The sequence below is a fragment of the Ictidomys tridecemlineatus genome, chromosome 2 (assembly GCF_052094955.1).
Source record: "Ictidomys tridecemlineatus isolate mIctTri1 chromosome 2, mIctTri1.hap1, whole genome shotgun sequence".
NCBI classification, from domain to species: domain Eukaryota; kingdom Metazoa; phylum Chordata; class Mammalia; order Rodentia; family Sciuridae; genus Ictidomys; species Ictidomys tridecemlineatus.
Window position 1 is genome coordinate 93,383,114 of NC_135478.1, and position 256,912 is coordinate 93,640,025.

Below are 256,912 nucleotides of genomic sequence, written 5' to 3' on the forward strand. Positions count from 1 at the left end.
TAGATACCTGTGGGCTCAGGTGGTGGTCCAGGTCTAGGTTCTGGCTGGTGCCCTCTGGTCCTCTAGACTTGAGAGTGTGGCAATGGTGGTTCTTCAAGGCAAAATGGGGGCACAGTTACCAGAAGAAAGGAGAAGCAATGCTTGGTAGGCAGAAGTAACAGAGGCTAACCACCATAACCACCATAACCACCAAGCCCGCGCAGTAACAGTGCGTCGAGGGTTCCATGAGCTGCTGTGTCTAAGCACTTTAGCTCTGGGCTTGAGCCTGGAACGCACTCCCTGAATGGGTAGCTGCTGCTGCTGATTATTATCTCATTAATTGAGAGAAACAGGTGATGAAACAAGTTACCTTTAAAAGCATCTGTATGAGATGGCCTGAGGGAGAGCCTGGCCACAGTGGGTGATTGTAGCTGGTGCAGGTGTGTGAGGGCCCTGTGTTCTTCTCAGTCTTGTGTCTGCATTTTAAATTTTATGTAATATCACGATGCCCTGTGTTCTGAGTGCCCTGGATGAATGATGGCTTGTGTTCCCTGCACGTCTTTCCCGTAGGCTCTCTACAGTGACCTGGCAGTACCAGTGTGGACTTACTTGTGAAGATAAGGCTGACTTTTTCCCTATCAGTGCATCAGTCCAGTTTATTAAAATACCTGCACAGTTACCGCGACCCCTGACAAGGTAATCCATTTGCTGACCTAGTTAATATTAAATATTATTAGGAGGCAGAGAAGTTTGTATTTGAAAATAGGAATTTTATTCCTTTAATCAAGTTTTGATGCTTTGCATTTGTTGTTGTAACCATCTAAAATGTTCTGTAGATTTCAGATCAATTTTACAGAGTACGACTGTAATAGAAATGCGGTGTGTTGGCCACAACTTCTATATCCATTGACCCAGCATTATCAAGGTAAGGTAAAACAGATTTCTGCGATGATTATCAGTTATGTTACATAAATTAAAATTTAAAAATAACATGTAAATGTCACAGAAAACTTAAGACATATAGGAAGGTTTAAAAAGAAACAATGTATTGCTATTGATATGCTTAGAAATTATATCACTATTAGTGGTTTAGCTTACTTCTACCTAAATATTTACAAAAAAGTTAAGAATTAACATTACTTCTTCTTTTTTTTTTTTTCCATTGTCCTCCAGGGGAACCTTATGCCCAGTGTATTGCCAAGGGCTTACTGTTGGTGTCCCTCCTCCTGTTGGCTGTGTTCCTCAGCCACCCCTGGATCAGAACAGCAAAGCTGGGCACTCGACCACTATGACTAAGTCCCTTTAAAAACCGTAGCCCGGGCTCCAGTGACTGTGACAGTCCTGTATCCCTCTCCCAAACATTTTAATAAATGTTTTTTATTTTTGTAAAAAATTCTTGTGAAGTGTTCTATGAATTTCATCCATTCCTGTGGCTGTCCAGGTGTTCAGAGCAATGCAGGATGAACATTCCCATTGCTGGCCTGGCCTGAGTATAGTACATGATTGTGAATAAATGTTAGAAATTTAGCTTATCATGATTACCAAGGTCGTAGGGCACTTATTTGTATCAGGGTCAATCTTTAGTTTTTATATGCTTGTCTTGATTACTTTCCCATATTTCAGAGAAAGGATTAGGAAATGCATGAAACCTTAAAAATGCATGTAATACTGGGGCTGGGGTGGAGCTCTGTGGAACAGTGCTTTCCTACCATGTGTGAGGCCCTGGGTTCTGATCCCTAGTATCCACATGTAATACAAAAACACAAATCATTGAGTAAAGGTATGTGGGGGAGGGGCGGATAATATAGGAAAGAAAACAAAAATCAGCGGTGGATATAATTCCATGGGAATATATGCCAAAGACTTCATATTTTGTTAAGGCAGACCCTACTTTAACGTTTATAAGAATTCAGATATGGGGCTGGGGGTTGTAGTTCAGTGGTAGAGCGCTTACCTCGCACATGAGGCCCTGGTTTTGATCCTCAGCACCACATAAAATAAATAGATAAAGATATTGTATCCATCTACAACTTAAAAAAAATTTAAAAAATTCAAATACAATTGGCTATGGGAGCCATGGGGTTTATTTTTACATAAAAAATAAAATGGTTTTTCTTAGCAACTTTGCAAGGCCCTAAGCATCTTAGTAAGATTGTCTAAAAAAAAAAAAAAAAGTGGGTGGGCTGGGACTCAGAGGTTAAGCACCCCTGGGTTTAATCCCCAGCACCAAATAAATATAGTTTTTGATGAAAGACAGTTCTTCCTAGTTCAAAAGGGGACATTCAGCTTGATACAGTGGAGGGATGGGCATCTACCCAGTACCCTGCAATAGCCACATGGTATGTCACTTGAGTTTTTTTGTGTGTGCCAGGTAATCCCATCTGCTGAGTTTCTGTTCTCTCGACTAAAAGGCTCAGGGGTCACTCTAGTTAAACTGGGCTAACTGGGCTGCACGAAATAACCACACAAGAGACACAAATACCTTTTTCTTTGGGGTCGCTGTGATGGCTCCTCTGACTTTAAGGGTCTGCAGAAAGAGAGAGAGAGAGCTCGTGATGACCCCTTTTATTGAGGAGAAGCTATTCAAATGAGACAAGGGGTCAGGTTTCAGGGGGCTGAGTCTGTCTTCAGGATGTCCACTGTCAGCAGGTTGACTGACACCTGGGTAGGCCACACCCAAGGGCACAGTAAGAGAAGGGGACACACACAAGACACTTCCATGGAAGATTCTATCCTAAACAGGGCAAGAGGTTATATTACAAAGGAACAGGTGAGCATAGCTTCACCCATAGGGCTGTAGCAAGACACACCCATTTCTGTGACTGAGCGCCTCAGCACCCAGCTGGGGAGTGTAACTCAGTCACCCGTAAGGTTGGCCTCCCACAACCATCAGAAGTGTTTCAGATGGATTTTGCACACTTGAAAAATTCTAATTTTGAAAGTGTCTTCCCTTTTACACTTCTTTATTGAGCTCCTAATGCTTCTTGACCTTCCTGCACTGGGAGAAATGTGCCTTTGCATGGTCCCTGCAGACTTCCTGCCTAGGAATTTTCAAAACTTCCAATCCAAAGCTTTCAAATGGGAGGATAAGCCCACCAAAGGCACAGGTTGCAATTTTTAAGCAAGATGGCAGATTCTACTGGGTGGTGCTGCTGGGCTTTCACTCAGCCCTAAGGTGGAGCTGACCTAGGAGTCTGGTCACTACTGGACCATGGGACTGGAGTATGGCCTGTCACTTCAGCTGTTTCAGTTCAAGACCCTTACCAGAGTATCACCTGTACTGTTTTAATGTTTTCTTAAATAGAATTACCAACTTAATACTTGTGAAAATTTGGGTTTGATATTACAGTTGTATTCCTAATCCATAGTAATATAACTAATGAAGGATTTTTTTCCCCCAGGCACACTATTTGTTTTAGGTTGTAGGGACACAGGGTTCCTCTCTCTCTCTACCTCTCTTTTCTGATTTGATCTCTGGAGGATGAAGTGATAGCGGTCTGGGGCAGATGAAGGAAATACCTAGTGGGGGTGGGTCTTTCCATGGTGTTAGTATAGCCAACTTAGGATTTAAGATATTTATTTTTTAAAATATTTTTTAATTTTTATAGTTGGACACAATAGTTTTATTTTTATGTGGTGCTGAGGATTGAACCCAGCGCCTCGTACATTCTAGGTGAGTGCTCTACTGCTGAGCCAAAACCCCAGCCCAGGACTTAAGATATTTATTTATAATTGATTTCCAAATCACAAATAACTTAGTTTATTTTGTGGACTTTGTTAGGGAAAACGTACTTTGGTATAAGGGGGACCTGGGATGCCTCTACGTGGTGTTTACTTTTCTAAGTTTATGCGTTCATGAATGCTGCGGTGTAGCTAGTGGTAGAGCTAGTGCTTAGGCTCTGGGTTCGATCCGCAGCATTAAAAGAATTTTTTTTTTTTTAAATTGAATATGACTACTGTGTGCTGCATCCTGGGGACACCAAGTGACTGGGACAATGGTCTGGTCTGTGGTGCTTCCACTTTAGTGGAGTAAACATGCGGGCAGGATGATAATTTGAGGTGTTGGATAAACAGGGATGTAATGGGGAGGGGAGCGGGCTATCTTTGGGGCTAGGGACAGCTTCTCAGAGCAGGGTCCATTTGAACGAGCCAGCGTCAAGGAGGTCCGGAGCTCGGGTGTTCCAGGCGGAGGGTTCGAAGGGACCGCCGAGTTCAAGGGTTTCGACCTGGGAAGAGCAAGAAGGCGGCTGTGGCTGAGCTAACGGCGTCCAGGGCAGGCGGTGGGAGAACAGGGTTAGGGGCGGCTGGGCCGGCTCTGGCGGGCTCTCGTTGGCCTGGGTACGAAGTTTGGATTTCATTCCCAATGCAGTGAGAGAGCCACAGGTCCAAGCAGAGTCGCATCAGACGTTCGCCTTGTGTCCCAGCCACCACGTCGCTGCTGCGTGCAGGCTCGCGAGGGGCGGGCGGGATCGCAGGGGCCGCACTCCAGCACCGCACGCCGCCCAAATCCATGAACAGCACACGTCCAGGGCTGGCGCCTCCTCCCGGACCAGGCCGTGCGGCGGTGACCCGGCTGGGCGCGTGGGAAGGGGACTGCCGGCGCCCGAGCCGGAGGAAGCTGTCTGGGTTCGTGGGGCTGTTCTAAGGATGTGACAACGGCCACCCCCTAACCCCGTTACTTTACTCAGGACCACAGACTGAGTCCCTGAGGCGGGCGAGCTTTAAGCCACGCTAAGGACAAGACTCGCCAACAAAACGCCTAAGGAGCGAGGCGAGCGGCCAAGCGCCGGCAGCCCTCTCCGAGGTCGAGCCGGTGCGCCTTGCGGGAGCGGCGGACGGCCGAACTCCGGCTCCCCATTGGCCAGCTGGCGGGGGCGGGCGGCCATAACTCCGGGTTTCCATTGGTCGGCCGGTGGCCGCAACCCTGGTCGTCCATTGGCCAGACAGCGAGGGCGGAACCGGAACCGGCTACGGAGCGGGGGTGGGGCCTCGCTGCGCGCTGGCGGCAGCTGGAGCGGCGGCCGCGGTGGCAGGACGCGGGCGGCCGCTGCAACTGAGCCCATGGTGCCGGGCCGCGGCCAGGCCGCAGGAGAAGCTGGAGGCCCGGGCTGCCCCGGCTGACCGTGCGCGCCCGCGGGGCCGGAGCCGCCGCCTCCGCCGGGCCCCGCCGGGCCCCTCCGGGCGCGGGCCGCCCGCCATGGGGTCTCTGTTCCGGAGCGAGCCCATGTGCCTGGCGCAGCTCTTCCTGCAGTCGGGCACGGCCTACGAGTGCCTCAGCGCGCTGGGTGAGAAGGGCCTGGTCCAGTTCCGAGACGTGAGTGTCGCCGCCCGGCTTCCGCCCATAGCCCCGCGCCGGGCCGCCCAGGCCCACCGGCCGCCGTAGCTCCGCGCGGCGGCTCTGCGTGTCCAGTTGAGGTCTCCCGCAGCCCTCCGCGCCTGGGGACTCGCTGCCCGGTGCCCCAGCGGGGCGGAGCAGTCCGGCCGAGGCTCGGGGAGCCCTTTGGGAACTTACGGGTTGGGGAACACGAAGTCAGAACACCTTCTGCAGCAGAGTGAGGGACGGTGCAGCGAGACTCAGTGGGAGGCGATTTTGAAGGGATGGGCAAGGAAGGCCTTTCTGAGGGGGTGGCCTTTGGATTGAACCCGAACGGAAGGAGCTGGGGAAAGGGATGCTCAGTGCGGGGGACAGGAAGGGCGCCAACCCTCCAAGGTACCTGTTCCTGGAGGAGAGGGTTTCGCCTCCTTGGTTGCCTGGTGTGGGGATGCACACACTGTGGCTGTTTGAGGACTTGGACCCAGTCAGCATCTGGACGCCGTCTCTGCGACCAGTAATAAGAAACACTTGTTTGTGCGTCCACTTATTTGTTTATTGTTTGTCTCCACCATGGACTGCCAGCCTCGCAGGGTGAGGACCTTGCCTGACTTGTTCTCATTCCCCAAGCCTTAGCACAGCCCTTGGCATTTGTTGGCACTAATAGGCGTTTGTTGAATGAATGAACAAGCTTTTATTGAGTGCCTGCTATGTGCAGACAGTTTTTGGTGCTGATCCAGTGTGAGCAAGGCAGCCAAAATCTTGGAGCTCACAGTCCTGGGAGGAGACAGAAAAAAATACACTCTTCTTATGAGCACTTCTCTATGGAGGAAATGAACAGAGGGTGGAAGTGAGACTGTTAAGCAGGACCTCATTCTGGTGGAACTGAAATTCACTCAGGCAAACACCATTGTTGAGCTATCATTTTCATCTTGTGTTTTTTGTTTTTGTTTTTTTTTTTCTTAATTTCACAAGGGAATGCCCCGGCCCAGGATCTGATATCAGGGATCCCTGGGTTGGACCCATAATGTGGTTGCAACAGTAGTGACAGGTGAGTGACAGATGAGGCTGAAGGCAAAGTGCAGTGCTCATCCTCATTCCTGGAGCCACTTGGGCGTCAGCACATGGTACCTGCTCACCTGGCAGGCACAGTGCCATAAGGTGTGCCCTAAAGGGCTGGGCAGCTGCTGCAAGGGAAACAGATTGCTTTTCAGGTAGATTTGTTCTGCCCTCTTAGGACTCAAAGCAGAGCACTTACCATAATTCATTCGTAGGACTTTGAACAAATGCTCTAATCACCATAGAGATTCAGGTTTCATTCAGTGTTACATGAGGTCATAGACTGTATACTTAGAGTCAGTGAAAGAAAAAGAAAGTCTGTTCCATTTTTTTCAGAAGGAAAATAAAACTAAGATTCTGTGCTGAGACCTATGTGGTGCTAGGTTTTCCGTGTGCTTTGTGGGTGCCGACAGCCCATTCCAGCTCTTCTCACGTCTTTTTGGTGTTTCTGACTAACTTTGCATTCACTGTGTGGAGTCACTGATACCAGTGCTTTCTGGTTCACTTAGGCTTTTTTTCAGTAACTCTCATGAAGGGAAGCCAGCAGGTCAGGGACATCAGTAGCAACAACCAGGTGTAGACCTGGAGAAAAAAATGTTGTGCAACTAGGGTAGGGGTCTGGGAGCTGAGGTGGCTCCCTGTTGTAAGGGTCCTTGCTAAGAGCAGTGTTCCTGTTCAGTCCTGTAGCTGCTGGAGCCCAAGGTCCACAGTGGAGGTACGAGTATACACAGCACAGGTCTTTTCTGCCTGGCTTTCTAGGTTAAATGCGGTCTTGGAAGGAATCTGTGTTAAAATGTACTTTATGCCTAGAGACTGGGGAGGCGGAGGCAGGAGAATTCCAAGTTTGAAGCTAGCCTCAATAACTTAGCATAATTGTGCCTCAACATAACAAAAAGAACTGGGGATCTAGTTCTGTGGTAAAGCAGCCCTGGGTTCAGCCCCCAGTATGAAGAAGAAAGGAAAATGTACTTCATCCCATTAGCTTTGAATCAAGAGTAACTGCCATCCTAAAAGAAAAAGCCTTCCAGATTTTGTAACATGACCCACGCAACAGGATAGAAGTCTATGCAAGTAGCTGCAGTGGTGTGCCAAATCCAGTTGTGTTTGTACCAGTGCCACAGAAGTGTGCCTGGTCACACAGATTCTGCTCTTTGTAGAATTGTAAAGTTCATTTAAAGTTAAGAAAGAAGAAGTAGTGTCCATCTAGCCAGCTTGATACATGGCTTCCTACTCCAGTTCTCAGACCTGTAGAAACAGGTTGACATCTGATTCATGAGGAACTTGGACATGGTTACTTTAGGTTAGTATGACCTCCAGAAGTGAATGAGAATTGATAAACAGAAGTGAAATGGAATTTTATCTTTCTTCTGGGTGATTCTTATTTTTGATACTGGGGATTGAACCCAGGGGCGCTTAACTGCTGAGCCACATCCCCAGCCTATTTTTTTTTTTTTTTAAGATAGATAGATAGATAGATAGATAGAGAGAGAGAGAGAGAGAGAGAGAGAGAGAGAGAGAGAGAGAGAGAATTTTAATATTTATTTTTTAGTTTTTGGCGGACACAGCATCTTTGTTTGCATGTGGTGCTGAGGATCGAACCGGGGCCACATGCATGCCAGGCGAGTGCGCTACCCCTTGAGCCACATCCCCAGCCCCTCCCCAGCCTATTTTTATGTTTTATTTAGAGATAGGGTCTCACTGGGTTGCTTAAGGCCTTGCTAAATTGAGGAGGCTGGCTTTGAAATTACAATCCTCCTGTCTCAGCCTCCTGAACTGCTGGGATTATAGGCGTGTACAACCACAACTGGCCTGGGGAAATATCTTTAATATGCTTTTTACATATACAAATCAGACTTAATTTACTAATTTTATTAAATAATTTTTACAATTTTTTTTTATTGTTTTAAGCTTTGTGTTATAAGAAGCTCAGCAGAATGAAGAGCAGAATGAAGAGCACTGGGACCTCTGTGTACCCACAATGTGGACTAGTGGCTGCTTACTTTAGCCTCCCACCTTCATTCCTGCTGGACCAGATCCCTATAAGCACATTCAGGCCATATGATTTCAGTCAATACCTCAAAAGATAAGGATTCTTAAAAATCCCAGCCCTGAGACCATTATCATGCCTGAATACTTTAGTAATAATTTCTTAATATCAAATACCTGGTCATTTAACACAACAGTTTTAATAAGTACATAGTTACCAGTTGTGTGGCTGAGCTGTGATTTGTGTGTAGCTTTATTGAGGCCTATCACAAAATGCACCTGTTTCACGAATACTATGCATTGATTTTTTAGAAAGCAACTCATGCAGCCATTGACACAGTCCAGTTTCAGAACACTCTTTCCCCATAGACCCCTCATATCCACACACAGTCAATCCTTACTCCTGCCCCCAGTCCAGGTCCCCATTTGGACATACCCATTCTGGATGTGTCACATAAAGGGGATCCTGCAGCGAGTGTCCTGCTGTGCCTGGCTACTTCCACTGTTTCTCAAGTCATCCGTGTTGTCGTGTATTGGGATTATTCCCTTTTATTGCTGAGTCATTTTCCATGGTTTAGAGATAACCTATTTCTTTTTCAATTTTTTATTGTTGGATTTTTAGGTTAGTGTGTTTTCTCTATCCTTAAGGTTGGTGTTTTTAAAAAATTTTGTTTATCAATTTTTTTTTCCCCTGAAGTTAAATTTCTTTGCGGGATAATTCTAGGCCAAGGGATATTTCAGACATTTCTTGATCAACAGTTGCCAAATCACTGTCCAAAAAAGTCAGGGCAGCTTATATTCTGGTTCAGTAATATTTGTGAGTGTATTTTCCCCCAAAACCTTGCCAGTAATATTTCATTCTAAAAATTTAGGGGCTGGCTCCATGATAGAGTATGTGCTTAGCATGCTTGAGTCCCTGAACCCCCCTCCCAAGTAAAGATGAATAAGTAAAAGAAAAAAAAATTCACCTTTAAATTTTAGAAATTCAAAGCAAAATTTTTATCTTTTCCTCAGCTCAACCAGAATGTAAGTTCTTTTCAAAGAAAATTTGTTGGTGAGGTGAAGAGATGTGAAGAACTAGAACGAATATTGGGTAAGTGTATTTTTCATTTTTAATAACTTATGTGATAATAAGTATTATTGTAGTTGTAGATGGACAGGATACCTTTATTTTATTTATTTAAGTGGTACTGAGGATCAAACCCAGTGCCTCACACGTGCAATGCGACTGAGATACAGCCCAGCCCACATAATTATTTTTATGTAAGTAAACCTTGTTCATTTTAGAAAAGTTAGAAAATATAGATAAGCAGAAAGGAAGAATGAAATTTTTCATATTTTATAAGTCAGAGGTAATCACTATTATGTAGGTATGTTATTTTTCCATTCTTTTTATTATATGTCTATAAAAGTAAGGACTTACATGATAATGGGCAGGTTTTTTTTTTCAGCCTTGTCTTCTGCTTAATAGCACTCGCTGTAACATCTTGATGTCTACAAACATTGAGTGACCTATCATTTTTTTATGACTACATAGAATTTCTCTATATTAAAGTGCCATGATTTATTTAACCAGCACTTCATAGTTTTTTTATAACCTAATGCTGCATATATGTTAATATATTACTTAATTTAAAACCATATTGAGATACAGGGACACAAAGAAGTGACAGGTAGCTTGTTTGATAATCCCTTTCATTTTCTCTGGGCTTCCTTTGGGAAGAGGTTAGATTAGGCCTCCCTTGACTCTGTTCTTTTCTACCAGTGATTGAACCCAGGGGTGCTTAACCACTGAGCCACATCCCCAGCCCCACCCAACTCCCCCCTCCCCTTTTTTTGGGGGGCACAGGAATTGAACTCAGGTACTCTACCACCCTATTTTGTATTTTATTTAGAGATAGGGTCTTACTGAATAGCTTAGCACCTTATTTTTATTGAGGCTGGCATTGAACTCTCGATCCTCCTTCCCAACCTCCTGAGCTGCTGGGTTACAGGTATGCACCACCACGACAGGCCCCAACTCCCCTTTTTAAAAATATTTTTTATTTTGAGACAGGATCTTATTAAGTTGCTTAGGGCCTCACCAAGTTGCTGAGTCTGGTCTCACTTTTGATCCTCCTGCTTTAACCTCCAGAGTCTCTGGGATAATAGTCATGTGCCACCACACCTGGCTAAATTAGTACTTTTAACTGTCACATTTCAGTAGCCCAAGGCTGCTGTTTTTATCTTTAAGATTTTAGCCAGATAGCTGGGCATGGTGGCACTTGCCTATAATCTCAGCAGTTTGGGAGGCTGAGGCAAGAGGATCATGAGTTCAAAGCCAGCCTCTCAGCAACTTAGTGAGGGCCTGAGTAACTCAGTGAGACCCTCTCTCTAAATAAAATATAAAAAATGGATGGGGATGTGGCTCAGTGGTTAAGCACCCCTGGGTTCAATTCCTGGTACCAAATAAGCAGCAACAAAAAGTTAGCCTGAAATAGTCATTGAGTCAAACTGAGAGGGGAAAAGTGACAGTTGACTAAAGTACAAAACTCAATTTTAACAGGATGAACAAAAAACATGGGGCCTGGGAGAACATGACTTTTGGAATAATTTGTAGTAGCTGATTATTATTGTGGTTTTTTTCAATTGGGGATTTTAGCTTTAAGAAAAACTTTTAGTTACCTGAAATCTGTTCCTTTGTATCTTGCTTGAGGTCCTGGTGATCTGTGTTGATCCTGTACGTTAGAGTGAGACCACATGAGTCACTGGACAGGTTATAAATTGGGAATGAGGTTTTTAAAGGCAGGGCAAAGGTCATGATGCATTAGACATGTCTAGGATTTCCTGTAGCTAAACTTATTAAAAAATATCGCAAGCTTGAAACAATAAAAAAATGAATGCTCAAATTAATTGAGTAATAAGTTGGTTTAAACAGTTTGTATCTATCTTTAGAAACCTCTTAAACCCAAAACTTTTTTTTACTGTCTTTCTGGTAACATATATTTGCTTTTTTTCCTCCTTTCTCTCTTCCTTCCTCCCCTCTCCATTTCCTTCCTTTCCAAAAATATCGCACCTGCTGATGACTTGGGCGGGTACTGTGACTTCTATCCTAAAGAAAAGGCCTCTTCATGGAGTTGAAAATATGAACTAAAGAAAGCCAGTGAATTTTGGCTGGTGTTTAGTTCCACAAATCTAATTTTTAACTCAGCAGTGAGGTAGACCGAGGGCCTCAACTCATGGCAGCCAGGCTTGCGGGGAGGTGCGGAGAACCTGGCTCTGCCCATCTCCAGGGTGGATCTGCTGCCAGAGGTCATGACTGTCCTCCCAAGCACCTCTGCAGAGAGCCACGCTGCTGCTGGCTCTGGGGGGACTATCACAGGCCTGTCACTGCATTCTATAGGTTCAGGGCCTCAGAGGCTCCTTATTTTGGTTTGGGAAATGAAAATAATTGTGGGAACTTTAGCAAATGTTTATCCAGATTATTGTTTATTTTGCCGGTTTCTCTAGGCAGCATTATTTTGCAGATCTTTGGACAAAGTTGCAAAGAATGACTCATAGATCAGTTGGAACAGTCAAGATATTTGTACGTTCGGAAGTTTGGAATTTGCAGTGTTCTGACTGAAGCGTATTTTAGTAAGTGTTTGTATCTAATTGGTTTAACCATTATTTTCACAGTGTATCTGGTGCAGGAAATTACTAGAGCTAATATTCCCCTGCCTGAGGGAGAGGTCAGTCCTCCTGCACCCCCTCCAAAACAGGTTCTGGAAATGCAGGTAAGGCTCCTGAAGATGCTGTGGAGGTGTAGCGCTCCCGCTGCCTGTCACTTACTCCTACTGTCTTATGTTTTCTGCCTTTTTTCCTCAAAACTGTGGGGTGAAAATTAAAGGATAATTTTAACCCTCACTAGTACGTTGTGATACATTTATTTTTATTTTTTATATTTTTAGTTGTAGATGGACAAAATACTTTTATTTATTTTTATGTGGCGCTGAGGACCAGTGCCTCTCAATGATAGGCAAGTTCTCTGCCCCTGAGCCACAACCCCAGCCCTGTCTGTGATAAGTTTTAACTGAAGTTCAGTTTTGTTTCATGAATTTTCAGTGCTGGTGAACAGAGGCTAGGGAGAATTAGGCCATCCGCTTTGCCACATGGTGTTTCAGGAAGTTCATGGGGGATTATCCATGCCTGCCATGCCCCTCCTCCCACCAGTGGCCGCTGCTCCGAGCCTCTGCCCTCCTGTCTGGGCTCCCTGCCCTGGTGTTCAGAGGTGGTTGATCACTGCAGGTGGGCAGGAGACTGAATGCCCTCACCTAGATGAGTGGCTTGGGCTGGGGGATAAAACTGTCCCCTGCTGTGAATTACCTACTGAGGTTTCTGTCATTTTTTGAGCTGAGAAATAGGCCGGCTCGTCCTTGCTCTCAGAGCAGTGAGTGTGGTGCAGCTGAAGCCACTGCATCAGCAGCTGCTGGGTCTATCTGTCTGGGAGGAAGTCGTTTATCCCTTGGCACTAATGGACTTTAGAGAGAGTGACGCAGTCTGATGGGCAGAGAGCAGTCATTTGGTTTGGCTTGTTGGGTAGGTTGGTGATGATATGATTACAAACATATCAGTCACTATTTATAGTTTTTATAAGGTAGAGTTCAAATAATGAGTGTAGTATGTTAATTAATTATTTGAATACAAGTTTTCATTGACTTTTTAAAAAAATATATATTTTTAGTTGTAGATGGACACAATACCTTTTATTTTTGTGTGGTCTGAGGATCAAACCCAGTTCCTCACACATGCAAGGCAAACACTCTACCACTGAGCCACAACCCAGCCCCCTTCATTGACTCTTTTTATAGATTATTTTAATAAATATGTATTGATAAGGATGCTTTGTATATAAATAATTATTATTAAGAGTCATTCTTAAGAATTCTTATGTCCACTTAATTGTGCTAAGTATAGATGCATGGAAACTTTTAAGCTGAAGACTAGGAGACTGTATGTTTAGGAAGGTTAATCCAAAATTGTCCTGTATTGCATATAAAAGGAAACATAGACTTGATGTCTGGTAGTGGATAAGCAGATGGAGAAAAAGCAGAAGAAGTGTCTAGGCCTGAGGTCGAGGAGAGGCTGACAGTCTTACCTATTGAGTCATTAGTGTCTCCAGGTGTTTCATGTCAAGTGTGGCATGAACTTCATAGGAAGTACTTCAACTAATAGGAGAGAGTAAACAAGGCGCCTTTAAAGTCATTGTTTTCATGTCCCTGTCACATGTAGGTAAACTCTGGCATTTAACCCCCCTGGCTTTGGTATGCTTGGGAGGGTTGGGCTGCATGGGAGCCGGGGCCATACTGCTGAATGGTGGCTCTTAAGCTCACACATACACCTGAGTGACCGCTGTGTTCTCATAGGAGCAGTTGCAGAAGCTTGAGGTCGAACTGAGAGAAGTCACCAAGAACAAGGAGAAACTGAGGAAGAACCTGCTTGAACTGATCGAGTATACTCACATGCTGCGAGTGACTAAAACCTTCGTCAAGCGAAATGTCGAGGTAGGGAGAAGGGGGTGGAAGTATACTTCGTTTGTGAAAATCAGTTCTCCGTGAGGTTGTGGGCTTTGTCATCACTTCATCTAGATGTGTTACTTCTTATTAAGTGATGAACTTTAATCTCAGCTTGCTTGCTTTGGATTTTGCAGTACTGGGGATGGAATATGCTAGGCAAGTGCTCTACCACTGAGCTATGGCCCTAGCCTCCTTAGCTATATTTTTCATTTGGATTATATGACATCAAACAAAGCTTTATAAGCCTTTTCCTGTCTTGGTTGGTTTTAACAATAATAGTGCTTCTTATTTATCAAATGCTTGAGTTTTCAGTTTTAAAAAAAATCTTTATAATCTTGACAAAAGGTGGAGCAGAAGTTGGACTCTACAATTTAGTTTTTCTAAATTATTAAGAATAAAGGAAGAATTGTTTAATGTACATGTCTTCAAGTGGCTTACAAATAGAGAGTGGGAAATTACCTTTTCACTTGTCAGAGCTGAGTTATGCCTCTGAGTTATCTTGGGGTGTGTCATGGAAACTTACCTGGAAGCCTAACCTGTGTCCTCCTGCTGAGATGCACTTGGCTCTGTGTCTTTCCAGTTTGAACCCACCTATGAGGAATTCCCGTCTCTGGAGAACGACTCTTTGCTGGACTACAACAGCATGCAGAGGCTGGGGGCAAAGCTGGGGTAGGTGATGGCGACTGTGTGTCAAGCCCTTCTTGTAGAAGGCTCTACCACTGAGCCACAGAATGGATGAATGGGACCATTTGTTCTCAAACCTGTGACTGAGTGAAGGTGAAGGTCTGTTTAAGAAGACACAGTGCCCCTGTCCTTGTCGAGCTGAGCGACTCAGCTGTTATGACTTGTAACTTAATATGATGGAAATTTCTTCCTTTGGTGTAACAGGTTGGAGATGATTAACTTATGTTGCTCATCGTTCCTCCTGTAAGCAGGAAGTAATTGGCCATTGAAGCATCGAGTACTGTTGGGGGAAATGTAGGGGCTAAACTGAGCTGGTTAATTTTTTTATTAATCCTGCTTTCAGGGTCTCTTCTGCTGTTTGTTCTTTCTCCCTACTTAAAGTAACAGCACCTTGTTTCCTTGTATTGTTTGTAGTGTTATTTTATTTTTAATGAACTTAGATTCCTCAGTTCCTTATCTGAAGTTGTTCAGTGAGGTTTAGTCTGAGAATCCATTCCTCCAGAGAGAGTTTGTTTTTCCAGTTGTTGGGTGCCTTGAAGTGCTCTACCAACCTGGAATCATTTATGTTGGTTTTTTTAGCATGGGTTTTTTAAAATGGATTATTTATTTATTTTTGGTACTGGAGATTGAACCCAGGGCCATTTAATACTGAGCTACCTCCCCAGTCCTTAGTTGAGGTTTTATTTGATACAGGGTCTCACAAAGTTGCTGAGGGTCTTGCTGAGTTGCTGAGGCTGGCTTCACACTTGGGATCTTCCTGCCTTGGCCTCCCGGGTCACTGGATTACAGTGGTGCACCACTGTTGGACTAGTTGATTTGTTTTTTTTTTGAATTTGGAAATAATGTGAACTTAAGCCACAAACCTAACTGAATTCTAACTTTTAGGTATAAATTCTCAGGGAAAACCTTTGTCCGTTTAGGACCAAAGCTGAAAAAAAATAAATTTGTTTGTAGGCTCCTTTATGAGATGGATTATTTTCTAGTCCACATTCACTGAAGTGTAGCCCTTTGGGCAAGAAGTTCCAGCTCTAGTGGGGATCAGGGCCATCTCCTTGCCTCATCTGGACCCAGTGCCTGTCCCTGTTTCTTGTGCTGGCATTAAACATGAGGCCATAAGATCCTGCGTCAGTATCATGCATTTCTTTTTTTTCATATATATATTTTTTTAGTTGTAGGTGGACACAATACCTTTATTTTATTTTTATGTGGTACTGAGGATTGAACCCAGTGCCTCATGCATGTTAGGCAAGTGCTCACTGAGCCACGACCCCAGCCTAGTAGAATGCATCTTGACAAATAGAATATCCTGTCTTAAGTTTTGGATTCCAAGTGTTTCCCTTTGTTGTAGGCTGAGCTATCCTTTTAAAAGGGTGTTTCAGAAATATTTTGTTGGCATTTGAGATGTTTTGCAATTGGAGGGCTTTCAGATGGCTCTGCCTTTTTGCCAGAGACAGAGGTCTTCATCCTTTGAAGGCAGTTTGAGAACATTCATTGCTTCTAGTTGACCATTGGTCATCTTCATTGTCTCAGGTTTGTGTCTGGCCTAATTCATCAAGGAAAAGTTGATGCATTTGAAAAAATGCTGTGGAGGGTCTGCAAAGGGTATACCATCGTGACCTATGCAGAACTGGATGAGTCCCTGGAAGACCCTGAAACAGTGAGTAAATGTCATGACCACCTTCTAGCAATGGCAGACCCACAGCGAGCTGGAGGTGCAGAACAAAGTGCGGAACACTCTTCATGGAGATCCCGTGTTTTAGGGGTGTGAATCCCCCTTGCAGAGCTCCAGGCTTAGATATGTCTGCCCTGTGTTGTCCTTGTGCCTCAAACTGGAGTCCTACTCTTCCTCCTGACACCTCATAGACCCCCTTTTCAGTAAACGACAGCTCTATTTTCTCAGTCTGAGCAGCCAGAAACCTTGGGGCCATTCTGACTCTTCTCATCTCTCACTCAAAACCATCCACAGATCTGGTGACCCTACCTTTTAGATACAGGGGAGTCTGGCTACTTCTTCCCCTGCCCTACCACCATTCTGGTCGGGTCACCTGCAACACCTTTCTCACCTCTGTGTTGGAGCAGCTTCCTCCCTTCACTGCTCCATCCTCTCATTGTCCTCCTCCAGTTTCCAGAATGGTCTCTGTCAGCTCAGCTCATTTCACTCCCTATGTGGGACCCTCCAGTGGCTTCCTGCAGCAGAGTGTGTGGGCCTTGTCACATCCCTTACTGCCCTGTTCCTGCTCTCACCTGTCCAGGCCCCTTCTCCTGAATGTGCGTGTGCTTACGCTCTTCCCTCTATTTCCAGAGTCCCGCCCCCCCCCCCCCCCCCCCCGACAGTCCCCACAGTTCACTCCCTCATCTGTCTCATTTTTGTACACTCTGGTGGCACGGCCTGGGGTGCCCCTTGCCCACCCTGTTTAGGGTTGTACACCACACTCCTCCCTGTCTCCTCCTCAGCGCTCACCTCCCCCGGCACATGTAGCCTTTCCTCATCGTGCTCCTAGCTGTGGCCTGAGCCTCAGCTCCTGCTCTCCTGGTTGAGTTTTTGTGTCGAACTCACTGCTCAGGCCTTAGTGCCTGTTGAGGTGCTCGGCTAATAGGTAAAATGCCTATCAGGCTTTTTTTCTGGGTTGGGGATGGCACTTTATGCACTCAAGAAGCACTCTTGCACAGAGCTATATCCCCAGCCCTCCTGAAGCAGTTATTAGAATCCTGTTTTATTGAAAATCTGTAAATATGGTTTATTCTCATTATTTGCACTAATTATGTTTAGCAAAACACCAAACTACCAAATTTGGAATTATTGTTCCTAGGAAAATTCAAGTTGAATTTCTGTGAGCCTCTGAGCCCAGCACTTCCTCGGCTGGTTAGCCTATGACTTGATTTTGTTTGTTTCTCCTTTTTTAATATGTGTTCCTGATCCATTCACATTCGGCCTGTGTCCCAGAGCCCATCTCTTGCAGCTTCTCTCACGTGTTTCTAGCAAGACACGTCACAGCCTTCTTGTGCTTGGGAGCTTGAGTGAGCATCTTGAACAGCAAGATTAGTAGAAAGCACAGCAGTGGGGAAAACGAGGCAGAGAATAGATTGCAGAGGATACTTGGTTATGGTTTGAGCTGAGCCGAGAAGGCACATGTCACCTGCTGGAGCTCCTTGGTCACGTAGGCATCAGGTCCTACAATTTTTTTTGCTGCTCTGCAGGTAAATGAAGGTCACTTGGGCATGTTGTAGTGAGTGGGTGAATTGGCAGTTCTGGAATCTGCAAACCGTGAGGCATGATGTCGCTGAGCGAGTGAATGGACTCTGACAGCGGGAGCTGCCAGGATTCCCAGCTACGTGCACAGAACTGACGGGTTTGTTGCTTTTTGTAGGGAGAAGTCATAAAATGGTACGTGTTCTTGATATCCTTCTGGGGAGAGCAGATTGGCCATAAGGTCAAGAAGATATGTGACTGGTAAGAGGAAGCCCTTTATGCCATTAATTTCTTGAGGTACAGCACCTGCTGGCTTCCCTTCACTCTCCCTCTGTAGTTCAGAGCAATACCCTGAGCGTGCAGGCTGTAGCTGTGCTCCGTGACTCTATTGTTGTGAGGCCCAGCTCTTCAGCACCTGAACAGCAAGATCAATAGAAAGCATAGCAGTGGGGAAAACGAGGCAGAGAATAGACTACAGAGGATACTTGGTCTTCTATCTTGCCAGGGCATTACTTAAGATAATTGAAAGTAGAGACCAGGTTAATTATGATCCCAGAGTTGATTCCTGCGCACCATCCCCCCTTGCCCCTGAGGGTCTCAAGGCTTCAGATCAGTTGAGGAATGAATCAAATTAACTTTTTTTTGTGTGTTGAGGATTAAACTCACAGTCACTTTACTTCTGTGCTGCATTCATAACCCTTTTTATTTGGCTTTGAGACAGGGTCTTGCTAAGTTGCCCAGGGTTGCTGACACCACTGCACACAGCTCTTAAATTTTCATACTTTGTGCCTTCCTGTTGCATTTAGCTGGAGGTCAGGCTCCCTGTCACAGCTGAGCACACAGTGTCCCTGGGGCAGTTTCTCCTCTGCCTCGTTGGGGCTTGTGGTGGAAAGGGAAGTGTGGGCTCAGAGTGGGCTTCCTGGCTCACCTCACTTGGCCCCTGTCTCACTGGGCTGAGTTGGACAAGGTGACAGCCTTGGTTTTCTCATCCATAAAAGGCAGCAGTAATTCTTTTCTGTTAAGGCTGACAGGACTCACTGAGGTAGTGCAGGTGAAAAGCATCCAGGTGGCACCAGCCTCCAGGACATGGAGTTGTGCCACATGAGAAGCAGTCTGTGGCTTCTCCCTGTCACCAAGGGGACACTTAGCAAAAGCCAGACAAAACCCCACAGGACCCCCTCGTGTCTTTCCAGTGGGCATCTTTGTTTCCTGAGAGAGGGGGTAAGGCTTGGGTATTTCCTATTTACCAGTTTGGTTCTCACTAGTCATATAGCTAGTAATTTTGGGGTGTCAGCTGGACAAGCTTTTTGTTGTTTTAATAGGTATATATTGTCACATTGATTAGAAAAGCTACTTCCAGCTCAGAAGACCCTGATATCACAGGTGTCATTGCTTAGGAGAAGGCTGGAGTAGGGATTTAAGTTTCCAAAGGCAGAATGCTCAGTGTGGATTAGCATGTTAGGGTGATGTGTTGGTGTGGTCGGTGTGGTGGCCACACCTGTGATCCCAGTGACTCTGAGACTGAGGCAGGAGGATCTCAAGTTCGAGGCCAGGTAGGGCAACTTAGCAAGATGCTATCTCAGAATAAAATAGACTGGCAATGTGGCTCAGCAGTAGAGCATGCTTGGGTTTAATCCTTGGTACCCAAAGAGTCAATATAATAACAAAAAATATATGAAGGTGTTGTGGGAGCAATTGCAGTTTGGGGACAGCCAGCATTCCCTAGTGTGGTGTGGGTGTCAGGGGCCCCTGGGAGAACACTGGCTCCTAAGGTCAGGGAGGCACAGATACCAAGGCCATTGCTTCTGAGCCAGACCTCACCCCACTTTTTGTTTGGTGCGTGTGCACTCCTTGGCTCTGTGTTTCCAGCCTCAGTATTGGTGAGTCTCAGAAAGTTGGGATTGGAAACATGCTTCCCAAATCCCTGGGGCAGGAGTGGAATTTGGATCCAGAGTGAGCTTGCCAAGCCTGTTCAGTTCAGCAGTGCTGTTGTGTGTCTGTATGAGATCTTGCCCTGGCAGGCTGTGCCCACATCATTTTCCCCGAGGGCTGCTCTTCCTTCCACCCTGGAAGGGGATGTGCCTGGTGGAGATTGACCCTGGTTCTTGTGTTGGAAGTAACTCTTCTAGTCCTGCTGACATGAAGCCGTGTTTAATTCTGTCCCCTAGTTACCACTGCCACATTTACCCCTATCCAAACACTGTTGAGGAGCGAAAGGAGATTCAGGAGGGGCTGAATACTCGCATCCAGGATCTCTACACTGTGAGTAGACCTGCACCTGCCTCCTTATCTCGGGGGTGGAACATTCAGCAGTCTTCTCTTTCTTTTAACATGCAAAAATGAAGGCAGATTAGGAGATGGGAATGTTCCTTTGCTCAGGGATGTTCCTTTCTAGCAGTCTGTTAGAAACCTACAGAGTAATTTTGGGACTTTCAAAAAAGATTCTGTGGTCATCTTTGATACATTGAATGGGCATCCTTGACCACAAATGACAGGCAGGCTTCACTGAGGTAATTGTGTCATTTTACCTGCACTGTTTAAGGTCGAGCTTCTTCTGATGTCAGCAAGGGCCCTGAGCAGGTGGCAAGAAGCAGAGTCAGACTCGCTTAAGCAAAAGGGAATTTCTTGGCAGAAGGGAGGCATGGGAATCGGGGGCTTCCAGTGCTGGGAGGCTGGGCGGGAGTCCAGGAGGCCATCTGGGCCCAGCCAGCTGTCACACTGCCACAGTGAGGACAGCACCTTCCCTTTCCTGGGCCCTTGGGGTCCTTTCCCAGGAGGCCTCCCAGGCTCATCATGAGCTGGTGGATGCTGCCCTGTGCCTGGGACTGCTGCCATGAGGAGATAAGTGCCTGGTGGCTCCACCATCAGGACGAGAACTCCCCCAGGGACATTGAGGCTGGTGACAAGGACTGGACAGTGCTCACCTTGTCGAAAGCTCATGTCTGCTCTTACCTAGGTGCTTCACAAAACTGAGGATTATTTGAGGCAAGTGCTGTGTAAAGCCGCGGAGTCGGTGTACAGCCGCGTCATCCAGGTGAAGAAGATGAAAGCCATTTACCACATGCTGAACATGTGCAGCTTCGACGTGACCAACAAGTGCCTCATTGCTGAGGTTTGGTGTCCTGAGGCTGATCTGCGTGACCTGCGCCGGGCACTAGAGGAGGGCTCGGTAAGGCTGCCTGCCCACTGGGACCACTAGAGGCTGTTGCGGGGAGGAGATGCTCATGAAGCTGGGAAGGCCCTGACTGGACTCTGCTCTTGAGCTGCAGCCGTGGACTGGCCATTCCAGGACACATGTGTGTCCACGCATTCGAAGTCGCTCTTTTGAACAAATCATATATTCACATAGTTTACAAGTAAAGAGAAATACATTAAAAAGAAAAGAGCCAGGGAAGTGGCTTCCTCCTATCTGCGGCCATGTTGGCCCAGTATATGGCCCCTGAGATAGCCTTGGTTTGACTTCTGCCCTGTCTCAAGTTACTTAATCATAGATAAGCAGATATGGATGGTACACTTTTTCTTTCCTTTTTTGCAAAAGTAGTGCTATTCATACTGTTCTTTTCACTCAGTAAGACTGGCCTGTTTTTTTTTTTTTTTTAATAACAAATATTTGATTGTATGTGTGCACCATGGTATATTTAGGTAGTTGCCAAGTTATAAATACCTTGGCAGTGACTAACACTTGACCTGGAATTTACACATGTGCCAATCTTCCAGTGGGGTGGACTTCATGGTGGCTTGGCTGGTTGGCTGGGTAGTGGTGCCAGCTGCTGCGTTTCTTGTCCCACCAGTTGGGCCAGCACCTTCTGAGCTCAGGAGACTTTGACTTTTTTTTTCTTTTTGTGTGTGAACTATCCATATTCTTTGCCCTGCTGGTGTTTTTCTTACTGTTTTCTGTTGACTCCTTTTTTTTTTTTTTCTAATATATTTTTTTAGTTGTAGATGGACACAATACCTTTATTTTATTTGTTATTTTTTTATGAGGTGCCAGGGAATGAACCAGTGCCTCACACATGTTAGGCAAATGCTAAGCAAATGTTCTACCACTGAGCCACAACCCGGGCCCTGTTGGCTCCATTTTTTCATTACAAATCAGTAACTGTTTCAGAAGAATTGTAAACACTGAAGGAAAATACTACATATATCATTTTATCATAACGTTGGCATTTTGGTTGACTGTTGTCCGTTTTTTACTTCCTCTTTCTTGACCATTTCTAAGAGACAGAGCCCTGAATTTCAGTTTTGCACTGGTAGCTCTGGGTGGCCTCCTCCTTCTGTATGTCTCACCCAGCTCCTTGTTCACCTGCCTCCTCTCTGCACCCACTCTTTCTCCTGGAAGACCCCAGCCCCAGAGGCTTCTTCCAGCCCCTGGTCCTGCTGTTCTTGTACCTCTTGGATGGGGGGATTCTTACTTCACCCTAACCACTCAGGGAGTTTTCCCAGAGGGCAATCCAAAATGTGTTGAATAGCAGTAATTTTTTCTTGGATAGTGATGTCTTTCTTTTTCTCTTTTTGCACAAAAGAGAGAGAGTGGTGCTACCATACTCTCATTTATGAACACGATCCCCACAAAAGAAACACCCCCAACCCTAATCCGGACCAACAGATTCACCGAGGGATTTCAGAACATCGTGGATGCTTATGGTGTCGGGAGCTACAGGGAAGTGAATCCAGGTAGGATGTTGGGATATGTCAATTCTTGTGTCTCAGGTCACTTCTGCGTCTGGAGGTAGCAGGATGTAATGGTGTTGGGAGGATCCCATTGCTGCTCTGTGGTCTCCCTGGTGTAAGGTTTTGTGGGCAGCCTCTCTGTCCCTGCCTGGGGCACCTGGGCAGGCTGCCTCGCTACCTGCTGGGCTCCGCAGCCGTGTATTTGCTCTGACGAAATCTCTCATGGTCTCCTCCTCCTCCGCAGCTCTCTTCACCATCATTACATTCCCGTTTTTGTTTGCTGTGATGTTCGGAGACCTTGGCCACGGCTTTGTGATGTTCTTATTTGCCCTCTTATTGGTGATAAATGAAAATCGTCCCGGACTGAACCAGTCACAGGAGGTAATTCCATGTTACCAGCTCCTTTATTTTGTCTGACTTGGGCTTTCTCCAGAGCGTTAGCTTGGGTGGTGTCTGTGTCACCTCTGAGTGACAGGGATGTCTGTTATGCTAGGTGGTTTTCTGAGAAGCCCTGGGAGAAGTGACAGGAACCTGCCAGCATGTGTGTTTGTCCTGTGAACATGTTTTCCTGCGGGTTCTGTTTTGATGGGCACTTTGCCTTCACAGATCTTGAGGATGTTTTTCAATGGCCGATACATCCTCCTGCTCATGGGGCTGTTCTCAGTGTACACAGGACTCATCTACAACGACTGCTTCTCCAAGTCACTTAACATCTTTGGCTCTCGGTGGAACGTGTCTGCCATGTACAGCTCCAGTCACACTCAGCAGGAGCACGAGAAGCTGGTGCTGTGGAAGTGAGTGCAGGGCCAGGGTGGGCGGGAGCTCACAGGCCCTGCGGCACCGCTCCGACCCGCTCCCTCTGCTCCTCTGCTTTTTTTGCTTGTGTTACAGCGACAGCGTTGTGAGGCACAGCAGGGTGTTGCAGTTGGACCCAGCCATTCCTGGAGTGTTCCGAGGCCCTTATCCTTTTGGGATTGACCCAGTGAGTGTGCCCCGTTGTCTCCATTGCTCTGTTTCCCCCTCCTTGTAACTGGCACAGCCTTTTCCAGACTGTTTGGTCCAGTTCTCAGACTCATAAGTGAGGGAGGTACTGTGGATGGCAGCAACCTGGCCATTGGTGGCCCCTCGTGCAGCACTTGCCATTAATGCAGCGGGAGTGGTGGTACTCCATCTGGGAGGCCTCATCAGTGTGGAAGAGGGCCATATGGTCCAGCCTCTCCTGTTCTAGAGAAAGTGACACTTGAGGAGCCAGGAATGTAGGCTGCTTCTTGAATCCCTTCTTTGTTTATATGAATTATCATTTACCCTTTGATATTGAAATAAAATTCAGTCAAGTGGCTAGAAGGAGCTTAAGGCCATGTGGTACCTGTTGGAGTGGCTATTTGAAGTGGGAAAAGTGTTTGTAAAGGGGAGTGAAGAAGTTGTCCCAGATGCCAGGGCTCCCTTACCCCAACCCCACAAGGGGGCCTGGCTGGCTTAGGATCACAGGGTACACAAGGCAGGTCCCCTACCTCACTTCATCTTCCAGAGAAGTCTTAGGAACCATCCTGGGGTTGGTTCAGAGGGGCAGATGTGACTGTGGACAATAGTGAGCCAGCCAAATAGAATGGAAAATTCGGGTGTGCTGTCATCTGCACTCTTTAAGTTCCTAGTATCTTGTTTCCTCCTTTTTTTTGGTACTGGGTATTGAACCCAGGGATACTTAGCCGTTGAGCAACATCCCCAGCCCTTTTTATATTTTATTTAGAGACAGTCTTGCTAGGTTGCTTAGAGCCTCACTAAGTTTCTGAGGCTGTCTTTGAAATTACAGTCCTTCTGTCTCAGCCTCCTGAGCTGCTGGGATTACAGATGTACGCCACCTCACCCAGCTCCTTTATTCTTATCTCTAAACATTCATATGATTTAATGCCATGTCTTAAATCTATGTAATTGGAAACACGAAACACTTTTATGGCAGTTTAAGATAGAGCCATTTGCACCCAGATTCACTAGTACTCTGGGGCCTTCCTTTCAGGAAAGAAATGTTTTTGCATAAAGGAACCAAGGAATACAATTTGGGTGTTTGGGCCAGAGGGGAAGATTGGAGCATGGTTTTGTTGTCATTATTTTAACTTTAAAATCAGGCCTGACCTTCCCAGTTCCTGTAAACATGTGGGTGGCTCCCATAATGCCTGCCTATGAGTCCTTGCTATCCACCTAGGGCCTCATCATGGCTTCTCCAGGAAGATGTGAAGAAGCACATGTGTTCTAATTCCCAGCCTCAACCCAGGAGGTGGTTCTCACCAGCTTTGTGTTAGCTAACATACAAAGGCTGACCTGGGGCTGGGGCGTGGCTCAGTGGCAGAGCACTTGCCTGATGTGTGAGGTCTTGGGTTCTATCCCGAGCACTGCAGGTGGGGAAAAAAAAGACTGTGCTTTTGGCCTGGTTGTGGCACCCCTGTGTCGTTCCCTGGGCTGCTGGCTTTGCTTTGTCTCCTGCCCTCCCCAATGGGATGGATATATTTAAATCAGTAAGATTGACTGGTCCCCTGGTTATAGTACCCTTTTCCTTCTAAACTATTATTTTAACTTAAATAGAATGATTGTGTTTTCATCTTAATTTCCCAATCCTCTTGAAGGGATACTGTGGGAATTAATTTTCAGAGAGGAGGAGAAGTAGTCACTGAGTGGGGACCTGTGGGGGCTTGGGTCATGGCTGCCAGGGAGCTCAGTCCTGGTGCTCTGATGTCAACACTCAACTCAGCCCGGGAAGCTCAGTCACCACCTGGAGTCTGCCCCGGCCCCTCGGCCTAGGCACAGGCTGGCCACTTGCTGTATTTCTGCTTTTATTTTATTTTTTAAAGTTATATTATTACAAAATGCACAGGTAGGGGACTTGTAAAACATGTCAGTGAAACATGTTGGTGAATGCGTTGTAACGCATGCATGTGCATCCCCTGCCTGGGTGAGAGTGGCCTGTGCCCCAGGCCTGTGACAAATCCTGCCAGAGGGAGCTGTGCTTCTGCACTCGGGGTGGTCCCTTGCTTTTCTTTCTGATTACTTCCTGAACCTGTGTCATTGTACTTGGTGATTTTTGAATTGTATGTTTTTTCATTTTTTGGTACTGGGAATGGAACCCAGGGGGCCTTAACTACTGAGCCTTTTTATTTTTTATTTTGAGACTGAGCTTGAACTTGCTGTCTTCCTGCCTCAGTCTCCTGAGTTGCTGGGATTATAGACCTGTGCCACAGCACATGGCTTGGGTTTTATTTTGATGGGATTATTTTCTGACAGTCTGTGGCCCTGGCTTGAGAAAATCAGTGGTTCCCAGGTAGAAAGCATCAAGAGAAAAGTCGGAATGCTGTTCTATGTAAATTGAGAGCTGCCTCTCCATTTAAGAGAGGAACTTTCAAACATTACCTTTCGAAGGAAGTTAAAGGTTTCTTTTTTTTTTGTTTGGTCTTCAGATTTGGAACTTGGCAACCAATCGCCTCACTTTCCTAAATTCTTTCAAAATGAAAATGTCTGTGATTTTAGGAATTATTCACATGACTTTTGGTGTCACTCTGGGAATATTTAACCACTTGTAAGTATAGATCGTTTTAAAGCTATGTTTATATGCCAAGTTTATAAGCCCTCTTAACCTTGCTTCTTCTAGTAGGCTCTTTGGATTGAGTAAAGGGCAGCCAGTGTGCTCTGTATTAGATATTACATGAGTATGTTTTTAAAAAAATTTTTAAATGTTTTTTAGTTGTGATGGACACAACACCTTTATTTTGTTTTATTTGTTTTTGTGTGATGCTTAGGTTCAAAATCAGCACCTTATGCATGCAAGGCAAGCCCCGTACCTCTGAGCTCCAGCCCTGGCCTGCACAAGTCTGTTCTGATTACTTAGATTTTGTGGGCATGGGTTAGTTTATCCAGCACATGTTTGTTGAGTGCATGCCCGTGCCCGACACTGTTCTAGGCACAGGGGACTCCGCATAGGAGAGCACAGGAAAAAAGCCCTTGCCCTGATGGAGCTTCTGCTCAAGTGAAGTCATTTGCCATGTAAATTCAAGTCAGGGATGAATTTTGTCATATTCCTTTTTTTATTTATAAATTGAAAACCTCTTTGTTTCTATTTTGTTATTTAGAGCTAGTAGAATAAAAATAAGAGGTTGTATCCTTTTATTCCTGTTCATTCTCATCTCTGAACATAATTGGTATTTTTCCACGTTGTAACCTTAAGTCTTAACACGATTGAAAACTTGGAAAAAATCTTACAACAGCCTCTTTGAGATAGAGCACTTTGATACCAGATTCACTAGTAATTTGTGGCCTCACTTTAAGGAAAGAAATGAATCTGAAGAAAGGAATAAAGCAGGAGGTTTGGTGGAGTCTGGCACCACAGTCTTGGTCATTTCTGCTGTTCTCTCTTTCCTCCATGGGGAGATCTGCAGCCCTATGTGAGTCATCATAAGACCAGGGTGTCACCCTAGTGTGGCTCTTCTTGTTTGAGTCAGAATTTCAGCTGCTCTTGCTCTTGGCCTTGTCTGTGCTTGTCCCTGGGTAATGGGTGCTTGTCTTCCAGGCACTTCAGGAAGAAGTTCAACATCTTCCTGGTTTCCATCCCGGAGCTCCTCTTCATGCTCTGCATTTTCGGATATCTCATCTTCATGATTGTCTATAAGTGGCTCGTGTTTTCAGCAGAAAATTCCAGAGAAGCTCCCAGCATTCTGATTGAGTTCATCAACATGTTCATATTCCCAGCAAGTGGAACAAGTGGCCTCTATCCAGGGCAGGTGAGTGATGTCCCGTTCCCCCCTAGGGCTCCCCCAGAAGTCTCCCTTCTCCCATTTGTTCCATCCGCACAGCTTGTGGAGGTGCTGGTCATAGCCTTCTGGGGGACCTGGGAAGCTTCGGTGTCCCTGTGCTGTCACCAGAGCAGGCCAGTCTGCTATGCTAAGGTGCTGCTCAGGCACTTTCTGTAAGTGCCCAGTGTCCTCCCCAAGGACGGCAAGGCGGGTGCCACTCAGCATGCTGTGCAGAGACTGCGGGTGTTCAAAGAGGTGCCAGCCTGGGGGACCTTGGCTCTCCTGAGCTCTCTTTGTCCTCAGTCCTGTGCACTGCCTGAGGGAGCATTTCCAGTTTTCCGTGTTCCATGGAGAGAGTTTTAAGCAGATTTGAAGCTCCACACATAGTTCTGGGCTTTGCTGGCAAGCTGTGCATTTGCAATCTTTGAGCTTTTTTTTTTTAAGAGAAAGATGTGTGTGTGTGTGTTTGTTTTAATATTTATTTTTTAGTTATTGGCAGACATTACATCTTTGTTGGTATGTGGTGCTGAGGATCGAACCTGGGCCGCACGCATGCCAAGCGCGCTACCACTTGAGCCACATCCCCAGCCCAATTTTTGAGCTTTTTGAGTTCTTACTTTTTGTGTGTGTGCGCATATGGTGCTGGGGATTGAACCCAGGGCTTTCTGCGTGCAAGGCAAACACTCTATCAACTATTTCTCTGGCCCCTTTGAGTTACTACTTTTATTTCTGTTTCTCTTCTTTGTGGTTTTAAAAAATTGTATTTCATCATTATCTTATAGAAATGTAGAGTAACATAGGTACGTGTAAATGCGTAAGGTCATTCAGTGGGCAGAGGCCCTGTGGCGAGATCAGTGAGGAGAAGCTACCTGAATCCAGCAACTGTTGCACACTTGAGTGTGTGTGTGTCCCTTGATAGTTGGTTCCTTCTCAGTTCTCACAACAGCTCCATAGGCAGGTGGTGTCATCCATTGTGCTGATGACAACCTATAGCTCAGGGTGGACCCAGTAACTCCATAGCTGCTAGGGCTAGGGCTTGAACCCAGGTCTATGCAACTCCACAGCCCAGTACTTCTGAGGTGGTTTTGCCTGTGGCTGCCACCTCTCTGGGTGTCTTGAGGAATGCATTGTATTGATGGTGCAAGGACAGTGCAACCTGTGCCCAGCCATACACGTGCCCCAGGAACCTATTTTTAACATGGGAACAGCTACTCAGGGTGACAGGCACAGGATAGCACGCTGCCAGTATATTTTCACATTCTCCTCAGCATCCTCACGGCCACACCAACTGCAGTAAATGAGGGAGCGAGCTGGTCTGGTTTTGGTGTTGGGGACAGAGCTGAAAGCTTGTGCATTCCAAGTCTGCACTCTACTATAGAGCTGCACCTTGCCTCTGCTTTGCTCTTGAGCTAATTCTAAGCAACTACAGAGCTCTGCTTGTTTTTTGTTTTTTGTTTCTGGTACTGGGATGGAACCCAGGGGTGCTTTATCACCAATTACATCCCCAGCCTTATTATTTTTTATTTGAGAGAGGGTATTGCTAAGGTGCTGAGGCTGTCCTCAGACTTGCCACTCTCATCTCAGCCTCTAGATATCTGAGATTACAGGCCTGTGCCACTGCACCCAGACCTCCTGGTTTTTGTTTTTGTTTTTACTGGGTATTGAAAACTCAGGGGCACTCAACCACTGAGCCACTTAGGGCTTTGCTAAGTTGCTGAGGCTGGCTTTGAACTTGACACCTTCCTGCCTCAGCCTCTTGAGCCTCCTGTAATACTCTGGATTACAAGCGTGTGCCACTGTGCCTGGCTATTTGTTTTTTAAGACAATGTTTTTGCTTTTGTTCTGAATGCTGTTCCAATATTTTCCATGTGTAGAAATAAATCTAACTTACTTTACACTCACATTCCTCAAATGGTTTTTTATTTTTAATACCTTTCTTTTATTTATTTTATGTGGTGCTGAGAGGATCAAACCCAGTGCCTCGTGCATGCTAGGCAAGCGCTCTGCCACTGAACCACAGCCCAGCCCTCAAATAGTTTTTATAATAATTGCCAAGGGCCAATGTCTCGGCTTGGCACCAGAATCACGAGCCACCACACACCTTTGTAGGTTCAAACAGCAATTCTTTATTCCAGCTCTCACACCGCCTCCACACAGGTCCAGGGGCAATCCCGTTCTGCCGTCTCCCGCACAATCCACCTACTCCACGAGGCTATCTCCAAATCCCATTTTAATCTCACGAGAACTCAACAGGAACAAGCAACAGGAACACCCTAATCCCAGCAATAATCTTCAACTTCCAACTTCCCTAAAACCCATTATCTTAAACTGGCAATGCCTTAAACTCAAGGAGCCGGTTACTTCCTCAAACCTGATCAGCTCTAAACCTGGATCCGCCTTGGTCCTTGAGCAAGGTCACCTTATTAAAGCATGCATGCAATGTCCCATCGAATGTCCTCTAAGCAGCATGGGGTACGCTTGGCAAGGAAATTTCGATGCGTCATTCCTACTTGGTAATGGCCCTCAGCAAATAATAATTTTAAAAACCCAAGACAATTGAGTGTAAAAAGACATTTTGCTTGTGTAAAAAGGCATTTTGTTTTCTCATTAAAGATGCTTTTAGAAAATTATAGCTAGAGTTTGACTCCATTTAGAATTTTCCAAAACTCTTTTTATTGACCTAAGACAAAATGATACTTCACCACTGTGTTCCTTGGCTCTGGTGTTGGGCCAAGTTTCCGGCCATGAGTAGAAGGATCTGCTGGCAGGTAGCATGTGGCTTACAGCTCTTGAGTGTTCCTTGCCCAGGGATGCTGTAGTTGCTCTTCCCTAATCCCATCTCATCTCCTAGGGACTGTGTTTTTGTATCTATATTTTAATTGATCTTCTCCCTTGTGCACCAACAGGAGCACGTCCAGAAAGTGCTGCTGGTCGTCACAGCGCTGTCTGTTCCTGTTCTCTTCTTGGGAAAACCACTTTTCTTGTTGTGGCTACACAATGGGCGGAGTTGCTTTGGTGTGAGCCGGGTAAGTGTGACTCCAGGTGTGTGTCACCACGTTGTGAGCACGTCTTTCAGTCATGCCAGGACTGGTATGGGTGCTGGTGCAAAGCCAAGCTTCCTTTATTTAGCACTTTGGTGTCGCCTGCTCTACAAGAGCCTGAAGAGCTTGTGAGTCCTGAACATGTGGACCCAGACTGCCCATGAGCCTGGTGTGGTGAGCTCATGAGCTCAGCCCTTCTTTACAGCTTATTGTAATTATAAAGCTTTTTCCAGATTTTTACCTCTTAACTTTTTCTTTCAATTTTTTAAAAAAATAAATAATACAACTAAATTATTTAAAATGTAGAAAATGGTATCCTGGCTAGGCACAGTAGTGCATGCCTGTAATTCCAATAACTTGGGAAGCTGAGGCAGGATTGCAAGTTCAAGGCCAGCCTTGACAACTTAGTGAGACCCTGTCTCAAAAAACAAAAAAGAGTTGGGGATGTAGCTCAGTGGTACAATCCCTAGCACCAAAAAAAAAGAGAAAGTCCTTAGTTCTCCCACCTAGTTATAAGCAGTTATCATGTATATTGAACTTTTTTCAGACTGACTATTCTCCCATATGTCTAGTTTTCACTCTTTAATCATCAAGTACAGTACAGTCATAGTGTCCTGCACTACTGCCCATTCCTAGAACGCCTTCCTCTTGCAGAACTGAAACCGTACCAATTCCTCTCCTCCTCCCTCCTTAAACCCTGGCAGAACTCTGTTGTCTATTTCTTTGAATCTGACCAATCTTAGTACCTCATAGAAGTGGAATCATGTACTTGTCCTTTTGTCTCTGACTTCGTTCACTTAGCACAACGTATTCAAGTTTTATCCATGTTTTAGCATGTTAAAATTTCCTTTTAAAGACTGACATTCCATTACCTGGATGTACCATGCTGTGTTTATCATGCATTTGTGGTGGACCTTGGACTGTTCCCCCTTTTGTCTATTGTGAATAGTGGTGCTGTGAACATGGGTATGTGACCATCTCTTTGAGTCTCTTCCTTCCATTCTTTTGAGTACATTCCCAGAAGTGAAGTGCTGGGTTAAACCGCACGTTTGATTTTTGAGGAGTTGTCACACCATTTCACCATTTACCACTACCTTGCCAACATTGTCTGTTCTCTTTCTAATAAAAACCATCCTATTGAGTATGAAGTACTTATTTTCTTTCAGAGAACTTTTTTGTTCTCAGAGAGCTGAATTGTTAAGAGAAACGAGAAACTTGGGTTTTCTTGCAACCTTGTAATGTTAGAGCTTCTGACTCTGCTCTTTTGCTTGGTAGAGTGGTTACACACTCATAAGGAAAGATAGCGAGGAAGAAGTTTCTTTGCTGGGAAACCAGGACATAGAAGAGGGGAATAACCAAATGGAAGATGGATGCAGAGAAATGACGTGTGAAGAGGTAATCTTTTCATTTGCTATTGATAAACTTAGATAAGCAATGAAGCTTCTATAGAGATAACCATCATAACAAAAGTGATAATTATCATTTCAGAAAACAAGGCAATGGTCACTTTTAACTTCCCAGTACTCTTTGGGTCACACTGATGGTGTCAGAATGGAGGGGTCTGGGATATCACTCTGTCGTTTTCCTTTACCCTGGGATCTGCTTTTGCAACATTGCTTGTTGTGCTTAAAGAGACTTGGGTTGTCATGAGCATTGCTGACACAGTCAGAACCCTTCCATAGCTGTGAGAACTAGAGACCTGGTTTGCACTGATTTCAAAGGGAAATGTACCAACTCACATCAGAGAGAACAGAGTTACTTTCAGGAAGTTGGTCGCAGATCCTGTTCTCTGATTCTGAGAGGCCTTCCCTGGGCTTTTTCTTTCTAAGTTTGCTGTATGTTCTGAAGCTGGTTGGTCCCATTGATGATGAGCCGTGGCCACAGGTAACTTTGGGCTTATTTTCTCTAGCCATTCTCTTTTGTGTGTACATGGACCTGTGCTTGCTAGGCACGTGCTCTACCTCTGAGCTGCACCCTCAACCCTTTTTTTTCAGTCTTTCAGTGGGAGGGGAGACACTCTTATCTAAATACTGCAGTAGGAGAAATCCCAAGGAAGGGCCCTGACACGCCTCCTGGCATCATGTGCCATCCTGACCAGTGGCTGCTGTCCTTGTTGGCATGGCCATACCTAAAGGCAGCAGAGTTTGGCTTAAATGATAGAGATTTGTTTCTCACAGTTCTAGCAGGATTTCTGTGGCTAGCTGCTTCTGCTGAGGTCTCCCCCTCAGCTGGCAGAGGGCTGCCTCCTGCCGCACATGGCGTGGCCTTTCCTGGAGTCTCTTCCTCTCCCTGTGGGAGCACCCAGTCCTTTTGGACTAGGGCCCTACCCTTAGGATCCCATTAGACTTTAATTATCTTTGTAAAGATAATTATCACACTGTCACTTTGGGACAGAAGTTCAGCATGCATTTAGGAGGCCACAGGTCAGTCCACAATGGCTGTGGCTGGGGAGCAAGACTGGTCAGCGAAAGGGCAGCCCTGGGTAGGCAGGATAGAGCACGTGCACTCCTCTATCTGCCTCATTTTCTTGGAAACCTTATTGGGCTTCTTATTAATCTCTCCACATTTTTGTCAATATTATGTAATTTAGTGTTTTATTTTGAGATTATTAATAATTTCATAGAATCATAGAACAAAAGAAGGCAGAGCTGGGGCATCTTAAGAGGCATCTTACCCAGTGTCCTGCAGCCTTTCTGCCCTCAGGACCCTCTTTTGGTGTCCTGGGGCCTTCTCTCCACAGCTCTCGGACCCAGGAAACATGCCTTCGGATTAGCGTCCTCTTAGCCTGTGACTCCTGTCATGTGGTGTTGGGTGGTTTCTGAAGCTAGCCTGGAATCCTGTGGCCCTCTCTGAGGATGTGGTCATGGCAATCACCATCTAGTTCTGCACTCTTTGTTTACATAGGGAAACTGAGGCTTGGGTAGGGGAGTAGTAGAGTGGGGAAGGGGATGGTGAGTTCTGGTCATGGGGCTGGTCAGACTTACTGTCCTCACCCCCCAGCCTATTCTCCTGTTCTCACTGCCATCCCAGAAGCCAGTGCTTTCCTTGTGGTCCTGCAGGGATACACTCCACAGTAGAAGCGGGCACTGGAGACAGAGTCTAACCTTCTGTGTCCTCTCTCCCAGTTTAATTTTGGAGAAATACTGATGACGCAAGTGATCCACTCCATTGAGTATTGTCTGGGCTGCATCTCCAACACTGCGTCCTACCTGCGGCTCTGGGCGCTCAGCTTGGCTCATGCACGTGAGTTGTGGTTTAGACCCGCAGTCCCCGGCCCCTGCTGAGCAGAAACAGTAGTAGCAGAGCAGGCCACTGCAGTGCTGTGGGCATGGGGGCGTTTCAATTTTGAACAACTCAGGCATTGAGGGGTATTTTAAGTTTTCAAGGGAGACCAGCACTGTCTCTGGGTTAGTGTGTGAGCTAGGACTGTCGAGTCATATGGACTCCACCACTTAATAGGAAGATCCATTGGCTCTCTTTGCTGAGGTGTGCATGAAGACCATCTTGGAGACGCGGGGGCTTTGGGAAATGAGAAGGCTTGAGGACCTCTGGCATAGACACTTTCACTCTGCTGCTACTGTTTCTGTTTTTTCCTTGCCATTGCTTTGTTTATTCCTGCCTTAGGAACACGGTGACTCATTTAAAGTAGGTCCTAACACAGTGCAGAGTCCCAGGGTTTGTTTTGCTTTACTTTATTTTTTGGTTCTGGGGGTTGAGCCCAGCTGTATTCTACCACTGAGCCACATCCCCAGCACTTTATTTTGAGACAGGGTCTCACTAAGTTGCTTATCACCTTGCTGTTGCTGAGGCTGGCTTTGGATTTGTAATCCTCTGGTCTCAGCCTCCTGAGTCTCTGGGATTATAGGTGTGTACCCCCACGCCTAGCTTGAGTGATAGTTTTGATCATAGGCAGTCCCGTGGTTCTGATGTTTCGTGAGTTTCAGTTTCTACAGTTTAGTTAAGTAACACCTATTCCCCAGCAACACAGCTCAATTTTTAGTTTCCGCGGTTCACTGTGAGGATGTATGTGATATGTGCTTCACTAGCTCTAGTCCACAGATCACACAGATGACACACCTGGGCTTTGTGATCAGAGGCCAGTCACATCACTTCTTCCGAAGCCTGTGGGTGGCTGGTCACTGCATCTGCATTCAGTCCATGCACATAGTCACATTGCCCCATTGTCTAGTGGTAATTCCACAGGAAAATTTTAAATAGTGGGTCATCACAAAGAATTGGCAAACCAAGAGGAGAGGGAAGCAAAGGAAAAAAAATGACAAAGTGAGGCCCTGGGATCAATCCCCAGCACTGGGGAAAAAATAAGTGATGAGGATCTGGTGGCCTAGAAGTGAGGCTGCAGATATTGCAAGACAGTGAAGGCACAGAACCCAGCGTCGGAAGCCGTTCAAAACCTAGGAAAGAAGGTAATTTGCCAAGTATCAGAAAAGGCACTTTCCGCCCCCCCCCCCTTCCCAAGTTACACATGGGAAGCGCCAGCACTGCACCCACGGACTTTAGGGGGCTGGTGTGTGTGTGTGCGTGTGTGCACGCACACGTTTGTGCTTCAAAAAAAAAGAAAACACTTTAATACTCAACATTTCTAATCTTTTTAAAATGAATTTACTTTTCATTTTCATTTGCAACCAAAAGTAAGAGAATTTTATTGTTTTGACAAAAAGTGAACTCTGCCAAATGATTCCTTTTCAGAGCTCTCTGATGTCCTGTGGGCCATGCTGATGCGAGTAGGCTTGCGAGTGGACACCACCTACGGCGTCTTGCTGCTACTCCCAGTGATTGCTCTTTTTGCAGTTTTGACAATTTTCATCCTCTTGATCATGGAAGGGCTTTCTGCATTTCTTCATGCCATACGCCTCCACTGGTGAGTTGGAGATGTGGCTGAGGAGTTGTTGTTTAGAATCCTGATTTTCCAGTGAGGGAAGTCCCTCCCACCCACCCATCTCAAGCCTAACACAGGCTGGTCTTTTCTTCCTGTGTTTGGCATCTGGGCTGAGGTCCTCTGAGTTAAAATTTTAGTTCTTCCTGAGATGTTATTGGTAGGTTCTGAAATGTTGTTATTGGCAAGTGAAAGCAAATTATGCCTGTAGACTAATCATATGTAATTCAGGCTTCTAATTCTCCTCAGAGTCTAGCAGATTGCTTTATTATAAAAGCCTCTTATGGGGCAGGGGTTGTAGCTCAGTGGTAGAGCGCCTGCCTAGCATATGTGGGGCACTGGGTTTGATCCTCAATATCACATAAATAATAATAATAATAAAAGTATCATTTCTAACTACAACTAAAAATATTAAAAAAAAAAAAAAAAGCTTCTTATGGCCAGGCGCAGTGGCGCCCACTAGTCATTCCAGCCACTTGGGAGGCTGAGGCAGGACAATCAAGAGTTCAAAGTCAGCCTCAGCAAAAGCAAGGTGCTAAACAACTCAATGAGACTCTGTCTCTAAATAAAATACAAAATAGGTCTGGGGATGTGGCTCAGTGGCCAAGTGCCCCCAAGTTCAACCTCTGCTACCAAAAAGATCCTCTTATGATTTCTTAATGTTTTATAGTATGTATGTTCGACTGTTTCTCTGCATCCATGATCTAAGTGGACAGGAGATTCCTGTTATCTGGCCTGACCCTGTGTTATCTGGCAGCTTGGGATGTGGTGGGGTGTGTCAGAGTTGCTCTTAGAAAGCCAGCACCATAGGGAGGGGTGTCTTCCAAGTAAAAATGTCTGTGCCAAGAACGTGTATGGAATGAAGTGATTTTAACACAGGAACATTTTTTTTTAACTTACACATGTTATTTTAAGGAACACAGAAATGTTGTTTCACAATCTTCCACTAATATATATTTTTTTTATTGTAGGGTAGAATTTCAGAACAAATTCTACGTTGGTGCAGGCACCAAATTTGTTCCTTTCTCATTCAGTCTACTTTCATCGAAGTTCAGTGATGGTGACAACGTGGCATGATCATATTGCTATAACCAATGAGCTTTCAGATTTATGGAGAATATCATGTTATAGAATTTCACATATGTCAAATTTATGATAGGAAAAATTCTGTCTTCATTGATTGCCTTATGACGTAGCCAAATAATTCTGTAAGATATACCTCTTCCTCATATGTTAAATATTTTGTAATGTTTATCAATTTCAGAAACATAATTTTTTTTGGTTTTTATTATGAGCAAGTGTAAGTTCATGCCAAATGTTATGTTAAAGTTATTTTTTAAAATACAAGATCGGAGGAGAGAAGCCAATTTTGGATGGCTAATTGAAAATGGTCTTAGATACTTGATTCCTTTTAAACCTTATTAAAAAATACAGAGTTTATTCTGTCACCTGAAGTTGTCAGATAATATTTTCCAATAGCTGAAGTTAAAACATAGTTTTTTAAACAATTTAATGATGGATAATCAAAAGATTCACCTTATTCTGCTTGATCAAAAATATGCAAACATTTTTTATTGTTTGCTACCTGGAATTAACAGTAGAGGATCATTTCTACTATTTCATCTTGTTTTAATAATGGGGAAATGGGATAAAATAACACACGACAAATGGTTATCCCATTTGTATATTTTTAAAAGACTCTTGTTATCCATCCTTACAGGAAACCAATTATGGTAATTGTATGTTTGGAAAGATCAACTAAATATTGAGCCTTAAACCCACTGTGGCTGTGGAGGACAGCATGTGGGTACAGTTTGAGCTCAGTGACCAGCCTGGCTGATGTTACTGAACCAGAGGAGTTTGTACCAAGTGAAAGAGAGTTAAAAGTAATAGTTGTATATTTTTATAGAAAAAGATAAATTAAGATATTTTACCATGAAGAGATTGCACTTATCCTTGAGAATAGTATAAATTTTTACTTTCAGACTAATTCTTAAATAAAGTTCTGATAAGGGTAAATATAAACTTTCAAACACTATTTAGATCAGTTGTAAACCAATTATTAAGCCATTAATTTATAGTCTTGAATTGAAATTCAACTATTCACTTGACATTTAATTTTGCCTGAATTCAAGTCATTCCTGTTGAACATTTTGATCTATTCCATATCCTTGTAAATTATGCTGATTTTTCATATTTTACCTCAGCTGATTTTAGATAATTATTTTGAAAAAGAAATCTGACATATTTTCACATTCTTAAAACTGAGTGACACATTAAGAGGCTTGTTTGTCCTGGTGTTCCTCTAGCCTGTTTAGGGTAGAGGGTATGGCCCTTTCATTACAAGCCAGGATTAAGGGAGCACTGAATTTAAGCAGATCTTTCAGGTAATTTAATGGTCTGTTTGCTGAGAATCATGAACTGAACATTATGTGACATAGCCATTACTCTAAGTTTAAACCTTTAAAAAATTAAAGACTCTGTGCAGCTGCTTGATAAGTGTTATCCAAAGCCAGCTTGTCCTTCATATGGTAATTATCAAGTATAAAACAGTGCTAATGAGACTCCTGAACATGACCCTGCTCTTAAGTTGTTTCTCTGGAAAGTGTAATGTTGGGCACTTGTTTTGGGTGAAACTGAAACCCTAACAGTGCTGTTCCGTTGCTTTTCCCTTGGAGCTGCGTTCCCTTGTACCTTGTCCTTTAACCGTTTGTTACTGTACCCCGAGGATCTGTGGTAATAACCGAGGTAACTAATTCATCCCAAGACTTCAGGGCACCCGTCAGCCAGGGACGTAGTATCTGCTGGAATTTTTACTACCCCAGCTAGTAACTGTCATGGGGCCACTTTTTAATTCCAATGAGTTCCTCTTTTCAGGGTATGGGATGAAGAGTGGAGAGTCGCTTTTCAAAGATAGTCTATGTAGTACTTTTTATGTAGAATGTAATTATATATATATAAAAAAACAAATTAATAACCTAACTTTTGTGAAAGAACTCTTTGGAAATATAGTTAACAATGGTAAATTTAGACACTGGGAGAACTTTTATTTCTTTATAAGTTGCTTGGTTTCCATATCATGTTACCAGAATGGCTGCTCTTTGTTCTGTTTAAAAAAGCTGTGCTAGAATTGTGATTTTTAAGAGATTTTATTCCCTTGATGCAAATTACCCAGAGGAAAAATGGTCAGTTGTCTGATTGATGCTAAATCTGTTTTATCTTTCTGGAGAAAAATGTCACAACAGCCACTTCATTCCACTTCCATTCAGATGTTTACTGCAGTGTGTTGACAAGAGTCCTAAATAAAAAACCCAAGGGACTTCTTTAGTAAAACAGAATATGATTTCACCCTGAATGGTGGGAAGTGCTCATGGTCACTTAAGGAGTGCAAAGGGGGTTGAACCCTGTGGACTTTCCATCTGCGAGAAGGACTCTGAAAAAACCTTCTATCTGCTGTCCTCATTGCTGGAGTGCGTTTTTTTTTTTTTTTTTTCATAAAAGGTCTCACTTATGTTATCCAGGCTGGCCTCAAACTTGTGATCTCCTGCCTCAGTCTCCCATGTAGCTGGGATTACAGGTGCATACCTCTGAGCTGGAACTTGGGATGGTTATTTTACAAGATTCTGGCCTCAGTGGTCAATCTGCCATAGCTTAAAAAGGCATAGACTCTGTGTAGCATAGGTAACCAATGTTGATCAGTCAAGTAGTCACACTTTTTTAGAGTTTGACCCATTTTGGAAAACAAAACCAAAAAAATAATTCCAACAGCAGTTCTGCAGTCTGCACTTAAAAATAATAAATTCCTGTATTAAAGTTTTAAAGGCATGTTTGCTTGTACACCACGTGGTGTATCTCTAGGGAGGATATTAAGAAATCTTATTTAGATGTTGGGCATAAGGCAGTTTGGTGTAGTAGTTTTTCTAGTCAGATCATCGAGGCTGAGCTTTGGTTTAGAATTTTAGGAAATCCTTGAACATTCCACCTGTTCCTTGATGGAAAAATCAACAAGAAGGTTAGGTTCCTGCGGTCAGCCCTGTGATGTAGGGGCTTAGCTCCCTGCCAGGGGAAATGACAATGAACAAGTTAGTATTTTGCTCCACAAATGCATGAAAGGGCAAATCTGCATCTTCCTATCAGTATTGAACTTCCTTTTGCTAATGACAAATAAATTCATATATATTTTTAAGATGTAAGTGTCTTGCTTTACTATGCCCTAGTTGGCTACAAAGCCAAAAAGCTCTGCCCCATTTCCCTAACCCTGAATGCCCAAATGAACCTGGCGGGTCTGGGGGCTCTGCGCCATGTATTTTTCCCTTTGGTGCCAGGGGTCCACCGTGGAGGTGGCCTAGAGTCGAGTCCTGTCACCTCCGAGATGTCCCCTTTGCTCGCCTGTGACACGTCTCTTGCCTCAGCTTTCTTACCTACAAAACGGGCATTCGACTTGCAGGTACCCCGCCACCAGGACTGTTCTAGCTGGGCCAGGAGGCGTGCACTCCGTGCACCGAGGGGCGGGCGCACCGTAGCAGCGCGGGCCGGGCCGGGCGCTGGGGTGGGGCCGTGCGGTCCTCGCGCCGGCCGTTGCCGGGCGCCTGTTGCTAGGGGCGCCGTTGCCACGGACGCCCGTCTGGCTTCTGACTCGGTCTGTCTTGCTGGGCTCCGGGTGCACCGCACAGCGCCATGGACGACCTGCGGGTGCTGTGGATGCGCGACCTTGTGTACTCGGCCTTCAGCATCACAGACCCCCAGCTCTTCGAGGAGCTGCTGAACCGCGACGATGGCGAGGCCGAGGACGTCATCCTGCACTTCCTCAACCAGATGAGCGACGAGGAGGGCGCCGCCACGCTCTTCTTCTACCGCACCGCGGTGCCGGAGGAAGTAGAGGTGGAGATCGGTGAGCCGCCCGCCTGCGCAGCGCGTCACACCGGCGGCCCCGCCGTGCGCCTGCGCACGGCTACCCGGACGGGCACCGCCGCCCCCGTCCGCGCGGGCTTACAGCCCGCTGGGAAAGGCTGACCTGGCTTGAGAAGCCGCAGCGAGCCCTTATTTAGCCCTTGCTGTGTTCCGGCATAGCTCCAAACGCTCCCATCAACTCATTAATCCTGTCGGGTGGGGGTCCTGCCATCCCTGCCCCTCGCTCGACAGATGGGAGGACTGGCACTCAGAGGGCTAAGCACCTCGCCCGCAGGCACAGAGCTGGCGAAGAGCTGCTGTCCAGTAGGAGGTTGTGGACAGGAGGGAGGGCCTGAGGGCATCCTGACCCCGTCTCACCAGGGTGAGATGAGCTCTCCTTTCTACTTCTCCTTGAACCTGAAGTGCTAAGAAGTAATGCTTCCAAATCGGGATTTTAAAATGACACTAATGGTTCAGTGTTCAGGTCGAAACAATGATCCAGAACCTCCATGGCAGTCGACCACCCATCCCATAGCCGGTCCAGCCCACTCTGTGATAGGTCCAGGGACATCAGAGAGCAGGGAGGCTGGTGCAGAGTTAGATGGGGTACAGGACAGAGTGCCTGGGACACTCGGACAGGACCACAGAACACAGTTGTGAGCCTGAGTGATCCCCTCCTGTGCTAGTCATCTCCATAGGACTTCCTGATCCCACACAAGTCCTCTTACAGGTGCAGTTCCAGGCAGAACTACTTTTTTATTTGTATTATTTTTTAAAATAAAGGTACTGGGCATTCATTTATTTTAAATATTCATTCTTTGTTTGCACAAAATAATACATGTATTTATTATGGAGAAATCCACAACTAAACAACAATAACAAGTTGTTAGTAGCCCTCAGAGAGATGACCACTTGATAACATTTTGGCATCTAACCGTCCAGTCTTTTTTTCCTCCAAGGCAGAATTTTGCAACCGACCACTATGTTTTACCTGGTTTCCAATTTAGGCTCTTAATATCTCCAAGTGAAACCATAGCTACAAGGACACACTTCACAGGAGGAACTATTAAACATGTACCTCAATGTCAGGGACCTTGATACTTCAAAAAATTTACACCAAGACCCTGAAAAATGAGTGTGACATTGACTTCTTGCAACCCGAGAGGGTTAATGGTAGAATGGCTGTTTTCTGTTGTATCTACTAGAGCATGTTTAGACCTGCTGACTCCTGGCTGGAGGTGCCATCCTCTGTGGAAGGGGCTTTGAGTCTCACTTCACAGGGTACCCCTTGTTAATTTCTGGCCCCTCCAAAGGGCACTCAGAAATCCTCTCATCTGTGACCTGTTTCTGGGTCCCTCTGCCCCCTGTCCTCCTTGCTAGGTATTGTGAGAATTCTGCCCCTGGCGACTCTCAAGGCTGATGATCTCTGAGGTTCCAGAGTTGCCTCGTGTTGGTTTCTGGCCAGAGGTGGGAGAGGGACCTCTTCTCCAACGCAGTGGCCATATTGTTCTTTACCCTCTGTTTATTAAGCCTTCATTCACAAGGAGACTTGAACCATTTTATTGGATCCTTCCTAGGGTTTGTCTGGTGTGTCCAGAGGACTTTGCAGCAGGACCAGTGTGCAAAACCCCTTCCTTTTTCTCTCTCGTCCTGCATCTCTCTGGTCAGGGCTTTGCTCTGCTCCCAGTTAAAGATGACACGAATGGAGACAGATGGATTCCGGAGGGCAGAGGGTGGGGGAGAGTGAGTGTCAGCAGCTGTACTGCACATACCAGTCGGCAACCTGCTCACCTTTAAAAACAGCCACACCAGTATCACCAGAATCCTGGTCTCTTAAAAATTCACACAGGAGAAGTGTAGAATAGAAAGTGAAGAGTGAGAAAACCAAGCTTCCTGTTCCCTAAGCCCCACTCTGCTTCCACTCCCGCAGGGGCCATTAGAGTTATAGATTTGAAGGACATTTCATTACCCATTCCCTGATTAGAGGACATTGGGCTTTACAGAGTGTTCCATTCCACCCAGAATGCAGCAGCAACAACCCCCTCTGTATGCCTTGGGTATTTTTGCAGCATAGATTTCCAAGAATGGAATTGCATTTGCAATTTGGATAGGTCCTGCCAAACCACCCTGCACAGAAGCCTTGCCTGTCCCTCCCCAGCTTCTGTGGACAGGGTTCCTATCTCCTAACAGTCTCACTGACACTGGGTTGTGTCAATTTAATCTTTTTTTTCTGCAATATGTGAAAAGCAGATGCATTTCCTGGGTTCTAGTGACCTTTTTTATTTTTCTTTTTTGGTATCAGGAATTGAACCCAGGGGCATTTAACCACTGAGACACATCCCCAGCCCCTTTTTGTATTTTATTAGAGATAGGGCCTTGCTAAGTTGCTGGGGCTGGCTTTGATCCTCCTGCCTCAGCCTCCCAAGCCTCTGGGGTTACAAGTGTTCACCACTGTGCCCAGCCCTTGTGACCATTTTTAAGCATACAGTTCAGTGTTGCTAAAAATGGTCATAATATTGTACAATCATGAGCCTCTTCTATGTTTTGTGTTTCTTTGGGGCTGGTGGTAACTCTGAAACATTCCTAAGTAAAAAATAACCAAGTAAAAAAAATCCCTCATCTCTTGGTAGAGTTAGCACAAACTTTCCTCCCTTAACCCCAATCTGGCCCCAGTTGCAGGACTTTTTTTGCTGCACTGAAATGTGCACAAGGCTCCTGGTGGGCACATCCCAGTCCCTCCGCTCCACAGAGGGCAAAGGTGTCAGGTGTTTCATGCAGTAAAAAATTATGTTTTGTATTTCCTTTTCCATGTCTGTGGCTTTAAAGACAAGGAGATGCCTGCCCTGTCCGAAGATGAGGAGGAGGAAGAAGAGAGTGGGTCCATGGATAGGGGACCAGGTGCGGTGCTGGGCAGGGAGGGAGCAGGGGCAGCAGGACATTCTATACCCCGGGCAGGCTTTGGGAGGTTTCTGCTGCAGTGACATTGTGACTTGAGCAACACACTTTGACCCAGTTCTCTACAGCTGTGGTTATTGACTGGGACGTATTTTTGTCCCCTAGGGGACGTGGGGCAATGTCAGGAGTGTGGTGTAGCGAGTGGGTTGCTCCTGGCCTCTGGCGGGTAGAGGCCAGAGTTGCTACCTTACCCCCTAAAACGCACAGGACAGCTGCACAACGAAGCCTGCCGGCGCCCGGGTGCAAAGGCTGAGAACCCGGATGCAGGCCACGTGGCCGGGGCGGGGCTGTCAATCACCTTTGCTTGCCCAAGGAAAGCGGGCGCCCCAGGTGTGACGCGCCACTTCACCGCCACTCTGCCACCGGGGCGTGGGAAGACAGGACTGAGAGGACTTGGGCCCTCCGTGGTGTCTCCTTTAGTCATCTTGACTTTTTCAGGAGAATTTATTGTTAAAATGTGATCTCCAAAGACGAGGAGGGGGCCTCGCTCAGAAACCCAGGGCCTTAATAAGATGCGTGCAGCAAGGTGGGCTTCCCCAGGATGCAGTCACCACCGAGGCCACGCAGGGCCCGGGGCCAGGGGCAGGCGCAGAGTCTTCAGTCCTAGTGGACCCGGGTCGGGGCTGCTGAGGAGGCGAAGCCCATTTCCATCTGTGAATCACCAGCATTTCCCAGTCAGCATTTAAATTTATTTCCCCCTTTTATTTTTATTGTGGTAAAATATATAGAACTTGAAACACCATTTTAACTTTTTCTAAGATGTATTGAGTATCTGGTGTGTATAAATATTTAATTATTATTATAAGTACTGGGAATTGAACCCAGGGACGCTCTACCATTGAGCCACCATCCCAGCCCTTAAATAATTTTTTTTTTTTTTTTAAATTTTGAGATACAGTCTAAGTTGCTGAGGCTGGCTTCAAACTTGTGATCCTCCTGCCTCAGCCTCCTGAGTCCCTGAGATTACAGGTGTGAGTCATTGTATTTTTGATTGTAGGTCATTCCTAGTGCCCTGATAAGGTTGGCGTTGCTGTCTTATAGACAGTTTCCTCTGCCAGCCTGTGTAGTGCATGCTGGGCATTGGACTGTGCTATCATCTGAGCCTCCAGAATCTGGCCAGTAGAGGTTAGGGTTCCATTTTATGGACCAAGATTCAGAGGCCTGAAGTTGAGCTGACTCCAAGGCCACACTGGCCCTATCCTGGGCCTTTCACAGTGGGATCAGGGTTATCAAGAGAATCTTTCCTGCTCTGCAAGGCCCTGCCTCATTGGAAACTCTCGGAACTGAGACTCCCAGGTTTCTGAGCTGACCTTGGTCACTGTGGACCCAGGAGAGTGGTCTTATTTTTATTTAGACTACTTTCTTTTCACCTCCCCCCCCCCCCCCATTGAATTTTAGTCTCATTATGAGAAAAAGGCATACCACTGACCTGTTGGCTAAAGTTCTCTTAAGTATAAGCCTCAGGGAATCACACCTTGGACCCTGTAGCTGGGTCCATGTGCGTGCACATGTTGATTTCTGATGAAGTACACCTCTCCTCAGTTGTAATGTAAGTCGAACTTGTAAGAGGATTCATTGGTTTAAAAAAACATACACATTGGGGCTAAGATTGTGGCTCAATGGTAGCACTCTTGCCTAGCATGTGGGAGGCACTGGGTTCAATTCTCAGTACTGCATATAAATAAGTAAATAAAATAAAGATCCATCAACAACTAATATATATATATATATATATAAAACACATGGGATTGTGGCTCAATGGTAGAGCACTTGCCTAGCATGTGTGAGGCGCTGGGTTTCATCCTCAGCACCACATAAAGATAAATAAATAAAATAAAGGTCCATCAACATCAAAAATATTTAAAACACACACACACACACACACACACGTGTGGCTTTTTTTTTTTTTGATAACATGTCCACTGAATGAAATCTGCTGTGAACAAAAACGCCGGCTGGTCTCGTGGTAGGAAACCTAGTTTTCTGACTAATTGATCTCACGAGTTGGATTGTGTTTTGCAGTTAAGAATTTGCTGATGAGTGGCGAGTCCTTGGCTACTCCACTCGGCACAGAGGATGAAGATTTGGAAAATGTCCCCCCCAAAGTATGCATGGCTCCTGTTCTCGTGGTAGGGCAGTGAGGCGGGAGTGCCCTGGGACGCAGATTGTAGGATGGGGTTATAGAGTCCTGCGTGGGGGTCCCAAGACCCCACCTAGACTCAATGGCTGGAGGGACTCACAGTGGCTGGTAAAGCTGTTTTACTCATAGTTATGGCTCATCACAGAGAAGGAGTAGCCCTGGAGTCAGCCAAGCAGAGGGGAAAAGGTGGGTCCAGGAGAGGCCAGACACCTGCTCCCAGCTGTCCTCGCCCTGTGGAGTCTGTGGACGGTGCTCATTTCTCACACCAGATGTCCTGAAGCCAATGGGCCCACCGGTACCCTGGTGCCCAGGATATCACTGGGTGTCAGTCACATAGCCACAGGGTGTCCATATGGCTGGCCTTGGTCACTCCGCCCCACTCAGCCTCCAGCCCCACCCCCACTCCAGAGGCCAGACTGCAACATGTGGCCCAGGGCCCAGGTGGACAGCCACAGGCGTCCACCACAAACCCCGTGATGGCTGGACTCGCTGGCCTGTCCCTGGGCCCAAGTCCACAGAGACCCTTCCACCAGGCAGGATGTTCCAGGGGCTCAGAGCTCATCTCCTGGGAGTCAGTCAGGGCCTGTCCTTCCTCAGAGGGACACTGTTTTTCCTCAGAGTGGGTAGGGTCTGGGCAGCGCAGGCCTGGTAAGCGAGGCCTGCACGGCACAAGTCCCAAGGGTGGAGCTTAGTCTAGGCCTGAGTGTTCAGCCCGGCCTGCGCTTCCTCAGAGGGAAGTCCAGCCTGGCTTGTGCCAGACAGAGCACGGCTCTGTCGGACCCTTTTTAGGGCAGCAACCCCAGGTGTTCCTGCAATGGCTGGTTAGCAAAAGTGCCAGCCGCCTGCCAACTGTGTGGCCGGGCAGCACTCGGGCGGCCTGGGCAGGGGGTTCTGTGGTGGGCAGGTGGTCCTCAGCCATGACAACTGTTGGTCCCCGGTTTCAGAGGATGGTGAAGCGTGTCGTGGAGAAAACCTATCTCCAGGTGCTCTGCACCCCGGTTCCCGAGGAGTTTCTGAACCAGACTGTGTTGTTTTTTCTCAGAAACACACAAGGTACATTTCGTGTATGTATGTGCATGTGTGTGCGTGTGTGTAAGCCTGTGTGCACATGTGTGCACGTGAGCACGAGTGTGTGTGCGCGCGCGTGGTGGTGCACGCACGTGCTCGAGGGTCTGTTTGCACGTTACTCCTCTCTCTGTTCCTCCATGCTGGGGAAGGAACCTGGGGCCTCAGGCACGCTGGCCTCCCCAGCCCTCTTCTGACCTTTCACGAGAATGTCACTCTTTACTGGTACAGTTGAGTCTTGTGATCCATGGACTCCTCCTTGCAAGTTTGCCTTCACACTAAAATCTGTTGGTCACCCCAAAAGCAGCATGTGCAGGGCCTTCATGATGTCCCTCTAAAAACGCCCTGTCCAGGCGAAGAACACTGGGCACACAGTGGCTGGCAAAGGGTGGACACTGCAGCCCGGGGACAGAGGGTTATGTCCTGTGAGTCATCATCCTCAGCTAGCCTTGAGGAGAGGCCACTTTCGCTTCATGTTGTCCACTGCAGGGACCAGGCTTTGGTGGGCAAAGCCAATATTTGCCTAATAAAGCCTCATCAGAAGGGGGACAGTGACCACATATGCCCCGAAGCCACTTTGGCCAGGGACTGAGGAAGCATAGCTGGGCACAGGGGAGGTGGGCAGAGCAGTGTCTCAGCCAGGTTGGCGCATGTGACAGATCCAACCTGGGCCCCAGAATCTGCTTCAGCACAGAGAGAAGCAGCGTGTGTCGGAGTCGGTGACTAAAGCGTCCCTTGGGAAGCAGGAGGAGTTTCCTGAACACCTGGGGACGGTAGCTGTGGCTGCCTCCTGCCATCTGACCTCTGGCTCTGTTCCGTTTAGAGTCAATCCCTGAGGCCAGCGATATGAAGGAGGCGATGGAGATCATGCCTGAAACGCTGGAGTATGGCGTCATCAACGCCCATGTCCTTCACCTCCTGAGGGGCATCATTTGCCAGGTGAGCCACTGGCGTTTCTAAGACGAAGGCCCCATTGTGCCTCTGTTATCCCACAGATAGGCAGGGGCGGTCCCCTGTGGAAGGCGAGGGACACGTCCCCGCACTCTCAGGGGACAGACGTGGAACACACACAATGGGAAGCACCGGATGGTGACAGCCACTGAGGCAGCGCATCCTGGACCTGTGATGGAACAGGCCGTGTGGTGTGGGGGGCAACCTTGACGAGAGCAGCGTTGGGAGCTGCTTTAAGCATCAGGAAGCTCACTGCAACTGGGCATGGAGGTGCACCCTGTAATCCCAGCGACTCGAGAGGCTGAGGCAGGAGGATCAGGAGTTCAAAGCCAGCCTCAGCAATGTCAAGGCCCTAAGCACCTCAGCGAGACCCTGTCTCTAAATAAAATGTAAAAATAGGGCTGGGGACACGGCTCAGTGGTTGAGTGCCCTGAGTTCAATCCCTGGTGTCAAACACAAAAAAAGAGAAAGCTCACCGACAGGCCAGTTTCAGCAGAGAGGCGTTCTTGGGGAAGGCCGGGGAGGTGTCGGGGAGTTCTGGAGACGAAGTGGCTCTGACTTGAGACCTGGGCCAGGTGAAGGAGGCAGGCACGTGAGGGTCTGGTGTGGGAGCCTCCTGGGCAGAGGAAGCAGCCAGCACCACGGTCACAGTCAGGACAGAAGGACAGCCATCGTGGCCACAGAGAGGGGAAGGAGGGGGATGGCACGGTTGGATTTGCAGTTTTCCCTGGCCACCGTGGGAACATATCAAGAGGCCAGGGCAAGAGTGTAAGGGACAGGAGGACTGCCCCCACCCCCAGAGGCCATGGGAGAGTCCAGGGGAAGGTGATGGTTGGGTGGGTTCCAGAGCTCCATCAGGAGAGAGAGGGAGATGCATCGAGGGCACGTTGGGGACGCAGTCAGCGGACTTGGAGATGACAGGGAGCTGGAGTTGAAGGAAGAGGTATTGAGGATGACTGCGAGGGTGTGCATGAGCAACCAGGGCCTGGCGGGGTCACTGCGGAGATGGGGAGGGTGACAGATCTGGAGGGGAACCCCAGAATTCTCTCGCACACACTGCACTCGAGAGGCATCTCAGGCATATGAGTAGAAGTGTGAGCAGGCATCCAAGTCAGAAGTTTCCTGGAGAACGCAGGGCAGCCATCTGGCCAATATGTGCTGAGCACCTACTGTATTCAGCAGCAGTGAACAGCTCAGACATGGCCTCTGCATCAGGAGCATATGGTTGAGCAGGAAGATTCATATTAAATAAGATCAATGGGAAATATATGCTGTGCTAGACAGCAACAAGAGCTAGGGAGGAAAAAATGAAGTAAGATAGGAAAAAAAGGGGCTAGGGAACAAGGGGGGGACAGGAAGTTTGTAGATGGTAAAGGTAGGTTTTGGCCATTTTGGATAGGGTGGCCTGGAAGACCTCACTGAGAAGGTTTGGACTAAGAGGATAGTTGGTACAGACATCCTGTTTTGCTAGGACTTAGCAGTAGCCTCCTGAAAGTTCTCCTTGCTCTGTCTTTGCCTTGTGTGCTGCGTTCCCCGCAAACCAACCAGAATGATCCTTTAAAATATAGGTGTTACTGGGCTGGGGCTGGGGCTCAGTGGCAGAGCGCTTGCCTGGCATGTGTGAGGCACTGAGTTCGATTCTCGGCATCATATATAAATAAATATATAAAGGTTCATCAACATCTAAAAAAATATCAAAAAATTACAGGCATTGTTGTCATGGAGACACATGAAGCCCAGGGACTAGAAGAAATAACCAAGGGAGGGAACATAGGTGAAGGGATGGAGGGAGGAGGGACACCCAGAGGCGTGACCGGAAGCCTGGAGAAGGAGTGCTCCGCACTGTGTGCGGCTGAAGTGAGGAGGGCTGGTGGGCTTGTCACTGGTGACTTCCACATGGATGGGTCCCACAGAGGATGGCCACAGAGGACTGGCCAGAATGGCCTCTCCACGTCCACCTCTCCACGTCTTGCCAGCTGGACGCTCCCGACTGCATGGCCGCGTTTCCACCGGTGGGTGCTTGCCTGTCTCCTGTTTTTCCTAGTGTGGATTTCAGGACGTCAAGACCCCTGGCCATCTTCTGAATCAAACTTCTCATTATCGAATAGATCAACATATGACACAATTAATGCCAACAGGTGGCAGGTTGAGTGGCCAACCAAGTGCTAGGTTCCTCTGCTTTCTGTCATGTTCCCTGATGTTTGTTGTATGCAATTCTTTTTTGAAAAATTACATAAGACATACATACTCATTATGAAAGCCCAAGCAAACCAGAGGTACAAAGATAAAGTGCGTCCCCAGGGCTTTGGCCACCAGGGATGACCACCACTGAATGCACCCAGCCGGCCACGTACTGTGCATGGGTATCCTGGGGTCTGTTTGTCCAGTGCTCTTGTGTCCTGTCCACCACTCTGACTCTAGAGATGTGTGCGAAGGACATCGGGGCCTCCTGAGAGTCTCATGCTGGACAAAGACAGGACAACCATCATCCTCAACAGGATGACGATCGCACCAGGTTGAAGCGCAAACCTTTGAGTCCATATGATATTAAAAATCCTGATGGGTCACTTTTGGAGGACCTCCGAGAACCAGGATACTATTTTAAAATAGGCACATAGAGAGAAGCCCAGCATTTACATGGCCTTCCTTACATGGCAGGCAGAGGAGGGAGGTCTCTGTAAGTGTTTCATCTAGGAGAGAGAATTTTAGATTATTAGAGTATGAATTTTAATATATATTATTGTGTACCATACTGCAATACTAGTTTGTAATCTAATATGAATATTTTATTTTTTTTTTTTTTTTTTTTTTTTTTTTTTTTTTATTTTTCTTAAATTTTAATTTGTTTTATTTGTTTAATTTGACAGCAGAATGCATTACAATTCATATTACACATGTAGAGCACAATTTTTCATATCTCTGGTTGTACACAAAGTAGAGTCACACAATTCATGTCTTCATACATGTACTTAGGGTAATGATGTCCATCTCATTCTACTGTTTTTCCTACTCCCATGCCCCCTCCCTTCCCCACATATAGAATTCATCTAATCCTCCCATGCCCCCCTGTCCCCGCCCCAACCACATTATTAATCAGCATCCTTAAATCAGAGAAAATATTTGGCATTTGTTTTTTTGGAATTGGCTAACTTCACATATTCTCCAACTCCAACCATTTACCTACAAGTGCCATGATTTTTTTCTCTTTTAATGATGAATAATATTCCATTGTGTATATATACCACATTTTCCTCATCCATTCATCTACTGAAGGGCATCTAGGTTGGTTCCATAGTTTAGCTATTGTGAATTGGGCTGCTATAAACATTGATGTGGCTGTGTCACTGTAGTATTCTGTTTTTTAAGTCTTTTGGCTATAAACTGAGGAGTGGGATAGCTGGGTCAAATGATGGTTCCATTTCCAGTTTTCCAAGGATTCTCCATACTGTTTTTCATATTGGCTTCACCAATTTGCAGTCCCACCAGCAATGTATGAGTGTGCCTTCCCCCCTCACATCCTTGCCAACACTTATTGTTGTTTGTATTCTTTTTTTTTTTTATTGTTGGTCGTTCAAAACCTTACACAGTTCTTAATACATCATATTTCACAGTTTGATTCAAGCGGGTTATGAACTCCCAACTTTACCCCGTATACAGATTGCTGTATCACATCAGTTACCCTTCCATTGATTGACATATTGCCTTTCTAGTGTCTGATGTATTCTACTGTCAGTCCTATTCTCTACTATCCCCCCTCCCCTCCCCTCCCCTCCCCTTTTCTCTCTACCCCTTCTACTGTAAATCATTTCTTCCATTTGTATTATCTTGTCTTACCCCTCCATTACATAGTTCTTGATATATCATATTTCACATTTTGATTCAAGTGGGTTATGCACTCCCATATTGCCCCTTATACAGCTTGCAGAATCACATCAGTTTCACTTCCATTGCTTTACATATTGCCATCCTAGTGTCTAGAATCAACAAATGGGACTTACTCAAACTAAAAAGTTTTTTCTCAGCAAAAGAAACAATAAGAGAGGTAAATAGGGAGCCTACATCATGGGAACAAATCTTTACTCCTCACACTTCAGATAGAGCCCTAATATCCAGAGTATATAAAGAACTCAGAAAATTAGACAATAAGATAACAAATAATCCCATCAACAAATGGGCCAAGGACTTGAACAGACACTTCTCAGAGGAGGACATACAATCAATCAACAAGTACATGAAAAAATGCTCACCATCTCTAGCAGTCAGAGAAATGCAAATCAAAACCACCCTAAGATACCATCTCACTCCAGTAAGATTGGCAGCCATTACGAAGTCAAACAACAATAAGTGCTGGCGAGGATGTGGGGAAAAGGGTACACTTGTACATTGTTGGTGGGACTGCAAATTGGTGCAGCCAATTTGGAAAGCAGTATGGAGATTTCTTGGAAAGCTGGGAATGGAACCACCATTTGACCCAGCTATCCCCCTTCTGGGTCTATTCCCTAAAGACCTAAAAAGAGCATGCTACAGGGACACTGCTACATCGATGTTCATAGCAGCACAATTCACAATAGGAAGACTGTGGAACCAACCTAGATGCCCTTCAATAGACGAATGGATAAAAAAATTGTGGCATTTATACACAATGGAGTATTACTCTGCATTAAGAAATGACAAAATCATAGAATTTGGAGGGAAATGGATGGCATTAGAGCAGATTATGCTAAGCGAAGCTAGCCAAGCCCTAAAAAACAAATGCCAAATGTCTTCTTTGATATAAGGAGAGTAATTAAGAACAGACTAGGGAAGAAGAGCACAAGAAGAAGACCATCATTAAACAGGGTTGAGAGGTGGGAGGGAAAGGGAGAGAGAAGGGAAATAGCATGGAAATGGAACGAGACCCTCGGGTTTATACAAAATTACATACAAGAGGAAGTGAGGGGAAAGGGAAAAATAATACAAAGGGGAGGAATGAATTGCAGTAGTGGGGGTAGAGAGAGAAGAGGGGAGGGGAGGGGAGGGGAGGGGGGATAGTAGAGGATAGGAAAGGCAGCAGAATATTTTAAATTTTAGAATATTTAGAATGTAAGTCTATTCCAGTGGATTAATGGACCTGGGCTTTGAGCATCAATGGGTTGGAGGGGACCATTTATTTGTCTCCTAACAGAAAAGACACCCATAGTCTAGGTGTAGGTGTTCTTGCTTTTTGTGGGACTGGGGGGGAAACAGAGGTTCTCACGCATGCTGGTCAAGCACTGAGCCACTGAGTGCTTGAGGATGAAGGCTTCTGATCAAGGCCACAGATCCAGCTGCCAACATGCAGGAAATGACACAGAGGGACCTGCTCACATGCCCCACTGAGCATGCAGTCAGCTTAATGGGCTGGAAGCTTCCAGGTCAAGCATTCTGGATGCTTCCATATACCCTCAGAAATGTTTTTAAATTTAAAAAAGGGAAACTAAAAACCAAAACCCAAACCCAACCAACCAGCCAACCACACCAAGCCACATGCAATTGGCATGTTGCTTTTTACGGGGTGGGTGGATGGTTTTGTCACTATATTCCATTATAAGTACCCATGAAACTTTGCAAAGACCCAGTTCTGGGTCCCCTCACTCCATTTCCTTGACCCACACTGGCATGGTGCTGAGGGGGTGCATTGGCAGTGTCTCCTGGGCTCCGTCTCTGACTTCTGTTTCCTGGTGGCTGCTGAAGAAACAGGACTGTTTTCTGGGTGGCCATATCAGGCTGGTGACACTTCTTACCCTTGGATCATCTTATGTGTGGGGCAGTTTCTCCTTCCTTGGGACTGCGCTCTGGGTTTGGATCCTTTCCTCTTGGCCTATTTGTACTGAAATAGAGCGGAGCCTTTGAGGCCAGGGTCCACGCGAGGCCTGAGTTTTTGGAAATGGCGCCCGGTGACCTGTTCACAAACTTGGCTTCTCAGGTGTTTTTGCCAGCGTTGTCCTTCAACCAGCACAAGACAGACATGACCCTGGGAGTCTCATCTACGAAGCCATCTGATTCTTTCTTATACGACATAGACCTGCCCGGGGAGCCGGTGGAGTACCACAGCGTCCAGCTCATACGGGACGAATTCTTAATGAACCTTCAGAAATTTGCAAACAGCATTCAGAGAACAATGCAGCAGCTGGAAGGTAGGTTGAGTTTCCTGTTCTTTTGCGGAGAAGGATGGAGCTATTCTGTTCTCATTGACGGTGACTGTGGCTTACATGCACACGCTGTGCAAACACCAAGCCTGTCACCATGAGATGCAGAAAGGAATGACCCGATCCTTGTCCTTAGGGATCTTTGAGTCCAGAACAAGGAGCTTCAGAAAAATATTAAGAACTTTCGGGTTTAGCAAGGGGAGCAGTAGGGGCCACCTGAGGAAGTGGCACTTCACCTCATCTGAAGGTGGCACTTGGTGACCACTGCTGCACTGAGTGGCTCTGCACTCCATTGGAGAGGGCAGGTGGTCCCCAAGAGTGCCTCGGCCTGGGTCAGCCAGGGCAGAGGAGGTGATGATGTGTGTGGGGAGGACAGAGTTGGGAGGCTGGGAGGCTGCCTTAGTGAGGTCTCTCTTGGTGGCTGTAGTTTTAGGGTCCAACCATGAATAGATAACAGAATGTTTACCAGCAGGGCTAGGAAGGAAGCGAGCGAGCTGGCAGTGGGCAATGAGGGAGAAATGGCCCAAAGTTAGACATAATGCCACACAGCACATGGGAGTTCGAAGGTTGGGAAGGCCTGTAAAGGGGGTGGTTATTCTCAAGAAATAAACTCTTTTCTTCCTTTAAAGTAGAATTTAACATCCCTACCCCATGGGAATTTCTCCTGCTGGAAACGGAAAAGGGAGAGACCCTTGTGGAGAGATCCAGACTTTTAAAAATTTCTATAGTGGCGGGGATTGAACCCCAGGTGCCACCACCTGCACGGCCGTTAGAAGCTGGTGAGGGGCAAGAGGGGATTAGAAAAGGCAAACAGATGCACGCAGAGGAAAAACTGAGAGCAGGTGGGACGCCATTCCCCAACAGAGACTGGTGGCCCAGAGCCAGCTCAGATGTGTATCACGTAGGCATGATGATAAAAAGGGTTTTCCATGGGAAAGTTTCTTCAGAGAATGTAGACAATTATAATTATCAACTTACGCTCCTGATTCTCTACCCCTGGCAGTGGTGTCTGAACTCAGGGTTAAGACTGATAGTCTTGTGCCATGCACAGAACCTCCTTTAAGCAGGGTGTCACCATGGCAACTGGGCAGTCTTGACCTGCACCTTTGCACAGGAAGTCCCCCAGTGCAGGCACAGCTCCTGCTGGAGGAGTCAAAGACCGTGATTCAAATCACCGCTCCAGGACACCCAGGGGCACTTTACCACTGAGCCACATCCCTAGCCCTTTTTAGTTTTTATTTTGAGTCAGGGTCTCACTAAGTTGTTGAGGCTGGCCTTAGTTTATGATCCTCCCGCCTCAGCCTCCTGCCTCTCTGGGATTCCAGGAGTGTGCCACCACTCCTGGCTCTGCTGTTTGTTTGTTTGTTTTTTTTCCTGCTGTTTCTTTTTAATTGTAGACATTATGTATAATTTCTTGCCATTTGTTCCCTCATTCCATACTGCTAGTTTACTGTCTTCCTTCTGTTATAGTTGCATTCCTTTTTATTATTGATTGGTAAACAGCATGTACATTATTACAGCTATAGGAATGTTGTATACTGTAGAACAGAGTAACATATTTTGAAAGTTTTACTTCTCTTGTACACCTTTTCTGTTCCCATTTACCTTGCTTTTCTTAAAATGTTGTACAAAGGCCTCTTTGTTTTTACAAAATTCCCTGCATGTGAGAGGGCCCTCTTTTCACTGAATGTATTCCTTTCCAGGGTCTTGATGTAATGTGGGCTCCTTGCTATCTTAGCATGTTTCATAGCTGTCTTTTTGATATTGCTTCTAGAATCCTAGGCCTTTTTTCTTAGCTGGGTTTTGCTGTCTCAGTATACAGGAGTACATCCTTAAGTAGTGATTGTACCTTTTTCATAGCATTCTCTTCTTGTTTGAAGGATGCCATATTGTCTCAAATCTCTGAGACAAATAGTTGGGATTAATTTTTTTCTTCTTTTCTTCACCTTATCTCCATTTTCTTTTCCTTTCTCTTCTTTTTTTCTTTTGAGTACTTGGGATTGAACCCAGGGCATTTTTACCATGAACCATCTCCAGCCCTTTTCATTTTACTTTGAGGCTGGGTCTTACTAAGTTGCCCAGGCTGGCCTCCAACTTTTAATCCTCTTGCTTCAGCCTCCCAAGTTTCTGGGATTACAGGCATGTGCTCCATCTCAATTTCCTGTGAGGTCATTTTTTCTGGTTTATCTTTATACTATTATAGGGGTTTTCTTAAATATCTACTGAACTCTGATTTTATGACCCATTTTTAAAAACTGAATTCATTAAATTGTAAATTCAGAAATATCTTTGCAGCTAAGTCATTCTGCTTGAACTTAACCCCTGGAACAGACATCTAAAGTGTTTTAATTAATATTCTAGTAAAGGAAAATGAGATAGAGACAGATTTGGAACAGAGCTAAGATGTTAGACCTTGTACTGCTATATGGAGAGAAGAACCAGCTGACTAACTCAATGTTATTGTTTGGAACCAATTTTCCTAAACTAGTGACCGACTAAACACTTTCATTTTTCTAGGTGAGATCAAATTGGAAATGCCAAGCATCAGTTTAGAGGGCGAGGTGTCTAACCTGGCGGCTGACCCAGACACCGTGGAAACCTTGGAGCAGTGTGTGATAAACTGGTTGAATCAGATATCTGCAGCTGTCGAGGGCCAGCTGAAGAAGACACCCCAGGTGATTGGCAGGGCTTTCAAAGATCCTTGATAACAAGTGAGGCTTTCTGCCCCAAGAAGGAGCCGGAAGTCTGGGATCTTCGTGAGTTTGCCTATTTTTTTTTTTTTTTTTTTTACTGTTTTGTAACTTCCTTAAAAGGTCAATGTATGCCTAGAATGTGTGAGACCCTGGGCTCCATCCCTAACACTGTCCCCCCCAAAAAATACACACACACACACACACACACACACACACACACACACACACTAATAATAAATAAAAGATCAAAGCAAACACACCCAAGATATCATTCCTGGGCTTTTTGTTGTTAGTGAGCTACCTCATAATTCCTAGACTGGAAAGATAATTCTGTGTAGCAGCAAGTATTATATGGGCTGCTCAAAACAGGAACCCCAACTCAACTGAGAATCTCTTGGTTCCAACCTCCTTCCTGGGGGTGAGGCTTCTCCATAGTGCAGCTTTCAGCCGTGTCTGGAAGATGGCCTCGCCCAGAGGAAGCCTCTACCTGGCATTACCACCTGGAGTCCTGAGATTCTGATTGGACCATCCTAGCTCCTGAGCCCGCCCCTGAGACCCTGCACGGGGTCTGCCTGTGCTGAGCAGTTGGGATGAGAGGATGGACACTGGAGAAGCTGATAAACACCCTGGGTTAACAATGAGAGTGTGTGTTGATGTCCCTGTCCCCTCGCAGGGTAATGGCCCTCTGGCCGAAATTGAGTTCTGGCGGGAAAGAAACGCCACCTTAAGTGCCCTCTATGAGCAAACAAAGCTTCCGACAGTCAAAAAAGTCTTGGACGTGATCAGGGAGTCGGACTCCCTGCTGGTGGCCAACCTGCAGCCAGTCTTGGCGGAGCTGTTCAAGTACCACATCGAGGCCTCGGACAACGTGCGCTTTCTCTCCACCGTGGAGCGTCACTTCAAGGTTCGTCCTGTGCGGCGCCTCGCCCAGTCGGCTCTGGGAGGAGGTTGTCACATGTAAAATTCCTTATGGAACATGAACTTCCAAGGGGATGTCCATAGGCGTTAAATCCAAACGGCGCTGGGTGCCCAGCTGTGGTCTGTGAACTGAAACCCATGTCTGTCAATCACTAACTTGGACTTGCTTGCTTTCTTTCCTTTTTTTTTAAAGAGAGAGAGAATTTTAATATTTATTTTTAGTTTTTGTTTTTTTTTTTCGGCAGACACAATATATTTGTTTGTATGTGGTGCTGAGGATTGAACCTGGGCCACACGCATTCCATGGGAGCGCGCTACTGCTTGAGCCACAACCCCTGCTAACTTTCGTAACAGCCACTGGGCTGTCTCCCTGTGCTGTGGCCTGGCAGTCCTGGGAGACCTCTGCTAGGGGTTCATCTTGGCCCCTGTGGCAGGCGGGATGGCCTCTCTGCCTCCTCTCTGCCTTTCTGCCTCCTTGTCTGGGTCTGGGTGCCCCTTGGCTTCTCTCTCTTTGCGTGGGGGCTTACACTTATGCTTCAGGGGAATAGAGTGTCCACGCTTCTCCGTGGTACCCAGCTTCCAAGGGGCAGGGAGCAGGCCCCCTGAGCATTCTGCAGCCTGTATTCCACATGCAGAGCCTTCCCAGGGTCCAGGGGTGGAGAGGAGTGCATGCCCCCTGGATGGAGCAGGCCGAGGACAGGCGGGGCAGGACTGAGGGGCCACCCTGCTGTCTCTGGAAAAAACAGCATGTGGCGCGAGATGGACATGCCCCATGCTTACCGCATGTGTATCTACCTGTCCGGGACTCTGCGCCTTCGGAGTCAGCTGACTGTGGGTGGAAGGTGTCTGGGGAAAAGCTGCATCTGTTCTGAACGTGAGCAGGCTTTTTCCTTGTCATTATTCCTGGAACAACAACAACAACAACACACACACACACACACACACACACACACAGAGCAACTGTTCACAGCATTTCCACGTGTTAGGCATTGCCTGGGATCTGGAGGAGACTTCAGCCCTCTGGAGGAGGTGAGCAGGGATGTGCATACGCCAAGCCGTGTGTGAAGGGACTTGAGCAGCCACAGGTTTAGGGGAAGGATGATTAGGTGCATGCTTCCTTACACCTCTGCAATCTGCTTTATTTACTTCATTCATGAACCTCATTGAGCTTTCTGCATCAGAGCGCGTCCAGTTTGCATTAGGAGAGGACGCTTCTTGCACACACAGCCTCTGGAGCCACCAGGCTCATCTCGCGCCCTTCTCTCTCTCCTGCACGTCCCCTTGACAGAACATCACACACGGGGCCAGCTTCCAGGTGGTGCTGGACACCATCCCCTCCATGATGAGCGCCCTGCGTATGGTGTGGATCATCTCCCGGCACTTCAACAAGGACGAGAGGATGATCCCGCTCATGGAGCGCGTGGCCTGGGAAATCGCCGACAGGGTGTGCCGGGTGGTCAACCTTCGCACCCTGTTCAAGTAAGAGGTGGCCCTGAGGTGCTGTGCTGGGAACTTAAGAGGGCCTCGTGGCCTGGGAAATCGCCGACAGGGTGTGCCGGGTGGTCAACCTTCGCACCCTGTTCAAGTAAGAGGTGGCCCTGAGGTGCTGTGCTGGGAACTTAAGAGGGCCTCGTGGGGCTGCAGCTCCTGGTGTATCCACAGGACTGCGTGACGGTGATCACGGTCGTGTCAGAATATTTGCCTTTTTATTCCCCAGAGAAATCTGGGAACTTGGAGCAGTCACAGCTGACCCAGATGCCCTTGGCCTGGGGCAGTACATGGCCTTTTGGGTCAGACTTCTTTCACTTAGTAGTATGCTCTCAAGGCTCATCTGGGCTGCAGATATGTCAGTGCTTTATGCCTTTTTATGGATCATGTTCCGTTGCCTAAAATACATATATACATACATACATACATACATACATACACATACACACATATCATTCACTTGATGGAATATTCTATATGATTGCACATGTCATATAATTATATTTTGATATTTAATTATATAATCTTTTTTTTTTTTAAAGATAGAGTGAGAGAGAGGAGAGAGAGAGAGAGAGAGAGAGAGAGAGGGAGAATTTTAATATTTATTTTTTAGTTCTCGGTGGACACAACATCTTTGTTGGTATGTGGTGCTGAGGATCGAACCCGGGCCGCACGCATGCCAGGCGAGCGCGCTACCGCTTGAGCCACATCCCCAGCCCCATATAATCTTATCTATACATAAACTTTTGTCTTGGCTGGGGCTTTCTTCCCTGGTTCTACTTGGAGAGACTGAGGCAGAGGGTCCTGTACCCCAGTCCCCTCAGGTGGGCAGCCTTTAGGATGCTGAGGGATGACGGAGGATGTTGAAGGAAATGGAGACGATTTTTCCTTTTCTTTCATTATTTTTGGTGCTGGGGATGGTGCCCAGGGGCTCGTGTGTGCCAAGCCCACGCTCTGGCACTGACCACACTGCCAGGCCCCCTTGTTTTACTTTCTTTCCTTTTTTTTTTTTTTTTGTACCAGGGATTGATCCAGGGGCACTTAAGCATAGGTCCACATCCAATGTCCCCCACACACACCACCAGCTTTTAATATCTATTTTTTACTTTGAGACAGGGTCTTGCTGAGTTACTTGGGCCCCAAGTTGCTGAGGCTGGCTTTGAACTTGTGATCCTCCTGCTTCAGCCTCCTGAGCTCCTGGGATTATAGGCGGGCGCCACCACATCTAGCCCTTATTTTGCTTTCTTAAAGAAAGATCTGTGTGGATGAAATAGGTCCCCAAATTGTGGCAGTGCCATCTTAGATCCCACTACTGACCGCTGTGCTGGCAATGGAGGCTCCTCACTCCTCTGTGAGCCCAGGCAGACCCGCCGGGCAGTGTGGCACAGTGGCTGTGGCTATGAGGCCGGCTGAGCCCTGACTGGGGTTCCCTCCCCACCCTGGGGAACTGCAGTGCAGCTGGAGGGAGGGGGTCGGGGATAGAGGGCAACACTTCAGGTCACAGCGGGAGATGCCTGGCCCTGGGATGCAGGCCGTGCCTGTTTCTTTGCCTGGACTTCTTTCCTGTGATATTTGGAGAGGCTGCAGCAGTGGGTCAGGGGCCTCAGAGCTGGCCCAGGCCCCTTACGGGCCCCCTTGTTCCCTCGCTCTACAGGGAGAACCGAACCATCGCCCAACACAAAACCCTGGAGGCCAAGAACACCCTCAAGATGTGGAAGAAGGCCTACTTTGACACCCGCGCCAAGATCGAGGCCTCCGGCAGAGAGGCCCGGTGGGAGTTTGACCGGAAGCGGCTATTTGAGAAGACGGATTACATGGCCTCCATCTGCCAGGACCTCTATGACGTTTTGCAGGTGTGTGGGGGTGACGTGAGAACCAAATGTGACCAGAGAACCCGCAGGAGGGAAAGCAGTTTGTTCTTCCAGCAGTGCTTAGAAGCTGGAGGTCTGAAAGGCCTGAGAGGAGAACACATAGAATGTTCTAGAAGGTGCCACAAGGTGCCATTGCATGCTGGTGGTCTTCGGTGACGTCCCTCTGCCCTTGCACTTTGTTCTCCCACGGTCCCCTTGGCTGCTCATTTTCTGCAGGGTCCTCCCCTCTCCTCTCTTAATGCTGGAGCTCCTGGGCTGCCCTCTTCTCTGTCTTGATGCCTCATCCTCTGGCCTGCTGCTGCCACTGCCTCTGTCTGCCGGGGATGGGGTCTACCTGTCCGTGGGAGCTGTTGGGGGGATGGAGGGAGTGCTTAGTGTCTGATGAGTGAGTGGGCACAGGGAAGGCCTGCCGGCCCTCATCCTAAACATGTAGGGAGAGCGCCCCGCGGGCAGGCACGGTGCAGGGGCGAGCAAACACTAGGGTGGACCCCACCATGGCAGCGGCCAGGGCAGAAAGGAAGCGCGAGGCCTCTTGTTCAAAAAGTAGGAAATAAGGGGCCGGGGCTGGGCTCAGGGGCAGAGCGCTCGCCTAGCATGTGCGAGGCCCTGGGTTGGATTCTCAGCACCGCATGTAAACAAGTGAACTTTTAAAAAAGCAGGAAATAAGGCCTTAAAAAGAATGAAGATGTCAGGAAGCTTTTTTTCTTCCCGTGCCTCTATCCTGGCCATGGATTTGAAGTTTGCCAAGATAGTAGGAGGGTCAAAAAAATAAATAAATGAAAATAAAAAAACAGAGTGAAGGGCCGGTGCAGTGGTGCACACCTGTAATCCCAGCGGCTAGGGAGGCCGAGGCAGGAGGATCTCAAGTTCAAAGCCAGCCTCAGCAACAGCGAGGGGCTAAGCAACTCAGTGAGACCCTGTCTCTAAATAAACTACAGAATAGGGCTGGGGATGGGGCTTAGTGGTGGAGTGCCCCTGAGTTCAATCCCTGGTACAAAAAAAAACAAAAAAAAGTGAAGACAGACCAGGCCTTGATGCTGCTGGCATCTCAGTGGTTCAAGAGCAGCTTCAAAGGCAGCCCCCGGCTGCTCCTATTGGTGTGTCGCATTCCTGTTCTGTTGCTCTGTGACAGTGGCAGCTCTCCATGTAGCCAGCTGACAGCTTCGGTCTCACTAGGGGAGAGTCACACCTCACTGAGGAGCTGGGAGGGAACAGGAACTCAGGGTCATCCTGCCTTTGCCTTATGGATATCATTGTCCCTCCTGCTGGAACAGGAGGCAGCAGGAGCAGGGAAGGAGGTGGCAGGGTGCCTTGGCCTCGAGCATTTCTTTGCCTCCTTACTGCATCTGAAGCAAGCTCTGTTTTTTTTTTGGGGGGGTGAGGTGGGTGGCTACCAGGGATTGAATTCAGGGACACTTAACCATATCCCCAGCCCTATTTTATGTTTTATTTAGAGACAGGGTCTCACTGAGTTACTTAGCGCCTCACCATTGCTGAGGCTGGCTTTGAACTCCTGATCCTCCTGCCTCAGCCTCCGAGTCTCTGGGATTATAGGTGTGCACCATGGTGCCTGGCTGCAAGCCCTGGTTTGGACGGCAGATGCCCTTGCTTACTCTGCCCCTGCTTACTCACTGTAGATGCCACGCACTTGCCTCAGCTGGCTTTGAGTCTCAGGAGTCCACTGGAAGCCCCTGCTCATGGGGGCATCGAAGTGCTCTGTGTGGTGCATGGGGTAGGGGCAGGTGGTGGCAAGGACAACAGACAGGCAGGTTCTGTTCACCTGTGCACCACAGTTCCACGAACTGTGTTGACATAAACAAGTTCACAGAAAAAGTCATTAATTTTGTGATGATGACAGCAGAGCCTTCAACCCGGCCCAGGCCACACCTGAGGGAGGGCCTGTGCACCTATCCAGGGCAAGGGCCTGGGACGCCAGCCCTGGAACACTTCCCTAGTCCTTAGCTTCATGGAGTGTCCAACTAGTGGAAGAAAAGGACAGCAGGTGTGACAATCACATACACACAGCTACAGCTGAAAGGCCACAAGAAGCAGTGGAGGGTGCTCTGGAAGCATGGCTAGGATCTGAGCGGGTCTATGAGTGCTGGACACAAGAAAGAGACATTCAGGACTAAGCAGGAACTATGAGGCCCTTTGAGTGGTGAGTGCAAAGTCCCTGAGGCAGGAAGGAAGGGAAAATGACAATGGGCATCTGGCTGCAAGCAGGAGCAGCCCTGGAAGGGTGGGGGGTGGCAGGGGAGAATGTGCAGACACATGAGCAGAGGTCGGTGTCCAGGTGTGGTCCTAGTGCAATGGCATAGTTCCAAAGGTCTCCGTGGGTGGTGGTCGCCTGTGTGACGGGATTCTTGTGCTCAGGTAAATGTATATGTGCTCTCCGTTTGTAGTTGGAATATTCACGAGAAAACAAAAACGCAGAGCCTCCTTTTCTGTTGTCTGGCAGGTTATGGAGGAATTCTACAATATATTTGGTCCAGAACTGAAGGCTGTGACAGGGGACCCCAAGCGTATCGACGACGTCCTGTGCAGAGTGGACAGCCTGGTCACCCCCATGGAAAACCTCACCTTCGACCCCTTCAGCAACAAGTCCGCCCAGTACTGGAAATTCGTGATGGACGACTTCAAGATCGAAGTCCTGGCAAGTCACACACCTGTCTGTGACCTGGGAAGCAGTCACCGTGCTGTCCCCATGTTAAATTTGTTGGGTTGTTTAGTGACACTTAGTTTTTTTTTTTCTTTAGATATTTTTAGTTGTAGGTGGACACGATACCTTTATGTTGTTTATTTTTATGTGGTCCCGGGGATCAAACCCAGGGCCCCAGCCCCTCTTTGCTTTTTTTTTTTTAATATTTATTTTTCAGTTGTGGGTGGACACAATACCTTTATTTTTTTTAAAGAGAGAGAGAATTTTTTTTAATATTCATTTTTTAGTTTTCGGCGGACACAACATCTTTGTTGGTATGTGGTGCTGAGGATCGAACCCGGGCCGCACACATGCCAGGCGAGCGCGCTACCGCTTGAGCCACATTCCCAGGCCTTTGCTTTGTTTTTAAACCACGAAAAATAATACCTGCTTATTAGTAAAACCTAGAAACAATACAGAGTAAGATGTGAGGCGAGGTGGACATTCCTCAGCTGTCCCCGCACCACTCCCCAGGCAGACCAAGTTCACATGCAGCTGGATGTGATCAGGGCTTGCTCCATATGGCACAGACCCCCCCTGCCTGGGAATCGAGGTGGGACAGGTGTCACCGCCCCCCACATGGGGACTCTCTTCAGGGTCCTCAGATTCCTGGATCTCATGTCTCCCCTTGTTGACTCCTTTGTTTTTCTGGAGCCCATTTCTGAGTAGCTTCTTCAGACAGGTCTCACGGGACGTATATATTTTTGAGTCTGGTACGAGTGAACTCCGAGGTGAGAGGTATGGAATTCAAAGTGAAAAATCACTTCGGAAATTTGAAGACGTCTGTCACTGATTTCTGGCTTCCGGCATCATTCTGCTTGAAATTTTTTAGAACTAACCTCCACTCTTATCGAAGCGGGTGCAGATGGGAGGGTGGCAGCTCATACCAGCCTGGCTGTGCAGAGACAGGAGGGAGCTGCGTTTGCCCCAGGGCCTTTACCCCAACCCCCAGCCTGGTGTCTCCAAATGCTCAGCCTCCTAGAGGTTTCTTTTTCTTTCTGGAGCAAACCAGTGCTCACCTGCTCCCCCGTGGATACACGAGATTATAACTCTTGGCTTTCCTAAAGTTCCTGTGCAGCAAAAAAAATCTGCCAATTCTCTCCCATTCTTGTCCCCTCCCATGGTTTTTTGTTTGTTTATTTTGGTTTTGTTTTGTTTTGTACTGGGGATTTTGGTACCAGGGGTGTTTAACCACTGAGCCACGCCTCCAGCCCTTTTTATATTTTATTTAGAGACAGGGTCTCCCTGAGTTGCTCAGAGCCTCACTAAGTTGCTGAGGCTGGCTTTGAACTCACTATCCTCCTGCCTCAGCCTCCCAAGCAACTGGAATTATAGGTGTGTGCCTTCACACCTGGCTCTTTTCCATGTGTTTTAAAAATATGATTTATTTCTTGTAAATCTTCTCTCCCCCCTTGTTTTGAATTGGATGGTGAGAGAGAGCAGAAAATCCCTGCAACTAGCTGCTGTTTCTAGCTGTGCCAGCTCCCATGGAAGTGCAGTAGAAATCTGTCCCCCGCCATGGATTTTTTTTTTCTTGTTTCTTGCCACTTTGTTTTTGCAGAATAGTTACAGGGACATGAGGGCTGCTTTATGATTTTTTTTTAATTCCAGATTATTGAGAAAGAAGCAAAAAATTTCATTGATGAATCTTTTAAGACACTTCGATCCGCCGAAGCGGCCTTTGACATGCTCTTAAAATTTAAGCATATTCGTTCGCGAGAGGCTGTGAATCGGCAGATGATGATGAAATTTAATGACATTCTCGCCCAATATTGTAAAGAGGTAACTGGAAAATCCATAGCTCTTGTGGCAATAAAAATCCACATGGCCAAATGGACTGAATGGCCCTTTCCTATGTAAATGCCAGGGAACCGCAGAGTTTTCCCCAGGAGCATGTCACATGATGGGGGTGACCCCCAACAGCACGGTTTTGTTTACTTGGTGAAGAAATTAAATAAGCATTTATCAAGCACAATATTGTCTCCCTCACATTAGGGCAGGCCTGAGGAGTCAGAAATAATCGTAATGATGATAGTGGTGGTGGCTAACCTCGTCCAGGGACTGTCCACATACTGACAGTTAATTCAGAAAAAGTCATCCAGTGCTCAGTGTTCCAAGTGATGACATTAGCACAGAGATGGATGAGTGAAACGCAGAAACTGCCATTAAAGAAATCAGTTTCTAGCGGGGCGGGGTGGTGCATGCCTGTAATCCCGGTGGCCTGGGAGGCTGAGGCACTAGGATTGTGAGTTCAAAGCCAGCATTAGCAATGGCAAGGCCCTAAGCAATTCATTGAGACCTTGTCTCTAAATAAAAATAGGCCTGGGGACGTGGCTCAGTGGTTGAGTGCCTCTGAATTCAACCCCTGGTACCCACCCTCACAAAAAAGAACAACAACAAAAAGAAATCAGTTTCTAGTGGGAGAAACACACATGCACACACAAGTGAATAATCACAAGATAAGCTGAGAACACGGGAAATGGTTAGGCCAATGAGGGACGTGGAAGGAAAGGCCCAAGCGGACCCCTCTGGTGTTAGTCCTGCTGCTGCTCTGGCAGATCTTCCTGCAGTGACCTCAGCACAAGTTTATGCTCTTGCAGAACCGGAGGGCAAAATCTGTCACCATTGCCCTGGGTTGCATCCAGGGGTCAGCTGGGCTGCATTCCCTCCTGGAGCCTCCAGGGAGGGTTCACCGCTTTGTTCTGCCCCGGTTCTGGCAGTTCCTGCCCCTTCCACTCTGGGCTTTCCCTGGCCCCTCCTGTTTTCAGGGGCTTTGTGAGTGCCTGTCTAGGAGAGCTCCCATTCTAAGGTCCGCAGACCTGCAGCCTCAAGTCTGTCTGCAACTCTGCTGGCCCGTGTCACACCCTTAGGTTCTGGGGTTGGAGGTGGACCATCTCTAATCATTCAAATGCAATGCTCAGGAACACAGTGATGCTGGGGTCGAGCCCAGGCCTCACGCTTGCCTGGCAAGTCCTCTGCCACAGAGCTACGCCCCATGCCCAGAAATGCTGCTGCTTTATTATTATTTTGGCTTGACCCTGGTTATGTCTAGAAGAGATTTCCAGATGTCTGATAATCCAGCGTGTGCAGCGAACAGGGCCTGCGTCCCTAAGGCCACTTGGAGCAGTGCAGGTGCCGAGCCAAGGGGAGGATGACCAGGGAGCACGAGGGAAAGCTGTGGGGAGCACACATGGTGAAAGCTCTGTGTCCTAGGACACCCCTCCAGCTTCTAGTTTGCATCCACGCGTCACCTCTTTCTCCGCTCACGTGGTGACGTCCAGCACCAACAGCACGTTTGGTTGCTTTTCAGATTGACATCGTGAATAAGATCTTTGTCAAGAACCTTGAAAACCCTCCTCTGTACAAGAACCACCCTCCGGTGGCAGGCTCCATCTACTGGGAGCGGTCTCTGTTCTTCCGCATCAAGCACACCATCCTCAGGTTCCAGGAAGTGGAGGAGATCCTGGACAGTGAGCGGGGCCAGGAGGTGAGTGGCTTTTCTGAAGCCGTTGCCATCTGCCCACTGCTCCCTCCTAGCGGCAGGTCTCCCGGGTACAGGGGGATCATTGCCTGGGTGGCCACCACCGGCGGCGGGCCATGTGAGAAACGCATTGACCTCAAACTCACATCTGCAGATTAGGGGGTCTTTCCTGTGGTCCTGAGTTTAGGGCTTATATTTAAAATGGCCTTATGTGCCCTTTCTTTATGGCATCTTTAAACACAGGACATGTTCCAGGGTCCTGAGGGCTTCTATTGACCTATGACCGCTGCCTTTTAGGACTGGTCCTCCCAGCAAGCCATGGCTTTTTGTTCATTACAGAGCAGAGGTTGGCCACCTTTTTCTTAAAGATCCAAGCAGTAAATATTTGGGGGTATTTGAAGCTCACACAATTTGTTTTGCAACCAGTCAGTCTGATACTGTTGCGAGAGTATTCTCAGATGAGGAGTAGACAGGCCAACAAGCTGTTTCAATAAAGCTTTACTTATGGGACGGGGCATGGTGGTGCACACCTGTGATCCTAGCAACTTGGGAGGCTGAGGCAGGAGGGATTGCATGTTTGAGGCCAGCCTGGGCAACTTGGTGAGACCCTGTCTCAAAATCAAATAAAAAGCCCTAGGGATGTAGCTCAGGGGTAGGAGCACCTTTGGGTTCCCTCCTCAATACCGAAAAAAAAAGAAAACCCCAAAACCCACTGCACTTTATTTATGGATGATGCTGTGTGAATTTCAGATAATTCCTGTATCACAGAGCTCGGCTTTTCTTCTCATCATTTAAAAACATAAGGAACAATTCTGAGTGCACGGGCTGTACCACATGCCACTGGGGTGTAGTTTAATGATCTATGCTAGAGCAAGCCTGGACTTCAAGTCACACCTACTCGAACCAAGGTGTTATAAGTAATGAATATAAGTAGGCAGAGAGAGAGTTGAGAAAATGTTATTTCTGAGGACAAAATTGCTTGGATTCTTCAATAGGTCAAACAAAAATATCTGGAGGTGGGTCGGACGATGAAGGACTACGAGGACCACAAGTATGAGCAGTGGAAGGAGACCACGGAGCAGGTCCTGCCCAACCTCATGAAGAAGAGCCTGCTCACTAAGGTGCGCAGCGAACACCTGCCAGGGCCGGACCGGGTGGGGGCACATTGCCCTTTTTCCCCGAGGTGTGATTTGCTGTCCCCCATGAGGTGGGTGGGAAGGAGAAGGGAGACGGTGCATGTTGCGGTCAGGGTATGAATGGGCTGGTCGGCAGCCCTGGTGACTCTGGGCATGAGGTTTAACCTCGGACTCCACATGGAAAATGGGACAAGATGACAGAGACGTGCAAAGTGTCAGTTGAACCGTGCACGGAACAGCTGACAGTGGGTTGTTTTTTAAACCTCAGAAAAATGCCCTCTCATGCCATTCATCCTTATCTTAACCACTGGGCCTGGTGTGTCGAGTGCTCAGTGGAAAAAAAATGTAGCCATTAGGAGGAACCCGGCAGCTGTAGATTGTTAGTTCCTGAAATTCTACCAAATTGTCAAGTTCTACTGACATGAAGGAAGAGGGCCGGGTGGGACACCCAGGAGCTTGGATTGCTTACGTCCTATCCAAAGGGGCAGCTGCAGCCCACTGCCAGCCTATCCCTGCCGATGTGATTGGATTTCCCTGGCTTTCAAAGGAAGCCACAATTCTGGATTTTTATGGGATTTCCCAATTTTTAAATGTTGGTGACGAAATTAGATTCTTTAAAAACTCTGTTCACCAAAGAAAATGCACACTCCAGCTAGTTCCAGGGAGAAGGGGCCCACGTTGATCTTTTTCAAATTCACATTTAACTTGGAATGTGCTGACCCCTCGGACCACCCGTCTTTCCCAGGCTGATGAGACCTCTCTTCCACAGACATCTGCCAACAATGAGGAGGCGTCGACTCTGGAAAAGGGGGCTATTTTTGTAATCAATTTTTCTCCAGCTCTCAAAGAGATTATTCATGAAACCAAGTACTTGGAACAGCTGGGATTCCCTGTCCCTGAACTCGCAAGAAACATTGCTCTCCAAGAGGACAAATTTCTTAGGTAAACAGATCTTCTCTTAAACTATCAGTAAACTCTTTGGTCTCAGCCCCTTATACTCTTAAAAACTACTTAGGACCCTCTCTCTTCAAAGCCTTCATTTTTTTTTAATCTTTATTTTCTAGTTGTAGATGGACACAACACAATGCCTTTATTTTATGTGGTGCTGAGAATCAAACCCGGGTCCTGCCCGTGCTAGGCGAGCACTCCACCGCTGAGCCACAATCCCAGCCCAAAGCCTTAATTTTTAAAAAAATATTTTTTAGCCCTAGGTGGACATGATACCTTTATTTTATTTTTATGTGGTGCTGAGGATCGAACCCTGCCCCTCAGAGCTTTCATTTGGGTCTTATAACTATCAACATCAACCACTGTGTGTGTTAGTTTTTTCTTTCTGTGACCAAAATACATGACAAGAACAATTTAGAGGAGAGAAATTTTCTTCGGGGCTCCTGGTTTCAGAAGGCTCAGCCCCTGGTCTCTGGCTCCATTGCTCTGGACCTGAGTGAGGCAGAATATCATGGTAGGAGGGTGTGGTGGAGGAGAGCTGCTCAGGAGCCAGGGACAGGATATAGTCCCCAAGGACACCTCCAGTGACCTATTTCCTCCAGTGATGCCCTGCCTGCCTATAGTTACCACCCAGTAGTCCACTCAGTGACGGAGTTCCAGCTCTGATAAACTCATCATTTCGCCTCTGAACATTCCTGCATTGCTTCACACATGAGCTTGCAGGGGTGGGTGGCATTCTTAGATCCGACCACACTCAAAACTAGGAAGTGTTTAAAGTATGAGTTTACTCACCAATCTAAAAAGAACAAGAATAAACTATTACATGTTAATGCAAATAACAACCAATATTAAAACAAAGTTAGTCAGAATAGTGGAATTGTTTGAAGTTTCTGTGAATCTTTCCCCCACCCCCTGCCCCAGTGCTAGGATGTACCCAGGGCCTTATCCTTGCTAGGCCAGAGCTCCGAAGCTGAGCTACAGCCCTTCCCCTCTGCAGGCCTCTTGATTAAATGTGCTGATGGTTTGTGGTTGGGCTATTAAGCTTCTCCCGGGCGTCACCGTTTCTGTCCTGGAACATGCAGGTACACAGACGGGATGCAGCGTATGCTGGACCACTACCACATGCTCATTGGAACCCTGAATGAGGCAGAGACTCTCCTCCTTGATGATCACTCGCAGGAGCTGGTCCGCGTGTTCAGATCTGGCTACAAGAGGCTGAACTGGAACTCGCTAGGTAACAGGGCCCTGCAGGGGTAGGTGGCATTCTTAGATCCAGACCATAGCAACCACATGACTGCCCTTTTGACTTTGGGACGCCAAAAATAATTCTTTTAGATTGTTTGAGTTGAATTGCAATTTTTTTTCACATTCATAGATGTAGTTAAATAGCTTTAAAAAGTTTTTAAGTTGTTGATGGACCTTTATTTTATTCATTTATTCAATGCTGAGAATTGAGCCCAGTGCCTTACACGTGCTAGGCAAGTGCTCTATCACTGAGCCCCAGCCCCAGCCCGAGTTAAATAGCTTTTGAGGGTTAATAAAAAAAAAAAAATTCTTTGTGGAACTTGGAATGAATCCCCAGGCTTTCTCTGGGAACAAAATTTAAAAAGTGTGCTACTTTGACACTCCACTGACCTCTTACCTCTGAACATAAAGTGACCTTTACTTTTTAAAATTAAAAATGGAACTGGGAGAGAATACTTGGCTCTCTTGCATTGTAAGAATTAAATATAGGGAGGTCCCACGGATCCTTTACCTGGTGCCCCCCAAGAAGTAGCTTTTTGCAGAATCAAAATATCACACCCAAGACGTCGACTTGGACACGTTGGAGATCCTGGACATTTCCACGCCCAGTGGCTGGAGTGGAACCTGTGTCTTTCTGTCCCCACCCTCTCCTTACACCCTGCTGACCAGCGATCCCTGCTGCTGACCAATTATCCCTCCCACACAGCTGTCATTTGGTTTTTTTCAAGAGTGTGATAAAAATGCAACAATACAGTAGTGCTCTTGTCAGTAACTTGGTGACAGTGAGGTGGCCCGTGCTCTTGTGGACTCACGTTTGCTTGTTTATGGGATGTTTTGAGCCTTTTCTGGATGGTTTTCCAGGGTGAATGCTCAGCATTGATGGCTGAGTCCTGCGCAGCGGCGGGGTTGGCTTGGTTTTCCTAACGCCGCTCTTTGTTCTCCCAGGGGGCTCTATGCTTGCAGCAGCAGCGCAGGCGGGGCCCCTTCCCTCATGCTCCCACCCTGGTCACTGGGCCCCTGGGTCACAGGGTCTCCTGTGGTTGGAGTTTGCATTTCTGCAATGGCTGTGGGGTTGAACAGCTGGCCACATGCCTATCTGCTGTCTCGTGTCTTTTGTGAAGTGTCTTCTTGTGTCTCTTGGTCTCTGCTTGTCCTCCTGTTCGTTACACTGTCCTGGGTGCAAGCTGGGTGCCCAGCTCGCCGATGCACGTGCCGTTGAGCCCCGAAAGCCAAGTGCACATTCCTGCTGCTGCTCCTGCTCCTGGCTGCATGTGTGGTTCACATGTATTTCCCCCCACTCTGGCCCGTCTTTTCATCCTCTCAGTGGGGTCTTTTGTTGAGCCAAAGTTTAAAATTTTGATGAAGTCCAAGATGTTGTTTTTGGTAAAATGTCGACTCGCCTTAGATCTTAAAATTTTTCTCTCATTTTTTCCCCTTAAAGTTGTTACAGTTTCATACGTAACCAGTTTCATGGGTAACTGAGCAGTCTGCAACCATTTTTGAGTTTTTTTTTTTTTTTGTTATGAAGCGTGGGACTGATCCTAAGTACTTGCTGCTCACTGTCCTGCTGAGCTTCGTGAGCTCAGGCTGGGGTGTTGCGGGCAGGCAGCAGGCAGTGGAGAGCCCAGGAAGGGGGCAGTGAGAAGATACCAGGCCCCATGGGGCTTTCTCTCCACGGCTCTCAAACATGAGTATGCTAAGAGCACAAGAAACGTGGTGCTGATATACATATAAATGTTAAATGTATTCATATATAAATAGAAGTGAAATTAATTTCTGTCTAAATATAAAATAAACAGAGTGAAGCCATTTCTGGTGATCTCAGTTGATTCTGGGCACAGGCCTTCTCCCGGTCCCTCAGGGGGCTGAGTGGCTCTCTGCCCCTCCCAGGCCCGAGCAGCTGGCACAAGCACTTTCCTGTGACAGGTGTCATGTTCATGTCTTTGGTGGGAGGGATGTGAACGGCAGGGCTGGAAGCCACACATCTTTCTTTTTTTTTTCTCCAAAGGTATTGCTGACTATATAAGTCGGTGCAAACAGGCCATTGGGAAGTTCGAGTCTCTTGTCCACCAGATTCACAAGAATTCCGACGACATTTCCTCCAGGCTCACGTTCATAGAGTCCGTAAACCTCTTTAAATATCCGGCACCTAAAAGTGAGGAGGAGCTTCCAGGTGGGACTGGCTTCTTGGTTTTTCCAGCCGCGGGAGGGATGGGCAGTCCCGTTGGCCAGGGTTTTGTATGTATCATGCATGTCTGTTCTGCCACTGGGATAAAAAAGCATGCCTAGAGGTCCCACGCACTTACCTGGAAGGATCCCAGTCTTGTCCCACTGTATAGACAAATAGTTCTGCAGAATCTCAGGTCTGGAAATCAGTAGTGCTCTTGTCAGTAACTTGGTGACAGTGAGGTGGCCCGTGCTCTTGTGGACTCACGTTTGCTTGTTTATGGATTGTTTTGAGTGGTCCTGGACTAGTTAACAAGGAATTCAAGAAAAGGAAGGTCACCTGAGGACACCCAAAACCACCTGTTGTCCCGGGCACACATGACTCACATTCGGGGGTTGTTGCTGATCTTTGGCTCAGGGTGTATCTTGACTTGGGTGTTGATTCAATTTCCACTTTGGGGTCAAGGTTGGAGGCTGTGTGAGCTCGACACGCAGCTTGGGATTTGGTCGTCCTTCCCTGTGTCATGGACGGCTGTGACGGGGTCTTCCTCTGCAGGAGTGAAGGAATTCTTTGAGTACATTGAGCGAGAGAGGGCCAGAGACATCGACCACATGGTCCGGTGGTACCTGGCCATCGGGCCGCTGCTGACCAAGGTCGAGGGTCTGGTCATCCACACAAACACCGGCAGGGCCCCTAAGCTGTCTGCCTACTACGAGTACTGGGAGAAAAGGATCTACGAGGTGCTAGTGAGGCTCATCCTGAAGTAAGTCCTGTCTCCGTGTGTGTGTGTGTGTGTGTGTGTGTGTGTGTGTGTGTGTTGCAAACAGCACTCCCGGGTTAAATGTCTGTTTGTCTGACTGTTGAAGGGCCTGGCAGGGGCAGGATGGGCTTTAGTTGAACTGGGAGGCTACCTTCTGGCCAAAAGGGCCCCGAGGAAGGAGGGTGACCTTCGTTTGGGCTTATGTTCTTGTTAGGTCCCTTGACATTCACAATGTGCGGGATTATCCCTCTGTCTGCCCTGACTCTCTGAGGTCCGAGTGCAGCACAGCTGGCAGCAGAGGATCTCCAAGAGAAACCTATCGGAAAGACCCCTGGCCCACTCCCCTTCTTGCTGGCCTAGTAACTGGCCTCTGGAACTGTCGTCAGGGGGGTGGGTTGCCTCCTGCACCTGCCCCTGGCAGCCGTTGCCTCTTCTCCTCCTCATGCCCTGCAGGTTGGCTACGGCCAGCGAGTGCTGAGTGCCTGGACATCATCGCAGTAGCGGCCCTCACACTGCCCTGGTGTGCATGCTGGCCACTTAGGGCTACTCTAGAAACTGGCCTATGACCTTCAGTAGTGCCTGTCACAGCCACATCACAGGGTGTTGTTCTCTTCACACAGTGTTCTTTGGGAAGAACCCTAGTTTGCTATTTGACCTTTGCTTCCTGAAAAGGTGTTTTTCTTTTTTTCTCTTTCATTTTTGTTTTGTTTTTAAATGGCATGGTCATGATGAATTGTTGACTTTCCTTTTCCTCCTTGGCTGATGGGAAGCTTAGGACCACATTTGTAGCCTAATGTAGCTAGTGTACAGGTATTTATGATTTGCATTCTTAGTCTCATTCTTTTTTTTTAAATTTTTTTTTGTTGTTGTTGGAATACCTTTACTTTATGTTATTTATTTTTCCATGGTGCTGAGGATCGAACCCAGTGCCTCATGCATGCTAGGCAAGTGCTCTACTACTGTGCTATAACCCAGCCCCTTAGTCTCATTCTTGACTCTGGTTATATTTATTTTTAAAGTTCACAGACAGGAGCGCTCACCTGTACTTTGCTCTGTGCCATGCTCTTTATAGTTCTCATCCCCATTTTATAGAAGAGGACACAAAGTATTGGAAGGTTAAGGGACTCATCTGAGGCCATGCAGTGAGGGAGAGAGAGGGCTGGGATTTGAACCTGGACAGTATAGTGCCACACCACAAGTGTCTCTGATTAACATCTTCTTCCTTTTTTTGGTCTACTCCACTGATTTTAGGGTCTCCTCCTGTAGTTAAGTGTCTCTGTGAGCTACTAAATCCACTTTGAGATAATGCATTAATAAATACAATAAAGATCTTTGGCCTTGTGTTCTGGACCCCATTTGACAAACAAGTTGATTCTTTAAGTAAATCTGTTTTCTATATATTTAATTTATGTTTTATTGTTGCTTTTTAGACTCCTAAAATAGCCCTGTATATAGAGCTGCCTTCTGCAGTGTTTGCACTTCTACTATGCTATTTTTCATCCATCCATTCATCCATTCATCCATCCATCTATCCATCCTTTCATTCATCTCTGCATCCACCTATTTATCCATCAATCTATCCATTAATTTATCATCTCTAGCCATTCTTCCATCCTTTTGTTTATCCATACATACATATATAAATATATTTATCTATCTATCCATATATCCATCCTTTTATTTATCTATTTATCCATCATCAATCATCTATCCATCCACCCATCCATTCATACATGCATGCATACATACATACATACATATATTTATCTATCCATCCATCCACCCATCCACTCATCTATCCATCTACCCATCTATCCATCCATACACCCATCCACCCAGATCCATCCATCCATCCATCCATCTATCTATCCATCAATCCATGCACTCATCCACCCATCTATCCATGCACCCATCTATACATCCATCTATCTATCCATCCAGCCATCCACCCATCTATCATCCACCCATCTATCATCCACCCATCTATCCATCCCTCCACCCATCCATCCATCCACATATCCACCCATCTATCCACATATCCACCCATCTATCCATCCACCCATCTATCTATCCATTCACCCATCTATCCATCCACTCATTTATCCATTCATCCACTCATCTATCCACCCATCCATCCATCCATTCACCCATTCACCATCTATCCATCCATCCACCTATCTATCCACCCATCCATCTATCCATTCACCCATTCACCATCCATCCATCCATCCACCCATCTATCCATCATTGGTCTACCATTCACTCATTCATTTGTTGAAGGCTTCTTAGAGCCTGATGTGAGTCAGGCTCTGGACTGTGTCTTAGTCACAGATGAGGACCTGTCCTCAGGGAGCTTCTCCATCCCCTCAGGGGAGCAAGGCAAGACCCAGGGAACGTGTGTGAGGTGCTTTCTGAGGAAGACACATAGCCGAAAAACTTACGTCTGAGGGCTGCTGTACTGTGGTGGTCCAGAATGGCCATGGGAAGCCATGTGTCAGCCCAGGCTGGAAGGAGAGGAGCCCTCTGTGTAGACACCCAGAGACCAGCTGAAGGGTCAAGAGGGAGGGTGAAGCTGAGAGGCAGGTGGGGCTGGATCAGTCACAATCTAGAAACCCTAACCAGGGGCTGCGGGGTTCTGAAAGCAGCGGGGGTTCTGGAGTGTTTTAATCTGGGGAGAGACAGAGAGAGAAGATGTTTTTAAAACTCTCTGCAGCTGCCATGAGGTTACTGGGTTGTGTGGGGGGAAGAGGGGAAGCAGATTTGAAGGCTGAAGAAGTGTCCCATCCTGGCATGTCCCTGGTTGTGTGACCCCAGAAAGGGCAACACAGGATGGCAGATGGGGCGAGGGAGGGAGTGTTCCTTTTACCTGAACCTGAGCCGGGCAGTGTTTAGAGGTCATCACTGTCATTTCCCACCAAGAGGTAGCTGACTTTCCAACATTAGAAATGCACAATTCACATAAATTCAGGATAAAAGGGGTGCACAGGGTCACAGGCCCCAGTCTGTGTGTTCCTGCTGGGTGGTGGGTGCTTCTGTTGGCTCAGTTGTCGGACGTTTCACCCAATGGTCCCTGAGTTTTCTCCCCTCGCCCTCTTAGGAATCTGCAGTCTTTTAATTCTCTAGTCCTGGGGAACGTCCCTCTGTTCCAAGTGGAGACCATTCTGACAGCTCCTGAGATCATCCTTCACCCCAATACAAACGAGATCGACAAGCTGTGTGTCAACTGCGTCCGGAACTGTGTGGAGATCACCAAGGTAAGGGCCGGAGGCTGTGTTGCCCTTCAGGAGGCTCCGCTGTGGAAGGCAGGTCCCCTGGGAGGCAGAGGACGCGGGCTCTGCCTCTCTCCTGTCTCTTCCCAGCTCCTCCTCTGCAGGCCCTGGATGAACTCTATCCCATCTGCCCTGTAAGACGCACACCATTTCCCCTCATCCCTGGTGGAGACGCCTCCCAGTGGCTTTTGATTTCACTTAGAACACACTCCTCATGCCTCTGTGAGGTGGCCCTCACTGTTGGCACCTGCCACCCTTCTGATCTCAGGTCCTATCTGGGTCATCCTCCACCTCGTCCAACAGTGGCGCTGCTGAGCTGTCTCCCTCGGTCCTGCCTGACCCCACGCAGCTCCATCGCGCCTCTGCCTTGCTGCCTGCCCTTCCTCCCACTGGACACCCCCTTGCCTCCCTCGTTCTCAGCTGATTAGTCTATAGACCACCGGCCTGGAGAAGACCGGGCAAATGCAGCCCAAGGGTCTCCTTCACCTTGGATCCCCTACACTGAGAAGGGCATCTGGGTCGCAGTTGGCTCTTGGTGAAGGCCTGTTGAATGAGCGACTGTTGTGAACAGCCCAGGGGCTGTGTTTCCAACAGCCAGAGGAGGGGCTGTCTCTGTGGGCTGGGGGCCAGGGCTGACTCTTCACCTGGTTTGCTCAGCCATGCAGGGGTGTTTCAGGCGTTTTTTTTTTCTTCTTCTAATGTTTCCTTTATTTTAAAATTTAATTTTATTTATTCTAATTTGTTATAGATGACTGCAGAATGCATTTCAATTCACAGTACACATATAGAGCACAATTTGTCACGTCTCTGGTTGTACACAAGTAGAGTCACACCATTCATGTCTTCTTGCATGTACTTGGGGTAATGATGTCCATCTCATTCCACCGTCTTTTCTACCTGCTCCCTTCCCCTCCATCCCCTTTTCCCTGTCTGAAGTTCCTCCATTCCTCTCATGCTTCCCACACCATCCCCATTATGGATCTGCATCCTCATATCAGAGAAAACATTCAGCATTTGTTTTTTGGGGGTTTGACTTACCTCATTTAGCATTATATTCTCCAACTCTATCCATTTACCTGCAAATGCCGTGTGATTTTATTCTCTTTTAATGCTGAGTAATATTCCATTGTGTATGTATACCACATATTCTTTATCCATTCATCTACTGAAGGGAATCTAGGTTGGCTCCACAGTTTAGCTATTGTGAATTGAGCTGCTGTAAACATTGATGTGGCTGTGTCCCTGTAGAATGCTGTTTTTAAGTCCTTTGGGTATAGACCAAGGTGTGGGATAGCTGGGTCAAATGGTAGTTCCATTACCAGATTTCCAAGGAATCTCCATACTGCTTTCCTGATTAGCTGCACCAATTTGCAATCCCACCAGCAATGTATGAATGTGCCTTTTCCCCACATCCTCACCAACACTTAATGTTGTTTGTATTCTTAACAGCTGCCATTCTGATTTCAGTGAGATGAGATCTTAGAGTAGTTTTGATTTGCATTTCTCTAATTGCTAGAGATGTTGAACATTTTTTTAATGTATTTGTTGATTAATTGTATATCATCTTCTGAGAAGTGTCTGTCTGTTCAGTTCCTTGGCCTGTTTATTGATTGGGTTATTTGTTTTTTTGATGTTAAGATTTTTGAGTTCTTTATATATCCTGGAGATTATTGCTCTATCTGATGTGCGTGTGGTAAAAATTTGCTCCCATCAGGCGGTTTTTTTGTTTGTTTCTTTTTTTAGGTAACTATTTCAAAAATTCTTTTTGGATATGCATTACAGTTAAGTGTATTTTCACCTATTATTATACATACGTACTTTCCATTCTTGTGGTTGTACATGATGTGGAGTTACACTGGTTTTGTATTCATATGTGACATAGGAATGTTATATCCAGTTCATTCTACTGTCTTTCCTATTCCCATCCCCCTCCCTTTCCTTCATTCCCCTTTGTCTAATCCAGTGAATTTCTATTCCCCCACACTTATTGTAGGTTAGCATCCGCTTATCAGAGAGAACATTCAACCTTTGGTTTTTGGGGATTGACTTATTTCACTTAGCATGGTAGTCTCCACTTCCATCCATTTACTGGAAAATGCCATAATGTACTTGGGGTAATGATGTCCATCTCATCCCATCGTCTTTCCTACACCCTCCCTTACCTTCCTTCATTTTTCTGTATGGCTGAGTAATATTCTATTGTGTACATACACCACATTTTCTTTATTCATTTATCTATTGAAATGGCACCTAGGTTGGTTCCATAGCCTGGCTATTGTGAATTGAGCTGCTATAAACATTGATGTGGCTGCATCACTGTAGTATGTTGATTTTAAGTCCTTTGGGCATATGCAGAGGAGTGGGATAACTGGGTTAAATGGTGGTTCCATTCCAGATTTTCTGAAAAATCTTTATACTACTTTCCAGAGTGGCTGTACTACTTTGCAGTCCCACCAGCAATGTATAAGTGTACCTTTTCCCCCCACATCCTCACCAATATTTGTTGTTACTTCTATTCTTGATAACTGCCATTCTGACTGGAGTGACATGAAATCTCAGTGCAGTTTTAATTTACATTTCTCTAATTGCTGGAGATGTTGAACATTTTTTTATATATTAACAGACCATATTTCTCCCATGAAGTGTGTTTTAGGCATTTTTAAGAATGAAGATAACTCTACATATAATAAACGGATCATTTCATTTTACTGTGCTTGGAAATGAATGAATAAATTGCACATATTTTATAATCTGTGCTAATAATTTAGAGTAAATTCTTCTAGTTTTTTGGTGTTACATCACTGAGCCTTTAGGGGAAGAGATCCATTTCCAAGGTGTAAGTAAATCCCAGTAATGTTCTCTCAAACATTACAGCACTTAATCACTGCGTTTCCTGCCAGCTTACCTTTTCTCCTCACTAGCCCCATGTGTTACCTGGAATTCAACCTGAAGGGCTGTTGGGAGGGTCCGGGGATCACACAGGAAGCATGGCCTGACCTTGGCATGCAGGAGCACATCAGCTGCTGCCACTGGAGCTGGTGTTGCTGCTAGTCATTATGGCAGTAGAAGTGGTGGCTGCCGGGATCCTATTTTGCTGATTAGATGACTGTGTTCGGTGAAACGCACTCCTGGCTTGCTGTTATGAATCATACTTGATTAAAAGAAAAGGGAAATCTTACCTACCTGCAGTCCCAGCGTGGGGGCAGGGGGCTCTCTGAATTTGAGGCCAGCCTGGGCAACACATAGAAAGACCTTCCTTGTCTTGAAATAGAGGAACAAAACAACAGCAGGGAGATGTTGCATCAGCAGATCTGTTCCAGAACAGATCTGGATGGTCCATTTGTGTGACTGATTTGTGTTTTTTTTCTTTTTTTAAGATTTTTTTTTATTGGTTGTTCACAACATTACAAAGCTCTTGACATATCATATTTCATACATTAGATTCAAGTGGGTTATGAACTCCCAATTTTTACCCCAAATGCAGATTGCAAAATCATGTCGGTTACACATCCACAATTTTACATAATGCCCTATTAGTAACTGTTGTATTCTGATACCTTTCCTATCCCCCCTCCCCTTCCCTCCCATCTTCTCTCTCTACCCCATCTACTGTAATTCATTTCTCTCCTTGTTTATTTTCCCATTCCCCTCACAACCTCTTATATGTAATTTTGTATAGCAATGAGGGTCTCCTTTCATTTCCATGCAATTTCCCTTTTCTCTCCCTTTCCCTCCCATCTCATGTCTCTGTTTAATGTTAATCTTTTCTTCCTGCTCTTCCTCCCTGCTCTGTTCATAGTTGCTCTCATTATATCAAAGAAGACATTTGGTATTTGTTTTTTAGAGATTGGCTAGCTTCACTAAGGATAATCTGCTCTAGTGCCATCCATTTCCCTGCAAATTCCATGATTTTGTCATTTTTTAGTGCTGCGTAATACTCCATGGTGTATAAATGCCACATTTTTTTATCCATTCATCTATTGAAGGGCATCTGGGTTGGTTCCACAGTCTTCCTATTGTGAATTGTGCTGCTATGAACATCGATTTGGCAGTATCCCTGTAGTACGCTCTTTTAAGGTCTTCAGGGAATAGTCCGAGAAGGGCAATAGCTGGGTCAAATGGTGGTTCCATTCCCAGCTTTCCCAGGAATCTCCATATTGCTTTCCATATTGGCTGCACCAATTTGCAGTCCCACCAGCAATGTACAAGTGTACCCTTTTCTCCACATCCTCACCAGCACTTGTTGTTGTTTGACTTCATAGTGGCTGCCAATCTTACTGGAGTGAGATGGTATCTTAGGGTGGTTTTGATTTGCATTTCTCTGACTGCTAGAGATGGTGAGCATTTTTTCAGGTACTTGTTGATTGATTGTATGTCCTCCTCTGAGAAGTGTCTGTTCAGGTCCTTGGCCCATTTGTTGATTGGGTTATTTGTTATCTTATTGTCTAATTTTTTGAGTTCTTTGTATACTCTGGATATTAGGGCTCTATCTGAAGTGTGAGGAATAAAAATTTGTTCCCATGATGTAGGCTCCCTATTTACCTCTCTTATTGTTTCTCTTGCTGAGAAAAAACTTTTTAGTTTAAGTAAGTCCCATTTGTTGATTCTTGTTATTAACTCTTGTGCTTTGGGTGTCCTATTAAGGAATTTGGAGCCCGACCCCACAATATGTAGATCGGAGCCAACTTTTTCTTCTATCAGACGCAGAGTCTCTGATTTGATATCAAGCTCCTTGATCCATTTTGAGTTAACTTTTGTGCATGGTGAGAGAAAGGGATTCAGTTTCATTTTGTTGCATATGGATTTCCAGTTTTCCCAACACCATTTGTTGAAGATGCTATCCTTCCTCCATTGCATGCTTTTAGCTCCTTTATCAAATATAAGATAGTTGTAGCTTTGTGGATTAGTCTCTGTGTCCTCTATTCTGTACCATTGGTCCACCCACCTGTTTTGGTACCAGTACCATGCTGTTTTTGTCACTATTGCTCTGTAATATAGTTTGAAATCTGGTATCGCTATACCGCCTGATTCACACTTCCTGCTTAGAATTGCTTTTGCTATTCTTATTCTGGGTCTTTTATTTTTCCATATGAATTTCATGATTGCTTTATCTATTTCTACAAGAAATGCAGTTGGGATTTTGATTGGCATTGCATTAAACTATAGAGAACTTTTGGTAATATCACCATTTTGATAATGTTAGTTCTGCCTATCCATGAACAGGGTATATTTTTCCATCTTCTAAGATGATCTTCTACTTCTCTCTTTAGGGTTCTGTAGTTTTCATTGTATAAATCTTTCACTTCTTTTGTTAGGTTGATTCCCAAGTATTTTATTATTTTTTTTGAGGATATTGTGAATGGAGTGTTTTTCCTCATTTCCATTTCAGAGGTTTTGTTGCTGATATACAGAAATGCCTTTGATTTATGTGTGTTGATTTTATATCCTGACACTTTGCTGAATTCATTTATTAGTTCTAGTAGTTTCTTTGTAGACCCTTTTGGGTCTTCTAGGCATAGAATCATGTCGTCCACAAATAGTAATAATTTAAGTTCTTCTTTTCCTATTTTTATGCCTTTAATTTCTTTCGTCTGTCTAATTGCTCTGGCCAGTGTTTCGAGAACTATATTGAATAGAAGTGGTGAGAGAGGTCATCCCTGTCTTGTACCATATCTTAGAGGGAATGCCTTCAATTTTTCTTCATTCAGAATGATGCTAGCCTGAGGCTTAGCATAGATAGCTTTTACAATGTCGAGGTAAGTTCCTATTATCCCTAGTTTTTCTAATGTTTTGAACATAAAGGGATGCTGTACTTTGTCGAATGCTTTTTCTGTGTCTATCGAGATGATCATATGATTCTTATCTTTAAGTCTATTGATGTGGTGAATAACATTTATTGATTTCCGTATATTGAACCATCCTTGCATCCTAAAGATGAATCCTACTTGATCATGGTGCACAATTTTTTTGATGTGTTTTTGTATTCGATTCGCCAAAATTTTATTGAGGATTTTTGCATCTAGGTTCATTAGAGATATTGGTCTGTAGTTTTCTTTCTTTGAGGTGTCTTTGTCTGGTTTTGGAATCAGGGTGATGTTGGCCTCATAGAATGAATTTGGAAGAGCTCCCTCTTTTTCTATTTCCTGAAATAACTTGAAAAGTATTGGTATTAATCTTCTTTAAAGGTTTTGTAAAACTCTGCTGTATACCCATCCAGTCCTGGGCTTTTCTTGGTTGGTAGTCTTTTGATTGCTTCTTCTATTTCATCTATTGTTATTGTTCTGTTCAAATTGTGTGTATCCTCTTGACTCAGTCTGGGCAAATCATATGACTTAAGAAATTTATCGATGTCTTCACTATCTTCTATTTTATTGGAATATAGGTTTTCAAAATAATTTCTAATTGTCTTCTGTATTTCTGTAGCATCTGTTGTGATATTGCCTTTTTCATCCCGTATGTTAGTAATTTGAGTTCTCTCTCTTCTTCTCTTCGTTAGCATGGCTAAAGGTCTATCGATCTTATTTATTTTTTCGAAGAACCAACTTTTAGTTTTGTTAATTTTTTCAATAGTTTCTTTTGTTTCAATTTCATTGATTTCTGCTCTGATTTTAATTATTTCTTGCCTTCTGCTACATTTGCTGTTGTTTTGCTCTTCCTTTTCTAGGGCTTTGAGATGAAGTATGAGCTCATTTATTTGTTGGTTTTTTCTTTTTTTGAGGAATGACCTCCAGGCGATGAATTTCCCTCTTAAAACTGCTTTCATTGTGTCCCATAGATTCTGATATGTTGTGTCTGTATTTTCATTTATCTCTAAGAATTTTTTTTATTTCCTCCTTTATGTCTTCTGTAACCCATTGATCATTCAGTAACATATTGTTCATTTTCCATGTGATGTAGGATTTTTCCTTCCTTCTTTTATCATTGATTTCCAGTTTCATTCCATTATGATCAGATAAAATGCATGGTATTATCTCCCCCCTTTATATTTACTGAGGGTTGCCCTATGGCATAATATATGGTCTATTTTTGAGAAGGATCCATGTGCTGCTGAGAAAAAAGTATATCCACTTGATGATGGTTGATATATTCTATATATGTCAGTTAAGTCTAGGTTATTGATTGTGGTATTGAGTTCTATAGTTTCTTTATTCAACTTTTGTTTGGAGGATCTGTCCAATGGTGAGAGAGGTGTGTTGAAGTCACCCATAATTATTGTGTTGTGGTCTATTTGATTCTTGAACTTGAGGAGAATTTGTTTTATGAATGTTGCAGCACCATTATTTGGTGCATAAATATTGAAAATTGTTATGTCTTGTTGGTGAATGGTTCCTTTTAACAGTATATAATGTCCTTCCTTATCCTTTTTGATTAACTTAGTCTTGAAGTCGATTTTATTCGATATGAGGATGGCCACCCCTGCTTGCTTACAAGGACCATGTGCATGGTATATTTTTTCCCATCCATTCACCTTCAGCCTGTGTATGTCTTTTCCAATCAGATGTGTCTCCCGGAGGCAGCATATTGTTGGATTTGTTTTTTTAATCCATGATACCAGCCTATGTCGCTTTATTGGAGAGTTTAAGCCATTAACATTTAGAGTTACTATTGATATATGGTTTGTACTTCCAGCCATGTTTGATTATTTATCCTTTTTTTAAAAATTTAGTTTGTTTCTCCATGATTATTTTTCCCCCCACCCTCTGTCTTTACCGAAGCACTTCCCACTGATGGTTTTGGTTATTGTTTTTCATTTCTTCCTCGTGTAGTGTTTTGCTCAAGATGTTTTGCAATGCTGGTTTTCTGGCTGCAAATTCTTTTAACTTTTGTTTACCATGAAAGATTTTTATTTCGTTGTCATACCTGAAGCTTAATTTTGTTGGATACAAAATTCTTGGTTGGCATCCATTGTCTTTCAGTGTTTGAAATACATTGTTCCAGGACCTTCTTGCTTTCAGCATCTGTGATGAAAAATCTGTTGTTAACCTTATTGGTTTACCTCTGAATGTAATCTGCCTTTAATATTTTCTCTTTGTTATGTATATTGGATATCTTCATAACAATGTGTCTTGGCATTGGTCTACTGTGATTTTGTATGCTCGGTGTCCTGTATGCATCTACAATTTGTATATCCGTTTCCTTTTTTATTTCTGGAAAGTTTTCTGTAATTATTTCATTCAGCAGGTTACTTATTCCCTTGGTTTGAATCTCTGCCTTCCTCTATCCCGATGACTCCTTTGTTTGGTTTTTTTATGTTATCCCATATCTCTTGGATGTTTTTCTCGTGATTTTTTACCTGCCTTTCTGAGTTGGCTAGACTCTTTTCAAGATGATATATTTTGTCTTCATTATCTGACGTTCTGGCTTCTACTTGCTCCACTCTGTTAGTGATACTCTCATTTGAGTTTTTAATTTGGTTTATAGTTTCCTTCATTTCTAGAATCATTGTTTGATTTTTTTAATAATCTCTATCTCCTGATAAAGATGCTTAACTTCTTCTTTTATCTGTTTATGTAATTCGTTTTCAATGTGTTCTTTCGCTGCTTGAATTTGCTGTCTCGTATTCTCTTTAAGGTTCCATTCCATGTGTCTAAGGTGTTCCTTGAGTTCTTTATATGACCATTTTTCTGATGTCTCTAGGTCCTCCTGTATATTTAGGCTGTCCTTTATTGTTTGTACTCCTTTTCTTCCTTGCTTTTTCAAGCTGCTCATGTTACTTCTTATTCTGTTTGACTGCTGAGTTACTGTTTACTCCTATAAATTTATTTGATGCTTGGGAGGAAAGGTATTAGAAGGGAAGGGAAGAAGTCACTAAAGAGAATAAGAGTAGGCAGGTAGAATTCAAGGAAGGGGGAATAAGAAAATTGAAAAGAAATGAAAAGACAAAAGAAGAAAAAAATAGGAAATAAAAAAAAGAAAAAAAATTTAAAAATAATAATAATAATAATAAAAATTAAAATTAGAAGAAAAAAATTTAAAAAAATTTAAAAAATTTAAAAAACAAGAAAGAAAAATGAAAATGAACCCCCCCCCAAAAAACTAATAAATGCAGTCTTAGAGTTTGATTAACTTCTCTTCCAGTAGGTGAAGCTGTGCCCACCAGGCCAAGCTTCTCCTGTCAATACGCAGGAACCAATCACTGTGCAGCAGCTCCTCCTCCCAGACTGGGCGAGTCTCCAATCCTGAGTGCTTAGGGCCTCCTCTTGTGTCTAGTCACTTCCCCACTTTTCCTCTAGCCAGGACCCTCTCACCGGTGACGCTCACCACAATACTGGCTACACACCAGGTCTGCTCCCGGGAGCCCTGTTTTCATGAACGACTTGGCACACTCTCCCTGTTTGCCATTCCCTCAGACCCTAAGTTTGTAGAGCTTGGGGCTGAGAATCCTCAGAGAATTTTACTTGCCCTCCAGTAGCCATGCACCTGGTAGCTGGTGCAAGAGACCTCAGTTGTCAGGACTGGTGGGAGCGGTAGCCGGGAGTTCTGCACCGCGGGTCCCGCACCACTCCTGATTCCCTCGGTCTGGCTATCGCGCTCACCGGAGAGCTGGGAGGGGCCCTTAAGGTTTCCCCGATGTGTGGAGAGGGAAGGCTAGGGGATTACACACCTGTAGCCACAGGTTTCAATGAAGTTATCTCCTCCGCTGCAGTCTGGTGATGTCAGTTCTCTGCCATGGTGGTATCTCTTGCAAATGGCGACAGTTCGTTTCCCTTCGCAGGGTGACCAATGCAACGGGTGGGTCCTTACTGTCTCTTCCAAGCCCCGTTTCAATCCTGTGGCCACTGCCTATGAAGGCTCTGTTGGCATTTACCTCCGTAGGATCAGAGGGGCCGACCAGTTATTTCAGCGGGATGGATTAGTGCTGAGTCACAGCTGTTTGTCTGCGGGAAGCAGGTGAACGGGAGCTTGAATTCAGCCGATCCGGGCTCAGTGTGTGTTCTGAGAGGCCCAGACTGTTCGCCCCAGATCCACGTTAGCTCAGCATTGCCTAGTGATCCTGAGAAAACAGCATTTAGACTGTTTATGACTCCCTATACCTGCACAGCTGAAGAGGTCAGAGACTTGATCTTTCCGTGCCTGCCGCCATGTTCTGATTTGTGTTTTTTCATATGTAAATATGGAAGCAAAGGTTGTCTTGTTTATCTATTATCCACTTAGCTTTTATAACCTACAAGCCACAGTTAGCTTTTATTGCCTACAAGCCACTCCAGCCCTTAGAGGTGAAAAATGGTAACTATGTATGTAGCTTGAGGTTCCTGGGCTGGGTTCTTCTTAGTGCACCTTGGGGCCTTTGTTGTGCTCACTCATAGACTCTTGGCTTTGTCTGCCAGTTGGGGGCCACTCACAGCTATGATGACTAGTGGGCTATGGACTGGGCATCTTGGTTCTCTTGTATCTGGCTTGGCTCAACTTGGCCTGTTGCTGGTCCCAAGGTTTGCAGAGCAGAAAAGCATGGGCTGTAGGGCTTGAGTCCCTGCCTGGGTCTTGTATAAGGCCCCCTTCTGCCCCTTGCCTGCTGGTCAAGTGGAGTTGCAAGAGCTGAGTCATGCTGGGGAAGCAGATTTTTTTGATGGTGGGGATTTTTGCAATCTGGAAAACTTATTAATAATAAAGTGATTTTCCATTAGTAGCAAGACTTCTTGCTGAATACCAACATGTCTATGGGAGAAGGAGCAGATACTAAAATCCTGTCTTTCCCCTGGTTCTGATCTTGCCAGCATTTTGTGCGATGGATGAATGGCAGCTGCATACAATGCCCACCCCAGAAGGGGGAGGAAGAAGAAATTGTTATAATAAGCTTCCACAATGACATCTGCGTGAACCCTCAGATAATTGAGCAAGCTGTCATGATCCCCCAAAATGTCCACAGGCTGCTGATCAATCTCATGAAGTACCTGCAGAGGTGGAAGCGCTATCGACCCCTCTGGAAACTGGACAAAGCTATTGTGATGGAGAAATTTGCTGCCAAGAGACCTCCTTGTGTGGCCTACGATGAAAAGCTGCAGTTCTATTCCAAGATTGCTGGTGATGTGATGCGCCACCCGCTGGTCAAGGATGAGCACTGCATCAGACTGCAGCTGGGACCACTGGCCAGTACTGTACAGGAAAATGCCAAGTCCTGGGTGCTGTCACTGGGGAGGCTCCTCAATGAGTCGGCTAAGGAGGAGCTGGAAAGTCTCCAAGAAGAGATTGAGGTGCCCTCCCTGCTGCTGCCTTCCTCTGAAACCCCACTTGGTGGAGGTGGGTCTTGTCCTGGCACTGTTCTGCTCTTCCAGTTGTTCACTGTCCTTGGAACTTTCTTTCTCTCGTAGTCCCTGTCCAAAAATCTTAAGAAGAGTCCCAGCACCCTTGAAGAGCTCAAGTTCGTTCTTGCAACAATTGCAGAAATTAAAAGTAAATCTTTGGTCATGGAACTAAGATACAAGGACGTCCAGGAGCGCTACCGGACCCTGGCCATGTATAAAATCTTTGTAAGTCAACCACTATTTTCTTACATATTTTGCATTTTGGGGTTGGCTCCTGGGACCCTTTTCAGAAATCCTTCTCAGGTATACTGCCCAATATTTGCATCCAAGTAGGCGACTTTAAGTAATACATCACCAACGCAAGGCAACCTGTAGATATTTAGAATAACTTAAACTTAGAGGTTATTTCTTTTCTTTTTGGTACCAGGGATTGAATCCAGAGGTGCTTAACCACTAAGTCATGTCCCTAGTACTTGTTATATTTTATTTAAGACAGGGTCTCACTGAGTTGCTTAGGGCCCCACTAAGTTGCTGAGGTTGGCTTTGAACTCATGATCCTGCCTCAGCCTCCTAAGCTGCTGTAATTACAGGTATGTGCCACTGCGCCCGGCTAGAGGTTATTTCTTGACCTTGCACAGCTTATGTGGTAGTTTTGTATACCAGTCTGTAACTGCACACCATTTCTCCTGTATCCTTTCTTTCATTTTCTTTTCTTTCTTTCTTTTTTTTCTGGGTGTTTAGTTTCTTTAATAAAAGGCTCTTGTAAAAATGAGAGGTGAGGGAGATGAAACTGGTACATGATAATTCAATTAGTCTTTGTTAGGGTGGTCCAGTGTGGTAGCTTTTGAAGCCCATGGATGAGTTCAGGGGGTTCTGGGCTCTTCCTGAAATTTTGCAGGACATTGGTGCTCTGAGCATTCTTCTGGTGAGGGCTGCAGGCTTTCAGCCCATCTGCTGCAGAAGCATCAGGCTGGAGCTCTGACTCCCGGACCTGAGGCCGTGCAAGTGCATGCACGTCTGTGTCCATGAAGATGCCTGATTACTGATTATGTTTTGTTTTTCTTCTTCTTCTTTTGCTGGAAGTTTATATTTTTTAAAAATTGTACTGTTTCATCTAAATTTTCAAATTTATTTCATGAACATGTTCATACTGTCTCATTCCCTCTTCAGTGGCAGCAGGCTGTAGTGATGCTTCATGTCTGTTCTGGTATTGGCTGTTTTTATTTTCTTCCAACTTGTCTTGATCATCAGGTACACCAGATACTTATCAGTTTGAGTTTTTTATTTTTTTTTTTATCGACACGTAACACACCTGTGGAGAATTGTAGAAACCACAGGTGTACAACTTGATGAATCTTCACAGTGAGCATCCCTGTAGTCAGAACCGAGATTAAAGAATGCAATGTTGTCAACACCCCACGAGCCCCTCCCAGCCTTCCTTTTAGGCAATACTCTCTGGCAAAGGAAGCTTCTACCAGATCTTTAACAATAGAGATTATATTTGCCTGTTTTTGAAGTGTATATAGATTGAATGATAAAGTATATACTCCTTGGTGTGTTTTTTCACTCACTTTTACATTTATTTTATTTTTTTTAAAGTAGAGAAGAGAGAAAGGAAGGAACACTTTTTTTTTAGAGAGAGGAGAGAAAGAGAGAGAGAATTTTAATATTTATTTTTCATTTTTTTTGCGGACACAACATCGTTGTTTGTATGTGGTGCTGAGGATCGAACCCGGGCCGCACGCATGCCAGGCGAGCATGCTACCGCTTGAGCCACATCCCCAGCCCTCACTTTTACATTTCTTGAGATTCCCCGTCTTTGCTGTATAATATTCCGCTGCACGACTGTGCCACTAGAGGGTGCTGGGATATTATGAGCATTGCTGATGTGACCATATTTGCATATACTTTTGCTGTACTTCTGCATGCATGAATTCATATTGGCTGTGAGCCTGGACAGCATATTGCTGGGTTATAGGGAATGTACATGTTCAGCTTTACTGTTTTCTGCTAGCTTTCCAAAGGGGTGGTACTGATTTACATTCACACCACAGATATCAGTTGCTCCACACCCTTGCAAACAGTTGATAAGTCGTTTTTAAAACAATGTTTGGTTTCCTTTATCCTCTCTCTGGGTGGAGATCATTCCATCCTCCTCTGGCTTCCAGGGTTCCACCTGAGAAGCCAATGGTCCACTTTGGTGCTGCATTTGAAGGTCGTCTAGTCCAACTCATCTTCTTGTCTGCTTTAAAGATCTTTTTCTGTGTTTGGTTTCCAGAAATTGTAACATGATGTAACTAGGTTCTTTGTTTTTAAAATCCCAGTTGGGGTTTGTAGAACCTTTAAACTTTGCAGGTTGATGCCTTTGTCTAGTTTTGGAAAATGAACACCTTTCTCTGGGTCTTTTCTTCTGTGCTCTTTTCTCCAGGCCACGGGCATTAGGCTGGCTCACCAGGGCCTCACCACTCCCTTTTCTTCCTGTGGCTCATTCTGAATAGTTCGACCTCACCCTTGGGTTCAAGCACTTTCTACTTGGTTGAGACTGGTGTGTGGTGGCGGTTCATTAGCCCTTCCCTCGAGCTCTCCACTTCAGGCATCATCATGATCAGTTCTAGAATTTCCATTAAAAAAAAAATTCCTCTTCTATGCCCAAATTCTCAACTTTGCCTTCTGTTTCCTTTTCTCTTTTAAGCAAAATCATTTTCAGTTCTGTGTCTGATCAGGGTCAGTTTATGTGGTCTGTGAGTCTCTTTGTTTCATTTAAGCCCCCTTGTGTCTTCATAAGCTTGGTATTTCTGTTTGAGTTCTGGACAGTGTATGTGGTGAATTGTGGAAAGAACTGGAGGCTCTAGACAAAGTTGTATTTCATCAGAGGAGATTTGTTTTTACTTCTGAAGGACAGGATAGCTAGGTGCATTGCAACCCAAAATAACCTATTCTAATAAGAGACTAGGTTTCTTTGAAACTGGGCTTTATTTTACAAAGGATTAACGCTCTTGGTTACCTCCATCTCTCTATTTATCTTTTTTTTTTTTTTTTTTATTGTACTAGGGACTAAGCCAAGGGACACTCTACCACAGAGCTACATCCCCAGCCATTTTTTTTTTTTTTTTTTTTTGGTGTGCTGGGGATTGAACCCAGGGCCTTGGGCATGGGAGGCAAGCACTCTACCAACTGGGCTATATAAGGAGCTCCCAAGTCATTTTTATTTTTCTTTTATTTTTCTTTTGAGATAGTGTCTTGCTGAATTGCCCCAGCTGGCCTCAAACTTCCGGTCCTCCTGCCTCAGCCTCCAGAGTAGCCGAGATTACACACTGCACCCAGCTATCTATATTTTGAAATGATTTTGTCCTGGTTTCATTTTACTTATAAAAGCATAACTTTAATATACCAACCAGCTTTTTCAGCTGGTTCAAATGACTCAGGCTGCTGTTGGGAGACCCAGAAATCCTGGGAAGTACTTGGGACACTTCAGTCCCAAATAGCGGGTAACTTACTATCTGTTTGTTGATCAGCCTCCTGAAGCAGAGCAAGAACAGGTTAACAACATAGAGAACATGTGGGTCGGTCTCTTCAACGAGGCGCTGAACGTCGATCACGCTCTCTTAGGCATAAAGAGAACGTTCACCGAGGTACCCTCCACATCTCACTCCACGTCAAGACACTGGGGGAAATGTGTTTACACTGCGCTGAGTTAATGTGACCTTGCCTTTCTCAGATCACTCGGGGTGAAATAATGAACTACAAATTACAGATAGAGAACTTTGCAAAACGCTTTTACAGTGAAGGCCCTGGTTCTGTTGGTGAAGACCTTGACAGAGGTAGGTCACCCTCCTTGGGTGCACTGAGCTAGCTGGGTCTGTTTTGCTTAGGAAGTTTGTGGTGGGTGGTACTTGTGTCACCATTTAAATATCTAGTTGTCCCTCAGATGCTTTTCTCCTTGATGGCTTTTCATATGTGAAAAGCTGGGCTAATTCAATGCATTGACTCTCAAGAGCCCACCATGTGAGGCTTTGAGAGCTGGGGAGTAGGGCCTGCTCCCGGAGGGAGGATTCTTGCTACAGCAAGCAGAGATTCTTGCTGTAGCACCTGCATGGTAAGCACCAGCCTCTGCCTTTGGGGATGTCACCTCACTTCCTTCCAGGGACCTTGCTGCTCTCCTCCCCTGGCATTCATTGTTTGGCCTGAGACCCTTGATCACACTGTGCTTGATCCTGCCCTTCAAGTACATTGACCCAAAGGGCAACAAGATGGAGATAGTGTTCTTAGTCTAGGTGGAATTTGATGAATCCCAGGAGACTGGCACAGGCCACAGACCACCAGGGATTCAAAGGAGACAGTTCTCCTGGGGTACTTGGAAAGGCCTCTGGACAGGTAGTGTCTGGGTAGGGGTTAGTGATGTGGAGGGCTGAAGGCCATGAGGATGGGGGAGAAGTGTAGGGCCATGACGTCGCAGAGAGATGAGGAAGTTCTTGAGGAGGGCAGCAAAGGACTGTGGTGGGGACAGCTCAGACTCGCCTGTGGCTGCCTCGTCCCTTGCCTGCTCCGGGTGCCAGGACTAGAGTCTTCTCAGTGAGGGGCTTGCAGGAAGGGCCTTGTGGCTTCAGGGAGGAGGGTGCTGAGATGATAGTCTCATCGTTCTGGGTTCGGCTTCCCCTGTGGCCCGTGTGGACAGAGCAACAGTCTATGTGCCTTATCCGGGACTTCTCATTCCGTTTCGTCTGCGCATCGCCCACTCGCTGACCCACGTGTTCATTTCCTAGGTGTAGAACTCCTAGGCGTTTTTGAAAAGGAGCTTGCAAAGCACGAGAAGAACCGCCAGGAGCTGGCCAACGCCGAGAAGCTCTTTGACCTTCCCATCACGTTGTACCCAGAGCTACTCAAGGTGCAGAAGGAGATGAACGGCCTTAGGATGATCTATGACCTCTACGAGGGCCTGAAGGTAGAGTCCACCAGGGGCTCAGCCTCGCTGGAGGGAGGTTAGAGTTCACGAGGCTCTGCAGACCGCGGTGACGGAACGTACCTGACATCTTGGGTAGAGCTTGGGGTGAGCCAGGTGCATTTGGGCTGGGATGATGTCACTTTTGTCCTGGCCATCGCTGGGCGAGAGGAACGGTCTTGTTGCTTCCCAGAAGGGTGCTTCTGTCACTAAGTCCCCAGTGAACCGCTCTCTGTGCAACCTGAATACGCCTGCCTCTTTCCTGGGCTCTCTGCACCCCAAGGCTGGCTCTCAGTCACCAGGACTGGGTATCTCTGGACCAGGCACGAACAGCTCATGAAGCCATTAATTCTGAATAAAGCTGTTGAAAGAAAAAACAGAGAGAACAGGAAGGCAGGAGTTAGGAGCCCAGCACAAACGGGTGTCAGGGAGTTTTGTATCAGAGGAGGCTGAGGAGCGGGGTGCAGGGGTTGTGGGGTCAGGATGATTTTTTTTTTTTTTTTTGCTTCAGGTGGGAGAAATTATGGCATGAGTTTGTAGGAGATAGGAAAAGGCTGGTGAGAGGAGAGGGGCGGGAGGAGGATGGCTTGAGTGTACTTGGCGTCTGCCCAAGAGGTAGCCTCAAACTGGGGACAGACAGATCCACCTGTGGTCATGCTGGGAAGGCAGAGGTCCTTCTGGAGGGAAGTTCAGTGGGTTCAGTTTCCCCAGTGACATGTGCAGCAAGATGACCTGCTGAGATGGTAGAGCCCCATATATCCACATCACCCATGAACTCAGTTTCCCGTCGAACGCGTTTCATGACCCTCCAGGCCTCGATGGAGGGCTGCAGATGCACAGAGCCCACGGTGGTGGATTTGATATGAGAAAGTGCTTCTTCCATTAAATCTCAGGAAAACAGCACAGAGAGTCTCCTCTTTATGACAACCAGGGACAATGTGTTCTAGTCTATGCCTTGGCCTCAGTCAGGTGGCTCTTGGACAGACACGTGGACTGGGCTCTGTTCTCTCTTTTGTCCTTTCTTTCTGGTGCTAGTGTGCCGGGCCGTGCTGTACCCCCAGGCCACCCCTGACCCATGTCTTCCCGCCTGTCCTCGAGATGGGGAGGCATGTCCCCGGATGGCCCATGTCCTCAGACACAGCCGTAATTTGGGGGAGGGCTTAGAACAAGTGGAACCCTTCTGTGTTTGTTGCAGGTCCTTGGTGTGTGAGGTTGGTCTGGGCCTGTGGGTGTCCCTGCTTTAGACAGGGACTCTGAGCGAGATAGGGCCACCCTCTCCGCTGCAGGTTACCTTTGCTTTTCTGAAGGGTCTCCCTGAAGGCTGATTGCTGTGCATTTCCAGGTCGCCAAAGAAGAATGGTCCCAGACCCTGTGGGTGAACCTGAACGTGCAGGTCCTCCAGGAAGGCATCGACGGGTTCTTCAGGGCCCTCAGAAAGCTGCCACGGCACATCCGCACCTTGACGGTGGCCTTCCACTTGGAAGCAAAGATGAAGGCCTTCAAAGAGTCAGTTCCTTTACTCCTGGACCTGAAACACGAGGCACTAAGGGACAGGTTTGTTTCTGTCCTCTGTTTGCCCAAGTGGATGCATGGAAGGGGCTTTTAGTGCAAAATGTGTTCCTGCTTAAATCTGATGGCAGAGAAAGGTTTCAGCGGTGACACAGGCTGTAAATGGGCAAGCGGTAGGTCTGTGACACGGCTTTGATAAAATCATCAACATCCAGTGTAAAGTGGCTTGTGATGGCTTCATTCAAACGCTTAAAAGAAAAAAAAACAAGGAGACTTGGTCAGCTCCATCCTGCCTGAACACCACAGGACTCACGTATGTGATTTCCAGTGTTCTAGGCAGCTACCTTAAATAAATGAATGAAAGGAAATAAAGGGAATTAATTTTTTTTTTAAAGAGAGAGTGAGAAAGAGGAGAGAGACAGAGAGGGAGAGAGAGAGAGAATTTTAATATTTATTTATTTATTTTTTTAGTTCTCAGCGGAGACAACATTTTTTGTTGGTATGTGGTGCTGAGGATCGAACCCGGGCCGCACGCATGCCAGGCGAGCGCGCTACCACTTGAGCCACATCCCCAGCCCGGGAATTAATTTTAATGATACATTTTAATTAAGATATCCAAAACATCATTTCAACATTAAACCCACATAAAACATTTATTCCTGAGATATTTCATCTTAAAAGAAAAAAATACATTGAAGCAACTTGGGAGGCTGAGGCAGGGAGACAGTGAGGTCAAGGCCAGCCTCAGCAACTTAGTGAGACCCTGTCTCAAAAAAAAAAAAAAAAAAATGGCTCAGTGGTCGAGCACCCTGTGTTCAATCCCCAGTTCAAACAACAACAACAAAACCAAATCATTGAAACCTGGCATTCATTCTATACTCACAGCATTTGTGCTTGAGCTTGCACAATCCCAGGGCTCAGTAGCCACCACACTGGACAGCGCAGGTCTGTTGGGCTTGATGGAGTAGCCAGTCCCCCGTGGGAGGAGGGCGACCTCAGTGTCTCCAACAGCCGGGGGTCAGGAGCAGCCTTGTGGATTGTGTTCTTCCCACCACAGTAACTAACGTGTGGTCACGTGGTCGTGGGGTAACAGTGGGTGACTTCCTTTGTGTACTGGGAAAGTCACTCCTGTCTCCACATCCTCCCAGTGCCCCTGCTTACATCTGCACCTCTCCCTCAGATGCTTGCCAGCCCCCAACACCTGCTTCACCGCTTATCCCTTGAAGGTAGTCACCGAGGCCCAGTGACACGGGCTCTCTGCCCACCTTTGCACACGGGGGCATTCTCCCACGTGAGACTGGCGCCAGCGTTTTCTAGCTCACGGCCGCAGCCCTTGGCTCCCCACCCTGTGTCACTGAGCATCACTGACCTGCTCTGTTTTTTTTTCCCATAATTTTCTTTCTTTTTTACTTAAATGAACATATCCTAAAAAGAAACTTAGGTCACCACTGTGAATGGACAGCTAACAGCACCTACCAGAAACAAAAAGGAGTTTTTTTAATTAAAATGATTTTTAAAAAATTTAGCTCAGCTGGGTACAGCAGCGCACACCTGGAATCCCAGTGGCTCAGGAGGCTGAGGCAGGAGGATCAAGAGTTCAAAGCCAGCCTCAGCAAAGGCAAGGCGCTAATAGGGCTGGGGACATGGCTCAGGGGTCCAGTCCCCCTGAGTTCAATCCCTGGTACAAAAAAAAAAATTTAGCTCAGACCTGTTGCCCGTCCTGCTTAGGGCAATAAGGATGGTGGGTGACAGTGACGAGGCATTACAGACTCAGCCATGCCAGCTGAGACTTGCCCTTTGACATAATTAGAAGGAAGGGGACTGACAGGGTCACCTTGTACCTGGGTGACTTGGTGTCATGTGATGTTGAGTCTTCGGACCCCCTAACCCGCCACCTGGTCACGGCGCCCCACGTCCTGTCAGTTCCCGGGCAAAGCTGGGGATATAGGGATGCAGATGGTGACCTTCTTTCTGGCCTGCTCTGTTTTTTGTTTTTTTTTGTTTTTTACAACAAAAGTCAGTGTGGTCCCTGGGCTTACAGACTTCGGGGTTTGGGAAAACAGGTGGGGATATAGTTCTGGTGAACTCCTCATGTTGCGGAATTTCATCACGAGAAGTTTTCTTGGAGGGACTTGTCCTGTGGCTTTAGTGGGGACGCGTGCGTGGATCCGTCACCGACGTCGACAAGCATGAGGTCTCAGTGTCGATGCACTTGCAGGCACTGGAAGGAGCTCATGGAAAAAACAGGCGTCTTTTTCGAAATGACCGAAACGTTCACCTTGGAAAACATGTTTGCTATGGAGCTGGACAAGCACACGGATATCCTCAATGAGATCGTCACAGCGGCCGTCAAGGAGGTGGCCATCGAGAAGGTAGGACTGCAGCCCGAGCAGTGCGGGCAGCGGGGAGGCTGCCTGTTCTCCAGCAGAGAGTGCGTTCCTTCCAGTGTCTGCTGCGTCTGAGTCACAAGGAACTATTTGTTCTAGAAATAGACTCTCTGCCTTGGTGAGCGCTCCTTTGTCCCTCCTGTTGTTCCTCTTCCCACTCATGATAGAAGCAATGGATGTTCGCAGTGGCACGTTCAGAAAAGAAACCAAATCCCTCATGATCTTGCCGCCCAAGCAGCTATCACTACCCTTTGGGTGAATGCTCTTCCTGCCTCTAAACTGCATTTACATACGTGTTCACACACAGGCTGCATGTGCACACATAAAGATATGCACATCTACCATAACATATCCACATACAATTACACATATTATAAATACATATGCATACACGTACATACACACCAGAGTTTTTGGCAAATGGAATGCTCATGGGCACACTGTTGAGTAATTTGATTTTTGGCTGAGCAATAGAGTCAGCCCAGGGGCAGGACCCCATAACCTTGCAGGCTCCTGAGGCCGACTGTGGAAGTCAAGCCTGGTTCTGGGAGAACTGGGCACAATCTTGGCAAGCTGCCTTGCCTGTCTGAGCCCGAGTCCCTCTGATGATCACCCCTGCCAGGAGGTTGCTTTGAGGACCCAGCAAGGTCATACCTGTAACATGCTTACCTGGTACATAGCACATTCTTGATACGTGGTGACCGATGCTACCATGGTATCATTTGACTTCTCACACGATTGCTCCAGGACCCCAGTTGAGGTGCTGATCAAAGGAAGCTGAGGAGGTGGTTGTTGGGTTGGGGTTCCATTTTCCCAACTTATGAATCTTTTTAAAAAATTTTCTGACCAGGCTGTGAAGGATATTCTGGACACATGGGAAAATATGAAATTCAACGTGCTCAAGTATTACAAAGGCACCCAGGAGCGAGGCTACATATTGGGATCTGTGGACGAAATCATTCAGAGTCTTGATGACAACACTGTCAATCTGCAGAGCATCTCAGGAAGCAGATTCGTGGGCCCGTTTCTGCAAACTGTTCACAAATGGGAAAAAACGCTTTCTCTCATAGGGGAAGTCATTGAGGTGAGCACAGAGACAAAAGATGGAGCAAAGCCAGTTCATAGCAGGAAAAGACCTTTATATGAGAATATTTTGTGCTTAGAAATGGATGATCCTTTTTTATACATTTTTTGGTCTTGATTTCTTTGGGGGAGGAGTGCACTTCTAGGCATTCCCAACTTCTCCAAGGAGGAGTTTATCTGAGTTTTAATTTGTGATGAATGTATTTTTAATTTCTGATTCTTAATTTTTCTCAATGCAGTCCTGTCCTTCTTTAATACTGTCTTGCTCTTCATTAATACTGACATTGGCAAGCATTAATTAAAACATTTTTTTGTAGTTGTAGATAGACAGAATATCATTATTTTATTTGTTTATTTTTAATGTGTGCTGAGGATCGAACCTATTGCCTCACACATGCTAGGCAAGTGTTCTGCTGTCGCGTCCGGCAGGACACATCAACGTGGGCAGTGAACCTAGATGGGGAGGAATGAAGGGACAAGAGACACGAAAGGTGACAGCAAGACAGGAGTCTGATCAAGCTGCAAACTTTTATTGTTCACACAGGGGTATTTATATGCTGGGGATGGGGAAGCTCTCTAATCAGCAATTGCTGGATGTGGGAGGTAAAACTGCCAGCTGCAAGATGTCTGATGATCCTGATAACCGCAGGATGTTCCAGGGAGATAGGTAGCTGCAGGATGCCTCCCAGGCAGGATGTCTTCCAGGGGGCTCTTAGGCTAACCTTTGAAGGAGAATTTCCTTCTAGTCCCTGATACTCTGCCACTGAGCTACAGTGCCAGCTGGCAAACATATTAATTTTTATGTCCTTTTTTTTTTTTTGAGGTGCTGGGGATGGAACCCAGGGCCTTGCACAAACTGGGTAGGCACTCTGCTGCTGAGTTTCAGCCCAGTCCCTCAGTCCTTTTTATAGCAGAGTAGTACTCCATTGTATGAAAAGACCACATTTTGTCTGTCCATTCAGGCTGATGGACATTTATGTCACTTCCCTCTTTGGTATGATGACCAGCTTCCAAGAGCCACCTGTGCAGTTACTTCTTAGAATCTCTGTTTTTGGCTCTCTGGGTCTGCACCTAGAGGCAGAGCAGCCTTTTGCACAGGTAGGGACCCTTGTTTGTTGTGGGTCTTGGGTTCCAGACTCTGCTTGTGGCTGGAAGTTTCCTCCCCTTCCTGCATGGGCATGGAGTATTTTCTTTGGCTTTTGAATGTGAGCTGTTTATTTTAAAATAGCTTGTTAGGCCTTTTCCAGAATTCCCATTCAATAGTCCCCCCACCCCCCTTATCCTCAAGGGAATACGTCCCAACATGTTCCCAGGATGCCCTAAACCAGATGGTACCCACCCTGTGTGATCTGTTTTTTACGTTACACACACAGTTCTGATAAAGGTTAACTTACGCGTCACGGGCAGCAAGAGATCAACAGCAGCAACTACTCACAAAATAGCGCAGCCCTAGCAAGCTGCCCTAATGAAGGACAGTGGGATGTGGTCTCTTTCTCAGAACAACTCGCTGTCCTTTTGAATTGCAGTTAACCATGGGTAACAGAAACCTTGGAAGGGATGCTGCCGATAAGAGGGGACACAGCCCTGCATGTGCTCAGTGCTCCCTGGCCTGCGGAGTCCTGGACTGAGCAGATCCGGACGGTCCCGGGGTGGGTGGGATCTCACCATCCCTTCCTCATGGTTCCTGGTCCCCCCTGTTGACATCACCGTCGTACATTTTCAGATCTGGATGTTGGTCCAGAGAAAATGGATGTATCTCGAGAGCATCTTCATTGGTGGAGACATCAGATCTCAGCTTCCCGATGAGGCGAAAAAGTTTGACAACATTGACCGAGTGTTTAAAAGGGCAAGTGACGGGCGCCTGGTGTAGTCTGGATGGAGGGATGGACACAGGAGATGCCTTTGCTTCTAATTTGCATGCACTTTCTCCATTGGTGGTCTCTGAATTTTTTCAGTCATGACCTTAATCTGTTTAGTAAAAAATCCTGTTTGATTCTTGACTGCTGGCATATGACACCGAATTTTTATTTTTATTTTTTTAATCATAAAAGCAATGTTTTCTTACTTAAAAAAATGTTTGGAAATGCAGAAAATGCATTGCCCATGGTCCCTTCACCCTCAGGGGGCAGCTCTAACCTTCAATACAGGTTGAGCACCCCTAACCTGAAAACCCCAAATGCTCCACAACCTGAAACTTTTTGAGCACCCAGATGATGCCAAGATGGAAAATTCCACACTATGAAACTTTGCAAGAAATTGTCTTAAAATATGTAATTACCTTCAAGCCCTGGGCATAGTCTGGATGGAGGGACAGAGCACCTCAGATACCTCACACGTGTTTCACACCCTGAAACACGTGTGAGCTTCTTGCTTGGACCTGGGTTCCATCCCGAGGGGGTCTCAGCACGTACCTACAGATGCTCCAACTCTGAGCAAAACCTGAGACCCGGAGCATCTCTGATAGGAGGCTCTCAGCCTGCCCAGCGCTTGGAAATCCTCCCTGTGTGTACAGGTTCAAACAGCAGTTCCAATGGTATCACATGCAATTTTATATCTTAAAATTCTCGTTTAATATTATATAAAACATTTCATATTATGAAAGTACCGAAGAAATATTTTAACAGCTCTGTGTGATAGTCCGATGTGCGCGGCCTGACGTTGCTTTCATTGATTGGTCTCTCTTGACTGCACCTTTTGTTAGAGCAGAATCTCTCTTTTGTAAAGAGCAGGTCTAATGCTGTTTGCCTATTTGGCACTAGATTGTTAGGAAGCAAATCGACCCCAAAGTGTCACTCTGCCTGGGTCCTTTCCAGGCTGCCCTGGGCTCTCCTGCTGGTAAACAGAGCTGGCAATCTAGATGAGGACTACCCGCCCTCAAATCCCGCTTAGCTTCACCCCTGTGTTCCCAGCTGCAGGGACAGGTGGCTGGCTGGTGTTTTCTCTCCTTCATCCCCTAGAGTTCATGATGTTTTTCTTACCTATTGGCCCAAGCTCTGTCTTAAAACTTGAAGGAAAAAACCAAAACAGATAACATCCAAATTCATTATAGGAGGATTTACAAGTAAAGCAAAAAAGAACAAAAGAAAAAAATACCAACAATCCTTTTACCCAAGTTAAACTACTTTTTGTTTTATTTCGTACAGTGCTGGGGCTCAAACCCAAGGCCTCGAGCATGCCAGGCCACGGAGCCACATCCCCAGCCCCAAGATAATTGTTTTAACACCTGAACACCTTTGCAGGAGGCTTATCCTGTGTACGCCTGCAAATCAGTGTAGATAACTAAATAAGCAGCCTGCGACAACAGGATCATTCTTACCAATATAACCGAGTTTTTTTTCATTTTGCATCTTTGACATATTTCAATCAGTGAATATCTAAGTTGTCCCAGCTAATTATTTACCCTTTTCTGTGTGGTCAGACTTTTGACAGGGCATGTCCACCATGCCCCCCACCCTCCTTTTGCTGTGCAAGGTGCCCTAGCGAATGCTCTTGTGTGTACAGCGCACCCTGCTGGAGGAGCCAGGCACCTGCCATGCGGCTGGCCTCCAGGAGGGAGGGAGGGAGGGTGACTTGGACTTGCGGAGGTGCTGACTGCTGGCCTCCCACGGGGTTATGCCTGTGTAGGAACCTGGGGAAGTGCCCCTGCCCAAGGGGTGTGGGGTGACGGCTCTCTCCTGTCCCGTCCAGATCATGGGCGAGACCCTGAAGGACCCAGTGATCAAGAGGTGCTGCGAGGCCCCCAACCGCCTGAGCGACCTGCAGCACATCAGCGAGGGGCTGGAGAAGTGTCAGAAGAGCCTGAACGACTACCTGGACTCCAAGAGGAACGCCTTCCCCAGGTTCTTCTTCATCTCTGACGACGAGCTGCTCAGCATCCTGGGCAACAGCGACCCACTCTGCGTCCAGGAGCACATGATCAAGGTGGGCGTGCCCGGATCCACGGGGGTGTCCACCTGGGCATCCTGTGCAGCGAGGTCCCCCAGAGGGTTGGGACTCTGAACACTGCTGAGGTTTTGACTTGAAGTATGAACCTGGCAACATTTGCTTAAGTCTGAAGCTTCACCAAAACTCAGCTGTTTCTTGTCTTTCCCAGAAGTTCAACTCCTCCCCCTTTTTTTTGAGAGACTAAGACAAAACATCAGCCACCCATATCACAAAGGCTAATGTAATAACACTGGAGAGCAGTGGTTTAGCACACGCACTCTGGGACCAGATTTCTTAAGCTCAAATCCTGGCTCTTCCCTAAGAGCTGTGTGAACTTTGGCAAGTAATGCGACCTCTCTGAGCACTGGTTTTTTCCTCTGTAATAGTTACCTGTTTTCGTGGGGTTGTTCTGAAGGTGAAGCAAGTTACTACTCAGAACAGCGCCTGCCTAACACGGTTGTCTGAATAGTAACTCCCGATAGTCATACACCGTGTCCCTTGTGAAATGAACGGAGAGCAATGTCATGCTCTCTGGTTCCTAGAGGTGCTGAGTTTGTTGTGATTCCTTCCACCTCACAACTTGTTACCCTTTTACAAACACGAATATCCAAGAACCACCGTGGTAGAAGGTCAGAGAAAACCGTCCCTGCCCCTGGGGCTAGCTCCTCTGAAGTCTGTATCTGGTGTCAGCAGGGTGGGATCCTCAGCTCCACATTGGGCTGGGTGACTCTGTCGCAGGCAGGTGTCCTGTTCTGTGTGTAGCAGGCTGTCCAGTAGCATCCCCAGGCTCTCTTTGCAGCTGAGACAACCCAGAAGTCTCTAGACAAAACCAGTGTCCCCTGGGGGCAAGGTTTGAGAACCAGTAGATTCCTTTATTCCAAATTAACAGAGTACTCCTAAACTTCCTTCCCCACTTTCCCTCCAGGTAATTGCCTTTGTCAGGTGAGGTTTGGGGTGGGGGTGGGGCACGCTCTGTTTCCACTTCCCTCAACAGGCTCTGACTGCTCTAGTGAGGCAGAAGGGAGCCGGAAGCCCTGCCCTTCCCCTAGCCGCTCCTGCACATCCCAGATGGATTTTGTTCTGTAAAGCCCGCGGCCTCTCTGTCCTCTCCTCCTGGTTTGCAGAGTGACTTGTGTACTCTCTTGGGCCCTACAGGACTCATTTTCCTCTGAAGAGTAGCAGTGCCTAGTCAGCAGATGCCTAGGGTTCAAGTCACCTTGGAGAAGCTGGCCCAGGGTTTATTCCAGGCTGAGGGAGGAGGAGCTAGCTGCCCAGAATGACCCCGCTGCACAGAGGGTCCTGATTCTCCTCAGGTCTCCAGCTCCTGTGGTCCCTCTCCAGCCACCTCCTCCACATTGAGCTCCCTGTCCCACAGTGTCTGGACCTCCCTGTTCCCCAGGTGCCCTGGAGCCCTGTGTGCTAGGGGAGAGTCTCCTCTCCTTCTCCCTCTTCTGAAGACCCCCCAGGATCTTCACCCAGTGTGGGGGACCTGAAGGTTCCCGCTCCCAGGGCTGCTCCCCTCTTGTGGGCAGCAGGTGTCTGAGAGCTGCCCTTGATCGATCCCAGAGCAGAAGGCAGCAGCATCATGGTCGCCCTCTCGCTGTGTTGCAGATGTACGACAACATAGCCCAGCTGCGGTTCCACGACGGGGACAGTGGGGAGAAGCTGGTGTCGGCCATGATCTCGGCAGAGGGCGAGGTGATGGAGTTCCGCAAGATCATCCGGGCCGAGGGCCGCGTGGAGGACTGGATGACGGCCGTGCTGAACGAAATGAGACGGACCAACAGGCTGATTACCAAGGAGGCGATTTTCAGATACTGCGAGGACAGGAGCAGGTGAGCTCTTCGAGATGGACCCGATATGGGCAGCGGGGCCTGCACAAAACCGTCTGGACCGTCACCACAGCAGTGCTGCCCAGGGCATCCTCCTGGACCGGATGGTGGGAGGTGGTTCAGGGGCCAGCTTGCATAACCCCCAGGGCCCCACAGATGGCCCTCAAGTGCATCTCTGTGCATAGCCACTGACCCGAGGCAGGTCCATGAGAGCTAGCCAACGACAGCCAGGGGCACAGTGACTTGTGTCCCTAGAGCCATTTTTGGAGAAGCAAGGCCAGCATCCTTCTCCCCAGTTCAGGGTAACTCTGCCTGAGGAAGGAGGACAGGATGCTACAACCCAGGAAGCTGCCACAGGCTTGGGCAGAGTTTTTGTTAAATACCTTGTTGGAATTTTAAAAATCTCCTGCAATACACCTGTAATGTAAGTGATTTTGAAAACCTATGAGGAAACATTTTTAAAGTGCTCTGGGACTTACCTTGCTGTCGGGAGCCTACAGGATTTCTCTGGAGGGTAGTTTTTTGCCTGGTCTTTGCTTTGCCCTCTGGCCAGGGGTCCTAGTTCCATTTTCTCTCCTGGGGCTTTGCCAGTCTCTCCTGCTCGAGATCAGAGGAAGACGTGCCCTGTGGGTGGGTGCAAGGCTCACAGGCGTCCTGTGTCCACAGAGTGGACTGGATGCTGCTGTACCAGGGCATGGTGGTGCTGGCCGCCAGCCAGGTGTGGTGGACCTGGGAGGTGGAGGACGTCTTCCACAAGGTGCAGGCTGGCGAGAAGCAGGCCATGAAGAACTACGGCAAGAAGATGCACAGGCAAATCGATGAGCTGGTGACGCGGATCACCAAGTCCCTGAGCAAAAATGACCGGAAGAAATACAACACGGTTCTCATCATCGATGTGCACGCCCGGGACATTGTCGACTCCTTCATCCGAGGCAGGTGGGTCCCTTCCAAGGATGTGGCGCACTGTGGGGCTCCCTCTGTCCCTCCCTGGCCTCCTCTAACCGGCCTCCTTCTCGCTCCTTGACCTGCCGTCCAGCATTCTCGAGGCCCGGGAGTTCGAGTGGGAGAGTCAGCTGCGCTTCTACTGGGACCGGGAGCCAGACCAGCTGTACATCCGCCAGTGCACGGGCACCTTCAGCTACGGCTACGAGTACATGGGCCTCAATGGGAGGCTGGTCATCACACCCCTCACAGACCGGATCTACCTGACGCTCACGCAGGTGACTGCCAGCCTGGGTGGGTGACGGTGGCTTCTGTGTGGTGGTGGTCAAAGTAGTCAAGGAGGGCCTTGCTTTGACATCTCAGAAGCATGTTGACACGTGGGGAGGTGGGATGCCTGGGGGTGTCCTCTCTGGGAGCCATTGGGACGTCCTCAGGAACCAGTTTCCAGCTGGCTGCTTAGTCCTGGGGACACTGGTCCCAGTGCAGTGGGGGGTGGACAGGAGAGGTGCAAGGAAAGGTGCAGAGATGTTAAATGTGGGGACGTCAGGAAGGACAAGCGAGTGGGGATGCGTACTTTACGTGACAGCTGTCGTGCGGGTGATCTGCTCAAGCAAACAGCCTTGGGAATGAATGGTGTCTCCCCGAAAAGAGGAGAGGCCCTGTCCAGGGCAGGCCTACGCAGGCCAGCCTGCAGGCCTCGGCTGAGCTACGGCTCCTCAGCAGTGTCTCACACCCACCGTGTGGGCACCAGAGCCCAGGGCTGCCTCCATATCACCACATGGGGCTTGGGGGACGTGGGCGAGGATGACACCCACGCTGGTTACCGTGCTGAGACAGTCCTTTATCTCCCGGAAAATAGCCCCTGACCTTATGGGAATTGGAGATCTCCAGACACACAGGCGACAGGTTGCACAAAACAGCGTCTCTCCCTCACACTCACATGCACTTAAACGCTCTTGTACACACACACTCACATACCCTCACACTAACACTCAGACTCACTCCACACTCATTCTCTTCCTCACACTCACACACACACACTCACTCTCAGACGTGCACGCCCTTGAACACTCACACATGTGCACACCCTCACCCTCACTCACAGGAGGAGACTCGTGTGAGACATTGGCTCCTGAGCTCTGGACACTGCTTGGTCCCTTGGTCTCTGCCTGAGAGCTGGAGAGCCAGGAGGGCGGTGTGTGGCTCAGAGGCCCGGCAGCTGGACGCTCTGTCCTAGGTCTGAGGCCCGAGGCCCAGTAGCACCACGGGTGGGAGGCGCCACCCAGCTGTGGCTCATGGCTGGGTCCTGCAGCTACCCTTCTTCCCCTCCCATCCTCAATGGACTAGAGGACACCCACACTCCTGGGGGATCTGCTGGGCCCAGTCACAGCTCCCTCAGAGATGCCAGAAAGGACGCTTCTCCAGCTGCCCAGATGCTCTCCCCTGTTGTCCTGGCGTTAACCATCCATCTGTGTATATGTCCCACACGTTGTCACAGTGATCAGTCTGGAAATGACACTTTTCTTTTGGCTTGAACAGGCCCTGTCCATGTACCTGGGAGGGGCCCCTGCTGGCCCTGCAGGTACTGGCAAAACTGAGACCACCAAGGACCTCGCCAAAGCTCTGGGCCTTCTCTGTGTCGTGACCAACTGTGGAGAAGGCATGGATTACAAAGTAAGGCCTTGCTGTTGCGTTGGGTGCTGTCATGTTCTGCAGAGAGCGTCACCTCCGGGTCATCCATGAGATGACCAGTGACTGCTGGAAGAACATACTAGAAAACCTCTCACCAGCAGTCTCAGAGCTAAAACATGCCTGCCTTGTTAGCAACAGCAGAGCGGGAGTCCCAGACTTCCATGCCTACAGCGAATGAGGGACAGGGCAGAGGCAATGGGGAGGGACTGAGGCCAAACGGAGGACAGCCCTCTAGGTGTCTAGAGGGTGCCCGTTCCGCTGTGGTTCATTATCTCCACTTGGGAAATCGGGCCCACAGTTGCTAGATTTTACAGCATTTCAAGAGAAATGAGAAATCTGGAGTTTTGTAGACAAAATAATCTCAATGTGTAAAATCCCAAGTGTGAGCTGGCCCATGAGAGGCCCTAGACATCTTGCCAGGAAGATCAGTTGGCGGAGTGGCTGGTGGGCTGCTTCTCTGCCAATCTTGTTGAATTTGGAAAATGTATCCATTCGCGTGTCACTCACAGCTTCAAGGGAGGAAGTGCCCTTGTGTGGTGTCTCTTGTCTTCCAGGCGGTGGGGAAGATCTTCTCGGGCCTCGCCCAGTGTGGGGCGTGGGGCTGCTTCGATGAGTTCAACCGCATCGACGCCTCGGTGCTGTCGGTCATCTCGTCCCAGATCCAGACCATCCGGAACGCCCTGATCCACCAGTTGGCCACGTTCCAGGTGGGCATGGCAGGGGCGCCTGGGTCGGACCCTATAGGGAAACCTGCTGCAGAACCGGATTGCGGGTGGAGACCAGCCTTCACCGACTTCTGCGTTCTGATTGCGATGGCACCATCTTCTCTGGTTCTGGGTGGACACATCCCAGGGGCTTGGAAAGACTTGTGGACACACTGCCAGTCAGGTAGCATGGGGTTCTCGGGTCAGCCACATGCAGACCCCTTAAAGGAAAGGGAGTATCCCTGGTGTGCCCCCCAGTCTGAGGAAACCTGACTTCAGAAGTTGCTGTGTCCTTCCGTCTTGTCCCCGCACATGGCCAGTGCTGCCTGGGTGCTTGCAAATTCCTGGCGTTGTTACAAACAGCTCTGAGAAGGCTGCTCTCCAAGTGAGAGGCAAAATTAAAAACAAAAAAAATTTTGAGAATTCACCAACTCTCCCTGCCCAAGATGTTTGCAGACTCAAGTTCGAAGAGTCCCCTTCAGCTGCAGCACGCGGGTGAGTGGGGACAAGCAGCATCTTGTAGAATTTAGGTAGCCTGGGGGCAGCTCTCTGCTTCCTGTCACCTCATGCTCCCTGCTCTGCAGACTCACCCACCCACCCTACAGTGACACCTCGCATGTCCCTCTCTTCCCTTTTACTCCTACACACCCTCCGAGGCCCTCTGGAGCCCCATTGGGAGGCTCAGCATGAACAGTGGCCTTCCATCCGGCCTGCCGCCCCCAGACCTTGGTGGGGCTCACTGTGGAGAGAGCATGAGCACTGGGTACCTGCTTCCAGGACTCCAGTGAAGGTTCTGGATAGACTGCTTTAAAATATGCTCTGAAATGCTTCAGGCTGCGCGCCCTGCTGTGGGAGGGAAGTTCTACTTGTGGCACATGTAGAAACTGTTTTGTTTTTTTTTTAAATATATATATATCTTTATTTTACTTATTTCTTTTTATGTGGTGCTGAGGATCGAATCCAGGGCCTTGTGCATGCTAAGCGAGCGCTCTACCGCTGAGCTACAACCCTAGCCCTAGAAACTGGGTTTTTAAGGGCAGGCCTGCCAATCTTTTCCAAAGGATCACTTGGGCTTCAGGTGGGATCCTGGGGAATCTGGAGGACAGGCTCAGTGTGGATCGGGGGCGCAAGACGGTGGGCTCACTTTTGGGGGAGTCTGCTGTCTGCATGGCTGACGTTCTGTCCATGCAGCCTGCACCTCCTAAAAATAAACATTTCTGTTTCTACCTGGTGAACATTTGAAAGAAAGGAAATATCAAAATTTCGGTGGAGAGGAAATTCATGGAGAGAGACCACTGGGACTCAGCTTCAGATGAGGGAGATGTCTGCAACTCACTGGGACCTGTCGAGGGGATTCTCAGAAAGGGTTGAGCTTCCCATTAGGCCTGTGCCCAGCCTGGGTGGAGATGGAAACAGGGACAGGCAGAGGAGGGAGGAGTGGAAATGGGCCTCGGGTGACCGGTCATGCTGGCTGCTTTCCTGCACGTTATCCCATTTATTGCTACAACCATGCTTTTGGGCAGGTTGTATCCCTGTTTTGGGGGAAAGGGAAACAGAGAAGTGAGGTGACCTACTGGGCATCACAGAGCACCCCCAGTGGCCTTGGCCTGCGTGCTTTCCCAGCCTGGGCTCCTTGGTTCAGAGAGTTTAGCGGTCTGCCAAGGCTCAAGGAGACAAATGGGGTCCGCTCCTCTTGATGTGAAGATAAATAGCCCCGTGGCTGGCCCGAGCCTCCCCTCCCTGGGTGAGTGAGCCAGCCGCATAACCCCCTCCTTCCTCTCCTGTCTCCCCCAGTTTGAAGGACAGGAGATCACCCTGGACCCGCGGATGGGCATCTTCATCACCATGAATCCCGGCTACGCGGGGCGCACGGAGCTGCCTGAGTCCGTGAAGGCCCTGTTCCGGCCCGTGGTGGTCATCGTCCCTGACCTGCAGCAGATCTGCGAGATCATGCTGTTCTCCGAGGGCTTCCTGTTGGCCAAGGTGGGCCGGGGCCATGGGCAGCTTGGCCTTGTGGGTCTCCTCCTCCCTCCTCTCTAACATCCTAACTTGCACACTTGGGCTTATTTACAACCGAAAAGAGGGTGACAGGAGTAACTCGGGGTCTCTGGGTCCCCACACACATCCGCAATGCACTGCTGGAACCAGCAAACAGACCCAGGAACGGAGCTGGTAACTCAGGACAGCCTGGATGGACTGCCCCTCTGGTCACACGTGTGGACAGGAGTCACCGTCACCACACTCGGGATGTGGAGGCATCGAAGCTCCACTGGGCACTCCCTCCTGCCCCTCCCCACCTGGACTCCTCCAGCACTGTGATCCAGTCACTTTAAGAATGTTCTATATCTGGATAAAACAACATGTGGCCCTTTGAGATGGGCTTCTCACTCAGCATAATGCCCCTGAGATACGTGGCTTAAAAATACACATAAAGCTGGGTGAGGCAGCGCATTCCAGTAATCCCAGCAGCTGGAAAGGTTGAGATAGGAGGATTGCGAGTTCAAAGCCAGCCTCAGCAAAAACAAGAGACCCTGTCTCTAAATAAATAAAATATAAAATGGGACTCGGGGGGCTGTGACTGTGGCTCAGTGGGAGAGCGCTTGCCTAGCATGCGTGAGGCACTGGGTTTGATCCTCAGCACCACATAAAAATAAAATAAAGGTATTGTGTCCACCTACAACTAAAAAATGTTTTTAAAAAATAGGGCTGGGGATGTGCTCAGTGGTAGTGTGCCCCTGATTCAATTCCTGGTAACTCCCCCCAAAATTACATATAAAGGGAAAAAAAGCAGAGCAATATACACAGATAGATAAGATATATACATACTTATCTTTTATGATATTCTCATATATATACACACAGAAATGCACACACACACACACACACACACACCTCTTATATGTAGATCTGGCACTTATCTTTTTTCAAAGACATGATATGTGTGTGTAGATGTCTTTTTTTTTTTTAATGTCAGGGATTGAACCCAGGGTGCTTTACCACTGAGCTGCATCCCCAGCCCTTTATTTATATTTATTTATTTATTTTGAGACAGGGTCTCAATGAGTTGCTTAGGGCCTCACTGAATTTCTGAGGCTGGCCATCCTCCTGCCTCAGCCTCCGAAGTCCCTGGGATTACAGGTGTGTGCCATGATGCCCACTCATATATATTTTATGTAGAATATATACACCTCTCTGTCTTTTATAATATTCTCTTTCAAAATATCTCTATCAGAGTATGACATATATATTTCCAGAAGGTTCTGGAAAAGGTACAGAATAGAGAATACTTTTAGCAGTGAGCGTTGTTATGTTGCTTTCCTACAAAGTTTTTTAAAGGCTCTTGCTGCTCATTAGGCCGTCAGGATTCTGAGCTGGCATGAAGAGACCTCTAGTTTGCATCCATGACCCCAGCCCCTGCACTGGCCTTGGACCCACGGGCTTCATGCCTTGGTGTGGTCCAGGTGACTGAATTGTCCTCTAAACAGGCACAGAAGAAATCTGGGTGGTCGCTTAGGTCGGATGAACAGGAAGCATCCTTCCAAGTGTAACGCGTTGCTGGGACCGAGCTTTGGATCCAGGTGGTGATGATGTCCCCAGCCTGGAGGGACAATCATCTCTGGAAAGGCAGCTCCCTTTCACCCTCTGCCCTTGGACTTTGAAGGCTGGAGGCCAGCGGTGCTTGTCTAGAGGGGCCTCCCTGGCTCCAGCCACGAGGGGACGGCGGTGCTCTTTGGCTTTCCCCTCATCTCGTCCGTCTTTTGCTTTCTTCCCTGTCTTCTGCACAAAGACGCTGGCCAAGAAGATGACCGTCCTGTACAAGCTGGCCCAGGAGCAGCTGTCCAAGCAGCACCACTATGACTTCGGGCTCCGCGCGCTGAAGTCCGTGCTGGTGATGGCCGGCGAGCTGAAGAGGGGCTCCTCGGAGCTGCAGGAGGTGGGCTGCGGCTCCGCGGGCTCGGGCGCCCTGGCAGAGGCGGGGAGGAGGGCCGGAACCCTACGTGAGCTCCAGGTCTTGGGGGACCCTTCCTTTCCTATGGGGCCTCGCTGTGGCCTCCCACCCAAGTCATCACCTTCTGCTGGGACTTGGTATCTTAGGGTCAAGTTCAGTGTCCTCTGGCCAGTGCCTGAATCATGATCCTTGGGTAGTGAAGGTGGGTCTGTGGTCTCAGGGTGGCGGCGGGGCAGACCCTGACCCCTGGAGGCCTTCATGGTGTGTATTGGGGGTCAGCGTGGCATCCACGCACTCATATACACAGCGCTGTCAGCGGGCCACACCCTCCCACCCTGTTTTCTCTTTGCAAAGGAAGTGGGAGAAGCTTCCTTTGTGTGTTTCTTGTGGGGTCCCCAAAGTCCTTGCCGCGGCCGTTCGGTGGGCGCCAGTCTCCGCGCTTCTCCAGCGGCCACCTGGCCTGGCTGTGTTGAGTTTTCATTTTATGTAGTTTGATATTTTATATTCCATTTTTATAAATTTCACTTGCGGATTTTTATTTTCATAGAAATTTTTGAAAAATGGGCTGGGGTTGTGGCTCAAGTGGTAGTGCGCTCGCCTGGCATGTGTGTGGCCCAGGTTCGATCCTCAGCACCACATACAAACAACGATGTTGTGTCCACCAAAAACTAAAAAATAAATATTAAAATTGTCTCTCTCTCTCTTAAAAAAAAAGAAAAATTTGAAAAATATGAAGCACGCACTTAAAAATTATACCATGTATTCTATATAAAATGTTCTGTTTCATCTCCAAAATTTTACTCAAAAACCTTTGTGCCTTATATGAAATTGCATGTGATTGTACAATTTTATATAAAATACCTAAAAGTTTTGAAAAATCATATAGATGTATATGGTATATATTTTATTATATGTTTACATATTAAACATGTAAAAATGTATAGCATGTAAATATATAGAAAAAAAATTTTAATACTGGGTATTGAACCCAGGGGTGCTTAATCCTTGAGCCACATCCCAGCCCTTTTTATATTTTATTTAGAGACAGGGTCTCACTGAGTTGTTTAGGGCTTCACTAAATTGCTGAGGCTGGTTTTGAACTTTCGATCCTCCTGCCTCAGCCTCCTGAGCCATAGGGATTGCAGGCATGTGCCCCCGCGCCTGGCATAGAAATCTCTGAAAGCTCATGTGGCCTTTGCGAGGGCATTCAGGTGCCCACTTGGAGCGGGTTCCAGGCCGGCTCCAGCCTCCTGGGGACCTGTGTTCTCGCACTCAGGACGTGGTGCTCATGAGGGCCCTGCGGGACATGAACCTGCCCAAGTTTGTGTTCGAGGACGTCCCTCTTTTCCTGGGCCTGATTAGTGACCTGTTCCCGGGGCTGGACTGCCCTCGTGTCCGCTACCCCGACTTCAACGATGCGGTGGAGCAGGTGCTGTCCGAGAGCGGCTACGAGCTCCTGCCGGTGCAGGTGAGTGCAGAGCCGGCTCCCAGGGGCTGCCGCGGCCTTTGACTGGCTTTCTCTGTGTTTTCTGAAATTCTTAAAAAAAAAAAAAAAAAAAAGGTAAAACATTCATAATACAAGGCTTGCCGTCCTGATCATTTAAAAATGCTGCTAAAACACAATGTAGAATTTACTCTTGTCACCATTTTTAAGCGCATATTTCTGTGGCGGTCACTTGATGGTGGGACCATCACCATCCCCAGAACTCTCCATCTTGCACAACAGAAACTCCACGTCCTTCAGACCCCCCTGCCCTCCCCGCAGCCCCAGGAACCTGCCGTTCCACTCTGCATGAACTTGACGACTCTAACGACTGCACCTGTGTGACACTGTGGAGCTCTGACCTTCTGTGTCTGGCTCCTTTCCTTGGTGTGATGCTCCCAGGTCCGTCCTGGCGTGGCTTGTGTCACTCCTCTGTGAGACCGAGTGGCATTCCGCGGAGTGTACGCACCCCCTACAGAGGGTTCTGGCCTAGTGTAATAAGATCACTGAAGTGTTTTGTTCGGGGGCTCAACTCTCTAATGTGCTCCCCTCCCATCAGAGTTGCACTTACAAAAGATTAAATTAGGTGCTTCTGGGGTAGAAGGGCAGGACTTGGAGCATCTGAAACCTGTGAGGTTGTATGTGTCGTCATTAAGCCAAAAGCTTGTGGTTCGAGTGTTTTGATGAGGTTGCAGGACCAGGGTGGCTGCCCCTTGGGCACCAGGCTCCCCAGAGCTCTCAGGCCCAGGCGGTGGGCACTGCCATGGATGGACGCTCTTTGTGCCTGTTCTGATTCCGATTCTCTCTGCAAGTGGTTGTTTAAAAAGATTGATTGGCAGTTCCTCAACCAAACACGGCCACCATCAGGCCTCGGCAATTCTGCTGCCTGGTATAGACCCACAAGAAACATGGATACACATCTCCAGAGAAACCTGGACATGAATGCTCCAGGCAGCATAACCCACAGAGCCAGAAAGCAGAAACCATGTGGAGTCCACCGTCTGTGGGCAGATGGATAGGGTGTGACCTGTCCGTACCATGGAGTACTACTCAGGCAGGAACAGGAGTGAAACACTGACACTGTGGGATGGCTTGGGTCTGGAGTGTCCCCAAAGCTCCCGCATTGAAGGCTTGGTCCCGTGCTTTGCAAGGTTGCATCGGGTCCTTAGCACCTTCCTCCCTCTCTCTCTGCTTCCTGGCTGCCACCACCGGGCAGGTTTCTCCTCTGTGCCACTGAGACCTTCTGCCTCACCACAGGCCAGAACCAGTGGAGCCAGACAACCATGGGCTGAGACCTGTAAAACCATGAGGAAAAAATGACACTTTCCTCCTTTAAGTTGTTTTTGTCAGGTAGTTTGTCAAAGCAATGAAGAGCTGACTAATGCAATATGCTATGAAGTGCGCAGACCTTGACATGATGCTAAGTGGCAAAGCCAGGCATAGAGACCACCTGTTGTGTGATTCCATTGGTGTGGAAAGTCCAGAGTTGGCAAATCCATTGACACAGAAAGCAGAGTGGTGTTTGCCGGGGGCTGGAGGAGGGGGCGAGCGATGGTGAGAAGTTACGGGATGGGTGGGATGTTCTGAAACTGATGGTCATCTTTGATGGCTGCACAGCTCTGCAGATAGACCAGAAACCACTGAACTGCGTACTTTAAGTGGGTAAATTGCACTCATGAAAGATCTCAGGAAAACTCTTGCACACGTGTATGTTTAACCCCGTGCTGATGTTCGTCCTGCAGGTGGATAAAGTGGTTCAGATGTACGAGACCATGCTCACCCGCCACACCACCATGATAGTGGGGCCCACCGGAGGGGGCAAGTCTGTGGTCATCAATGCTCTGTGTCAGGCCCAGACCAAGTGAGTACGCCCTCCCCCGGGCCCTGTGCCTGGCTGCCAGGGTGGTTTCATGGGAAATATTTGGTGACCATGTTACCTAGACCCACTTTGCTCTCCAGTTTCCTGTTTGTGGGAAATTTGTCTTAATGTCCCTTCAATCTCACCGTCTTTACTTGTCTCATGGCTGACTTAGCTCACATATTTCAGGATGCAAACTAGGGGCCCTTTGTACAGAATCTCACAAACCATCCTATAAGGATATTTTGTGAATTAACTGAAGACATGTTGCCTTGGTGTTCAGATTGCTCCTTTCAGGTAAGTCTGGACCCACGATTAGGTGATGCTGCTGTGGTATCCGAGGGAACAGAGATGCCCTGTGTCTGTCAGGCCTGCAGGAGCCACCGCTTGAGGAAGCCATCTGTCCTTCCTGGATAGAACGTCCTCAGGGTGGGCAGGGAGTCAGAGCCTTCCACGGAAAGTGGATGTCCTGACGTCTGGATCGGATGCTTCACTCCAGCAAGCAATCTAAATCAAGCCATGTGACGTTTGTGACTTCTCAGATGGATAGATAGCCTATAAAGGGTCTGTCTGTCATTTCTTCTTATGTTTCGCACAAGGAGACCAGGGACGGGGCCTACTGGTGATGAGTGGCCTGTGCCGTAGTCATTCTGTATTTCATTCCTCAACTAATCAAACGTTAGGTAATTTATGGAGCTGTCACATACTATGTGTATGGGTGATGTTGTATGGTGTTTTTTTTTTTTAAGTTATCTGTTCATCTGAACCATGGATTGTGTGAAGTTTATTTTTTCTTGAGATGAATGGACCACGTAGCCTGGTGGGGATCTCTTTAGACAAGGAAGTGCCCTGTCAGCAGCTCTATAACGTCATCAGCACAGCGGACATCCTGTGGATAAGGAGGACGTAATCCTGGATACTGAGCCTTATCTCCTATGCACCATTCATTTTGAAAAGCTCATCACACCTACACATGTGTCTTGTGCCTGAAAGTCAGCTTCCTGCTGTGCCGAGGCCCAGCGTTTCCTCCTGGGGCCTCATTGGTGCTGGGGCTGTGTTTGGGGTGAACCTTTCCATTTAGTGAAGACCATTAACAGGGATGAGAAGCCGTCTGGTGGAGCACGTATAGGGCTCGCATTCTCCATTTTGAATTGGATTCAAAGCATCTGGTTCCTTGTGGGCACCGCAGATAGTTTTCCTGGTGTGTTTTGTGGGCTGAGCCACAGCTGAAGCCTCTCCCTTACTTTAGGCTTGGGCTGGTGACAAAGTTGTACATCCTGAACCCCAAGGCCATGAGTGTCATAGAGCTCTACGGCATTCTGGACCCCAACACCCGAGACTGGACGGACGGGGTGCTGTCCAACATCTTCAGGGAGATCAACAAGCCGACGGATAAGAAGGAGCGGAAGTGCGTGTCCCCAGGAGTGGGCAGGAGCCTGGGGTGGTGGTGACCATGGGACAGCACAGATGGTGGTGGCAGACGAGCACGCACTGTGGCTTCACACTTGCACTCAACAGACCGAGGACAAATCTCGTGGCTCTGTTTTTTGCCCAGACAAATCTCTGGGCACGGGTGCCATCTTGGGGCTTTTTCTGTGTGGCCCCAGCTGGTCTCAGCAACGCCGTGTGGTAGGTACTGGCTTTGTCCCAGTGTAGCATGGATAAAACCGAGGCCGAGGGAAGGCAAGAAATGTCCCCAGGGTCTCAGGTTTGAATCTGGGCTGTGTATGTGACTGAGTCTCCAAGGCAACCACCAGGGCAGGCTGCAGGGTCCCCCTTTGTCTGGCCAGGTGAGTCCAGGAAGGATGGCATCAGAGTGTCAGGGGCAGTTCTGGGAAGCCCCCGTGAGCTGCTGCTTTCCTGCTGTGAGGGACACACCAGGCAGTGTCCTGGTCACCTCTCCACCTGCTGTGAGGGACACATGAGGCCCAATGTGGAGCGCTCCGAGAGAGCTTCGGGCCCTGAGCTGCTCTGTGAGACTTCTTAGGGAGCCTCGGGAATGGCTCTGACTTGATATTCCCGTCAAACCCCATGAATAATTTCTTAAGGACCTCACAATAAGAAGGGAAGGGAGCCCCGGCCGGTGACTTTTCAGACCTCTGCTTAGCACTTCTTGCTGGGCTCTGGACCCAGCCGGCACGTCACACGGCGATCAGCTCTCTTGTCTCTGGCACCTTTAGAGTTCCTCTCAGGATCTCAATGTTTTGGAAGGTTCTGGGACAGCTCTTCCATAGCAGAGTCTCAGTTTAGGGTCGTCAGGTCGGGTGCCTTCCATGCTGTGGGAGCCGTGCTTCCGCTGCTCCGTGATCCCTCAGGCATGGCGGGTCCTGGGTTGCCGCAGGTATATCTTATTCGATGGAGACGTGGACGCTCTGTGGGTGGAGAACATGAACTCTGTGATGGACGACAACAAGCTGCTGACGCTGGCCAACGGCGAGCGCATCCGGCTCCAGGCACACTGCGCCCTGCTGTTCGAGGCAAGTGAAGGTGGGACATCACAGTGATGGCCGGCCTTTCCTTCAATCAGAATTCATATGTGTGATAAAGTGTTGATGCATGTGGATGGTTATTTAAAAAATGCAGAATTTGTGACTCGTACTGCTCTGTCCCTGTCTGCTCCCTGCGCCCCCTCTTCATTCCTGGGGTGATGGCTTTTACTTGTTTTTCCTGAGTGTCAATAAGCAACAGGGTCAGCATGCTGTTTCTTTTACACATTAGCTATTGGTTGAGCACTCTCACAATCAGGGTTTACCTCATACCACTAGCCAAACTTCTCTCCTCGGAATAGTATATTGCTAAATTGATTGATAGCAAACAGTATTTAAATTATTGGGAATATGGAAATATTTACTGTAGAGTCAACTAGTATACTGTAGTTACATTTACTGTATTTTTGTTGTTGTTGTTGGTTTGGAAACTATTGAGGATTGAACCCAGGGATACTTTATCCCCAGCCCATTTTCTTGTATATTTTATTTTGAGACAGGGTTTCACTGAGTGGTCCAGGCTGGCCTCGAACTTGTGATTCCCCCTGTCTCCAGCTTCCTGGATGTGCCACCATGCCTGCCTGGCCATTTACTTACCCTCCCTCCCTCCCTTCCTTCCTTCCTTCCTTCCTTCCTTCCTTCCTTCCTTCCTTCCTTCCTTCCTCCCTCCCTCCCTCCCTCCCTCCCTCCCTCCCTCCCTCCCTCCCTTCCTTCCTTTCCTCCTCCTCCTTCGTCTTCTTCTTCTTTTGGTCTTTTTTTTTTTTGCTATGCTGGGGATTGAACCCAGGGCCTTGTACTTGCTAGGCAAGTGCTCTACTGCTGAGCTATATCCACAGCCTCATTTACTATTTTTAGAGCCATTTGTTTTGTGTGGTGTTTGTAATTGCCTTCCTTTTTCTCTCATGTCATCTGTCTCTATCTTATCCTTGGTTGTTTTTTTTTTTTTTTTTTTTTTTGCTTTCTCTCATTTCAAGTATTCTGTTGAGCTCCCTTTTCCCCTGGAGGATACCTTCCAAAGCCCTCCATTTCTTTCTTTTTTTTTTTTTAAGTATTTGACTTTTTTTTTAAGAGGGGGGGAGAATTTTTTAAATATTTCTTTTTTAGTTTTCGGTGGACACAACATCTTTATTTATATGTGGTGCTGAGGATCGAACCCAGGCCGCACGCATGCCAGACGAGCTAGCCACATCCCCAGCCTGGCCCTCCATTTCTTGCTTAAAGTACAAGCAGTTTTTCAGTTGTGGCCCTGGGATTTGCTTTCATTCATCTTGGCCTTTGAAACTTGGCAATGCATTAGTATTTATGGGTTTCAGCATCTAATTGGCTGACCCAGCTATTTTTTTTATAGAGACAAGTTTAGCTGAGTGTAGTGGTGCATGCCTGCAATCCCAGCAGTTTAGGAAGCTGAGGCAGGAAAATTGCAAGTTCAAGGCCAGCCTCAGCAATTTAGTGAGGCCCTAGGCAACTTATTTTCTTCTTTATAATTTCCTATCAGAATTCTACTAAAACTCTGTCTAAAAAGGTGTTACATCAGAGATGTATAACCTCATCAGAAACTTAGGTATTCAATTAAAACCCTAAGGAAAGCTGTATTAATTTGGGTATCATGTGGGTTTTATCCTGTCTCAAGATAGAGAGAGAGAGAGGGCAGGGGGGAGAAGAGAGATTTTTTAAATTGCCAGTTTAGCTGTATTTTTAAAATTTTGTACTACTTTATCTCAACAATGGTTAAAAAAAATTAAAAGAAAAACCCTTCAAAACAGTATTAGTTTCTAGGTGGTGGGATTGGGATAACTTATTTTCTTCTTTATAATTTTCTATCAGAACTCTACTGCATATTTATTTTTATATTATTTTATAGTAAGAGAAAACTTAAAAAGGTGTTACATCAGAGATGTATAACCTCATCAGAAACCTAAGTATTCAATTAAAACCCTCAGGAAAGCTGTATTAATTTGGGTGTGGTGTGGATTTTATAGAGTTGTAAAAACTTTGCACAAAAAAACACCCTTAAACATCTATCCAAGCTGGGTGTAGACACATGCCTGTAATCCCAGCTGGCTTGGGAGGCTGAGGAAGGAGGATCATGAGTTCAAAGCCAGCCTCAGCAATTTGGTGAGGCCCTAGGCAACTTAGCGAGACCCTGTCTCTAAATAAAATACAAAAAAGGGCTGGAGATGTGGCTCAGTGGTCAAGTGCCCCTGAGTTCAATCCCCAATACCAAGAAAACCCCCAAACATATATGCACTTGTTTCTAGTATAGACATGGGTGATTTTCTCTCCCTCCAGGTTGGAGATTTACAGTACGCCTCCCCTGCAACTGTGTCTCGATGTGGAATGGTGTATGTAGATCCTAAAAACTTGAAATACCAACCGTACTGGAAAAAGTGGGTTCATCAAATACAAAATAAGGTGAAATTATTTCTGAAATAAACTTATAGTTATCAGTATTGGTGGCCAGCCGTAGTTGAAGGCCTGGTCCTTGACCTGCTCGTGTCCTTGAGCACAAATCAGATGAAGACACGGTGACACACTCATTCGACTTCATGTAGTTCAAGGGGTTGAAAAGCATTTCTTACAGAGGGGTAGATAATAAATGTTCTAGGCTTTGGGGACTGCACTTGTTCTTTTGCACCTACTCAGTTCTGTCTTGTGGCACAGATACAGCCAGACACAGTGCGTATGGGAAAGGACACGGCTGTGGACCCTGAGAGGTTCATTTACAGAAACAGGGGCCAGGCCAGATTGGGTTTATGGGCTCTTTGGCAGACATGCCCAGTTCCTGAGGGACGGGAGCTCCCTGATTCTGTGCTTCTGCTCAGTGGGAGGCGTGAGGGACCTGCTTGTCATGTAATTGGGATCTGAAGGTTCCAGTGGACCTCAAGCCATGTGACGTGTCCTATGGCTGCTCAGAAGGTGTTTTGTCTAAACCGTGGGCTTCACTGATGGACATAGGGACGGATGTGACCATCATGTACAGGGTGTGGCTTGACCACGCCCAGGACACCTGGACCATGGTCTCAAGTGGAAACAGGTGGCCTGGGTGGGTCTCTAGAAGGGCTGTTAGGACATGATTCCCGAGAGAAGGGAAGACCAGGGAACCATTTGAGGGACTGTCATCTGGGATGGAGTTCCTGAGGATCCACTCAGTCCCTATGGCCACCAGTGCTGGGTAGAGACAGTGTCTCTGCTCCTTTCTACTCCTTGCTGGATGCCTGGTCAGGCCGCTGGAACTCTGAGAGGCAGGCCCCTTTCCTGTCGAATGGGAACTTGTGTCTGTCACTCCCAGGGGCGGAGTGGCCCCTGTGGCAGCCAAAGGAAGTGGAAGGGCAATGTAAAGGACGTTCTTCCCACAGCGCAGGCTCTGCTGCCAGGGCTTCGTCCCCTGTGGCCTCACCCTTCATTAGCTGCGCCGCTCCGTCTTCAGACAGGAAGACTTTCTGTGAACATCCACTTAAATAAGTGAAGGTTTGCAAATGTTTTGGAATTCTGCTCCTTCACAGGAGGAGCAAAAATATCTGGATAGTCTCTTTGAGAAATATGTGCCCTACCTCATGGACGTGATCGTGGAGGGCATAGTGGACGGAAGACAAGGGGAGAAGCTGAAGACCATAGTGCCCCAGACGGACCTAAACATGGTAGGATCCAGCAGAGGCTTCCCATAGGACAGACCCCAGTGGACTTCTAAGGGGGACAGAGATGCCAGCGGGGTCAACCCTAACATGTCAGTGGGGGTCCTTTTGTTTTGGTGACCCTGAGCATGCCACGACAGTGGGCTCCATCTGTCTGGACCAACATGGTGGGTCATATGTTCCCATTGCTCTGGGATCTGGAAATCCCAAGATTTAGGACGGAAGTGACTCTGTGGGGGTAGGATGTATGGGCTGAACCAGTGTTTTCCACGAGCCAGGTGACCCAGTTAGCCAAGATGTTGGACGCCTTACTGGAGGGAGAAATTGAGGACCCCGACCTGCTGGAGTGCTTCTTCTTGGAGGCCCTATACTTCTCCCTGGGTGCCTCCCTGCTCGAGGATGGAAGGATTAAATTTGATGAAAGCGTCAAACGCATTGCTTCTTTGCCCACTGCTGACACAGAGGAGGTTTGGGCCAAACCTGGGGAACTGCCAGGTGAGAACCGAGCCCTACTTGCTCACCCTCTCTGAGTGCTTCAAGTTGGGCTTTCAGACACCGTGAGCTCGTTCCCTGTGTTCCCGCCTGGGTGGGTTTTCTGGTGCCATGGTCAGAGCACTGGTGGTGCCCTCAGGAGGAGGTCAGGTGCACTGGCTGCTGTCCCTGCGAGTGCCCTTTCTTGAGGAGTCTCAACTCTTCTCCCTGGAGCTATGGCACGTGCCCCTTGGCTCTGGCTGGGTGCTCTAACTCCCCGTGTTCCACGTGACTTTGCTCCTCTTTTCCTTTGGGCTCCTCATCTGTCTGAAGCACCATGACTTAACTAATCTGGTGCTGCTGACATTTGCATGGTAGGCCGTCACCTGTGGGTTTTGCACGGTACTCACGGGAAATCACGGTGTATTAAGGGTTTCGGTTTTTTCACCAAGAACACGCACCCTCCAGGATGTACAAAAGGTTGAATTGGCAGGGCCCATGGGGAAGGGGTCTGTGAGGGGGCTTCTTTTTGAGGTGGGCTTGGATAGCACCCCTGTGAATGACCATCATGGTGAAGAATGGTGTGGAGAGGGAGGTGATGGTGACAGGTGGGGCTGGGACTCCCAGGCTACCTGCGGCACCTGGTGCTTCTCCTGTCCCTTCCCTGCACCGTCTTGACCAGATGCCTCCATGGGCAGCCGTCCTCCCCTTTTGCAGAAATTAGTATGTCTGCAGTGAAAGTGTTTTCTTATCTCTCTCTACACCTGCCTGACACGCCACCACCAGAAGGGTGGGGACCAGGGTTCTGTGCCCCACTATGTGTTCCCCTGGAAGGGACTCGGAAGGTTTCTGTCCAGTGAACAGGTAGCCTTAGGTCAAAGCACTCAGCATCTGACTGGCGAGCGGGTCGCTCTAATTCAAAGCACTTGCTAAGTGTCTGTCTGGGGAAGAAGTGGCATGTAGGTGATACTGTGGTAGCCATCCAGGGAACCAGCAGGATTAGCTCATTTGAGGCACCTACCAGAACTGATTCCTATGTTCCCACGTCCACGATCACAGTGACATGGACTTTGATTGTGCCGCAGGCCAGCTTCCAACTTTGTACGAGTTTCATTTCGATTCCAAACGGAACCATTGGATCCCCTGGAGTAAGCTGGTTCCAGAGTACGTGCATGACCACCAGAGGAAGTTCATGGACATCCTGGGTAAGTGAGAGGCAAGCCTCTGTCCCTGGTGTGAGGGTGTGTGACCCTGGTCCTGGGAGGACGTGAGAAGCATCCTGTGGCCTGGCTGGCCACCTGAGTCCCACCCAGGGAGCTGAGAAGAGTGGGGAGGCAGGGGCCCTCCTGAGAGGCCCTTAGATGCTGGCTCTGTGCATCCTCAGTGCCCACGGAGAGGGTGCGGGCTTCCCCTGGCATTTACTCTGCTCTCTCCAGCCCATGAAGCTGGCTGGGCATGGGTAATGACCGGCACATTCTCGTGAACAGTGCTTCCTGGAGAAGGCATGTGCCCCTGGTGTGTACCCCCGAGACTGTATTTTAAGTCTACTTGTCGGGCTGGTTAGACACAATGTGGGCTGGATAGCTCCACAACATGTGCACCTGGCTTTGGTCCATTGTACCTGCAGAGTGAGGCACCCCGGTCCTCCAGAACCCATGGTGATTAAAATCTGCCCTCGTGGGAGGGGGCAGGCTGGACCTGACTTCATGGCTGAAATCTCTGCAGAGGGAGCTGTGGGTCAGGAGACCAGATCCTGCAGGCATGTGGGTGACTCAGCAGCAGGGAGATCATTTTTTTAGCACCCGAGCATAAATCTCACTTGGATGCTGGGGCAGTTTGGGTGCTGTCATCCTGGACAGCGTTGTGCTTGCACAACATATGTAGAAATGTGTTGGACTCATCGAATTCTACACTTACAACGGGTGATGCCTTTGTAACTTGTGCCTCAATAAAGCCAAGGAGAATAATGGCTGGGGTGACGAGGTTCTCCTGCAGAGCAGCTCTACCTGCCACACATGTTCCTGAGGTCACGGCTTGGCTTCTGCTGATGCTTTTTATGGGATTTACGGGATTCTGTGACAGTTCTGTGTTGTCACCCACCACCCACCCCCATGTGGAGCTCTTCTGATGTTCCTTTCATTCCTTTTGTAGTTCACACAGTGGATACAACCCGCACCACCTGGATATTGGAACAAATGGTCAAAATTAAGCAGCCTGTTATTTTTGTTGGTGAATCTGGCACTTCTAAGACAGCTACTACCCAGAACTTCCTAAGACACCTCAGTGAAGACACTAATGTAAGCCGTTGTTGATATCAGTTGCCCATTGCCGTGTAACAAACTGCCCAGCACAGAGTCACTTAAGACAACAAGCACCACCTCCTGGTGTCTGTGGGTGGAGGGGCTGGCAGTGGCTCAGCTGGGTGGCCCTAGTTCAGGTCCTCTCATGAGGTTGCAGTCAGGCTATTGGCTGGACAGGGGCTGGATTATCCTCTTTCAGATGACATTTCATATGGAGAGAGGCTGGAGGCCTTAGTTCCCTGCTGTGTGGGCCTCTCCCAGGGCTGCTTGAGTGCGCTTTTTGTAAACTGTTGCTTTATCAAAGTACCCAAGACCAGGTAATTTATAAAGAAGAGAAGTTTATTTGACTAATAGTTCTGGATGGTGGGAAAACCAGGAGCCTGGGCCAGCATGATGAGGACCTTCTACCTACATGATAGTGTGGCAGAGGGTGTCACATGGTGAGACAGAGTAGGTTTGCCAGAGAAAGTCACTTAGATTTAAAAAAAAAAAAAGGTGCTTCCTTAATAGTGGATGAATCCATTAATCCGCAGGGGTTTTGCCTTTGGGATCCCTTCACCTTCCAAGGACCCACCCTGAAGTCTCATTGACATATGAATTTGGAGATTGAAACCTGGGGCACATTGAAACCTGAGCAGTGCTGTGACTGCAGCTAGGGCTCCAGTGAAAGCCCAGGACGGGCAGCAAAGGGAGGCTGCGGCCATCTTGGGGTTACAGACCTCACCTCTGCCCTATTGTGTGCGTCAGACTGAGCACCCTCCAGTGGTGGACACCTGGAGACAGCACTGGGCTCCATGGTGGAGACTGGCTGTCATGTCTTCCCATCATCCCTCTGTGGTATCCCTCGACACTGGTCAGATGCATGAGGGTCTGCTATGCACGGGGCCCATGCCAGCTGGTACCACAGGACAAGCCCAGTGGAACAGGCCACTCGGGTCACTTTGGAGCAGAAGGGTGCTGTGCCCCAGGCACACTGAGACAGCCAGAAGAAGGCGCTGGCCCCTGTCCACACAGACCTGCTCCCTGGGCTGGCTGCTGCTCACCGTCCATTCCCCAAGCTGCAAGCCATTTTTCTAGCTATTGGATCACTGAGTGAAGACTCTCTTGCCCCCAAGGAACCTCCTGTGGTTTTCAGTCGGTCCAGGGCTGCCTCGGTTCTGTTTTCGTTACTCCCTGGTCACGTCACCATTTAAGTCTAGTTCCTATCTTGGCCTTCTGGAACCTCGGAGGGGAGAGGAGCTCCCCCCACTCACTTTTCCACGTCTTTTAGTTTGTGTCTTTTCTGTTTCCAGCAGTTCTGGCATCAAGGGCTCCTGCAAGCCTCACCGGCCTCTGGGCAGGGGGGGACCTTTGTGTTGGACATCGTAAGAGGCGTGGGCAGAATGGGGCTGATCTGTCTGAGTAGCCAAGCTCATTTAGACTGACACTGACAACATGGCCTAGTTGGCTTTAGGGATGTCCCTGTGGAGGGCACAGAGCGGGGTAGCTGCAGATTTGCAGAGTGGGGAAAAGGGAAGCCACATTCAGAAGCCACGTCACGATACCCCTCCCCGAGTGTAACAGCCCAGCCCGGCTGCCAGCACAGTCTGCTTCTGTGCACCTGTGCTCACAGGCACTCTGGATGGAGGGCCTTTAAAAGGCCACAGTTCCCAATGTGTGGTCCCAGGCCAACAGAGCTAGCTTTACCTGAAAGCTTGTTCAAGACACCCATGAACTACAGAACCGGAAGCTCTGGGTACAGAGCAGCCAGCTACCTGGCACAGCCCTCTGGGTATGACTGGCACATCAAGGAGTGTGAACACCCCGGTGAGGGGCTCCCCAGCACCTCTGAGCACAGGGAGAGGCCCGAGCACACAGGCATGAGGATACAGCAGGTAGACCTTCTTTCCCAGCAACTCATTCCAAAGACCAAACCCAAGATTGTGCACGTTCTCTTTGGCTGATTTATTAAGATGCAGCTGCCATCATAAGCAGTTTATGTTTTAATGTTGCCTCATTGAAAATGCCTTCTAGGAACCACTCTAGGAAGTAAGTGGTCCCAGAAGGTGGTATTCAGATCACCTTTCAGGCGAGAAGGAAGGAGGGTCTGAAAGGGTTAAGTGACTTTGGGGTCCTCTAACAGCTCCCAGTCCCCCTTCTGCTGCTCCACACACACGTGCTGAGGCCCACGTGTGGCAGCTCGTTATCAGCTCATGCAGCCTGCCAGGAGGAAGAGGAATTCTTGCTTTAGCACTTAAAAATAACAAAGCACAGACCCACATTGGGTGACAATAGCATTAGCTCAGAGGCAGTGGGTCTTCAGCAGAGATGGGAGCTCGCGGTCAGACGTTTGCTGTGGGTGCCACGCAGAGGAGGCCAATGCATCCTGCCTTCTCCCTGTTTCAGATTGTGCTCATGGTCAGTTTCTCGTCCCGCACCACGTCCATGGATATCCAGAGAAACTTGGAAGCCAACGTGGAAAAGCGGACCAGAGACACCTATGGCCCCCCCATGGGCAAATGCCTCCTGGTGTTCATGGACGACATGAATATGCCCAAGGTGAGGCGGGAGGGGGAAGGAGGGTGTCCGAGCACAGTCCTGCTCGGTGTGTGTAGTGCAGGCCGTGGCTGGCAGCCAGGACGCAGCATCCTGCCGCTCCTCCCCACTCCCTCCTCCCAGCCTCAGCTCTGTTGGAGGAGGTGTCCCACAAGAGCTCTTAGGTGGCCCTCTGTGCTAGAGAAGCTGAAGGCAGGACCCCTGGGGATTAGCCGAGGAAGGGGAACTTCAGCTACATCACGAGTGTGTTTCTGGGGACCGAGGCTGAGACATGCAAAGTTCTCTAGGCATACCGGAAGTTAAATTTGTATAATTTTACAGAACCATCTTTTCCTTGAAGATTTGTCTTCCAGAAGGATGGTGCAAAACCAGGATCCACTCACCTACCCGTAAATCTGATCATTCACCCACCCATCCACCCATGTATTCAGTTACTTAATCATCCATTACTCAATTCATCCATTTATCCGTCATCTGTTATCTTTATTATCTATTTATTCATCCATTTGTCTGTTCATCTATAACTTTATTCATCTACCCATCCATCATCTGTCCATCCATCCTCCCATCCACCCATCCATCCATCCTTCCATCCATCTACCCCCATTCATCCTTCCATCTGTCCATCCATCCTTCCATCCTTCCATTCATCCTCTCATCCTTCCCTCCCTCCATCCATCCTTTCATCCTTGCATCCTTCCATCCATCTACCCCCATTCATCCTTCCATCTGTCCATCCATCCTTCCATCCTTCCATTCATCCTCTCATCCTTCCCTCCCTCCATCCATCCTTTCATCCTTCCATCCTTCCATCCATCCATCCACCCACCCATCCATCCATTCTCCTCCCATCCATCTATCCATACCTCCATCCCATCATCCACCCATCCATCTTTCCATCCATCCTTCTATCATTCCATCCATCCTTCATCCTTCTATGCATCCTTCCTACCATCTGTCCATCCATTCTTCCGTCCACCCATCCATTTATCCCTCCATCTACCCATCCATCTTCCATCCTTCCTTCTATCTCTCATCCATCCTTCTTTCTGTCCATCCATCTGTCCTTCCATCCTTCCATCCATTCATTCATCCATCCAGTGAGTGGGAGGATGAATTGACATCTTTGATGGTCAGCGCTGTGCAGTGTGTGAGACCTATGGAGCTTACAGTCTAGTGAGAGAGAGAGACTTTAAAAATCACCAATGAGTATCTAATTGCAAACTTTGAGAAGCCAAACGAAATTAAGCCCAGGATGCTCTGGGATGAGAGGAGGGCCAAGCTTTGGTCCAGACGCTCAGGCTTCTCAGAGCTCTACCTTGAAATACTGCTATTCTCTTTTTTCTCTTAAAAAAAAATCATCAAGGTGGATGAATATGGCACCCAGCAGCCAATTGCCCTGCTGAAGCTGCTGCTGGAAAAAGGCTACTTGTACGACCGTGGGAAGGAGCTGAACTGTAAGAACATCCGGGACCTCGGCTTCATCGCTGCCATGGGGAAAGCCGGAGGAGGCCGCAACGAGGTGGACCCCAGGTTCCTTTCACTGTTCAGCACCTTCAACGTGCCGTTCCCTTCAGAGGAGTCCTTGTACCTGATTTACTTCTCCATCCTGAAAGGCCACACCGCGGTAACTCTTTAAATCAGAAGTACAAATGGGGGACACGGTTGGGCAGAAATGTACGCAGACTGATTGACACATCAGACACACCAGGCCCAAGCCAAGGGCCTGCAGTGCATTCAGGGGACCAGGAAGATGTTTTACTGTGTTTCAAAATCAGAAGAAAAACATTCACCTTTATACCCATGCAGTCACAAAATGTGATTTTAATGTACAAGAAGGGGGGCCGCAGAGGCTGAAGTGCCTTGGACCCACCTGGAGTCTTGCCTACTGACATTAGGCCTGTGCCCTGGGGCCAGGTGGGTAAGGTGAGGCTGTGCAGCAGCAGATATCATGGCCACCCTGAGTACCTGGCAAGTTCATGCCTTTCCCAAAGGTGTGCCCGGCAGATAACTCCCAGGGCGGCTGGCATGGGTCTTTGGTTTCACAGTTCATTGACTTCCCAGTGGACATGGAAACCCAAGGCCATAAAAGCAGGTCAGATGATGAGCTTCTCTGGTCTGTTCACCTCTTCCCTCATAAAAAAAAATGTGACAAAATTCACATTATGTAAAATTCGTTGCCGTGGCCACTTTAAAGCACAGAATTCCGAGCTACTCTGTACACTCGTGGCACGTAGGCGTCCCCACCCCAGTGTCTGATTTCACAGCCTCTTCTCCCCCAGGGGAACCCTGATCTCACACTGCAGCAGCTGCCCACCCTTCCCCACCCGCCAACCCCTAGAAACCCACCGACCTCCCATCTCTGTGGGTTTGCCCGTCCTGGGGGTTTTACATGGATCGAGTCATCTGGCTTATTGCACTTGGTTAGCTGTGTGTGTTCACGGCTCCCGTGTGTTCAAGGCTCCCTTCCTTCTCATGGCTAAATATTCCCTCTGGGTGACGCTCTTTCCTTTGTCCACTCTCCCATTCACGGACACCCGGGGGTGGGGGCTTTTCCTGTCTCAGGACTTTCACGAGAGCATCGTGGCAGTGAGTGGCCTGCTGACCTCCTGCACGCTGACGCTCTACAAGAACATCGTCCAGGACCTGCCGCCCACCCCTTCAAAGTTCCATTACATCTTCAACCTCCGTGATCTCTCCCGGGTGTTCAATGGCCTTGTGCTCACCAACCCCCAGCGGTTAGTTTGTTGGATATTAACAAGATAAATCCTGCCAATTTGACGGTTTCTTTTATTCTCTTAAGATGGGGGTGGGGGGGCTTGTCAGTGAACTTGAAGAACCAGTGTGTCAGTTAATTCCCAACGTCTTTGCTGTGTTAAGTGAAGAATAGAGTCAAATGCTGGAGTCAAGGCTGGGCTCTTTGTAAACCCCTGGGCAGAAAACCAGTGGGACCAACAGCAGAGGTTGGACAGGTGGACAAGTATCTCTGACCCCTTGGGTGGGATGGCTTTGCCACCCGCCTTCAGCTCTGAAGTTGGAATTCACCCGAATCCTTTTGCTCATGTGACCAGTTGTTTCCAGTTGAGATACAGGAGCTGCCAGGGGCCCTTATGCTGATTCTAAATTCAGACATTCCAGCAACAGGGTAGTGCTAGGAGTTTTCCATCACATATGCTGCATAGAGAGAGGGCCCTTTCTTCCCTCGGATAGGGCAAGTTATGGATGGTGACCTGGAGTCTTTGCACTTCATCCATTGGCTCCTGGTTAGACTTCACTAATGGGAGGCTAGAGAAGGCACTCCAGGGTGCAGCTCCCGAGCCGCCTCCCATGCATCCTTCTGGGAACGGCAGCAGGTGGCCCACTCCTCTCCAGGGGCCCTCGAGGCTGACTTGCCCCTTCCGCCATGTTCCATAGGTTCCAGACGGTGGCCCAGATGGTGAGAGTCTGGAGGAATGAGTGTCTGAGGGTCTTCCATGACCGGCTGATCAACGAAACAGACAAGCAGCTGGTTAGTGCATGGGGATGTGCCAGCAGATGCAAAGGCCAGCCATAGAACTGCTCTCTGAGGAAAACCAAGCCCTTGTCACACACACACACACACACACACACACACACGCAAACACACACACGCACACACATGCCCACGTGCGTGCAGAGAAAACAATGCATTTAAAAAATATATAGAATGGCAAAAAGGCAGACACTAACAGTCAAAGCTGATGGGTGGGGGGCTGGCTCATAAGTACTCTGTAGCTGTCAAGGGAGAAAATGGAAGGCAGGTCACTCAGATGGTGACAGCATGGGAGCTTGTCCTGACATGAGTCAGTGCGGGACTGCTGTCCTTGAGTGTGGGTCCTTAACCGGCTTATGTTTTAAGGTGCAAGATCACATAGGAAACTTGGTTTTGGAGCACTTTGAGGAGGATGAGGAGGTAGTGATGAGGGATCCCATTCTGTTTGGGGACTTTCGGATGGCTCTGCATGAGGAGGAGACACGTATCTACGAGGACATCCAGGACTACGAGGCGGCCAAAGCGCTGTTCCAGGTGTGGTGGGCTCCTTCTCGCCCGCGTCTGCTTCCTCCTGGAGCACTGGTGTGACAGTGGCTCCATCCCCAGGGGCCTGGTGCCTGACCCTGAGGCTCCCACACCTGTGGTCTGCCCTGGCTCGCCGCTGGCTGACCAGCGCCGGTAGGGTGGAGTCTGGATTTGAGAGTGGATCCAGTCCTGGGAGCCCAACTGATTCAATTAATACAATGATTTTTCAGGAAAGAAAAAAATCTTTCCTCCGTCCTTAATCTGTCCTGCACAAAAGGAGAAAGTTCACCTCTTAAAAAACAGTGATCCTTAAAAATTTTTTTTTTTTTAATTCAGGAAATTCTTGAGGAGTACAATGAGATCAACACCAGGATGAACTTGGTGCTCTTCGATGACGCACTGGAGCACTTGACCCGCGTACATCGCATCATCCGCATGGACCGCGGCCATGCGCTGCTGGTGGGCGAGGGTGGCTCGGGGAAGCAGTCGCTCGCAAGGCTGGCCGCCTTCACGGCTGGCTACGAGGTGAGGCCACCTCCCTTCCAGGAAGGCCGGTCCTGCCAGTCCCTGCAGCCAGGAGGGAGTTCCTGCAGATACTGGAACCACCTACAGCAGATCCTAAGTGATTTTTTTTTAGTCCTGGGGATTGAGTCTGGGGGTGCTTAATCTCTGAGCCCCAGCCCCAGCCCTTTTTATTTATTTGTTTATTTATTTGGAGATTGAGTCTTGTTATGTTGTCCAGTTTGGCCTGGAACTTGTGATCCTCCTGCCACAGCCTCTCGATTGGCAGGGGTTACAGGTCTGGGCCCTGCACCTGGTATAGCATAACGTTGTCACAGAGTAGGGAGTTGAGTTGGTTTGTTTTTGCTCGCTTACCTGTTTTGGGCATATTTTAACGGAATATCCAAAGCGTCTAACTGTTGTATTGTTCTTAGATTGGAGAAGATGTCAGGTCAAGGTCAAAAGCCAAACGCAGGCAGTTGCTGCAGATCCCAATGTGCATCCGCCGCAGGGAGGCCGGCCTGGGCAGACCTCGGTGGGCTGCTGTTAGGGGCCAACCATTTGCCGGGCAACCACAGCTGCACAGCAATACATGCAGTTTTACATTAATCTTAGAAGCTCTCTCTCTTTAAAAACAGCTTTATTGTAGTACAACTCAGGGCCGTGTTATCCACGCGCTCTGTGTGCAGATCGGTGCTTCTTGTCATTCAGATGTGAGCAGCCATCACCCTGGACTCCTTTAGAGCATTCCCACCACTTCTAAGAAAGCCCTGTGCCCGCAGCTGCCATCACCCCACCCTCCTCCAAGTCTCTGAGGACGACCCTGCCTGGACTGTCACATGCGTAGCATAGCACAGTACGTGGCAGCCGTGGCAGCTGCAGGGCTTACCAAGTGTGGCCTGCATCTGGGTGATGTTCTTGTTTTAGCCAAATCCTGGTCCCTGTGTGGACACACTGCATTTGTCCACGTGTCCCCTCACCCGTGGACCTCTGGGCTGCTCTGCCTCTTGGCCACTGTGGATAATGCTATAAATGTCCACGTGGGAATCTCTGGGTGGACCTATGTTTCCCTTGCTCTTGGGGCTTCTTAAGGAGGATGGGGTGGCACTGCTGGGTCACGTCGTGGTTCTGGGGCTCACCCTTGCAGGAGCCGCCACACTGTTCTGCAGTGGCTGGGCTGATTTGCATTCCCACCAGCAGGGTCCCAGGGCTCCTGCTTCTCCTCACCATTCAGAATCTTCCAGACTCCCACAGGGGATTGTCTGGCAACTCTGAGGTCTTCCTCTGAGGCCGCCTGGGAAGGACCGCAGAAGGGATATTGAGGGACGGGACTCAGGAGAAGACGAGGGTGTGTAGAGTGGGCTGGGGCCCTGGAGGCCGAGGCGGATGGCCATGGGTTCCAGTGGGTGGGCACCCTAGTGAGCAAGGAGCTGGCAGGTGGAGGGCAGGTGCTGGACAGAACTTTGGAGTAAGTGTTGGTCAGCTGGAAGTCATGCTTGCTACTTGAGTTTGCGTGACTGGTGTGTGACTGTGCGTGCGCCAGTGTGGAAGTGTGCCTGTGTGTGGCACGTGTCTGGGACAGTGTGTGTGGGTGTGAAAGTGTGTGTGTGAACCTGTGTGCATGAGAGGGTTCCAAGTAGCTGCCACTGCTCACATACAAGTCCTGCTTCTGCCTGGGCCTTAGTGCCAGCCGCCTCAGTTGTGCGGAGGACCTTCTGGTTGCAGAGTTCAGACAGCGTCCACACTTGCTGCTTGGGCCGCCCCGGCTGTGCCCCTTTCCTGCCCTTTCTTGCTGGCCTCCCTGCCTACCCTTCCCACCTGCCTGTGTCTGGCTGTCCACTGCTCTGTGACTCTGGGGACCTTTCTGTGCCTTTCTCCTTCCCACGCTGCCTCCTGGACGTAGGCATGTTCTCTGCATGGCGGTGCCTTCGCATGCTCCTCTGTGTACACAGAACACTATGGTGCTTTGACAAAGGCAGGGTGCTGTGGCCAGATGTGGTGGTGTGTGCCTGTGATTCAGCAACTTTGGAGGCTGAGCAGGAGAGGCAGAAGGATCGCAAGTTCTGGGCCACCTGGGCATCTTAGCTAGACCTTGTCTCAAAAAAGGGATGGGGATGTGGCACAGTGGTTAAGCACCTCTGGGTTCAATCCCTGAACCTCCCCCCAGAAAAAAAGCAGGGTACTTTGGCTTTCTGCCTCCTGCGCTTCTGACTCTGGGTCATTTTGTGAGACTGGCCAAGTCACCTGTCCTCATTGCCTCCGTCTCCCTTAGCCAACAGCCCAGCAGTGATATCGTGCAAACTCAGAGGCTCTCCCTGTGTGCTGGCCTCCTTTAGGAGGCTGGGGAGGGAGGCTACCAGCCCGGGTGACTTTGCCCTGTGGCCCCAGGTGTTTGAGATCATGCTGAGCCGAGGCTACTCTGAGAACAGCTTCCGGGAGGATCTGAAGAGCCTTTACATGAAGCTGGGGCTGGAGAACAAGATGATGATCTTCCTGTTCACAGACGCGCACGTGGCTGAGGAGGGCTTCCTGGAGCTCATCAACAACATGCTTACTTCAGGTACCCCGCGGCCGGTGGCCTCATGGGCACATCAGGCTGCTCCTCACCACAGCCCCTGGGGGTGGGTCTGGCTGCCCAGTGGCCCTGCCCTGACCAGCTGATGCGCGTCTGCTGTGCTTGGGGGCCGTTGGAAGTACTTTCTTACCCAGCACTGCTGGGTCCCCAGGAGGGAGACACCTGGCTGGCTCCATTAAGGGGAAACAGAGGTACAGAGATGCCACCAGAGGTGGAGCAGTGACCCCTCAAAAGTCATCCCGACTCCAGACCCCAGAACCTGTAAACGGGCCTTGTCAGGAAAAGCCGTCTTTGCAGATGTGATTAGTGAAGAGTCTTGAGATGATACACTGGATTTGGGATGGGCCCTGAATTCAGTGACAGCTGTTTTTACAAGAGAAAGGAGAGGAATCACTGGAATATAGAGGAAAAGGCCTTGTTAGGATGGAGACAGCCGCATGCCATGGGATGCCAGAATCTGGCAAGGGAGGGTCCCCAAAACCTTCCGTGGGAGCACAGCCCTGCTGACAGTCACCTTGATCTCTGCTCTCAGGCCTCCAGAAATGTGAGAGTAAATTTCTTCATCGTTTTAAGTGTGCAATTTGTGGTAATCAGTTGTAGGAGCTGGTCACCAGGAAACTGCTGACAACTCACCCAAAGGTGCCCCGCTAAGAAGGGGCCGAGGAGGGGCTTGGGCTTCAGCCTCATGGCCATGGTGGAGACAGCTACCCTGAGTCACGATCCTGGCCACCTCTTAGCCTGCTGAGGTTCACGCAGATGTGTGACCAAATGGCTCCCAGGGAGGATCTGCCTTTACTGTGGGTCAGGTTGGCACTTGACTCTAGGCATCATTGTTAGTAGGTCTTCTCCACCCGTCCCATAAAACATGTCACACACAGCATGAGGCTGAAGGAAGGCTTTAGGGACATGGCAGCATGCTGGCCAGGTTCCCTGGGGAGTGCTCCTCTGTGCTCGCCTTGCCCCCTCTCCTCCCACCTCCTGTTTTGGTGGGTTTCCAAGTGAAACCTCAGACCGCCCCCTCCGCCCCCAAGAAGCTTCAGCAGGCCTGCTCTTATCCAGAGGCCAGTTTTGGGTAGGTTTTTCTTTGGATGTGAACTTGACATACAATGAAATGTGCCCATTTTGAATGTGTGCTTGCTGGGCTTTGTTAGTTGAGTTTTAAGTCATGGGGGTCAGCTCTACAGGGACAGGGACCATCCTCCACTTGGATTTACCCTGCAGGATTAGACGCTGGGCAGTCATGCCTCTGGCCTCCTTGAAGTTTGGGGTCCAGTGTGGGGGGTGGGGCTGGTTAACATCAGCAACAGAAACACACAGAGATGGCGCCACCACTAAAGTCACAATAGGTGCCATGAGGAAGGGTCCAGCCCCTTCCCCTGGTGGCTCCAGTGTGCAGACGTGGGACCTGAGCTTGGTGTGTCTGTTTCCCCGTGCTGCTCTAGCAACTCAGCCCCAGTTCCCGCTGTGGCTTCAAACAATGCAGATTCTCCCGCTGTAGGGCTGGAGTCAGAGCTGGGGATGGGTCTTGTGGGGCCACAGCAAGGACGGGGTCTTTCTAGGGGTTTCTGAGAATCCGTCTCCTTCTCTTCTGGATTCTGGAGGCTGCCGCTGGCCTCAGTCCCTGATCACACCATCCCAGGCTCCTCTCTGTCACCTCAATTCTAACTGCTGGTCTCTCTCATAAGGACCCTGTGACGTGTCGGACCACCTGGCTGATCCAGAGACCTCTTTGAGGCTGCATTGCAGGAAGTGGGGAAACCTCACCACTGGTCCCAGAGATTAGGATGGGCATCACCAGGGGACGACATCCACGCTCCTGCCACGGGAGTAGTGACCAGCAATGGGCTGGCAGAGGGGTCTGTGTGCCACAGTCAGATGGGAAAGGGCCACCGTGGCAGGAGCACAGTGATGGTCCCCCAGTGTGGGGGCTCATGGGCTGGTGCCCTGATGTGGTCTAGATCTGTGATCTGCAGGAGTCCCTCTAGCTGCCCTTAGGGACTAGGTCGGAGGGGATGAGGGAGGCGGGGGCTTTAAAGGTGAGTGGCCTTGGCCCTGTGTTAACATCACCTGCTTATTAACAGTGTGTCGTGTCATTTGAAATGTGCCAATGGTGATGTCTCGCCCTCGGGGCTCCCAGCACAGCCCTGTTGGCATTTGGGGCCAGGAAGCTCTGCTGTGGGACCACCCTGGGGTGTTTTGTGGTACCCCTGGCCCCTGCCTATTGGCTCTCCTCTTCCCAAGTCATGGGAAAGGGTCTCCAGATGGCCAGATGCCCCAGGTGAGCGTTCCTGCTCTAGAGAACACAAGGCTTCCACACTCAGTGGCCTCAGGAGCTCCCTGCAATCCTCTGGGGTGAGCAGGAGGTGTCATCGCCCCCATTTCACAGATGGGTAGATGGAAGCTCAGGGGCTTTGCCCACAGGCAAGTGGGCCAGGGGTCTGAGTCCAATGCCCCAGTGCCCCAGTGCCCTAGTGCCCTGCGTCGGGACCCACTACTCTCTCTGCCATGCTGTTCTTCTGCCATCTTAGCTGGTACACAGAGAGGCAGTGACCCTGGGACTTTAAAACCAGCTCCCACGAATCTGTTCTGCAGGGATCGTCCCTGCGCTGTTCACAGATGAGGAAAAGGACATCATTTTCAGCCAGCTTGGACAGGAAGCCCTAAAGCAGGGCATGGGGCCGGCCAAGGAGTCTGTGTGGCAGTACTTCGTGAACAAGAGTGCAAATAATCTGCACATTGTCCTGGGCATGTCCCCTGTGGGGGACACACTGAGGACCCGCTGCAGGAATTTCCCAGGTACCTGGGGCTAAGTGTGTTGCCTATTTGCTCCCAAGCTTCCACCAACAAGTCAACAAGACATGGCCTCCAGTGGAAACAAGGGCCTGCACTGTGGGATGTGCCTGGCTGGCCCCTTGCAGTGGCCACCAGCAGTGGGTGATGTTCTTCTGGCCTGAGGATGTGCTCCCACTCCCAGGAACAATGTGGCAGTGCATGGAGGATGGCTCCTTGTCCCCTCCCACATGGGACAGTCTTACCAGCCTTGTGTAAGGGTTCCTGCCTAGCCACAGGTTCCTAATGAGGGCAGGTGCTGCTCCCCGGGGATATTAGGATCAGGAGACATGTCTAGTTGTCAGAACCGAGGGGGAGGTGGCATGCTGCTGGCACCCAGTGGGTGGCAGCCAGGGATGCTGTAAGCATGCACAGTGCCCAGTCAGTGCCTGTGTCAGGGTTATCTGGCCCCAGGGTCAGCAGTGCCCAGTGTCAGAATAAGACACTCTGCTGTGGCTGAGCCCAGCTGGGACGCGCCCAGCTTGTTCAGTGCATTGGTGGCAACTGAAGACCGAGCTGAAGTTGTGAGTGTCTCGGGTGCAGAGCGGTGGTTGCCCTCTCTCTCCAAGGTCTGGTGAATAACACTGGGATCGACTGGTTCATGTCCTGGCCTCCCCAAGCCCTGCACGCAGTCGCCAAATCATTTTTAGGTAAGTCCCAGCTACTGTGGGGACTGTGTCATGGGTCTCACAAAGCCATTCTACATCACCCCTCCGACCTTGACCTTTAGCCCCATGGATTCCTTTGCTGTAAATTCTATGAAGAGTTTATGAAGAACACATGCTTTTTTTATTGTTAGATTGCCCTTGTGTTTCAGTCCCAAGGGATTTCAGGAGACTTACAGAAGAGTTTGGATTGGAAATTGATTAAGTAGCATCTAGCTCGGGAGTTGACAAGACATGGCCTGTGGCCAGTGTGGCCTACTGCTGTATGGGCGCAGCTTTGTGAGCACACGGACCCACGCATTAATCCACATGTTGTCTATGGCTGTTTTTTTTTTTAATACATATATATATATATATATATATATATATATATATACCTTTATTTATTTATTTATTTATTTACATGTGGTGCTGAGGATCGAATCCAGGGCCTCACACATGCTAGGCAAGCGCTCTACCACTGAGCCACAGCCCAGCCCTCTATGGCTGTTTTGATGCCACAATTGCAAGGGCCAGGAGTTGCAACTGAGACCAGGTGTCCCTGTTTGGCTCTTGATGGAGAAAGTGTGCTGACCTCCAACCCAGAGGTTGCCCAAGGGCCGTGGGGCAAGCTGAGGGTGAGCCTCGACTCCCTCCAGCACCTGTGCCCTGGACAGCAATTGTACTCCTTGAATAAGAAGGCATGTCAGTGGAACTTCAGGGGAAAATCTTTTTCTCTAGACCCACCTTGAACAGATTTATGACAAATTCCACCGAGTGACCTCAAAATAGTTTCAGCCTTATAAATATGTATCCAATAAATAAATAAATAGTCATTCTATGCAAGCAGAGATCGTAGCTTCAGTCATAATGCAGGTCTTTTTTTTTTTTTCTGGGAAGGGGCCAAGAGCATGAGTCTTAAGATATGACTCAGGGGCCAGCAAGCTACTTCAGCAGAGGTCCAGATGGAAAATATTTACCTCTGTGGCAACTACTCAAATCTACAATTATATGGTGGATGCCATTATAGACAATATGCAAATGAATGGCCATGGCTGTGTTCCAATAAAACTTTATTTAAAAAGTGGGAAGTGGGCCAGATTTTCCTTCTGGGCTGTAGATGAGCACCCTGACGTAGTGCACCCTGGTTTTCTTAAGTGTGTTAGTCATTCTCAAGTGTTATCACTTGAGCTTGCTTTCAGCATTCAGTGTCTTTAATAATGCTGCCTAGAATTTGCTTAGAATTGTTTTCCTTAGAATGTGTTTCCTGGTATCGAGATGACTATGCCCCAAAGTGGATATTTGTCAGGCTGCGTCTTTCCTGCAGGCAGTACCCCTGGTATAACCCAAGGTTGGGACTGCAGAACCTCGACAGCTGATGTTTTTGTCCACTCTCCTCCCTTTGCTTGAACGAGAGGTGTATTCTGTCTTCAAGAGGATGCTTCTTGCAGTGATTCTTCTAGCAGGTTGACAGGAAGGCTGCCTTTTGCCCAGTAGGTCCACACGCTGGGTATCCAGCAGAAAAGGGCTGAGTAGCTCACCTGGCTGGAAGAGGTTGCTCCCTGGGGAGCATCAATCAGGACAGGTGTGGCGTGCTCCCCGCTGCGTGCTGCCATGGCGCCCAGGGAAGAGGGGTGGCTCTCTGTTTGAGGCATGTTGCTGGAGCCTGGCTCAGTGGTCCAGAAGAGCCACCCACTCATTATAAATGCTCTTTTCTTTCTATTTTTTTAAAAATTACATTTTTAAATCATTTTTTTTATTTTGGAAAATATATCTAACATAAGCTTTTCCATTTTGCCAACTTTTAAGTGCACCTGTGGCATTGTAACAGTCATAGGGCTACACAGCCATCACAGGACCCATTTCTAGAACTCGTCACCCTCCTAACTGCTCTAAATGCAGACTCTCTCCCTCCTCCCATCAGCACAACCGCCTGCCTTTGTGGATGATGGAATCCCCCCGTGTCCATGTCCGTCTGTTCAGGTGGCCTTCTTTCTCTTTCTCTGAGGCTCACCCTGTTGTGGTGCCGTCAGCCTGTTGTGGCTACGTGCTGCCTGCCCCAGCATTAATGTGAGCCTTGGTGGACCTGCAGAGCCCTGCATTGGGGCTCACGCCTGGGCCACAGCGGGCCTCTGGGCCGGGTGATTCCAGGCTGGGCTCACTGGGAGCCATCCTCTCACTGAGAGGCAGCGTTGCCTGTCCTCCCTCTCCAGGGGCTAATCTAATGATCCCAGGAGAAAATATAGAAGACCTGGTGGAACACGTGGTCTTGGTCCATGAGTCCGTTGGTGAATTCAGCAAACAATTTCTCCAGAAACTGAGGCGCAGCAACTATGTGACGCCTAAGAATTACCTGGATTTTATTAATACGTACTCGAAGTTGCTGGATGAGAAGACTCAGTTTAACATAGGTAAGGCTTGGGGATGGCTGGTCACCTGATGTCGCAATGCTCAGGTGTAGGGATCCAGGTCTCCTCTTCCCGAGTTCATTTGGGCCCATGCTGTGCCGATGCAGGAGGGACTGGAACATAGTGACACTATGTGACAAGTGAATGGTTCCCCCTGATGAACCCAAGTTGGATGAACCTCAGGGAGGCCACAGAAGGCAAGCCTGGGGCACAGGGAGCAGGCGTGGGGACAGTGAATGGGTGCCGTCTGTCCCCAGCTCAGTGCAAGCGCCTGGAGGGCGGGCTGGACAAGCTGAAGGAGGCCACCATCCAGCTGGACGAGCTGAACCAGAAGCTGGCTGAGCAGAGGGTCGTGCTGGCTGAGAAGTCAGCTGCCTGCGAGGCCCTGCTGGAGGAGATCTCCACCAACACCGCTGTAGGCAAGTGCGGAGCCCCCTGGGGACCGGCCTGTTCCCACTGCTTGCTTGTAGGTGGTCCTCAGTAGGCCGCAGCCTGGAGATCACCAGCCCAGGCTGCCTCCTTCACCCTGTGACCTTCCTCTTGGTGGGTCTGCACGTGGCTTTAATTAATTTTAAAAAATTTTTAGTTGTGGATGGACACAGTACCTTTATTTTGTTTATTATAGTTTGTTTATGTAGTGCTGGGTGCCTCGTGCATGCTAGGCAAGCGCTCTGCCACTGAGCCACAACCACCCCCCCCCTGTGGCTTTAATTTAAAAGAAAAAATTTGACATATAAAATTGTACAGATTTATGGCAACGTGGAGATAATTCAATACATGTGTCAAATGTGAGGCCTAAACTTCTTGAAGGACACCTGTCACCTGAGCTTCCCTAGCCCAGGGTAACCTCATCTTAACTAATTACATTATTTCCAAATAAGGTCCTTTCCTTGGGTTCCCATGGACCTGACTTTTGGGGGAACACTGTTCACCCCACTATACCTCCTGTGGGCCAGGCCTATGGGGACTGGGTTCCAGGCCCGGGAAGGTGTGTGCGTCCTGGAGGCAGCAGACAGTAAATGCTCTGGTGATTGGACGAAGGTTCTGACCGTGGTCAGTGTTGGGAGGCCAGCAGTCAGTGTGAGATGACAGAGGGCAGCCCTCCTAGAGGGGATGGCTGCTGGCCTGGCTCTGAGTGAATATGAGACATGAGAGAGAGAGAGAGAGAGAGAGAGAGAGAGAGAGAGAAAGAGAGAGAGATCTCAGGCAGCAGCTGACACTGCCCAGGAAGGGGTAGGTGTGTGACCTGCCATGGTACAGAGTGGGTGGACTTGGGTGGGCCAGTGGAGGGAGGCAGAGTTGGAGAAGCTACTAGGTGTTCAGACCCCGCATGTTGAGGACTCTGTCCCACTGGCAAGGCCGGAGGCTGTCACGCTGGCCAGAGCTCCCTTGAGCCCCGTGTGGCCCAGAACTTGAGGCTCAGCTGCTCATGGCCTCGCTGCCCTGCAGCGGAGGAGAAGAAGAAGCTGGCGGAGGAGAAGGCCATCGAGATAGAGGAGCAGAATAAGATCATTGCGGTGGAGAAGACAGAGGCCGAGACAGCCCTTGCCGAGGTCATGCCCATCCTGGAGGCCGCCAAGCTGGAGCTGCAGAAGCTGGATAAGTCGGATGTGACGGAGATCAGGTAACGGGGACCCCAGGTGTGCTGCGGCCCCCCCTTTGCTTCTGCTGGTGCCCACAGGTGCCAGCCGCAGTGCTGAGCACTGTACACAGGGACCGTCACTGCCCACATTTACAGACAGAAGGGAGGCCTGGAGGTGAGGTGGCCACCCTGGCCCCCAGCCCAGGAAGCTATGCCTGCCGGCCTTGAACCCAGGTCAGCTCACGCAGGGCTGCGAGGAGGCAGGGGTAGAACGGTGCTCCTCTGTCCTCTGCAAAAGCCAGTGTGTGCTCTAAACAGGCCAGGGTGCCAGCACCCTGTGGAAACAGCAGGAGGCCTTGCCTCAGTCCCCATCAATTTCTATAGAGAAGCACTGGGAGGGCTGGGGCTCAGTGGTACAGCGCTTGCCTAGCATGTGTGAGGCCCTGGGTGTGAGTCTCAGCACGGCATATACATAAATGAATAAAATAAAGGTCCATCAACAACTAAAAAATGTTTTTTTATTAAAAAATTTTTTTTAGTTGTAGACAGACACAATACCTTTGTTTTATTTATTTATTTTTATGTGGCACTGAGGATCGAACCCAGGGCTTCACACATGCTAGGCAAGTGCTCTGTAACAGCCCCAGCCCAAGCCCAACAACTAAAAAAAAAAGCAGTGTGGGGAGTGGGTCACTGTCATGGCCCCCAGACATTCTGTAAACCACTCCTGTCACTTGCTATCAGGAGGAGTGGCCAGCGGGGGTGGGCAGGTGAGCTTCCCCTGTGTAGCTTGGTCTCTGCAGGGCCGTGCGTGGACTTGGTTGATAAGTTGAAAGCCTCAAGAGGATCAGGCCTGGCTTCCCCCTTTGCTCACCCAGAGAGGCTCCTGCTTCCAGGTCGATAGTCGGTCTCACCTTGTTCCTACTCCTGTGCCGCTCCTGTGTCCCTGTGCCCTGTGTGTCTCATGCGGATCTCACAAAAGGTTGGGCCCTTCTCCTGTATGGGAACTTGAACAGGAACTCAGTCCCTGCTGCACTGGGGACCTGAGTGACACCAGAGTTGCTGCCATGTGACCAACAAGTCATCCCTCCAGTGTTCTGCAGAGTGTGGTGCTGATGGGAGCTTTAGGGCAGGTGCTATAAATGTCCCTGCTGGGTGGCAGATGGAGGTGCCAGGACAAGGTGGGGCTGCGTGTGGGCCAGGTGATAGGAGGGATAGTCAACTGCATTTTCAAGGAAAACACCCTACCTCTGGCTACACGGTATGGGCAGCTCCCAGCAGCAGCTTAGAGAGCTGGGAAGGACGCTGAAGGGCATCTAGAGAGGAGGGGCAGGGAAGGCAGTGTCCCCCTGATTGAGGGCAGGGGAGGGGGGTCCCTGGGGTCACATGGAGAACTTGATGCATCCCTGAGTTAGACAGGCCTCGTGCCTGAGAGAGCTAAAAGTGGCCGATGGCCTGAAGACCTAAAGGGAGTGATGTTTGAAGTGCTATTGTGGAGGGCTGGGGCTGGGGCTGAGTGGTAGAGCATTTGCCTGGCATGTGTGAGGCACTGGGTTCGATTCTTAGCACCACATATGAAAAAATAAAGGTCAACAACTAATAAGGTATTTGAAAAAAAAATAGAGCACTTGCCTGGCATGTGCGAGCCCCTGGGTTCTGTCCCTGTCATGGTAAAAATTAAAAAAAAAAAAAAAAGAGCCATTAGAGCAGGGAATACAGTCCTGCATGGCTCTGCCTCTTACCAGCTTCATGACCTTCAGCTTGTTGTCTAAGGCTCTGTGACCTTCAGCTAACCTCTCTGTGCTTGCTTCCTCACTTGTAAAATGTGGATGATGACAGTCATCCCCGATGAATCAGGGCGGTTGTAAGGATAAAAGGCGCTAGTGTGTGAAGAATCATCAAACTGGGCTGGGCACCTAAGCAGTGCCTGCACAGCTTTAGCCATTGTCCTGTTCCAATGTCACATCGGCGTGCTGCAGCCCAGCCCAGCAGCTTCCCGGGCTACCTGATATTTGAGGCTCTCTTCAGCCCCTGGCTGGAGTCCGAGGGTTTGAGAGTGAGGGTGGACAAATGAAAGCACACCATTCATGTTCTTCTGCTTGCATTTTGGAGATCTGCTGCAGGCGCGCATGTGGTGAACACCCTGTTATTTTAAACCGTCCCGTCCTGTGTCGGGCCAGGCAGTCTGCTCAGCCAGGCCCTGTGGCTGTGGCTTTAGCTGGCCTCCAGTCCCTTGCCTTCACGCAGAGCAAACCTGGTTGCTTTGCCGTGTGCTGGGCAAGCCCCCCACGGGGTGTGTTTCTGGCCGTGGTACTGGGTCCAAGGGTGTGGTTCATAATGCCTGGCCCTGGGGGACCTGCTCCTCCCCAGGCCGCCTGAGGCCTGTTTCCCTCACCAGCAGAGGGCGCTGTTGACATTGGATCTCTGCTGCTGCTTTTGTAGGTGGAGAGTGGCATCTGTGTAGTTCTAACTAGCGTGAGGTGGCCTTTTTTTTGTCATTGTGGAAAATGCTGTCTCATGTTGTTTATCTGTGAAGTTGTTGTTATTACTGTTGCTTTTGTCTTCTTAATCATTTCCAGGGGCTTTTCTTTCTCTTTTTTGCAGAGCTGGAGATGGAGTCCAAGGCCTTGAAAGCTAGGCACCTGCTCTGCCCCTGGGCTAGCCCTCAGCCCCCAAATGGCATTTTGTATGACAGGGATTCGCTATCCACTCACACAGTGAGTGCAGATATCTTCTAGTTTGTCTTGGCTGTTTGATTTTATTAACAAGGTTTGTGCGTGTGTTTGTTTTTGCTGTGTATGTGGCAGTATTCTATATTGTTCCTTTTAATATCCTGTCAGTTAAAATGCCTTGCTCTTGTCAGATGGTGTCACAAAGCACAGTTTCTTTCTGTACCTTTATGGTTCAGTTTTTTTTCATTTAAAATTTTTTGATCTATTTGGATTTTTCGTTTGTTTGTTTGCCGGGGTCCTGTGTGAGTTTGAATCCAGCCATCCATCCCCCACGACTTTGGTCTGGCCTTTGTTGGGTCTTTGGGATGGCAAGCCTGATGGGCCAGCACTTACATCTTGACAATTTCATAACCTTAATTCCTTGGAGGGCACTTCCTATCTATAATGCTCAATCCCCTTTGTAGAAATAATTAAACGATAAGCCAGGAAGACGAGGAGCAACGGAGATTGGAAGCGGATGTTTCTCTGCTGTTGGAGTATAAAGGTGCCCTTTGTCGCTGGCTTATGATTGTGCTTTTCTTCCTTCCATTTATTCCGTAGTCATTGGATCCAATTCCTGCCACCCTGAATAGGCCCTGGGGCTGGTGGCATTGGGCCAGGCAGTCCTGCCCGGCCACAGGAGCCTGCAGTCTGTGCTCCTGGCTCCAGGGGGCGCCCTCCAAGGCGGTGAGAGCTTGGCTCAGAGAAAAGCAGGTGGCTGGCGAGCCTGGGGTAGTGTAGGGAGATATGGGGAGTGGAGTTTGCGATGGTTCTTTCTTCAGGAGGGCAGCAATAGTCTTATCTCCCCCACCTACTTGCCTCCTGGAGCACCACACTGGAGTCTGGGCACCTGCCAGGCCACACCTTGTTTCCAGGCCCTCCTGAGGCCCATGCCCCTCCTGCTCGTCCCTCTCCCCTCCTGGGCTCCTGCTCCTCCCTCTCCCCTCCTGGGCTCCTGCTCTTCCCTCTCCCCTCCTGGGCTCCTTCGTCCCACTCCTCTCGCTGTCTCCTCACAGCTTTGTCTGGAGATCAGCACCTTCTGCAGCTGCCTGGTGGCCCTGGCACCAGCAAGTTACCCTGTGGCCTGCTGGGCCCTGCTGGAGCTTTGAACCAATGCTGTTCTGTCTCTTGTTTCTTTGGGCTCTGGTTCTCTGGGGGACTCAGGGCGCCTGGTGTTGGAGAAGCAGGTAGTCTATTGAGGCCATAGACGTCAATGAGGGCCAAATCCTGGAGGAGCCAAAGCGTGGGCCCAGCTCCAGCCCAGCTGTGTGAACACGGGGTGGTCCAGTGCCCACAGCCTGTTTCTTACCTAGTAAACGGGAAGATGATGGTGTTGATGGTGATAAAGACAGAAGTGACGCAGCCACCACTTAATCTAAGTAGTCACGGGGGGTGTAATTAAAAGGCAGGTTCCCAGACTCTGCTCTAACCTGTGGACCTGGCTGCACAGGTGGCCTGGGTTGGTATTTTAACGCCTATCCCCACCCCCATGATTCTGAGGCTCAGTTGGGTTCCAGGAGCCTTATCCAACCTGACAGGGGCCCTGTCCCTGCCCTTAGAGCTCCCACCCAGGACCCCATGTGTGTGTGGGGGGGGACCTGGTGTCCTTGGCTTCTCAGACTCATTCCTGGAGTGAGCACCGGCCAGACCCAGCCACACCCCCATGAGACCCACACACACTCCCGTCCCCGCCAGGTCCTTTGCCAAGCCACCGAGGCAGGTGCAGACCGTGTGCGAGTGCATCCTCATCATAAAGGGCTACAAGGAGCTCAACTGGAAGACCGCCAAAGGCATGATGTCCGACCCCAACTTCCTGCGGTCTCTGATGGAGCTCGACTTCGACTCCATTTCCCAGAGCCAGGTTAAAAGCATCAAGGGTGAGTGTGGGAACGTGCAGCCAGCTAGGGCTGCCCCCACCCTACAGAGGATGGGCAGCGGGGCAGGGGGCTTACCAGGGGCAGGCCTTCTCTGAGATCAGAGCGTCACCACTGTCCTGCAGGTGGACAGCCTACTGACTGTCCCCAGAGGAAAATGGCAGGGAGAGAGGAAACTGATGGCCTCTGCTTGTCAGACTGAGCAGTAGGAAACAATCTTGCTGGGACTGACCCAGCCTGTCCTCTGTGTGTCCCATCAGTGCACACGGTGCACTTGACTCCCCCCAGTAAAGTCTCCATGGACCCCTCAGAATAGGCAGTGGGGAGGGGACGTCTCCCAGAGCCAGCACTGTGCCTTGGTTCACAGACACCGAGTTCCCTTGGGCTGACTCCTGCCCCTGCTGGGCGCTCGGCTCTCGCGCTCGGTTAGGTGAAAGGACAGCTGTGCAAAAAGCAGTGCAGGTTCATACTGTCACGGTCCCCTCAGACCCAATGCCAAGGGTTCCTTTTCACCCCCTTAGAAGCAAAAGCAACCAGACACAGACAAGAGCAGTGAGTGTCCAATCCCAAGTGTACCCTCTGCCTGATCCCGAGTGAGTGGCTTCCATTCGGGGAGAGGACCTGGGGTGAGGTGCAGGCGGAGGCCAGAGTGGCCCCCAAGTCCCAGTCAGCTGCCTGTGCCTAGCCACCATGTGCTCAGTCATGAGACCCCTTGACACGCTGGTTCCCAGGCTCCTGTGTGTCACCCGGAGGCCCCTAGGTCCAGGGACATCCCAGCAGTGGCTTTGCCCCCACACACATCTTAAACGCCATGTGTGTGAGACTCATTTTTGCCAGTCCCCCACATGTCCCATGGAGCTGCCTGGGTTCAGCTCCAGTGTCACCAAGGAATAAGGAGCCAGTTGCCCTTCCTTTGTCAATAGGCTCATTTCCGGTTTCGTTTTCCCCAACACTAAGCCTGTGGGGTTGGGGTCTTTGACTTTAGGCCTCTTGAAGACCCTCAATACCACGATTGAGGAAATGGAGGCCGTGAGCAAAGCTGGTCTGGGGATGCTCAAGTTCGTGGAGGCCGTCATGGGCTACTGTGATGTCTTCAGGGAGATCAAGCCCAAGAGAGAAAAGGTAACCGCCCCTCCGCCAGTGTGAGACCAGTGTGAGACCAGTCACCACCGTCGACAACGTCTTAGAGTCAGGATTGACATGACCGCAGCTTTGCTGGGAGAGTTCTGGCAGATTCAGAAACCTGTGAACATTTCCCCCAGTACATGGTGACCCTGAAATCCAGCTTGCTTAGATGTCGCAGGAGTGGACACGGCCGGCTCTGGAAGGTCTTCCAATTTCCTGCCAAAAGTGTTGGAGGAAGGTGTCCATGTCACTGTTCAGGGTGGAGCAGAGCTCCTCAGCCTGGGCTCTGGGCTTTGGGGGAGGGCCAGCTCGCTCTTTAGGGGCCACCTTGTGCTTCATATATGTGTAGTAGTGTCCCTGGCCTTGCCCCCAGTCTATGACATCCAGAAATGTCTCTGGATGTTGCCATGTTTTGGGGGATAATATCAGCCCAGTTGAGAACAACTGGGGTGAACTAACATGTGGAACCCTAGAAACAACGAGATCAGGCCGAGCTCTTCATTTTGAGTCCTAGTTTGACAGTGCTTTCTAACGCAGAATTTTTTTTTACTCAGAAAACTTAGGACCACTAGTAAGCCCAGTCTGGTTCCCAGTGTATTCTTTTGAGTTTTTGACTCAGAACCACAGTATCCTCTCACTACGACCTCAGTACCCATGAAGATCCAGCCATCTGCTGTCCTGGGTACAGGATGTCATTTTGCCAAGGGATGTAGAGCTTTTGCAGATGGCATTTGAGGGGGTAACTCAGAAAAGAAGCCTCGCGTCTGAACGTGGCATAGAGCCATAGGTTGGAACTACTAAAGAGTGCAGTGTGGACACCGCCCAGGTCCGCAACCCTCTGACCACTGCCCCCCATGGTCCCTTGAGATGACCTGCAGTTTGTCTTCATTTAGGTGGCCCGGCTGGAGCGGAATTTCTACCTCACTAAACGGGAACTGGAAAAGATCCAGAATGAATTGGCTGCGATCCAGAGAGAACTGGAAGCGCTGGGGGCCAAGTACGAGGCCGCCATCCTCGAGAAGCAGAAGCTCCAGGAGGAAGCCGAGATCATGGAGAGGAGGCTGATTGCCGCGGACAAACTCATCTCGGGTCTAGGATCAGAAAACGTCAGGTCAGCCTACGCATGTGTCCCACCCGACGAGCAGGGCCCCATGGGACTTGGTGGGCACCATCCCCTTCCCTGTGGATTCTCCCTTTCACCTTGTGTTTCCATCGGAAAAACCACGTGATGAGTTGTTTTGTGGTTGTCATGGTTGAGCTGGCCGAGGGCCGTTTTGTAGACAGCTCTCACTGGGTACCGAGGGCCGTTTATGGAGTCACCACTAAGGGTTGAAGGAGCTGATGCAGGGCAGAGACCTGGAGAAAACTATTGCATCCAGCAGCTGTCTGAGGTTTAGGGTATGTGGACTTCTTGGTGGCTTTTAACCCCTGGGTGCCTCTAAAGGACATGAGAAGGGGGCCCACCTCTGTCACTGCAGAGGTAATTTTTAAGGGTACAGCTGTTGTCGGTCCTAGGCTCAATCTGAAGTGGGTGGGGCTGTTTGATATTTGTGGGTGAGACTGGCCATGCTTTTCCATGAGACAGGATGATTGTTTCTAATCTGGCATCCATAAGTGTGACGTAGAAAGCACTGGAAACTATTTTCTGCTTGTGGGAAACAATTTCCAGTATCCCTAAAACCTGTAAGACTCTGAGTACTGACTGTAAGAGGCCAAGTGGAGCGATCGCTCTCTTGGGTCCTGGTAGAACTGTCTTGCCAGGTAGGACCTGAGCTCTTGACTGTGCTGGCCTTAGTACTGTCTTGGATTAAGGGGTTTGAAGCAGTGGGATCACCACCTGGTAAACAGGTTGGGATTAAAGAGTCCCACTAAGGTTCACTGAGCCCCTGCTGGAGCTCGAGCTGTGCAGGGTCCTGGAACTGAACCCGCCTTTCAAAATGCCGGTGGGCTGAGCAGGGAAATGCTGGCAAGCTCCCTTTATAGGAGAAAAGAATCTCCCTAAAAATCTTTCCCTCTGGCTGGCCCTGTTGAGCGGGTCCTTCTGGAATGTTCTTCTTGTAGTTGTTCTTAGTGCCTCTTTAGTTGTGGAGAACTGAGGTCCACTCTTCATTTATCTGCTCCCCTTTGGAATCTTCTTGCATGAGATGACAGTCGAAAAATGCATCTGTTTATTATTCTGATTTTAAACGATCTCCTCCTCCTCCTCCTCCTGTTCTAGCCAACGTGTTTGTTGAAGTTGACACACAGGTTTGTACATCTTTGTGGAGTGTGGTAGCATAGCTCAGTGCGTCACATCAGGTAATGAGCATCTTCCTCTCCTAAACCTTAACCTCAGGGAAACCGTAGTCTAGAATGACTTATCACGCACTCTGGAATATCTAGAGGAGTCCGCAGACTGTTCTTGGGATGGTGGCGGGAGGGGAGCCCTCAGCGCAGCCTCCTCTCCCACCAGGTGGCTGAAAGACCTGGAGGAGCTCAAGCACCGGCGGGTGAAGCTGCTGGGGGACTGTCTGCTGTGCGCGGCCTTCCTGAGCTATGAGGGCGCCTTCACCTGGGAGTTCCGGGACGAGATGGTCAATCAGGTGTGGCAGAGCGACATCCTGAGGCGGGAGATCCCCCTGAGCCAGCCTTTCCGACTAGAGAATCTGCTCACAGACGACGTTGAGATCAGCAGGTGTGGGGTGCCCCTGGGCTGGAGGGGATCAGGCTAGGGTCTGCCTGGGAGGGGACGGCAGCTTTCTGAGGAAGCTTGAGCAGCCTGAGGGTCAGTAGGTGGGTTCTGGAAGATTCATCCCAACTCCGTTAGCCATCGGGTCACAGTGTGGTGGGAGAGGTCAGTCTTCCTCTGCCGTCCCTCTCAGGTGGGGCTCCCAGGGCCTGCCCCCCGATGAGCTCTCCGTGCAGAATGGCATCCTCACCACCCGGGCCAGCCGCTTCCCCCTCTGCATCGACCCCCAGCAGCAGGCGCTCAACTGGATCAAGAGGAAGGAGGAGAGGAACAACCTGCGGGTAGGCCTGGTCCCTGGGCCCGCCCCGCCCCGCCCCACCCCCAACCCAGGCCAAGTGAGACGCTGCCCCCCTGGCCTGGTGTGGCTGCCCTCCACTGCCAACCTGTGCATTCCTGGGATGGGCCCTCAACACTCCCTCGCTGCTTTTTGGAGCCTGGGTGGGGTCGTGATCGCAGGTAGAGTGGGAGCAGCAGCTTGACCGAGGTGGGACCCACGCACCTCACCATTCACCCACGTAAAGGGTGCAGCCCGGCGGGCTTGGTGCATTGACAGAGTTGCATGACAGTTTCCGGTCAGCCTTGGAAGACTTGTCACCATGAGAGAAAATGCTGCATCCCCTGGTGATGGCCCTGCTGAGCCCTCCCCTGCCCTGGCCCCACCAGGCCCTGGTGACCATGATGGTGTCTCCCTCTGTGGATTCGCCTCTTGTGCCCCTGTCATGTGAGGGGCTCCTGCAGTACTGGCCTCCTGGTGTCCTGGAGGTTCCTCCATGTTGCCCCTGTGACAGTGCTTTGCCTGTCCCACAGCTGAGTCCCTCCACAGGGTGGACATGCTGTGTTGGTTTATCATCCATCCACTGAAAAGCCCTGGGCTGTTCTGCTTTGAGGCTCCTGAACAAGGCTGCTGTACACGTTTGTGCCCAGGGACGAGTATCCTGGGTTCCCTGGGTGTGCACCCAGGACTAGGGTCTCCGGGCCCGACATGTCCTGCTGAACTCACGATCAAGTTAATGGCTTTCGGCTTTCCTGTGTCTTTATCTTTCTGGTCTTTGCTCCCTCCTGATTCTTCCTGCCACCCCTGGCTCCTCCATTTCTGGGTGGAGCCACCCCCTGCGCAGCGCTTGGCCTCACAGTTGGCAAGGGCAGGCGTGCGGCTCTCAGCTCCTGCCCCTGTCTTCTAGGTGGCCTCCTTCAACGACTCCGACTTCCTGAAACAGCTGGAGATGTCCATCAAGTACGGGACCCCTTTTCTTTTCCATGATGTGGACGAGTACATCGACCCTGTGATTGACAACGTCCTAGAAAAAAACATCAAGTACACTCAGGGGCGGCAGTTCATCATCCTGGGGGACAAGGAGGTCGACTACGACTCCAACTTCAGGCTCTACCTGAACACCAAGCTGGCCAACCCCAGGTACAGCCCATCGGTGTTTGGAAAGGCCATGGTCATCAACTACACCGGTAAGAGCAGACGGAGCCTGGTGAGGTTAGGGGGTTCCCGCTGAGACCAGTCCCCTCTAGGCCTTCCTGGGCTGCCCTTCGCTGGTGACCCTGGACAGTTCCTTCATAAGCACATCTTCAGGGTTAGCTCTCAGGTGGGCGACACCTGGAAGGCCCCAGGCCTTTGGGAGTCAGGTGCTCTCATCTGGAGGAGGAGAGGTGGCCTCTGTGCTGGGCGGGGAGCCATGGCGTCCTTGTGTCTCAGACCTGCTCTGGGCTCTCATGGGAGAGGTGCTGCAGGCCTGGAGCTGGGTGCAGATGTGAGGGCCACTCCCTGTCCCCACAGTCACACTGAAGGGCCTGGAGGACCAGCTGCTGAGTGTGCTGGTGGCCTTCGAGAGGCGTGAGCTGGAGGAGCAGCGGGAGCATCTCATCCAGGAGACGAGTGAGAACAAGAACCTGCTGAAGGACCTGGAGGATTCCCTCCTCCGGGAGCTGGCCACCTCCACTGGGAACATGCTGGATAACGTGGAGCTGGTGCAGACCCTGGAGGACACCAAGTCCAAGGCCACGGAGGTGCGTGCCATTGGCCGTGGAGGGGTGGGTCCAAGCTGGGCGGGCTCTGAGCACTCAGCAGGTTCTGGCTCTGACTCTTCTGAGGATTTGGCTGATGAGGAGGGGCTCCGCTATCAGGGTGTGCTGCAGGGAGGGGGATCATGAAGGTGCCCCAGGGACCCTCCAGTGGAGAGTGGGAGAAACCTGGCTCCACCTGGCCTGCGTCAAGAGCAGGGTCATCAGCTCAGGAAGCAGAAGAGTTGGGCAGGGCAGAGCCACCGTCCCTTCTTCTTCACCCCTGGACTGGTCTCCTCTCTCTGCCAGCTTTGGCCTCACATGAGTGTGGCCTCATGTCCGCCCAGGTTTAAGTCCAGGGGCATAAGTGGGATCTTTTCCTGTTCCTGTCCTGAATGTCCTGAGAGTCACCAAAGCACCCAAAACAACCCGGGGTGGAGTTGGGGTGGAGCCCTCCAGTGGAATGAAGGGGGCAGTGAGTCTCCAAGTGGAAGCCAGCAGCTGTAACCCGGGCTCTAGTCGGCCATTCAATTACGAACGCCCACCAGGTCTCCCAGGAGAGCGGACACCCTGGGCCCCTGTGGGCTCCACGAACACTGCATGGTCCTCTCTGCCGTCCCCTCCCCTGCCCTGCCCTGTCCTCTGGGTCTTCCTGGCTGTGTCCAGGATAACTCGGGCTTTTTCTCAGGTGTCAGACAAGCTCAAGCTGGCGGAGAAGACAGCCCTGGACATCGACAGGCTGCGGGACGGCTACCGGCCGGCCGCCAGGAGGGGAGCCATCCTGTTCTTCGTGCTGTCCGAGATGGCGCTGGTGAACTCCATGTACCAGTACTCCCTGAGCGCCTTCCTGGAGGTCTTTGGGTTGTCCCTGAAGAAATCGCTGCCAGATTCTATCCTCATGAAGCGGCTCAAGAACATCATGGACACCTTGACCTTCAACATCTACAACTATGGCTGCACAGGTGAGCGAGGCTCCCCCACTGCCCGGGGCAGTTGTGCGGACACTTCACCTACCAAGGCCAGTGTCTGGAACAGCCCTTTAGAGAGCCGTGATTCATGCCCTAGGAGGAGTCCACAGTCTGTTTTGGCTTCACAGTTGTGTGGCCATGGCCACTGTCTACTCCATCAGCCCAGAAATGAGACCCCTGCCCCTCGCCACCCACTTCTCCCCTAACCCTGCTGCCCCTGACCTACCTTCTGAGCCCGTGGATTTGCTTCTGGTGGGCATTTCACATCAACAGAACACACCGGGTGGCTCTCCTTTCTTCACGGAGCACAGTTTCAGGGTGTGTCCACTTGGAAGTCCGTACCGGGATCCACCCTTCCTGTGGCTGAATGCTTGTCCTCTTGTCTGGGTAGGGTGCATTTTGTGTCCGTTCGTTGGTGGATGGACATATGGGCTATTCGTGGTTTTTAGCTCTTAGGATAATGCTGCTGTGGAATTCACATTCACATTTCTGTGTGAACCTGTGTGTGTGTGTGTGTGTGTGTTGTGTGTGTGTGTGTGTGTGTGTGTTATGAGTGTCCCGTGTTCTACCCTGAGCTGCACTCCCAGCCTGAACATGTGTTGAATTCTCTAGATTTTGTGTATACCTAGGAGTGGGAGCACTGGGTCACGTGGTAGCTCTGCTTAGCTTTTTAAGGAACTGCTAAACTCTTTTCCAAAGTGGAATTCCTGATTTTCACCTCCTAATTTTTAAAAACTTTTTGTCATGGAAAATTTTTGAATCTAAAAAGTAGAATCATTTAAGGGTTCTCCCACACCCCATCCAGCCAGGGCCGTTTTGACCCTCAGCTTCCTACTGGGACCTTCGATCTGTGAGTATTTCAGCCTGGGTCTCTGGGACAGGTCGGCAGATGTTCTCTGTGAAGAGCCAGAGAGTCGCCCCTCAGGCCCTGCAGGCCCAGGGTCTGCCCCGACTCCCGCATTTGCCCAGGTGGTTTAGAAGCCCCCTTTGTGGCGTCTCTCTGCAGGGCTGTTCGAGAAGCATAAGTTACTCTTTTCCTTCAACATGACCATCAAGATAGAGCAAGCCGAGGGAAAAATCCCCCAGGAAGAATTGGATTTCTTTTTAAAAGGTAATGATTCGCCTGTCTTCATTTTTCCCAGTCTCTCCTCGGCAGCATGGCTCCCAGGGCTCCTTGGTTATAACAGGCGCCATCACCACCCACTTGCTGCCTCTTAAATGCTCCTGCTGGTAACTCCGGCCTCTGAAGTGGCTGTGGCTCCATTCACAGCATCCGCCCTGCCTGGGGGCTGGGGGTGCAGCAATGCTATTGTGCTGTTGGTGACAGGGACGCCCACCCTGCCTCCTTGTGAAGCGGACTTTCCCCCTAAGCCAGAGGAGCCCAGCTGCTGAGCCGCCTGCTGGGCATGGGCAGCACCAGGGCATTTGCTTCTCTTCCCATCTCAGGAAACATCTCCCTGGAGAAGAGCCAGAGGAAGAAGCCCTGCCCGTGGCTGTCCGACCAGGGGTGGGAGGACGTCATTCTTCTATCAGAAATGTTTTCCAATAAGTTTGGGCAGCTTCCTGGTGACGTGGAGGATAATATCACCCTCTGGCAGGAGGTGATCCCACATCTTCTCTCCCCTTTTCCACCTGCCAGCAACCTCCAGCTGACCATACCTGCCCCTTGGGAGTGAGAATTTCCTTTGAAAACCCCATTCAGAGTGTAATCCATGCCCACTCACTCCAGGGTGAAACTCCTTTGTTCAATTCAGTTAGCTGGGTAGAAGGACCATCTATCCATCTGCTGTCCATCTGTCTGTCCATTCATCCGTCCATCCATTTGTCCATCTGTCCATCCACCCATCCCTCCATCCATCCATTCTGCTGTCCATCCACCCATTCCTCCATTCATCCATTTTTCCATCCACCCACCCATCCCTCCCTCCATCCATCCATTTGTCCATCCAGGAGACACTTACTGAGCATCTTCCAGGTACTGCATCCCTGGTTGGGCACCAGAAAAACCACAGGGAAGGAAACCTGGTTCCTCCCTTTCTGATGTTCACAGTTCTGATTTAGAAAATTAAAGCTCAAGATGGGATGTAGTGGCCTGGGTTGTGGCTCAGCGGTAGAGCACTCGCCTAGCCACATGCAAGGCCCTGGGTTCGATCCTCAGCACCACATAAAAATAAATAAAATAAAGGTATTGCGTCCAACTACAACTAAAAAATTAAAAAAAAAAAAAAAGATGTGGCCCTCTCATGGAAATGGTGGCCTACGTCTTTCTGAGTTGATGTCATAATGATTTTTTTTCCTTGCTTTTCCCAGTGGTACGACTTGGACTCCCTAGAGCAGTTCCCATTTCCCTTGAATTACGATAAACGCATCACTCCTTTCCAGAAGTTGCTTATTCTGCGCTGTTTCCGTGTGGACCGGGTGTATCGGGCGGTGACAGACTATGTGACCATAATCATGGGGGAGAAGTAAGTGTGTCTTTGTTTCTGTGGTCCTTCCTGTGGCTGGGATGTCTGGTATCGCCTCCACCTGGACTCCCAGGAAACAGAGAACTGTGAGCCTGGTCTGTGCGCAGTAGCTGAGGGTCTTGCCAGGACACGGCTGCTCCAGACAAACACCGCTGTAGTCTTCACTTCTGATTTTCCAGTAGCCACACTTGGACAGAAACAGATGAAATTTTGATATTTTATTTTTAATTAATGACTAACGACACATGAGTAGTACGCATAACTGAATATATTAAAGCATTAACTTTTCATGTAATCAATATAAACCTCATTGAGATTTTTATAGGCTTTGGGGAGGCATTTAGTCTTCAAAATCCTGGGTGAACCTGCCACAGCACATGTCAGGGGATAGCTACCTTCTAGGTGCTCAGTGGCCAACGCGTTCTGATTTAGAAAATTAAAGCTCAAGATGGGATGTAGTGGCCTGGACTACATACTAGACAAACAGCTCCAAGCTGAGCGTGGCGCCAGACAAATCCCTCCAGGTGCAGGTGTAGCTGTGCCCTTGTGTCCCACAAGGGGAATGTGGGAATGAGGGATGAGGTGGGGTTGGGGGCATTGGGGCAAACTGGAGTCAAGTCCGGGCCACAGGGGCAGCTGCCCTGAGCTCCTGTCCATAGCAGGTGGCAATGGGGCTGAGTGATTTGAAACTTTAAATCTCTGAAAGGAGCTAGAAATTCAGATTTTTTAAAAACATGAATCTCCCCTTCTTTCTGTGTTGGCAACTCACTATTTTGAATTGTTGTAATAAAATACTAGATGCTGGGTAATGTGCAAAGAACAGAGATTGATTTGGCTCTGGGGTCTGGAAAGTCCAAATGGCATCGCATCCACATCTTGCAGCAGCCCCTTTGACTGTGTCACGACGAGAGACAGGCAGGAGGGGACCCAGCCACATGGTAATGGACCCAAGCATATGGGGGACCTCACTTTACAACAGGCCCTCTTGTGAGAAGTGCCTGGTTCCTGCAAGGAGAACTATGTTCACCCCCTCCAGAGGTGGTGCCCGTGACCTGACCTCCTGGAAGGAGCTCCCACCTCTTGAGCATCCACAGCCTCAAAAATAACGTCACACTGGGGGCCAAGCTTCTAGCACGTGAACCTTTAGGGGAGAGACTGTATCCAAACCATACAGCAGCAACTAATTAAAAAAAAGAAAAATAAGCCATCCAGATGTGGGCCTGCCTGTGGAACTGTTGACTGCAGTCTCGGGTTTTGTGCCAGGAGCATGTGTACCTGGAAGGCAGGGCAGGGCACCCAGACATGCACATGCCCTGTGCTAATGGGAGCCGGGGAAGCCCCTGTCCCCAGGAGTTTACCATCCACCATGGAGACGCTTGTAAAAACTAGATTCTCAAACCAGGACCATGCAATAGTCAGAAGGTTCTGGACTCTGGGAGAGATGGCACTGATCAGATGGGTGAACCCTGGCCCTGGGCTGCCCTCCGGGAGGGTTTTTCAATTTCGTTTCTTTCCCCAGGTATGTGCAGCCCCCGATGATCAGCTTTGAAAGCATTTTTGAGCAGAGCACGCCCATGTCGCCCATTGTGTTTATCCTGAGTCCTGGCTCCGACCCTGCCAGCGACCTCATGAAACTAGCCGAGAGGACTGGTTTTGGAGGAAACCGCCTCAAATTTCTCGCAATGGGTCAAGGTCAAGAAAAGGTAATCTGTGGTTGGAAGGGACAAGGGCAGTTTAGGTGAGATCCTGGCCTCCTTTAGGGATGTAAGCTGAGAGCCCCCTCCGCACCTGGGTTGATGGTTTCCCACCACAGGGCAGAGATGGAGTGCTGGAAGGTGACCACATGAATAGCTGCAATCCTGCCTCCTTAAGAGACCCTGCCCTCTGCTGTTGTCAGAGCCTTCTCACACTCATTCTCTCCCTGGATCCCTGCCATGACCCCTGGGGTTCAGGATTGTTGTGATGCCTGGCTAAGGAAGTGGGTGAGGGGTGCCGTGCCCAGGACCGCACTGGGCCTTGAGCTTGCTTTGCGTCAGTCTTTGCTGGGTCCTGTACCACATCACACCCAGTTAGAACTTGCCCCATAAGTGCAGTGCAGCATGGGACGGAGCTGGAGGGTGAGCATGGTGGTCACACATGAGGTCCCAGCTCTGCTGTGGTCTGTCTGCGAGGCTCTGGCAAATGTTTCTGCTGCTGGACGCCCTTGTGAGGTGACAGTGTCAGGAGCCGTGGGCGCCACCCACCAATGGAAGCGATTTTAAGGTCAGCCCTCACGTCAGTTTGAAGTCATTTCAAAAACCAAGATTTTATTGAGTGGGGGGCTTGCTTTCCCTCTGAACTCCTCCTGGGAAGCTCTGGGGTTGTTCTCTACCCAGGGCCATGCCCATCTTGGCGGGTGGTAGAGCTTGGCGCCTGCTCAGGGAGTTCCAGGTGCAGCTGTGTGGGAAGCTGGAGCTCTGTGGCTGAGGAGGCCATGAGGGCTATGGGGGCGCTCACTGACCCGCAGGCTGTGGCTGCAGGAAACCCCAAGGAGATAGAGTCTCCAACAGCTGCTCTGGTATCGCTGGCTCCGCTGGCCTCTGTAGAGTGGGCACCCCTTGCCTGTGGGCAGAGTTGGTGGCTCTGGGACGCCCACCCTCCCCTCCCGCTCCCTCTGTGCAGGTGGCCCTGCAGCTGCTGGAGACAGCGGTGGCTCGTGGGCAGTGGCTGATGCTGCAGAACTGCCACCTTCTGGTCAAGTGGCTGAAAGAGCTGGAGAAGTCCCTGGAGAGGATCACCAAGCCCCACCCAGACTTCCGCTTGTGGCTCACCACTGACCCCACCAGGGACTTCCCCATTGGGATCCTGCAGAAGTCCTTAAAGGTCTGCAGGACAGGCAGAGGGCTGCCCGTCTGCTGGGGGGTGCTCGGGTGCCCCATCTCTGGCCCCATCTCTGCCTCTCCAGAGGAAGTGCTGGAGGTGGGGCTTGTGGCCGGCCTCCCTGACCCACCCTGCAAATGCTCTGGTGGTGTCTGGTGGCTGTCACGAGCCTCATGTGTCCTGAAGCTCTCCTGTATCTCTGAGGACAGACCACTGCAGTCTGCAGGGCCCAGCAGTGGCGGGAGGTCTCGGTGGTTTATGCACCTGGTGGATTTATTCTCAGGGAGGTCTCGTCATCTCCCTCTCTGGGGCAGGTGGAGGCAAGACCTTTCATTCTGACAGCTGAGGATCTGGGGTTCAGGGGGAGTGGGGTGGGCTTCTCCACCAGCTCCTGTCCTGCACCTTCTCCGCCTGGGCCCTGGACGAGGGACTTGCTGTGAGGGGAGGAGGACAAGTCATGACCTCTGGCTTGCCCCCTCTTCAGAGCTGCGTCCACGGGTCCATGACTTCCGTCTGGGTCTGCCTCCTCGTCCTTTCTGCAGGTTGTCACGGAGCCACCCAATGGGCTCAAACTGAACATGCGGGCAACGTACTTCAAGATCTCGCCTGAGATGCTGGAGCAGTGCCCGCACACGGCCTTCAAGCCCCTGGTCTACGTGCTGGCCTTCTTCCACGCCGTGGTGCAGGAGAGGAGGAAGTTCGGGAAGATCGGCTGGAACGTGTCCTATGACTTCAACGAGTCTGACTTCCAGGCAAGCGTGCGGGGCTGTGGCTCCTGCCCCTGCTCCCGGGCTGGCCCACGCGGGCTGTTCAGCCGTCTGGGCTCTGTTCGAGGCCTTGTTGGTTTACTGTGACCTCCTGTTCCTTTTCTCTCAAGGTCTGCATGGAAATTCTGAACACATACTTAACAAAAGCCTTCCAGCAGCAGGACCCTCGGATCCCTTGGGGCAGCCTCAAGTACCTGATCGGGGAGGTAGGAGCTCCTGGGGAAGCAGCCGGGAGCCCTGGATAATCCCTTCCTGCTTCTGCTCCCCTCCCCTAAGGTCCTCGTGAAATACCCCCACTCGCCATCAAGCTGTTCTGTCTTGGGTGACCTCCAGTCAGTGGGGGTTTCCTGAGCTAGATTCATGGCCCGGGGCTCATGCCAGGCTTCCTCAAGGAGTCAGCAGTGCTCTGCTAGCCACACCTGGGCACAGCACGGGCACCTTCGTCCTGGGCTCTGGGCTCTGGAAACCATGGCCCTCCAGGAGTGGCTGGGAAGCTGTCTTGGTGGCCTGTACTTGGTTCAGACAGTGGCCCCAATGCTGAAGACACAGTGGCTGCTTTCTTTTTTTCCGTTTGTCTGATGTGCGTTGGGGACTCTGTCAGGGACATACTGGTCCAGCCCTTCCCGAGGATGCTCCCCCCTTGGGAAGTCAGGGGGTACTGCACGTTTTGCAGACAAACCCTCTGCACCCATGGGCTGGAGCTGCACAGGGGCCAGGCTTGCAGGAGACTCATGGGGCCGAGTGGGTCTTCACTGTGGCAAGCCAGTGGCCCCTGGAGCCAGGAGCCCAGGTGCAGCAGTGGGATGTGCATCCCCCAAGCTCACGGGCTCTGGCCGCAGGTCATGTATGGAGGACGCGCCATCGACAGCTTCGACCGTCGCATTCTGACCACCTACATGGACGAGTACCTGGGAGACTTCATTTTTGACACTTTCCAGCCCTTCCACTTCTTCCGGAACAAGGAGGTGGACTACAAAATCCCTGTTGGTGATGTGAAGGACAAATTTGTTGGTGAGATTTCTCAGATATGAAAGCTATTTTTAAAGCTTTTTTGGGGAGACCCTAAATTCCAACAGTTGTCTTTCCTAAGGTCGTCTTGGCGGCTTTTTGGACCAGGACAGAGGTGGGGCATCCTGGCTGGTCAGGTGGGGTCTGTTCAGCCTGTTAGGAGCCCAGAGGGCCTTTCCTAGCCTGCAGAGGCAGTCACTGATTCCACCTGGAAGGACAGAGCGGCCCTGGGAAGCTCACAGCTCATTTCTGTAACAGAGAACTTCTGTGCCCACTGGTTTGGAATTTTTACTTAAAAACACATGGCCCACTCAGTCGTGGAAATTAGTCTTGCTTGTCTGGGAACTTGGGTGCTGTGGGCCCTTGGGAACCAAGGGCAGGTGACAGTACACCTCCGTTCTCTGGGGTTCCAGAAGCCATCGAGGCGCTCCCGCTTGCCAACACACCTGAGGTGTTTGGCCTTCATTCCAATGCCGAGATTGGGTATTACACACAGGCGGCTCGGGACATGTGGGCCCACCTGCTGGAGCTGCAGCCACAGACGGGTAAGTGAGCTCTGGGGGTTCCTTAACTTGGTCAGGGCCTGGGCGTCTGCTCAGGGCTCCTGGTTGGTTTTTTTAGCTTCCCCACATGGCTGATACCTTCCCAAGAACTAGCGGGCTTGGGACGTGCCTTCCTCCACCCAGATGGCTCGCTTTCCTAAACGTGTCCTGGTTTTTAGGGGAATCCAGCAGTGGCATCAGCCGCGACGATTACATCAGCCAGGTGGCCAAGGACATCCAAAACAAGATGCCCAAGGTGTTTGACTTGGACCAGATCCGGAAGTACCTGGGTGTAGGGATCACGCCCACCGCGGTGGTGCTCTTGCAGGAGCTGGGGCGCTTCAACAAGCTCGTGACGAGGATGAGCAAGTCTCTGGCGGAGCTTCAGAGGGTGAGCGCTGCTCCCCGTGTGCCCAGATGTTGGCCTGCAGCTCCTGCATCTCTGCTGCAGTCTGCCTGTTGCTCTCGATTCCGCAACAGGCCCTGGCTGGAGAGGTCGGAATGAGCAATGAGCTAGATGATGTCGCCAGGTCTCTTTTTATTGGGCATATCCCTAATATCTGGAGGAAGCTGGCCCCGGACACCTTGAAGTCCCTGGGGAACTGGATGATCTATTTCCTGCGGCGGTTCAGCCAGTACACGCTGTGGGTAAGTGGGAGCCACCCTGCCTCCCTCAGCCGCCTCCCCACCCTTCTCCCCAGAAGCAACCTCTGCAGGAGTTAATATTGCCACAGGAATGTCCTTGGGTCCCACAAGCACGTGGGGCTCTTTTCCTGCGTCGTCTTTGACTCTGAAGCATCCCTTGTTCGCTTGGGCACCCTGTCTTGGGTGAGCCTTGAGCCTCGTTCTGGCCCAGCACACCCTAATCCCACTGGCTCTTTTTTGGGAACTGAGGCATCACGCCTCACGGATATTTGGCATCCGCTCTCCTTCCGATGGGCGTCAAGGTGGTCACTTCCCATGTGTTTCTGGTGGTGTGTTTGTGCAACATGCTGGCGCACACGTCTGTGAATGCTCTCACCAGTGTATTCACGAGTCCATTCCAGCGGGGGAAGGGTTGAGGACTGTGCCTTCAGGTTTTGGTGGTCAGGAGGTTTTCTAGAGGAGGGGAAGCCACCTATATTTTGGGTCTCTGCCTCCCTGACAGGTGAAAACTGCGGTGGATTGTCTTGTTCTGCATTTCTCTAGCTGTGGTGGGCTGAGTGTATCTTACGAGTTTCTGCACAGTCTGCGTTTATTTTTCTTGGGCTGTGTTTTGGTTCTCAGTTGTCCTGTTCCTGAGGACTCCATCTTTTCCGCTGGTGTTGAAGGGCTCCTTGGGGATCAGAGGAGTTGACCTCTGGGCGCCAGGTTGTACGTGCTCCTCCAGCTCGTCCAGAGCCTTTTGACTTTGACTGTGGCACCCTTTCCACAGAAGAGTTTTAGGTTTTCAGGTGGTCAAACCTCAGTGGCCTATAATGGTGCCTGGGCTTGGGGCTCCCCACCTGAAGATGATGAGAATCTTACTGGAGATTGATTGGGTCCTTCTGTGGCTCTGTTTGAACCCACCTGGAACGTGACGGTCCAGCTCCTTTCCCCAGTGGGCCACCAAAGCCAGCACCGCCAATTTGCTGCCAAGGTGGAATACATCTTTGATCTTGTGCTGACCCTCCATGACCAGCTCTGACCCTGGCGTCTGGCAGTGGCCCTGGCTTCTACCACTTGCCTGTTTCTCTCCAGGTCAATGAGGGTGAGCCCCCTGTGATGTGGCTGTCAGGACTGCAAATCCCAGAGTCCTACCTCACAGCCCTGGTGCAGGCCACCTGCCGGAAGAATGGCTGGCCGCTAGACCGGTCCACCCTGTTCACACAAGTGACCAAGTTCCAAGATGCAGAAGAGGTGAATGAGCGGGCAGGACAAGGTACGGTTGGCTTGCTAGGGATTCTTGGCCTCTTATTTGGGGTTTCTCCCTCAGAGCCACCCAGAATTCAAAGGGCAGTTGCAGTGTGGGGCACGATGGGCTGGCCATGTTTAAAAATCGCTGTGTCCGTGTGCTCTTTCCTGCTGCCCAGGAGGGCCAGTACCTGTGTCCCTGAGAGCCGTGGAGCTAATGTCAGGGGAGGCCTGGATGCGATGCTAGCCTGTGGGAAAGGAGCTCCTAGGTCAGAATTAGTTCTTGCAAAGGTCACTGGGTGGCTTCCCTGTAAACCTCCAGGGGGCCAGGGATGGGGGGAGCCAGAGGGCAGTATGGGCTAACTGTTGGAACCATTACATTATACCATGATTTCAGATCCCTAAGACATTGAGTACTGCTATGAAAATAATAGCTAAGATCACATTTCCCTGGGGTCTTGGCCAGAGGCCATTTAACTACAAGGAGTGAACCCCGCTTGCCGCTTCATGAGAGGGGTTTAAGGTGCAGCTCCTAGGTGGCAGCAGCAGAAGCCCAGCCAGGGCTCAGAGGCAAGGCACGTATCTGGCTGCCACTCTCTGGGGCCAAAGGATTGTCTTCTTCATGTGCCTGCCACCCCAGAGAGCACTTTCTCTGCGGCTCCCTGGCCGCTGTGGCTCACCAGGAGCTGGGTTGCCAGCTCTGACGAGGTGCTACCCAACTCTGCAGCCTGAGCACCCATGGTGGTCTGAGGTTGCGTGCCCACCCTGTGCCCACTCCTTTGTGGCCCACTGTTCCTCTTACAAAGGCAGGCAGGCAGGGCAGAGGTGATGGAGAAAGGCCTGGCTGTGTTCCAGGCATGTGTGAGGAGGTGGGGCAGAGGTTGTGTGCCTGTTCCACCTGAGTGGCCACTGGAGTGGCCACTGGCAGGGTGGCGGAGGCCTCCTTGTTTATCTGGACCTGTCCCTACTGTCTCCAGGGTGCTTTGTCTCAGGACTATACCTAGAAGGTGCTGACTGGGACATAGAAAGGGGATGTCTGATCAAGAGCAAACCCAAGGTGCTGGTTGTGGACCTGCCCATCCTGAAGATCATCCCCATTGAGGTGCACCGCCTGAAGCTGCAGGTAAAGCCTTCCTACTTCTCCAGCACCTTCCCTTCTGACCTGGGGGTAGATGAGGTGCTTTCCACAGTCAGGCCTTTGGAAACCTCTGTGGGGTTGGGGAAGCCTTGGGGACCTGATAACAGCCACGGGCACAGGTGTCAGGCTGCAGTTCAGACCTGAGGTATGGGGACACCTTCCTCTCTTCCTGTGAAATTCTGCAGACACTGAGGCAGGAAGTAGTTGCATCTGGTTGGGCTGCAAGAGCCCCTATGTGGCCTGGGCCAGGTCCCAGCTTTGAACCTCTCTCTGGCCCTGAGCTTCCTCCTCCATGACTGCTCACCTGCCCTTCCCTTGCAGAACACCTTCCGGACGCCCGTCTACACCACCTCCATGAGAAGGAACGCCATGGGGGTCGGCCTGGTCTTCGAGGCTGACCTCTTTACCACCAGGCACATTTCTCACTGGGTGCTGCAGGGGGTCTGCCTCACCCTGAATAGCGACTAACCCTGGGGTGAAGGAAACCAGGGCAATGCGTGAGTTTTGGTCTTGAGTGCTGCTGCTCCCTGAAGAGCCCTCAGTCCTATCGTTCCTTGGGGGGCCTTGGGGGCAGGGAGGATGACCCTGATTTTCCTTTCATTTAAAATCAGTATTTGAATCTTTTTCCATTAAATTAACTCAATGGTTGTATTTTTTAAATTGCTTTTAAAAATATATACATATTTGTTTTTAGTTGCCAATGGACCTTTATTTATTTATATGCAGTGCTACGGATTCAGCCCAGGGCCTCACGGGCTAGGCAAATGCTCTACCCCCGAGCCCCTGCCCCAGCCCCAAATTGCTTTTTAAAGGATTCTCTGTATTGAGAAAGTCCACCCTAAGAGCCAGAGTTAGCCCCTCATTTGACCCCCACAGGGGCTTCTGACCAAGCAGGGGCTCCTCTCAGAGGTGTCAGCCCAGAGGGCTGAAGCTATTGAGGGTCAGGCAGTGCCCCTGTGAGCTGATGCACATGACACCCAGTGTGTGACGGCCAGTCACCTGCGGCCATCTCCCCCCTCCAGCGCCCTCTTGCCTGCTGGGTCTGTGGGGCTGTTGAGCTCCTTGCCCAACCCACTGGGTCTGTGCACGGCTGGGTGCAGACTTAGCACCTCCAGGACCAGCGGCCATTGGTGCCCCTTCCTTCTGGGCCCAAGAGGCTGGCTCCAGGCCCAGCTGGAGAAGCTTTGCTTTTTCCACCAGGGGAGGGGTGGCTGACAGCTAGTTGGACGAAAGGCAAAAGTAGCTTCTCCAGAACTCTAGGGACTGGCACCAGGCAGCAGGATGGCTATCCTTAACCATGGGCACTCTCTCCCCCACCCGGGCTCCCTCCTGGCCCTCCCCCAGGTGGTTTAATAAAAGACACAGAACAGAAGGAAGGCAGGTTTAGAAAATAAAGTTTGTTGGGGTCTGGAACATTTTGGGTAAGACTAACAAAAAATATGAACACACATTCAGGTTGCGGTGACATGAAGAGCAACGTCATCTTATTTAGTTCCTTTGGACATCTACATACAGCTGCTCGGTGACAAGTGCCGCCCGGGGGAGGAGGAGAGAGGTGCGGGGTCTCCAGAGGGAGCGGCTGCTCCACAGGCTGCCCTGGAGGGTGGTCGAGGTCGCTGTGCGTGGCTGGCTGTACACTCAGGCGTGTGCCCGTCTGCTCTGAGGACGTGGTGCAGTGTGCATCCTGTGGCCGGTGCCTGTCCACGAGTGCGCCTGGACGACACGGATTGGGCTTGGAAGCAAGCGGCTGGGCACGTGGGTGGTGGCCACAGCATTAGTAGATTATGCATTCTGCAGCAGGGACACGGTCGTATTGTGGTGTCTGCAGCGTGGGGCAGGAGGAGCAGGAGAGTTAGTGGACAGGTCTGAAAACAATTTGGCATGCGTGGGAGGTAAAGAAAAAGGTGCGGTGGGGTTCCCTGTGGTGCTCATGGTGCGTGGACAGTGCGGGCCACAGTCACACAGTTCTGTCCGTCCCTGAGTGCTTCCGCACTGCCTTGCCTCCGTTCACCTGGTCCACGGCCAGCGTCTCCACCTCGGGCTGGGGCTGTGGGGGGCTGGCATGGTGGATGCGATGGGCCACCCCGACATGGGCCTTGTGCGGCTTCTCGCGGGCTGGGCTGTGCTGCCCGCCTGCCGCGCGGTCCGAGGCAATGGGTGGGATGACCAGCGGCCGCTCCTTGATGAGCTGGACCTCGGCCGCCTCCCGGGCCAGCAGGAACGGGGTGGGGTCGGGCATGGCGTCCACAGGCTCGCGCAGGAGGAGTTTGCGGCTCTCGGCCCCCAGTCTGTAGACCTCCTCGAACTCGGGGTGCAGCGGAGTGGAGAGGCTCTTCTTCATGCGGCGGCGCGGTGTCTCGGGCAGCTTGTCTTTGGGGGGTGCGGGCTTGTAGCTGGCTAGTGGGGTGCCTCCAGCTGGGCTGGTGTCCGAGGTGCCACTGGAGCTCAGGAGCCTCTTCTTGGCAGCGTGCAGCTGCGCGGTCAGGTACGCCACGGTGCTGGCGCGCTGCTCCAGCTCGGCCGACAGCAGGCTCAGCTTGTGGCTCTTCACCTTCAGCTCCTCCAGGTACTTCTTCTCCCGCTCCTTGAGGGTGTTTTCCAGCACTGCCATCAGGGCGCTCTTCTGCCCCAGCTCCTCCAGCAGCTGCCTGTTCTCGTCTTCCTTGGCCTTCAGCTGGGCCTCCAGGTCCTCACATCGTTTCTTCAGCTCAGCGCTTCTGGAAGAGCCGTCTCCTGCGAGGGAGTCAGGGGGCCAGAGTGAGAACCCTTCGAGCCGGACAGAGGCAGGCGAGCGCCAGGGCCAGGCGACGGGAGGCCCTGCCCTCACCGATGAGGGCTCCCTGCGGCCCTCGGGGCTCCTAGTCCCCGGGCTCGCTGCAAGAAGCCTGTCTCAGATCTTGAAAACGCTGATGTTAAAGTGGGCCACTCAGAGCACTGGCCTCACCAGGGGCTAGGGATTCAGCTGTTACCAGGTCCCCCTGCCTGTCACTCAGGAGCTGCTTGTCAAGTGCCTGCTGCAAAGTGTTGTTTTGAAACTGAAATGTCAAGAGCACTGTCCAGTCTAACTCAGTAAGGTCTGATCTGAAGAGAAGGGAAGTCGGGCCGTTGCATCTCCCTGGCCAGGGGTCTCTCAGGCTCAGACGCCCCTGTGGAGCCCTACCCTAGCACTGTCTTGCGGCTACAGCCTGCCCCTAGGGACCTGCCCTCCACCCTCAAGCTTTGCTTCATACATGCTGACTCAGTGTCACAACAGTGTCCTCACCCCACTCCCATGCCATCTGGCCCCTAGGAAGCAGGTGAGCTCTCTGGTTCTTTCTAGATGCTGAGAAACTCACCTTGGGTAGAGCATGGCCTCTGTGAAGGCCTGACAGACACGTGCACAGCCTGTCTCTGCTGGGTCTGCACGTCCCCAGCTCTCTCTCACCTGTCCACAGGCTATGGACAGCCTCCTTGCTCTTCCTCCCCTCCTGGCTCACCGACAGCCTGTCAGCTGGCCAGTGGACATGTCTCTTCTCTGCCCCCTGCCACTGCTGCTTTCTGGCTGGGTGCTGCCTCCTCTCTGATCTCCTCCAACCCACCCTGTGTGGGGATGCTTGCTCCCCACCCTTCTATCCCCCATTAAAGCCTGCTCCTCCTTGCCTAGCAGAATGCACACTGCCAGCTGGCCTGCTAGTTCCTCCTGTCCGTATTGTCTGCTCCCTCATGACTCCCGTCCTTGGGCCGTCTTTATCGTGACTGCCATCATCGATCTAACTCCAGACCCACAGGCCCATCTTCTCATATGCCCTCAGGGCCGGCCTGGCGCCAGAGGCAGGCTGCATGTCTCCCTGGAGCCTCAGCTGCTTCCCAGGGCAGGTCTGTGTCCTGGCGCCCCCTGCCTAGCCACCACTTTTGCAGGACGTTCTGCCAGCTGGGCTCTGAACCGTGTGAGGTGAGGCAGCCACACCTGCTCTGTGCCCAGCACTTGTGTGCTGTGAACTCACCGCTGCGGAACACAGGTGTGCCTGTGCTTGTGCACGGTCACAAATGGCCTCCCATAAGGTGTTTTGGGTTTTTTGGCCGACAAGAAAAACAATGCATTCTGAAGTGCAGTTTTAGAGGTAAGGAGAGTGACGGACACATAAAGCTTCCTGTAAGACCTGGGCGCCTGGCTGCCTGGGCTGAGCCCCTGCTACTGAAATGCTGACCTCGACCACAGCGTTCAGACTCAGTGCCCACCCATGTCCCACGTGGGGCCCTCACTCTCAGCCCCCACATGGACTGCTGGCCTTTGCCTCCCTCCCAGACGGGTGTGACCTCTCCAGCTAGACATGAACATCCCAGGATTTGTCTTCCCCAGGCCACACTGCAGAGGCCTTTCTGACACCACAGCCCACCCTGGGCTCGGCACGTACAGGGCAGCTGAGGGGCAGCCCTGGACGGCAGGCCCTTGGGAGTCAGCCAGAAACCTAACTTTGGGGCCTATGGATAGAGACACATGCCCAGAAATGTTAGAGACCTTGCCAAAGGCACACAACCCCTCTGTGACAACCTGCCCCAATCCAGGGTCCTGGTAAGGTGTGCTCTGTGGCCACCCACCTCCGGCTGTTCTGCACTTTGTCCTTACTGTTCTTGATACCAGCCACGCTATGCTGTTCTGGGAGCTGGCTTGGCACTCGGTGATGTTTCCTGGGCCACCTGGGTGCTACCAGGGGAGGAGCTGGTGCGACTGACCCTCCACACCACCCTTTCTAGAACTTTCATTTCCTGCGGTGGTAATTGCTTTGTCACCCAAAGCAGCATTTCCAGGCCTTCCTGAACACTCCTGACCGAGACACCTCTTAAACACACAGGTCTGCAGCTCCTGCCAGACCTTGGGAATTGCCTGCAGGGCAGGCTTATTTATGACCTGCGTCTTGAACTGCCTAGGGCTAGGCAAGTTTGGGGTGCACTGAAGTGAGCTGCATCCCTGGGGAGGGAGATGCCTACCAGAGGCACCAGGAGGCTGCTGCAAGCCCTCCCCACCACACTTCACACACATGGCTGAGAGCCAGTGCTGCCAGGCATGTGGCCTTGGGTGGGTGGATGCCCTTGGGGCAGGCTTGAGAACCACTGGACCAGCCCTGTGTTGCTGCAGATTAGTTTGGGCAGAGCAGGGAGGGGCAAGGACATCCGCCTTCCAGGACATGGGTGGTGCTTTTCCAGAGGCTTCCATTATGGCAGGTTGAAGTCATGCAGAAATCCTGTTCTGAATTTCTGGGGCCCAGCTTCTGGCCTGGGGGCTGCAGGGTGGTCCTGGGACCTTTCATCTGGAAGGCAGGCTCCTGTCCCAAGGCCCCTTCACCACACTCAAAATGGTGAGAGGAGCACTCAGGAGACAGGAACACAAGGATCAAAGTGGAAAAATTGGTGTGGGATCTGACTCCATCCAAGGCCAACTGCACCCTGAAGCCTGGTTAGGCAGTGTCCCTTGGAGTGGGTCTGCACCTTCCCAGTCCTGCCCTGTGCTGGGAGCAGCTGTTTGCTATGCAGGAGGCCCTGGGAGGACCCTGGCTCCTGCCTCTTCTGCCTGCTGACACTGGGCTGACACCGTGGGTGTCCCCAAGGGTTCTGGTTGGGGAAGTACTTCTGGGACTGTAGTCCAGAGAAAGGTGGTCTAGGGGCTGTGCCCAGCCAGGATGAAGACAGCCCTGTCACAGGGTCTGGGACTGCTCTGCCCCACGTTCCTCCTGGTTTCCTTTCTTTCTGGAGAAATCACTCCAGGTTTATTTCCTGATTATAGAAGATTGTATATTCACTGTGGAAAAATCAGAAAATCCAGAAAAGCATATGATAGACATTCTAAATAGATTTGTCAATGAAAATCCATTCACTTGTCCCCCCCACAGACAACTGAGAGCTCTGGCGACACATGTAGCCCTTCACAGAGCTGTGTTTTGCTCTAGGCACCCACGTGCTGCAGAGGCAATGATACCCACCGGCTTTTAGGGAGGCCCTTACCTGTCGGCTCAGAACTCTTCAGTGTCAACTCATATGTCAGATCTGAAAAGGAAAGTTTATACATCAGCTTCCTAGCCATTCCCCACCTTCCTCAGCTCTGCAGAGCAAGCAGGGCTCTAGGAGCCACGGGTGACAGCAGTAGTGCTGAGCCTGCTGGGCTTCAGGGACACTGCTTTCCCCAAAAGCCTCCTTCCCATCTGCCCCAGCCACACTCCAACAGTGCGAAATTGGGAGCAGCTCACTCCACGTGTCCCGCAGGCTGTTCGGATTACGGTGTGAGCCACAGCCAGTCCTGCCAGTCCCCAGGATCCCAAGGCAGGCCTCGGGCTTCCTGCTCTTTGTGCTGAGGGAAGCATTCCAGGGGGCTCTGTGACAGGTGCTGAGCGCTACAGCAAAGGGTGGCTGGCTGCAGCGGAGCCCCTATGTTGAGGCTGCTCTGTGGCCCAGGGCGCGTCCCGCCTGCGTGCCCAGGAGTACCCGTGCAGTGCTGCTGCAGCCGCCTGATCTCCGCGTGCAGCCCCCTCAGCGTGCCCGCGTGCTCCCGCTGCAGGAACAGGAGGTTCTTCTGGGCACTTTGCAACTGGTTCTCCAGGTTCGTGGCTGCCATGCTGACATCCAGGTGACCTGCAGGAAACACAGACCTTGGTCACTGTCTCCATAATGAGGGTCCTGGGGCAGTGGCAGGAGGTGGGGCCGGCAGGCAGAGCCTTGGGGGGGGGGCTCTGGCCCTCAGGGCTGTTCTTCTTATGACCCCTGTGCAGGGCTGGAGCTCCACTCTCAGGACACTTGCCTTGTGCCAGGCCTCGCCATGTGCACAGTGGCACTAGGCTTGGTGAACAGAGTCACCCTGGGGGTCCAGGCCACTTCACAGTCCTAGGAAGGAAACAGGCTGTGGGGAGTGGATGAGCGAGCCTGGGTCCCACAGCCAGTGTGGGACGAGTAGAGATTAAAATCCAGGGTCCCGATTCCAAGTTCCATGCTCTCCACACCTGGCCTCAATGGGCAGGGACTGGCCCAAAGTGCTGCTGGGAGAGCTCCTGAGAGGGAGGCAACAACTCAGCCTTCCAAAGCACATGGTGCAGGGACTGGGCTGCTGGTTCCTTCAGGTGGCACCCGGAGCTGGCCAGGTGTTGGGGCAATAGTGGGCAGAACTCTGAGGGACACCCCTGCAGTGGGCAGAGCTGAGAGCAGCCTGGCCCTTCCTGGGAGTATCTTGTGGGCCACATGGTGGCTTCAGGAGTCTGGGGTCTGTCCCCAGTCCCTGCCCGCTCCCCACCCCAGGCTCACTCAGGGCCTGATTCTCTGCCTTACTGTAACTTGAGAAATGTGGTGAAGTCAATCTTTCTGGAAAACCTAGCAAAGTAATTCAAGACGCCTTACAAAGCACTGAGAGTGCTAAGGACAGAATGTGGGCTGGGAGCCTGGGAGCGAGCCCTGCAGACAGGGATGGTTCTGCAAAGCAGGTCTGCAAGGGCGTCTTTCCTGGTTTGCTCTGCCAGAGAACCCTCCCTACAGGACCTGCCATTTCTCAAATGCTTCCAGGGTGTAACATCTGTGGGGTGGTGTGAGGGGCACCATCCGGTCATGACAGCTCAGCATTTGGTTTAGGAGATGACAGTACACCCAGGCTATCACTACTTTGGATGACACCGACTGCTCTTTGTTAATTGTAAGGCCAGCAATATATTCCCGTTCTGGCTCTGGAGCCAAGACGGGTTCATCACTGGAACCTCAGGTACGCACTCCATTCACACAGGCCACTCGGCACAGGGGCCATGTGCCCCTCTGCGGGGGCATGCTGGAAAACACGGAGCACACAATTCACATGGTCACCAGAGCTGGAGGAGTGGAAATGACACACCCTCAAAAGAACCACGATAAACACAAACAGGAGGACATCAGAGTTAGGGAAAGATGACGAGGGACAGCAGACACAAATGGGAGAGGCCAGTCGAGCTCTGAGGGCATGTCACCTGCTGTGCTTCTAGGATCTTCCAAAAGGGAAGTCTCCACTGTTGTGTAGAAGAGGCAGGTGTGAGGAGGCTCACGTCAGCGCAGTTCAGAGGAGTGGAGAGGAACCAGACTCCGACCTCAGGGAGCCTGCGAGGCAACTTCCAGTTGAGTTTCAGGCCTTGACCCCATGGAGCTGCCTGGTGGCTCATGATGGCGGTGTTTGAAGCACACAGGACGCTGCTGGGCAGAGCTGGGGCAGTCTCTTGGCAGTGCAGCAAGGCTTCTGTGCCGTCGCAATAAGCTCCCGGGGTGCAGGGTCGCCTGCCCAGGCGCTAATTTCCGAGTGGAACCCCACAGGTCCCAAGACCCTCATGCTGCCTGCTTAGCAGGTGGCCTCATTACCTCATTGCCATGCCTCCTCAGTACCTGAGACGTTGGGGGTTGAGACATGGTGGAGCATTCACCACGGAGGCCCAGAGGGTCGGCGTGGTGGATGAAGGCCCAGATAGATGCAGGGTGCCCACCACAGACGAAGGTGGCCTCCTGTGGCTGCAGCGGCAAGGTCACAGAGCGTGTCTTGGGTCAGAAGAGCACACGTTGCAGTTTCTACCTCGAGCGCCCAGCTTGGTCTCTCTGTACCGTTGGGGCCACAACAGTTCACAGTCCTTTGCTCCCCAGAGGCAGTGTGGCCTGGACACCAGCCTCCTCTGCTCATGAGGTCCTGTCTCTGCGGCAGGTAACCGGCCCCACGGGGTGCGACACCCAGCTCTGCCGTCTCCTCCCAGGGCTCCAGCGGCAGCCAGGGCAGAGGCCCTCAGGACCGGGCTACCCGACCATGGCTGGAAGAGCCTCATCTGCGACTTTCCCTGAGGTAAATTCATGGGTCCGAACCTTCTCCTCACCTACAGTTCATTCTCCATGTCCAGAAAATTAAGTCTTGAGAAGGTTCCAGGCCACATTTTGTGGAGATGGCTCTGAAGCCCTGGCTGACTGTCTCTGGGGAGACTTCTGCCATCATTCCTAGTGACAACGTGCCCTTAATGGAAGGCCTCAGAGATGTAGGGCCTGCGTCACTGACTGCTCTCTGCCAGCATGGGGACAGATGGCCCATCCACAGCGAGTTAATTCTCCCCCTGATCCAGGCAATGTTCCTTCCTCTCTTCAGGACACTCATGTATAAATGATGACCTAATGATTTTCATAATGGACCATCTCTCCTGTGCGGGCATGAAGTACTGCTCCACACTGAGGTCATGCATTTCACAGTCCTCCTCCGAGGGAGGAGAGGAGAAGGCCCCATGGACACCCCCTACCCCGCGTGCACCGGAGCTGTGCAGCTGCCCCGCCGTAGGGCCACCTGCAGCACCGCACACCCCCTGAGAAGCCGGTCCCTCTGCACCCAGGTCAGGAATCACACAACCCAAAAGGACCTGCTGACCATCTCTAGAGACACGTGGTCCTGCCCCTCCTGTCGGCTTCCCAGGCAGCGGGTGAAGGTGGGCGTTCAGGGCCCAGTCGGTGCCTCCCCACAGCAGCAGGCTGGCTTAGGAAGAAAGGGTGGGGTGTCCCCCAGCACTCGCGTCCTCATCCCTGTCCCAGCAGGCGCTCTGTCCAGGGCCAGGGGCACGCTCACCCTCATCCTCTCCAAGGCCAGGCTGAGTCAGCGACAAGGCTGTCCTGTCAGGAACAGGGGCGGCACTTGGCTCAGCCAGGCCAGTCCCATCTGCTCCCCTCTTCAAGCTACACCCTTTCCTCAGCACCTCCCTGTGTGCACCCCCTCACCCATGCTTTCATCCCAAGCACAACTCTGCTCACACTGCATCCCTCCATGCTCCTGGGACAGAGGCCCACAGGTCCAGAGGCTCACCTGGTTGCCTGCCCCACTCAGCCCCACCAGCACTGAGTCCTGTGTCCTGGCACCTGCCATACCCTCCAACACAGGGCTTCTGCACAGCCTGTTTCCTCTGCCAGGACCGCCCCAGGCAGACCCCCCTGCCCTCTCACCAGTCAGCTAGGTTCCTGCTTCACATCTGAACTCATGCACGACATGCGCAAGTCCAAGGACCTCATCCTGCTCCAGGTCGGTGTTGAGCGGAGGGCTGAACCCGAATCATGTCGCAGTAACAAGCACTGACAGGGCTGGGCTCTGGCTCAGAGGTATGGCGCTTGCCTAGAATACGGGAGGCACTGGGTTCGAGCCTCAGCACCACATAAAAATAAATAAATAAAGTTATGTCCATCTACTACTAAAAACAAAAGAGGCATCATGACAACTCTGACCAGAGCACGGGCTCACTGTGATCCCTCAGTGTGGGGAACTGGTGTGTTCTCGGGCTATCAAAAGCATGCCTCTCTTTCAGCTGAACACAGTCTATGGAGACAGGGTAATAATTTTAGAATCTGGAAAAACAGCACCCAGTGCCAGGTGGGAGTTGTCAGGTAGTTGTAACAAGCTATTTTGGGTGCTAGTCATGAATAAGTGATAACCATTCACAGCAGGCCTCTCCCACCCGGACAGGAGGCACCTGAGCCCTGTGCACCTTCTGTGCTTTCTGCAAGGCCCTGTCCTGCTGGGCACCACCTGCTCTCGAGCTGGCATCTCAGCCCGAGCTCGAGGACCTCTGGGGGCTTTCTGTACAGCTTCGGTGTCCTCCAGCCATCAGGGACACCAGGGCTGGCAGGGGACAGGGGCAGCAGCTGTGGTGGTGAGACGAGAGGGGGAGAGGGTCTTCTTAGCAGGAAGGTGGTGCTCCATGTGGCCTCAGAAAGCCCAGGTGGAGGAAGTCTGCACCGTAGCCCTCCAACAACCTGTCTCCAAAGCAAGAAATGGAGGCCCACGGATCGCAGTGGAAACCAGGAGAACCTTGGGAGGGGCCAGCGTGCCTGGGGCCGAGGCTGAGTAGGGCTGAGTCTCAGTTGTGGAAGCAGCTGGCTAGAAGGAGGCTTCCAGGCTCAGTGCAGTGGGGGGTAGGGGAGAGGGTGTCTGGCTTACAGCAGGTGCCTAATAAATGTTGGCTGTATTACTTCTTTAAATATTAGCCCATAGTTCTATAAATACACTCCTAGGCTGCTCTGGTCGCCCCACCAGGGTGGTTCCTGAGCATCATCTCAGTATGGAAATGAGCTAGCAAAGAAGCTCCATTACTTCCACAGAGGGAAATGCAGATAGATGCATTTTCTGGTGGCCTTTACCCTCCAGTTTCACTAGAGAGAAGCCATTCAGGGAAGGAATAGAGAGTCAGGCTGAGCCAAGTGCCCTGGGGACAGTAAAACCTACTTCTTCCTTTGAAATAATCTATAGTACTCCACAGGGGGCTGAAAGTGGCCCAAGGCTAATTAGGCCAGGACTCTCATCCTTGGTTTAAGAAAGGAACCTCCCACTTCAGAAAGGAACTTGCACTGAGGGATTCTAAATTCACAATAACCTGCATAAAATAACCATTGTAAGTTGCAGGACCTACTCCCCCACTTGTATTTAAGAAAGTCTACTAGCAAAGGATTGAAAGTCCCAAAAAGCTAGGCCCACAAGACAAAGGACACCACTTCAAAGACGGGTAAGCATTTGAAAATGATCCCAGAAACATTTTGGTTAAAGAAAGAGTGGACACCACTAGAGAGTGGAAATAAAAGTGTTGAAAACAAAGGGGCAATTATTTTTTAAAGGGACAAAAATCTCACTTATGAATTGTTCTTCAAGAATTAGGGTTTTGTTGTTTTCTCTTTTTAACATAATAAAAACAGGTGAGGCTGCAAGCCTAGCATGAGATTCAGTCTCGGGTTCTAGTCCTGCCTTTACCGGGTTCAGGCTGTGAGCTCTCTGGGGGCCTCATCTTTCTCTTTAAAACCTGAGACCTCAGAGAACCATGACCCAGTCCTGGAAGGACACACACAGATTTTTCAATACACACTTTCCAGTATGCCAGGCCTGTTGTGATGAAGGGGGAAGGAACTGCCCTTGGGCTCTCCAGACGCAGCACGGGTGAGGTTCTGGGCTCCCCTGCTCTCCGACTAGACAGCAATCTTTATAGGCAGGTCTCCAAAGACGGACAGAGGAAAACTCCCGTAGAAACAACCAACCAATCAAAAAAGTCTTATATTTTGCGAGCTATCCACCAGAGGGCCCTGAACGTCAGTCGGGAAGGGAGGAGGCATGGTCACCCAGACCGTGCAATGATTAAAATACTGTGGATCTTTATTTATTGACAAGGAAATAGGTCTATGATAAGTTTAAAAAGGAAAGGATATTAAAAGTCGTATGTATAATATATAAGCAGTGACAAGATCTAGAATGAAAACACCCGAGTGCTCTGAGTGTTGAGATGGTGGGTTATGGGTTATTATTATTATGGGTTATTATTCATGTCTTAATAATCTGATTTGGTACCACCTACAGCTTCTTCTGTGGTGCACATATATGTATTACTTTATTGTCAGAAGAAGTTATAAAGCAGTTTCTGTTTAAAAAGTTAATCACTAAGCATCCTCTACAAGGGGTGACCTGCATCTTCATAATGCTGTTCCAGAGGAATCTTGGATTGCTAGGACCCCAACCGGTATGTCAGAATTGGCAAGAACCAATGGAAAGCAGCTTTTACAAAAGCACAACTTAGTATCCCCACGATATGCAGAAAATGACAAAAGAGCACTTGGGGGCCTCCCCTGTCCTCCATGACACATTCCTGTAGTTCTGTGACATTACCCGTCCTACCCACAGTTTTTAGGCACTAGCAGCTGTTTCCTTCTGGGAGAACGGACGGCCTGAATTAAGGCTGTAACGGGCAGAAAGACCCAGACTCTGATGCAGCCTGCCCGAAGTCTGCCCCACCAGGTCTGCAGGATGGGTTTATTCATGTCCCCTGCATCTGATGGTCACTTTCTGTGAGTTTCTATTTAAAAACCATGTCCAGTGTCTGTGTGCAGCTAAGGGCTTGGCCCCTCTGTGTGAAAATGTCTCACAAAGCAAGTGAGTTCGTAGAGCAGGTGTTCTGGGGTACCCCTAAGTGGGCTGCACAGGCCAAACAGGCTCATTTACGGGCTCCCACAGTCTGTCACACAGCGCCCGTTGGGTCTCCCTGGGCCTCATGGAGTAAGGGCCACCCACTACCAGGAGCCAGCACCCTGTGGAAGCCCCATCCTGGGAGGGAGCAACATCAGCACACTGCCTCCTGATCTCAGCACTGGAAGAGAATTCCTCAGAGGGAAGCCGTGTCTGGGGGAGGCAGCCGAGGGGTGGGCAGGGCTGTGGGGCTGTCCAGGTCTTTCCCGCTCCTGCACCCTCCTCCTACTTTTCCTGGGCAGCTCCCAGGATAAGCACCCTCCAGAGAGCACCCAAACGCCTTGATTTATAAACTGGAGCCAAAAGCATTTGCTACTTCATACAAAAGTCATTTGTGAACTGTTAACAAGCTGTTGCTGCACCAGGAGGGGCCTGAGCCACCAGCTGAAGGATATCACCTCCTTCCATGGATGGGTAAAGACCCAGGTCACGTCTTATTAGCACTTCCCTGTCCACATGCACTGTGATCATCCCAGGTGTGACAACCTGGTCAATAACCATAGCTGCGCTGATCCTGAGTGCTAACTGCCCTTCACAAGGATGAAATGGGAACGACTTCTCAAATCTTGGTGTTTGATGACTACAATCTAAATTGTAGCCCCTGGGTCAAGAAGGTGTGTTTATTGCTTTTAAACACTATAATGCCGAATGAATGAACCAGTTCAACTGACTTAGCTGATGAGCTGTTCTGTTATTTTGTGGGCCTGCCTAATCACACAGGTTCTGAGAAAAGAAAAGAATTCATTCGCTGAAGCTCTGTGCACTTCAAGTTAGTCATACTTTTTCCTTTGTTACTTACAAAACGTGAAACAACCAAAGGTTTCATGAGCTGTGGTAGAAAGTCCTTAGCTAAACTGGGCATCTGAGAGGATGATTGTCAGAGAGAAGAGACTTTGTCCTGGGATGCAGTCAAAAAAGCTCTGCCTGAATCCAGCCCTGGCATTGTGTTCCATGCATGCCACCCAGCAGAGCCAGGCAGCTCCTCTGACTTGCCGCTCTGCAAATGGGCTCATAGATGGCCTCAGAAGAGCTGGAATGGAGGGACATTAGAGATCTTTGAAATTATTAAGATAGTTCAACAGTGACCACCAACTCAATAAGGTTACCATGGCTGGGCATTTCACTGTAGTGATCACACACCTTTTGGTGATCACCAGGAGGGCATTTTTTATTAGAAATTTATTTCTTTGGAATCACGCAGTTTGAGTGAATGCCAATATTGTTTTAGTTAGCTTTTGCATTGCTGTGATCCAAATACCCGACAAGAACAATTTAGAGAAAGGGAAGTTTACTTGGGGCTCACAGTTTCAGAGGTCTCATCCATAGATGGCTGACTCCATTGCTCTGGGCTCACACATCCCGGGGTGGGGAATGCCCCAGTGGAGGAAAGCTTTCAGCTCATGCTGGGGCAGGGTGTGGGGGGAAGGAGCTTTGGGAAGAACCACCCTTCCAGGGCACACCCCAGTGACCTCTCCTCCAGCCACACTCCACCTGCCTACAGTTACAGTTTGGTTCATTCAAACTAGGATGGAGTGATTAGATCACAGCTCTTACCATCCAAGCATTTCATCTGGAAACACTCCTGCATTAACAGGAGCTTCTGGGGGACACCTCATATCCAAACTGTAACAAATATCTTTAAAGGAAAGAGAGCTTATTCTTTTAGAAGGCATTTACCATGTCCCTAGACCTCCATTTCTGAAAGCTTTATCTGATGGCTTCAGCACGTCCACTCACAGCTGCTTGACCCTTCGGCTTTCCATCTGGTGACCTGACATCCCGACATGGAAGACTCGGGTCTTGAAAAGTCTCCTTCCCGTGAACTTCCCGTGCTGTGGGGAGTAAATGAGGCTGCACTGGTGGCATTTTGGACTGACTCGTGCAGAGTTCCTTCTGCTCACAATTGCTCTTTGTGGTGTCAGAGAACAAGGGAACCCTGGGCTCGTGGATTCCAGGTCTTTGTCATCTGTGCATCAAGTTCCGGGGAGAAGGGAAACCTCCCCCAAAACAGCTGTGCGTGAAGAAGCCTGTCATTTAGAATACACAAGGAATCCAAGACCAGAGATGGGGACCAGTGCTCGGGTGCGGTGTGGCAAGGCTGGCGCTTGTGCAGGAGACTTCAGGGCTTGTGTTTGCAACCAAATTGAATCCAGCTAACCCAGCAGCACCATGTGCTGCTCAGGGAAGAGCAGGAAATGGGGGGGGGGCAGGGCTGGGAGGAGGAGGAGGAGAAACAAGAAAGGGAGCTTCGCTCACACTCATGGGGAGTTTTCAAAAAGACTGGGAGGCTAGCCAGTATTCTCGTATCCTGAGGGTCCCCAACCTTGTAAAAGGTCACTTTTTCCATTTGTACAAGTACCTTTGTCTTGTTTTCCTCTCATATTGGATCTCAGCTTCCACAATGGGACGCATCACACCCGTGAGGGGTGATGCTCCTTCAGGGTGCTTTTACCTGCCCCATGTGTCTGCACTCTGGAACTCAGCCATTTTGGTCTGGAGTGCCCAGGGTTTCCACTGAGTTCAACATTTGTAGGGTGGCATTTGAGCTCTTTCTGGTTGGCACAACTCTGGCCACGCCTGGGGGTCAGTCAGGGGCTATGAAGGTGCTTTCTCCCAGTATTCAGGACAGGTGGATGGATGATCACCACAGATCACCCCCACGCATCAGCTGCTACACCCATGCCCAGTGATACCTTCTGTTGGCCCTTCCTGCCTTTCAAGGGTGTGATCACTGCCCTGTGTAGCATGAATTGTGACCATGTCCCATGACAACCAATTCTGTCCCAACATAGCTTCTGGGTCTCAGGCATCTGGGCAAGAAATGACACAAGGACAGTTTAAATCTCAAAAAGTTGCAAGTCACTAATAAAAATTAGTGACAATGGCTATTTACCAGTGTCTGTGTGCCAGGCTCAGAGTCACCTAGTTTCTGTGATGATCATGCGAGAGAATTGAGCTCAGCAGACAGAGCACCTGACTCCACTTCCAGACACTGAGAGCGCAGCCAGCCTACCCGCCTGCCCTCCTCACTCCCCCAGCCCAGTGCTGGTGTTCCCACCACAAGTTCTCTCGCGGCTCTGGAGGAGGACAACGAGGCGCCTGGTTGTGTTTCCTGTGCACTCTAGAATGTTCAGCCTGAGCATGGCCATAGTAATGCAGCTGCTGACAGCCACTCGAGTCACCTGCAGCTAGAGCACCAAGCACTTCCCCCTCAGGTAGAGGACATGGGGGCAGAGCATGCTTGGGGGCGCACAGAAGCTTGGTATTTTCCTGGTGCTTTTTGGTTCCAGCTCCCTTTTCCAGGGGAAGCAGCTGCTCCTGTAGGCACACATTTTTGGTTGGAACACAGCTGGTCCTCTGCTCCACTGTCTTCCAGCTGAATCCCAAAGCATTAATGACCAGGAGGCACCAATGGGATGACACTGTCTGCCAGCCACAGTCGAATGGGCTGTATAGACTGGCTGTGTGCTTTTCTTGTGTGTGAGTTCAGGTGACAGTGGGTGGGGCTCACACCAGCTCTGCATCTGGACTGCCTGGGTTCGAATCCTAGCTTGCCATTCGCTACCTAGACAGCCTTGGGCAAGTCCCTCCAAATCCCTGGGCCTCACTTTCCTGAGTCCCTGCTTCACTGGAGGCTGTGAAAATGTCTATCATGAGGAGATACTCTATTCTTTGCTCTCTGCTAAAGTAGCCACTAGCCTAGTGTAGCTATTGAGCAACTGAAATGTGGCTCATATGTCTGACAAACTGAATTTTTCACTTTATTTTTATTCAAGTTCAGGAGGACTTAAATAGTCCCACAGGGTTATGATTTACTGCAGTGGGCAGCACTGCCTTCTAGAACCATCGCTGGCTACTGTGACCACTCCCCACATGGAGCCAGCCAGGTGCTTTCTCTTGCTCCCAGACAGCATCATGGAGGCTGCCGGAGCCTGTCCTCATTTTGCTCTGCACTGTTGAACAATTTTACTCTAAGTGCCATGATCATCACATTCTGCCATTTTGCATCTTCATAGCATTATCATTACCTAAAGCCAAGTCATTTCTCACTCTCTTACCTTACTAGCGGGTCAGCTCCAGGAGAACTAGGGCTTTCCTATCTTGTTCCTCGCTGATCCCCATCACCTAAAGAATGCCCCCAGTCATCCGAACCAGCCTTTTAGCAAGGGCTCTCCAGAGTTGGAACTGAGCAGTGACCTCACACTCTCTGGGCTCACACCTCTCTCGCAGCCCCCAGGATGTCGGGTAGTTTGTAGCAAAGAGTAAGAGGGCTTGCAACTTGTAAACGAGGACCCGGTTATGCTCTGGCCCTCTCCAGTCAGTGGTGGACAGGGACTCGGCGACTCAGGAGGCGCCTGTGCCGAGCTTTGATGGAATGAAAGAAGGCTGGCAATGCGACTGGTTGTCCACGAAGCTAACTTTATTTGACTCAAAGGACAATTCTTCCTTTTCACTTTAGATTTGCCCAGTTGAAAAATGTGCTATTCCATGAATTCCGTAGTCTGAGAAACACTCGTCACCAGAAGGTATGGTGACTGCCAGGAACTACACGTCAGCACTGGTCTTTTTCTTGAATGTACCCTGTGCTGTTTACAGTCCCATGACAACACGGGGGCAGTCAGCCCTTCAACAAGGAACCTAGGGGTCGGAGCCAGGCCAAGTATCCAGTGCCCTTGTGGACGGTTTGCTACTTACCACCACTTGGGGATAGGTGACTTGGTCACTCAAGGACAAAGAAAACACTCTACGATTAAGCCCTCTGAGGTGCACATGCCAGCTCAGAGCCGGGGAAGGTGGCCCATGTGGGTGGCCCTCACAGTGCCTCCAACGCTCACTCCCCTGCCTGCCTCCTGTACCCGCAGGGTGAACTCTGGAGAGCAGTGCCTGTCTCAACTAGAGCAGTGTGGCCAGGCCCCTGGAGGAACCCAACGACTGTGGAATGGATAAGGACTGGAGAAGCTGGGATGAAGCTGAGCCTTCAAGGATGGACAGGGCTTGGACCAGAGGAAGTACTTCTGGTGAGGTAGCCGTGGATGAGGGTTTAGAAGTAACAGTGAGACCATTAAACTATTGGACTCAGAAAGAACACTATGCAGAGTGGCAGGACATGGGTACACCAGCTGTGTCAGATTGAAGTTGCATACTCAACTACTCAGAAAAGTTGAGATGGCCAGAGAGAGGAAATGGGGGAAAGCTTTTTATGCATTAGAGACAAAATTCCTACCTAAGGGAATTTAATGTGGCAGAGAAGGAGCAGGATGCAGAGGAAGGAAGTGCAGAGGACCCAGGTCCCTCAGTTCTAGGGAAAAGTACAGAGTGACTTTTACTTAAGACTTACATGCCAGGCTGGGTACTTAACAGACACTCAAAAAGAGATCATGGTATTACCTGTGTTTCACACCTCTGCAGACAATCTGGAGGAGATAAACAACTTCGTTGAAGCTTTAGCTAGTGAGTGGCAAAGCTAGGATTCATCCCAAACCATGCTGACTCAGAAGCCCAGCTCCAGGTCACACTACACTGCTGTTCCCACAAGAAGCAAAATGTCGCTGCTTACTAAAACATACTCATAGAATGCTGTTCTCCCCACATTCCACTTCTCAGAAGTTCTCTTCTAGTTCAAGCCTGTAAGACCAGACTTGGGAGGCTGAGGAAGGAGGATCCAAGTTCAAAGCCCCAGACTCAGAAACTTAGCAAGCCCTAAGCAACTTAGCAAGATCCTGTCTCAAAATAAAACACAAAAAGGACTGAGCATGTGGCTCGGTGGCTAAATGCCCTTGGATTCAATCCTTGGTACAAAAAAGAAAAAGAAAAAAAAAAATCCTTTTCTTTCTATATATTTTACTTTAGGCTGAAAGTGTCTTAGGTCTAGTCTTTTTTTTTTGTTCTGTGCTAACAGAATTCTATTAATTATCTTGAGGCTGCTGCTTGAGAAAAAACATTACAGAGCAAGAGAATACGTTTCTCTTGTCCCACAGCTATAGAAATGCAGGACCTGCTCTGGCTGAGGAGTCTAGTTCTGCAGAGGAACACAATCCAAATGGACATTCATGTTCCATGTAATCACCAATGAGTATTTTAAAACACCTGGATTTTAGTGATTCTTGCAAATCCTTTAAAATGTAACCTTTAACTTCTAAAAAGTTTGTATTTTTAATTGTTTGCCTTACTTGATAACTTATGGTCTTAATAATACAATCTGAAGATGCATATCTTTCTTGATGATAACAAGCACTAAAGTTTGTTTGGCTAGCTGAAAGAGGGGCTTGGGATTCCCCTCTTCATACAGCAGATTAGAACAAACATAGGTAGTGACAAGCTCTTCATTCAAATGGAGCTTGAGTCTTTACCTGTTTAAATCAATAAAAGACTCAGCTGAACAAAATGGGGAGGGGAGAGAGGAAGACGGTGACTCCTCTGAGATATGTCACTGGGCAAGTAAGTGGTGTGCCACTGGGCAGAGCATGCTTCACTTGGACTTGGTGAGGAGCTGGCTTGCTTCTGCAAACTGACGCTGCCCTGCCTAGAACACACCTACATACGCTATTATTCTGCTCAATCTCCACAGTGGTTGTTCTGCAGCCGGTGCAAGATATAGCTTTTTTTTTTAATCCAAAGAACAGATGGAATTGCTGTGGACATTTTCTATTTTGAGACAATAGAAAGCAGAATACAGGGAATTCCATCCTCCCCCATATGATCAGGTTAGAGTCATGCTTTCATCAGGGGTGACTGTGGCCCGAGGGGACCCCTGGCAATGTCTGAGATATTTTGTTATCAGAACTAGGGAAGGGGAGCTGTTGGCACCTAATGGGTGGAGGCCAGGGTGCTGCTGTACAGCCTCCAGCATGCAGGAGGCCGTTGACCAAGAACCACCTGACCCAATGCCAGCTCTTCTGCAGTTGAGAAGCTCTGGGCTAGAGGTAATCTCATTTGAAATAAATTTTTGTCCCTTTTAACTTGAGGTTTATTCTGCTTTCCTTGGGTCCACTGGTCAACTGTGGGGGCACAGAGCTCGATGGAGCCATGTTTGCTTTTCTTCCTGTTTCAGAAAGCTACCAATACTGGAGAAGGGTCAGGCGCAGTGGTGCAGGCCTGTAATCCCAGAGGCTCGGGAGGCTGAGGCAGGAGGATTGCAAGCTCAAAGCCAGCCTTAGCAAAAAGCAAGGCCTTAAGCAACTCAGTGAGATCCCGTCTCTAAATAAAATACAAAATAGGGCTGGGGATAGGGCTCAGTGGTCGAGTGCCCCTGAGTTTGATCTCCTATGCCTCCCACCCCCCAAAGAAATATTGGAGAAGAAGGCAACCACCAGGCAGATGGTGCAGGTGCCTATGTGAGTTTCTTCTCTGTATCTGAAAGCCCTGGTGAGGCAGGTGTGCAGACGACACCGCTGTGCCTGCTTCACCGTGGGGATCACAGAACAGGCGTTGCCTTTGCTTGGAAGAACAGGGCTGCATGTGGACCTGAACAGCCTGGGGGGTAAGAACTTCCTCCCCAGCTCTTGATGGAGATTTTGTTTTTCCTGTATAAACATAAAGTGAACTGAGAGATGAAGAGGTGTGTGCAACCTCTGGAATCAAACAAGGACTCCAGCATTCTGATTACAAAGGATGTGCAGGTGTGCGGAATGGAGTAGGCTACTGCATGCAGCCCGGGTGGGCACTTCCCCGGAGTGCTCTGACCAGAGGGCTACCAGTCTCCAGGACATTGCATGAAGCTTTGACATTTTTCAAATGCAAGGGAACTTCAGTTGTTAAACAGAATATCAGAATCCCCCCTAAAATTATGAAATTATGCCCCAAATTCTAATATTTTACATGTACTAGCATTTTAAGAACAGCTTTCCAGGCTGGGAGAAATGAAAGTGCACGCTTTACAGTCACCAGAGATTCCTGCTTACAAAAAGAGACATCATTTAAACTTTGTAATTCGCATAAATAAAATGGAGAAGCGAAAGAAATTAGTGTTGAGCTAGTAATCTTAAAACCATTTTCTTCTTGGAAAAGGTCTCTTCCAAAGTAAAAACTATTGCTCAGGTTATAAAACCCCAGTTTAAAAATAAAATTTGAAGATATAAGTACAAATCAAAAAAGCAACTTGTCTTTAAAAAAAAAAACCTTCTGTACTAAGAATAAGAACGAGAATATGCCAATGTAATATGAAAAAATGACACAAAAAGAATTAAAATTATTAACATTTTCTTCAGATTCTAAAATCCTTTCATACATTGCTTTGTGAAGTTGGGGTTCCCTTTCTGGAGGCAATTTAAGTTTGCAACTCATTTTATCAATAAAGCAAGCAGTTTGGAGTCTTAGAGCCAGGCTCTGTGAGGACTTTGGAACACCCCCATGATCAAATGAAAACATTTTGGCCTCATGGAGACAGCTTTCTAGATGACCCACACATAGCAACTCGCACCAAAAAAGCAGGATTTTTTCACAAAGCTAAAGTAGCGACAATTTCCTAAGTTCCTTACACTTGCTTTACAGATCATAAATGATTCCTGTGCAAATTTAAGCATGAAGATTCAACTAAAGTGGATGGTACCTTAAGAAATTAGTATCTTCATAAATTGCTTAAAAAAATCTCTGACAATATTACATATTATAAATCTATAAAGTTCCTCTGCTTCTGCTAGCTGAGCCATGTTTGAAGGGGCTGTATTCCTCTGCCAATGCTTAGTGGCAACAACTGTGTTATCCTTTAGTGTACATTTTATATTTTTGAAAATCTCTTATTCTCTATGGACTAGTAGAGCACTGCAGTAATTAGTTAATAATGTATATTTACCTAAAGATTGTAAAGAAATTTAAATTCAAGTGGAAGAGGCAAACCTCACCATTTGACAGTCCCCATGGATCATCTATTGGGTCTTTTGAATGTCTGTTTTTTTAAGCTCAAATTAAGATGGCAAAAATCAATCAATAATACTTAAAATCTACACACTTAAATCTCTAAATAATAGACTGCCCTTTAAATGAACTGTTGGTGTGACTACCTGTGTGGATGGTGTGTGTGTCACTGAACTAAAACCAACAAAAACTGTGCAAAGCCGAGGAGCAAGTCCTGGTGGCTCTCAGATCAGGAAGCTGGCCTTCGGGACAAAGTCTGTTCCCAACAAGGAAGAAGCTCCTCTTCCTGGCCACTGCCTTCACTAGAGTAGGGAGCAACCCCGCTCTTGCCAACTCACCCTGACCAGACACTGCAGTTGCAGGCACTTGTAGTGCTTGAGGGCCTGTCTTATCGCTAAGTCATGGCTTTTAGAAATAACCGTCCTTTGGTGATCAGCATGACCCAGGTGCTCTATGGTCAGTTGTCCTTCTCAGGCTGATCAGCCCCTTCTTGTGCTTTCTTGTCCTCAATCAAGCCCCACATGATAACAGGCCTCTGGAGAGGGTCTTTACAACCAGACATCTTTGGCATTTGCCAAATATCCCCTTTGTAGCTCCAAGGGATATGGTTTCCTTACCTGGCTGTGTGTGCTGGGTGTCCCATGGCCGGGGACACACAGACAGGAAAGGATGTGAGGGGTCATTAGAGGTGGTATGCTCTATTTTCCATGGGTCAGCCTTGCTTGTCTAGCTCAAGTTCTAGGAAGAAACCATAAGCCCAGAGAGTAGCTTATGGAGTAGGGTTGTAAATATGTTCAGATTAGCTTCATTCAAAGAAAAAAACATGGTTTTCATGTGAATGTTGTAGTAGTTTCCCTGCGTGTAGAAGGTACCCACTTGCAAAGGCTGACACATGAATTCCAAAACACTCCTAAAATTTTTTATTTCTGGATTTGGCACATTAAGTGCATCTATTTAAAGCAAGAGTCCACAATTTAGAGACAAGGTTGTAAATAAAGCTGTAAAGCCCTGTGCATCCATCCGAACTTCACTGCCTCACCAGAAGCAGTAGAGGTGGGCAAGTCTCAAAAGGGAATTGTGAACAATACTCTGGTTGGGATTTCTGAAACTGGACTGAAGTGGCTGGATCCCCTACCTACAGAGTGTTGAGTGAGCATTTTGACAAAGTCTGGAACTTTCACCTAAAAGGTTGAGAGGCTTGTGAGCCTTATGGTTACTGCTCCAATGGCAGAACATTACTGTGCGAGATGAGTCTGTGCCCATCATTGGAAGACACCTGGGAAGGGTGTCAATGGATGTCATTCCCATACCAAAAATCTGTGAGGCTAGATGCACACTCAATTCAACTGTCCAAGACAATGTTGCAGCATTCGTGAGATCAGTTCCATAGTCCCTTCTAGTGTGCTCCTCCTGTAGGAGGTCATTGTCCCCAACTGCTTAGTCACTTCCAGTGAAACTCCGTTTCCCCTGAGGCACAGAGAAAGCTAATCTGCTTCCCATTTGAGTTTGAGACTCAACATGTAAGGGCTAGCTGGCATCTGAGGCCACCAAGAAAGGCTCTCCCCTCCAGCCACAGCCTGCTGATGGGAAGAACTCAATGACCTTCTAGAAGTAGTCAGTGGTCATCCAGAGCTGCTCTGCATGCCATCCTGCAAGACCCAAGAACACTTCAGAATAGACAGCTCCCAACCTGTCTCCTGCATTGGTCCCACTTACTGTCTCTCCCTGGAAAGCCAGTCAGGTCCTCTGCCCTTGGTCTTCTCTGCCCTAGGGCCCCTGCCATGGGATTACTCAGCTGGCAAATCTGTCAAAAACGAACCTGACCATTTTCTTGATGGGAAAGGGACCCTCACTAGAGAACTATCCCACAGCAGAGAGGCAGAGGATGGCAACACAGCCTTCTTGCCCATCCCTCCCCAGAGCATCAGGGTGCAAGCGAGTAGGTGTCCCAACAGCAGAGGCTGCTGCTCAGTGTTTGTAGAACCTGCTGTCTGGTCATAGGGGCTCAACCAGAAGACAAAGATGACCACCCAAGACAGAGGACAGGCCACACCTTCTACCCTGTGCCATGTTTTTATCTAGAGAACAGAAAACTAAGCAAGCAGAGCATTTCATCTTTCTCATAAATGCACAAGGGGTAAACATCTCTTTTTTTCAGTACAGGGGATTATATCCAAGAGCACTCTACCACTGAGCTACATTTCAGTCATTTTTTTTTTTTTTTTTTGGAGACAGGGTCTTGCCAAATTGCTAAGGTTGGCCTTGAAATTGTGAACTTCCTGCCTCGGCCTCCTGAATCTCAGCTAGACAGAAACATTTCTAAAAAGTGGAGCTGCTCTCATGTGCCACTAGCCATAGAAATAACCAATTCCTTTTACCTGGGTTGATATGTGATATGAGACAGTGGGAGAGAGAGAGGTTCAAAAATAACCTCCTTCAGCCTGGGGTTGTAGCTCAGTGTGAGACACTGGGTTCAATCCTCAGTACCACATAAAAATATAAACAAAGTTTTTGTGTCCATCCACAACTAAAAATATTTTTTAAAAATAGCCTCCTTCAATATTTAGGGTATGGCATGAGCCTAGCCTTCTCCATCATTAGTTCATTAGAAAAATTAGGTTGGGAACTGCTGGGTGTGGTGGTGCATGCCTATAACCCCAGCAACTCAGGAGCTGAGGTAGGAGAATCACAAGTTTAAGATCAGCCTCAGCAACTTAGCAAGACCCTGTCTCAAATAAAAAGTGCTGGGGATGTAGCTTGGTGTCAAAGCACCCCTTAGTTCATCAAAAAAAATCAGAGATTGCAGGATAATTATGCCATGATACAGGTGGAACTTGCTCTTGGAAAACTAGTGCTCTTATGCATATTCTATGTTACACCAAAATGGTCATTTCAGAGTATAGCAGTATTGTAATAATATTCGGAATTGTACTTTCTCTGTAGCAGTGAAACCCAACAATGGTACACGAGAGAGTGGGCTTAAAACAATGCCTCATACACTTTCCTACCTGTCCTGAAAACAAGGTGGCTACAGGATGTACTTAGAAGCAGACTGGGAAGGAAGCTGAGGAGCCGAGGATAATGGGCCTCACCCAGCTCTAAATTTAATATCTTAAGTGTTGCTAAAGAGGCAATAAAGACAGAAATTGTAGAAAAAAAACGTATCACATGCCTTGTTATCCATTTATTAGAGTTTTCTTTCTCAGCACTGAGTTTCCCAGGTTTGCTTCTTCAGTGCCAAAGAAGGGTAGCTTGCTGCTCAGTTCTGGGAATTCAGCTGGAATAAAGAAACCGAGCCTCGGGAGACAGCACATTCCCTCTTCCCTCAGCCCCAGGAGAGAAGGTATTTCTCTGTTCTTGAAGTCATTTCTGGCAGTGGTAAATTGGGAATAACCATGAAATATCACTCTCAGTCTGTTCTTCACTGTGGAGATTTGCATTAAAATGTAAATAGTTTTCTGATTAACAAGTCTTTTAAGACACCATGTGACGCCTTCAGAGGCTGTGACTAGAGGTTTTAAAGCCTGGCCTGTGGCCTCTCAGAGGCTGCTTGCTAGCTGGTTGCCTTACTTGATCATTTGTTGTCCTGGTAATAATATTTAAAGCAACATCTGTGATTTCTTCTTTTCTGAAAGAATAAAACCCTCTAAAGTTTTCTTATTTTAATTTTGGCTGACCAGACAAACTTGATGTCCATCTTTTTTCCCGTCACATGGCTAGTATAAATTAGTGATGTGCTCCTTGTCAGACCTACAAGGAGCACTACTGTCATTCAGCTCATCATACCAAGTTCAGCTGAAAACAGCACATGAGCAAAACTGGAGACAAACTCACCAGCTAAAGAACAAAGGAGAGGGACTATTTTCAAAAGGGGTTTAAAAATATTAAGCACCTGTATATATTAATTCAGACTTTTCCCCTATAATTTCTGAAATTGGAGGGGCCAGGCAATGCTCTGACTCCACTGGCTTACTCCCCTTAGTCCTGGTGTATGGACACTCGGAAGCGCACAGGGGACTGTGCTTGGCTCCTGGCCACAGCAAAGGTCCTTATCCCCACTGACCACTTGACGTTGTACTGAGATGACGTCCTGTAGCCTAATCTTTGCTATAACGGTGAAATCGTTATTCCTGTTGAATACATTCATCCCAAGGTTGGCTCAGTGGGGACAATGGTACATCTTTTTGTTCTTTAAACAAAGTTCCTACCCACCTACCCTTTCCAGGTCCCTGGGATCCTACTTCTCGCTTTGTCTCACCCCCAGCTGCTGGCGTATTTAATAACCATGCAGATGTGCCAGAAAAACATTTAGTGCATTCACTGTAGGTAGATATGACTGGACTTTTTTTTTTTTTTTTACTGTGACACTTGAGTCATGTTGAGTAATGAAATAAACAGAAACTAAAATGCAAAGCAAGCACAAGAATCATCTCTTAATCTACGTCTTAAAAAAAACCCAAACACTCTCAACTAAGGAAAAAATAAACAAACTTATGTCCCCTTTCAGCTTGATGACTCTCAAAAGAATGACTGACATCATCTCATTTTTAAAAAGAGCTTTTAAAACAGTGACTCCTCTGCTTGCCTTCCTAGAAAAGGCAATTTTGCTCTTGATTAATGTTTATTGTAGAAAATGAAAGCCAAGGAAGAAATACAAAACGCTTCTAATTAAAGAGTCTTTTAAAACAACCGTTGAGTGTGAGTGTGCTTGTTTATCTGGGAGGCCCCAACCGATGCAAAGAAGTGGTAGCATCACCTCGGAAACCAGGCAGGTAACCCAGTAAAACTCTTCCAGGGGTTCACATAGGTGTCTGGAGATGTCACTATGCCCACAGTGTAGAAGCCAGCGTAAAAAAACAAAAGAATCATAGAGCTGGGAGGGAAATGCAGAAATCCCTAGTCCAGTTGCCAGGGGAACCCAAAGGAGCCCCTTTCACAAGGCTGTGTGATACCACCCAGAATCCTTTCCTGCCAAGAGAGGGACCAGCTTACTGGAAGACCTGCCCCTGGGAAGGAGCAGCCTCTTATTTCCACTGCTGGAAGTTCTATCCCAAATAGCTTCTGTGTTTTTATCAGTGGGACACCTGTCTCCCCAAAGGACTACCTGTCCTCTTCTGTGCCAAGGAATTACTCTAAACAAATAAAGTCCCTTTGCTGCATGTCAGGCTTTCAAATATTTGAAAACAATTAGAACTACTTCCAGCCCAAACCTTTCTGCAGCATGAAGCATCAAAGCTGGAGAGGTGAAAACTGGTGTCTGAGCTAGCACCTATCTAACTGGTCTGGACCTTCCATCTGACTCATTTACTGCAGGCTTGGTGTGAAACATATAAAGGCACAAGTCACTGCCCTTGAAGTACATGCAATTCAGTAGACATCATCTTAGTTAATAAACATGCGTGCCCACTAGTATTAGGATCTATTTATATCTGACCTTGTTCCAGACAAAAGGAAAAAAATCCATGTTTGTTTCTTGCCAGAAATATAAGAAAATGCTTTATAAGTATTTCTTAAAAGCATCAGCACTCTAATTAACATCAGTATTGCTGTTAATGCATTCTGACAATTAGGGTAATAAGGTTAAAATCAATTTTCCAACTTGTGACAGACCATAGTTAAGAACCCAAAATGAATCAGCTGTTGTAAGTAAAAGAATTCATTTGCTCCTTAAGAGTTAACTCTATAAATATCTAATTAAAAAAAAAAACTATTTGTTAAACTGATATATTCAAACGTGTTAAGTAAAAATATGATATACCCAAATAATTGTCTTTTAAATTTTAGATATATTTAATCTTATTGAGTAATGATAATATGCTGCAGAAGAGCAACAAAAATATTTTAAGGTTTTTCAGTAGTGTGTATACAAATGTATGCGCACTATATATAACAAGCCAGAAAGTCTTCTTTCAAATCTTTTTGGAACATTCAGCTATTTAGGTAAACAGCCCAAAGAAATACATAAATTCCAAAACATCTCTGGAGAGAAAAGTCACTTTAAATGTTAACATCTTTCCCCCTACAATTCAATGGCGAGAAAACGCTGGGAAATTCTTTACTGTGCAAAAAAAAAAAAATCGTTTAACAAAATAATAAATTTCAAACTTGACAGTTTTTAAACGACAATTCTACCTTTAACATTCTTACAGGTTTCTGGAAATGCTTAATAACCTAAAGTATTACACTCATCTTGGTAGTTTATATTCTGTTATAAAATCGACTGCAGCCACCTACATTACAGAGCATGGTTATATTTTTCCTTAGGCCACCTCGTTTGCATTAGTGGACTAGATCGTACTGCTAAATATCAAAGCTTGAAATCATTCAACATAGGTCAGTGTGGAAACGCAAGTTAGAGAAACTAGAGTAATTCACTGTAGCGGACCACAGCTCAGTAGCCAAGCCTGGCTCCTCTGCATATGTGCATTATGCTCCATTTCAAAAGTCACAAGAAAACCGTTAATTTAGGGTAAAACTCAAGCTCGCCCGAAGCTTCGGAGAAGGCCTGCAAGGTGAGTACTTACGTAAAGGGTTACCAGGACTCCAGGCACCACAACTTACTAGGGAGGGTCTCGAACGTCCACAGCAGGAAAGCAGCTCCCTTCTACAGGCCTGGAGGATTCCGACGGGCTCCTCCCTCCAGCATCCTGGACCCAGCCCGGCCAGGCCCCGGGGCGCTCCCAGTGCACCTGCAATGCGGCGCCCTGGCCCCACGATCCCGCCCCGGGCTGGCGGCGCGGCCCGGCCGGCTCTCCTCCCGCTTAGCCCCGTAGCCCGCAGGGCGCCCTCCCCAGCGCGCCGAGGTCGCGGCGCCGCCCCCGGCCTCTGCCCGGCTTGGTTTCCCGGGAGCCGTCTCTGCCAGGGACTCTCCTGCCCCGAGGAGCCGGCGTTCCTCCCTCGAGCCTGGGGCGGGCGGGGACCCCTCCGGCGGGCGGCTGAGTTCAAAGCTGAGCACGCGAGCTCGGTCCCCACCGCGCCGCCAGGTGAGCCGGGCTGGACTGGGCGCGCCCCGGGCCCCGCCTCACCTGCGGCGCGGCCGCGGCGGTCCTTCAGGCGGCTCCGCGGCTCAGCGCGGTCCTCCGGGCGGGCGGCGGCGGAGGGGGCCCGCGGCCCATGGGCGGGGCAGGCGGCCGGGCTGGGCCCTGCGGCCGGCGCCGGGGGAGGTCAGCGGGCGCCGCCCGTCCGGCGCATCTCTCCGGTCCCAGCGAGCGCTCGCCGCGATGCACCCTGGGAGCCGGCCGCGCCGAGGCCTGGCCGCTCTGACCCGGCGGGCGGGCAAGGCGCCGGCGCGGCGGCTGGCTGCAAGTGCGGGTAGGGGCGGGGGAGCCGATCGGTACTCACTCGGCGGGGAGGGGGCAACGCCCCACTCCCCGCTGCTGAGGCAGGGCGGGGACAAGGACCCAGGGGAAGGGAGGGTCCGGCGGGTGGGACGCAGGCGCACTTGCTCAGGTGCGGCCGCAGTGCGGTTGCCCTGGGTAACGCGGGCCGGGGCAGGGGGCGGCGAGGGAGGCCGGCGGGAGCGCGCTCGCGCCGCGGTGGGGGCGGGGGCGCGGGCCGTACGGCGCGCATGCGTGCGGCCCTTCTCCCTAGGGGCTCGCCGGCCTCGTGCGTGCGCACGCGCGCCGTCCCCCGGAGGCGTCTGGGTGTGCGGAGCGCGCGCGCGCGGCTCGGAGGCGCACCTGTGAGGTGTCCCCGGAGGAACGGCGGGTGGGCGCGCGGAGCCCGCGGCCTGGGGCGCTCGCAGCCCGCACTTGGAGTGAGTTGGCGCGGCCGGGCCGTGGACTCCGTATTTTCTCTCCCGGCTGGGGGCGGGGAGCGGGCCGGGGGCTGGCGGGCGGCAGAGTGGGCTGAAGAAAAGGAAAACAACCCATCTCTCGGGACGGGCCTCGAGCCGCGCCGGTCCTGGGGGTCGCGCGGGAGGGAAGGTCAGCTCGGCGCTGCTCGGGCAGGCCGGGCTGGGAGGCCGCGCAGGGCCTCGGGCGGCGGCCGGGGGTCGCGGGGGGCGGCGGGGCTCCGCGGGCGGAGGCCGCGGGCGCCGGACTCCCGGGCTGGCCCATTGTTGTAGCGGCCGGGGGCAGCGGAGCGCGGCGGCCCGGAGGCCGTGCGGTCGCGCGGGGAGCGGCTTCAGGGGGTCCCCGGGGAGCGGCCATGGCCGCGCGGGGCCGGGAGCCGGGCTGCGGAGCGGCCCGCTGCAGGGTGCGGTGTTGTTGCTTGCAGCGCGCAGGCCGCGGAGCATCGCGCTCAGGTGATGAAGAGCGCGTCGCGCACCCGGCGCAGGAGCCAGCCGCCGCCGGACGCCTCCATTGTTTGACCACGCCAGGCCGGCCCTGCCCAGGTGAGCTGGCCGCGGCGGCATCCCTCCTGCGCGGCCTGCAGGCCGGCCGCTCCCGGCGGGACCTGCTGCAGCCCTCGCCTGCCCCTGCCTCTGGTTAACTCGCGGTGCCCCCTCCCCGACGTTTTCCCTTCCGGATTAGGCTGCCGTGTCGCCTTGCCAGCTCACCCCGCGTCCCCGCAAAACTCAGCTCCTTTGTGATACCTTTCTTGCCCAACTCTACCAACTAAATCGAATCTCTCCAGCAGAGTCTGCTCGGTACGGGCGAGCTGCTAGTTTGATAACTGGCTGTCTTATCGCAACAAAGGAGTCCCGGTATTGGAAAAAAAATATTTCCAGGCTATTGCCTTCTAAAGGAACGTTTTGTGATACTTAAAACAGTTTATTGTTTTATCAAGACCGAACTGTTTTTATGCATTTTGTCTTCTCTTTTAGAGGGGACCCCTAATCCCTTTGTAGATGCAAAGCTTTTCAGAGCAGGGAAGTGTGACCTTGTTCAACCTACCGGTTAATTTAAAATTTAAAAATTAATTTTGGATTAGTAGAGTAGTGCATTTTCTTTGTACACACGGGTGTATCTCAAGAGATGGCAAGACTTTGACTATCACCCCCACCCTCTGCAGATAAGGACTAGGATTTGTGTGCTGTGTGTCCTTCTGGCTTTTTAAAAATACTTGGAATCATCTGATTGTTTTAACAAGTATCAGCTAGCTAACATACTGTCTTTCAACTTCAGCATTATGTGCTTCAACTAATTTTTAAGAACTGCTGCATCATGTTCTGTAGTTTGGGTATACTGTAATTTATTCAGCCATTTCCCAGATTATGACAATCTATAAAGTTTTAGTTTGAAAAATAGCTTTATTTGGTGGTGGTGGTTCTCTGGTTAGATGCAGTTTTAGCAAAGGGAGAAATTTAGTGAAGGATGAAATTCTGTACTAATTACAGAAAATAGACATTTATGGTGGAAGTTCCTGGGTTAAGAATCTACATGTGGGAGCCTCCAGCCCTTCTGTGATAGTCGTGACTATACTACTTACAGGTCCTGTGACCTTGGGAGAGGACAATTACTCACTCCAATCCTCAGTTTTCTATAAACCCGTGTTAATACTGCTCTCTCTGCTTCACAGAGTTCAGTGATACCATGGGAAAGTGCTTGGTAGAACCCGAGGTCATAAACAAAGATTGGTTTTATTAGCCTTTCCAATCCAAAAATTATCAATTTGCAGTATGATTTTTTTTGTCAGATGTTTGTATCAGAATACTAGAGATGGCAACTTTGAATGATTTTTTTAATTCATGGTTTTGCTATAACTAATTTTTGTCAAATACTGGTAATGCTAAAGATTTCTTAAAGAATATTTGGCAAATCACATTTTTCCTAGCGCTTTTTTTTTTCAGTTGTCAATGGACCTTTATTTTATTTATATATATGCAGTGCTGAGAATTGAGCCTGGGCCTCACACATGCTAAAGCATTCACAACCCCAGCCTCCTAGTGCTTTAACATGCCTTAAAAAAAAAAAAAAAGTGAGGCATGTAAGTTAGTTGACTGAATCAATGTTATTAGCAAATTAAATGCTTGATAAAACTTCTATTGTAATAGTTAAAAAACATTTTCTGATGATGTAGATTGTACACACTAAAGCTAATCTGAGTCTGGCAGCAGCAGACTCAGATTAGCTTTAGTGCTTCTTCAAGGGAAAAAGAAATGACTTCTTACTGAGTTTGTAAGCACTATCACATCATTTCATCAATTTAAATTTTGATGAAATGATTTGATAGCTACACAATTAATGGCTTTGTAGATATTTTCCTTTCATATATTATACACACACACACACACACACACACACACACACACACACCCTTGTGGTATGACCAACAAAATCAACTCATCCTTGCCCTTTTGAAATTAGGGCTGTTCAGAAATGAATCTCACAACTGCACTTCTCACAAAGTGGTATCCTGAGAGGCTTGGGTAGTACCAGCTGTGAGAGAGGATGAAAATGGGTACTGAATCTTAGATTGGGGAGGGGGACTCAGGAAAGACTTGTGCAAAAATAAAATTAAACTGAAGTTTGTAGGGCGAGTGGGCGGTTAGTGTCAAGTGGTAGGGGATAATTTTCCAGGCAGAGGAACAGCATGTGGGAAGGCCCTGAAGGGGGAAAAAACTTTGCCCATTCCAGGAACTGAAGGAACAACTGTGGATAGATTCTAGTGGGTGAGGGGGGAGAGTGGCTAGGCATGGGGCCAGATCATGTAGGGTCTTGTAGGACAGGTTAGGGATGTTGTGTTTTATCCAGAACGTAATGAGAAACCATTAGAAAGGTTGGGTTTTAAGCATAATCAGATTTGCATTTTTAAACAACCACTCCGGTTGCCACATGCAGAATGTGGGGGTGTGGGTGGATCATGGAAGTGGGAAGAACACGCAGGCTACTTCACAGAGCTATCTAGAGGAGTTGTGTCCTATTTCTTGGACTTTATAGTGAAGTCATGCTACCACCTATGGTTTAGTCAAAATAGATGTTTGGTTTAAAAAAACAAAACCCCTTCATTTCTTACTCTAAAAAGGCAGTACTAAATAAAAGTAGGAATAAACAGATACTTTTTAAATGTACTGAAAAAGTGCATATAAGCATGAAATCAGTTGTCCACACTTAAAACAAAAACTGTCAGAAAATCAAGTTAAAAATTAGAACATTGTTTAATAAGTTTCCACAAAGCCATAACACAAATGAAGTAAAGATGTAAAATGAAAAAGAAATATTTGTAGACACTGTTGACTAGGGAAACATGCCTGAGTCTGCAGTGCGGGTATAAAATTCATAGTTGAATATACAAAGTAACCTAGCAGAGAATAAAACAAAAGAAACAGAAAATGAACTCTGGCCACATTTCAACAACAATTAAAAAAAAATCAAAACAGTGAAGCATGTAGGTAATGTGGATGCATCCTACTGAGGAAATACTGTCTACGTAGAGGTGGTCATAAAGTATCCTGAATGACTTGAATGTTTTTGACGTAAAGAGAGGCCACATTCCTGGAAGTGATGTTTAAATGTTATGGAGATGGCCATTTTGGTGTGAACTTAATAATTATGTGTACTGAGATGGGGGTATTTATGAGTATTTAAACACCACAGAGCCATATTCACCACATCAGCGTCATCCTGACTTTATTAGATTATCTGTACAGGTCACTGAAACCTGCACTCACCCCAGAAATAAACTATTTTATATGGAAATCTAACACATGATAAGTCATGAGTGCCCCCTAAATCTGAAGAAAACAGAAGTCCCTATCAAACATCTGAAAGGAGGAGACCTGTACACTCAGCACAGACTTTGTAGTTAGTTGTACAACTGGAGACTTAAATAAGGAAACAAATATCTTATGAGTGTCATGAGAGTGAGAAACAATGGAGAAAATATAACAAAAAAAAATGTATTCCACTTCATAAAAAGTTAAAGTACAGAAGAAAAGGAAAACAAAACCCTACAATTAAGTTACCACAAAATCAGAAAATACTTGTGTCAGTAAGCAAATGATCTTTAATATATAAAGTCCTATCTTACGAACAATTGGTGATTACTATTCAGAAGAGTTAGATTCTATTCTCAATAGCAACAAGACTAGATGATAATAAGAACAAAGCATGAATGAACTGAAACCTTATGCAGAACATTAAAATCTTATTTAAATGATTTAAAAGTTAACCTGAGTAAATGGGCAGCCCTTGCAAGGAATTCATGATATTCTTGTAGGAGAATATGAAGGAAGTCTATTACGGCATCATTTGTAATGAGGAAAAATAAAAACCAACTCCCATAAATTTTGGTGCTGCTACACTTTGGAATATTACATAGTTTTTAAAAAAGAGAAGCAGTCTTGAACGTATTGACATAGCCTGGATGGATGTCTATAATATACTATAGAGCCCCCACAAAATAAGTTTAATCCTGTTTTTTGTAAGATACAAATGTTATGTATGTTATATCTGAATAAAAAGGAAAAGGTCTAGAAGAATCCTTGGAAAAGCATTACTAGTGATTACTTCTAGGGGAAAGCATAGGACAGTTTATTTCATATGCTTTAGCATTGTTTTAGCGCTTTTTTTGAACAAGCATTTAAATAGGAAAAAAAAGCTACATTCAAAAGATGTAGAATTATTTTTAAGGGTAATTGATTCCCTAGCCACTAAAAATGTTCATGAAGAAAATACATTAAAATAGTTGTGACAGTGTTAAGTTGGAGAAAGTCAGGATAAATAGCTGTATACGTGATGTATTAAACAAAAGTCCCAACAACCTTCCAGTAAAACCTATGAATGGGGGACTTGGGTTGTAACTCAGTAGTAGAAGGCTCTTCCCTCGTACATGTGAGGTGCTGGGTTTGATCCTCAGCACCACATGAAAATAAATAAAGGTGTGTGTGTGTGTATACACAGAGACACAATTTGTAGAAAATTTGTTAGACTATTAAGAGTACTCAACAGGATTGACAGATACAAGATATCTTGTATGTATTTATGTAGACATAAATCAAAGGGAAAACTAATGAAAAATTATGGAATGGGATATTTCTATAAAGTATGAGGTTAAGTATGTCCAACTGCAACTAAAGTAATATTTTTAAAAAACCTGTGAATGGAACATGTCTAGAAGAAAGTAGATGAGAATCTTACGAATTGTGAGCTTTGGGTGGTAGAAAGTTGGTGATTTAAATAATCTGCTTTTTTATATTTATTGAGATCATATCTATTACATTTATAACAGAACCTATATATAATTTTATGTGTGCACTTTTTCAAAGCCACATAGAGGGGCTGAGGTTGTAGCTCACTGGCAGAGCACTTGCCTAGCATGTGTGAGGCACTGGGTTTGATCCTCAGTACCAAGTAAAATAAAGGGATTGTGTCCATCTACAACTAAATAAAATAAAATAAAAGCCACATAGATAAATTTGTAAATTACACTGAAAGTGGGATCCATTGAAAAATTTTAAGCAGGGTAGAAAAATATCATTAGCATAGATAATGAATTGGGAGGAAGTAAGACTTGGGGAGGAAGAGTTAAAACTGAGACAAAATAAGTGGAGCTAGTGGCATGGTTAGAAAGGATTTCAGGAAGTAGAGTCATAGGACCTTAGGATAGGGAGGGAAGGTTAAGCATTACTAATGATTACTTCTAGGTTTCTGGCTTGGGCAGTTGAAGAGACAGAGGACCCACTTACTATAGTTGAGATTATAGTAGGCTTTCTTGAGGAAATGACAGATTAAGTTTTAGACATACTGAGTTTATAAAGAATTTACAGGATATGTAGGTTCTTTCTGAAGGTAATTTATAAAGAATGATTTTATTGTCATATATGTATTTTGCTATATGAATGACTGGAAGCAGTGTATATATAGCTCATTATTGGAATCATTGTTACTATGTGGTAAATTTTTTTTTGAAACATAATTATACATTTGTAAACTGTAAAAGATTGAGGCATGTCTGTCCAGCAGAGATTGCACTGTATCTGAGGTCTTTCACAACTGCATGACTCTGGCTATAGGTGATACTTGGATTGCCTTTGTGGTGCACAGGGCAAGGCTGCTGCCTCTGTAAACAGATGGTGGAGATTTTGGGGGCATTAGTGGTCTTGTCATTCATCCTGTTGTCAGAGTACTACTAATTGGAGTGAAATCTCTTAGTGTTGGAAGGTGGCCAGGAAATAGAGTGGTTAGTGCCCTGGCCTTACTTCCATGTGGAAGTGACCACATGGCTGTTAGAAGTATGGATAGAGATTTTGGAGTGGTTCATTGTCCTTGCCACATGACTGGGAAACGGTAGGCTTGCAGAGCAGAATGAGATACTGAAGGCAGAGCTAGGGCATGTTTACCTTAAAGGACAAAGTAAGGAGAAGGTAGGGAAGAACCTGCCTGCAAAGGTAACAGAGGTTCATGAGAGAGGAACAAGGATGTCTTGACTGGAGAGTACTTGGTTGAAAAGTAAAACCCATTTGAGACGGTGTAAATGTAAGGAATTCTTTTAAAAAAAAATGTTTTTTTTTTTTTTTTTTTAATGGTACCACAGATTGAACCCAGGGGTACTTCACCACTGAGCCACATCCCTAGACTTATTTTAGGGTGTGGAGTCTTACTGAGTTGCTTAGTGCCTTGCTGTTACTGAGGCTGGCTTTGAATTCACGATCCTCCTGCCTCAGTCCTCCTGAGTTGCTGGGATTATAGGCGTGCACTACCAAGCCCAGCATGGAATCCCTTCTTGATTGGACCTGTGAGGGTTGGACATCAGCAGGGTTGGTGTGGCTGTACTCTGTGTGTCTTCTCGCTTTTCCTATTCACTACCTGTCTGCTCTGTGCTTTTGCTCCTCCTGCTGCATGTGACCCTAGAGTGGCCACTCTGGAAGGCCATCCCGAGTCTGTCACTCCTACCAGCCTTCTTCATAGACCAAGTCTTTTCACTTCCTAATTCTGAATTCTCAGGGTAGAGAATCTGAATGGCTCAGTTTAGCTTCTGCATTCCTGCTCTTGGGTTCACTGTTGTGGGGTGAAACATAGTTTCCCTTCGTGTTCATGAGCCTGACCAGAAGGGAATGACAGGAAGATGCTGAAGAGGTCTCCTGGAAGTTAGGAGGAAGTTTCAAGGATGGTCAGGAGCAATTGTTTTAAGTGGCCTTGAGATGTAAAAAGGGAGCTGGAGTGAAATGAGATTTGGCAGATTGAAATCATTTAGCCCAGGTTTGAAGTGGTGCCACACCAGGTCCTTGCAGGGGGTAACTGATGGCGATGACAGGCTCATTGTACAGAAAATTGAGTTGTTGTTTTTTTGTTAATGAAATTTAATTTTGGAAATATAATGGGAGCATTCCATTTATACTTTAATTTTAAGAAGGCATGTTTTGTATTGCTTTCTAAAACTAATGCAGTAATGTACCTTTAACTCTGGAGCATGCGGCAGTGTCTGCTGTGTCACCTGATAGACATTCAGTAAAGCTCTTTTAGAGCTCATTTATTTTTCATAGCCCTGCAAGTTCATAAAATAGTCATGGCTTATATCCATATCTTATTTTGCAGCATGTTCCAAGGTATTAGGAAAGAGTTTGTGAGGAAGCAGACCTGTCTCAAAGATGATAAGTTCTGCCTTTTAAGTTAATAGTAAAACAATTAAAAGAATCAGAACCCTCTTTTTTTCTGCAGAGTAAATGTCCTTATGGTCCTCAGGCTGTCAGAATCATTTTAGATTTTGAAATTTTCATGTAGGATTCCTCTTGTTAGAGTTAAGAATATTTCACTTTTTCAGAGGACTCAGCATTGGCCAGGAAACATGTCAGATTACTTAGTTCACTGAGATTCATTTACTTATTACTGTGTCATTATGATAGGATTAGGACCTTGCGGTGAGGCTTAGATTCACAGAACAGAGAACCTGCACAGACCAGGTTGCACAGATTTCCATGAAGCGAGGCAGCTAGTTAGAGGTAGTGATCCATTGTTAAATTAATTTCCTGTTCCAAGACCTCAGTGTAAACCCCCAGAGCTAGTTTCTGAGCCAGTGTTGGAGTGCCCTCTGGAGGCACAGGGAACACTCAAGTTTTTTGTAAAAACCAAAATTGAGACTCGCATGTGAGATGGAAGCAGAGAAGAGCTGGGGCCCAGGAGCTTGCCAGGCAGACTGAGAACGGAGTGAGGGTAGAACAAGAAGGCAAAGAGTGTGGCCAGCAGTATCCAGTGAGATATAGAACAGAAAGTGTCCTTGGATGGGTCAAGAGGAAGCCAGTACTGGGAGGAATGTCAATGGTGTGGTGAATAGGAAATGAAATAGTAGAAACCAGGAAAGTCAGTCTTTAAAAGGCCTGTTGGGGTTAGTGGGGGAGGAAGAGTATGGCAGCTAAAGAAGGCATAGGATCAAGTGTGGTTTTTATATAGTGTTTTGCATTGTGCTGAAGGGACAAAATAAGATGAAAGGTGTGGGGTGGGGGAGGAGAGAGTTGGCTGAGGCATTCCTCACCTGGAAGACTTGGTGGGGGAAGAGATTGCTTCCCCAGGGGCTCTACAAGTGGTGGAGTAGGGATTTCCTATTCACTGTGGGATAATGGGAAATGTTTTTGATGGCAGACAGAGGTGCAGGTGAGAAGGCAAGACTGGCATGTGAGGGTGTGACCTTCTCATCGTGCGCTAGCATCTTCTTTGTTGAGCTGAGAACTGGACTCAAGACTGACCTTTAGAGGATACCTGTATTTAGGAATAGGAATAAAAGAAATGATAAAAGCACTGAGCAAGGCCAGAGAAGAAGGGAGAATGTGTTGAATTGGGCCAGAGACATATAAACTGGGAGTTGGAAGGTGTGAGGAATGGCCTTGAGATTTGACAAGGGGAAAGCCATGTTGAGCAGTTTTATAGAAGTGACTGGTGGGGTGCATCAGTAGGGCACATGGGAGGCACATAGACTGTGCTCATGGAGAAGCTGAGCATCCAGCTGAAGCCACCGGGGTCAGGAGCTGGCTGTGGAGGACAACTGGAGAGTGAATCTGTGCATATACTTAGCATAGTTTGCATGGCTAGAGAAAGGAAGATGATTGCCTTTTTGTTTTTAACACCATTATCTCGGAGTATAAGATCTATGTTTTGTAACTTTTCTGCTACCTCCTGTTTTTTTTCAGATTGAAAAACTGGGGAGTTGGTTTCTAAGTCAGCCTGTTCAGGTTTTGTTTTGTTTGTTTTCTGGTTCTAGGGATTGAGCCCAGGACACGTTACCACAGAGTCACATCTCCAGGCCCTCTTCCTTCTCTTATTTTGTTGCAGGGTCTCACTAAGTTGCTCAGGCTTGCAACTTGTGATCTTCCTGTCCCTGTCTCTCAACTAGCTGTACAGGCATGCACCACCATGCCCAGCCCAGCCTGCTCAGTGTTGAGGGGTAAGGCCTGCTGTGTAAGGTGTGCTCTCACACAGGGCCAGCTTAGCCTAGACATGGCCCCTGCCCTGGGACTGGTATGAAGTCCTTTAGCATATCATATTAAACTTAAGAAAATCCCCCATGTTTCCTATACAGTTAGCTTCTGTAGAACTATATTTGTTAAACTTTATTTGACATTTATTAACTCTTGATTTTGCAATTTTCGTTTGCATTTTCTGTCCAGTAAATTTCATTTTAAAGTCTACAGCATCAGGTCTTAAGATGCTCATAGGCCCTAGGGACTGTGCCTATTGCCTGGGGATAAGACATCCCTGTCCTGTTGGGAAGCAGACCTTAGGCTATGTCTAGGCTTGTCTGGCAGGGGAGGACTTGCTAGGAACCTGCTTGTTTGTGGGGCCAGAGAGTCTCCTGGGAAACCTTCATCCAAGGGGGAGTGGAAATAACAGTTGTGGTTAGAGAATCTTTGTTGTTGTTGAAAGAAATGAATTCATTCAGACTGCTTTAAGAAAAAGGGATTTGGGGCTTAGGTTGTGGCTCAGTGGTAGAGTACTTGCCTAGCCTGGGTGAGATATTGGGTTCGATTTTCAACACCATATATAAATTAATTAATAGATAAAAGTCTATCAACAACTAATTTTTTTTTTAAAGGGGGGGATATGTTGTAAGGATGCATGTGGACTAGGAAGCCATCAGAAAAGAGGGCAGTTCAGAGGCCGCCTCAGGCTCTCTCAGGGACAGTAGGTCTCTGTGGCATCTCTTTTCTTTGTCTTTCTTCTCTTGCTACCATTGGGCTCATTTTTTCCTACTCTGTATGTTTTTTCTCTACCTTAGCCTCTCTTTCCTGATGGGCTCTCCTTCCTTTTTACTTTGGTGTGCTGTGATTTCTTGTGACCTCTTCAGTCTTTTTGTATATCGCAGCCTTTCAGCTTCATCTCACAGCTGATCATCTCATTCTCTCAGGATTGTTTAGATTCCTCAGAGAAAGAGAGAGTCTGATTTTGTTTTGCTTTTATTATTGTTCAGAGCACATAGTAGTTCTTAGCTAAGCTCTTGGGTCTTGGTCTCATAAATTGTCATATGGCCCCTGCTAGCCTGGGTCTACCTTAAAGCTGAGGCAGTTCTCGTTAGTAGGGTTTATATGTCCATAGGCACCATGATTGGCATTCTCAGTAAGGAGAAAAAACCCTGGCCTAGTATCAAAACCATTTGAAATTCTTCCACATGTATTCCTGCCCTTTTAAAATATATCCTACTAATAGCTTTATTCTAAGATAACCCTTTGTTCCCACAAAGAAACACTGATCCATAAATATGTTTAAAGCATTTTCACTCTTCCATTTTCTTTCTCTTTACTCTCTAACTGTGCAGTGCTGCTCAGTGTAGTCTGAAACCCTCTCATATTAGTGATTTCTGCTGCAAATGGATTTAGCAACTTCAGATAGTCTTTAGCAAGTTGGAGAGTTATTATTATTCTTTTTAATGGTACTGGGAATTGAATATAGGAGTGCTCTGTCACTGAGCTACATCCCTGGCCCTTTTTATTTTGAAACAGGGTCTCATTAAGTTCCCTGGGCTAGTCTTGAACTTGTGACTCAGATCTTTTATGTATTACTGTCCTCCAAAGTTCCAGGGAGCTGTATATATAGCATACAGTGATTCAGCACCATTCCCAGATTTACAGCATTTAGGGAAACAAGTAAATGTCCTATCCAAATGTAAACATGGCAGCAGTTTTGATACCTAGGTCCCTTAATATATTGTACCTCCCAAGGAAGAGTTGAGTTACTAAACTTTAAAAATAGACTTTGAAATATGTATCCAAACAACTCTGAGTCATAGAATGTGGCAGAAGAGGAGGTAGTGGATGAAATAAAGTAATGATAATGATAGCTCATCTATGTTGAGCCCTTAAAATTTGGTAGCACTGTGTGTGTTTTTTTTTTAATATTTATTTTTTAGGTATAGTTGGACATAATACCTTTATTTTATTTATTTTTATGTGATTCTGAGAATCGAACCCAGGGCCTTGCACATGCTAGGTGAGCGCGACACTGCTGAGCCACAACCCCAGTGCTGGTAGCACTGTTTTTTTTTAAATACTGATGCATTCACTTATTTAATCCTTCAACTACCTTAAAAGATTTGATGTCTTTGTGATCTCTTTAATTCCATTTTGACCTTTTAGGTGAAAGTCACACAGCAAGGATGGTAAGGCCTGCCTGTGAACCCATTCTGTCTCATTTGTCTCCTTTAGTGCTCCTCTTGCCTGTAGAGTCAGTGACAAAACACTGCTGACTTTTTGCTCCCTGGGACTCCAGTCGGAGTCAGACATCCAATACCCACCAACCTACATCTTGGTTTGAATAAAATTCCCATCAGGAGGCTCATTGTGATACTAGGATTCCTATATTTTGAAAGTTGCACAGACTGCCTGGATTTCCCTTTCCATGATTTCTCAGTGTTTGCATCCCTTCTTTGGTTTTCTATCCTTGGAATCCTATACATTTATATAAACCCCAATGTAAATGGTTCTGTCCTGTCTTGTGAATGAATGGACTGTTCGTAATGGCCAGTTCTTCAAAACACCTTTGAATCCCAAACTCTCCATAATGTAAACCTGCTTTTTTTTCTCTGCATCTCTCCCATCCAGCAGGATCCTCAGGCTGGAGGAAGTCGCCTGCTCTTGCACCCTGCAGCCACTGTGGGCCCTGCCTCTGCCTCCTCTTCTGGAATGTCTTGAGGGTTCTGATTCCTGTCACTGTGGTAAGTTTCCCCTTATTTCACCATTTGTCTGAGATGGAGAATCCCCTTCACACGTTTTGAACTGAAGCTGATTGTCCTTGGGTTTTTTCTTTCTCCTTAGCCCTCCCCACCATCTCCTTAATTTTTAGCAGTGCTCTCAGGTTAGGGAGGAGGAAACTCCCAGACCTCATGCTTTTCCTTAACTTGCCTTCATTTGACTTTCATTCCAAGGATGGCAGAAGCACTATTGCCCTGCCTCTCTCTTTTTTTCCACAATTGCCCTGCCTCTTTGTCCAGAACTTTATTTTCTTCTTTTCACACAAACCATTAGTTACTAAGCTTTGCCCCATTTTCCTTTGTTATCTTGGAGGCTTTCCTTGCTTTCTAGATCTTATGCCATCTCCTATTTCCTTGTTTCTCTCTTTACTGAGATAGCAAAATGTTTTTTAAAAGCTGTTTATTGCTCCATAAATTTCTGGTATTTTTCCCAAAGCTTGAACAGTGGCCTTTTCTAAATATGGGTTCCTGAAAACCATCTCACCTGGGGAGTGTGGTGGTACATCAGCCCCTATGTGAGCTCGATTCTGAGAACTGTCATGTACCCAGCACAAGTATCTTTTTTTCCTATTTTCTTTTGAGCTTCTGGATCTGCGATCCTTTTTTAATGATTCTCATCCCCTTTGACTCAAGAAGACAACTTGTATCTAATGTGGGACAGGCTTGTTCATCTGATCTTGCTGAGATGCAGAATGCATAGTTGAATACTCTTTCCAGGCCCAGCTAGAAAACATGAGAAAGGGAAAACTGTCTCTCCCAAAAGTCTGCCTTTGGTGGGAGCATGCCATTTGTCCTCTATTCTCCCACTGCCAGAGGTGGGTTTCTTAGGCCCTTGATGTCTCCCTTCCCTGACTTCACTCACTACCAGTGAGAATTGACTCAGTGAGGTAAAGGACATTTCTGTGGCCTCTGTCTTAGTGGGACCAACGGTGCCGAGTTGGAAGGTTAAATCCACTTGGATGTGTGTTGTCTTCCCTCTCTCCTGGCTTGCGTGGCTGAGTGGTAAGGCATAGTATGCTCCTGAAGGGAAAGTCTGGTCTGCCCTCTCTGTTCGGGTGTCCTGGATGGGTTTTCAGGTGATGCCTTGTTTGGAAGATGGGAGCAAGTGTGGCCTGGCATAATGTTCTCTGTCTCTTTTACTTTCTGGCTCTGTTCTCTTCCTGTCCTGACTTGGGAACTCTTGGCCTAGGCTGTATTCCAGGTGTTAAGACTGAAGGTTCAGGTCTAGAATTTTATGAATTCCTCTTCGTGCCAGTTATATATATTGGTCTCAAGCTCGAGGTTGCATCTAACATAGGAAAAAACGGTTTTCCACATGAATTTGCTTAGCACAGGAGTGCTGCACTGGGAATTGGATTCATGGGCCCAGCTAAAATTACTAGTAAAGTGTTCACGTCTTGCAATTTTAGTTCAGTACTATGCATGAAGCCTGGATGTTGAAGTAAGTTCTGTACAATGTGTTGTAACCATTCCCCCAACCCCTTCGGGAGAATAGGGTGGCAACACATCTGTGCATGCCAGTCTTGAGTTGTGATCACCAAGGCCCATTCAATGTCAGTATTCTTGCTTTCTATGACTCCTTGGCTGGAGGAAGTCGCCTGCTCTTGCACCTCATGCCTCCTGAATGAGCCTGGTCTGCATGGTGACTACCCTTGTTCATGCTCATGTTCATTTACTAGATGGTACAACTTACTTCAGAGCCAGACTCTGAAGTCCCTAGGGTAGTCAGATTTATAGAGATAAGGAAGAATGGGGGCTGCCAGGAGCTGGAAAGAGGGAGAAAAGTGAGGCTGTTCTTGAAGGGGGTTAGATTCTCACTTTTACAGGATAAACTATATTTAAAAATAGTTAAGATGGTAAATTTATGTTTCTGACCACAATTAAGAAAAATATGTAAAATACAGCCAGCATGCCACATCCTTAACTTTAAATCTAGGCACTACTATGATGGGGAACTCCTGCTCCCAGCGTCACTGAGGATAGTCCTTCTACATACCCATTTGCCATTTCTGTCTCTTCTCCAAGGCCCAGTCAGTCTGTCTGGTTTCTTGTATACTTAGCTAACCTGGGGGTCTTGAGCTTTACAGCTTATTCTTTTTTCTTCTGGACCTGCCCCTTTGGCTCATGGTATAGCAGCGACAGAAAGACCTAGGTTTGACAGGTGGAGTCCTTCCCTGAGCACAGGAGCTGATCTGGCCTAGGCCTCCTGCACTGTCTTCCCTGCTCCCTCCCCTCCTAGTTCCTGGCTGGCCTAGGGATGAGAGACTGACCCCTTGAGAAGACAAGATGGAGTAGATTCGATTCAACTAAAGGCTAAGAAGTGGCAGAGAAGAGGGCATTTCCTAACATTCTGTTGTTTATTGTGCACTGATCCTCCATCTAGATCTCCTAGGGTGTCCTAAAAAGATTTTTTTTTTCTCAGTGCTAGTGATAGAACCCGGGTCCTTGCAGCATTTAGGCTCTGCCACTAAGCTATATGCCCAGCCCCAAAACTCAGTTTTTTTATTTGCCCCATCTTGTTTTCCTGAGGGTAAAGTGATTACTACCTCCTTTGAGAGGTGGGCAAGAGTTTGCCCTGCATGACGACAGTAGCCTTCTTGCCTGTTTTGTTGCTGACTAAGCTGGAACTGATGGGAATAAATTACTGCCAATGGTCACACAGCTACTGAGTATTTGACCAAGAATTTGAACTTAGGCCTTTTGCCTGCAAGTTCAGTTTTCTCCCCACACATGTTGGGATTCTTACTGCTTATGAATGTTACACATTTACTAGGTAGATGAGATAAGCTGAGGCCATACACAGTGCTCCCATGGGGGCCATCCCTGAAGGAAATCATCCTGCTCCATTATTCAGGGGGTTGAATGTGGTGTTGAAGAGCAAGAAAAAAAGTAGTGGAGTGCAAACTGTGTCCTCACAGTCTCACTAAAGTCAGACTTGTAAAAACCACCTGTGCATAGAGGGCCAAGAAGGAGAAACTGGTGGGCGGAAGTAGGGAGGAGCAGGAGACAGACGCGCAGCATCAGTGCAGCTTCTGGCTTTGAGCAAAGGAGGAGCCCTCATCACCAGATTAGATCATCACGTCCTCAGGAGCCTCTGCCTATGAAATGACATTCTTGGCAGATGAAAGAACATGTCATGTGCTAATTAAAATACAGGAAACAAATATTTATTTAGCTCAGCCATGCTCTGGGCCTTGTGAGTAGATGCTTTCACATGCATTAGCTTTTCTAATCATCTCAGCAAAGTACTGAGATGGGGCTATCCCTACAGGTACAGATCTGACTGGGATCAGCTACAGATACACAGCAAGCGGCAGCACCAAGACAAGACCTGCACTCAGCTGGGTCATTCTGTAGGTTATTCCTGTGAGAGGACTTTGCTGAAGGAGGCAGTGGGGTATCTGCCAGTGTCTTCCTTCTCAGACTCAGAAGAAAACTTGGCATCGTTCCCTTGATAATTTTTGTTGCTCTTCTGTGGACTGAATTTCAGTCTCTGGTAATTTCTAGTTAAAAGGAAAATCAGACACAGCTTCTTTTGTCTTTTGTCCATTGGGAGTCATTGAACTGAGTCATGTGAAGAGCAGTTTTCCCTAGGACAAAATGAGAGCTTCTCTTCCCTATACCTCTTAAAACTCAGGGCCCAGTTGAACTGGGTCTCTGGGTCTTCTGTGAGAGAAACCAGAGGCCCTTGGACTTGAGGTTTGTAAGGTGTAAAGAAACATGAGCAGCAGTAAGGGAGGAGAAAAAAGAGGGGCAGGTGAGGGGCCCATTCGTGAGATGGATGGGGAAAGTGGGCTACAGGGAGGCTGAAGGACCATTGTTGTTGGATTCCCTTCTAGCGCTCAGGAGTCACACTGGATTCCCACAGTCTTTTCTGGTCAACTGGTGCTAGAGACAGACAAGGAGGCAGCAAAAGTGAAATAAAATCCTCTTCTGTCAGTAAATGAGCAAATGTTTTAGGAAGCAAATGTTTTTGGAATACTCTTATTCCAAAAAGGAGAAGAGTAGATTCTGATTGAGCTTAAAGTTTTAGATGGAAAATCCTGATTGGAGTCATAACCACTTTTGACACATCTAAAAAGTTGATTAGAAAACCTTGGGGAGGGCTGGGGCTGTAGCTCAGTGGCAGAGCGCTTGCCAAGCATGCGTGAGGCGTTGGGTTCGATCCTCAGCACCACATAAAAATAAACAAATAAAATAAAGGCATTCTGTCCACCTACAAACACAAAAACGTTAAAAAAAAAAAAAAAAACTTGGGGAAGTTTCTCCTGTTAGATTGGAGGCAGTGATTAATTATTAATGACACACTCTGGGCATGCTAGCCACTCCATGGGCACCGGGTGAGGGGCTGATTCCCATATTCAGAAGTGCACAGTGGAGTGCCAAGGTAGCTGAGAGGTGCAGGCCTTTGGAGGATAGAAGCTTGGACTGTGTCCTAGGGCCGTGCTACGATGATTGGCACCCCCTTTCTCCTACTGCCTTTAGCTTCCCTAGGGAGAATGAAGGAGGCCAAGACTGCACACTGAGAAAAACATTCTGGCCAGCAGACCTTCCCAGGAGCTATAGGCTGGAGTGTGAGGTGGGGGAACAGTAGCTGCAGGCCTTAGCAGCCATGGAGTGGACTTGGAACAGTAGGCAGGCTCTTCTCCAGAGTTTCTTCAAGAGCCTGGTGAGAGGCCTGGGACTCAGGGTGGGGCTCACTGTGAATCTCACTGTGAACTTTGTTGGTGATGGGCCCAGGGCACTTGCAGAAGACCTCACATGAGGAAGAGCAGCCCTGGCATCTTCAGGAATGGAGTGCTAGGAAGAGTTTGGGAACTGGGCAGGGCTTTGGGGGGATGTGAGCCTGCCTGGGGCAGTGGATGGGTATCTTCCAGGCTACCGGCAACTTCACAGGATGCTTAGTGAGCCATGGTGCTGATGATTGAGGGACAGGGTTGCTGCAGTGAGCTCACTGGAAGGCACAGCTGAGCAGGGGTCAAGTGACCTGAGCTCCCCCAAGCTCGTTCCTTGTATGTATTTTAGACTGGGACTTTCTGAAGGGATGGTGGGATAGTGAGGAGCAGCTCTATTAGGAACAGCTTTGCCAGGCAGAGTTGGGGCAGTGAGAACCACAGTTTGAGGAAAGTGTTCCTGACCCATCTTACAGACAGAAAGCCTATAGTCTGAGGTGAGGGCAGCAGTGGGCACTGTGCTTAGCATTGTGCTGTCAGGTCCCTTCCTTTGCTGGTGGAGCCAAAGGACAAGTTTCTTTTCTTTTTTTAAGTGGTTCACAAGTGACCTTTTCACATTAAGTATGGGATGTCGATTAGACACTTGCTGGGAACCACATTTACCCTCTGGGTTAATGCTTCCCAGACTTGACAGTATAGTAGACTGGTTAGAATTTCCTGGTGGTCTGGGCGCAGTGGCCATGCCTGTAATCCCAATGGCTCAGGAGGCTGAGGTAGGAGTACGTGAGTTCAAAGTCATCCTTAGCAATAGCGAGGCACTAAGCAGCTTGGTGAGACCCTGTCTTTAAATAAAACTAAAAAGGGCTGGGGATGTGGCTCAATGGTTGAGTGCCCCTGAGGTTATTCCCCAGGACCCACCCCCCAAAAAAAGTAAAAATGAAAAAGAATCCCCTGGTGTTCCTTGCAGTTTCTGATTTGGAAGATACAGGCCATAGGTTTTGCAATTCTGATAAACTATCATGAGGCTGACAGGGCTGTTCTGTGGATCTCTTTCTGAAATCATTTTCAGAGCCACTTTTCCTTTTCTGCGTGCTATGGCTGCATAATGTGAATGTTAACCTTAGTCACTCCAAGGAATTATAGAACAGAAAGGAAGGTAGAAAAACCCAGTAACTATGGAGGGTTGTCCTAGTGGGAATTGCTTGGGCATCTGTCCTAGGGCCATTGCTAGAATGTGTGACTTTTTTTTTGTATGGAGGATTGAACTCAAGGCACCCAACCACTGAGCCATATCCTCAGCCCCTTTTATTTTTTATTTTGAGACAGGGCCTTGATAAGTTGCAGAGGCTGGCTTTGAATTTGCGATCCTACTGCTTCAGCCTTCTGAGCCACTGGGATTACAGGTGTACACCATTGTTCATACCTGGATATAAAAGAAACAGAGTTCTTTTATATCACTTTGATGCTCTCTCCCAGTTCATAGTACTCGGGAGAAAAAGACTGGTTGAGCTCAGTTCTTGCCCTTTGATTATATCAGGTAGATATATCTAAACAGGAAACAGCACAGTTAGGGAAGAAATAGAAACTGGAGGCTGAGCTGTTCACTGTAGGCTCCCAAAGCCATCTTTTGGTTAATGGTGTGTGTTCCCTGTGTTTACCAGGCAGGCAAGTTGAAGAAATTAAAAATATATATATATATATATATATTAGTTATCGTATGTAGGCATTATAATAAAGGCTTGTTCATTGTCTTGTTTCCTTTTCACAGAATCCTAAGAGATGAAGGTGTGGGTATTATTTCCCTTTTTGTTGGAGGAGGTTGAGTCCTAAGGATAAATAACTTGCTTGAAGTCATACAATTAGTAACAGGAGGGCTAGAATTTGAATGCTGAGATGTTTGTGCTGCAGTATAAAGTGCTGGCAGAAACTGCCGCTTCCTGGCATGTGATGTGGCTTTTCACAGGAGTGGAGGGAGCTGGAGGTGTATAGAGAGCCATGATTTGGGAAATCAAGAGCTCTCAAGAACAAGGTTAAATGTAGCCTGGATGCATGAAAAGCCTGGCAACTTCAAGAAAGAAGCTCTCAGCTCTACCAACTTATGACTTTGCTTGTGATGGGAACAGACTCCTTCATAGAATAAAAAGACAAGATATGCCGTCAGAGGACAGCAGGTAAAGTGGGCCAGTCCGAGCTTTGTCATGCATGGTAATTTCTACTGGGGCCAGTTAGGTAGCAGTGCCTGGCCAAGAAGGGACCGTAGCTCACTCCTGTACAACTGAGACAGGGCCTGCTTGTTTTTCCTTTTTTGGAACTGGCTTTCAAACTCAGGGCTTTATGTGTGCAGGGCAAGCACTCTACCCCTGAGCTACATTCCAGGCCACCTGTGAACATTCTGCATTGTCTATCATATGAGCTTACTGGGGGACACCTCGTATCCAAACCATAACAAGCTGTATCCTCAGGGGTGTGCCTGTCAGAGGCCCACTCACAACATTGGGACTGTCACTTTCCCCTCCTCCATAGTAAACTATGGTAAGTGCGCAGGCCACATCTAATCTTTCAATCATCAGATTCTGTGGAGCCATGCCCATTGTCCAACATGTTTGTAGTATATGCCATTGTGATCCTGTGTCTGAGAGGTCAGCTCCTATGACTGGCATCAGTAACAGCTCTCTTCTAGGTCCACAATTTGGTGGTCCGGCTTCACTGGGTGTCACCAATATCAGCCGCTCATCAACTTGTCTTGGGAGCTGGGACTATAGGAACTTTCTCTAGAACCCTTCCGGTTAGTTGAGGGACCTAGAAGTCAGTGTGAGTCTTTGTACTTCCCAGTTACTGGCCTAGTGCCTGTGGAGAGCCTCACTTGACCCCCATGGCATCATTTTGTGGGAAGACGAGCTCTAATTTGTGGGAAGACGAGTCACTGTGTCAACTCACAGCATATGGTGGGGTTTTGGTGGAGGGTAGAGGCAGAAACATCTTCTTCCCTATTTTCATTTTTATTGTTCCCAGAAAGTGCCCTTATCACTTTGGATGGCAAATTTATATACCACACATTCTGATAGTTCTGATTCTGGATAGGAAGTTAATGTGATCTTTTTTGAAATAGATGCAGCTGACATGTCACACAGCCTGCTACTGGAGTGGCAATATCCACAGCCAGTGCTTCCTAGGCATCCTGAAGCCAGAACACTGAAGAAAGTCTACCAGGCTTGGTTGTCTCAATAATCAGAGGCAATTTTCACTTGATATTTATGAAAGTTTAGTTGTTCAAAGGACTTGAGTTTTTTTTTTTTTGTTTGTTTTTATGCCAGCATTCTGATTTTATGGTAAATGTATTCCTGATAGAAAAAGAGAGCTCAGTCCCGAGATCTGGAGAGGAGTGGTGTTGGCATGGACCTGAAACAGGATTGTGGATACTACTTCTGTTCCTGAAAGGAGGAAAGAAGGACTGGAATCGCACAGTGTTGCTCTCTGGTAGTATGGAGGGATCTGGCTCCATGTCAGAGAGAGGTTGCACGTACAGAGGGTGGGTTGGGGCCACACAAGCATTCTTGGCTGTGTGGAAAGCCCAGCTGGAGACACTACCTTGAAAACTATGGCAGTCTTATGATTTTCTCTGTCAGCATGTGAAGACCGGATTGGTGTAGGCAGGAGTTTCTTCCAGGTGGGTGGCCTTTTGGAGAATCTCTGTCCTTCAGAGAGTCAGCTGTTCCTCATGCAGCATCCTCATTTCAGCATGCAGCATGGGTGACTAAGCCCTGGGACAGGCCTGTGCCCACCCTCAGTGCTGCTGGCAGGTCACCATGTCTCTCTGGTCACACTGCTCTGTACACAGCCATCTTAAGCCACCTAATGCTCCTCAGGTCCTTGCTTACTTTGTCCCCTGCAGACAACCTTGCTTCCTGCTTCAGGGCAATCAGCACTGGCAGCTGCACTGCAGCCTGTGGGGCTGCTCCCTGCTTTTATGCTGTCCTGCCTCTGCTACGTCGCTCATCCCTCGCCTTGGGCTTTGGATCCTGTCTCCATTCATCTGTCCATGATTTGTCTGCCCTAGTTTCAGTCTTCCCTCTCAATGGAGTTCTTCCCATCTTTTCCTTTCTTGAACTCTTCTTGAGGTACACTATACAAGTTCACAGGTCACGGGGCTAGGTAATTCTCCCAGCTGTGATATGAGCATCACCAGGACCCCTCTCTCCCTGCTCTTGCCGCTTCTTAACAGTGTCCGTTCATTTTGCCCATGTTGAAATGTTATTAAGTAGGATCAGGCAGTACTACTTCTTCAGACTTGGTCATTAGGTGTTGGGTTTTGGTAGGTGAAGTCCCAGGGTCTTTCTCTTCACTTGGATCTCCTTCCTGGACCGTCTCATTCCTGGCTTCTAGTACTTTGTAAATGTTACTTGATGAACATCTTATCTCAGTGACAGTTCCTTTCATCCAGTTGCTGTCCTTCACATCTACTTTTGATGGGCATGTCTAAAATTGAGATCATGATCTTAATCACCAAGCCTTCATCTTCTGTATTTTCCTTTCTTAATGAACATTCAGCTATTCCAATAGAAGATCTTGGCAGAATGGTTAAGGGAGAAGGTTATGCCACTGAGCCTGACGGGCTTTTCTTTCACTGTCACCACCACTTAGACCATCATTCTAATCCAGACTGCTAAGGCAGTTCCAATTCCCTAACGCGTGGACCCTCACCCACTCTTGCTTCCCACCCATCAATTCTGTACTTTACAGTTTTCTATGAAAAATGCAAACCTGATGTTATCAGACTTTTAAAACAGGCAACAACTAGCCATCAGTGCTTTCTTCTGCTCCCAGGATAAAGATCCCACCTGCAGCCTCTCCTACACTTCTCTCCCCTCCCATTGTGCTGAGATCTTCTGGCTTTCTGTCACATAGACCTCTTCCTAATTTCCAAGTGCACCATTGCTTCTCGACACTGCCCTTTGCATTTCCTTTTACCAAGCTGCGTGTCTCCCTCACCTTTTAAAGTCCACCTCCAGATTGAGCCCAGCTCCCCTTCCTTCTGGTGGCCTCCTGGCCTTCTAGGCAGGTCAGCCTCCATCTTAGGTGAGCCCTCAGAACTGTCCAGGCTGTTTTGAAGCACTTAGTGTAGTTTCAGGTTCACACCTCTGTGTGGACCCCTTTGATGGGTCTCTGTCTCCCCATCTTGCTCTGGATGTCCATGGGAGGAAGCCAGGTGGTGCTCGGTACAGACTCATCACTGAGTAGATGTTTGTTGCCTGAACTAACTACCTGGGAGAAAGAGTTGAAGGCATTTTACAAACCCCCTAATGCCATGTGTGCCATTTTCCTGCTCGTCATGGAACAGGGAGAGGAAGGGCAGATGTGACCAAGGGAGAAGACAGGAAAGGAGGCACAGTGTGTGCTAGTGTGGAGGTATGGCTGGGAGGGGCAGAGGTCAGGTATGTCCAGTTGGTAAGCAGCAAAAAGGAGCGTACCTTAAAGAGCCACGGGAGGCTTTAAGCCAAGGGGAGTGAAGTTATCTTATTAATGCTTTAAAAGATTAAGGTGAGGCTGGGGTTATAGCTCAGTGGTAGAGCGCCTGATTTGCATGCATGAGACACTAGGTTTGATCCTTAGCACCCATTAAAAAAATAAATAAGATAAAAATATTGTGTCCATCTACAACTTAAAAAAAAGATTAGGATGATTGCCAGTAGAGGCCAGTTTTGGAGGAGCAAGACTGAAAGCAGAGAGCGGTGACTTGCAAGCTCTTGGTGGAGTCTGGGAGGAGGGGCTGTGCTCAGGCAGGCTGGGCTTGGGAGGCAATGGAGAGGTTACAAGGCCAGGATTGGTCAGAGCATGGAAATACCCTGGGGGCAGGAGGAACTGAAGTTGACATGTAGGTGGATGTCATTGCCACTTATTGAGATAGGGAAGTGTGAGGAAGGACAATCCCAGGGGAGTTTGGTTTGGAAGTGGTATATCTATGGGGCAGAAAAGACTGCAGGTAAAACTTGGAGCCAACATCACAATGGTATGTTGGGCTGTGTGACTGGATGAGATTGCTGGAGAGAAGGTATAGACTCAGAAAAGAAGGGGTCCTTGGTTGATACCCCTGGAAGAGTTGGAGGCAGCGGAAGAGGAAATGAGGGGTGGCAGTAAGACTAGAGGGCTGCTCGGTGAGTGAGGAAAGGTGTTTCCAACAGATGTGTTGTCTCCCAGGCTGGAGAGGGTTGTTTTCACTGGTCTGGTGGGGGGTGGCTGAGGGGCAGTGTAGTGGTATAGAGCTCTGCAAGGAAGTTTTTCATGACGGGGGAGTGGATGTTTTGGCTGATAACTGGGTGGGGCTGAGGGATCCAGAGAAGTTTATCTCAAGGGGGAAACAAGAATGTGTTAGTATAGAGTGGATCCAAGACAGGGTGAACTTGATAATGGCAGAGAGGAAACAGTTAGATGCAGGATTTGATTCTGAACAGACTGAGGAAGTGCAGACCTGGTTGCCATGGAGGGCAGCCCCTCCGAGGAGCCAGGAGTTCCCCCAGGAGTGGAGGTGGAGGTGCAGCAGGTGCACAGTCCTACTTTTGTCTTAGTAAATTATCTTAGAGTTCCTTTCAGCTGCAGGGTGAGGGAGGCTGAGAAATACAGGAGATTTGAGAAGAAAGCAGCAGTATGAAGTGGCAGTGTAAAATACTGGGAAAGTGTGTACATTCAAGACTAGATAATTGGGGGCACAGGCGTTCAAGTGTCCACTGGAGATTGTGATCTTGCACGAAGTAATTCTTGGTGCTGTCCAGCTGCCTGGTGCTATGTAGACAGGTGAAGGGTTGGGTTTCAGTAAAATAGGGACAGTGACTCAGAGGAGTGGAGAGTGAACAGTGATGGCAGAGTTGGAGTCCTTGTGGGCCTCTGGAGAAGTGTGACTGGGCACAGGAAGCCAGTGCCGGGCAGTGGAACCCTGGGGCAGCACAGCTGGCCCCAGATGGGTTGCTTAGCACGGGTTTGGTAGGCAGCACAGTTACTGCTGAGGGCAGAGCCAGGGTGCAGCCATAGGTGGTGGAGGGGACAGGGAGGGAGCAGGGAGAGGCTGCAGAAACTGAGCTGGAATGGAAAGCAGGATCACAGAGGTCAGACTGGAGCATAGTTATTCCATCAGGGTAGTGGCTGCCTCAGTGGGGAGGTGGGGTGTGGTCAAGCGCAGTTCCACTGGTTGTGGACAGAGGGCCAGCAGACCTCCCTTTAGCCTGACTGCCGTCCTATGTTATGATGTGATTAGATTGATGTGGGTTATTGGTGTCATTGGCAGAGTTTATTCAGATCTGTAATTTAGAATGCTGTTGTGTATTGTTCTTGTGGCTTAAGATTCCTTTATTCCAGCAATCTTGTGAGCAAAGGCTGTTTTTTTTTTTTTTTAAATGAAATTTAAAAATAAACTCAAGTAGAGAAAATAACAAATGTATCCTTTGGGCCCATCACCACAGGGACTGAAGAGCTGGGTTCAGGTTTTTGCTATTCTTATTGCTGTTACATGAGGAGGCCATTCATTTCCTAACCTTGGGGTTTGTGAAAGACTATGGGTCACATATTGGTCTCATCAGCCACAACATAGCACACATGAAATCACTATTTTCAAACAGGAAATAAATACAGCATTTCTTTGTCTCTCTTTAGTGTCCAAAGCTTGCTTCTTAGCATTTTGACTTATTAATACTATTTAAAACATGTTTTTGTGACAGGCCAGGATGTCTGCATTATCTCAATTTATAATTGAAAAAGAAGGTTAGGTTATATGTTTGCCTGAAGTTCTAAGGCTAAGCCAGGATCATTTTTAAATCCCCTTCTCCCTAGTCTACCTTTTGGGCTAAGCATCATTCAGTTCCCTAGTCTTTGGAAAACCACCTCTGTCTTCTCTCCCCATGCCTTAAGCATCTGTCTCCCCATCAGACCTCAGTGCTCTGCCTCTGGTGCCAGCCAGTCGTTGGCCTGCATCTCCCTGCCAATGTTCTTCTCCCAGTGTGCCCTTCTGCAAGCCTCACTTCCTCCATCTGGCATGCTGATGGTAGTTGCTGTAGTTTTTTCTCAATACAATGTAGGAGGTAGTTCCTCCTCTCTAGCCATGGCAACAGCTTCAGGTCTCTGCTGTGGTCCTGTGTCAAGGTCATGGCCTCATGTGGAATAGCACTGGTGAGCTGTCATCCTGTCTACTCAGCAGGAGCTGCTGCGCGTGTGTGCAGTGAGTGTGGTGAGCTCTGTGACTGGTGCTTGCTTAGGGCTGTAACAGGGTTTTCCTCTCCTGCTGAATCCAGATACTGTCTTGAGTCGTATCCAGCCTGTACTGAGTGTCGTCTGCATCAGCCTCTGCTCTCTAGAACGTGGGTTGCAGCTTACTGGCGTCCAACTCTATGCTGTGGATAGTTGACATTCCTCTGATGTGGTCAGTTGCCCTGTGCCAGGGGCCTGCCAGACATTGCCCTTCTGTGCACTGTCCTCACTAGCACCTGCCCTATGGAGACTGGTGCCCTCTGCTGCAACCACAGGTTCATTGTATTGAGAAAAAATTAGGAATTCCCACCTCTCTTTTTTTTTTTTCTCAACAAAATTTTATTTTTTGGCCAGATGTGTAAGATATAAAGGTGTTACACAGATGACTTCAGAGTCCACATTCAGTCCTCCCCAGCCAAGTATCTTGAGTCTTTTCCCAGGCAGAGAGGCTGTTACCTTCAAGTTCTGCCACAGACTTGAGCTGCAGTTTGAGATCTTTGCCCTGGGAGGTGTGACTGGAGCAGGTTCTGCTGCAGTAGGCTCTTGCCAGTACAGAGCCTGCAGCTCAGCCTGGGCACTGCCTCCTGAGTACCACAGCTTGGTACTTCTGGCTCCAGAAGTATAGGAGTATGTGGCCGAGCAGCCCTCCAGAGAAGCAGGTTCCATCTCTCAGCCAGCTGTGCTGCATCCCTGGCTCCCGTGGTCCCTTCCATGCCCCAGCCCAGAGCATTTGTTCTTCTGGTACTTAAGACTAGTTGTTTACTCCTGGTATCTTAGCATCAGTTACTTATTAGCTAGCCCATTGGTTTTTCCTATGCTGAGAGGTTAGCACTGGCACAGACCTTTTTGGGCATCACAGACTCAAGCCTCCCTGTGGCAGGGGCAGGGAGAGAGGGAAGACCTTCTGTGGAGGTGGAGCATGAGGCATGCAACTGTATGTTGACTTTGGCTCCCAATAACTTAAGGAGTAGTCCTCCTGAGGTGTAGGTTGGGTATACCCTGAGGTTGTAGGTGTGGAGTCTGCATGTTTCTCTTAGCAGTCAGGCCACAGCAGTGGGGGGCTGCCTTCTTCATTAGGTCACAGAGGTGGTCTTGCCTGTGTGGGCTTGTTACCTGAACCAACTTTTTTTTTGTTTGTGTATGAGTGATACTGAGAACCTAGGGGGCACTCTTAACACTAAGCTATATCCCTAGCCTTATTTATTTATTTATTTATTTATTTGAATTTTGAGACAGGGTCTCACTAAGTTGTTGAGGCTGGCCTACAACTTGTGGTCCTCCTACCTCAGCTTCCTGGGTCTCTGGGGTCACATGTGTGCACCCATTTGACTGCCTTTCTTGTAGGATGTTGAATATGAGGCATGTGAGTGAATCTTGAATGAGAAATCATGGAGTGAGTTGTTCATTTGCTACCTGTGGGGTTCTGTAGCTTGTCTCCACCCCTGGATTTGCATCTCCTTTACCTGTGTGGCTCATTTGGGCAGTGTCTCTCTGGAAGGCCCACAGGGGTGAGCCTTTTTGTTATTTGTTTGCCTTTCTGGTCTTTGGTCATATGACACATTTGCTGGAATATATTTTTATTTATTATTTATTATTTCTTTTTTCCTAAACAGTGTAGATTATCTCTCCTACCCCCCACCTTGCCATGCGGTGAGGCTTTGTGGCGCTGCCCAATTCCTTCTCAATAGGAGTTCTGCGGGAGCTTGCCCGAGGCTACCTTGGATGAAGGCCTGCACATGTGGGAAGGCTTGTCAGGGAGGAGCCCAGCACCCCTCATTCCTTGGTCCTCAGCTGTCTCTGCCACAAGCCACTGCCTTCCCTTGCTCTCCAGAGACCCTGCAGTGTGTTCGCCGGTGCTCAGGCGAGACTGGGGAGATGGGGCCTCTGGGGAGTGCATTTGTCTAGTTCCCAGTTTTACCTCTGTGGTGTGCATACTGCTGTTGAAGAGGAACAGAAGAAGGGCTTCTCAATTGTTAACTGTTGGGTGTTTTTTATTTTATTTTTTTAAATCATGAGAAACTTTGACAGCACACATAGGTAGAGTACTGTACTCATCTGTTTATCACATAGATTCAGTGATTAGGATGAGTTTACCACATGTGCTGGATCTGCCCTTTGCTGCTTTCCCTTTTGTCTCTTTCTTTGCTGAATTGTTTTCATGTGCTTCTCAGACATCACGTCCTCTCACTCCTGGACACTTGAGGGTATACCTTCCAGACTGTAGGCTTGGCTTACATAATGCAGTGGCTTCTCCTGTAGTTAGCCATGCCCTGTGACATCTGACACCATGTCTCTAGTCACATTTCCTCTTCTTTCAGCTGCTGGTTTATGTACAGCAGATTCCCAAGAAGGGTCTCCTTTTACATCTGAGAGTTTCCGCCTCTTTCATCTAGATTTCTCATCCTTCATACCTTGTTTCCCAAAATGGGGCAGCTGACCTGAAGGGTGGTTAACCTCTTGCTGGTGTTCTGCTGGCTTCCTGGCAGTGCTGTCCTCAGTTCCTCAAGAGGCCCCCTCAGGTTCTACACAGCTTATGGCAGTGAGCTGGCCCCGCAGCAGCTCCACAGGAGACACCTGTTCTGTTTGCTCCATTTTTTTTTTTTTTTTTTTTTTTGAGTCATGCTGAGATCGCTTTGTGGCTTCAGGTGATGACTGCCTGACTTGGCAGCTTGTTTTCACCTGTGCCCATCCTGCCTGCATCAGGGGCTTACTGGGGTCCATATTCACTAGCTAGGTTGTTTGGTGGTTTGGGAGAAAGTTCATGGAGGAGCAGGTGCTGTATTCTTTCCCTCTCAATTGCCAGAGTTTGCTCTTGGTGCCTTTGTTGCTTCCATTTTGTCCAGCACCCGGTTCTCCCCTCTGCTCTCTGCTTCCTCTTTCTCCCTGCCTGTTCAGTTTTGCATATTTAATGTGTTTCTGTCGATTGCATTTCTTACTCCCTTTGATGTTTTGAGGCTTTCTGTCATGACAAGATGTTCCAAGCTTGTTTTGTAAGTGGTGCCTATAGTGGTGAACCAGCTATTCCACCCAGGATTCCTTTGCCTCTTGGTGGGAAGAGGGAACGGGCTGTGGGTGTGCTCCTTGTTGCCTGTTCCAACTCCTTCCAGACCATTTTAGTGACAGCTTTAAAGAAAAAAAATAAGAATTTAAACTTAGATTTACTACATTAATTTTTATGTTACAGTATTCTTTTTTAACTTAGATTTTTGTGTTTGTCTTATTTTTCTTTCTTCAAATATTGGTTCCTAACAACGATATTATAAATTACTTTTCATTATCCTGCTCTGCAAAAACACCAGTTAAGCTGCTGAATTAAGTTTTTTTCTTTGCAGCTTTATCAATAGAATATGCTCTTCTGGGGTAGCTGGTACACTGTTCAGACATCATTTGTAGATATGTCACCAACATGAGAGTTGAGGGTCAGTCTCTTTTTTTTAGTTTTAAGGAATTTTTCTATTTCCTTCTATTTTTTGAATATATAAACATCTCTGTTTCTAATGTTAACAAAACTACAAAACAAGGTTTATTCAGATAAATCTCACTTCTCTTTCTTCCTCCCTGGTAGGTAGTCATTAAATAAAGGTTACCCTTTACCTTTTTTTTAATTTTTGTACATTTAGACAGATATGATACATTCATATTCCTTTTATTGCACAAAAGGAAACATGGTCTTCTGGGCCTTGCAATTTTCACATAGTGGTATTAACTTGGTTCACACACAATACACACACGCATGCGTGCACACACACCATGTTTTTAATGACTAAGCAGCATTTCATTGGAAGGAAGTGCTGGAATTGATTCAGGTAGGCACCTATGCATGGGCCTTGAGTTGCCAGCAGTTTTGCTGTGACAGGTACTGTCCAAGGAATCCTGCTCCTCCATCATTTCCTGTTTTTAGGAAATTCTGAGTATCTAGTTGAATATCACAGTCCTAACATATCTAGAAGCAGTCTGGTTTATTTTGCCATCTTAATTTTAAAGAAGTCTCCTCAGTTTCCTGTGTGCAGTACCTCATTGAAATTCATTTTAAGAAGATCTATTGATTTCATTTAGTTTATCAAAATATCACTGTGTAAAATACGAGGGATGGAAAGATGCTGGCATTATTTTAACCCTCAGAAGATTTAAGGTTGAGGATTTTGGGATTGATTTTCTTCTTTAATCTCCTCTATGTTTTATTTTGTGTATTTTGTCCCCTTAGGTTATCAAAAGACTAAAAAAAGGCACTGGAAAGTGTATCTTTACTGCTCTCCCTGAGTGGAGCAGGTTGTATCGGGTGCAAGGGTGTTCTCAAGGACCCTGGATAAACTCAGCACATATTAATTGAATTTCTCCTTCTGCCAGAACATAATAGTGAACAACACACACAACTTTTCCCTTGTAGCACTTACATCCTTGTACAGAAGATGGATCTAAAACCAGGGAACAGAGAAGACGATTACTAGTTGTATGTGCTTTGAAAGTATCAAATGAGATTCAGAGTCGAGCCAGGGTTGGGGCAGCTGACACACAATGGGAGAGAGCAGTTCCAGCACTGGTGACAGGCACAAATTCTCTGGGGTGGGAAGAGCTTGGGGTATGTGAGAATCAGAAGAAATCAGTGTCAGAAAGCAGTGGCTGAGGTAGAAAAGAGCAAAGACCAGGTCCTGCAGAGCCTTGTTTTTAGGGTAAGGATTTGGATTTCATTTTGAATATATCAGGAAACCATCAAGGACGATTAAGCAGGGGGATGATGTTGGATATTCGATGTATATGTACTTTTTCTTTCCATAGATTAGGAGGCAGCTAATATATAAGGTATTGATCTCCAAAAGCAGCAGTATTAATCCTTCTGAAGTTTAGAGTGGAGGTTATATTTCTCCTTGTTCCTTTGTGCAGGGCAGATGCTCTTCTTCTGCTTTATTTTCTCTTTTCGTAGTATTTCCCTTGGTGCTATGCAGATAGTTACAGTGAACAGTTGTAACGGATAATGAACTTGATTTAGAACGGAGCATGATATCTACAAATTCTCTTCTTCAGACCTGCAAATCCAAGAGACACATCCCTCTGGAAGAGAACTGCGTCCTCAGGATTAAAAAAGGTCTGTGTTATTGCTATCACATTTATGTAAAGATAATTATGGAATCAATAACAGTTTTCTGGACAGAAGAGGCATTTTCAAAGTATTTATTTATGTTTCTGTTGCAGAAGACTGGTGTGCTACCTGTGTAGGAATTCCCAGGAGCAAGACTCGCCACACCTGAGCTCACTGTAAAGGCTATGCAGCTTTGCAGGAGAAGAAGGATGTACTGACCGTCCCAGGGGAGGCTGTGGATGCTCATGACCATCAGTGCTCTCTCACCCTCGAAAACTGGGTGCACACTGTGCGGTCCTTTTCTAGACGTGAGAAGTACAAGATTACTCTATGAGAGGAAGGCTCCAGGGGCTTAAAGACACGTGCACCTTGGCCACCCCTTGGAATGTTGACGACTCAGGATCTAAAGGAAATTCTGTGTTAGAGTATGGAATTCATGTGGAAGTAAATGTCACTTTATAATCGGTAATAACACTGAGTAAGGAACACTATGCAGGAAGAAACCTTCCATAGAAAGACAGGCAGGGAAAAGCTTAGGCCGACCTTAAACTTGCCCAGCAGCTTAAGCCTGAGATAGGCTGCCAGAATGGCCAAATAAGAGACTCTATGAAGTAGCAGTCCTGTAACTGTAGTAGTTGTAAGGAAATTTTCTCCTCTAAATCACGATACCAAATAGGAAAAATGATCTACAAGTGCCCCATGTGTAGGGAATTTTTCTCTGAGAGAGCAGATCTCTTTATGCATCAGAAAATCCACACGGCCGAGAAGCCCCACAAATGTGACAAGTGTGATAAGGGTTTCTTTCACATATCAGAACTTCACATTCATTGGCGAGACCACACGGGAGAGAAGGTCTATAAATGTGATGATTGTGGTAAGGATTTTAGCACTACAACAAAACTTAATAGACATAAGAAAATCCACACAGTGGAGAAGCCCTATAAATGTTATGAGTGTGGCAAAGCCTTCAATTGGAGCTCCCATCTTCAAATTCATATGAGAGTTCACACAGGCGAGAAACCCTATGTCTGTAGTGAGTGTGGAAGGGGCTTCAGTAACAGTTCAAACCTTTGCATGCACCAGAGAGTCCACACCGGAGAGAAGCCCTTCAAATGTGAAGAGTGTGGGAAGGCCTTCAGGCACACCTCCAGCCTCTGCATGCATCAAAGAGTCCACACCGGGGAGAAACCTTATAAATGTTATGAGTGTGGGAAGGCCTTCAGTCAGAGCTCCAGCCTCTGCATCCACCAGAGAGTCCACACTGGAGAGAAACCTTATAGGTGTTGTGGGTGTGGGAAGGCCTTCAGTCAGAGCTCCAGCCTCTGCATCCACCAGAGGGTACACACAGGAGAGAAACCTTTTAAATGTGATGAGTGTGGGAAGGCCTTTAGTCAGAGTACCAGCCTCTGCATTCATCAGAGAGTCCACACCAAGGAGAGAAACCATCTCAAAATATCAGTTATATAAAATGTTTTGCTAAGAATTAAAAAATCTTAAAACCCGTAAGTGCCACTAGGAAGGAAACCCTGTATGTACCTACATTGACCCAAGGAGTATTCACGGCAGTCCCTAGCAGAATGTTCTTTTTGAGGAGGCATAGGTGAGGTTGAGGTTTTGATCCATTGATTCATACCAGGTGTGTCCCACAGCTTGACTTTGAATATGGAGTCCTTCTGAGCATGTGCCCAAGACAGGTGGGCTGTCTTGCATCCCAGGTGTAGATTTTGTATCCTGGAACTCCATGATGCCTCAGTAATTGAAGTACTGCTCAGCTCCTGAGCATTGCCAGCCTCCAAGTCACCTTGTGTCTGTGCTGTGCTTAGAAGTGATCCCAGATGCTCCCTCTCAGGAGCTCTTTCTCCTTCCTTCCTCTCGAGCCTTCTGGTCAATGCATTTGAAAATGGACAGCTCCCGCTAAGATTGTGTTCCGGCATTTCTGAGCTTGCCACATTACAGCCCTACGTAGCTTTCCATATATCCCGTGACTTCTGAACCCACTTTACCTCACATCCTCACAGTACCCATAATTCCCCACCCCTTCCTAGGTGGCATTAAATTTCATTTTAGATTTTAGGCAACTCATAATATCCATTCACTCGGCCTCAGAGAAATCACTGGCAGACACACATGCCCTGGGACTTTTCTTTAGTTGTGGATTCTGCTAATCACTGTGTCTATATGTTAGACTTATTTTCTTAGTGGCTGCATCACATTTTTTAACTTGAATTTTTTTTTTTTAATAGCTGAATGTAAATAGCAGGGACAAAGAAGCAAAGCAAGGTATGAGCTTGTCTTCCCTCCAGAGGCACCCGCAGGCTCCCTTATTCCCTGTGGGGAGCCCCTCTAAGCCATGGAGCCCTTAGGAAAGGGATGGTGGGAGAGGTCACTAAGGATGTGTGTCTGTTTCTGTCACCTTGGGCAGTATTGTGTAGGAGCCATTGGGGGTCAGGTGCCAGCTCTTGCTAGGCATGGATGTCTGTTGTCAGTCCATCATCTTTTCATTCTTCGTGCATTGGACAAGAATTTATTGAACACCTGCTGGGTGCTGGGAATGCCACTGAATCCGACAGACGAGGTCCCTGCTCTCGTGGAGTGTACTTCTGGTGGAGACAGATGATAAGCAAGTGAACATTAAAAATGTAGTCTGAGGTAGTGGTTAAGTGCTATGAAGAAAATAAACTAGGGTGGTGATGTAGATTGGTGGGGGGTGGGGGGCATTAGCTAGGGTCGGGGAGCCTTGCTGAGGGCAGCTAGGACTGGGCAGGCACAGAGGTGGCGCACCAGTGGGACCACGCAGGTGCCGCTGGGTGCTGCCTGCCCTGGCGGACAAAAGGCAGGCGCTGGAGGTAGCGGCAGCGGCGGGAGGGGGAGGGATGCTGAGCTCTCAGTGTCCAGACTTTGTAGGCCTGTTATGTTTTGTTTGTTTTGCTAGATATTAAAAACTCATGTGGAGGAACTCAAGGAATGTTTAGAAGACCAAAAGTCCCCAATGACAAGAACAAAAAGCAACCTATGTTTTCCTCATTTCTCATTCCTGTCATTGATTTCCCACAGGCAGGCCTTTTGCTCAGGAAGTCTTTGGGGGAAACTAGGATCTTTGAAGCTCTGAAATGGGTTGGTGGTGTCTGTCAACTGTCTAAGTTGGAAAATGAATTCAAGATAGTCGTGGAAATACTGTATCTGAGCTTGGTTTTCCCTCCATGTTTGAATTCGTTTCTTCTGTTTGGCTGGAAGGGGTTTTTGCATAACTAAAACCTCCATGCATAAAGGAGATTTAAAAGGAGCGAAGGATTCAGTGGGTGGGCCATGAGGTGAGAGGTGGGACTTGGAGATAAATTTAGTCCGGATGCCTCTGCTGAGAGTTTGCTGAGTTGCTTCACAGGTATTTCCTCCTTTTTGCGAAGAAGAGGGCTGGTTTAGTTATCTGCTGAAGCCCCTTCCAGGCCTGAAGTCACAATTGCGGTTTACTGTAGTGTCTTATCACTCTTCATGTCACAGTAGCGTGGAGCATTAGAGAAAAGCCTAGACTTTTAGTTGATAGAGAGCCAGTTGAAATATCATTGATAGAATTTTAGTTTTTAGGAAAAATTGGTTTGATTTCTAGTTTTATTACTATTAGGTATGTGAGCTTGGGCAGATCCCTTGATCTTTGAGTCTAGTTTTCTCACAAAATGAGGATATTAGGCTAAATGATTTCCGAGTTTCCAGCTAGTCCTAGAGTTCTATATTTCTACATAGTTGAATTATTTTATCATGCTGTTGCTGGGGAATATGACTAACACTTTTGAAGCTACTAATTTTATGTCAAGCTTTAAAGTCCATAATTGTTATCTTCAGAAAATATTATTTGACCTACAGTATGTCCAAATCAATTTAATAAAATCACTTTATAACAGGGTTCTGTGCTTGACGTGTAGTTGTGTGGACTCAGTGGTCATCATGGGGCTGGAGTGTGGGTTGGTGTGTACATTGTACCCTGGATTTCACATATAATTCAACCAGCTTAAAGTGTTGGCAACAGACTCTTTTTCTGATCTGTCCTGTCATTTCTGTTATTTGCCTGGTGCCGGTGGGCCTGCTTTGCCCCCTGAGCCCTGCTCTTATCCCTTCTGACTGTGACTCACTCGTGGTGAAGTGTGGACCGTGCTTGCTGACCATAGTCTGGAAGCCACCAGCTGCCAGAGTGAAGTCTGTGTTCTGGTCTCAGCTGGCATGGTCATAGCCTTCTCAGGGGAGCAGGAAGGAGAGGTTCTGCTAAGATTTGGGTGGGAGAGGGATCCTGAGTGACTCTGCAGCTTCTCACATCTAAGGTGGGCAGAGATCCATCGAAGAGCCCCACCTTCAGATGGTCTGCCTTCAGGGAATAGGCAGCAGAAATTGCTGGAGTTCCTTTGTGTCACATCAGCATGGCCATGAAGCTAAGGGACCTTCTAACTCTTGGTGCTCTTCTAAAGAATTTTAAGCTGTATTAAGCATTGTGCAATTTGCTGTTACTCTCAGAGATTTGGGCAAAGAAGATATGAATAGAGAGCATGTATCCGAAGCAGGGGAAAAAACACCCAGTCATAAAATCAGCCCAGGAAGAGATGCCAGGCCTGGCACCACTGCGGGGGCCAGAGCCAGATGTGACAGCCAGCCAAGGCCAGACGGACGTGGGATGGAGGCAGGAATGAGCAGGTGGCCCAGCACCCACCCTGACCTCATGGTCCCAGCTTTCTGGAGCCTCATGTGTCACACCTATAAAATGGCTTTGAAAAGCCTCAGCTCAGGATAATAGAACCAAATAAGCATATATAAAATCCCTAGTATTGTTATTATTCCTGTTGCCTTTTTGAGGAGATGAGACGTTTATTGGAGTTTTCTTGTGCTGAGTGCTGCAGTGGGTGAGGGCATTGAAATTTGGAGAGAGGGTTGGAGTGTTGCAGTTGACGGGGGGGGGGGCGCGGGGGGCCCTCTTGGGCACCTGTGATTGGAAAGGGAGCGCAAGGGGACCAGTGGGGAGGTCAGCGCGTCAAGCTTTCCTGTGAACATGTAGGAAACAAGTAAAAAACCTTTCCCTGGAGTTGGGCTTCTGGTGTGGGTGTTTCTCAGGGAGTCGGGGAGAATGCAGACAGACTGCTGCGTGCAGGCTGAGGAGGTGCAGAATGCACCTCAACATCGGAGCCAAGGGCGCCACAGACCAAGCTCCAAGAAACCAGGAGTCTGGGAGAGCATCCAGCTTCTGCAGGCCACAGGACTTGCAGGGCTCTGAGCCAAGTTTACCCAGACCCCCAGAGGCCTCTGTTACCAACCCTACGTACATAAGGTGAATAACTTTATGATCTTAAATAAGGTGAAATGGGCTTGCTAGTGGAGTGCCTGCCTAGTTATGCATGGGCTCAGCTTCCACCCTCTGTACCATACACATGGATGCACACTCAATCGTAAAGTTCAGTAAATTAAAATGTGCAAACTGCATGTTTTAATTATTCCCACATTTTAATTCTCGCTTTTAATCATTCCCATATTTCAAAGCTCTAAAGTGAAGACACATGAACAAACCACAGATCCCAGGGCCTATGTGCACACATGTGCTGGCATGATTTTGGTGTCAGTCTACATGAAAGATGACTTATGCCCAAGCCACTATTCAGATGCGGCCTGTGCACTTAAGTATGTTTTTAGAGAAAATGCACCAATGTAGATTCCTCTTATAGGTGACTTTATACTGTATAGAGTGTTTGGTGTGTACCCTGCCATTTGTACTTGCTTCTGGAAACAGGTTCATGTAGACTGACTGTCCTGCTCAACTCTTGGCTGGCCTTGGTCCAAGTCTTCACATGAGTTACGGGGGGATGGTTGCATTTAGAGAGGTTGAAAACCTAGGCTTTGTGGATGTCCAGGGAGGTCTGGACCTTCAGTAGTATAAAGATACCATGTTCCTGGATGCATGTGTGTTTTAGGAGAGGACCTTGTTTACTCTGTGGTTTTCATAGATAAGGCACACTGTTGGGGGAAGTGGCCAATAGAGCCACATAGCCAGTCATTACGAGGACTTAGACAAAGGTGGGACCTGAAACCACAGCAAATGATGGCTGTTGTTCAAGTTTGGATCTTAAGTGCTTCCCCAATGGTCCATGTGTTAAAAACTTGTCCCAAGCTGGGGCACTAATGGGAGATGGTGGGGCCCAGAGAGAGGTCTTCAGATCATTGGAGCCCATTCCTCACAGGGGGTTCTGGACCTCCTCTTCCCTGTCTTGCTTGCCAGCCACATGAGCTTGCCCCATCCTGCACTCCACCATGATGCATTGTCTCCCTGGAGCAGCCAGCCAGGCCACCGTGGACGGAAGCCTCTCCAACCGCAAGCTTAGTATAGGCTTTTTCTCTCTGTAAATTGAATATCTTAGGTATTTGATAGAATAATGAAAGCTGACTGACATGGATATAATAAATGGAAGAAAAAAGGGCTATGCTATCGTGAAGAAAGAAAAACGCTGACATGTAATGAAAAGGTATGTGTGCCTGTGATATCACGCAGGACTCAGTTGGGCTGGGTTCTCCTACGGAACAAGAGTAAGCAACCAGCTCGTTAAAGTCTGTAGGCATGTCAGAGGGAGCTGGCTGGAAGTGGGGAGAATGGACCCTGTGAATGCAAGACAATAGATCTACAATTGAGTCTGTCTCCTGGTTACAGAGGAGGTGTTCTGGCCATAACATTGGGGTGAGCTCCCCACTGCTGGATTGAGCTGTTTCTGGTTGCTCAAATAAACCTATTCATCACCTGGTTTTGTGCTTTCTCATGTTTAATTTCTGTGTCCACTTTACTTGCCTGGAGCACAAGAGAGGTCACATCTCTTTGTGTTTAAATCAGCCATGTTGAGCCTTCTTCCTGTCTGTTCTCAAAACGTTATTTTTGAGACTACTACTCTTTCACCCCTGGGTGCCCTGTCCCCTTCCTGAGACAAGGTCAAGATCCACAGAGACTTACTCCAAGTGATAAGTCCTATTTCTAAGATCTTGTGGGAACAAACCAGAAATTTGACCAGTAGACCAGCTGTCTGACTCCCAGTGTTCACTGTGGGCCACCAGTAGGGTCTGAAAGAACTAGGTTCTCTGCGTTGCTTACCAAGAAGCTCACTCGACCCTGTGAACATTAGGGAAAGGGAAAAATGGGAATGTATAAAACAGACTGCCAGAGTCCCATTTATCACAGTGAATGTGGATGAGTTAGAATTCTGCTGTCTATGGACATTTTCAGGTGGAATTATAAACACCATAATTATGTGTTGAACATAAGAGACTTCTAAAAAGGGGTGACACCAGAGGCTAAGAATAAAGGGGCTAGAAAGCACTGGGAGCATGCTAACAGGAAGAGAGTGCAGGAGAACCGCACTCTCTTCAGTAGCTCAAGCAGTAGCTTGATTAGAAGATGAAACAGAGGGGTGTGCATCCCCATCTCTGACAACATCCTTGAAAGTTCGGGTTCTTAGACTGCAGCGAAAAAGGAAGCAACACCCCAGTGGATCTGTTAGACTTGTTAATTGTTCTGACTTTGCATTTTCTGCTTCATCTAGCATGTACTTAAGGGAACTGTCCCCTGTGCTTCTGGTTTGGTTGATTTCTGAGTCTCTATGGTTCGCTGTTCACCTATCAGGGTTTTCTTTCCAATTGGCCCTCTTAGGTGTGAGAAAACCCTGTCTTGGCCTGTTCACTGGTGTCTGTCTCAGTTCTACATCGATGGAACCAGTGTCACATCTTCGTTGTGTCTGCCTAAGATGTTTATCTATTGAAACTATCTTTTTGTGTTTTGGTTTTAGGGAAAGGTATATATGCGTATCAGAGAAATACCAACCACAATTAAGCATCTAGCTCACCTCTCATTCCTGACCCCCAGTCTCCTGCCCACAGCAGCCATTGCTGGTGTGCGTCTCCTGGGGTATTCCTGCCTGTGCTCCCTAGGGAAGGTGCACTCCTGATTTTCCCAGGAAATGATGGCATTCTGTGCCCATGCTGTCATCAGTTTTATTCAGTTAGTGAAGCTTTCAGTATCACTGTTAATATCAGTGCGTTCAAGTCTGCGTCCTTTTTGTTTTGCTTTGGTGACATCATCGTTTCCCTCTGTGTGGAAGACTGTGATGTGCGTCACTCATCTTCTGTGGATGGAACACTCCCCCACCATTTTCTTCCATAGCTTTTTTTTTTTTTGTGTGTGTGTGTGTGTGTGTGTGATACTGGAGATGAAACCCAGGGCCCCACATATGCTAGGCAAGCACTCTACCGCTGTGCCACATGCCCAGCCTTTTTTATTTTGTACTGTGAGACGGGGTCTCACTAAGATGCTGAGGCTGGCTTGCACCTCGTGAGTCACTGGGATTACAGGCGTGCACCACTACTCCTGGCTTCTGCTTTTTGTTTTTTATGTTTAAATCTTTGATACAAACACAATTTATTTATTTTTATTTTTTTGCTAAGGAATGTGGTAAAGAATTAACAAAAATTTCCCCCAGATGGTAGCCAAATTAACAACCTATTAGCACTTATTAAATCTTTTCTCCACAAATTGCAGATTCCAGTTGCATTACAAATCAAATTCTCTATGTATCTGGATCTATTTCTATTCAAATAGCAATGCTCTCTTTTTTTTCTTTTAATGCCATGCTACTGGGGTTTGAACCCAGGGCCCCGCATGTCAGGTGTGACATTTTACCACTGAGCTACACATATAGCCCCCAAGTAGCAAATCTTACGTATTGCACCTTCATCATGTGCTTTAGTTTTTGCAAGGCCAGCCCTTTAATACCTTCTTTCCCAGACTTCCCCTGTCTCTTCTGGACTGTTGGAGTCATTCCTTTTAAACTTTGGGTCATGTGCCTTAGCTGTGTGTCTTATATACAGCATAACTTTTTGGACTGGATGTTCATTTTTCTTTTTAATAAGGACACTCACGCCTGGCATGCGTGCGGCCCGGGTTCGATTCTCAGCACCACATACAAAGAAAGATGTTGTGTCCGCTGAAAAATAAATAAATAAATAAATAAATATTTTAAAAGACACCACATTTTATACTTTGTGATATATGCCAAATTGAATGAGTGGTTACATTTTTGCTATTTGGTAAATTCATCACCGTTTCCTTTATAATTGAAATAAAATAAGTGTGACCCTCAATTCCTCATGCAAGGGGGAATCCCATTATTTTGGAGGCTGGGACACAGAGCATCTCCACTTCTTGGGGTCCCTCAAAATGGTGTTTTTGCCTCTTAGGGACAGTGCTGCTGTGCTTGATTCTTGATTCTGTAGACTTATGCATGTAGACTTATGCATGTGCGCGCATGTGCGCATGTTCTGCACATAGAGTTTGCAGCAATGAGGGATTCTGTGTGCATGTAGTAATTTCTTGTGGAATGGTGGACTTTCTGTTCTGGAGCTCCTGGTCACTGCTGTCCCTGGGAGCCCCATGGCTGATGCTCTGGGGCCCTACCCTGTGCTGGGTTGCTTGGCCTTGTTTTCACCTCCCCCTCCCTCCCTGACTCACTTGTTCACCCCAGATCCCACAAGTCCTGCTGTTGCCTATGGAGAACATTTAGCCACATCTCTTTCTCCCTCCATGCTGCCAGACTGTACCCAAAATGACTCACGCTCCTAACTACATGCAACGCGACAAGTGTCTCAACCTGTGACCTGCGAGGGAAGTTTAGCCCGTGTGTTTCTAAGCAGGATGCCTGCTGAAGGCTGCACTGTGAGTTCTCCTTCTTGTTCCAGCCAGCAGGAAGCCCTATGGAGCAGGAGAGTCTTTGCCAGGACCCCTGGGGGAGCTAGGAGGAAAGACAGCTGTTCCCATGAGAGGGGTCAGCCTGGGGGCGAGGAGCATCTAGAGCCGGCCATCCCTGAGAAGGACGTGCACCTTTGAATAGTTTCGTTTTACAAGTTCACATGATTCATTCTTTGCTAGTCTAGCTTGCCTTGGTCATTTGCAGAAGGTAGAGCCAGGAAGATCCCCGACTTTCTGCCCTGGTTGTATAGGTCCCTCTGGGGCCTGGGAAGAATGCTCTGGGTATATGAGCAGAGAACTGTTCCCGTGGAAAGTTCTGGGCAGAGTTGGCTTGCGAGGCACTGGGCAGGAATAGCAGCAGCTGGGCTTGGGGGCTCTGGCAGACGTGGAAGAAGTCACTGTGCAGGTAAATTGCAGCCAGTGGCATGGAGACAGCTGAGATATGGCATTGCTGCTCAGCGACCTGCCTAGGTCTCATGGGAGCATGGTGGCCAATGTGACCACATAGTTGGGCTTCCTTGTCATCGGTGTCCCCTCCTTCCTCCTGCAGCCCTGCATAATGCTAGCTAACAGAACCAACCTCAGCAGAAGCAAGAAGCCGCCTTCCTCTCATCCCCATGACTGTCTCACCACTGAGCTCTGTGGCCTTTGTGGAAGCCAGTCCTACAGCCCAATGGAGTAAAACAGGATCCTGACCCAGCCTGGACTTCCTGAAGATGTCCAAAGGACTCCAGGTCACCAACTCACAGTGACTTTCAAAGCACTGCCTCCACCCCCACCCCCGCCCGACTTTGCCTCCTTAGTTCCCATCTGGTGGCTGCCAGGGCTCCATCCTTCAGAGTTCCACCCTTCTCTTTGAAGTGGAGAATACTTCCTCTCTGGCCAGGCCTGTCTCTGCCCTCTCCCTATCTGGCTGCTCCTCTCTCTGTCCCTCTGTACTGTTTCTATCTACCCATGTATGTGTATCTCCACCTCATCGCCAGCTGTCTGTCTTTCCATCTGTCCCTCTATCCTTGCATAAGGCCTAGGGATGGATGGCAGACCCTTCCCCCTTCGAGAGAAGCAGTGGAGGGTCTGAGGGAGGAGAAAATGGGGGTCACTAACACTCATTAATCCTCTCTGTCATAAATGCATTAGAGACACAAGTGCCAGGAAGAGGCAGGTCCTCTAGGAGGTTGCGGGGAGGCTGGAGGCTGCTCAGCCAGAGGTAGCTGAGCCAAAGCAGGAGGCAGAGCCCAGAACCTCAGAGGCGCTGCACTGAGCTGATCCTTCTGGCTTTCTCCTGTCCCCTGATGCTTTGCCCCAGCTGGCCACGTTGTTCACCTTCTCTAGGTTGAGTGACAAGAAGGCGTGTCTGTCACCTTTCCATCGGAGCATATCTGCAAACATGAAGTGACACCCTGAGAGACCTTTGGGCTGCCAGAGCCTGAGGAAGAGCAGAAGTCCACCTGCATGGTGGTACGGAGGTTCCGGAGGGCTCCAGGGCTGTATCCCGTGGACAGGAGCCTGGGGGGCCTAGCTGTCCCTGTAGCTCGATGGCGTCATAGGGCCTCATCTCTCTCCTCTTTTTCTGACACTCAGAGAAAATGCATAGAATTGTTTGCAAGGCCCCCAAGTCCTTGAGCGCTCTGATGATTGCCTCTGAATATTGACATGAGTTTAATATACTGTACAATTTTGATACAAGACTGATTAATCAATCACTTCAATAATCCCTGTGAGTAGGGAACAATAAAGTAGATGTATTGCCTTAGAATTATTTATATTTTATTTGCCACCATGGTTTAGTTTTGAATAATGTAACTAAATGAACTTAAATTCTATGAGCAAATTCAAGTTATTGAGGAGGTTGGGGAAAAGCCAGTCATTTAAAGGAAAAAAGGCAAGTCGAGGTTCATTTTGGTTTTCCTGTGTGAGAAATAGAGGTCTGGAGAGGTGGCTGATTGGTGTAGACAGCTGTGCATTTTCTAGACACGAAAGGGGGTCACGTTCTTTATGTACTTCTATGGGGAAGTTTTAAAGACCATTATATAGCTAGAGGTATTTGAGTTTCTTTTATAAAAAATGAAGTAAAACAGTCTAAGAATGAAGAAGAATTTGCTTTGTTATATGTATTTTTATATATTGTGCTGCTATTGGCTTCTTGAGGGTTAGTCTATTTTAAAACAAAACAAAGCCCTAGAATTACATTTGACAGCACAGCAGAGTGAAGTATCACAGCTAGTCAAACAAAGGGAAATAAGAGCTGCTGAGCTTAGAAAAGGCCAGACGCTGTTACGTGACTCCAGAGGTGGAAATCTAAGCCCTTCCCTGCCCCAGGCCCAGCCAGTTGGCATGGAGTTGGGCCGCGTTGGGAGGCTGCGGGACATGGCTCAAAGCAAGTGGATGAGCCTGCTCAAGGCCAAAAAGGTGGACTTGGGGGTTCGGACGCGAGTTCCTTGTAATTATCTGTCCCCAGTCTCATACAGCTTTCCAAACTTTTTTTTTTTTTTTTAATGGACAAAAACTGCCACCTGGGCTTGGGCTGTAGCTCATTGGTAGAGCGCCCACCTCGAGGGTTTGATCCTCAGCACCACATGAAAATAAAGATATTGTGTTCACCTACAACTAAAAAAATATTTTTAAAAAACCAAAACTGCCACCTGCTACTACTACTCTGAATTAATTAATTTCTTTCTTTCTCTTTCTTTCTCTCTCCCTTCCTCTCTCCCTCCCTCCCTCCCTCCCTCTCTCTCTCTCTCTCTCTCTCTCTCTCTCTCTCTCTCTCTTCTTTCTTCTTTCTTTCTTTCTCTCTTTTTTGTACTAGGGATTGAACCCAAAATACTGAGCCTCATCCCCAGCCCTTTATTTCTTATTTTGAGACAGGGTCTCCCTGAGTTGCTGAGGCTGGCTTAAAACTGGCCATCCTCCTGCCTCCGCCTCCCAAGCTGCTGGGATTCCAGGCGTGCCCCACCGTATCTAGCTTCTGCATTGCTTTTAAAAGATAGCGTTTTGCTTTGTTGTTGTTGTTGTTATTGTTTAGTTTTCTTTCAGTTTTTTGTCCAAAGAGTGAGTTTCTGGCCCTCCATAGTGCTGCGAGAGCACCCGCCAGATCTGTGGTCTAGCTTTGTAAGTCCCAGCCCATTCCCTCTCTGGCGAAATTGGACATGTCTTATCTAGCTCGAATTGTTGGACCTGCTGCTTCAAGTCCATTTACTTTGTTTCATCTATATAAATTCCTTCTAAGTTCTACTGTCACTAGGCCAGTTCTTTAATGGTCACTCACTCGAAAGATAAAATTAAGAATGCTGGAGCTGGGGCCGCAGCTCAGTTGTAGAGCGCCTGCCTCGCATGTGTGAGGCCCTGGGTTCAATCCTCAGCACCACATAAAACTAAATAAATAAAGATGTTGTGTCCCATCTGCAACTAAAAAAAAAAAAATGCTAATGAGTCTTACTTTTTTTAAAAAAAAGTTTCTTTTTCTTTTTTTTGCAATTGTAGATGAACAGCATGCCTTTATTGTATTTATTTTTATATGGTGCTAAGGATTGAACCCAGTGCCTCACGTGTGCTAGGCAAGTGCTCTGCCACGGAGCTCCAGCCCCACCAATAAGACTGACTTTGCATGAAGTAGTATGATAGAAAATTAGGGCGCCATGGATTGCATCGGACATTTCTATGGGAAAATATAAAACGAGGATTGATAGTGTGTGCATCACTAAGTACAAACCATTGCTTCAGTGCTGTGGCCTGAAAAGATAGGTTCAGTCCCTCGAACAGCCGTGACACCACTGGTGGCAGTGTTTCAAAAACTCTGCATGAAGAGCACCAGGAATCACCTCAGTGAAGAGATTCTTTAGGCCTGTCCTGCCCTCCGGGCATGCGTTTCAATAAAGCAAGATGGTCTTCATTCTCTTTTTCCTGAGAAGCTGGTCAGTGACAAGAAAGTTCCACTAAGAATGCCACAGGACAGAGATGGCCCCCGACTCCCTGGCCTAGGAGGACAGGTTTCCACCTCCAGCCAGGGACAGTTCAGCGCCTTCTGTGGTTGGAAACAGTCCTCAGCCTCTTTTCCCCACGGGGCAGCAGCAGGCAGAGCTTCCCAGACGCTATTCTGGTTCAGAAGTGCATGCTGCTGCCTGCATATGCTCATCACTGGGATGCTCCCAGCCATTCCAGGGATGGATTCCCCAGCCCGGGAATGCACAGGATCTGGAAAGTGGTGACTTGTAGAGGCCACAGGGCAAAGCTAACTAAAGCCCAGGTGTTCTGAGACTACTGTGTGGCCCAGGGATTGCACTTCTGGGTTTAGACCCCAAAGGAGTGAAAGCTACCTTGCTAGAGGCTGAAACAGAACAAGGACATGCTTCTTAGCCTAGTGGAGAGAAAGATCCAGACATCGTGAGAACAATCACAGAAGTCTGATCAAAGACAACCTTAATTGAGAGATGAGAAAGAGTTACCCTATCTAGGGCTATGGGAGCCAGGAGAGGCTTCCTGCAAAAGGGTTTTAAGGGACACACAGGAATTTGCTTGACAGGTACAGCAAGAAAGCACACTTAAAGCGGAAGAAAGGAGGGGTGGTTCCTAAAATTAAGAGTGCATCAGAATCCTCTGGGAGGCTCTCTAGGCCTCACACCTGAGGTTTTAACTCACTGGTTCTGAGATTTCTAACAGGCTCCCAGGGGATGCTAACCCTATAACTTTATGGACCCCACGTCCTAACAAGTGCTAATTTACAGGAAGAATTACAACATATTGTCACAGTGTACATCTAGTGATCTGCAAGTCCCTGAGTACTGCTGGAGTTAGAAGTGCCTGGTCAAGTGCCTTGTAGTAGTGCGTGCCTATAATCCCAGCAGCTCGGGAGGCTGAGGCAGGATTATGAGTTCAAAGCCAGCCTCAGCAATTCATCGAGGCCCTGAGACCGCTGTATCTAAATAAAATACAAAAGAGGTCTCAGTGGTTAAGTGCCCTTGGGTTCAATCCCTATTACCAAAAAAAAAAAAAAAAAAAAAGTCCCTGGTCGAGGTGGTTAGGGAGTAAAGGAGGGGCCTTAAGTGCTCTACTGTGGTGTGGACTGTGGACAGACAAGACCAGAAACCATGAGCGTGTTCTGACTGTGGCAGGCACCAAGCTGTGGTGATATTCAATCCAGATCACAGACTCAGGCAGGAGAGGAACCTGTGGAGCAGAAGGTGAAGGGTATGTCCCCAGGCCCCTTGGAGTAAATGCTGGGCCCAGAGCTCTGAGCCAGCCGGGCCCTGAAGCCTGGGGCTTGCTTTCTCCCTTTCACAAGGCTCTGTGCCCAGCAGTAAAACCAAACTCCAGCCCACAGGCACAGGGAGCAACACCATCAGGACTTGGCTGCAGGGAATGGAAGGGATCAGAAGGGGCTTCCCCTGGACGGTTTAGGAGGCTCTTCAGAGACTAAGTGCGCAGACTCTGAGCCCAGGCCCTCTGTGGTTAGCAGAAGGCAGGTGGGGGGAGAGGTGGGAGGGAACTTGAGTCTGATGGGGTGTGACATGCACCATCTGGATCTTGACTTTGCAGAGGGGCACCCGATGACACTAGAAACAAGATCTGCAAAGGTCCCGCCCGAAGTCCTGGTGCTGGTGAACTCCCTCCATCCCAGCCACCCATCCTCCCCTCCAACTCTTCGTCCTCTCCCTGGCTCACTTGGTCATCACTTGGTCTCTGTGCCCTTCTGACATGACCAGATTCATTGCTAACCAGTGTCTCCATCACTATCATGGATGTAACTTTTTGAATGTAAGGATGAGCCCTGACCAGGGAAGAGGGGACACGTTACCTGTAACTCCCAGCTTCTCAATGGAGCATGTCGTCTTCTTGGTTTTGTGAAAAATTTCAAACAGAAGGAAAACAATTTCAACGGCTCATAGGTCCACCACGGGGCCATAAGAAGGAGCACTTCGCAATATTAGCTCCATGTTTTTCCTCTGAGGTATTTTGGAGCATATTTCAGGCATGACACCTTTAAATACATTAGTACGTGGATCTGAACGCAAGAGTTAAATAAAGGTGTATTTAAAGGTGATCAGACTTCTGTGATCGTTCTCACGATGTCTGGATCTACACCTACAACACACACCGTCCATCCCATTCCCTAGACCTGTCTATATTTAAATACCTCTCGTCATTCCCCAGTGTCTTTCCAAACATCAGACAAGTCAAAAGATGTCTATGGAGAACATTTATGTATCTGCCTCAAGGTCGGCATGGAACATTTTGCCCTGTGTGTCATGCACCTGGCCACCTGGCCACCCTTCTGTCCCTGTGTTATCCCACCTCAAAGTGCTGCTTTACAATTCAAATTTAGATGTAGGCATGGGCCCCTCCTGCTAACTGCTTCAGCTTATTTACCTGCAGTGAAATTCACAGATTTCCAGTACAATATGTGATGAATCAAGACAGGGGCCTCCGTGCAGACTGACCCCCCTCTGTGATTTAGAACATCGTGTTATCTCAGAAGGCCCCCAGCCTCAGGCCCCCATTCTGATTTTTCCTACCATTGCCTATTCTAGAACTTCAGCTTCTTTCTGTGGCAGGGAACTTTTGATGCTGTGTCTGTGCCTCCTTCTGGCTGGGGTTCAGGGTTCCTTTACGGCCTTACTGCATCCGCTATCCATTCAACCTTGGTGGACATGGGGTGGGTCTTGGTTTTGGCCATTATGAATGAAGTCACCGTGGGCATTTGTGGGCTCTCCCAATGGCTCTTATTTGGACCATGTGTCCATCAGCATCTTCACACTGCAGCTGATTGTTGTGCTTCTTGCACCTTTTACTATGAAGTAGGAGGAAGCTGGTCACGTCCTGTGTCCTGGCTCCTGTCACCTGGTGGGTGAGAGGGAGCTAAGTGTTCAGAGTGTCCACTCCCGGATAACCTCAGTTTACAGCTGGGGTTGTTGAACTGTGTCCTCTCCTGGAAACACAGATTTCCAGGTAGACACTCCAGACTCCACAATTAAACTGGTATCTCCCTGTCCCACCAGCCCAGGTCCCTTTCTGTTGGCTATGAGGCACTTCCAGCTTTCAGCCACTAGGGGGTGCTTGTTAGCTTTGTAAGGTTTAAGTTTTCCTGGTTTGCCGTAAAAGAGAACTTGTTCTTCCAGAAAGTAAGCCTTTTAAGGCTTTCCCTCGGTATTTTTTTTTTTTCACTCTGTTGACTCAGTGGTGATGTTTTCTCAGTTGTTCTATAAATGTCTGATGAACACCCACCACATCTAATGCATTGTGCTAGGCGCTGGGGGTGGCGGAGGCTTGACACATTGCCTGCCCTGAGCTCAGAGGAGGTGAGGTGCCCCCACAGCTTAGGGTGTGCTTAGGGTAAATGGGTAAATGTATAGAAATGCCTGCGGGTGTGAGCTAGCACTGGGGCTTTCCATGGATGGAGATGTCAAGAGGAAGGTGAAGTGGCCAGAGGTTCTGGAACACAGGAGTGTTTAGAGGGGCTGAAGGGGATCAGGCTGGGGGATTTGGAATCATTTGCTGTGTTTAATGGTACAGGGCGTTCTGGGGGGATGTGGCTGCTGGTGGTGGGTGAGAGAGAGAGAGAGAGAGAGAGGGAGGGAGGGGGAACCTGTTGGGCAGTGCTATCTGTCCCCTTGGAGGTGACAGGGCCTGCACTGGGGTGAGAGAGTGAAGGAGACCACCTGGGGAGAGGTGTGTTCTGGACCGTTCTTGGAACGCTCTTGTTTTGAAGTTTAATAAGGAAAGTCAAATACCTTTGTGTTATTTGACTATTCTTTCACTGGAGGCTGTGGGTACTGACAGTGCTGAGTTTTTGGCCTGTTTTTCCTCTTGGGTGCTGGGTTGGAACGCAGGGCCTTGTGCACGTCAGGCATGTGTTTTAGCACTGAGCTGTGTCCCCAGCCCTGCTCTGCCTGTTATGTGCCTCTGATGCTCATTAAAGTGACCAGGAGGGCTCTACAGGCTGCTGCAACTGTCCTGGAATGCCACGGGGGATTAAAGCCCGTGGCAGAGCACGAAGCCAGGGGAGGGGTGATTGCTAGAGCCACCAAGGGCCAGGGCCTGCTGAAGACAGGACAGGTTTGGACACCAAGGGCGAGCTTCGCTGTGACTCAGCAGGACCCTAGCCACTACTCATGAGCAGGTGGAAGATGGGCCCAAGGACAGCTCAGAGGGCGCAGAGGCCATCTAAGTTTTGGTCAGGAGGGAGTCTTTGTCCTGCCCAGGGATTAATCGCTCTTTTATAAATGCAAATTTTAGTACACAGAGTGGGACAGATTTTCAAAGTAGAAATTATCTATCTTTAAAAGTGGGAAGTGGAGCCGGGGCTGTGGCTCAGTGGTAGAGCGCTCCCCTAGCATGTGTGAGGCCCTGGGTTTGATTCTCAGCATCACATAAAAACAAATGAACAAAACAAAGCCCATCAATGTCTAAAAAATGCTTTTTTAAAAAAGTGGGAAGTATTCTGATTATTTAAATGGGAGCATGATAGTGTGTAATGGACAAATGGATTTATTTTAAGTAAGACGAAGCTTTAGATCATTTTTATACAAAAATGAAGCATTCCTGAAATTACAAACCAGTGGGAAAAGTTAGCACACGGGGCAGATCCATCACGGATATGATCCTTGGTTTCATCTTTGCTAAAAGAAATGGTATCAGTAATTAAAGAAAGTTTGTGAAATGAAATAAAGATACAAAGTGCTTTCTTGTCCATGGGACGAAGTGATGTTGACCGTCAGGACGGGGTTCCCAATTAGTAGGTGGATTCACACAAGCACCTGGTTTGTACCTGCTCACTTTATTACCTTGAAAGTACAAATGCTTCCCTGAAAATTTATGTTTTTCTCTTTTTCCCATTTCCTTTTAAAATCACCCCCCCCCTTTTTTTTAGCCACTGGGTGGGGGGTCCAGCCAAGGGCTTTGGATTTGACTCCAACTCCATCTCTTACTGGAGGAGTGACTTTGGCTTCCCTTGATACAGAGCAGGGATAAAGACTGTACTGCGGACGGGATGGCTGAGCAGGGCAAGCCAAGGGGCCAGCACACACAGGAATAACCCATGTTTTGGTCAGCATTGCCTTTGTCCCAAGTTTGCTTCCTTGGTTCAAAGATTCCCAAGACCCTGTTCATGCTGCATCTCTGTGGGATTGTCCAGCTCTTACTTAGCATCCTAGATTGTCCATCCCTTACTTAGCAACCCCTGGATTCTAGGAACAGAACAAAGGCGTCTGAATGCAGGAAAGAGGTTCCCCCTTTAACCCAGGACTTGCTGAGATTCAACAAACTGGGGAGAAGGCTGGCAGTGTGGCCCTGAGTGGGTGTCTCAGTGCTCCTGACTCAGCAGCCCCCGAGGTGATTTAGAGTAACCTTGACCTCTGTCTGGAGAATGTTTCCACCCGCAGGACAGCTTACCTGGGAGGACCGGAACTCTGAAAGAATGAAAAAGGAAAAGTGAATGGAACCAACCAGATTCCATTTGCTCCTGGTGGTGCAGGAAAAGGCAATAAGAACCAAAGGTCGGCCTCAGTGTTACCTGCAAGGGCCTCCTTTCAGCTGGCAAGAGGTTGGGTTTGATGGTTTGGGTGGTGATTCATAGGTGTGGTCCTTCACAAAGAGACACACAGTTGTTTCTAGAGCGTTTTCCCCAACTAGATGTAATACAGTCATAGCAGATAACTAGTTAGGCCTTTTTATCGCTCTAGTTCCTCAAATCTCAGATTTATTCCATTATTGCATATGTCTTTGGGAACTTAGCCCCCTTCAATCAGTGACCATCGCTGAAATGACAACTGAAATCTTGAGGGAGCCACATCCCTGGACACAAGCAGGGGTGGGGTTTGGGAGATGGAAGCAGGTTCCGTCGGGGTTTCTGCCTTTGACTTCCTGGTGAAACATGAAAAGGTGAAGCTCACAGGAAATGCGTTCTGTTGGATGGGAAGCAGAGGCTGGGAGAGACGCACATGAACCTGTGGGCACTCGATGGCGGTCCTCCAGGCTGTAGGGCCCACTGCCCATGCTGGGCAGGCCCGAGAGTGTCCTCAGCACTGTCAGAGCCTCCAAGCACCCCACTTGCCGCTTCTGCTGAGTTCCACGTGGACATTGGTCCATTTTGGTCTGCGTCCTTGACCTCTCCTTATCATTTCTGGTTATTGCCTTAAGCAGACACCGTTCCTCTAAGAACTTTTCATCTTTTGATTAAGTTAATGTTTAAAGATATGTTCAGTCCTTAAAAACATTTCAACGCCTACTAGCAAAGTCGAAATAGAGGATTTGTATTGTAAATGACATGTCATAGAAATTCTAACCTTGGCTTTGAGAAGGTGAAGCTGATTTTTAGAGTCAAGTGAGTCCTCTCTCAGGTTGACTGGTCATTAATTCCTGTTGCTGGTTCCGGGCGGGGAGGTCCTGTGGCTGGGTAGGGATTACCGGGCTCTGAACTTTACGTTCTCTTGAAAGTTGAAGGAGTGCCCTGGCTCTCGTGACACACAGCCAAGCACAAGGAGCTATTGGGATGACATTTGGTAGCAGTCAGGGACTGTGACTCCCAGCAACAGAAACGAATGGGCTAACTTGAGCAAAAGAGGAAATTTCCAGAAGGATATCACAGAACCACCAAGAGAGCTGGAGAATCAGGCTTGAAAAACGGTGAAGATCAGGAGTAAGCAGCTGCTGGGAGTGGGTGCTACCCGGGGTGCGGCCACCATGGCCTCTGGATACTTTCCACATCTCTGCAGGCACTGCCGCCGCTGGCCTTGGCTGCCCCCGTTGGACCATCAGTGTTGACTGCTGCTGACCCTCCCACCGTCCTGCACTGCATGGCCAAGCCCCACATGCTGGGTGAGCAGGGACCACAGACCTGTCCACTTTCCCTCTTGGGAGCCCAAGCTGCTGCGCCATGTGCCTCTGCCGGGCGCAGGAGGATAGGTGCTGCCTCTTTCCTGACTTCTGCAGGCTGCCAGCAACCCTGCGGCACAGACCTTTGTGGCAGTGTCACCTTCATGTGCCCTTCTTCTGTCCAGATTCTCTTCTCAGGATGCTGGTCATGTTGATCAAGGACCCACCCTGACCTAGTACGACCTCATCTTGACTTGATCACATCTGCAAAGACCCTAGTTCCAGATAAGGTCACATTCACAGGTTCCCAGGGGACTTGGATTCTGGGAGACATGATGCAATGCATCACAAGGACCAGGCCACATGCCTGCAACTCCACTACTAGCCGAGGGGACATCTGCATGTCAACCTTTATTTGCCACAGTGAGCAGTAGCCCCTTGCCTCCCAGCCAGACCTACAGATTTGCCCAGACAGCAGGGGGATTTGCCCAGACAGCAGGGATCCTTACCACTCCTACGAGGAGACTGTCCCCAACCATGTGGCCTTATTGCAATGATGAGATTATGCCAGCTCCATCAGCATCAAGATCCAATAGTAATTATGGAATAGCTTTGATTTTTAATTTTCTTCTGCTTCTATTTCTATTAACTCATCTTAATCACTAAGATGGAGGAGTAAATTGTGAGCCCATTATTGAGTTAATGGGCTCAGACTGAAGTGAGTCTTTCTCTACATCAGGAGTCTCAGGGCCACCTCTTCGCTGTGGTGGGTTCTGGAGTCCCTCTGCTGCCAGGAGGTTGAGTCTCATCCCCAGACTGAGCTCTTCCTGAAGAAACAGATGCCTCTGGGGAGGAGCATGAGCCAGGACACTCAGCCCACAGCTTACAGCTGCCTTCCGCGGGCACTTCCTCCCAGGCCCGGACGTCTGCAGGGATTTCAGCTTCTCCGGGTAGTGACCACCATCCCTATCTGCTGCGATCTGGATCTAGAATGTTCCCCAAAGGCTCACATGTGGAAGGCTTGGTCCGGCCCGTGGTGCTCCTGGAAGGTGGTGGAATCATGAGGGGGTGGGGTCTGGAGGATCTGAGGTCATGGGGGTGTGCCCTAGGAAGGAGTTTGGGGACCCAGGCCCCTTCCTGTCCCTCTCTTTGCATCTCAGCAGCTATGATTGAGCAGACAGACCTCCTCTGCACTCCTTGCCCCCACCCCAAAGAGACAGGGTCAAGCAACCATGGGCTGGAATCTCTAAAACCATGAGCCCAGATAAATCTGTTCCCTTGTTAATTTATCTCAGGCCTTTGTCTGGGCAGTGCGAGGCTGGCTACCACACCTTCGAGAGACAGGCTCCCCTCCCAGCATAGGACGAGCTGGGGGCCCTCCCCTGCCCTCCATGGCCTTCTGGGCAGTAAGCAGAGCATCTCCTAATGAGGTGTTCATTTGCTGGGTCACAAACACAGGGACCTGGCTGCCTGAGAACACGGGCTCATGTCCCCCACGCTGACCGCCATGAAGGCATGGATGGCCCCTGGCAGATTCAGTCAAAGAGGCTCTTGGAAAACCAGCCCCTAAGTCACCGTGTCTGAGCTCAGAGCTGGTCCTCGATGACACAAGAGGCAGCCTCTGCTCCTCTCCCCAGATAGGCTCGCCACATCTTGAAATACCACAGGCTGAAGGCCACCCCAAAGCTTTTATCTCCCTGAGTTTTTCTTGTTTGCACCGTGTGCTCCACACAGGACTCTGAGTCATGGTGGCCTTACACCCACCATGGGCAGTCCCCTGCGAAGCTCGGGTGCAGTTTGTTTGTAATCACTGGCTGGCATCTGGCTTGCCTTCAAGGCTGAGTATTCAACTTGTTCTCAACCTCCAGAAATGGATTACACTTTGGGGATTTTCAACACACAGATGAAGGAAAGAGAGTAGCCCCTCCTTCACCACAGTTTCACTTTCCATCCTTTCAGTTACCCGTGGTCATCATTGCCGCAGTCTGGCTGGGCACAGATCCCGAGCCACTGAAGCAGGAACAAACTTTATTTCTGAACTCCACCAGCACACTCCACACACACTCCTGGGAACTTTCCGGAAAGCCACGAGGCTCCTCCAGGAACCACACACCAACCCGAAATCCCCCCTCCGGCACCTCCCCAACCAATGGCAACTCTCCATGAATCCCTGCGAGAACTCCAAAGTAGCAGGCTGAGGTGGACAGCAGGGGTCTTATATACACAGCTTAACATAACCATTATCATCTCAATGGTTTGCTGGCGGCACCTCTCAACCACTCCGTTCTGGCAAAAATGCCATGCATCATTTGGACTCAGCTATGGCTCTCAGCACATCATGGTCAAAAAAAAAATAATAATAAAATGAAAAATTCCAGAAATAAAGAATTCACAAGTTTTAAGTTGCATGCCATTCTCAGTAGCAAGATGAAATTTTACACTCATGATCTGAGCCATCCCTTTTCTTAGTGTATCCACATTGTATAGGCTACGCTCCTGTTAGTCACTTAGTGGCCATTGAGTATCAGATCAACTGTTTAGTATTGCAGTCCTTGTGTTAAAGCAACGCTTATGTTATTTAATCATGACCCCAAAGTGAAAGAGAAGTGATACTGGCAATTTTATTATAGTACACCGTTGTAATTGTTCTATTAACTACTGTTAATCTCTTATTGTGCCTAATTTGTAAGTCAAACTTTATCATGGGCATTTGTGTATAGAAAAAAAACAGTATATACAAGGTTTGGTACTATTTGGTTTCCAACACCCACTGAGCTGTACACGTCCCTTGTGGATCAGAGGGATGTATCTACTATAACTGGGGAATGAGGTTGAAGATGTTTTGCAAAGTATCAAGTGACCCCATGAACACTGGTGGGGTCTTGCCTCCTGACAGCTGCTTCACATAGGATTTTGAGAAGCCTAAGAAGGACATCATGCAGTTCTATGTGGTATGTGCTTTTGGGATTTCTGCCATAAAACCTGAAGTGATGTGGTTCAGGGGGTGAACCTGCATTTTCAACTAGAGACCCCCAGGGATGAGTAAGTACCCTTCAATTGCTGATCCTTCTCCTTGACCCTGTGGTGCAAGGGGCCCAAGGACAGAGGGAAGCCAGCACCTCTCAGGCAACAGATGGGGGCATTCCATGAAGGAGCTCACGTCCAGAGTCGCCCCTTCCCTAGGGCAGTGGCCTCTAGCAGGGGCGGAGCAGCATAGTCAGTGGAGGGGAGCAGAGGAGAACGTGAAGGCTCTGGTTCAGGTGTTTTGTTTCATCATTATGATGACGTGTTAGGGTGTTAATATGTTTTTAGAGCATGTGATATAGTCCAGCAGCTCACCCGACACACACTCACACACACATGCACACACATGCACACATGCACACACACGCATGACATCTATGGAGGTATGCTGCTTGGATCTCCAGCTGCTAAGTGTGACTTCAGGGTCCCCCAAGCTTGTGAGCAGAGGCAGCGCCAGCCAGGGCCATCTTGGCAGGGGACCTGGGGCCAGGCCCTCTCCGCCAGCCCTACCAGGCTCCAGAGCACAGATGGCTGGTTGGAGGAGAACTGAGTTGGACAGAAATGCCTGGCTGGTCCTGTTCCTCTCTCTGCCATCTTTCACAGTGACGTCCCCAGTAAACCTCTTCCCTCCCACCTCCACCGCCGGGTCTGCTCGTGGGGACCCGCCTGACAGCACGCTCACTTAATCTCCTGGCAGGGATGCACCATTAAAAGCATTCACAGACTCTGTCATACAGGGACTGTGGGACAGTTTGCAAGGGAAGGAGGCTGCCGAGAATAACTGTGGCCTCATTTATCCTGTCACCTCCCCACCTACAGAGGGCCGGGAACGTTTCAGACCTGCCTTCCAGATGGAGTGCCCCAGAGCCCAAGGGTTTGGCTGATGTATGTGGCACTTTGCAGGCAGAGGCAGCGAGCTCCGCTGGGCACGCAGGCCTGGGGAGCCGAAATGATGAAATGCTTTTGTAGGCTGTGGTCCCAGAAGGAGGTCAGTAGGCAGAGGAAGAAGCCCTGCTCTGTCTTTTCCTTTCCTCCCGTGACAGTGCTCAGTGGGAACATGCCACTCCTCCACCTATTTGGCCTGTTCCATTGCAGATTCACCCGGGGCCAGTTGCCCTGGGGAACCCCCTTTTTTTCTTGTACTGGGGATTGAACCCTGGGGTGCTTTGCCACCGAGTACACCCCCCTGTCTTTTAAAAAATATATTTATTTATTTATTTAGTTTAAGAGAGAGTGAGAGAGGAGAGAGAGAGAATTTTTAATATTTATTTTTTAGTTTTCGGCAGACACAACATCTTTGTTGGTATGTGGTGCTGAGGATTGAACCCGGGCCGCACGCATGCCAGGCAAGCACGCTACCGCTTGAGCCACATCCCCAGCCCCTTAAAAAATATATTTAAAAAAAAATTTGAGATAGGCTCTCACTAAGTTGCTAAGGCTGGCATCGAACTTGCAATCCTCCTGCTTGAGAGAGAGGCCTTTTGACATAAGTGTCCTCCCCAGCTAAGTCCCTGAATTTTTTTTTTCTTAAAGAAAAATCTTGTTATCAATCTTTTGAAGAAGTTCACATGAAGCCAGTTAAAGGGTCCATGGGGCCAGGTTTCTCTTCTTTCTAGCATTTTTCCCTGCACTGGTTCCTACAGACTCATGGTGTTATTTCCGAATCTTCTGTGCATCCTGAGCCCTTCACCTCATCATCCCTTTCATCCGTGATAGTGGCCTGCCTCCTCTGCAGAGCCCAACAGGCAGCTGAGCCCTCACCCCATGACCTCGGGATTCAGGTCTGTGTGTTTCTCCCCAGAAAACTGTCATTGACATCATGATGTCATGCAGTGCCTAACCAGGCTCTCCCACCCAAGCCACCTCCCGGCAGCCACTGTTCCCTTCTTCCTCCTGGTTTGTCCTGGTGTGCCGGAGCCCCACTCCAGGATGAATCAGAAGGACGTCAGTCAAGCCATCCCAGTGATTGGTCACCAAGGGTGAGCAATTGGAAAATTCAGAGCATGGAGAGCCAAGAAGATCTGTCACAAAGAGGCGTGGTGAGCAGGAAGTAGAAGGAGACTGAGCAATAATTGGAACCAAAGAGGTATGCGGAGTTGAAGGAAATTTCCCCACAAACGAAAGGAGTGTTGAATTACAGCTTAATTCCTGAACATTCCTGAAAACATGTAGACAATTTGATTCACACAGAAAGTATTCAGATTCAGTTAATGAGACTTAAGGTCAATTCATGAGCTTTAAAAATGAAAAAATTTTCAGGTATCAGAGCAGGAAAAGTCAATAATATTTAAGAGGGAAAAAATAAGGTGCTGGACTTCTCCACATCACTATTCATTGTTGGAGAAGAGTGGAGAAATATTTGTAAAATTCTGAGTAAAAGAATGTGGGACCCAGCTAAAGATTTTATACCCAGCTAACTTGTCTAATAAACATCATGATGTGACTACAGTTTTAGAAGGATTATTTTTCTGGCTAGTGTGAGAAGAATATTGTCCATACAATTCAGGAAAAAAAAAAAAGTCTAGGGTTTTCTGGACCTCTCCCTGCCTGACCTGGTTACCTGGTGTTCTCTGACTTGATCTCATCTTCTCCTCCTCTCATCTTGCTCCTGTCATGTTGATGTCCTTGCCCTGAACACTCCTGCCTCAGTGACTTGCACTTGCCATCCCAGGATGCTCTTTCTCCAAGCTGTCTGCGTGGTTTGTCCCCATGGTGAATTGGCTTCAAATATTACCTTACGTATGAGGTTTTTCCCTCACTGTCCCGCCCGCTGTGTTCTCCACAGGGCTTATCACTCCCTAATATGTCTTATATACTTAATGATCTTTTCTGTTTGTTGATTTCTCTCTGCACAGAATATAAGGGCAACAGGCTGTCTTTGCCAGGCAGTGGAGGAGTATGTGGTTTATGAAGCTCTTTCTTTCTTTCTTTCTTTTTGCAAAAAGGTATTTGAAGATAAAACCCAGTTTATGCAAAGATGAGTAGAAAAGTGGTAGCAAAAGGCTTAACACACATCAGTTCAGGGACACAGTGGAACAACGTTTACACAGTTCTGCAGGGAAGAACTGAAACCCAAGAATTTTATACCCAACCGTGTTGTCCTTGGTTTATAAAGTCAGCAGAAAGTCACCCACCAACAGGGAATATTCGTGTTGAAATTCAACCAACCAAGAAGTGAATTGAAATAAAGAACTCAGAGTGAAGAAAATGAAGCAGAATAAACAGTGGTGAACACAGAATCACTCATTTTTAAAAGGTGCTATCTTTTTTGAATTATGACTATTTTGAAAATTTTGTAAGTCCTGAAGTCCTGACATAACTAGATCATAAATAACCAACTGTGCATTTGCAGGCGGGCAAGTGGAAGGAAATATCCATTGCTTATGGTTAAGAGCAGAGTTCAATGATTCAGCTTGATTTAAAATAAAGTTGGAAACACTACTTCTCCCCAAGCTCTCAAGTTGTTTTTTACAACTCATTTAACATAATTTTAGAGAAAAACTTAAAAGGACTGTATCTCTTATTGTTTAAAATATGATCTTAAATTTATTTATTTCTAAAGTTTTACCTTCACTTTCTTTTTCATTGTTTGAATTCAAGTTAAATGCAGTGTTTTCTGTTTCACAAACTGTGTCTAGTGAGTTAACATTGATAAAACGCACTCTCTGCACACCTGCCACCCACTCAGGAATCCACTCACCCACCTTCTAACTCCCTCCTACACAGGTAGAAAGATACCTGGAATCACCTCCATCTGACAAACACTGTTTCAGAGTAATTCGAATTGGACCTTTTTCCTTTTTGTACCCTTTTTCTTGAGTTCTGATCATTGACCAGTCACCATTTTTTTGTAAAAGCAAGAAGCTCATTCTTCTGGCTGCCCTGGCTTCTGACTCCTGGTGTGCTCACCTTACTCTCTGCCTCTGTTCCTGAGGAGGAATCCAAGGCCTCCATCAGCGTGCAGATCCCCTGATGACCTGGCACTCCTCCAGCCCCCCAAGACACCCTTCCCCCTCTCATCCCTCAGGAGTTGCGACACTTTGGGGCACTGAGTCCATAGTTGCTAAGTTAAATGTAGTAAGAAAGATAAGAAGGGAACTGCACGTATTCTATTGGACAAACTGTAGCCTCTGCCCAACCAGCTTCCAGCTAAAGTCCCACCCCTGATGGGAGGGTGGGTGACTCCAGAGCCCCCTGGGAAGCTGCAGGGGAAGGAAGCACAGGGCTCCTGCTGCTGCTGACCCTGGCCTTGGTACTGATGGCAGCAGCTGTGGAGGTCCTCAAGGTCCTTGACCACCAGGGCACAGGGGCTGGGAAATGCAGAAAGTGATTTGTGGCCTGAGACAAGAAGGCGCCCTGGGGCTCTGGGTGAGGTGCTGCCTTCTGGGGGCTCTGCTGCTCCTGCAGTGCTCTCCTGCCCCTCGTGCCTTGCATTGAAGGTCCTCCTCCCTGGTGGGGCCCGGAGCAGCCCCTGCTCCTCCCAGCTCACCTGTCCTTCCTGTCCCTGGAGCTGGGGGACTGGCTGAACGCACGCGTCTCTTGGGGCTTCCCAGCGGCCGTCCTCCAGGCCTTGAGGCTGTTCTGGCCTCTCACCGTGGGCCCAGCCTCTGCAGGTTGGCCTCACGTTCCTTCCCCGAGCATGAGAAGAAACGATGGCAGGTTTCACTGGGGGCTTCAGAAGGTCGTCTGGGTCTGACCTGGCTTGTGGCCTGGAGGGTTCCTGGACAGGTGGGCCATCCTCTAATGTCAGAGGCGCTCTTCTTGTCCAAGGGCGGGGAGGGCAGTTTTGGGAGCCAGCTGTGCCTGCGCCTGGTCTGTCCTGCCCCGTGGACCTCAGTTTCCACACGTGGGATTTGTCCCTTGCCTGTGGGAGCGACTGGTGTTGGTCACTGTGGACTCCAGCGCAGTGAGCAGAGCTGTCCCGAGCAGCCGCTCTCAGGGTCTGGTGGATTCCGTGTTGTTTACTGTCCCGTTGCTGCAGAGAGCGGGGCTCAGGAGCAGCCTCAAACAGGAGATGAGGAGCGGGTGGTCACGTGGGGCTGCGTCCCCCAGCCCCTTCCTCCCCTGCAGGCCTCCTAGGCCCTTCCCTTTCACAAACGTCAACACTGAAGTGTCAGGATGAAAAGCTCCGTGCTCCTTGTGGGAGGTTGAGATGACATGCCACCTGCATCAATTTCTTGGGTGACAGTTGGTCTCTTTTTCCTCTCCAGGAGAGGACATCAGGAAAGGTGGAGAAGAGACAGCAGGTCAAGAAGAGCAAGGTGGAGTGTCACCTTGGACTGAATCATCTGGTGTTTTTTCTGTTTGTCTTTCGTTCCTGGGGATGGAACCCAGGGGTGCTCTAACACTGAGCCACATCCCCTGTTGCAGTAATTCACTTGCAGGTCAGCATGGGAAAACAAAGAAGAAGAAGAAGCAGAGCAAGCAAAGCAGCAGCAGAAAAAAAAAGTCCTTTATTGTGTACAAGCAATCTTTTTATAGTATTGTGAACAAAGAAGGCAGCCTTCCAATCATCAATAAATCAGGTCTTTCAGCTAATTAAACATAGCACACAGAAGTTTTACATTCTAATCAGAAGTGACCCGCTTCTCATGGCTAATCTACTCTCGGCCTGGAGTATGCTGAGCTCTGTTCTTTGTTTAGAACAGATAAAAAATTTTTCTCAGCGCCCTCCTAGCCCACTTGGCAGAACATCCCGTTTGCAGGCAGGTTCTCCCAAGGTCAGCAGACACCTCGCTTTCAAGCATGTCCGCTGTTACTTTATCTAAACCTTGAAGGAGCCCCTCGTTTGCGAGCAAGCCCTCCCAAGGACAGCAATAGTAACGCAGTCACATCTGATTCTCTACATCCCCTGCCCCTTTTATTTATTTTGGGAGAGGCCCTCCCTAAGTTGCCCAGGCTGGCCTAGAACCCGTGGTCCTCCTGCCTTGGCTTCCTGAGTTGCGGGGGCTGCAGACGCACACCAGGGCACCAGGCTCCTCTTTTCAAGGCTTTACTGGTTACCAGGCTGACCGTGGGCAGGGAAGAAGGGACAAGTGGTGGCAAGTGGTCCTCTCCGAAGCTCACTGTTGTGCAAGTTCAAGCACCTGCAGTAGAACAGTCACATCACCAGTGTGCACACGCGCTTGCTCATGAAGTTTTTGTCTTTCAGAGAGACCCACTTTTGCATGGCTTCATTTCAGGCATCAAGACAAATATGGGCCAGGAAGTTAGACTTAGTGCATAACTCAAAGCTATTCAGTCTCTTTTCATCCAGTTTCTTCATCACAGGAGGATTAAACAAGGAAATAACACGGGGTTATAGAACATCAGTGCAATTTAACGGGCATTTCCCTTTACAGACCTACTGTTACTTTGTGGACCAGCCATTTTGTTTCCCTTAGCCTGTTGGTCAGAATGGGCTGGGTTAGGCCTCAGTAACAAGCATCACCAAAATTTTGATGACTTATTACAATTGAGATTTATTTCTTCCTCCTGCCACATATTCATCGTGGGTCCACTGGGGCTGTGCCTCTCTACTCTGGAATCTAGAATAATGGGGCAGCTGATATCTGGAGATTATTCATCATCATGGCAAAAGGGGGAGAAACATATCATGAACCAGGTACTGTCTCTTATATCTCAATTCAGAAATGACCCACGTCGTTCCACATCCATTTCCTATATCCTGCAAATCACATGGCCAAGGACGTTAGTCGGTTTTTCATTGCGGTGACAAAGATACCTGAGGGAAAAAGAAAATTTAAAGAGGAAAGATTTGTTTTGGCTAATGATTTTGGAGAGTTCAGTCCATGGGCTGGCAGCTCTGCTTTGGGGCCTGTGGCAGAGTATCCATTATGGCAGGGAACATGGGGTGGAGCACAGCTGGAGCACAGCTGCCTACCTCACGGTGGCCAGCAGAGAAAGAGAGAGAAGTAGGAAGGGACCAGGGGCAAATACACCCTCCAAAGTCACATCACCAGTGACCCACCTTCTCCCCAGTCCACCTTCTGGTGTCCACTGCCTCCCAACAGCCCACTGAGCTGAGGATCATGAAGGGACGAATCCACTGAGCGGGCCCAGCCCTCATGGTTCGGGCACCTCCTGGAGGCCCCACCCCTGAACCGTGCTTCTGGGGACCGAGTCTTCCACACATGGACTTTTGAGGGACGTTTCAGATCCAAACCCTAACCACCAGGGGCAACAGACATTTGGGAACAGTGGCCCAGCCTCTCGTTGCTGATGTCTTCAGAACACCCGTGGCATGGTTTGAGTTTACACCCCGGGTGCCAGTACCAGCTGACGTCCTTCACAGGGCCCTGGATGCCTGGAGGAAACCAACTTCATCAAGAGGAAAGTCAGCGACGCACCAGGAGAGCAGTGAGAAGGCCCGGAGGAGCCACCGTGCTGACAGGAGATGTGAGCACACACAAAGTCGTGCGGAGGCGGAGGCGGCCAAGCAACCACCCCCAGGAAGCTCTGGAGGAAGAACAAACAGGATCAGGACCAGGAGATCTAGGTGGGAAGACCAGGGAGGGGTCCTCACCCTAACCACAGGGTCGGCCGTGACAGTGGCTGGGAATGGTGTTAGTTCCAGGACACACAAGCTGGCCCCCGGGACAGAACAGAGTTCAGAACAGACCACTCGCTCTGTTCAATGCAACCAAGGAGGCGACTCCAAGGGCAGGAGGGACAGCTTGATTAATAAGTCAGTAAGAAAACGTTTGGGGCCTCCGGGGGGCGCCCTGGGCACCCCACCTGGCAGCCTCTTGGATGCTCTTTGGAAAACAACAACAACAAAACCAAGTAAGGATCTCACCTCATCTCATATCCTATATAAACAAAGGAAATAAATTTTTAAAAATGGATAAATTAGAAGAAAATATGGGCAATGGTTTTATGTGCTCTCTGGGTAAGAAGGTTCTTTCTTTCTAAATCTAAAAGCAATAGGGAAAAAAAAAAATCCCTGAGTAAGGAAATTAATAGGTTGGTCACTTAAAAACTTTAATCTCTACACACATAGTCATAAAAAAATTATTATGGAAAAGGAAAGGCTAAGGGCAAACTGGAAATAAATATTTGTTCAAATGCATTAAAGAGTCGTATCCTCAAGTACTTAAAGGTACAAAGTACCTTCACTAATAAGAAGAAAACTAGGAGCCCAGAAGAAAAATGATCAGTCTGTGTGTGGATGGCCATCTTATGGAAGACGAGGTACATTGGACAACAGTTAACTGCAAATGAAAAGTTGAACACATCTGCAACCTCAGCAATAATAGAAGAAATGCAAACCAGCCCCAGGAGGCAGCAGGCACTGATTTATTAAACAGGCCAGGATTAGAATCATTCAAAGCCCAGAGGCCCCAGGCGAGGGTGGCATCTGGGCCGTGATGGCCTCCAGGGGGCACCCTGGGCACCCCACCTGGCAGCCTCTTGGATGCAGAAAGCTTTGTCCTCAAGAAACCATCAGAGACGTGGTCCAGGAGCTGGGTACAAAGACGTGTGTTGTAACTTCCTTATAAATGTGGAAAATCTGGGAACAGACAAAATGTCTAACATCTGGGACTCACAAGAACAGACCAGTATGTGGCACATGGAAGATCTTTTTGAAGAAAACATCTCCCAGGGGCTGCTTGGCAGCAAAGGGCAGGCAGCATGGAGCACTTTGATGGGCGCCCTGTTCAGATGGTGATACGGAGGCGGCCTCTCCCATCTCCTGTGGGCACCTCTCAGCTCCACCCCAACATCCTCTCCAGAGGCAGCCCGGATGCCCAGGTCCAGCTCGTCCTGCCAGAGACTTCCCACTCTGGACAGTTAGTGGAGAGGAAATCTGGGTCAAGATGCATGACTTCCAGATGGAGATGTGGGGATGCTCTTAGACTGAGAAGAATCCAGAGGGAGAGAGAGAGGAAGAGAGAGAGAGAGAGAGAGAGAGAGAGAGAGAGAGAGAGAGAGAGAGAGAGAGCGAGCTGTGGGGCATCCCAGGTGCTGCTCAACAGCGGGGAGGGAGGGTGAAAGAAGCGGCAGAGAAGCTTGGTGGTGGGGTGGGAGGCTGGGGTGATGGGTGACCCCTTCTTCACTCTTGGACACGAGGCTGGATGAAGTGCCGGGAGGCACTTGTGCACACTGGGCAGACCTCTCCAGGGCCTGGAGGCAGGAGGAGGCCTGGCTGGCTGGCCATGTGTCCCTCCACAGCCAGGGCATAGGTCACCGAGAGGGGACCAGTCCCTTCCTCTGTTAAAAATGTTAATTATATTTCACACCCAGGTTGGCACAAAGGCACGTCTGAACTGCTACGTGCTCCAGGCTGTCATCTGGGAGGACTCGAGGCTTCTTCTCTGATCTCAGAAGGCTGGAATGCATATTTTGTGTCGTGGGCACTGCCTGCCCCCCCATGTCCCCCTCCAGTTGGGAGGTCTGCTCCCGGACCTGGGAGTCCCGGATGGTTCTTCCTCCCCCCAGCAGCCTTCCCAAGCCTCCTCCCTGAAGCCCAGGCTCTGCTGCGCCCTGGCTCGTCCTCTGTGGGAGGCCGCAGGGATGTGGAAGGCTGGTGAGTGGCTGTGCGTGTGTCTGTAATATCAGACTTCTGTTTCCCTGAAAAAAGAGGCTGGCTTCCCCACACAATGTCAGTCTGAGCAGGTAGATTAAAAAAAAAAAAAATGGAAACAAAGATAACACATCTCTCAAATGAGCCCCATATTAGATATTATTATTAGCAGTGTTTCTTAGTGGAAATGTAATCTTGTAAGCAACGTCATGCTACATGTAACAGTTGGTGGGCCATATTGGTTTTACGAGCCAGCTCCCCCCCCCCCCCAGCCTCTCCTCCGACCTCTGTGTGTTTGCTGGTTGCCCAACCATTTGAAAGTGGTTGCAGACATCTTGAGCCTTCACCCCAAGTACCACCTCAACACGCATCTCTAATATAACCCTCCCACAAACCATCAGCCAACATCACATCTAATAAGGGTAACAATGATTCCCTAAGATCCTCTGATATTCAGTTTTCTCCAACTTCTCACAATCTGTTTATCTTACCCTCCCCCCTTAATACTGGAATCAAGGAAGTTTCCCTCATTGTATTTGGTGATTCTGTTTCTTTTTAATCTAGCATCCTTCCCTCTTTCCCCCATAACATTGGCTTTTTAAAAATTTGAGACAGGGTCTCACTCTGTTGCTGAGGCTGGCCTTGAACTTGCAATCCTCCTGCCTCAGCCTCCAGACTCACTGGGATTACAGGCGTGGTCACCACAACCAGCCTCTGTTGGCTTTTTGAAGACGATTTCAGATGTGTCTTTAAACCACAGAATCTGGCCTCTCGGCAGCTGCAGCAGACTTGCAGCCTGCCCAAGGTACTTAGGGGAGAACTGCTCACCTCCTACAAACAGAAAAGCTATGTTTGGATTTGAATGTGAGCAGAAATGTTCTTTTAGACTTGTTGGTGCTGTGGGAAGAGGAGTGCACTGAGCAAATGGGGGTGGGGGGAGCTGCTCACATGTTTAACCAATTCGTTAATTAACTTTCACTCAGTCACCCCAAGACAGTCAAGTGTTGTGCTGCCGTCATGAGACCAGGGCTTAATTTCTCCTGTCTAGGTAGAAGAGGGGCCCCTGATCTGGTCTCCATTCTGAGGGCAACCTGAAGACTTGCCCTCCAATAATTTAACAGGTAAAGGACAAGTTACAAAAGGCAGAGGGGTGGAGGAGGGAGAACCCTTCCCCGTGCTGCCCAGGCCTGGGCATGGGTGGGGCTCCCAAGCACCCACGGGGGAAGGCCCTCCCATTTCTTTTCTCCTAATTCCAACATTCCAGTGGACTTGGGAATGGCTTCAGGAGGGTACCCTTGGATATCAGAGGTCTGGTCAGCACTGGGGAACATTCCAGCATCACCTCCTAGGAACCAACAGCACATGGAGTTAGCACTGCACATTTTGAGGGGAACCTTGAACCTCACAGCTTCTTGGAGCATCCAGAAAATGCGGCCTTGCTGGCTCGGTGAGCGGGTGGAAGCCTTGTGCTCCTGGAAGCCAACAGCAAGTCTTCCAGGAAGCTCATGCGGGAGCTCTTTCCAGCTCAGGGGCTGGGGAAGCTCCAGGGGATGCGACATGGGCTGAGGGGTAGTGGAGGCACCATGGCCTCCATCCGTGAACCGGCCCAGAACACGGGCCGATGATTGGCCAATGGAACAAGGTCAAGCTTGGAAAATATGGAAGAAGCTTTTGAATGGTCAGCCTTCATCGGATTTTCAAAATATTATTTTCTCTCATCAAGCCAGCAAAGGAGAAAGGAGAATAATGTGGATGACCCTGCAGTGAGTGAGATTCCAGATTGGAGCGGACTCTGTTTTTTTTCAAGAACTTATAAAAATACACGTAAATAAGATCTAAACATTATGTACATAGAAACAATTGAGCAATATGTATCAGAGCAGCACTGAGAATAGTACTAGTAATGGCAACAATGCCCATCACAATAGTTCACATTTCTTGAGGATGTTTTGTGTATATTATCTCATTTAATCTTCACAATGGCCCTGTGGCAGGACTGTGATTATCATCTCCATCTCACAGCGGAGGAAAGAGAGGCAGAGAGTAGTTAGTCACGTGCTGGAAGATCACCCAGCTAACAGCCAGCTTCAAAGTCTATGTGTCTCTGTCCTACCCCAACATGTCTATGCCCTGGGCCTTCTAATTTCACTTCTGGGAGTCTAGCTCATGGAAGTATTTCTAAATAAAGATTTATCATGCACAAATATGTTCACAGAAGCATTTTCAAGATATCTATTCCATGAATTGTTCTGCTATAATAAAAAGAAGTGTTCATGATGAATACAAAGTAACACACACATATATGTGCATGTGCATGTGTGTATGAAATGTACTCAGGGAATCGCTG

General features: G+C 48.5%; 5 protein-coding genes and 1 long non-coding RNA gene across 30 annotated transcripts in view; 5 read left to right on the forward strand and 1 right to left on the reverse strand.

The window, feature by feature from the left end:
- The window catches only part of Tctn2 (tectonic family member 2), a 26,180-nt gene extending 24,808 nt beyond the window's left edge, over positions 1-1,372 (forward strand). For 5 of the 6 annotated variants that reach the window (XM_005329548.5, XM_078039326.1, XM_021729259.3 and 2 more), the window contains 3 exons: positions 550-675; positions 816-904; positions 1,153-1,372. In XM_005329548.5, coding sequence (XP_005329605.2) covers positions 550-675; positions 816-904; positions 1,153-1,271 — 334 coding nt within the window. In that variant the 3' untranslated portion in view covers positions 1,272-1,372. Of the gene's footprint in view, positions 1-549; positions 676-815; positions 905-1,152 lie in introns of those variants that run through there. The other variant, XR_005735724.2, reaches the window with a different exon arrangement.
- A 3,585-nt stretch (positions 1,373-4,957) lies between these two features.
- Positions 4,958-39,310, forward strand: Atp6v0a2 (ATPase H+ transporting V0 subunit a2). Of its 2 annotated transcripts, XM_078039323.1 has the most exons (20): positions 4,958-5,293; positions 9,350-9,428; positions 11,993-12,090; positions 13,720-13,857; positions 14,450-14,538; positions 16,084-16,210; positions 17,922-18,004; positions 19,912-20,005; positions 20,700-20,912; positions 22,267-22,417; positions 22,659-22,795; positions 23,021-23,208; positions 23,306-23,396; positions 25,861-25,979; positions 26,967-27,177; positions 30,096-30,215; positions 31,506-31,625; positions 33,356-33,473; positions 34,938-35,109; positions 36,096-39,310. In XM_078039323.1, exons 1-20 carry the CDS (start codon positions 5,177-5,179, stop codon positions 36,199-36,201), a joined length of 2,571 nt encoding a protein of 856 aa, XP_077895449.1. In that variant the 5' UTR covers positions 4,958-5,176; the 3' UTR covers positions 36,202-39,310. The 2 variants fall into 2 exon arrangements, with proteins under 2 accessions (XP_077895449.1, XP_077895450.1); XM_078039324.1 differs by lacking the exons at positions 4,958-5,293; positions 9,350-9,428; positions 11,993-12,090 and adding an exon at positions 11,826-11,950.
- Positions 39,311-39,446: 136 nt separating this feature from the next.
- Positions 39,447-162,278, forward strand: Dnah10 (dynein axonemal heavy chain 10). Its single transcript, XM_078039348.1, has 79 exons — positions 39,447-40,015; positions 42,841-42,912; positions 44,992-45,074; positions 46,054-46,162; positions 46,998-47,113; positions 53,070-53,280; positions 55,810-55,967; positions 56,659-56,889; positions 58,192-58,382; positions 60,046-60,244; positions 62,721-62,915; positions 64,572-64,742; positions 66,271-66,447; positions 67,437-67,562; positions 68,347-68,519; positions 69,608-69,759; positions 71,779-71,943; positions 72,493-72,700; positions 75,795-75,951; positions 86,682-87,158; positions 87,276-87,434; positions 90,725-90,841; positions 90,928-91,030; positions 91,973-92,151; positions 93,491-93,702; positions 95,876-96,029; positions 96,895-97,128; positions 98,851-98,973; positions 100,815-101,048; positions 102,663-102,886; positions 103,550-103,819; positions 103,920-104,103; positions 105,365-105,499; positions 106,072-106,224; positions 108,016-108,204; positions 110,009-110,155; positions 111,447-111,638; positions 113,396-113,514; positions 114,761-114,919; positions 115,853-115,988; positions 118,287-118,409; positions 119,501-119,635; positions 119,908-120,124; positions 121,186-121,305; positions 122,252-122,397; positions 124,786-124,938; positions 126,302-126,562; positions 127,501-127,673; positions 128,350-128,443; positions 128,813-128,980; positions 129,308-129,496; positions 131,861-132,032; positions 134,640-134,843; positions 135,446-135,526; positions 137,734-137,931; positions 138,186-138,347; positions 139,378-139,552; positions 143,917-144,098; positions 145,081-145,217; positions 146,114-146,331; positions 147,673-147,894; positions 148,082-148,229; positions 149,130-149,409; positions 149,735-149,964; positions 150,647-150,920; positions 151,933-152,037; positions 152,373-152,527; positions 153,237-153,391; positions 154,911-155,094; positions 156,053-156,253; positions 156,793-157,002; positions 157,128-157,223; positions 157,857-158,028; positions 158,439-158,570; positions 158,747-158,958; positions 159,048-159,215; positions 160,287-160,467; positions 161,417-161,562; positions 161,899-162,278. Exons 1-79 carry the CDS (start codon positions 39,802-39,804, stop codon positions 162,043-162,045), a joined length of 13,734 nt encoding a protein of 4,577 aa, XP_077895474.1. The 5' UTR covers positions 39,447-39,801; the 3' UTR covers positions 162,046-162,278.
- A 676-nt stretch (positions 162,279-162,954) lies between these two features.
- On the reverse strand, positions 162,955-190,573 carry Ccdc92 (coiled-coil domain containing 92). 3 transcript variants are annotated; one of them, XM_078039327.1, is made up of 4 exons: positions 190,444-190,573; positions 168,034-168,180; positions 167,557-167,598; positions 162,955-164,310 (listed from the first exon to the last, which is right to left on the reverse strand). In XM_078039327.1, the coding sequence occupies exons 2-4, from the start codon at positions 168,161-168,163 to the stop codon at positions 163,535-163,537; spliced, it is 948 nt and encodes a 315-aa protein (XP_077895453.1). In that variant the 5' UTR covers positions 168,164-168,180; positions 190,444-190,573; the 3' UTR covers positions 162,955-163,534. The 3 variants fall into 3 exon arrangements, with proteins under 3 accessions (XP_077895453.1, XP_005329603.1, XP_077895454.1); XM_005329546.5 differs by lacking the exon at positions 190,444-190,573 and adding an exon at positions 189,980-190,104; XM_078039328.1 differs by lacking the exon at positions 190,444-190,573 and adding an exon at positions 169,530-171,476.
- Positions 190,574-190,587: 14 nt separating this feature from the next.
- On the forward strand, positions 190,588-232,965 carry Znf664 (zinc finger protein 664). Of its 17 annotated transcripts, XR_013434874.1 has the most exons (7): positions 191,013-191,174; positions 191,636-191,753; positions 203,328-203,440; positions 221,404-221,464; positions 221,572-223,738; positions 231,055-231,176; positions 231,760-232,965. XR_013434874.1 is itself a non-coding variant. In XM_078039332.1 (5 exons), exon 5 carries the CDS (start codon positions 222,140-222,142, stop codon positions 222,923-222,925), a length of 786 nt encoding a protein of 261 aa, XP_077895458.1. In that variant the 5' UTR covers positions 190,588-190,729; positions 191,636-191,753; positions 203,328-203,440; positions 221,404-221,464; positions 221,572-222,139; the 3' UTR covers positions 222,926-225,356. The 17 variants fall into 17 exon arrangements, 16 of the variants coding, with proteins under 16 accessions (XP_077895458.1, XP_077895462.1, XP_077895472.1 ...); XM_078039332.1 differs by lacking the exons at positions 191,013-191,174; positions 231,055-231,176; positions 231,760-232,965 and adding an exon at positions 190,588-190,729 and having other exon boundaries at positions 221,572-225,356; XM_078039336.1 differs by lacking the exons at positions 191,013-191,174; positions 231,055-231,176; positions 231,760-232,965 and adding an exon at positions 190,588-190,729 and having other exon boundaries at positions 203,331-203,440; positions 221,572-225,356.
- LOC144375262 (uncharacterized) lies at positions 203,447-218,806 on the forward strand. Its single transcript, XR_013434875.1, has 2 exons — positions 203,447-210,320; positions 211,498-218,806. It is a non-coding gene; the product is annotated as an uncharacterized LOC144375262 (long non-coding RNA).
- Positions 232,966-256,912: the final 23,947 nt, after the last annotated feature.

Bases quoted from the DNA above. Each gene is read 5' to 3' on its own strand.
- Atp6v0a2 (XM_078039323.1), top strand. From the start codon at position 5,177: ATGGGGTCTCTGTTCCGGAGCGAGCCCATGTGCCTGGCGCAGCTCTTC. The intron at 9,429-11,992 runs GTAAGTGTATTT...TTATTTTCACAG, and splicing joins AGAACTAGAACGAATATTGG to TGTATCTGGTGCAGGAAATT. The intron at 23,397-25,860 runs GTGAGTGTGCCC...TTTGGTCTTCAG, and splicing joins ATCCTTTTGGGATTGACCCA to ATTTGGAACTTGGCAACCAA.
- Dnah10 (XM_078039348.1), top strand. From the start codon at position 39,802: ATGGACGACCTGCGGGTGCTGTGGATGCGCGACCTTGTGTACTCGGCC. The intron at 55,968-56,658 runs GTGATTGGCAGG...GTCCCCTCGCAG, and splicing joins AGCTGAAGAAGACACCCCAG to GGTAATGGCCCTCTGGCCGA. The intron at 72,701-75,794 runs GTAAGTCCTGTC...TCGCCCTCTTAG, and splicing joins CTAGTGAGGCTCATCCTGAA to GAATCTGCAGTCTTTTAATT.
- Ccdc92 (XM_078039327.1), bottom strand. From the start codon at position 168,163: ATGGCAGCCACGAACCTGGAGAACCAGTTGCAAAGTGCCCAGAAGAAC. The intron at 167,599-168,033 runs GTACTCCTGGGC...TTTCCTTTTCAG, and splicing joins GCTGCAGCAGCACTGCACGG to ATCTGACATATGAGTTGACA. The intron at 164,311-167,556 runs GTAAGGGCCTCC...ACTCCCTCGCAG, and splicing joins GAAGAGTTCTGAGCCGACAG to GAGACGGCTCTTCCAGAAGC.
- Znf664 (XM_078039332.1), top strand. From the start codon at position 222,140: ATGATCTACAAGTGCCCCATGTGTAGGGAATTTTTCTCTGAGAGAGCA.